Source organism: Bos taurus, chromosome X (genome assembly GCF_002263795.3).
Source record: "Bos taurus isolate L1 Dominette 01449 registration number 42190680 breed Hereford chromosome X, ARS-UCD2.0, whole genome shotgun sequence".
NCBI lineage: Eukaryota > Metazoa > Chordata > Mammalia > Artiodactyla > Bovidae > Bos > Bos taurus.
In genome coordinates this window covers 55,640,484-55,928,841 of record NC_037357.1, presented here as the reverse complement: position 1 = coordinate 55,928,841, position 288,358 = coordinate 55,640,484, and the positions used below count along the sequence as shown (strand labels likewise).

Genomic DNA, 288,358 nt, shown 5'->3' with positions numbered 1-288,358 from the left:
CCGGTCCCATCACTTCATGGCAAGTAGATGGTGAAACAATGAAAACAGTGAGAGACTTTATTTTGGGGGGCTCCAAAATCACTGAAGATGGTGACAGCAGCCATGAAATTAAAAGATGCTTGCTCCTTGGAAGAAAAGTTATGACCAACCTAGACAGCATATTAAAAAATAGAGACATTACTTTGCCAACAAAGGTCTGTCTAGTCACAGCTGTGGTTTTTCCAGTGGTCATGTATGGATGTGAGAGTTGGACTATAAGGAAAGCTGAGTGCCAAAGAATTGATGGTTTTGAACTGCGGTGTTAGAGAAGACTCTTGACAGTCCCATGGACTTCAACGAGATCAAATCTGTCCATCTTAAAGGAAATCAGTCCTGAATATTCATTGGAAGAACTGATGTTGAAGCTGAAACTCCAATACTTTGGCCACCTGATGCAAAGAACTGACTCATTGGAAAAGACCCTGATGCTGGGAAAGATTGAAGGTGGGAGGAGAAGGGGATGACAGAGGATGAGATGGTTGGATGGCATCACCGACTCAATGGACATGAGTTTGAGCAACCTCCGGGAGTTGGTGATGGACAGGGACGCCTGATGTGCTGCAGTCCTTTGGGTTGCAAAAAGTCAGACATGACTGAGTGACTGAACTGACTGACTGAACTGAATCTATAACAATCTAGTTGAAATTAATACTAACTTAATTTCACTAGTTTATAAAATCTTTTCTTTTATAAAGCTCTGTCCTACCCCTTCATATTGTTTTGGTCATGAGTTATGTATTTATACATTTTGAATTTAGCAACATAGATTTATAGTAATTGCTTTATGTAATTATCTTTTAAATTGCATAGGGAAAATAGAGGATATACTAATCAAAATTAAAGTAATATTGAATTTATATTTATTTGTTTATCATTATCAGTGATTTTTATTTCCTCATATGAATTTGAGTTAAGTTTAGTGTGCTTCTATTTCAGCCTGAAAAACTCCCTTTGGTATTTCTTATAAGACAAGCCTACTAGTAATGAACTCTCTAGGATTTTTATCTGGGAATCACAATTTCTTCTTTATTTTTGCCAAATACAGTATAAAATTCTTGGTTGACTGTCATTTATTTTCATTTTATTTCATGTAGCAACATGCTCTAATTTCCAAGATGTCTTCCCACTGCCTTCTGGCCTTCATGGTTTCTGATGAGAAATTAGCTGATTATCTTATTGAATATCCTTTGTATGTGAGTTAATTAATACTTTTCTTTTGCCAGTTTCTGAGTAATTTTTTTGTTTTGACAGTTTGATTATAATGTGATCTCTGGATTTATCCTTTTTTGGAGTTCTTGATCTTACTCTGCATGTAGATACATGTTTTTTATTATAATTGGGACAATTTTGGCAATTATTTCTTCAAATATTCTTTCTACACCACCATCTCCTTCAGTGACCACTCTTATGCATATGATTGTACACTTAACAGTGTTCCATAGGTCTCCAAGTCATCATTCATTTTTCTTCATTCCCTTTTCTTTTTGCTCCTCAGACTAGATAAGTTCAATTGTCCTATCTTCACCTATTCATTTTCTTGAATGAATTGAAATTTCAATTCATAGTTGATTAAATAGTGCTATGAAATCTACTGATTGAAAATCTACTATTTGAAACTGATTGAAATCTACTATTCAACTCCTCTAGTGAATTTCTAATTTCAGTTGTTATAATTTTTAACCTGAGAATTCCCATCTGGTTCCTTTTTATAATTTCAATCTCTTTATTCATATTATCTATTTGGTGAGACAGGGCTTCCCAGGTGGCACTAGTGGTAAAGAATCTGTCTGCCAATGAAGGAGATGTAAGAGACATGGATTCATTCCCTGGGTTGGGAAGATCAGATCCCCTGGAGAAGGAAATGGCAACCCACTCCAGTATTCTTGCCTGTAGAATTCCATGGACAGAGGAGCCTGGTAGGCTACAGTCCATGGGGCCACAAAGAGTTGGAGATGACTGAGGGACTGAGAACATTTGATGAGACATCATTCTCGTGGTTTCCTTTATTTTGTTATACATGGTTTCCTTTATCTCTTCAGTATATTTAAGTTAGTTGATTTAGTCTTATTCTAATAAGCTCAGTGTTTGGGCTTCTGCAGGGACAGATTCTATTAATTCCTTTTTTTTTCTTGTAAGAGATCTACTTTTATGTATGCATGCATTTATTTATTTTGCATACCTTGTAATTTTTTTTGTTGAACACTAAACATTTTGACTATTATGGAAACTCTTGAAATTATGTGTCCCCTCTCCTATGCCACATAGTTTTCTGTTGTTCCTTGTTGTGTTTGCTCTTGTTTGCTTGTTTAGTGACTTTTCTGAACTAATTTTGTAAACTCTATATCCATTGTTCTACATGGCTATTGAAGTTAAAAGTGAAAGTAAAAGTCACTCAGTTGTGTCTGACTGTTTGCGACCCTATGGACTATACAGTCCATGGAATTCTCCCAGCCAGAATACTGCAGTGGGTAGCCTTTCCCTTCTCCAGAGGATCTTCCCAACCCAGGTATCGAACCCAGGTCTCCCACATTGCAGGCGGATTCTTTACCAGCTGAGCCACAAGGGAAGCCCAAGAATACTGGAGTGGGTAGCCTATCCCTTCTCCAGGGGATGTTCCCAACCCAGGAATCGAACCAGGGTCCCCTGCATTGCAGGCTGATTCTTTACCAACTGCACTATGACGGAAGCCCATGGCTATTGAAGTTTCTGTTAATTTAGCTTAGTAGTTGGTTAGTGAATAGAAAGTCACAAAGCTCTGCTACAAAGATTCATTCCCCAGTTTTTCTTGATTAAGCACTTGCTTGGTTGCTATAAACATTTGATTAGGTTCCAGAGCTCCAGTAGAGTAGCTTCTGACACTTTTTGCCCATTTATTTGCTGTTTTGGTGGAAGGATGGGCCCTTGAAATTCCCTACTCTGACATTTTCACTGATAAATTTAACTTGTTCAGTTTACTTCACCTCTCTGGCCTCAGTTTATTTATCTGACAAATAGGAAGAATGTAACATCTCACCAGGTTGTTGTAAAAATTAAACAGTGCAATTTAGCATGGTAAGCTAGCAATGTACGTTTTCCAAAATGCTATTTGGAAAGAGTATCCACACTAAGCCACAGTTGGTAAAGAATCTGCCTGCAATGCAGGACACCTGGGTTTGATCCCTGGGTCAGGAAGATCCCCTGGAGAAGGAAATGGCAATCCACTCTAGTACTCTTTCTTGCTTGGAAAATTCCATGGACAGAGGAGCCTGGAGGGCTACAATCCATGCGATCACAAGGGTTGGACACAACTTAGCCACTAAATCACCACCACCATCACACTAAGACTTAGAGATCATAACCACTTTAGCTTTAATTGGTTTCCAAGGAGAAGGTGGATTTTGAGAAAAATGTGGACATAGGACAGGTGAGTTGGGTTAAATAGAGGGCAACAACTTGGATGCTATCCCTTATCTCCTAGCTATCTTAAGAAGTATTAGACACTGTCTAGGGAAAAGGATAGAATGAAAAGGCAGGGAAGACAAATTTTTACTTTATAATTTTGCACTAGATCAATTACCAGTGGCCATCACTTGTGACTTGGCCTCACAGTAAACCTTTGAGACACACAAAAAACATTCATTCTTTGCTTATTAACACCTCATTTAATTTCTTATCCCCAAAACTTTTCTGATTTGTCCCATCCACAGAGATTTCTCCATTTTTATCCTGACTTGTTTGTATTATTTTTCTGTCACTAAATCATGAATTGCTTTTGTACCATTGTAGTGTTAACACTTCACGTATGCCAATTCAACTCATCCTCTACTGCCCCTCCTGAATTGTACTATAATCTCCTTGAGAATATATTTTGACATCTATTTCTTTGTATTTGTTATAGAATTCAAGAAGTGCTATGCACATAGTGGGTCTCCAATAAACATTTAAAAATATTTCTAGCCTGATAAAAACTGTCTCAAAAAATAGATGAAATTCAACATCTCCATGTTAAGGCAAATCATTTGAGTGATAATTAGTTTTCTGAGCTCAGTTACCAGCTTTGACATGCTTTAGCAGAGAGCAAGCATCCTATATAATACTCAGATTGGAGCAAAATTCATGACTCAAATCAAAGAAATTCTATTTCAAGGAGAACCCTTCAATCTCTAAGTCCTTCTGCTGTCTGTTAATTGAGAGTTACCTCCTGCTAGTTTCAAAAGCTCCAGAAGCTCTTTTAGTCCAAACAACCCTGGTTTCAAAGTCAAAATTCCCAGTATGTTGTGTTGTTTCTCTATCTCAGACCTTTTAGGAAGCAAGAGAAACTTTGCAATTGTCCGTTTCTCCACAGCCTATCAAGTCAGTTAACTCTGGGATGCATCTGTCCATTTCTCTAATATTCAGGCAGTCAGAAAGTGATAATAATGATAGGGGCTCCTCCCCAGCCTGTTGGCTTCATGACCCTTCTTCATTATATAGGGCAACCTGGCCCATTCTACAGAGCTTCTTCCTGCCATCATTTTATTGGCCCTTAGTTATGAAAGCTTTTGCCTGGAAAGCTGTGTCAGAGGTTAATGTGGCTATTTTTTTCTCCTCAGATTCACTTTACTGGAAACAAACTCCCTAGAATGTGGCTTAGATAGTTATTTATCTTTATAACTTGAAAAGGCCATGTTCCTGCTAGGGGCTTTGGGTGAATCTTACTGTTGTTATTTTCCCTCTGTCACCTCCCACTAGTATCATCAGCTAAAAAAGAACCAGAACAGACTGTGAAAGAGAGTAGGTCAATGGGATGCAGGGCTTGGCCTTCTAAAGGGCATGCTTTTTTTCCCAAAATGTTTTGTCACTGAACACTGGAAGACAAGGACATGGATGTCTCTCTAAGGGCTTTTCCATTTTGAATTTGAATGAGTCTGGTCCAGGGTAAATCAATAATGATCTTTGCTTTATGTTTTTCATCCACCCTAATATGCTGCTCAGAGCATCATAACTGTTAAAACACAGGATGGAGGGCAGTTTCTTTCTATTGGAAGGACAGTCACATTTTCTTTCCAATTCAATCTTCACCTCAGGATTTCAGCTTTCTAAGGCTTGAAGTTTGGGGGACTAATAGGTGACCCACTCTACTATTTAAGAAACCACATTGTAGCTTCTCTGGAGATGCCTCTGTCATCTGAAAGGACAAGGATACAAAAAAAATTGAGCTATGTTCTAGACATGGTAGAGCCACAGGGCTGGATGTAGAGCAAAGACTAGGAGAGCCCCAAAGCCTGGTTCAAAAGCTACCTCTTCTGCAAAGATTTAATGTTCTTTCCTTTGTATTTCCAGAGTACTTAAAAAATCTTAAAATAGCATTTCTTTCTTTTTAGTTGCTCAATTAATATATGAATATATTCTTAAAGGATTCAAATAGTTCAGGAAAAGATAAAGGCTCATTTATCTACCTCCTTACCCTGCAAACTAACCCCTTATCCAGAAGTAACCCCTATTATCAGAGATGTATTATATATACCTACAAGTATATATATGTATGTATATTAAAATACATATTGAAAGCATTCAGTTAAGGTTAAGTCAGTGGTTTTAAATGAAATTTGAAAGTGAAATTTAGTCACTCAGTCATGTCTGACTCTTTGCAACCCTGTGGACTGTAACCCACCAGGCTCCTCTGTTCACAAAATTCACCAGGCAAGAATGCTGGAGTGGGTTGCCATTTCCTTCTCCAGGGGATCTTCCAAACCCAGGGATTGAACCCGGATTTCCTGCATTGCAGGCAGATTCTTTACTGTTTGAGCCACAGGGAAGCCCCTACACACACACACACACACACACACACACACACACACACACACACACACATATGTAGAATCACACTATTTCATTCCATAGCCTTGTTCCTTTTAAAGTAGTGATTCTCAAATATTAGTATGCATAAGAAACACTTGGAGTGGTTTGTTAAAACACAAATTTCTGACTCCCACCTCCAGAATTTCTGATTCAGTAAGTCTGTGATGAGACTCAAGAACTTGCATTTCTAAAAAATTCTCTGATGAGCTGAAACTGATGGTTTAGGGACCACACTTTGAGAACCACTGCCTTAAATTTCACTTTATTCTAAAAACTGCTACACCACATTTCATAATAACATGATGGACATAGACCTTCTTTAGTGTTTATCATGCAGCATTATAGTGAATAATCTCTGCCATCATTGCCACCCCCCAACACACAAACACACTCGCAATATATTGAGCTCTGTGAGAAAAGAGATTGCATCTTTGATTTTTATAGCCTTCATAGTGCCTGACATATAATATATACCAAATAAATTAGTGAATGAAAAGAATGAATGACCAACTGATCTGAAGGGTTATTTGAAGCTGAGTATTTGTGTTTGGGTATAGGTCCGGTAAGATTTAGGAGCACTAGACATCTTAGACTTCATTTGAACTCTGATGAATCAATCACTGATGTATTGATGGAAAGAGTGTGTGTGTGTGTGTGTGTGTGTGTGTGTGCATGCATGTGCACGCTTGTGTGTGATAGAGTGGGGATGGAGAATGTACACTAGGAAAATAAACTGTAAGTTGATTTCTTCTCTCCACCACATTTTCCTCACCCTAACACCCCCTCCAACACTGTCCACTGTCTTGTTTTTGTTTTTGTTTTGAAAAGCAGTGGCTTATATGAGGCAAAATAAATGGCCTCTGTCTGTGCTCAGATGCTAATAATTTGCTGATTACACATTTCCAGAGGCAGAAATCACTCATCTTGTACTTTAATATTCTCATCTATAAAATGGAATGGCAGTGGAAAAGGATACTCATTTTACACTTTGAATTTAGCACTTTTCATTTTAGAATCATAAGGCATTCTTATCACTTTGGTCCTTATCTCCTTTGCCTGAGGTCTGATAATTTGCTATCAGAGAAACATTTACAGCAGTCATATGCAGATGGCTGACATATCTCCAGTGGACTTGCGGTATGTTTCTCAGTCACATTTCTTTACTAAAGTGTGAATTACAACCCTATGCACATTCTATGATGCAATCAAAATCACTTATTCATGCTATTACCTTCTATTAGCATTGCTGTTGTTCAGTCGCACTAAGTCATGTCTGACTCTTTGTGACCCCATAAACTGCAGCACACCAGGCTTCCCTGTCCTTCATATGTCCTGGAGTTTCCTCAAACTCATGTCCATTGAATCAGTGATGCCATCCAACCATCTTATTCTCTGTTGCACCCTTCTCCTCCTGCCCTCAATCTTCCCCAGCATCAGGGTCTTTCCCAATGACTCAGTTCTTCATATCCAGTGGCCAAAGTATTGGAGCTTCAGCTTCAGCATCAGTCCTGCCAATGAATGTTCAGGGTTGATTTCTTTCAGGATTGACTGGTTTGATCTCCTTGCTGTCCAAGGGACTCTCAAGCGTCTTCTCCAGCAACACAATTCTAAAGTGTCAATTTTTCAGCACTTAGCCTTCTTTAAGGTCCAACTCTGATATCCGTACAAAATTACTAGAAAAACCACAGCTTTGACTAGATGGACCTTTGTCGGAAAAGTAATGTCTCTGCTTTTTAATACGCTGTCTAGGTTTCTCACAGTTTTTCTTCCAAGAGGCAAGTGTCTTTTAATTTCGTGGCTGTAGTCACCATCTGCAGTGATTTTGGAGTCCAAGAAAATAAAATATGTCACTGTTTCCACTTTTTCCCCTTCTATTTGCCATTAAGATGGTAGGTGTTGCAAGAGGGCATCAGAGGGCAGACACACTGAAACCATACTCACAGAAAACTAGTCAATCTAATCACACTAGGACCACAGCCTTGTCTAACTCAATGAAACTAAGCCATGCTCATGGGGCAACCCAAGATGGGCGGGTCATGGTGGAGAGATCTGACAGAATGTGGTCCACTGGAGAAGGGAATGGCAAACCACTTCAGCATTCTTGCCTTGAGAACCCCATGAACAGTATGAAAAGGCAAAATGATAGGATACTGCAAAAGGAACTCCCCAGGTCAGTAGGTGCCCAATATGCTACTGGAGATCAGTGGAGAAATAACTCCAGAAAGAATGAAGGGATGGAGCCAAAGCAAAAAGAATACCCAGCTGTGGATGTGACTGGTGATAGAAGCCAGGTCCAATGCTGTAAAGAGCAATATTGCATAGGAACCTGGAATGTTAGGTCTATGAATCAAGGCAAATTGGAAGTGGTCAAACAAGAGATGGCAAGAGTGAATGTCGACATTCCAGGAATCAGCGAACTAAAATGGACCGGAATGGGTGAATTTAACTCAGATGACCATTATGTCTACTACTGCGGGCAGGAATCCCTTAGAAGAAATGGAATAGCCATCATGGTCAACAAAAGAGTCCGAAATGCAGTACTTGGATGCAATCTCAAAAACGACAGAATGATCTCTGTTCGTTTCCAAGGCAAACCATTCAATATCACAGTAATCCAAGTCTATGCCCCAACCACTAACGCTGAAGAAGCTGAAGTTGAACAGTTCTATGAAGACCTATAAGACCTTTTAGAACTAACACCCAAAAAAGATGTCCTTTTCATTATAAGTGACTGGAATGCAAAAGTAGGAAGTCAAGAAACACCTAGAGTAACAGACAAATTTGGCCTTGGAATACAGAATGAAGCAGGGCAAAGACTAATAGAGTTTTGCCACGAAAATGCACTGGTCATAACAAACACCCTCTTCCAACAACACAAGAGAAGACTCTACACATGGACATCACCAGATGGTCAACATCGAAATCAGATTGATTATATTCTTTGCAGCCAAAGATGGAGAAGCTCTATACAGTCAGCAAAAACAAGACCAGGAGCTGACTGTGGCTCAGATCATGGACTCCTTATTGCCAAATTCAGATTTAAATTGAAGAAAATACGGAAAACCACTAGACCATTCAGGTATGACCTAAATCAAATCCCTTATGATTATACAGTGGAAGTGAAAAATAGATTTAAGGGCCTAGATCTTACAGATAGAGTGCCTGATGAACTATGGAATGAGGTTCATGATATTGTACAGGAGACAGGGATCAAGACCATCCCCATGGAAAAGAAATGCAAAAAAGCAAAATGGCTGTCTGGGGAGGCCTTACAAATAGCTGTGAAAAGGAAGAGAAGCAAAAAGCAAAGGAGAAAAGGAAAGATATAAGCACCTGAATGCAGAGTTCCAAAGAATAGCAAGAAGAGATAAGAAAGCCTTCTTCAGCGATCAATGCAAAGAAATAGAGGAAAACAACAGAATGGGAAAGACTAGAGATCTCTTCAAGAAAATTAGAGATAGCAAGGGAACATTTCATGCAAAGATGGGCTCAATAAAGGACAGAAATGGTATGGACCTTACAGAAGCAGAAGATATTAAGAAGAGATGGCAAGAATACACAGAAGAACTGTATAAAAAAGATCCTCACGACCCAGATAATCACGATGGTGTGATCACTGACCTAGAGCCAGACATCCTGGAACGTGAAGTCAAGTGGGCCTTAGAAAGCATCACTACGAACAAAGCTAGTGGAGGTGATGGAATTCCAGTTGAACTATTTCAAATCCTGAAAGATGATGCTGTGAAAGTGCTGCACTCAATATGCCAGCAAATTTGGAATACTCAGCAGTGGCCACAGGACTGGAAAAGGTCAGTTTTCATTCCAATCCCAAAGAAAGGCAATGCCAAAGAATGCTCAAACTACTGCACAATTGCACTCATCTCACACACTAGTAAAGTAATGCTCAAAATTCTTCAAGCCAGGCTTCAGCAATACATGAACCGTGAACTTCCAGATGTTCAAGCTGGTTTTAGAAAAGGCAGAGCAACCAGAGATCAAATTGCCAACATCTATTGGATCATCGAAAAAGCAAGAGAGTTCCAGAAAAACACCTATTTCTGCTTTATTGACTATGCCAAAGCCTTTGACTGTGTGGATCACAATAAACTGTGGAAAATTCTGAAAGAGATGGGAATACCAGACCACCTGATCTGCCTCTTGAGCAATTTGTATGCAGGTCAGGAAGCAATAGTTAGAACTGGACATGGAACAACAGACTGGTTCCAAATAGGAAAAGGAGTACGTCAAGGCTGTATATTGTCACCCTGCTTATTTAACTTCTATGCAGAGTACATCATGAGAAACGCTGGACTGGAAGAAGCACAGGCTGGAATCAAGATTGTCGGGAGAAATCTCAATAACCTCAGATATGCAGATGACACCACCCTTATGGCAGAAAGTGAAGAGGAACTAAAAAGCCTCTTGATGAAAGTGAAATTGAACAGTGAAAAAGTTGGCTTAAAGCTCAACATTCAGAAAACGAAGATCATGGCATCTGGTCCCATCACTTCATGGCAAATAGATGGGGAAACAGTGAAAACAGTGTCAGACTTTATTTTTCTGGGCTCCAAAATCACTGCAGATGGTGACTGCAGCCATGAAATTAAAAGACGCTTACTCCTTGGAAGGAAAGTTATGACCAACCTAGAGAGCATATTCAAAAGCAGAGACATTGCTTTGCCAACAAAGGTTTGTCTAGTCAAGCCTATGGTTTTTCCTGTGGTCATGTATGGATGTGAGAGTTGAACTGTGAAGAAGGCTGAGTGCCGAAGAATTGATGCTTTTGAACTGTGGTGTTGGAGAAGACTCTTGAGAGTCTCTTGGACTGCAAGGAGATCCAACCAGACCATTCTGAAGGAGATCAACCCTGGGATTTCTTTGGAAGGAATGATGCTAAAGCTGAAACTCCAGGACTTTATAGCTACCTCATGCAAAGAGTTGACTCATTGGAAAAGACTCTGATGCTGGGAGGGATTGGGGGCAGGAGGAGAAGGGGACGACAGAGGATGAGATGGCTGGATGGCATCACTGACTTGATGGACGTGAGTCTGGGTGAACTCCGGGAGTTGGTGATGGACAAGGAGGCCTGGCGTGCTGTGATTCATGGGGTCGCAAAGAGTCGGACATGACTGAGCGACTGAACTGAACTGAACTGAACGGAATGGGACCGGATGCCATGATCTTAATTTACTGAATGTTGAGTTTTAAGCCAGCTTTTTCTCTCTCCTCTTTCACCCTCATCAAAAGGCTCTTTAGTTCCTCTTCGATTTCTCCCATTACAGTGGTACCATCTGCATATCTGAGATTGTTGATATTTTTCCTGGCAATCTTGAGTCCAGCTTGTGAGTCTTCCAGCCTAGCATTTCACGTTATGTACCCTGCATATAAGTTAAATAAGCATGGGGACAATATACAGCCTTGATGTACTCCTTTCCCAATTTTGAACCAGTTCATTGTTCTCTATCTGGTTCTAACTGTTGCTTCTTGTCCTGCATACAGGTTTCTCAGGAAATAGGTAAGGTGGTCTGGTATTCCCTTCTCTCTTTAAGAATTTTCCACAGTTTGTTGTGATCCACACAGTCAAAGGCTTTACCATAGTCAATAAAGCAGAAGTAGATTTTTTTTTAATTCCCTTGGTTTTTCTATGATCCAATGGATATTGGCAATTTGATCTCTGGTTCCTCTGCCTTTTCTAAATCCAGCTTGTACATCTGGAAGTTCTTGGTTCACATACTGTTGAAGCCTAGCTTGAAGGATTTTGAGCATTACCTTGCTGCTGCTGCTGCTGCTGCTGCTGCTGCTAAGTCGCTTCAGTAGTGTCTGGCTCTGTGCAACCCCAGAGACGGCAGCCCACCAGGCTCCGCCATCCCTGGGATTCTCCAGGCAAGAACACTGGAGTGGGTTGCCGTTTCCTTCTCCAATGCATGAAAGTGAAAAGTGAAAGTGAAGTCGCTCAGTCATGTCCAACTCCTAGTGACCCCATGGTCTGCAGCCTACCAGGCTCCTCTGTCCATGGGATTTGCCAAGCAAGAGTACTGGAGTGGGTTGCCATTGCCTTCTCCATTACCTTGCTAGCATGTGAAATGAGCACAATTGTGTGGTAGTTTGAACATTCTTTGGCACTGCCCTTCTTTGGGATTGGAACGAAAACTGACCTTTCCAGTCCTTTGGCCACTGCTGAGTTTTCCAAATTTGCTGGCACATTGAGTGCAGCACTTTAACAGCATCATCTTTTAGATTTAAAATAGCTCAGCTGGAATTCCATCCCCTCCACCAGCTTTGTTTGTAGTAATGCTTCCTAAGGCACACTTGACTTCACACTCCAGGATGTCTGGTTCTAGGTGAGTGACCACCATCATTGTTATCTGGGTCATTAAGACTGTTTTGTATAGTTCTTCTGTGTATTCTTGCCACCTGTTCTTAATCTCTTCTGCTTCTCTTAGGTTCTTGCTGTTTCTGTCCTTCATTGTGCCCACCTTGCATGAAATAGTCTCTTGGTATATCCAATTTTCTTGATGAGACCTCTAGTCTTTCCCATTCTATTGTTTTTGTCTATTTCTTTGCATTGCTCACTTAAGAAGGGTTTCTTGACTCTCCTAGCTCTTCGCTAAGTCTGCTTTCAGTTGGGTATATCTTTCCTTTTCTCCTTTGCCTTTCACTTCTCTTCTTTTCTCAGCTATTTGTAAGGCCTCCTTGGACAATCATTTTGCCTTCTTGCATTTCTTTTTCTTGGGGATGGTTTTGGCCACTGCCTCCTGTACAATGTTACAAACCTCTGCACATAGTTCTTTAGGCACTCTATCTATCAGATCGAATCCACTGAATCTATTTGTCACTTCCACTGTATAATCATAAGGAATTTGATTTAAGTCATACCTGAATGGCCTAGTGGTTTTCCCTGTTTTATCCTATTTAAGCCTGAATTTTGCAATAAAGAGCTGATGATTTGAATCACAGTCAGCTTCAGGTCTTATTTTTCCTTACTGTATAGAGCTTCTCCGTCTTTGGCTGCAAAGAATATAATCCATCTGATTTCAGTATTGACCGTCTGGTGATATCCACGTGTAGAGTCATCTCTTGTGTTGCTGGAAGAGGGTATTTGCTATGACCAGTGCATTCTTTTGGCAAAACTCTTTGGCCTTTGCCCTGCTTCATTTTTGTACTCCCAGGCCAAACTTTTCTGTTACTCCAGGTATTTCTTGACTTTCCACTTTTTTAGTGTAATACCATGCTAAAATTTATTTTTAAATTTTTGTGAGGTATAGTTGATTTACAATGCTGTGTTAGTTTCAGGTGTACAGTGAAATAAGTCTGTTATACATATACATATATACACCGTTTTAAAGATTCTTTTCCCATATAGGCCATTACAGAATATTGAGTAGAGTTCCCTGTGCTATGCAGTAGGCCCTTAGTAGTTATCTATTTTAAATATAGTAGTATATATGTGTCAATACCAATTTTCCAATATATCCCTCTCCCCCTACCCCCTGGTAATCACAAGTTTATTTTCTACATCTGTAACTCTATTTCTGTTCCGTAGATAAGTTCATTTGTAGCCTTTTTTTTTTTTGATTCCACACATCAGCTATATAATACGATACTTGTCTTTCTGTGTCTGACTCACTTCCCTCAGTATAACAATCTCTAGGTCCATCCATGTTGCTGCAAATGTCATTGATTTGTTCTTTGTACGGCTGAATAATATTCCATTGTATATATGTACCATAGCTTCTTTACTTTTCTTCTGCTGATGGACATTTAGATTACTTCCATATCCTAGCTACTGGAAATAGTGCTGCCATGAACATTAGGGTGCATGTATCTTTTTGAATTATGGTTTTCTCTGGATATATGCCCAGAAACGTGCCATAAAATAGTTTTAAGGTGACATTTCTGTTCTCAAGGAGCTTACATGTTAGGTGGAAAAGTTACACATTTACACATGAAACATTTAAGTAGCAATATATCATGATATATGATTAGGTGCCAATGTATATAGTATAAATTTGTGCGGTTTAATATGTAGCCATGGCTATTCAGCAACAGACATGTGACTAGTTAAAACTGAGTTGTGCCATAAATATAAAATTCACACCAGATTTCAAAGATTCAGGACAAAGAATGTAAACCATCTCACTAAGAATTTTTATATTGGTTATAGTTTAAAATGATAATTTTAAAATATATTGGCTTAAATAAAATATGTTGAATGTATTTCTCCTGTTTCCTTTCATTTTAAAAAATGTAGCTATTAGAAAAATTAAAGTTATATATAAATGTGGTCATTGCCCTTCTATTGAACAGAGCTAGGAGCCTGGTAGGCTGCAGTGCATGGGATCGCTGAGGGTCGGATGTGACTGAGCAACTTCACTTTCACTTTTCACTTTCATGCATTGGAGAAGGAAATGGCAACCCACTCCAGTGTTCTTGCCTGGAGAATCCCAGGGACGGGGCAGCCTGGTGGGCTGCCATCTATGGGGTCGCACAGAGTCGGACACGACTGAAGTGACTTAGCAGCAGCAGTATAGATAGTTGGGTTGTAAGAATTCATAGAAAGCTGAAGCAGTCACAGAAGAGATGGGGCTCTTGGTAACAAATGATGAAAACTCAACTCATCTTAATTAAACACACACACACAGAAGATGGGGATGATACTTTATTGGCTCAATTAACTGGGAAACCTACTGCAGGAAGCCATCTCATGCACCATGTGAATATAACATAGCCAAGACTGCAACAGCTCTGATGATGCTATAGGAGCCCCAGACTCGCAATGTCCTAGGTAAGCTACCCGAGAAGGGAAAAGAGTCTCTTTTCCTCTAGCTTTAACAAGCAAGTCCTAGTTCTATTTTGTATATAAATTCATTTGTATCTTTTTTTTTTTTGTTTCCACATCTAAGCGGTATCATATGTTTGTCTTTCTCTGTCTCACTTACTTCACTTAGTATGATAATCTCTAGTTGGATTCATGCTGCCGCAAATAGCGTGATTTCATTCTTTTTTCATGGCTGATACAAAAAACAGAAATAGACCCACAGACATAGAAAACAAACATATGGTTACCAAAGGGGAAAAGTCGTGGAGGCATAAATTAGGAGCTTGGCATTAACATATATACATAACTATATATAAAATACAAAGCCAACAAAGACCAAGTGTATAGTGCAGAGGACTGTACTTAATATTTTGTAATAACCTATAAGGGAAAAAGATCTGAAAAAGGATATATATGTGTGTGTGTGTGTATAAATGAACCACAGCGCTATATACCAAGAATTAACACAACATTGTAAATCAATTATACTTCAAAAAAAAAAAAAAAACAAGACAGGTCCTGAGAAGGATCCTCACTGGCTCAACTACACCTGTGGTTGGGGGAGGCCAGAGCCCTTGTGAGCTTTACTAGGGTCATATGGAGAGGGAGAAGTGTTCTCCAATGGAACCAGAAGAAGAGAAGTAGGAAAAAGTAGACCAAAACCATAGTTAATATGTCCACTACAGCTGGACTATATGTAAATATAATTTAGATAAGAATATAAATATATTTAGATAAGCTAATGTGCTACACAATGCCAGAGGCAGACTTGTTTTTCCTTTTAGTTAACTTTATTTTTTGAAAATCAATGTTAAGGTTGGGAATTCCCTGGTGGTCCAGTAGTTAGGACTCAGTGCTTCCACTGCAGGGAGCACTGGTTTGATCCCTGGTCAGGGAACTAAAATCCTGCAAACCATGTGGCACAGCCAAAAAAAAAAAGAAAATTAACATCAAGGAAAATTTTTAAGTTTTGCCTCATTACTTCTCTCTGATATATAATGTCTCCTCCTCTCTAGAGAGCCAGTGTATTGAGTTTAGACTATATTGAGCAAGACTGAATTAGGGCTCGGATATTTACTTGACATGTAACATTAATAATATACTTAATGTCTTGGAAATTCCCTGATGGTTCAGTGGTTAGGCTTGGTACTTTCACTGCCATGGGCCCTGGTTCTATCCCTGGTCAAGGAACTAAGTTCTTGTAAGCCATAAGGCATGGCCAAAAACAAGCAAAGAAACAAAACGTAATGTCTTTAATCTCAGTTTCCTAATCTGCAATATGATAAAATAATACCTATCTCATAAAGTTGTCATGAGAATTATATGAGCTAACAAATATAGTAGGTGCTCAATTAATATGTCCTTATCTTCTTCCTTTTAATGATTGAGAACATGCTTTGGAAAGAAATGCACAACATTGTGCTAATTAATGTTTACCAACCAATTCCCTGGATAAAAAAGGTGCTCGGATTTGTTGTGTTTACCAATTTCTGTGGTGTAAATACTCCCACCATGGCAGTTACCAACACAAGGTCACTGAATACACAGTTCAGAATATATGTGCAGAATCAGCTCTCTTCATGTTGCCTTTACAACTCAGTTCTCTCCTGGAGCATATAAACCATCCTGCTGTCCCCCTCAGAGGAGAATATGGAATAAAATGGGGAAGTTATCATTTGTGAATATAGTCCTGGAAAATCTTTCCTGATATCCCTTCTTTGCCTGGCTCTTCTGATTACCTCAGATGAATCTCCTGTAGTTTGCTCAGTTTTTCTTTGGGCCTAGTAGAAGCTACGGAGAAGGCAATGGCACCCCACTCCAGTACTCTTGCTTGGAAAATCCCATGGACGGAGGAGCCTGGTAGGCTGTAGTCCATGGGGTCGCTAAGAGTCAGACACGACTGAGCAACTTCACTTTCACCTTTCACTTTCATGCATTAGAGAAGGAAATGGCAACCCACTCCAGTGTTCTTGCCTGGAGAATCCCAGGGATGGCGGAGCCTGGTGGGCTGCCGTCTATGGGGTTGCACAGAGTCGGACACGACTGACGCGACTTAGCAGCAGTAGCAGCAGTAGAAGCTAAGCAATTAGTTTGTGGTTTTAGGGCTCCTGGCTCCTGAACGAGTGGAGATCTTTAATTGCAAAGTTCAAAATGGCTTCCCAGCCAAAACCAGTCAGGATGCTTAAACTGAAACAATAAGAGGTCTTATCTCAAAGGAATTTCAAAACAGCTTCTCCTTTCAAGTCTGTTTTTAAAAATAAAATATTGACATCACTACACATGTATTCAAATGACTAACAACAACAGCAATGACAACAAAAAGGTAGTGAGACCACCAAATACTGGTGAAGATGTAGAGAAACTGGATCACTCATACATTGCTGGTGGGTATATAAAATGCTACAGCTACTCTGGAAAACATTTGGCATTTTCTTAAGAAATTAAACATGCCACTATAAAACCACCCAGTGAGTGCACTTCTGGGCATTTATCCCAGAGAAATGAAAATTTATATTCACACTCAAACCTGTGCATGAATGTTCATAGCAGCTTTTTTCATAATAGCCAAAAATTGGAAACGCAGATGTCCTTCAACAGATGAATCGTTAAACAAACTGTCATACATCTATACCATGGAATACTACTCATCAATAGAAAGAAGTAAACTATTGATATACACAGTAACTTGAATGAATCTCCAGGGAAATTATACTGAGTAAAAAAAGCCAATCACGAAAACTTGCACACTATACGATTTCATTTATATGACATTCCTGACAAAAGTATGGAGATGGAGAACAGGTTAGTGATTGCCAGGGATCGGGGATGGGACTATGGTGAAAGGTGAAGGTGAGCTTGGCTATCAGTGGCCATAGGAAGGATCTTTATGGTGGTGGAAGTTCAGTGTCTTGAGTGTGATGATGAATACATGGCCTTACACAAATGATGAAATTGTATACAACTATACACACACACTGGAGAAGGCAATGGCACCCCACTCCAGTACTCTTGCCTGGAAAATCCCATGGACAGAGGAGCCTGGTAAGGTACAGTCCATGGGGCCCCTAAGAGTCGGACATGACTGAGCAACTTCACTTTCACTTTTCACTTTCATGCATTGGAGAAAGAAATGGCAACCCACTCCAGTGTTCTTGCCTGGAGAATCCCAGGGACGGGGGAGCCTTGTGGGCTGCCGTCTATGGGGTCACACAGGGTCGGACACGACTGAAGCGACTTAGCTGCAGCATACACACACACACACACACACACAAAATTGGGGAAATCTGAGTAAGATTGGTAGATTATATCAATGTTGACATTTTGATTGTAATATTATAATTTTGCAAGATGTCACCCTTTGGAGAAACCAAAGTATTATTTCTTACAACTGCATGTGAATTTACAATTCTGAATTAAATGTCCAATTAAAATGTCAGAGAAGCTTAAAAAAAAGAAAGAAGAAAAGAAGGTGCTTGACCTCAGAGTTCTCCAATGTAATAAAGTCCCTTCATCTATTTGCTTCTGCCAGATGTCTCATCCTCTAGCGCCGACCTTTTTCTTCATTAATGTCTTCACTTATGTGCCTATACTTTTTCAGTTGCCTTCATTTTGCTGATGTGTGTTGTGTGCATCTTGCCAAGCATTTCTTGGTCATGTTTCCTGTCTCATTTCACACACTTCTTACACATAGTATTCTTATTGATGAACTCTGTCTTTCTATAAATCTAGTGATTTTAAAACAACGACAGTATAGAAGTCACTGGCCCAGGGTCTTGCACTGACAGGCTATCTCAGATAGATCTGGCAGCCTTACTTAGTCTTCCAGGCTAGTCCTTTCTTAAGCCATTCTGCTTTCCTGCATTTTATTTATACAGAGGTCATCTAGAAAATACTGTTTTTTCATCATTTTTAGAGCGTACTGTTTTAGAACAAGAGCTTTGGCATTAGATCTAGGTTTGAATGAAGGGTTTGGCACTTTCTAGCTGTGACCTTCGGAGAAGGCAATGGCACCCCACTCCAGTACTCTTGCCTAGAAAATCCCATGGACGGAGAAGCCTGGTAGGCTGCAGTCCATGGGGTCTCGAAGAGTCGGAAACGACTGAACGACTTCACTTTCACTTTTCACTTTCATGCATTGGAGAAGGAAATGGCAACCCACTCCAGTGTTCTTGCCTGGAGAATCCCAGGGACAGGGGAGCCTGGTGGGCTGCCGTCTATGGGGTCTCACAGAGTCGGACACGACTGAAGAGACTTAGCAGCAGCAGAAGCACCAACTGTAACTTTAGGCTACTGAGTCTGTTTCCTCATCTGTGAATGAGGGTAATATTAATATCTACCTCATAAGTTGCTTTGAGGATGAAATGAGATAACATATGTTAAATGCCTAGCATACAGTAAGTGCTCATTTACTATTTTCTGAAATCTTGAATCATCTTTACTATCATTAAATTCTTTTTTAGGTTGGTTGCCTATCTCCTCTTCATTTATTTGTTCTTGTGGAGTTTTATCTTGTTCCTTTGAAACACATTTGTCTGTCATCTCATTTTGTCTAATTTTCTGTGTTTGTGGTCTCCTTTCTGCTGGCTGGATGCTCATAGTTCCTCCTGCTTCTGATATCTGCCCTCTGGTGGGTGAGGTTGGTTCTGAGGCTTGTACAGGACTCTTGGTGGGAGGGACTGGTGCCTGCCCACTGGTCGGTGGATCTGGGTCTTGTCCCTCTGGTGTACAATGCTGTGTCAAGGGGGGATGTTTATAGGTGGCTGTGAGCTCAGTATCGCTTCAGGCACTCTGTCTGCTGATGGGTGGATTTTCGTTCTTATCCTGCTGGTTGTCTGGCATGGGTCATTCCAGCACTGGAGGCTGTAGGTTGTTGGGTAGGTCTGGGTCTGATGCAACCTCCTGGGGGCTCACACTGATCACTATTCTCTGGGGCCTCTGTCAGCAGTGTCCTTGCCCCCTCTAGTGAGTGTTCATTTATGATTATTCAATTACTCTTGAACTTTCTGCCTTTAAACTTCACAGCATGCCAGTTTTTCCCTCAGGCTTTTGGCATGTGTATCCTAGGCCAGGATCAATTTTTCCAGTCTTCTGCCTCCCACTGCCCTGCATGCTTTTGCTACTTAGTGCCTTTATAAAGCTGAAACAGATGACTATGAGCAGTGTAGAGGAAGGATGTGACAACTGTCAAAGGGATATCTTTAGGTTCAGTCCCCTCCTTGTTTGAGTCCTAAGACAAGACTACCCTGAAGCCTTTACTTGCCTTCTCAGGCTTTGGATTGGTTTAGCAGTGTCCCATCTAGGTTATCGTAGGAGTGGAGTAAACATCAAGGAGCTGGTAGGCACATCATTTTCCCGAGTCCCATCATATCCCTCAGGCCCTAGAGCTCAACTGATCTCTCCTATACTAGTCAGAAATATGGGTGCTTTACTCAGATACTTCTAGACAGGATGGTATGCTAATTCTTCCCCCACAAACTAAGGGAGAAACTTTCAAAGCTAGTTGGAGAAAGCAAGCAACACCAACGTTATCACAATGTATAGAAGATGTGCGAGATAATGTACAGAAGGATGGTCATTCTCAAGGTGTGGTCTTGGACCAGCAGCATCAGTATAACTTGGGAGTCTGTTAGAGAAGCAAGATCTTGGGCCCCATCCAAGACCTTCTGAATCAGAAACTCTGGAGGTGGGGTTCAGCAATCTGTTAACAAGTCATTCACATGACTGATAACACTACAGTTGGAGAACCACAGATGTAGTGGTTTGGAACACAGACTCTGCAGTCAGACTGCTTGGGCTTAACTCCCTCTCCTCTGTTACTAGCTATGTGACATTGGGCAGATTACTAATACCCTCATGCCTCAGTTTCCTTACCTATAAAATGGAAATAATTGTATTCTCTCTCCTTGAAACTCTCACTTTTTTTTTTCCTCCAGGCTTCCTTTTGTTTTCTCCAACTAGCTTTGAAAGTTTCTCCCTTAGTTTGTGGGGGAAGAATTAGCATACCATCCTGTCTAGAAGTATCTGAGTAAAGCACCCATATTTCTGACTATGCTTTTCTGGTTCCTCTTACACCTTACTGCCCCTCAGCCTCTTTTGCTGTTTACTTGACGAGCAAAGTAACTCTTTGCTGTAACCGCTCAAAGTGCTCTGCTTGACCTCTAAATGTTAGAGGCTCCACAGTTCAGTCCAGGAACCTATTCCTTTTCTCTGTTCCATTCTCTTCCTAGACAAGGTCACTTAATCACAGGGCTTTAGCTATTATCTACCTGTTGTTGACTCCAAATTTAATTTGTATCTCCAACTCTCATATCACCCAGAAGTCAGAATGTATATCTGATTATTTGACACCTCAATTTAAATTTTATTAGGCACCTCAACCTTTACATGTCTAAAGCTGAATTTTTGATACCTGACCAACTCTTCTTTGAGTCTTCCCATTTTGGTAAACGATCTCACCACTCACCCAAGTCTTCTATTTTCTTTTAGAGCCAACATCCAGACCATCACCAAACCCTAACTCCAAAACACATACAGAATAATTGTCCTTTGCTCTACTCCCTATCACCTTACTCCAAGCCACCACCACCTCTGACATTGGCTACTGCCAATAGTCCCCTAACTGGTTTCTCTGCTTCTGCTCTCACTCTATGATGATTTATTCTCTGAAAATATCAAAGAGATCTTTAAAAATGTCAATCTGGCCATTTCACTCCTCTGCTTCAGACCTTCCAATATCTTTTCTGAACAAGTATTCAGAAAAAGAATGAAATCCAGGCCTCCAGATTTAGACACTTCCTGCCTCCCCAGACTTCTCTCATATGACTCTTCCTGTTGTTCATGACACTCCTCTCACACCAGCTTTCTTTGTATTTCTCCAACACGTTAAGCGCTTTCCTGCCTTCAGGCTCCTGTACCAGCTATTCCCTCTGTCTGGAACATTTCTCTCCCAGCCTGCAAATGTCTGGCTTTCTATCATTTAGAGCTTGGCTCAAATGTCACCTCCTCAGAGAACCATTCCCTTATCAGCCAATCAAAAGTAGATTCTCCATCTCAATCTTGTTACTCTATTTTATTTTGTTCATAGCATTTATCAAAGCTCCTGTCATAATATATTTCTTTGTGGATTGTTTCCAGGACCCCTGGCAGATACCACAATCTGCTGATGCTCAAGTCCCTTATATAAAATGGTGTAGTATTGGCATATGTCCTATGCACATCCTCCTATATACTTTAAATCATGTCTAGGTTATAATGCCTAATAACAATGTAAATATTATGCAAATAGTTGCCAGTACATGGCAAATTCAAGTTTTGCTTTATGGAACTTTCTGGAATTTTTTCAAATATTTTTCAATATGTGGTTGGTTGAATATGCAGAGGCAGAACCTGTGGATGTGAAAGGCTAACTGTAGTTGTAGTTCTAGGAAAGTTCTCCATCTGTATGCTGGAACATGCCAGACATAAATCCCTACATAGATGCCTATATTCACACCTAAACTTAGGCTCTTTTCTCTGAGGAACTTATGGCTCTCTCTCTCTCTCTCTCACTCCATATATATATATACTAAAATATATATACATATTCATATACATATATACATATATATTATACATTTTTTCCAGTAAATATTCCTAGAATGAATAGATGAAAGAATGAACTTCTACAATCTCTTCTCTGTTTCACCTCACACATAGATACAAGCAACAGTGATGATTCTGATATTTGCTTGGTCATTATATTTCCCTAAAAGCACCATCCTCCAAATGAAGGAGGAGGGCCACCTACATGTCAGTTAAAGCAATTAGCCAAGGCAGTGAGTGCCACAGTGAGCCAGCTGCAGGCTTTGTGTGTGTGTGTAGGCAGTGGTCTTCAGTGGGGAGTGAAGGAGGTGGAGTGCTTTGCTCCTTGCAGTGGTTCTCAAACTTCAGTATTGATAAGAAAGAAGTGATTCTGATTCAGGAGACCTGGGGTAGGGGTGACGACCCATGAAGGTTTGTCTGACACTTTCCCAGTTTTAGTACTGAAAGTCCAACGTTTGGGTAAGCCCCTTCGTCTTGGGAAAACCCAGATGATTGGTCACTCTGGTTCTGAATGAGTTGTTTTAAAACAACAGCCCCAGGTGTTCCTGGCGCAGGTTGTCCCCAGGCCACACTCTGAGGCACTGCAACAGGAATCAAAAGGTTTGGTGGAGGCCCAACTTGCCTCACTAACTCTGATCTCCATTCTGATACCAAATAATAGGGTTGGCTCAGCTGCTGCTGTTCTCTTTCCAACCTTAGCTAAAAGGAACACTTTGTAAGGCTTCAATTGATTCAAGAAGATTGAAAATGCAGGGCTAAGTGATTAAACCTCTTACAAATGGAAGAACATTTAAATGCCTAAATTGCCTGAGTACTTTAAAAATAGGGAGAAATGGCCAAATTGTATCACCAAAAAGGTCTAAAATAATCAGCTAAAAGGAACCACTCAGAATGTGAGTGGCAGAGTGTCGTTTCTTCCCAGTCTGCTGACCTCTTCACTTCAATGGCTATGGGCAGAGTTGTTAAGTGATCTATGAAATGTTAACCTTTCTATCACGGCTGCAGATGCTGTCACCGGAATAAATTTGAATTCCGTTGATGAAAGGGTGTCAAAGGACACCGATCTCTCTTTCCTCAATCATCTCCAATTCTTTCAAAGATTTTCTGCTCAGTTGTCACTATGACCTGAAATCCGTTTCAGTTTTTCCACCTTAGATTTCGTGGTTGAAATGTGTACAATTAAGGATACCATCTTTAGTTTTATGTAAGCCAGTCTGGATAGTAAAGGTGTATTTTCCAATACAGGTGCTATCCACAGTTTGTGGTATGTGTTGGTGAGGATGTGGAGAAATTGGAGCCCTCGTGCATTGTTGGTGGGAATGCAAAATGGTGCAGCTGCTATAGAAAAGCTTTGCAGTTCCTCAAACAGTTCAACACAGAATTACCATATAACCCCAAAATTCTTTTCCTAGGTATATGCCTCAAAGAACTGAAAACAGACTCAAACAAATACTTATATGCAAATGCTCACAATGGCCAAAGGGTAAAAACAATCCAAATGTCCATAGATGGATAAATGGATAAATAAATTATGGTATATTATGGTATATATATACATACAATGGAATATTATTTGGCCATAAAAAGAAATGAAATCCCTTCAAGCAGAGTGGAGATAAGACACATGTTACAACATGTGTGTGTGTGTGTGTGTGTGCATTTACTCATGTCCAACTCTTTGCAACCCCATGGACTGTAGCCCTCCAGGCCCCTCTGTTCATGGAATTTTCCAGGCAAGAAAACTGGACTGGACTGTCGTTTCCTACTCCAAACATACATGAACCTTAAAGACATTATTCTGAATGAAATAGGACAGACACAACAGGACAAATATGGTATGATTCCACTTATATGAAATATCTACAATAGGCAAATTCATAGAGATGGAAAGTAGACTAGAGGCTACCAGGGGCTAGAGTAAGGGAGAAATGGGGTTATTGTTCAGTGGGTGCAGAGTTTCTGTTTGGGGTGATGAAAATATTTTAGAGATAGGTTGTAGTAATCATTGTACAATAATTTGAGTGTAGTTAGTGGCACTGATTGTATACTTAAACACGGTTAACATTTTATGCTATATGTATTTTACTTCAATTAACAACAACAACAACAAAACCCTGATAATGAGTAGGCACTAGGTAGTCGGGGTGGTGGTAAGTTGGAGGAGAGGATGGGAAGCATGATGCCCTGAATGTAGTTGCCTGATAAGCCTGAAGCTTTGAAGATAAGGATTATGTAGGGCCTGGACTTCCCTGGTGGCTCAGATGGTAAAGTGTCTGCCTATAATGCGGGAGACCTGGGTTCGAACCCTGGGTTGGGAAGATCCTCTGGAGAAGGAAATGGCAACCCACTGCAGTACTCTTGCCTGGAAAATCCCATGGACGGAGGAGCTTGGTTAAGCTACAGTGTGTGGGGTCGCAAAGAGTCGGACATGACTGAGCCACCTCACCTTACCTTACCTCACCTCAGGGCCTGGAACACTGCAACAAAAATACAGAAGTTAGTATATGAGATGCCACTTAGGTGAGTGGTGCAGGTAGTCCTTGGAGCACATTTCCATAAGCTACAGAGTACAATGATGGGTAAGTGATCAGCAAAGTCTTGTTAAGTGGAAATCTGGGTGAATGAACAAGCATCTAAGAGCCTAGCACAGCACCCAGTAGATGCTCTAAAAATTGTGTGGCATCATTTTTTAACCTTTTATTTTATATTGGAGTGTTGCCAATTAACAATGTTGTGATAGTTACAAGTGGACAGGAAAGGAGCTCAGCCATACATGTATCCCTCCTCACCTAAACTCCCCTCCATCCAGGCTGCCACAATAACATTAAGCAGAGTTCCCTGCACTATAAAAATTGTGTTGCATTACTGACTGATGGGAGAAAAAGGAATGCTCAATAAATATTTTTGAATAAATAATTTCATATTATTGCTTCTTTTTGAGATGCCTTTTTCTTCCATCTCTGGGGAAATGCCCTCCTCCCTCAAAACTTGATATAAACACAGCCTCCTTTGTGAAGCCTTTCCTGATTCCATGTCCTCTACCTTAAATGGATGTGACCTCTCCTGTGACCATGAGGAGTTATGGCAAGGCATTAGTGCTAGGGTTCAAGGGAGTATTGACACTGGGAGAGCTAGGCTAGAAAGGTCAGGAAGGAGCACAGCTTTGCATATAGTTTGTACACAGAAGTTAGGGTTGCTCTAAGGGAAGGGAGTTGAGGGGCAACCAACAACAAAGTTAGTGAGCACAAGTTCCCACCTCAGTGCTGATCAGAAAAATGAACATAAACTACAATTGGAAGGAAACCAATAACGAAGTAACCCAGGCCTAGCCTCCCGATTTGTTCCAGTGACAAATTCAGTTTCTGCAGCAACCCCTCTCTTTACATTAATGTTTTTGGCCTTAGCTCCTTTCTCCTTCTGAAACATTCTTTCTTTTCCCATCTCTGCATGTGGAAATCCTGTTTGTTTTCCAAGGCCCAGTCCAGGTTGAAGCCCCTGTTATGAAGCTTCTCTGTTTTCATATCTCCCATCCCCAATAGGAAGATGAGCCCACTCAAAATGCAACGAAAAGGAGAAATAGGGGCACCAGACCCGGGGTGCAGGGCATTGTTGGAGGCACTGGGATAAGAGAGATGAGATAGTGCTGGAAGGAAGGACTTAGGTTTTGCATTAAGATTTTGCACCTGGGTTTATTCATTTACATTGTGGCCCCTGTATATAACAAGTAATCAACCCTGGTCTCAGAGGGTAAGAACTAAGCCAGTGAGATAGGAACACAGATGTGAAGGCAGGGAATTAGCAGTGACACCTAAAAAGAGAAGGTAAAACTACTAATTGGCAGAGCTGAGATTTGAACCCAAGTTCTTCTGGCTCTAAAGCCCATGTAGTTGTTCTTTACATCAGTTGTTCTCAGACTTCAGTATGCATTTGAATTACTTAGGGAGCTAGTTAAAATGCAGATTCCTGAGCCTCAAACCTGATTCACTATATTAGGGCCCAGGAATTGGCATTTAATTTTTTTTAACTTTTATTTTATATTGGAGTATAGTCGATGGGTTTCCCTGGTGGCTCAGATGGTAAAGAATCCACCTGCAATGCAGGAGACCTGGGTTTGATCCCTGGGTTGGAAAGATCCCCTGGAGGAGGGCATGGCAACCCACTCCAGTATTCTTGCCTGGAGAATCCCCGTGGACAGAGGAGCCTGGCGGGCTACAGTCCACAGGGTCACGAAGAGTCAAACATGACTGAGCGACTAAGCACATCACAGCAGAGTTGATTAGGGCTTCCCAGGTGGCACTAGTGGTAAGGAACCCACCTGCTAATATGCAGGAGACATAGAAGACTCAGGTTTGATCCCTGGGTCAGGAAGATTCCCCAGAGGAGGGCATGGCAACCCACTCCAGTATTCTTGCCTGGAGAATCCCTCACAGAGAGGAACCTGACAGGCTACAGTCCACAGTGTCTCAAAGAGTCAGACACAACTGAAGTGACTTAGCATACACACATGCGTAACTGATTAACCATGTTGTGTTAGTTTCAAGTGTACACCAAAGTGACTGTTATGCATATACATTTATCTATTCTTTTTCAAATTCTTTTCCCATTTAGGTTATTACAGGATATTGAGCAGAGTTTCCTGAGCCATACAGTGTTTTTTTTTTTTTAACTTTTTATTTTGTATTGGGGTATAGCCGATTAACAATGTAATGATAGTTTCACGTGGCCTGTGAAGGGACTCAGTTATACATATACATGTATCCATTCTCCTCTAAACTCCCCTCCCATCCAGGCTGCCACATAATATTGAGCAGGGTTCCCTGTGCTATACAGTAGGTCCTTATTGGTAATCCATTTTAAATATAGCAGTGTGTACATGTCCTTCCCAAACTCCCAATCTGTCCCCAACTGATTCTGAACTCAGTTGTCCAAGGACCACATTCTGAGAATCTTTCTCTTTCATGGTGCTGTGACCTCAATCCTCAACCCATCTTCATCATTTATCTTTAGCAATGTGATAGACACCTCATTTTTTTCCCCATTGATGGGTCTTCGCACTGTTGTAGGAAATCAATTGACCACATATGTACTGGTCTATTACTGAACTCTCAATTCTTTCTCAATGTATGCATGCATGCTAAGTCTCTTCTGTAATGTCTGACTCTGCAAACCCAGGGACTATAAACCACCAGGCTCTTCTGTCCATGGGACTCTGCAGGCAAGAATGCTGGAGTGGGCTGGAATGTCCTCCTCCATAAGATCTTCCCAATGCAGGGATCAAAACTGCATCTCTTATGTCTTCTGCATTGGCAGACAGGTTTTTACCAATCTCAATTATCTATATGTCTATCTTTATGCCAGTACCACATATTCTTTTTATATTGAGGTAGAGTTCACATCACTTATAAATCACCATTATAGCCACTTTAAGTATACATTTCAAATGCTTTTAGTTTATTTACAATATTGTGAAACTGTTACCAACATCTAATTCCAAAACATTTTTCACCTACCAAAAAGAAACCTGTACCCATTAAGCCATCAGTGTGCATTCCTCTTTGTCTACCCCCAGCTCCTGGAAAGCACGAATCTGCTTTCTGTGTCTATGGACTTGCTTACTCTGGATATTTCATATTAAAACAGAATCATATACTGTATAAACTTTTGTGTTTTCAAGGTTCATCCATGTTGTATCAATAACATGTATCGATACTTTATTCCTTCTTGTTACTGGATAATATGCCACTGCATGTAACATACCCTATCATAGGCAATTGAATTATTTCTGCTTTTTCACTTTTGTGAATAATGCAGCTATTAATGTACAAGTTTTTGAGTGGACATATGTTTTCATTTCTCTAGGAGTGGAATTGCTGGGTCAGATGGTAACTCTATGTTTAACTTATTGCTGCTGCTAAGTCGCTTCAGTCGTGTCCGACTCTGTGCGACCCCATAGATGGCAGCCCACCAGGCTCCCCCGTCCCTGGGATTCTCCAGGCAAGAACACTGGAGTGGGTTGCTATTTCCTTCTCCAATGCATGAAAGTGAAAAGTGAAAGTGAAGTTGCTCAGTCGTGTCCGACTCTTCGAGACCCCATGGACTGCAGCCTACTAGGCTCCTCCACCCATGAGATTTTCCAGGCAAGAGTACTGAAGTGGGGTGCCATCGCCACAATGGCTCCCCTACTTTACATTCCTATCAACTGTGTGTGAGAGATCCAATTTCTCCACATCCTTGCCAGCACTTGTTATTTTCTCTTTTTGGTTTTAATTATAGCCATCCTTCCAGGTGCAAGATGGTATCCGAGTGTAGTTTTGATTTGCATTTCCCTAATGACCTTGATGCTGCGAGGGATTGGGGGCAGGAGGAGAAGGGGATGACAGAGGATGAGATGGCTGGATGGCATCACTGACTCACTCGATGGACATGAGTCTGAATGAACTCCGGGAGTTGGTGATGGACAGGGAGGCCTGGCGTGCTGCAATTCATGGGGTCGCAAAAAGTCGGACACGACTGAGCAACTGAACTGAACTGAACTGAACTGAATGACTAATGGTGTTGAACATCTCTTCATGTGTTTATTGGCCACTGGTATACTTTATTTCAATAAGAAACTATTCAACTCCTTTGCCCATTTAGAAATTGAGTTGTCTTTTTTTGTTGTTAATCAGATCAGATCAGATCAGATCAGTCACTCAGTCGTGTCCGACTCTTTGCGACCCCATGAATCGCAGCACGCCAGGCCTCCCTGTCCATCACCAGCTCCCAGAGTTCACTCAGACTCACGTCCATTGAGTCAGTGATGCCCCCCAGCCATCTCATCCTCTGTCGTCCCCTTTTCCTCCTGCCCCCAATCCCTCCCAGCATCAGAGTCTTCCAATGAGTCAGCTCTTCGCATCAGGTGGCCAAAGTACTGGAGTTTCAGCTTTAGCATCATTCCTTCCAAAGAACACCCAGGGCTGATCTCCTTTAGGATGGACTGGTTGGATCTCCTTGCAGTCCAAGGGACTCTCAAGAGTCTTCTCCAACACCACAGTTCAAAAGCATCAATTCTTCGGTGCTCAGCCTTCTTCACAGTCCAACTCTCACATCCATACATGACCACTGGAAAAACCATAGCCTTGACTAGATGAACCTTTGTTGGCAAAGTAACGTCTCTGCTTCTGAATATGCTGTCTAGGTTGGTCATAACTTTCCTTCCAAGGAGTAAGCGTCTTTTAATTTCATGGCTGCAGTCACCATCTGTAGTGATTTTGGAGCCCAGAAAAATAAAGTCTGACACTGTTTTCACTGTTTCCCCATCTATTTCCCATGAAGTGGTGGGACCGGATGTCAACATATGTATATGTTCTTGTGTATAATATATACATATATGTATAATATTTATATATAAATTTATACATAATATTTATGCTAAACCTTTATCAAATATATGATTTGTAAATATTTTCTCTCATTCTATGTGTTGTGTTTTCACTTCCTTGATAGTGTTCTTTGATGCTCCAAAGTTTTAATCTTGTTTAAGTTGAATTTGTGTATTTTTTCTTTCATTATTATGTTTTTGTCTTATTTAATAATAATTCACTGCCAAATTCAAGGTTATACAGATTTTACCTTTTATGTTTTCTTCTAAGAGACTTATAATTTTAGCTCTTGCATTTAGGCATTTGATCTGCTTTGAGTTAATTTTTGTATGTGATGTGAGATACGGGTCCACCTTCTTTCTTTTGCATGTGGAAGTTCAATTGCCCCAGCACCACTTGTTGAAGAGACTATTCTTTCCCCATTGCACCATCTTGGCACCTCTTCAAAAATCAGTTGAACATAGAGTGTATGGGTTTCTATCTGACTCTCAATTCTATTTCATTGATCTACATGTCTGTCCTTATGCCAGTAACAGACTATTTTGATTACTATAGTTTGTAGTAAGTTTTGAAATTGAGAAGTGTGACTCCTACAATTTTATTTCAAGATCATTTTGATTATTCAGAGTTTCTTGAAATTCCATATAAAGTTTAGGATAATCTTGTTCAGTTTTGCAAAAAAAAGACAGTTGCCTTTTTTAAAAATTAATTTATTTTTTTATTAAAGGATAATTGCTTTACAGAATTTTGCTGTTTTTTGTCGAACCTCAACATGAATCAGTTGCCTTTTGATAGGGACTGCACTGAATCTGTAGATAGCTTTAAGTGATATTATCATCTTAATAATATTTAGAGTTCCAATTTGTGAACATAGGATGTTTTTCCAATGATTTATGTCTTGTTAATTTCCTTCAACAATGTTTTGTAGTTTTCAGTGTATAAGTCTTATACTTCCTTAGTTATATTTATTTCCAAGTATTTAATTCTTTTTGATCCTATTGTATAATAGTTTCCTTGTTTTCAGATTGTTCATTTCTAGTGTGTATGTGCTTAGTGGCTCAGTTGTTTCTGACTCTTTTCGACTCCATGGACTGTAGCCTGCCAGGCTCCTCCGTCCATGGGGATTCTCCAGGCTAGAATACTGGACTGGATTGCCATGCCCTCCTCCAGGGGATCTTCCCAACCGAGGAATAGAACCCAGGTCTCCTGCATTGCAGGCAGACTCCTCACTGTCTGAACCACCAGGGAATTGTTTCCTTAATTTTTTTTCAAATTGCTCATTTCTACTGTATAGAAATACAAAGGATTTTGTATGTTTTAAAAATTATTTATTTATTTGGCTGTACCAAGTGTTAGTTGTAGCATGCAAGATCTTCGATCTTTGTTGTGGTATGTGTGTTCTTTTATATTTAGTTGCAGCATGCGAGATCTTTAGTTGTAGATCTTTAGTGGGATCTAGTTCCCTGACCAGGGATCAAACCTGGGCTCCCTGCATTGGAAGCATGGAGTCGTAGCCACTGGACCACCAGGGAAGTTCCATGATTTTGTATGTTGATCTTTTTTTTTTTTTTTAAACTTTACAAAATTGTATTAGTTTTGCCAAATATCGAAATGAATCCACCACAGGTATACATGTGTTCCCCATCCTGAACCCTCCTCCCTCCTCCCTCCCCATACCATCCCTCTGGGTCGTCCCAGTGCACCAGCCCCAAGCATCCTGTATCCTGCATCGAACCTGGACTGGCAACTCGTTTCATACATGATATTATACATGTTTCAATGCCATTCTCCCAAATCTTCCCACCCTCTCCCTCTCCCACAGAGTCCATAAGACTGTTCTATACATCATTGTCTCTTTTGCTGTCTCGTACACAGGGTTATTGTTACCATCTTTCTAAATTCCATATATATGTGTTAGTATACTGTATTAGTATTTTTCTTTCTGGCTTACTTCACTCTGTATAATAGGCTCCAGTTTCATCCACCTCATTAGAACTGATTCAAATGTATTCTTTTTAATGGCTGAGTAATACTCCACTGTGTATATGTACCATAGCTTTCTTATCCATTCATCTGCTGATGGACATCTAGGTTGCTTCCATGTCCTGGCTATTATAAATAGTGCTGTGATGAACACTGGGGTACATGTGTCTCTTTCCCTTCTGGTTTCCTCAGTGTGTATGCCCAGCAGTGGGATTGCTGGATCATAAGGCAGTTCTATTTCCAGTTTTTTAAGGAATCTCCACACTGTTCTCCATAGTGGCTGTACTAGTTTGCATTCCCACCAACAGTGTAAGAGGGTTCCCTTTTCTCCACACCCTCTCCAGCATTTATTGCTTGTAGACTTTTGGATCACAGCCATTCTGACTGGTGTGAAATGGTACCTCACAGTGGTTTTGATTTGCATTTCTCTGATAATGAGTGATGTTGAGCATCTCTTCATGTGTTTGTGAGCCATCTGTATGTCTTCTTTGGAGAAATGTCTATTTAGTTCTTTGGCCCATTTTTTGATTGGGTCATTTATTTTTCTGGAGTTGAGCTGTAGGAGTTGCTTATATTTTTGAGATTAGTTGTTTGTCAGTTGCTTCATTTGCTATTATTTTCTCCAATTCTGAAGGCTGCCTTTTCACCTTGCTAATAGTTTCCTTTGATGTGCAGAAGCTTTTACGTTTAATTAGGTCCCATTTGTTTATTTTTTCATTTCCAGTATTCTGGGAGGTGGGTCATAGAGGATCCTGCTGTGATGTATGTCAGATGAGATGGTTTTTATTTTTCAATTTGTTAATGTGGTATATTACATTGATTGATTTGCGGATATTGAAGAATCCTTGCATCCTTGGGATAAAGCCCACTTGGTCATGGTGTATGATTTTTTTAATGTGTTGTTGGATTCTGATTGCTAGAATTTTGTTAAGGATTTTTGCATCTATGTTCATCAGTGATATTGGACTGTAGTTTTCTTTTTTTGTGGGATCTTTGTCAGGTTTTGGTACTCATATCACATAAAATAGACTTTAAAACAAAGGCTGTGAAGAGAGACAAAGATGGTCATTACATAATGATCAAAGGATCAATCCAAGAAGAAGATATAACAATTATAAATATATATGCACCCAACACGGGAGCACTGCAGTATGTAAGACAAATGCTAACAAGTATGAAAGGAGAAATTAACAATAACACAATAATAGTGGGAGACTTTAACACCCCACTCACACCTATGGATAGATCAACTAAACAGAAAATTAACAAGGAAACACAAACTTTAAACGATACAATAGACCAGTTAGACCTAATTGATATCTTTAGGACATTTCACCCCAAAACAATGAATTTCACCTTTTTCTCAAGTGCAGATGGAACCTTCTCCAGGATAGATCACATCCTGGGCCATAAATCTAGCCTTGGTAAATTCAAAAAAATAGAAATCATTCCAAGCATCTTTTCTGACCACAATGCAGTAAGATTAGATCTCAATTACAGGAGAAAAACTATTAAAAATTCCAACATATGGAGGCTGAACAACACGCTGCTGAATAACCAACAAATCACAGAAGAAATCAAAAAAGAAATCAAAATTTGCATAGAAACGAATGAAAATGAAAACACAAGAACCCAAAACCTGTGGGACACTGTAAAAGCAGTCCTAAGGGGAAAGTTCATAGCAATACAGGCATACCTCAAGAAACAAGAAAAAAGTCAAATAAATAACCTAAATCTACACCTAAAGCAACTAGAAAAGGAAGAAATAAAGAACCCCAGGGTTAGTAGAAGGAAAGAAATCTTAAAAATTAGAGCAGAAATAATTTGTTTCTTTGCAAAAGAAACAAAAGAGACCATAGCAAAAATCAACAAAGCCAAAAGCTGGTTCTTTGAAAGGATAAAGAAAATTGACAAACCATTAGCCAGACTCATCAAGAAACAAAGGGAGAAAAATCAGATCAATAAAATTAGAAATGAAAATGGAGAGATCACAACAGACAACACAGAAATACAAAAGATCATAAAAGACTACTATCAACAATTATATGCCAATAAAATGGACAATGTGGAAGAAATGGACAAATTCTTAGAAAAGCACAATTTTCCAAAACTGGACCAGGAAGAAATAGAAAATCTTAACAGACCCATCACAAGCACGGAAATTGAAACTGTAATCAAAAATCTTCCAGCAAACAAAAGCCCAGGTCCAGACGGCTTCACAGCTGAATTCTATCAAAAATTTAGAGAAGAGCTAACACCTATCCTGCTCAAACTCTTCCAGAAAATTGCAGAGGAAGGTAAACTTCCAAACTCATTGTATGTTGATCTTGTATCTTGAAACTTTGCTTAATTCATTTACTAGATCTAGAAGATTTTTTGTTATTTAGAATTTTCTGTAAGATTGATTCCATCAGTGAATATAGTTTTCTCTAGTTTGGATAACTTTTATTTCTTTTTCTTGATGGACTGCTCTGGTTAGAACTTTCAGCAAATCCTAACCCTAATCTTAACCCTAACCCTAAGTACAGTGTTGAATAGAAGTGGTGAGAATGGACATATTTGTGTTGTTCCTGTTTCACGGGGAAAGCATTTCAGCCTTTCACCATAATATAAGCTGTATTTCATGCATATTCTTTATCAGGTTGAGGGGTTTCCTTTCTATTTCTTGACTGTTGAGTGTTTAAATCAACCTTACATTCATGGGATAAATCCCACTTGGTCATGGTATATATGCCTTTTTATATGTTGTTGGATTCATATTGCTAACATTTTGTTGAGTATTTTGCTTCTATATTCATAAGGGATATTGGTTTTTAGTTTTATTTTTGTGTGTGATGTCTTTGTGTTCAGTATCAGAGTAATATTTCATAAATCTGTTAGGAAGTTTTCCTTCATTTCAATTTTTTTTAAAAGTTTGAGAAGGATAGGTGTTTATGTTTCTTGAGACATTTGGCAGAATTCACCATTGAGGCCATCTGGTCTTGAATTTTCCTTTGTGGGAAATTTTTTTATTACTAGTTCAATCTCTTTACTTGTTACAGATCTAAACAGATTTACTACTTATTCTTAAATCAGTTTCAGTAGTTTATGTTTCTAGGAATTTGTCTATTTCATCTAGATTATCTACTTTGCTGACATACAGTTATTCATAGTATTCTCTTGTAATAATTACTTCTATGTAGGTTGTTGGTAATACCCCTTCTTTCATTCCAATTTTAGCTCTGTCAGTCTTCTCTCATTCTCTTTTTATTAGTCAGTCTAGCTAAAGGTTTGTCAATTTTGTTTGTATTTTCAAAGAGAAAATTTTGGTTTCGTTGACTTCTATTGTATTTTTATTCTCTATGTTATTTATTTCTCTTTTAATTTTTATTATTTCATTCCTTCTATTTGCTTTTGGTTTAATTTGCACGTGCGTTAGTGTGTGTGTGTGTGTGTGTGTGTGTTTCTCAGGATGGAAGGTAAGATTTTTAGTTTGAGATCTTTTTTAATGTAGATATTTACAACTATAAATTTCCTTCTCAGTACTGAGTTAATTCCATCTCTTAAGTTTTTAAATGTTGTGTATTCACTTTCATTCATCTGAAATTCATCTTAAATTCATTCAACTTGCTTTGCAATCCTTTTTTGGTCCATTGGTTGTTTAATTTCAACATAATTGTGAATTTCCCCAAATTTCCTTTGGTTATTGATTTCTAATTTCATTCCACTGTGTTCAGAAAGCACATTTTCTATGATTTAGATACTCTTGAATTTATTGACACTTGTTTTATGACCTAATACATCTTCTATCCTGAAGTATATTCCATGGACACTTGAGAAGAATGCATATATTTTGTTATTGGATGGAATGTTGTTCCCATGTTTGTCATGTCTGCTTGGTTAATAGTGTTGTACAAATCTTCTTTATCATTGCTGATCTTCTGTTTAGTTATTCTAACCATAATTGATAATGGTGTATTAAAATCTCCAACTATTATTGTTGAATTGTCTATCTTCCCCTCCAATTCTGCCTGTATATGCTTCAAATATTTTTGGATTTCTGTTGTTAGATACATATATATTTGTAACTGTTGTATCTTCTTTTTGGATTAATCATTTTGTTCTTATAAAATATCCTACTTTGTCTTTCTAAATAATATTTGTTTTCATGTCTATTTTGTCTGTTACTAGCCTAGCCACCCTAGCAATCTTTTGGTTACTGTTTGAGTGATATATCTTTCCCATACTTTTACTTTCAACATATTTATCTTTGAATCTAAAATGAGTCTCTAGAAGACAACGTGCAATTGGAGTTTGATTTTTATCCATTCTGCTAATCTCTACCTTTTGATTGGAGAGTTTAGTTCATCTACATTTAATAACTGTTAAGAAAGATGATACTGTGAAAGTGCTGCACTCAATATGCCAGCAAATTTGGAAAACTCAGCAGTGGCCACAGGACTGGAAAAGGTCAGTTTTCATTCCAATCCCAAAGAAAGGCAATGCCAAAGAATGCTCAAACTACCACACAATTGCACTCATCTCACATGCTAGTAAAGTAATGCTCAAAATTCTCCAAGCCAGGCTTCAGCAATACATGAACCGTGAACTTCCTGATGTTCAAGCTGGTTTTAGAAAAGGCAGAGGAACCAGAGATCAAATTGCCAACATCTGCTGGATCATGGAAAAAGCAAGAGAGTTCCAGAAAAACATCTATTTCTGCTTTATTGACTATGCCAAAGCCTTTGACTGTGTGGATCACAATAAACTGTGGAAAATTCTGAAAGAGATGGGAATACCAGACCACCTGACCTGCCTCTTGAGAAATCTGTATGGGGTCAGGAAGCAACAGTTAGAACTGGGCATTGAACAACAGACTGGTTCCAAATAGGAAAAGGATTACATCAAGGCTGTATATTGTCACCCTGCTTATTTAACTTATATGCAAAGTACATCATGAGAAATGCTTGGCTGGAAAAAGCACAAGCTGGAATCAGGATTGCCGGGAGAAATCTCAATAACCTCAGATATGCAGATGACACCACCCTTATGGCAGAAAGTGAAGAGGAACTAAAAAGCCTCTTGATGAAAGTGAAAGTGGAGAGTGAAAAAGTTGGCTTAAAGCTCAACATTCAGAAAACAAAGATCATGGTATCCATTCCCATCACTTCATGGGAAATAGATGGGGAAACAGTGGAAACAGTGTCAGACTTTATTTTTCTGGGCTCCAAAATCACTGCAGATGGTGACTGCAGCCGTGAAATTAAAAGACACTTACTCCTTGGAAGGAAAGTTATGACCAACCTAGAGAGCATATTCAAAAGCAGAGACATTACTTTGCCAACAAAGGTTCGTCTAGTCAAGGCTATGGTTTTTCCTGTGGTCATATATGGATGTGAGAGTTGGACTGTGAAGAAGGCTGAGCACCGAAGAATTGATGCTTTTGAAGTTGGAGAAGACTCTTGAGAGTCCCTTGGACTGCAAGGAGATCCAACCAGTCCATTCTGAAGGAGATCAGCCCTGAGATGTCTTTGGAAGGAATGATGCTAAAGCTGAAACTCCAGTACTTTGGCCACCTGATGCGAAGAGCTGACTCATTGGAAAAGACTCTGATGCTGGGAGGGATTGAGGGCAGGAGGAGCAGGGGATGACAGAGGATGAGATGGCTGGATGGCATCACTGACTCGATGGATGTGAGTCTGAATGAACTCTGGGAGTTGGTGATGGACAGGGAGGCCTGGCGTGCTGTGATTCATGGGGTGGCAAAGAGTCGGACACGACTGAGTGACTGAAGTGAACTGAACTGAAGATAGGATTGTTTCTGTCACTTAGCTATTTTTTCTGTGTCTTGTGCTTTTTTTATTTCATTATTTCTCAATTAACGCATTATTTTGTGTTAAATATTTTCTAGTGTGTTATTTTAATTCCTTGTCTTCTTTTCCCAGTATATATATTTTAGAGTATATTTGTGGTGATTCTAGGGAGTATAATTAATCTCTTAATCTGTAAGAAAATAGTTTAGATTAAAACCAATGGAGGGCTTTCCTGGTGGTTCAGTGGTTAAGAATCCACCTGCCAATGCAGGGGACATGGGTTTGATCCCCAGTTCAGGAAGATTCCACACACTGTGAAACAACTAAACCCATGTGCCACAACTAATGAAGCCCATACATCTTAGAGCCCGTGCTCCACAACAAAAGAAAATACTGCAGTGAAGATTCAGAGCAACAAATTTTTTTAAAAAATATCAAAACCAATGGAATTTCAATAGTATGAAAAACTGCTCCCACATTGCTTCATCCACCCCTCTTTTATTCATATTGTTGTCACAAACTACATCTTTCTATAGTGTGTTCTACATAGATTTATAACTTTTGCTTTATGAAGTTGTCTTTTAAATCAGATATGAAAAAATGGAGTTACATGCAAAAATACATTTGCACTGTCTTTTATAGCTTTTTATATGGTTGTGAGCATCCTTTATTTCTTCATCTTGATTTAAGTTAAAATCTTGTGTCCTTTATTTTCAGCCTGTGAAACGCCATTTCATGTTCTTGGAGAAACAATTCTGCTAGAGATGAATGCTCACGATTTTTGTCTCTCTTTGAATGTCTTCATTTCCCCTTCATTTTGAAGGTAGTTTTGCCAGATATAGAACACTTGGTTGACTTAAAATTTTTCCTTCAGCATTTTGAATGTGTCATCCCACTGCCTTCTTTCTTCCATTGTTTCTGATGAGAAATTAGCTGCTTATCTTATTGAAGAGCTCTTGTATTTGCTTAGTAATTTCTCTCATTCTGATTTCAAAATTCCTTGTCTTTCGACAGTTTGATTATTCTGTGTCTCAGTGTGGATCTCTTAGTTTGTCCTACTTTGATTTCATTGAGCCTCTTTTATGAGCAATACTCTTCATCAAATTCAGAAATTTTTCAGTTATATTTCTTCAAATATTCATTCTGCCTCCTTTTTATCTCTTTCCTTTCCTTCTGGGGCTCACAGTATAAGTATGTTGGTATACTTCATCATATCCCACAGATCTTTGAGGTTCTGTTCAGTTTTCTTCATTCTTTTTTCTTACTATTCCTCAGACTTCACAATTTCAATATATCTATTATCAGGTGCATTTACTCTTCTATTCTAATATGCTATTGAACCCCTCTAGCAAAAATTTTATTTCACTTATTGTACTTTTCAACTTTAGTGTTTCCATTTGGTTCATTTCTATAATTGCTATCTCTTTATACTATCTATTTAATGAGACACTATTTTCCTAATTTTCTTTAGTTTTTTAAGAAATTGTTTCCATTAGTTCCTTGAACATATTTAAAATAACTGATTAAATGTTTGTCTCTAGTATTGCCAATGTCTGGGCTTCTCATGGACAATTTCTATTGCTTGGTGTTTTGCCTGTGTTATGGCTATAGAATTTTTTTCATATCTTATAATTTTTCATTACATACTAGACATTTTAAATAATATAATTTGACAGTCCTGGGAATTATGTTGTTGTTTCCTCTCTCCAGGGTTTTTTTGTTGTTGTTGCTATTGCTGGTTTTTGTAGTTGTTTGCTTGTTAAGTGAGTTTCCTGAATTAATTCAGTAAGCTCTGTACTCTTTGTCATACATGGCCAGTGAAGTCTGTGCTCAGTTAGCTTAGAAGGCAGCTTAATTGCCTAGATCTAAAAATCTCTGAGTTTTTGCAAAGGGGCTCTGCAAGCATGTTGGGCACACCTTCAACTGTTATTTAAACACTTTACAACAACTCTGCATTAGCTTACACTTCCTGTTTGCACAGAACCACAAATCAGCCGGGAGTGGATGAAAGCTTATGGCTTTCTCAGGTCTTTCCTGGGTATGTGCACAGTTCTACATATGTGCCTGGTCTTCTAGATTACAAGAAATATGTACTAGCTTTTCAAAGTCCCTATGGATGATTCATTTTCCAGTTTTTCCTTTTAAGCTCTTTAGGTAATCTACTGTTTGCTCCAACTGTTATCCATTATCTCAGGCATCTATTCCATTAAAACAATTGCTAAAGTCGTCACAAAATTACTTTCTCAATACTTCAAGGCAATATATCATTTTGTTTACATCATTTCCTAGAAAACCAATGAAAGGTAAATTTTAGCTCAATTCAAGTCAAACTACTTTAAAAAAAAAAATTTCTAAGCATTTTAAATGTAACCGAGGATCAGGTTAAGCTTTTCCAGGGTCTTGTTGCTAAATCATTTAGGCTTAAAAAAAGAATATTTAAAACAAGCAGTAAGTGGGAGAATGCTAGCACAGTTAATGAGAGAAAGTGACAATGATGTCTTGCCATATCAAGATTCAAAGGCATTACCTAACTTCAATGCTGTGAAATAGTAAAGATACAGTATTCATGGTGGAAATAGTCTGAACCACAATTTAGTTCTAAGTTTCTCTGACTCTACAGGCTATTCTCTTTAATTACTAAGTTATATGTTGCCTCTTCTCTCCATATCATGTCAATTATGTGATAAAAATCTGGATTTACTGAATCAAAGCTAAAGTCTTCTGCTGACTTTCAAACTCCTCTCTAATTTTTCTTCTACCTACCTAGCCAGATTTATTCTCTGCTAATCCCTAAAGCAATCATCTAATTTAGTCAGATCAGTTTGCATATCATGCTTCAAATCTGTCAAATTCACTTCTCATTCTGGGCCAAGAGTGCTCAAATCTCAGCCATCCTTCAAAAGCCAGATCAAGACTCAACTCCTATACTAAGCTTTTCCTGATCTATTCTTCTAAAAACCTATAGAATTTATCATCAATCACATGTAAGTTTATCTGGTCTATTTTTCAATGATTTAAAAATTGAGTTATAATTTACATACCATAAAATCCACTCTTTTAGAGTGTACAGTCCAGTGATTTTTAGTATAATTCACAAAGATGTACAATCATATTTTTATTGCCTGCTCTTCACTCCATTGGGGAGAGAGGGCATCCCACCCCAGGTTTATGGGGATGGCCAAGCACATGACATCTGACACTGGACAAATGAGATTAATAGCAGTTTATTAATCACGTATACTCAGTCCCCATGGGAAGACACAGCATGTCACACAAGGCCACAGAGTTGTTCTTGGGAACAGAATGAATAAGCAGGGACTGTGGGAGACAAGCTTTGTAATATCGGGAGGATGGGGTGATCCTTGATTCCCACATGAGAATGTGATTGATCTGTTTAAATAATTTCACAGACTGGCAGGGAGCTGAAACCTTTTACTTAAAGATAAGCAGGAATTTTGCCTGGTCCCTGTGATAAGGAGGGTTATTTATTCAGGGAACCTTATCCACAGGAGTAGATTGCAGAGGATGACTTACCATTAGACTATTAGATCCACACCTTCCTCCTCATTTTAGATATCAAGGAAGTACATAATACTGAGCACAAGCCATATCCACTTTTTAGAACATTTTTATCATTCCAAAAAGAATCCCCATTCCCATTAGCCCATTCCTCCACATTCCTCCTTTTGTCAGACATAGGCAACCATAAATCTACTTTCTATCTGTAGATTTGAAAATTATTGATCAAAGTAGCTTTCTAGTAAGATTTGAAATTGGAACATGTGAACATGTTCTCCAACTTTGTTTCTCTTCTTCAAGATTGTCTGGGCTATTTTGAGTCCCTTGAATTTCCACATACAGTTTAGAATCAATCTACCAACTTCTGGGATTGGTAGAATCCTAGGTAAATAAGCTACCTGGGATTCTGATAGGATTTGTGTTGAATTTGTAGATTAATTTGAGGGAATATTATCATCCTAACAATATTGTCTTCTAATCCATGACTGTGGATTGTCTTTCCACTTACGTAGGTCTTCTTTAATTTCTTTCAACAGTATTTTATAGTTTTCCATGTACAAGTCTTACAGTTTTTTTTTAATTATTCATAATTTTTTTTTTTAATTTTTGATGCCAGGTGGTACAGTCATAAAGAATCCACCTGCCAATGCAGGAGATGCAAGAGACATGGGTTTAATCCCTGGGTTGGGAAGGTCACCTGGGGTACGAAAAGGCAACCCACTCACATATTTTTGCCTGGAAAATCCCATGGACAGAAGAGTCTGATGGACTATAGTCCATAGGGTCGCAAAGAGTCCGACATGACTGAGCACAAATGCATGCCAAAGTAAATGCTAATTGTTTACTTGATTCATTTTCACGTTGTTCATTCCTAGTTTATAGAAATACAACAGGTTTTTGTAGGTTGATCTTATTTCATACAGCTCTGGTTAACTCAGCTATTAACTCTACGAGTTTTTTTGAGGGGTCTTGGTTTTCTATATACAAAAATCTGTCGATCTGGCTCTATATACAAGACCATGTTATCTGCAAATAGTTTTACTACTTCTTTTCCAGTATGGATGACTTTTATCTCTTTTTCTGGAGGTTAGAACTTCCAGTCAACTGTTGAATAGAAGTGGTAAGAGTGGACCTCCTTGTTTTGTTCCAGATCTTAAGGGAAAATCTTTCTGCCTTTCACCATTAAGTATGTTGGCTGAGGGTTTTTCATAGATGCCTTTTATTAGGGCGAGGAAATTTCCTTCTATTTCTGATTTGTTGAATGTTTTTGTCATGAAGAGTATTTAATTTTGTCAAATGCTTTTTCTGTATCTATTGAGATGATCATGTGGTTTTTGTCCTCTATTTTATTAATATGTTATACACTGATTTATTTTCATCTGTTGAACTAACCTTCCATTCCTGGGATGAATCCCACTCAGTCGTGGTGTATGACCCTTTTGATATGTTGCTAGATTTAGTTTGCTACTATTTTGTTCAGAACTTCTACATCTATATTCATAAAGAATATTTATCTGTAGTTTTCCTGTGATGTCTTTGCTTGTTTAGGTATCAGAGTAATACTAGGTGTGGAACTTGAAGCAGTCCTGCATTAATTAGAGCCTTTCTCAGCCTCTATAATTGTCTAAGCCAATTCCTTATAATAATCTACATCGATACACACAATTGTCTAAGGAATTGGCTTAGACAATTGCAGAGGCTGAGAAATCCCATGATCTGTCATCTGCAATGTGGAGACCCAGGAAAGCCAGTAGTATATTTCAATCCGAGTCCTAAGGCTTGAGAACCAGAAGAACTAGTGACGTAAATTCCAATCTGAATCTGAAGGCCTGAGAACCACAGGAACACAGGGGACAAGATAAGATTCATGTTCCAGCTCAAGCAATCAGACAAGAAGGGCTGAATTCTTCCTTCACTTTTTTGTTCCATTTAAGCCCTTAATGTATTGGATGATGCGTACCCACACTGGGGAGGGCAAACCACTTTACTGAATCCATAGATTCAAAATGCTAATTTTAACCAGAAATACCCTCACAGACACACCGAGAAATAATGATTAGCCAAATATCTGGACACTCTATGATCCAGTCATGTTGACACATACAATTAATCAACACAAGCTCCAATCTAATTTTGCTCCCTCCACTGACTTCTAGGCTGCTGGTTTTCACCGTGATTTTGGCCACTGATTTTCAAAGTTACTGTGAAATCAGGGAAAAGGTGGAGGTAGGAATACGGTAAGTTATAGTGTCACAAATCTTTCTATTTTTATTCAGATACAGCCATGTTCCTTAAATTCCCTGGATTATTGCAAGGTTTTGTTAAATTTCTAGAGTTCTTAGTTAATCCTTAAGAATTTTTGCTAGTTTTCTCACTGCTTTTATGGAGAAGAGGATTTTCAGCAGTCCTTATACTACCACTTTTGCTGCTGCTGCTGCTGCTAAGTCGCTTCAGTCGTATCTGACTCTGTGCGACCCCATAGACGGCAGCCCACCAGGCTCCCCGTCCCTGGGATTCTCCAGGCAAGAACACTGGAGTGGGTTGCCATTTCCTTCTCCAATGCATGAAAGTGAAAAGTGAAAGTGAAGTCGCTCAGTCGTGTCCGACTCCTAGCAACCCCATGGACTGTAGCCTACCAGGCCCCTCCGTCCATGGGATTTTCCAGGCAAGAGTACTGGAGTGGGTTGCCAGACCACTTTTGCTAACATCCTGAAATTTAACTCACACACACACACACACGTGTGTGTGTGTGTGTGTGTGTGTGTATAAAATTTGTTTGCTTTTGTATCATGTGCTGCTCCTATTTTCCAAACTATACTGTAGGTTTTTTGACTGTATACTTCTATACAGCACCTCTAAAGTGTCTAGCAAGAATTGAGATTGAGCTCATTGTGTTTTTTTTATGTCTTTGTATTGAACAGATTGTATTTGCAAAATAAAATCAGCTGTCATCTACAAACATATTGGCCGAGTATATTCAGCAAAACTTGAAACACTCCACAGGTAAAAAGAGAAAAAAATAAAGAGAGCCCCAAGCTACAAAAGGCAGACAGAGCAGTGTTGCTATAATTATAATTCTATAGCTGTTTTTCTCCTCCGAAGGTGTTACTCGCTCAGTCATGTCTGACTCTTTGCGATCCCATGGACTGTAGCTTGCCAGGTTGTTCTGTCCTTGGCATTCTCCAGGCAAGAATACTAGAGCGGGTAGCCATTCCCTTCTCCAGTAGATTTTATCCCCTACTGACTTTTTTTAAAAATTGTTTTTATTCATTTATTTGGTTGCACTGGGTCTTAGTTGCAGCATGTGGGATCTTTAGCTGTGGCACATGAATTCTTAATTGCAGCATTTGGGATCTAGTTCCCTGATCAGGGATCGAACCCTGGCCTCCTGCACTGAAAGCACGGAGTCTTAGCCACTGGACCACCAGGGAAGTCCCTCCTCTACTGATTTTTAGAACAAACTTTTTATTTTGAAAGAGTTTTAGACTCACAAGAAGTGTCATAAAAAGTGTAGAGGGTTTTCATAGTTTACCTAGGTTCTCCTAATGTAAAGATCTTGGATTACCATAGTACAATTATCAAAACTGAAATATTAACCTTGGTAAAATAATATTAGGGCTTCTCAGGTGGCACTAGTGGTTAAGAACTTGCCTGCCACTACAGAAGACATAAGAAAAGCAGATTGGATCCTTAGGTCAGGAAGATCCCCTGGAGGAGGACACGGCAATCCACTCCAGTATTCTTGCCAGGAGAATCCCATGGACAGAGGAACCTGGCAGGCTACAGTCCACAGGATTGCACAGAGTTGGACATGACTGAAGTGACCAGTATGTATGCATGCACACTAATATTAACTGAACTATAGACTTCATTCAGATTCCTCAACTGCCTTTTAGTACAACAAGGATTGTAAAGAAAAAAACGGAGGATGTAGAGGAAGAAGGACTGCATGAAGTTGTCTAGGGCCAAAGGCATTGAGTAAAATGGAGCAAATTGAGCCCCAAATTCATGATAGGCCCTGTATAGTGCCTCTTCCTAATTGGCTTCTGGGGAGTGTGACTTTTTGTTACTGGTCTTTTGGGGAGGATGCTTTGGGGGGGCTTTTTTGTCAATGCATGAGGCAGGGTAGCTTTTTCTTATTTGCATAAAGATTCCATGTTAACCTTGATCTTGCCTTTCTCTGTGTCCTCTCAGTTATTCATAAGGTTTTAAACAAAAAAATTACCTTTGCTCTTACTACCTATCTGTTCAACTCCCTCCACCACATACCACTACTAAATGTGGAAATATTCAGACAGTATATTTAGATTAAAACCCTGCTTAGGTTGAAAGGTGATACGGTCCTTTTCAACATGCAGGATGAAACAAACAAAATAATACATAGTCAGGATGAGGAGAAAAGGTTGCTTTTCAGCACCTCTCTAGTTGAGTGTTTATAATGAAGCTTCTTAAATTTGTACTAGTGTAAATTCAGTGTAATACCTATTCATACATATGTGAATGCATTTTAAAGTCAAATAGAAACATTGAAAAATTATCTTGTCAGAAGAGTTGACTAAAAGTGCATTGCAACTCAAATTCTGTTACTGTAATATATTACAAATCATCAACTGTTCTTCTAACAGCATAATTTATGGGTGATTTCATGGTAAAATTAAATGGGAGAAGCCAGAGTGTGACAGTGAATGTTTTAAATGTATCTTATAATGCTCAAATCTAGTATTAGAAGGCTGAAATTTAATTGTTCTAAAATAAACTTCTAACGGCTATAGTTTAAAAGCAGAAGATGAAACCTTAAAAATCACCAAAATAAAATGGATAATCTGTCTACAAAAATGACACATAACAATAAAAACTTTCTACTAAAATACTAAAAATTAAAAGATAAATAATATTCTGGGGGAAATAGGTGATACAGTGGTAAAGAATCCACCTGCCAATGCAGGAGATGCAAGAGATGCAAGTTCAATCCCTGGGTTGGGAAGATCCCCTGGAGTAGGAAATGGCAACCCACTCCAGTATTCTTGCCTGGAAAATCCCATGGACAGAGGACCTGGCAAGCTACAGTCCATGGAGTCTCGAAGAGTCAGACATAACTGAGTGACTGAGCATGCACGCATTTTATAAAATAACCAAATTTGGCTGTGCTGGGTCTTAGTTGCAGCATTCGGGATCTTAGTCCTCCAATCAGGGGGACTGTGCCCACTGCATTAGGAGTGTGGAGTCTTAGCCATTGAACCACCAGGGAGTGTGAGAAAGTCGTTCAGTCATGTCCAACTCTTTGCAACCCCATGCACTATACAGTCCATGGAGTTCTCCAGGCCAGAATACTGGAGTGGGTAGCTTTTGCCTTCCACAGGGGATCTTCCCAACCCAGGGATGGAACCCAGGTCTCCCACATTGCAGGCAGATTCTTTACCAGCTGAGCCACCACCAGGGAAATCTCTTGATATTTTTAAAATATAAGAAATTTTACAAATCAGTAAGAAAAAGTTAAATAGTCTAATAGTAAAATGATTGAAAGAAAAACAGTCCTCAAAAGCGAGAACATAAACAGCCAATAAATGTTATGAAACACTGTTCAACCTCACGAGTATGTCTGTAGTGTAAATGCCCAACAATTAGCTTTTTTGATTGTAATATGTGCTTGATGTTAAGCTTTCAATTGCTGTGGCATCCATTTCAAAGATATCCATCTTCAATAAACATAGTGCCAGCTCCACAAGTAGATAAAGAGCCAGGCCACCCCACCTATGAAGTTCTCAATTTAGAAAGCCCTGAGTGACCTAGATAACTGATTGCTTACATTTCCTTTACTGTGCTTTAATTCTTGCTCTCATGTTTACCAATGAAGGATGAATCAAGGGGAACCTTGGGCACTTCATCCTTTAACCCAGCAAAGGCAGAATCCCAGTTCCACACACTCTTTTTACCCATGACTTCTCTCTGTGGCCCTTGGACATGCTGTGTACTGTCCAGAAACTTGTAACCTTGTCTAGAACCTAAGTAACATACCTTGTTTTTTCAAAGTTCCCTGATGGTTGTGGCAGAAGTGTGCCTTGCAATTATAATTATAACCACAAGGGTCAGTCTTGCCACAACTTTGGCTCCGGTTGGGGAATTCTCTGGGGCTTTCCTGGTGGCTCAGGGGTAAAGAATCGGCCTGCAATACAGGAGATGCAGGAGACACAGGTTCTATCTCTGGGTCAGGAAGATCCCCTGGAAGAGGGCATGGCAACCCACTCCAGTATTCTTGCCTGGAGAATCCCATGGACAGAGGAGCCTGGCGGGCTACAGTCCATGGGGTCGCAAACAATCAGAAATGACTGAAATGACAACACATGCATGGGGAACTGTCTATGGGGCCTCCTCACAGGTAGTACAGGCCCAAGTGAGTGCCACAGGCATCACTAGCAATAGGTGGAAAAAAACACAAAACAATGTCAAAGAAGGTCATTTGTGAAAATGACATGATGCTATTTTTTCTTATTAAACTGGAAATGATGAAAAGGCATGATGATTTTTCAGGATTTCTTAGAATGTAGGGAAATGGGTACTCATACATTTTTTTTGGGAAATACACACTAGTATAAGCATTTTGATAGGCAAATTGGCTAAAGAATAAAAATATTTTTAAATGTATGTATCTAATGATTTCACTTCTATGAATTTAACTTAAGGAAACAAGTGGACAAAGAGAAAGTACAATAATGTTCTTATCAGTATTATTGATATAGAAAAATTAGCAATAGCTAGTCCATTATTGACTTCCCTGGTGGCTCAGACAGTAAAGCATCTGTCTACAATGCGGGAAACCCAGGTTCGATCCCTGGATTGGGAAGATCTCCTAAAGAAGGAAATGTCAATCCACTCCAGTACTATTGCTTGGATAATCCCAGGGACAGAGGAGCCTGGTAGGCTATAGTCCATGGGGTCACAAAGAATCAAACACGACTGAGTCCATTATTATTGGTTATGTAGAATCAGTAAATTGTGTTAAATACATGTGATGGGATGCTCTGAAACCATTTAAAATCATTGTCATGGACACTATTATGTGCACACAGATCCTGCTGTAAGACAGAAGGCCTTATTCCTCCAGCAGCTAGCAGAGCTGCTGGCATACTGTCCTCAGCTGTTAGCTTTTTCTGGGAACTCAGCCGAATAGAGTGACCTACCTCAAGGTTACACTCTCTTCCAAGGAGCAGCTTGCATTCAATGACCAGTCAATGATGGAATATAAAGGTTCAGTCTTCTTTCTCCAACTGGGGACAATTCTAGGAGATTATTCCAGATTCAGAGCTCCCTAAGTGGTGTGCTAAGGCCTTGTGACTGCATTGCAGCCCAACTTCTCTCTTTGTCCAATCTGTTTTCCTTTCCTTCCTCCCACAGGTTTGATCCCAAGAGCGCTCGCTAATATACTGTTGCTGAATTGGAGTTTGATTTCTGGGAAATTCAATCTACAACAATTGTGTTGAAGAATATTAACATGGGAAGATATTAAAAATATTTTGCTAAATTAAGAAAGCTGATTGGCCATTTCTGGCAACATGACTGATTAAATTAACTGAAAATCCTTTTGATACAAACCTGTGTGTTCAGTTCAGTTCAGTTGCTCAGTCACGTCCGGCTCTTTGGGACCCCATGGACTGCAGCACGCCAGACGTCCCTGTCCATCACCAACTCCCAAAGCTTGCTCAAACTGACGTCCATCGAGTCGGTGATGCCATCCAACCATCTTATCCTCTGTTGTCCCCTTCTCCTCCCACCTTCAATATTTCCCAGCATCAGGGTCTTTTCCAATGAGTCAGTTCTTCGCATCAGTTGGACAAAGTATTGGAGTTTCAGCTTCAGCATCAGTCCTTCCAATGAACATTCAAGACTGATTTCCTTTAGGACGGACGGGTTGGATCTCCTTGCAGTCCAAGGGACTCTCAAGAGTCTTCTCCAATACCACAGTTCAAAAGCATCAATTCTTCGGCACTCAGCTTTATTATAGTCCAACTCTCACATCCATACATGACTACTGGAGAAACCATAGCTTTGACTGGACAGACCTTTGTTGACAAAGTGATGTCTCTTCATTTTAATATGCTGTCTATGTCTGTTATAGCTTTTCTTCCAAGGAGCAAGTTTTCATGGCTGCAGTCACCATCTGTAGCAATTTTGGAGCCCCCAAAAATAACTTTTGTGAGTGCAAGATAAAATACAAAAACATTTTTTTAATTGAATAACTAACTTCACAAGAAATAAAGGAAAACTCCTAGGTGCCAGAAATGAAGAGGAAACGGAAAATCAGAGTTATAATCTTGTGAGTGAGAGCTGAGGTTACCCTGGGAAGGAAGCTTCAGCTTTTAAGAACCACAAGGGACTTCCCTGGTGGTCCAGTGGTTAAGAGTCCACTTGCCAGTGCAGGGGGTGTGGCTTCAATGCATGGTCTGAGAAGATCCAACATACCACGGGGCAACTCAGCCCATGAGCCACAACTACTAAAGCCCACGTGTCTAGAGCCCATGCTCAGCAACAAGAGAAGCCACCACGATAAGAAGACCTTGCACTGCAACTAAGAGAACTAAGAGTAGCTCCTGATCACTGCAATTAGAGAAAGCCCATGCACAGACCCAGCACAGCCCAAAAAAAAGAAAAAAGAAAAGAACCACAGGGATAGGAGATGAGGTCTTGGACCCAAGATCTTGGACCCATCCTAAAGATCCCCTGGAAGGGCTATGCTTTCTATAAAAGGTTGGAGTAGAAACAAAATCTGCATCTTTGGCATAGGCAAACCAGTAAGTTTATCAGCTGGTAAGTCAAAGATGGAAGAAAAAATTTCTTCTGAGAATTTAAAGCACAGGCCTGAAACTCATGTGAGCTTTGGGTTTTAATTTATACTACCTGCATGACCAGGAAAACTGTACCAAGGCTCTTGGAAAAAGCAAAGGTAAAACCACCTTGAAGGGCTGCTCCCTCAACACAGACTAAGAAATATTTTAAAGCCCAATTAAGGAAGATATTGCAAAACCCACAAGAATAAATGATCTACCATGAGTGGGGGGTCAGTGGACACAATCACCAGCAAGATTAGAATCCTGAGAATCACTGAGCTGGGGGATAATAGATTTGAGAACATTACCCAATATTAAGGAAAAATAGAGATGGAAAATATGACTGAGTATAGAATGAAAGGTCCAGCCTAAGAAGAGTTCCAGAAGGAAAACAGAATGGAAGAAAGGAAATATTTGAGTACATAATGGCTGGGGATTTTGCAGGACTGATGAAAGATTTAAAAACAAGTGTTGAACAAAATAAATACAATTAAATATATATTCAGACATATTATAATCAAACTGCAAAACACCCAAAAGAAAGAGAAAAATCTTAAAACTACCAGACAGGAAAGATAGATTACCTTCAAAGGAACAATGAGATTGACAGCAGACTTTTAAATTACAAAATTTAAGCCAGAACACAGGTAAACAGTATCTTCAAAATTCTGAAGGAAAATAACTGTCAACCTAGATTTCTAAGCCCAGCTAAATTATTGTCCAAGAGTGAGGGCAATAAAAACATTTCTAGAAATTAACTGAGAGAATCAAGAACTCATAAGCTGTTGCTGAAAGAAATACTTAAAGTATGCAATTCAGAAAGGAAGCACTGATGTGGAAAAAGGAATGGTGAGCAAAGCATTGATAGACATGTGGGTAGATCTAAATAAGCATTGGCTGTAAAAAAAAAAAAAAAAAACCAATAATGAGGATGATGGATAATTCGGGGTATGAAAACAAAATTGGAGAGGTACACTTTAGTTAAAACTTTCTATGTCCTTAAATTTTGTTAAAGGTGGGTAGAACTATCAAGAAACTGTAGACATTTGAAGTTTTAAAAAATGTATATGTAACTTTCAAATCAGTAGAAGGAAAAAAAGATTCTGAAAACTAATAGAAAAAAGGCAAGAAAGGAGAAAAAAGGCATAGAAAAAAGCAGAATAAGACAGAAATCCCATGATAAGGTGACAGAAATAAATCGTTAATAAGTCAAGTGTATCATTAATCAAAATAAATGTAACTGGACTAAAACATTGACTTTAAAGACAGAATCTTTGTTGCATTTAAAAATCCAAGGGCTTCCCTGGTGGCTCAGTGGTAAAGAAACTGCCTGCCAATGCAGGAGACACAGGTTCAATCTCTGATCTGGGAAGATCCCACATGCCATGGAACAACTAAGCCCATACGACACAGCTATTGAGCCTGTGCTCTAGAGCCCAGGAGCCACAACTACTGAAGCCTGTGTGCCCTAAAAAGCCTGTGCTCCTCAACAAGAGAAACCACTGCAGTGAGAAGCCCGCATACCACAACTAGAGAGTAGCACCCCCGCTCCCATCACCACTAGAGAAAAGCCTGCACCGCAAAGAAGATCCAGCACAGCCAAAAATAAATACATGAAATTATTAAAAAAGAAGAAAATCGTATAAAATATAAGAGAAATGCTAAAATGTGGAGGATTAAATAATATTAAAAATTGTAAAAATCCAAAATTTGGGACTTCCCTTGTTGTCCAGTGGTTAAGATTCTGTGCTGCCAATGCAAAGGGCCCAGGTTTGATCCCTGGCTGGGGAATAAGATCCTGCATGCTACACAGCACAGCCTCAACCCCCATCCCCAAATCCAGAATGTATCTAAATTCTGTTCATAAACGTCATGCCTAAAACATACAGGCATGGAAAGTGATGGGAAAAGATACGCCAGGCAGGTACTAAAAAGTTGATGTAGCTATGTTATTGTTAATCACAAAATATTTAAAGCAAAAAATATTATTAGAGATAGAGTGTGTCACAGAATATTGATGAAAGGAATAATCCACCAGGAAGATAGAACAATTTTAAGTCTGTCTGCACCTAAATATATTGTCTTAAGATATATAAAGCAAACAAGGAGATTTGACCAAATCTATCATCATTGGTAAATTTTAATACACCTCTTCATGTTGCTACAGAAAGCAGGCCAAAAATTAACAAGAATGTATAAGATTGGAACAACACTGTTTTAAAATATTTAAGTTGAAACACAACATTATAAATAAACTATACTTCAATAAAATTAAAATATTAAAAAAACCTTAAATTTATATATATGTATAGAATTCTGTACCCAATAATTATTGAATATTCATTATTTAATATTCATTCTTTAAAAATACACACGGATCATTTATCACACTCTTTTACCACAATGCAACACAACTGGAATTTCCAGAAACAGATGATAAAAAAGAATGCAGTTGGAAATTAAAAGAATGTAGGTTATAAAACCAGTTTGTGTGTTATCTTCCTATTTGCAGAAAAATAATATCTATATTATGCATTAGAAAAAAGGGTTAGAAAGAAGCATTAAAAATGGTTAAGAGTGGTTATTTATGGTTTGTTTGCTTACAGGTGATTTTAATTTTTGCTTTATTTTTCCTTTATTTCTTTTTCTAAAAGAAAAATAAAACTTTCTGGCCGCTCCCCCTGTCCCAGGACGAAGGGCTCTTTGCACTGGACCCTGGTCCCGACCCATGGTAGGAAATTTTTGCTTTATTTTTGAAGAGCTTTTCTGTATTGTTAAAGTTTCCTGCTTGGACTGTGTAAGCATGCAGTTTTTTTTCTAATTAGAAAAAAATTAACAATGAATTTTACTTAGGATGAAGTGTAGAATAACTTGCCTGGGCTATAGTCTCCTAAGTGGTCTCCCCATTTCCATTCTTGCCTCCCAATACATCCTCTTCTCCAAAACACTTAGAATAAATTCAAATTCCTAACCTTAGCCTGTAAAGTTTACATGACATTGCTGCAGCCTGCATTTCCAACGTTACCACCAGTCATTGCCAGGTTCATTCTACTCCAGCTACACTGACTTTCATTTCCTTGAACTCTGTGCTCCAGGTTGTTTCCATTCTGGGTCTTCACATTTGCTACTCCTAGCATCTAGAAGCCCTATTACCTTCCTTCCCTCAACACTCTCTTTGCATGGTTAAATCCTAGGTGTTCTCCATGTTTCAGTTGAGTATCAAATCTTTTGGGAAGCCTTTTCTTCTCTCCTTTCCCAGACTAGGTTTGGTTTTTCTGATATTCTCAAAAGCACCCTTTCTTTTCCTTCATACTAATAATAAATTTGAAAATATGTGTTTATGTGTTTACTTGGTTATTGTTGGGTCTCCTTTGCTAAACTACTTGCTTCATGAGGACAATGACCACATCTAGTTTGCTCATTGCTATATGCCTAGCATCTAACATAGTGCCCAGCATGTGATAAATGCTAAGTAAATATCTGTTGAAAGAATTAATTAATGAGTGCATGAATGAATGAATCTGTACAAACTCAACCAGAGATTATAAAACCAACAAGGGAGGTAAAGTTCATGAAGGAGAAGGTTAATAATATGCCACAATCCTGGTTTTAACTTCCAGTTCTCTGGGTCATGGCTGAGAGGCCATGAAAAATTCTGAGAAGATAAATTTCCTTTTATATTCTCTTTATCTACACTTGCTTTAGTGGAGGATTTCTATTTAAAGGAGAAAAGTCCTGTGAATTAGTTTAAAAACAAACAACAGTGATAATGAAGTTGTTACTTCTGAAGCCAAAGACAGTGAAGTAGGATGATTTCTGGATGGGTATAAATTACTGGATCACGTTTCATTGTCTTGAAGCTCTGTTTCATTATAAAACTGATACAGTATCACATAACCAAATCCTGATTCAAGTTGACCTGGATATGCTCTATCTTCTCTTCCAGGGACAACTTGTACACATTGTCAGTTTGAATAATAATGGTCTTTGTAATTAGGGCCAGTACACAGGGGAAAAAAAGATACAATTTCCACTGACTCAGTGTTGCTCTCTAGAGAAGAAAAATATTGGTTACTGTTTAGCCTTATTCCAGAGTTTAAAGTTTAGGGTGCAATCTTAAATTCTTAAAATGCAGCTTTTTAAAAAGATCTTATGAAAGCAAAGTAGGACACTCTTCATTCTGTAACATCATGGACTTAAATTCACAGACACTAATTTCCTTTCAGTTAATACCACCCTCAACTCCTGCCTCCAGAGAAGTCATGGTGGTAATTTCAAAGTCAAATTCTCTGCAAGAATTTAGTGTTTTAACACAACCACTTTCCCCAAAATCTCAGTCTTTTCCTTTTACTTGATCTAGTCACAAACTAGATGCTTAATAGTTGTCTGTATAATTAAGCTTAGAAAATATCTGGATGAAACTGGAACCTATTATACAGAGTGAAGTAAGCCAGAAAGAAAAACACCAATACAGTATACTAATGCATATATATGGAATTTAGAAAGATGGTAACAATAAGCCTGTGTACGAGACAGCAAAAGAGACACTGATGTATAGATCAGTCTTATGGACTCTGTGGGAGAGGGAGAGGGTGGGGAGATTTGGGAGAATGGTACTGAAACCTGTATAATATCATGTATGAAACGAGTCGCCAGTCCAGGTTCGATGCACGGTACTGGATGCTTGGGGCTGGTGCACTGGGATGACCCAGAGGGAGGGTAGGGGAGGGAGGAGGGAGGAGGGTTCAGGATGGGGAACGCGGGTATACCTGTGGCGGATTCATTTCGATATTTGGCAAAACTAATACAATATTGTAAAGTTTAAAAATAAAATAAAATTTAAAAAAAATCAAAAAAAATTAAAAAAAAAAAGGAAAATATCTGCTTGAGTATTTAGCTCACATCACATCATAATAGCTCACATCTTTCCATGATCTCTTTTCAAAACTTACCCCCAGGTAACTCCAGATTTCTGCAATGATGTGTAAGACTAAGCCACGCAAGTTTTAAAATATGATTTATTAATAAATAATTATAAAATAAACTTATGCTATATAGTACAGAAGAGGTAGGGCACATTGACATAATTCACAAAATAAGTATGTCCAATTATGAATAAATATAGGAAATGAGAGAATAGCATTTGTAAATGCACACATTTTTCTTTGTATTCAAGTGTCAAGGAATTCAACGACTAAATATAAACACAGTACCCAAAGAGGCATTGTTAATAATTATTAGTGCACAAAAGGAAAATATTTTAACTTAAATAGATCCAAACACTGAGAACAAGACTGAGGAAGCCGAATAACACTGTGTATTCAAGAGTATTTCTTATTCAAGTAAAACAGGTTGTTAGTATGGTGCATCAAACTATTTATGTGTTAGTTGTGTGTGTTAGTTGCTCAGTCGTGCCTGACTCTTTGTGACCCCATGGACTGCAGCTCAACAGGCTCCTCTGTCCATGAGATTTTCCAGGCGAGGATACTGGAGTGGGTTGCCATTTCCTTCTCCAGGGGATCTTCCAACCCAGTGATCCAACCCTGGTCTCCTGCACTGCAGGCAGATTCTTTACTGACTGAGCTACAAGGGAAGCCTTGTATATTTATAATCTTCTGTTATTTGTATGTTCCTGAACAATAGTGAGAGCCTAAACAGAGAACACTAGAAATCCTTTGATTAAATGAAAAAGGAAATCAATTAAACTTTTCTGGTGATCATAATGACCAATTCCTATGTTACTGATTGTATCATGGTATAATCAAATGGCTTAAGGCCTTTAGACTATTGAAGTAAGTGAACCAACCATTTCTTGGTCATATTTCAGTTATTTAATTGGCATGTAGCAATCTAACTGGTTAACCTGTAAATTCCATCCAGCTATCACTATAAAAATGGGATAGCTTATTAGTATGAGAAAACACTATTTCCTACTAGATTAATAGAAATGACTGTAAATGATCAGAATAGCACTAGAATTGAACAGAAGCCCATTTTTCAATATGTCAGAATAATAAAGAGAAGACAGAAAACATTAACTAATTTTGTCAAAGGTTTTTATTTTTTAATCGGTGTTATTTGCCACTTTTCATCCTTCTCCACACCGTTTCATAAGAAATTAATGAAATCCAACTCTCGTTTCATAGTCATGGTGACTTCGAGAGTCTCAACATCAAGTATATAGAAGGCGTTGGCACTGCTGCAGTCCACAGGATGGGGAAGGGTTAGCAGCAGCTTCCTGAAAAACAAAATAAAAACCTAGAACCAGTGACATCAAGAAGATACCACTTTTAATAAAGGCAATGGGAAGCAATATATATCATCGCAATGTTAGGAACCAAAAAACTAGACAGTATGAATACTGGATCAAAAATATGCCTAATTAACACAAATAGTATACCTTTTTTTTTCTTGGCCCTAAAACTCCAAGCAGCGGTTTGGACCACCCCTCAATGCAGGAGACTTAAAAGACTCGGATTTGATCCCTGGGTTGGGAAGATCCCCTGGAGGAGGGCATGGCAACCTACTCCAGTATTCTTGCCTGGAGAATCCCATGGATAGAGGAGCCTGGCGGGCTACAGTCCATAGGGTCACAAAGAGACAGACAAGACTGAAGTGCCTTAGCAAGCAAGCAAGCTTATTTTTTCTAAATTGACCTCATTTTGCATTATATAAACATAGTCTCAGGCTATGTTTATTGGCATAGAAATAGAACCACTGCAACTTTAAGTTGTTTGGACAGATCTCTTGCCAGTCATCCTTATGTGTAGAAGAAATGTGACTGCCTGACAGAAATCTGAAATTCGAATAGTTCTACAATAATTCTGCTAACATTACTTTAAACTGAGTCTCTACTCCAGGTGTAGTTATTGAAATTCAGGCCTGCAGTGATTTCAATACCCAATCAATGAAAGTGCTTTCTTTTGCTTGCCTCTGGTTCTTTCTACTTTACATTGACAGAAATTTCCTGTGAGAGACTGCTGAGTGTAGTTTGTAGTTTATGGCTCAGTTGCTGGATAGCTGTATGCTTCAGACGCATGGCTGGGATGAGACATCCATAAATATGTCATAGTGGTATGAATCGGAATTATGCATGGGGTCAGCACATGCTGGTATCTGAAGAAAATTAAATACATGAAGCACTTGTTACCTCACATTCTCAACAGAGAAGGCTTGAGGATCTCTATAAAAAGTGGACAGAAAAGCTCTTTTAGGAGGTATAAGACCCAAACTGGTAAAGGAATATGGTAATTTGGGTAATTTTTAGGGGGTACTTATTGAATACTTGTACAAAAAACTAGTATTTGAAAACAAAATCCTCGAAAATCAGTCTCCTCATTATTCATTTGCAAAGACCTAAATTCAGGAAACTGGGCTCATTAAAATTATTTATCACACAGCTCTGGAACCTAAAGGAGAAGTTTTCTGTTACTTTTGTTCCATTCCAGATATTTAGGGTAGGAGAAACAATTCTCTCCACTTGAAGTAATGAAATCGCAATGTATTTTAATATACCCTGTAATATTTGGAATCTTAAAAAAAAAAAAGTGGGTGCAAAAACCATGTAGAGTCCATCTTTTTTTTTTTTTTTTTGACTGTGCCATGAAGCTTGCAGGATCTTAGTTCCCCGACCAGGGATTAAACCATGCCCTTGGCAGTAAAAGTGCCAAGTTCTAACCACTGGACCTCCAGGGAGTTCCTGAGAGTCCATCTTTTTAAAGTTGTTTACAATATAGGTTGTACTAGAGTTAGATTTGCTTCATCCCTTATTCTACAAATGATAATATATTCACTTTTAAAAGAAAGCAAAGCTCAGTGGTGACAGTTTCATTGCACCAAAAGACAACTATAAATCAGCTGAAGAAGTTCCAATGATAATGTGCACTTCTCTGTCCAGACAGAAATAAATTAAAAAAAAAAAGACAGTTAGTGGCCATTGGAATGATCCATCCATCCCTGCATTTTTGTCTAGTCCTTAGTAGTATAGCTTCACATACAAAAATTTTGAGTAGAAACTGTGTAACTTATTTAGGCTTTTAAAAGAAGGAAAGTATTATTTGTTGAGTGAATGAATAAATGAATTAAAAGCAAATAGGTCACTACAAAATGATATTTGAATAACTAGTATAGATCAGTACTATAATATAATATGAATGAACATTTAAACCCAATCTCTCTGCCTTTACATTGAAAAATATTTGCTTTTTAAAAAGCTAAAGTTTAGTCACTGATCAAATGTTTATCCAGTGTTAAATGGATAACCAACAAGGTCCTACTATGTAGCACAGGGAACTCTGCTCAATGTTATGTGGTAGCCTGGATGGGAGAGAAGTTTGGAGGAGGATGGATACATGCATATTGGCTGAGTCCTTTTGCTGTCCACCTAAAACTATCACAACATTGTTAATTGGCTATACTCCAATATAAAATAAAAAGTAAAAAAACAGTCTCTCCAGTGTTGCTTTTCTTTAGAAATTATTTAAATGCAAACAATAATATATGAAAGTAAAAACAAAAAAATACCTATACAGTGAATTCTAGTTTAGAGACTTATATGCTTACATTTATATTAGAGAATTCAAGTTGATGTTTCTTGCCAAGAGATTTAAATATACAACAACCTTGTTCTGTGCATATTCACATAATGTACTTTTTATTTTATGTAGTTTATGAATTATTTGATTTACATATCTGGGCTTAAAAAAGATATGGCCTTTTTAAGGTTTCCTGTTGGAGATATAACTATTTTCAAAGAAAGCAGAAACAGCTACTGAGCTGCAATTCACTATTGCATTTAGAAAACTTTTTTTTAGGTGTTTATGTCTTTGAATATCAGTCAATTCAATCTAAATCAAAGGAGCACAGCAAAAGTGAGATAATCTAAAGTAACAAACAACCAGAAATTAACTCATGTTTATCTTTAGAATGTGTTTTTATTATCACATTCAAGGAATTCATTGAAGATATTCTTAGAATCCATCTTAAAAAATAATGAAACCCCATATGAAGATAAAGTCCGGAGATTTTGAGACATTACACAATTTCACCTATCTTTCTTCCTTTCTACCTACCCTGTTGGGAATCTATATGCCAAAACAGCCAGTTTTTTTAAAATGAAGGATTCAGCAAACATTTCTTTTCATTCTATAATGCTAAAAATCTGGGTTTTATTCATAATTTTAATGCAATTGACTATCAATAGATTGATATCTAGTCAATTTAGTTAAAATAATTCCACTCATTTTCCCTTATAGGTACATGAACAGAATGTCCACTGTTATGCTTCTTGAAACCAGTAAGCATAGTGTTACAGGGTGTCAAAGTTAGAAACTAAAGAAAGTAGATGTGAATATCAGCAAACTCAAAGCAAGACACATTTCCAATAATACTAGTTCAGATAATATCAGGGCTCCAAAGAATGTTTGAGTTTTTAGGAAAAGTAATAAAAATTTTAATTCTTTCTTCTCCCTTAATTAATGACCTTTTTCTTAACAGACAGTACTTTTATGTGCTGAGCATTTAATATATTAGTACTGTATGATCCAAATGACCTACTGCAGCCCACATTCTATTTGGAAAAATATCTCTGTGTGAGTCTTTCATTTAGTGGGCTTTGAAAGATATCTGGAATGACAGCATAGCCAGAGCAGCTGCCTAAAGATTGATGGAGACAGTGAGAACCGCTATGGGAATGGAAATTAACTCCATGGTGTGTAGATGTCTGTGCTTTTAACAAGTGCACAAATATCATGGAAGATTGACTGCTCATTTAACCAACTTCCCTTGCAAAGGTTGTGTGGAAAGAGTAAATGTGTGTATAGCATGTAATGAAAAAATTACTATACTCCTTGATGTCAATGGTGAAAATAAGGAATGTGATTTTCATAACATGAGACAATTTTTGAGTGAATACATTTTTAAAATTATATTAAGGAGAAAATATTTGATATGTATTCCTCTGTAGGTCATTTGTGGTTAAATTCCTCTATTGTAGAAATCAAAGTTAAGCTACTCATGTACATTGGTGTGTTTACACATAGAAGTCTTTTGTAGCAGAGATCGAATTTTGTTATTTTCTCAAAGCCCTATGATCAACAGAGAAGAACTATAGGTACTGATAATGGAAGGAAGATAATATGCTAGCATCTGACTGCTCCCCACACCCATTTTGAAATGTCTATGAGTTAACAAAGGTCCACTGCAGTCAACCAAGTGCTAACTGCTATACATCCAGCTGAAAAGTGAACAAAGCAATGAGATATTCAGATATTTTATCTAGCACATGCCAGGTTCTATTGATTCCTTCCTTATATAGTTAGTTTTGAGAGACAGGGTTGATTTATCCAGGTTTCAGGATAAACATTTTATCAGAATTTTACCTTATATATTGTGTTTGGGGAACAGCATATGAACTTGTATAATAACAAGACTATTTTTGAACATATCAAATGTTTAATTGAATTATTCCATTATCATCTGCATTAATTTAAAATGTATTCATGCAACTTGAGGATCCAGTGATAAATTAGCTGTTAGATTTTTGTTTTAGGTAATTGATAAGTCTTTTCATTGATTTTTAGATGAATATAATCAAACAACCTTATGCTATGCTATGCTAAGTCACTTCAGTCGTGTCCGACTCTGTGTGACCCCATAGACAGCAGCCACCAGGCTCCCTCGTCCCTGGGATTCTCCAGGCAAGAACACTGGAGTGGGTTGCCATTTCCTTCTCCAATGCATGAAAGTGAAAAGGGAAAGCGAAGTCGCTCAGTCGTGTCCGACTCTTAGCGACCCCATGCACTGCAGCCTACCAGGCTCCTCCATCCCTGGGATTTTCCAGGCAAGAGTGCTGGAGTGGGGGCCATTGCCTTCTCCACAAACAACCTTAGAGCCCCACAATATCCAAAACGCTTAAAGATTGCTTCTTTCATGCCATCACTGTACAAAAAAATATCACACGCAAGACTTACAACTTAAAAGATTTTCACCTCCAGCTGTTTTTCGTCATAGATAAGCAAACTGTATCTGAATGTCAGGGACTATGTTTTGGTGGTATCAACCTACTCCAAATCTATGCATGTAAAGTGGTAAAAAATCTAGGTATTTACAAATATATTTATGTTTATATTAACCAGATCAAACATCTGAATGATTAACTGACTTTTTCACTTTTCTTCTGACTTTGGGGGTGATACAAAATAACTACATACACTTTTATAAAGGATATTGACAAAAGATTCATTAATATTATAACATTCATTATTCTAGCTCCAAATTTTACTCACTTATTAGGAGTACGGAGGTCAAGGATCGTCTCCTGAATGTCAACTTTAATATCAGAAGGGTTGGTGTTTGGTAGTTTAATTTTCACCTGAAAGAAAAAGTGAGAAGAAAAATACTGTTGTCTTGAAGAACAATTTGAAGAGTCCAATAAAATAAGAGGGAATGAGAACTAAAATTTATTTAAATGCCAACTATGTGCCAGACTCTGCTCTTATAACAATCTTGAGAAGCAGTGTTTATTATCTTCATTGTACAGATGGAGAAACCAAGATACAGAGAAGTTTAGTGAGTGAACCAAGGCAACCATCTGTAATTTGACTAAGATTCTTCTTCTTCTAAGTCGCTTCAGTCGTGTTCGACTCTGTGCGACCCCATAGATGGCAGCCCACCAGGCTCCCCCATCCCTGGGATTCTCCAGGCAAGAACACTGGAGTGGGTTGCCATTTCCTTCTCCAATGCATGAAGGTGAAAAGTGAAAGTGAAGTCGTTCAGTCCTGTCCGACTCTGAGCAACCCCATGGACTGCAGCCTACCAGGCTCCTCCATCCATGGGATTTTCCAGGCAAGAGTACTAGAGTGGGGTGCCATCACCTTATCTGCCTTCAAAGTTATTATTGAAACACTTTGGTTACATGCCAGTACCTTCATTGCTTGAAGGTGCATGCTAGTACACCTGCTAGAGCTGGGAACCTTCCACTGCCTTTATATCACTGGGTACTTTGTATAAAAAATGGTTAGTTCTCATGTTGGGTGTGGGTTGGTGATGCTATGTTGTAGTCTCCTGGCATTAATTCCCATGCCACACTTCCTAGAGAACTGTAGGAGTCCAGAAAACTTGCTAATATAACAAAAGAGAAATAACAATATGACCACTACTCAAAAAATGGGACTATTTATTGATTTAATAAGATTTCACTCAAAACTTGTCTCATCTCAATTACCACACGGCCCAGCAATTCAACTCCTGAGTATATATATGTGTGTGTGTGTGTATTCAAGAGCATTAAAAACAACCAAACAAAATTATGTACATAATGTTTTTTGTTCAGGGCAGCATTATTCACAATAGCCAAAAGGCATCAAAAACCCAAATGCACATCAACTGATGAATGGATAAACAAAGTGTAGTCTATCCCTACCGTGGAGTATTATTCAGCTATAAAATGGAATGAAATACTATAACATGAATGATCCTTGAAAACATTAAGCTAAAAAGTCACATATTGTAGGATTCTAGTTATCTGGAATATCCAGAATAGGCAAATCTATAGAGAATGAAAACAGATTAGTGGTTACTGGAGGGACTAGGGAAGGAGAAAAGAGGTGTGACAAAAGGATTTCCTTTTGGGTTGATGCAAATGTTCTGGAATTAGATAGTGGTGATGGTTGTGCAACATTGTGAGCACACTACATGTCACTATGGTAAATTGTATATTATGTGTATTTTATCACAATACAAAGTCTAATCTCTAACTCTAATCCATTCTCTTTTCAATAGAAGTTGATCTCTCTCTCAGCATGTAGTTTCCATAAACAACTTTAAGTTAAATTATGAAGTCTTCACTAATATGAGCTAGAAGACTTGAAATTCTGAACATCTGTTGAGTTCAGAGCTGGAATAACAAGGATAAAAGCAATACATTACAAAGGAAATACCTATCAAATAAATAGTGGGAAAAAAATCAGAATTTCTTACAAGAAGCTTAAAATAGGCGATAGTGTTTTCACAATATAAAGTATGTGAATAAATACATGTCTGTGAGTTATATTTTACTTTATTAAATCTGTATATAAACAAACATTTGTAAATAGAACTCTAGAGGTCCTACCATCTAAATGTATCCTTTGGTTCATATTTTCATTAAACAATTACCTCCTAATTTATATTTTGAAAATTCAAATCTACTAAAAAAGAGATGCTTTTAATGAGAGAAACAGAACATTTCTCAAAGAGGAAGTTATAGGGGCTCTACCTCAAATTAAATGAGCAGTCTATTGGATAAGAAAGACCAATTTTTACCACAAAAACATTCAGATAGGATAGTCCGGTTGAGATGTTCTTTAGTTGCCAGATGATTCATTTCACTTGGACTCAGAAATACAAAATTTTTTCTTTAGTTTGAAATGTTTATATCTTTCAAGGTAAAAGATTATTTCCCCAGTGTTGAAATGACATTTGAGTTTAAAAAAATGACTTACATGAAATTTTGATACAACTTTTGGGTAGAAACTTCAAAGTGGTTCTTAAAATTGTTTGCAAGTCTAATTAAGGGTAATTCAGAAACAACTCAGTAATTCTTCCTTTTGAGGAAATTAAAATTGTGTACTAAAATGGTTTCACAGGAGAGACAGGAGAAAGAACAAATTAAGTGGAATGGTACACGTTAATATCTCATAAAGTAGAAGATTTGATGAAGAGTCAACAGAAAGACTCCTCCTGAAACATGAATCAGACTTCCTCAAAAATACTTTTAATGAATACCTGGAAAACAGACATGGCTACTATTGACTTAGAACTGACTGTACCCAAGACCTAACGTGTCCAGTATTAGTAAACACAGTATTTCACTGACCAAAGGAATTGATGTTCCTCTCTTTACATAGGATACAAATGGAATTCATTTAAAAATTTATTTTAATAGGTAACTAAGGAAAACTGATAAAAATTTCATTGGCAAATTTTTGACCTTTTGGGAGATCAACCTTTGGAATCAAATTTGGGCTTGAATTCTGGTTCTGTTACCTATTGTTAGGGTGGTGCAAAAGTAACTGCGGTTTCAGACTGAATTTTAAATAATTATAAATAGGCTCAAACACATCTTTATTAATCAAAATAAGAACCATTACAATCAACACATTTTTGCCAACAAGAAATAAGTTGATTTAATCATGTAGCATAAAAATCCATGCTTCGAGATTTGACGAACTCTTGGAAAACATTTTCTACATCCTACTGGTTGTGGAAGCATATTCCCTGCAAAAAACTGTCAAGATGCTTGAAGACAGTTGGCAAGAAGTCAGGGGAATATGGCAGATGAGGCAAAACTTCATAGCCCAATTCGTTCAACTTTTGAAGTGCTGGTTGTGTGACATGTAGTCAGGCATTGTTGTGAAGAATTGGGTCTTTTCTGTTGACCAATGCCTGCTGCAGATGTTGCAATTTTCAGTGCATCTCATTGATTTGCTCTGAGCATACTTCTCAGATGTAATGGTTTTGCCGGATTCAGAAAGATGGATCAGGCTGGCAGCAGACCACCAGTGACCATGACTTATTTTGGTGGAAGTTTGGCTTTGGAAAGTGCACTGAGCTGGTCGTTGCCAGTTTGTCATATAAAATTCACTTTTCGTCACACGCCACAATCCGATCGAGAAATGGTTTGTTGTTTCGAAGAATAAGAGAAGACAACACAACAAAATGATTTTTTTATTTGCAATCAGCTCATGAGACACCCACTTATCAAGCTTTTCCACTTTTCCAATTTGCTTCAAATGCTCAACGACCATAGAATGGTCGATGTTGATTTCTTCGACATCTTGTGTAGCTGTAAGAGGATCAGCTTCAATGATCCTTTCAATTGGTTGCTGTCAACTTCTGAAGGGTGGCCACTATGCTTCTCATCTTCAAGGCTCTCATCGCCTTTGCAAAACTCCTGAACCACCAGTGCACTGTACATTCATTAGCAGTTCCTGGGCCAAATGTATCGTTCACGTTGTGAGTTGTCTCTGCTGCTTTACGACTCATTTTGAACTCAAATATGAAAATCACTTGAATTTGCTTTTTGTATAACATTATTCCCATAGTCCAAAATTAATATAAAATAAACAGCAAGTAATAAGTCATTTCCCTGGGTTGAGAAGATTCCCTGGAGAAGGGCATGGCAAGCCACTCCTGTATTCTTGCTTGGAGAATCCCCATGGACAGAGGACCCTGGTAAGCTGCAGTCCATGTGGTCACAAAGAGTCAGACACGACTGAAGTGACTTAGCATGCATGCAAAGTCATTAGCAAAAAAAGCATAAAGTGAGAAATGTACATTGAAATGATGTACAACATAACCACATTTATTAAGAATGTATTTTAACATCAAAAGGCAAATTTCAACAATGCAAAAACTGCAATTATGTTTGTACCAACCTAATAGTTACTGTTTATTAGTTATCTATTGTGGTATAACCAAAACCAATTATACTTCCTCCCTCCTTAATTTATGACTCAAAAACAACAATTAACATTTATTATCTTATATATATTCCATAGGTTAGGAATTCAGAAGAGGCTTAGTTAGGTAGTTCTGTCTTAGGTAGGGTTTATCATGAGTTTGTGTTCAAGATATTGGCTGAGCTGCAGATATCTGAAGGCTTTATTGGGGCTAGAGAATCTGCCTCCAAGATGACTCACTCACATATCTGATGGCAAGAGAACTCAGTGTTAAGGGAATCACTGACCAAAACCACCTACACTGGCTAGGCACCACAGTAACCATGTGTATGAGTTATCTTACAACAGGAGGTCCTGGTAAAGAATGTGGAACTAACAAGCTACCACGAACAGGAAGAATTCAGGAAAGGTCAAAAGGAGAGAGGGGATGCTAGTTCATATGTCCTACCAACCTCCCAGAATCCTTCTCACTGGAATCCATCTTGGCTGAGTGATACACCATTAGGAAGGACCCTGAGTCAGAATGATTGGCCAGAGACAATCCAGAAACTAACTCCATTACTATAAACTGAAGACTGTGAGCCACGTGGCAGAGAAGTTCTTCTATGTTCCCTTACCCTGCTACTCTCCACCCAGGCACCCCTTTCCAATAGTCTCTTGCTTTGTCAGCATGTGTGTCTCTTCAGATAATTCATTTTCAAGTGTTAGACAAGAGCCCATTCTTGGGCCCTTGAAGGAGTCCCCCTTCCTGCAACATCAGTTCTTCAACACATGGACTTCTCAATAGGACTTAGAGCCTTGACTGTCCTTATGACACAACAGCTGTCTTCTCCCCTGAGTGAATGATCCAAAAGTGTGAGACAGAAGGCATGCCTTTTTCAGAAATGTAGCCTCAGAAGATGTATACTTTCATTTCTATAATATCCTAGTGGTTATACAGGTCAGCCCCATTCGATGTGAGAGTGGAATACACAAAGGGAAGAATATCAGAAGGTGAGAATCATTGTGGGCCATCTCAAAGCCTGACTACCGCTGTACCCAAGACTAACTTTAGTTTACACTTCTGCCTTCCAGCCATGTGGATAAAACAGGAAAAGAGTCCACTAATTTAAAGTTTGTGAGATTCCTTCTTTCCACCTTCAGCTTTTCTTCAGGAGAGTAGTCAAAACTACTTCTTCAGGCTCTTTAGGAATTCACTTTGAGGCTTTCCTGGAAATGGGTAAATGTAGGTCAAATTGCTTATCAATTGTTTTCACTGTCTTTCATTTATTCTCCCCTATGTGTTGTAACAGAGCTAGTTTAACATCCCTAAGCTTTTGGGAGTGGGGTCATTAATGTGAGATTTTCATTTTGAGGTTTAGATTTCCTCTTTATTGTCTTATTCCTATGTTAGATTTACATGACAAGATGGTTCTTAAAGACAGTATATTCCTATAATCTGTAGGTGATTAATATAGACTTTCCAGTTCCTCTGATAAGTGTCTTTGATCATATTCTAAGTTGTTTGAAAATCAAAATGAGAAAGTCAAATAGCAAGTGTTTGTTAGAAATCAACGATTTTAGGCTTTCTCCTGAACTATCCCTTCCTGAATGCCAGAACATAAGAATAAGTGATGCATACCTTATATGTGTGACTTGACCAATCTATGAGATCTACTGAAATTTTAGTGAAGCTTAATATATACAGAAAAATTTGAAAAACAGCAGCCATCTCCAGTATATTTGATTCTTGACAAAGAAGTTAAGACTATATGAGTTTCCATTTGAAACACAAAAATATTAGGAGATTTTGATTAACAGAAAAGTTTGGTTAAGTCTCATTTTGAATTGCTTCAGTGATTTAACTTCCCATTGTTTACCTATGGAAACACATGTGAGATATTTTTTTCAGTGCAACCATAGTATTTTATAAAAACTCTCAGGAGCAATGATAATCTATAGGAAAATGAAAAAAAAAATTAAAGGGATAGATCCCCGTACTTTGAAATTGTATAAATATTTACCTCTGGATATAAAAATATGGAGGTATATGTTCTCAAAAACTAAGATATGAAACCAACAGATATCTTTTAAAAGTAGTGGATACATTTTCTATAACATTCCAGTACCATATGGCCATGTCTGTTTCATAAGATCATGAGCATGATTCCTCTCCTTTCACAGGAGTCCAGAGTAAGCCCAGCTCATTCTGGAGTAAGAACACTCATCTAGAGGACCTTCATACTTCTGTTGGTACCCACATTTATCCCCAAACACAGCCTCACTGCCATTATCTGTTTTGAGGCTGGTGGAACTAAATTCATTATACTTTTTATCTCTGCTGCTGCTAAGTCGCTTCAGTCGTGTCCAACTCTGTGCGACCCCATACACGGCAGCCCACCAGGCTCCCCCGTCTCTGGGATTCTCCAGGCAAGAACACCGGAGTGGGTTGCCATTTCCTTCTCCAATGCATGAAAGTGAAAAATGAAAGTGAAGTCGCTCAGTCGTGTCCAACGCTTAGCGACCCCATGGACTGCAGCCTACCAGGCTCCTCCGACCATGGGATTTTCCAGGCAAGAGCACTGGAGTGGGTTGCCATTGCCTTCTCCCTTTTTATCTCTATTTGTCAATAAACACAGGAAGCCTCAGATTTCTAAGTCTTTCCTTATCACTTAATAATTACCATCTGGTCTTCCTAGCTTCTATTTTGTTTCCATTTCCTACCCCTTACTAACTCATGAAACCCTTCCATTAGATCTTCTGGAACACTAGTACAACATCCCTTATCTCATTAGCCTCTCAATATTCTCTGCAATTTTTCTTAAACTGATGGTTTACCTTAGTTTACCTTGATGACACTGATTCCCTTATAGTCTTCTCAATTTGTGCCTGTCTTTTTTTTTCCCCCTCCCAATTTTCGTATATCATTAGGCCTGCCTCCGCTTCCTTGCATCTTTTTAAAAATAAATCTCATGTCTTCATACTATACCACCAATTACCCTACTTGTTGGCACCATCTACCAATTCCTGAGTCAGATTTCCTATACCTATTTCTCTAAGAATAGTTCTTTGTTCTCTATTGATATTTCTAACATTAACTGGTATCTTAAACATTGGTGATTTAAATATCCACTTAGATAACTTTCCAGCATCCTAGCCTCACTTCCTGATGGGGAGAGATGCCTTCAAGTCTTTGCACAAATTGCCTTCTCAGTAAGGTCTTCCCTGATCACAGAATTTAAAACTGCAGCCACTAGCTTCCCTAGTACATGCTATCACTTCGCCTTGCTTTTTCCCCTTCATAGCATTAATCACCTTCCAATGTAAAATACAATTTTGCATTTATTTTGTTCATTCAACTCTCCCACTGAAAGTATGTTTTGTGAATACAGTGATATTTATGTTTTGTTTATTACTATGGGATGTCATAGGTAATCAATAAATATGTGTTGAGTAAATGAATTTATATAAAGATGTTTCAATATTAAGAAACTGAATATACCAGTAGATCAAAAAGTAAAAATATCATGCTGTTGCTGCTAAGTCACTTCAGTCATGTCCAACTCTGTGCAACCCCATAGATGGCAGCCCATCAGGCTTCCCCATCCTTGGGATTCTCCAGGCAAGAACACTGGAGTGGGTTGCATTTCCTTCTCCAATGCATGAAAGTGAAAAATGAAAGTCAAGTCGTTCAGTCATGTCTGACTCTAGCGACCCCATGGACTGCAGCCTACCAGGCTCCTCCATCCATGGGATTTTCTAGGCAAAAGTACTGGAGTGGGGTGCCATTGCCTTCATTAAAAAGGCATTTGATCAATCAGAATAGATGAACAGGTTCTTAACACACAACACAAAAGTTAGTATCAGGGTGAATGAGGAAACATCAGAAATATTCTAAAGGGGAGAAATAAATAAAACCATTATTTACTACTATTATGTAACATAGTTCTGGAGGTACTAACTCATGCAATTCAACAGGAAAGAATTAGGAGGTAATTATCACTATCTGAAGGAAGAGCGGCAGCAGCTGTACCGTGCTGGAGCTGCTGCAGCTGCGTGGCGCTGGAGCGACTGTGGGGAGATACCCCACACCAAGGGCAGAGAAGCCCCAGCAAGACGGTAGGCACTGGAGCAACTTTGAGGAGATACTCCATGTCCAAGGGCAAAGGAGAAGCCCCAGCAAGACGGTAGGAGGGATGAAATAGCGTTTAGAATTAAACCCCATACCCGCCAGAGACACTCAGAGGAATCAAACAAACCTTATGCGCACCAGGACCCAGAGACACCACAGAGACCAAGACAGAACTGGGTTTGAGTGTCTCCTGTGAAGGTACGGGTCAGCAGGGGCAAGGGCTCTGGGTGCAGCAGACATGGGCTGAGTGCAGCTGACTTGGGTATGGCATAAGCCCTCTTGGAGGAGGTCACCATTAACCCCACCACAGAGTTGCCAGAACTTACACAGGACTGGGGAAACCAACTCTTGGAGGGCACAAACAGAACCTCGTGTACACCAGGACCCAGGAGAAAGGAGCAGTGACCCTAGAAGAGACTGACCCAGACTTGCCTGTGATTGTCCAGGAGTCTCTGGTGGAGGCGTGGGTTGGCAGTGGCCTGCTGTAGGGTTGGGGGCACTGAGTGTAGCAGTGAGTGCATGGAACCTTTTGAAGGAGGTCGCCATTATCTTCATTATCTCCACCACAGTTTGGTCCCAGGTAAATAACATGGAGGGAACACAGCTTCACCCATCAACAGAAAATTGGATTAAAGATTTATTGAGCATGGCCCTGCCCATCAGAACAAGACCCAGTTTCCCCCTCAGTCAGTCTCTCCCATCAGGAAGCTTGCATAAGTCTCTTATCCTTCTCCATCAGAGGACAGACAGATTAAGAACCACAATCAGAGAAAACTAACCAAACTGATCACATGGACCACAGTCTTGTCTAATTCAATGAAACTATGAGCCATGCCTTGTAGGGCCACCCAAGATGGACAGGTCATGGTAGAGAGTTCTGACAAAACATGGTCCACTGGAGAAGGGAATGGGCAAACCACATCAGTATTCTTGCCTTGAGAACCCCATGAATGGTATGAAAAGGCAAAAAGGTAGGACACTGAAAGATGAACTTCCCAGGTCGATAGGTGCCCATTATGCTGCTGGCGAAGAGTGGAGAAATAACTCCAGAAAGAATGAAGAGACAGAGCCAAAGCAAAAACAACACCCAGTTGTGGATGGGACTGGTGATAGAAGTAAAATCCGATACTGTAAAGAGCAATATTGCATAGGAACCTGGAATGTTAGGTCCATGAATCAAGGCAAATTGGAAGGGGTCAAACAGGAGATGGCAAGAGTGAATGCTGACATTTTAGGAATCAGCGAACTAAAATGGACTAGAATGGGTGAATTTAACATAGATGACCATTACATCTACTACTGTGGGCAAGAATCCCTTAGAAGAAATGGACTAGCCATCACAGTCAACAAAAGAGTCTGAAATGCAGTATTTGGATGCAATCTCAAAAACGACAGAATGTTCCTTTCCAAGGGAAACCATTCCATATCACAGTAATCCAAGTCAATGACCTGACCAGCAATGCTGAAGAAGCTGAAGTTGGATAGTTCTATGAAGACCTACAAGACATTCTAGAACTAACACCCAAAAAAGATGTCCTTTTCATAATAGGGGACTGGAATGCAAAAGTAGGAAGTCAAGAAATACCTGGAGCAACAGGCAAATTTGGCCTTGGAGTACAGAATGAAGCAGGGCAAAGGCTGATAGAATTTTGCCAAGAGAACTCACTGGTCATAGCAAACACCCTCTTCCAACAACAGAAGAGACGACTCTATACATGGACATCACCAGATGGTCAACATCGAAATCAGACTGAGTATGTTCTTTATAGCCAAAGATAGAGAAGCTCTATACAGTTAGCAAAAATAAGACTGGGAGTGGACTATGGCTCAGATCATGAACTCCTTATTGCCAAATTCAGACTGAAATTGAATAAAGTAGGGAAAACCACTAGACCATTCAGGTATGACCTTACGATTATACAGTGGAACTGAGAAATAGATTCAAGGGATTGAATCTGATAGGCAAAGTGCCTGAAGAACTATGGATGGAGGTTCACGACATTGTACAGGAGGCAGTAATCAAGACCATCCCCAAAAAAAGAAATGCAAAAAGGCAAAAAGGTTGTTTGAGGAGGCCTTAAAAATAGCTTAGAAAAGAAGAGAAGCTAAAGGTAAAGAAGAAAAGGAAAGATGTACCCATTTGAATGCAGAGTTCCAAAGAATAGCAAGGAGAGATAAGACCACCTTCCTCAGTGATCAGTGTGAAGAAATAGAGGAAACCAATAGAATGGGAAAGCCTATCTCTTCAAGAAAATTAGAGATAGCAAGGGAACATTTCATGCAAAGATGGGCACAATAAAGGACAGAAATGGTATGGACCTAACAGAAGCAGAAGATATTAAGAAGAGGTGGCAAGAATACACAGAAAAACTATACAAAAAAGATCTTCATGACCCAGATAATCATGATGGTATGATCACTCACCTAGAGCCAGACATTCTGGAGTGCGAAGTTGAGTGGGCCTTAGGAAGCATCACTATGAACAAAGCTAGTGGAGGTGATGGAATTCCAGTTGAGCTACTTCAAATCCTAAAAGATGATGCTATGAAAGTGCTGCACTCAATATGCCAGCAAATTGGGAAAACTCAGCAGTGCCCATAGGACTGGAAAAGGTCAGTTTTCATTCCAATCCCAAAGAAAGGCAATGCCAAAGAATGCTCAAACTACCACACGATTGCACTCATCTCACATGCTAGTAAAGTAATGCTCAAAATTCTCCAAGACAGGCTTCAACAGTATGTGATCCATGAACTTCCTGATGTTCAAGTTGGTTTTAGAAAAGGCAGAGGAACCAGAGATCAAATTGCCAACATCTACTGGATCATCGAAAAAGCAAGAGAGTTCCAGAAAATTATCTATTTCTGCTTTATTGACTATGCCAAAGCCTTTGACTGTGTGGATCACAATCAACTGTGGAAAATTCTTCAAGAGATGGGAATACCATACCACCTGACCTGCCTCCTGAGAAATCTATATGCAGGTCAAGAAATAACAGTTAGAACTGGACATGGACCAACAGACTGGTTCCAAATTGGGAAAGGAGTACGTCAAGGCTGTATATTGTCACCCTGCTTATTTAACTTATATGCAGCGTATATCATGAGAAATGCTGGGCTGGATGAAGCACAAGCTGGAATTAAGATTGCCAGGAGAAATATCAATAACCTCAGATATGCAGATGACACCACCCTTATGGCAGAAAGAGAAGCAAAGATCATGGCATCTGGTCCCATCACTTCATGGCAAATAGATGGGAAACAGTGGAAACAGTGTCAGACTTTGTTTTTTGGGGCTCCAAAATCACTGCAGATGGTGACTGCAGCCATGAAATTAAAAGACAATTTCTCCTTGGAAGAAAAGTTATGACCAACCTAGATAGCATATTAAAAAGCAGATACATCACTTTGCCAACAAAGGTCCATCTAGTCAAAGCTATGGTTTTTCCAGTCGTCATGTATGGATGTAAGAGTTGGACTATAAAGATAGCTGAGCACCGAAGAATCGATGCTTTTGAATTGTGGTGTTGGAGAAGACTCTTGAGAGTCCCTTGGACTGCAAGGAGATCCATCAGTCCATCCTAAAGGAAATCAGTCCTGAATATTCATTGGAAGGACTGATGCTGAAGCTGAAACTCCAATACTTTGGCCATCTGATGAGAAGAGCTAACTCATTTGAAAAGACCCTGATGCTTGGAAAGATTGAAGGCAGGTGGAGTAGGGACGACAGAGGATGAGATGGCTGAGTGGCATCACGGACTCAATGGCATGCTGCTGCTGCTGCTAAGTTGCTTCAGTCGTGTCCGACTCTGTGTGACCCCATAGACGGCAGCCCACCAAGCTCTGCTGTCCCTGGGATTCTCCAGGCAAGAACACTGGAGTGGGTTGCCATTTCCTTCTCCAATGCATGAAAGTGAAAAGTGAAAGCGAAGTTGCTCAGTCCTGTCCGACTCCTAGCGATCCCATGGACTGCAGCCCACCAGGCCCCACCGTCCATGGGATTTTCCAGGCAAGATTGGTACTGGAGTCGGGTGCCATCGCCTTCTCCGACTCAATGGCATAAGTTTGAGTAAACTCTGGGAGTTTGTGATGGACAGGCAGGGCTGGTATGCTGCAGTCCATGGGGTCATAAAGATCGGACATGACTGAGCAACTGAACTTAACTGAAGGAAGAGCCTTCCAACTGGAATGAACAGAAAGAACCAGGTAATAACTTGACATACTGAAGGAACAGAAAGAAGGCCAGGGTGGCTAGAACATAATGAACAAGGAAGAAAATGTGGCATTAGATGAAACTGAAGAGGATGCAGGGGCAGATCATCTAAGACCTCAAGGATTAAGATAAAAAATTTGGATTTTGTCCTAAGTGCAATAAGAATCCACCGGGGGTTCTGAGTGAAGAATTCATGTGATACACTTTTTATTTTTATTTTTTTGTTTTTATTTCAGATCTGTATTCCATCTAGAAAGTATTTTTATTTATGGCATGACATAGATATATAACTTAATTTTTCCCCATATGTTAAACCTATTGTCTTAAAACCATATGTTGAACAGTATACCTTTCCCCATAATTTGTAATAAATGCTGCATTCATTACAAACTGGATTCTACATTTATGTAGGTCTGTTATTTGACTATGCATTGCTCCATTGATCTGGTTTTCTATCCCTGTAGTCTTTCACTTGCCCCTCTGGCAGGCATATCTGGGGCTCTGATTCTCTTTGATTTCATCTCCGTTTATCTAATTCTATACAACAATGAAATTAAAAGACACTTGCTCCTTAGAAGAAAAGTTATGACCTACCTAGACAGCATATTAAAAAGCATAGATGTTACTTTGCCAACAAATTCCATCTAGTCAAAAATATGGTTTTTCCAGTAGTCATGTATGGATGTGAGAGTTGGACTATAAAGAAAGCTGAGTACCAAAGAACTGATGCTTTTGAACTGTGATGCTGGAGAAGTCTCTTGAGAGTCCCTTGGACAGCAAGGAGATCCAACTAATCCATCCTAAAGGAAATCAGTCCTGAATATTCATTGGAAGGACTAACGCTGATGCTGAAATTTCTCTGGACACTGTGGGAAGTTTCCAAAGGAGCAAGAGTGGGAGATGAATCAAAAGAGAATCATAATGCTCCAGTTGAGAGGTGATGGTGGTTTGAAAGATGATGGTAGTTGTTGTGGTAATAACAATTAGATGGATTTAGAATATATTTTGAAAGCAGAGCCAATGAGACTTGCTGATGAATTGCACATGAGGTATAAAGAAGAGAGAAATAAGAAATGATTTAAATTTTTAGCTTGTGTAATTGGGTGAATGTTGTCTTCTCTTGAGATGAGTAAGATCAATAGGAAATAAGGTTGGGGAAGACAAGAGTTCTGTTTTGGACATGTTAGGTTTGCACTGCCTATTAAACAAGTGGGAGATGTCAAGTGAGAGGTTTGTTATAGGAATCTGAAGCTCACTGAAGGGATTAAGACTATACAGATGAGCAGCATTTAAAACCATGGGACTAGATAGAAATATATTAGAGAAATAATACATAGGTCTTTTTCAGAGACCTAGAGAACTTCAGGCAGGAGAAGAGCCAGTGATCTGGAAGCAAAGGAGATGAGGAATGTCCAGAGATTTTGGAGGAAAACCAGGAGAGTGAGGTCATTAAAGAGAAAAAAAGTGTTTAGGGTAAAATAGAAAGTGTCTTGCTACAGGGAACTAATGAAAAAGTGGTCAACCACAGAGTCTTTAAAAAATAAGAAATTCTCTACCATCTGAAAGTAGTTCTTGTTGGTGCCTTCATTTTAAAAAAGCACTCTTTAAGATTAAAATGAAATGTTTTCTGACAAAATAGACTTCATTTAGTTACAGAGTCTTAATATAAAACAATTAGAAATTGAGTGCTGTTTGTAAAAGAGTAACATCAAATCAGCTAGAGAGATAAATGTATCATGTTTTGAATTAGGTTTTGTGAGTAGACAGATTAAAATTCTATTTTAAATATAAAGTTTATTAAAATAAATACTTTTGTATTCAAAAAAAGAAGGAAGGAGTAATCAACAGGGTAGAATATTGCTGAGTGGTCAGTCTCATGTCTTCAACCTCTCTTTTTCTAATTTTATCTAGGACAACTCTTCATTTTTTAGGATTGTTCCTCTTATTGCAGGATTTAGAGAATTCCTGGCCCCTGAGTACTAAAGGTCAATAACATCCTGTAGCCAAAAATGCCTTTACCCATTTCTGTGTGCATGCTGGTCATGTCCAACTCCTTCCAACCCCATGGACTGCAGCCTTGCCAGATTCCTCTGTCCATGGAATTTTCCAGGCAAGAACACTGGAGTGGGTTGCCACTTCCTACTCCAGGGGATCTTCCCCACCCAGGGACCAAACCTGAGTCTCTTGCATCTGTTGCCTTGGCAGGCAGATTCTTTACCACTGAGCCACCTGAGTAGCCTCTACCCAATTCTAGAAGTCCTCTAAGGGCCTGTACCATGACTACTTCTTTATGGTTTGTTCATTAAGTCTAATGACATATAGTAGTCACTCAATAAATATTATATGAGTAAGTGAATGGATTCCTGTCATTAACTGAAAAGTACTTTCAAAAATCCCTAAATCAGGCCTCCTCTTCACCACCCATCTCCTCTCTCTCCTCCCTTTCACTGGTAAACTGTCTCAAAGAATAATCTATATTTACTGCCTTCTCTTCCTCATTTCTTCTCCACTTCTCAGCTTTCTGCAACCCAGTGTTAACCCCTATCATGCCTCTGAAGCTGCTCTCTTTCAAAAATCACCAGACTTCTTAATCCTGCTTTACTTCTCTGCAGCTGTAGATACTATTATGGTTTTCCCCATCTCTGTATATCCTTTTCTGTTCCTTTCCTTTATCCATCCCTCAAATATTTATATTTTCTATGGTCTATCTGTGAATCCACTTGCATGGATTCAGAAGGTTCTTCCAGTTCTGGTTCAAGAATTCTGGACCATATAATTAAAATATTTGATGAAACCTCCTCCAAATGACATAATCAAAATGTAAAATTACTGATTTTGCTACCAAGTAATATATATAGGACATCTTTCACCCTTATTCAATCCATGACCTTAAGCCCATTTCAAACTCCCTCCCTCCCTCTCTCTCTCTCAATCTATCTATCTATACCTTTCTCATTACAGGGAACTTTTTTTTTATTACATACTATAGCTAATGGGATCTTCCCTAACCAAGGATCAAACTTGCATTCCCTGCAGTGGGAGTGAGGAGTCTTAACTACTGGACCAGTAGAGAAGTCTTATAGGGGACTTTTATTTTCAACTCTACTAATTTTGGTATTATTTAAAACTTTAAATATATATAATTTCCATCATCAGATATATATTAAGTCTACACAGTTAGATTAGCTATTAAGGAGGTATTCATCCCCCTACCATCATTGTGGAAAAATATTATGATATTAACCATAATGTATGTATATTACTGAAAGAACTATTAGAAATTTAATTGAAGGTTTACTGTGCTGCCTGGAGCTGATAATGAGGAATTGTATTACAGCTCAAATATCTTTCTCCCTGCCACACAGTCTGATATATAACCAATCAAGTAAAGTTAGCATAATCAGAAAGCCTAGAAAAAAAGGTGTCCATTCTCCAGAATTTTAAATGGAAAAGAGAATCCATTCCATTATCAAGCAGCCAAATCTATTTATTTATAAGAAGTAAATGAAAATGACTGTTTTAACCTTGAGAGAAATTGGGATTTGAGAAGCATACCATTCAAAAAACAAGTGAATTCTCAGAGGATGTGCAGACACTTTGCTCAGAATGATTGCTAGCTCCTTCTGAGATGAATACATGTGATAAACATGTGACTCCTGATTGTGTCTGCCAGATGGTGACTGACTCCCATCCTATCCCTGACTCTCACTCCATTCCCAGTTAGATTTAGAGATGGAGTAAGGCTCATATCCCAGTGAGGAGGTGACAATGAAAAATAAAAACAGGCTTAATGTCTTGTTTTCAAAGTCACATCAGCATGTTCCCTTATCAATAGAAATCCATTATAGTAGGAGCACCAAAATATTATATATCCATTGCAGCTCAAAAAGAGTATGAAGCCATCTGCTGGCTTGTTCCTGCTCCTAGAACAAATGATGGGCCATTTGGCAGAAAATCAAGAAACCTAGTCATTCATTTTTGGATTTTAGAGATAGTGAGCTGTTAAACACCCATGGGTAAAGATGGAAATCCACTGACCTACCTCTCCACTGCACCCATCCTCATTCCTGCCATCAACAGTCCTATGGGGAGGCCTCCTTACACATCTTTAACACCTAAAATTCCTTTTTCACACTCCCCAGCTTACACCCAAGAGGTCAGGTACCACAGACATCCCTGTTTGTCAGGGATAGGCAGGCTCCCATTCTTCTCACCTTGCTTCTATGACAGTTTCCTGGCTTCTCCATCATCGTCTGTATCTCTAAAGCCATGCCACAATTCCAACCTCATTTTGTTGACCTAACGTCTCTCAGTTTTCAATACCTAGCCTGGAAATTGACTGATAATTTACAATGTCTATTTGAACTTTGATTATTGAGCCTTCCCAGGGATCATCTATTCTGTCTTCAATTAGTCCCATTTCTGCAAGTTTCCTAGTATCCCTCTCCATACTTCCCCCTCTCCAAACACACACACTTACTACTTAAAAACAGTTCTACTTCATTCCAAGCCAGACGCAAAGCCAGCAAGCAGTCTGTGGTAGTATATTCTAACCCCTACAGAGAATAAACAGCAATCTGAAAATCAACATCTCTAGTCTCTATCTTTGAATTCCATACATATTTGTATTTCAAACTCAGTATAGCCCAAACTTAATATTTTTGTTCTAGAACTTGTCTTCTTTCTTTTGCACTCCATACCCGATCCCTAAAAAACAAATAAAGCCACCTTTTGTTTACTCTCATTCTAGAAGTAATACAGAGTAGTTATACAAAATATAGAAGATTCAGATGAGCAAATATGAATTAAAAAACATAAGCCTGCTATCCAGATATAAACCACTTTACCTTCGCATATCTTGATTAATGCCATCACCATTCACCCAGCCACCCAAGCTAGAAATCTGACTCCTGTTTCTCCCTTGCACACCACATTCAACCACTTTCTAAATACTATCAATACTACAATTGAGAGCTTCCCTGGTGGTTCAGTGGTAAAGAATCCGCCTGCCCATGCAGGAGACACAGTCCAATCCCTATCTGGTAAGACCCCACATGCTGCAGAGCAACGAAGCCCACACACCACAACCACTGAAGCCTGCCCACTTAGAGCCCATGCTCTGCTTCAAGAGCATGGGCTGCATGCAAGCCACCTCAGTGAGAAGCCTGCACACTGCAACAAAGAATAGCCCCTACTCACCACAACTATTAAAAAAAAAAAAGCCCACGTGGCAACAAAGACCCTGCATAGCCATAAATTAATTAATTAATTCAAAAAATACTACAATTGATCCTTGAACAACATTGAGTTTGAACTGTGTGGGTCCACTTATCTGTGTATTTTTTTTTAAAATACATACATACTACAGGACTACACATCTGCAGTTGGTTGAATCCATGGGTGCAGATTCACAGATGTAGAGGGCCAACTATAAAGTTAGAATTAGATTTCTGACTGTATGGAGTGTAGGCACCCCAAACCCCCACATTATTCAAGAGTCAACTGTATCTCCAAAATGTCTACTGAAACCACTTTTTCCTCTCTGTCCCCACAGCCATAGTCCAGGCTCTTATTTATCTTACCTGAACTAGTGCAACTATCAGCTGGTTTTCCTATCACCAGTCTCCCAAACTCACACTCATCTTTTACCATGATGCTGCTGCTACTACTGCTAAGTCGCTTCAGTCGTGTCCGACTCTGTGCGACCCCACAGACAGCAGCCACCAGGCTCCCCCGTCCCTGGGATTCTCCAGGCAAGAACACTGGAGTGAGTTGCCATTTCCTTCTCCAATGCATGAAAGTGAAAAGTGAAAAGTGAAAGTGAAGTCGCTCAGTCGTGTCCGACTCTTCGCGACCCCATGGACTGTAGCCTACCAGGCTCCTCCATCCATAATCTCTACCAAATTCTACACCATAATCTGCCAAAATAGAGTTGTTCTGAAATATACATCTACTCATTTAACTCACCCACTTTAAAATGTCTAAGAACTCTAAACCCCACAGTAAGTCCAAATTTCATGGCATCTGAGTCTGCTCAGGCTACCAAAACAAAGTACTATAGACTGGAAGTCTGAGTATGCCAGACATGCCAGCATGATTGGCTTCTGGTGAGAGCTCTCTTTCTGGCTTATAGATGGCTACCTTTTCATTATGCTCACATGGCAGGGATAGAAAGCAAGCAGAGAAAGCACTCTGGTGTCTCTTTTATAATGGCACTAATATCATCATGATGGCCCTACCCATGTGACCTCATCTAAACCTAGTTACCTGCCAAAGGCTCTATCTCTGAATACCATCACGTTGGGAGTTAGGGTTTCAAGATACAAACTGAGGGCGACACAATTCAGTCTGTAACATATGGTATGATATCCAAAGACTTTTACAACTAGCTCTAAGCTGGGTATTCTGTTTTATTACTCCATGCCAAAGAATCTTGGGGCTCGAAGACCATTACAAATAGTTCTCAAAACACATTGTATATTATACTTCCACAGCACTACACCTTTGTTCACCCTATTTACGCTTCTTAGACAGCTCCAACCTGGCAAACCATTATGTCCCTCAGATGTCATCAGATGCCACCTGTATTGTGAAGTTTACCCCAATTTCCTCTTTTTTGTACCCAGATCACTTTGCATACACTTCTATCAAATTCAAACTGGGCCTAGGTTCAAACTGTAGTTCTGCCAGAGTCTAAATGCATGACCTTAAGCAAGTTACTTAACTTCCTTGTGCTTCAGGAACTGTATTTATAAAACAGGAATAATAGCACTTATTTCGTCGAGTTTTGATGTGAAGATTAATGAGTTACTATGTGCAAAGTTCTTAGGGAAATGCCTGGCACATAGTAAGCATTGTATCAATTGTTTGTTGTTATTATATCATGTTAAGTGAAAATATAATCAGGATAAAAACTTTTATTTATGGACTGCAAATGTAGGGAAATGGCTTCACCATGGCACTCTGGCAATCTTGCACTATTCACATAGGCCATGTAGGCAAGGCTCAGCTGCAGTCTGCCCGAGGTCTTGGCAGAACATCCTGTAATTATCTTGGAGCTTGAGAAGACAGGTGGTCTTGTGAGGAGCTGTCTCAAGGCTGTTTCTTATCTGTCTTTCCACTTTGTGGGAAGCTCCCTATTTTGCAGGAGGCTGTCATGAGGTTCCAACAAAGCAAAGGACTTTCCACCTCCCTTGCCCTGGGTATAGATGCAAGCTATAAAACCGCTTAGCTGCAGTCTAGAGTTGGTTCTTCAGCAAGAGTGTCTCACTACTCATGTTACCTGTCATCTGGCTCCTGTAGTTCACTGTTGTCCTGTGGGGCAAAGGGACATGGGGATCTGACACCATGGTGATTCTGCTTATGCCATTTGTGTAAATCCTAAACTACATCCTTTGGGGCTTATTTCCTTATTGGATGGATCTATGAAAATCTGTGCTGCTTATGGACTGTTTGATCTCTTAACAGTAATCACCTGGAGAGAAGGAGAACCTTATATTTATTTTGTTTAACACTGCATGTCAAGTATCTGGCCTACAGTAAATGCTCAATAAGTATGTGTTGAATTTTAAAAATTACAGAAAACAATGATAAATATGTATTCAAAGATAGGTATCAAATCCATTATAGTAGAAGTCTTGTGGGGAGGAATGGAGAGTATAGAAGATAAAAGATAAAATATGATTTAAGATAAAATAAAATAGAAGGATTCTACTCACGAGGATTAAAGAAAAACATGCATGCCATCTAGGAGAAAAGGCCCTCTAGACTCTCTCATGTTAGTATAAGAGACCTTGTAAGCTTGACCTTATTTTCTCAACTGTAATATAAGGAGGAAATCCTAAATCAACATCTTTCAAACTGTGTTCCAAAGAGCCCCAATTTTTCTCCTAGGAGCTGTGTCATGGATGATAGTACCCGTTTAACTAAGGCAGCAGTATTTGTTTTATATGTTTGGCTTTCTCATAGAATTTTGCTTGAAGAAAAGGGCTGGCAACCCAAAACAAAACAAACATGCAAACCACTGGCCTAGTTCTAGCTCTAAAATTAATGTACAGCATGATAATAGTTGATAATGCTGTACTGAATACTGGGAAATTGCTAAGAGAGTAGACTTAAGGTGCTCTGCCCACACACACACACACACATAAATGGTAGGCAAGGAGATGGTATGTTAATTAGCTTGACTGTAGGAATCATTTCACTATGTCTATATATATCAAATTAACATATTATATGCTTTAAATATACACAATTTTATTTAAAAATAAGATGCCTAAATATAGATTAAGGCAAGGGAAGCTTGGTAGCTACAAACTCAGAATTGGAGCAGCAGGCATAATTTGGATAATGGAACTCTCTGGTTGGGGTTAGAAGGAAAGGGTGGAAGGTTTGCTGAAAACATGCATATTCCTAACTCTGATTTTTGTTTAGGACTCACTCTTTGATTTAGGACTCATAAATCTTGCTTTCTTATAAGGAGTCTGGAGAGGGTAAAGGAAAGGTGGCTCTTATACATTTTTAAACCCCAAATCAGTCCTTGTATTTAAATAGATTGTTTATGGTCCTATTATTGGGTTGGCCAAAAAGTTCATTCAGGTTTGCCTGCAAGATGTGATGGAAAACACGAACGAACTTTTTGGACAACCCAGTACCTTCCTCAGCTTTAGCAGATGGCTTCTTCTTAAAGTCTCTGTGTCAGATTGTTACATAGAAATCAGATCCAGGCCCCAAACATCATATTTAGCTAATTCTAAGGTGCTATTTTCCTCACATTTTTATGTTTCTCTTATTGGGATGAATCACACAATCAATGTTCATATTTAATGTGGTAGTATACGTATTTTTCCTTTGTTGCTAAACAAATGGCATATCTACAATTTGATGATGTCGTAGAGTTGAGGAAATGCCATATTATTAACAGAAATACTAAGCTTAAAATTTGTGCAAGAAATGTTTGAGATGAGGTCATCAACCTCTGCAGTCAGAGCCTTCCCAGTGGGGTTAAGTAATGACAGTGGATGTCATCATAAAATTCAAGCAAAAGATTGTTTTTTTTTTTCTTTTTTGAGAGACAGCTTACCAGTACACCATTGTCCACAATTATTCTTTATTCTTGCTTACACTCAATGCTTACCCAAATAGGCCATGCTATTTCATGCCTGGATACCTTACCATGTGCTCTTTCTTCTGCTTGGAATGCTCTTCTTGGAATGTTGTCCATTGGAGAAATCCTATCCACCCAACGTTGATCCCTTTCTACTTTGTCACCAAATACCTGGTATTGCCTCTAAATATGTACTTACCACACTGAACTACAATGATTTATTAGGTTTCCATTCCCTTAACTGTAAATTCCTTGATGGTAATTGACTGTTTATTATTTGTCTTTGCATTCCTAATACTTAAGGACAGTGCCTAATAAGCAGTAGTATTCAATAACTATTTAAAGATTGAATGTATGAATAAAAAGAATGCTATACATGTGGTGTAGTGCCATAGCATGAACAAATATTTCATTTGTTGCTGGCATTCAAAGGTATTCATGTCTTGTCCAAACCTTCTGAACTCCTGGTAAAATTACAATTGTCAACACAGAGCATAATTGTTAGTAATAAAATGAGTTAATTTATGCTAGTTTTATTTCTCCAATCAATTATAAGATCATTAGAGGGGGAGATCAAGTCTTTTTCTGTACATACCTGTTTCAGATAAACTATACACTCCTATTCTGAGGTGTGATTTAGTTTCCAAGATTCTTCACTCAGAATACCTTTATTATTGATGCTAGTCAGGACTGGAAAAGGTCAGTTTTCATTTCAATCCCAAAGAAAGGCAATGCCAAAGAATGCTCAAACTATCGCACAATTGCACTCATCTCACACGCTAGTAAAGTAATGCTCAAAATTCTCCAAGCCAGGCTTCAGCAATACGTGAACCATGAACTTCCAGATGCTCAAGCTGGTTTTAGAAAAGGCAGAGGAACCAGAGATCAAATTACCAACATCTGTTAGATCATCGAAAAAGCAAGAGAGTTCCAGAAAAACATCTACTTCTGCTTTATTGACTATGCCAAAGCCTTTGACTGTGTGGATGACAATAAACTGTGGAAAATTCTGAAAGAGATGGGAATACCAGACCACCTGACCTGCCTCTTGAGAAACCTGTATGCAGGTCCGGAAGCAATAGTTAGAACTGGACATGGAACAACAGACTGGTTCCAAATAGGAAAAGGAGTACGTCAAGGCTGTATATTGTCACCCTGCTTATTCAACTTATATGCAGAGTACATCATGAGAAATGCTGGGCTGGAAGAAGCACAAGCTGGAATCAAGATTGCTGGGAGAAATATCAATAACCTCAGATATGCAGATGACACCACCCTTATAGCAGAAAGTGAAGAGGAACTAAAAAGCCTCTTGATGAAAGTGAAAGAGGAGGGTGAAAAAGTTGCCTTAAAGCTCAACATTCAGAAAACAAAAATCATGGCATCCAGTCCCATCACTTCATGGGAAATAGATAGGGAAACAGTGGAAACAGTGTCAGACTTTATTTTTGGGGACTCCAAAATCACTGCAGATAGTTTGCAGATAATTCTCCAATCAATTATAAGATCATTAGAGGGGGAGATCAAGTCTTTTTCTGTACATACCTGTTTCAGATAAACTATACACTCCTATTCTGAGGTGTGATTATTCTGAGGTGTGAATTTTTCCAAGATTCTTCACTCAGAATACCTTTATTATTGATGCTAGTCAGGACTGGAAAAGGTCAGTTTTCATTTCAATCCCAAAGAAAGGCAATGCCAAAGAATGCTCAAACTATCGCACAATTGCACTCATCTCACACGCTAGTAAAGTAATGCTCAAAATTACTGGACACCAGATTTACTAGTGTATATTGCCAAAGTGAGTTGCATTTCACACTCTTGGTTAGATCCAGTAAGGTAGTCTCACTGATATCACTGGTATCGCCATTGTTACACAGAAAGAAACATCCTTTGCTTGGCAAATGATTTGATTTAATTTCATTGCTGAGCCATGAAATTAAAAGACGCTTACTCCTTGGAAGAAAAGTTATGACCAACCTAGATAGCATATTCAAAAGCAGAGACATTACTTTGCCAACAAAGGTCCGTCTAGTCAAGGCTATGGTTTTTCCAGTGGTCATGTATGGATGTGAGAGTTGGACTGTGAAGAAAGCTGAGCACCGAAGAATTGATGCTTTTGAACTGTGGTGTTGGAGAAGACTCTTGAGAGTCCCTTGGACTGCAAGGAGATCCAACCAGTCCATTCTAAAGAAGATCAGTCCTGGGTGTTCTTTGGAAGGAATGATGCTAAAGCTGAAACTCCAGTACTTTGGCCACCTGATGTGAAGAGCTGACTCATTGGAAAAGACTCTGATGCTGGGAGGGATTGGGGGCAGGAGGAGTAGGGGACAACAGAGGATGAGATGGCCGAATGGCATCACTGACTAGACGGATGTGAATTTGAGTGAACTCTGGGAGTTGGTGATGGAAAGGGAGGCCTGGCGTGCTGCAATTCATGGGGTCGCAAAGAGTCGGACATGACTGAGCAACTGAACTGAACTGAACTGAGCAATTTTCATGGGAGAAATAGAAAGGCTCATAATAGTTTTATTTATTTAGGGCCTAAAATTTCTTTAGAGTTTAGAGTAATTCGCAATATCAAACATCAAAAACATAATCTTACAGTCATTTAAGAGAGAGAAATTTGAATATTACTGGTAAAACCCTGGGAGCTAATTACTTCAAGATCACTTGAAACCTAACTCATTAGAGCTTGAAAAATCTCCTGAGGTCCTTAAAGATGCTATTCTCATTATTTTATTTGATCCATTGAATGTCTTAGATTTTGTTAATAAGAGAAAACCTGAAATTTATGCAAAAGAGAATCCATTTACCATTTGCTTAAGGAAAAATCTTAAGCATCTCCTATGGGCACCTCAGTATTCTATGTCATAGAGTATTCTAAGAGAGGGATGGGAAAATACAGATGCACAGCCTCTACTCTCAAAAAATAAACTCCCAGCACCAAACACCATAATTACTAGTGTATATTGCCAAAGTGAGTTGCATTTCACAGTCTTGGTTAGATCCAGTAAGGTAGTCTCACTGATATCACTGGTATCGCCATTGTTACACAGAAAGAAACATCCTTTGCTTGGCAAAGGATGCTCTCCAACATGCTGTACGTCATTCAGATAAGGGAGCCAAAAAACAATTTGGATGTCTTTTTAGAGTGTTAAGTCGGTAGTTCAGATCCAAAATTTAAGGGAAAAAAATCCCCTTTTACATTCCCTAATGTAAGCTGAGTCATTAAAAGATATAGTATATTAATGCATATATATGGAATTTAGAAAGATGGTAACAATAACCGTGTATGTGAGACAGCAAAAGAGACACAGATGTATAGAACAGTCTTTTGGACTCTGTGGGAGAGGGCGAGGGTGGGATGATTTGGGAGAATGGCATTGAAACACGTGTAATATCATATATGAAACGAATCGCCAGTCCAGGTTTGATGCGGGATACAGGATGCTTGGGGCTGGTGCACTGGGATGACCCAGAGGGATGGTATGGGGAGGGAGGTGGGAGAGGGGTTCAGGATGGGGAACACGTGTACATCTGTGGAGGATTCATGTTGATGTATGGCAAAACCAATATAATATTGTAAAGTAATTAGCCCCCAATTAAAATAAATAAATTTAAATTTTAAAAAAGATACAGATATAAGAGATAAGACAGATTCAGGGAAGGAAATATTTCATTCTGATTGACTGTCAACTCATCAGAAATTAATAACCAATCAGATGGTATGGATAGGACAGAACTAGGATGAAAGAAAATTCAGTCCAGATTGGGTGGTGCTATTAGGCTAGAAACAGTGTGTTACATCATACGATTCTATTTATTTGTAAATCTTATCCACATGTGTAAACTTTTTATTTTGTACATGTTTACCAATTTTAAACAAATAGTCTATTCTATTATTTCCTTAGTGCCTCAAACATAGCAACCACTATTTTTAAAGGGCTTACAGCCTTGCATAACAGTCAATTTAACTATAATGGTCATATGGAAAATGGGGAAGAGGGGAGAGGCTTACCACCAGATCTTTGCAACATGCAGTTGACGCATCCTTTCTGGTCAATCCTAGGAACATATCTTCTGTTCCCACTTGCTGTTTGTACACAATTTCATATCTGAAAAAAAGCCAGTGATATAGAGACTCAAATGAAAGAGCAATTTCCTGTCACAGAGCAGAAAACTAGAAACTTATGAGGACATAGTACTACAAAAAATAAAAGGACAAAATAAATAAAGTGCTTGCAGTTTTTCAGGCATAAAGAAAATAGAAGTCAGAAATTTAGTCAAAAACACCTAAAACTGTAAAGCAGGATTTATGTTGTATATACTTAGTTGTCTAAAAATAAAAGTTAACTGTTTCAGAGCTATACAAACAGTAAAAGTAGAAGGAAAAAGGAAGGTCCTTTCCTGGAAAACAATGGCTCAGAAGAATAGTGGGCCCATAATCTAGGGTTTCATGGATAGAAAGAAACCTTATGCCAAATTTAAGCCACAGAGTGAGAAAAAATCCAGGCTTAGTACTCTTTCTGTCATTAACTGTATGATCTTGGTCAAGTCCCAAACTCATGTGGTCTCAGCTTCTGGATTTGTACAATTTATGGAAAGGGGTGAGTTTGAACTAAATGATCTCTATTGTCTTTTCCACCTCAAAAATTCTACAGTAGAAATACTGATCATGTAGACAACACAGCTACAACTACAGTGTTTAGAATCTACAGAATCCTTAGTTCAAGGAATGATTTTCCTGGTATTTTACCTCACACAAGACAATCCACAAACTTTCCTAGGCCCCAAATTTGGGACCCTAGGGATACAGTGGTTTACAGAAACCCCCAGCCATAAGTGAACCCTATCTTTTTAGATGGAATGAAATAAGCAAACATTTACAAATAATCTTGTCTGTTTAATCCTACTCTAATGAAGAAATGGCAAATCTCTGGATAGAAAGACTAAAGGACAACATTGAACTTCTGACCACTTGCGAACTGGAATACCCAAGGATGAAAGAGGGATTTCTCTGAGTTGGAACAGGACTAAGAGTAAACAGCATTTTGAGATGGAACACTTTTTTCTTAATAGACTATAACAGCTCCCAGGTATTTACACAGGTGAAACCGGGTTAAAACAAAACAGAAAGATATTGATCTACATGCCCTGAACTCCCACATGGATTTGCTCTAGCTGTTGCCCTTCCCCTCATCTCCAGATGCAATTTTCCAACTGCCTTCTATGTATATTTGCCTGAAGGTCCCACGGCACCTCACAATCCACACACCCAAAATCAAACTCCCACCACTTCTACTTCACTACATTCCCAATCGCAGTTAATGGCTTCACTCTTCATCCAGTCACCCAAGCGACTAATCTCAGCATCATCTTTGATGTTTTCCTCTTATTCATCATATCTAATCAAATACCAAATCTTCCTTCAAATATCTCTCAGATAAAGACCCTCATATTTCTCCCTAAGGTCAGTGACTTAGCTCAGCTCCTTATTATTTTTATTTGGTAACTTGTTATTCTTCTTTTGTGACCTGCCTGTTCCCATTCTCTATCCATTTTGTTCTTTATCAACTAGGACATTTTGAAATGTATTTGCATAAGATAGAAAATAAAGATTAAAAAATCTTATAAAGCAATTTTCTTCATATCCTTACTGGAGTTCTTGTTCATTTAAAATTTTGAGGGATATTCTTTCGCAGAACATCAAACATCAGGATGAAAAGTAAAAATTTACTCAGATTTGGAGCTTGCCACATATGGCTGTTTGACATTCACTAAACTATATGACAAATGAATGATTTAATTCTTACTTTCACAGGAATGTGTGGGCACTGTATAAACATAACCTGGGATTCACTCCCTTGATATTTAAGATGCAGACAGAAACGTTTTAAAATCCCCTTTGATTTCTCTTTTTATGAGATTTATTTTTTTTAAACATTGTTTATTTGAAAGTTGACTACTTTTTTTCCAGTTAATTATCTGCAGCCTCCCACTGCTTCTATTTTCAGAACTGAGGTAGAAGATAGAGGCATAGTTTTTTTTTTTTTTTTTTTTTTAATATTGGACACAGTTTTACAGTTGGAATTAGAAAATTTCTCAGATCACTTACCATAGAAGTTTTCAATAAATTTTAATGTACATTGTAATTCAATAAGTATTGCCTTTGTTTTTCAAGCTATTCTAAATATTCAACCAAGATTTTATTTTAAAATACATATATTTAAAGCTTAGTGTATTTAATCGTTAATTTCAATTATGTATGTAAACATACTTTAATCTTAAAAGAATGAGTGATTTCATTTATTAGTATGCAAGGCTTTTATGATAATTCTAAAATTCATATTTATGATTCCTATTGAAAAGGCTAGAAAGCAAGCCTTTAATCCTGCCTGCAAAATATACTAAACACAATACTAAAATAAGTAGTAAATAGGTCCAGGTAACAGCTGATAATTGGTGGGAGAACATAGCATTTTACTCAGATTATGGAACACTGAGTAATTAAAAGCAAGTCTTTGACACAAAAACATGGCATAATAATTTAGTTTGTATGAATGCCTGTAATTTAATGGGCTGGTTTTATCCACTGTTACACACTATACAACTAAATGATACTAAATTTATAATGGAAGTGACTGTATTTTTCATCTTTTGCTAGATAATAACTGAAAGAAAGGTATTATGTTTTATTGTTTCTGCTCTAGAAGGAAAAAAATAATCAATTACACATGCCTTCTGTGTGTCACCATAGTTTTATCTTTTATGTGGTAGAAATTACTTTGTGAATCTTGTCAAAAATAGAACAGTATTAGATGACACATCTAAAACTCCCAAACATGTTCCTGACTTCATTTGACTTACTCTGGTGTGTCTCTAACATCGCACACATCATGATGCTCTGCTCCTTCTGAAACTTCCTCCGGATTCCAGATTTCTTCACAATTTTCACTACTAGTTTGAGGGATGACTGTGAAGAAAGGGGAGATAACACTGAACCTCCTGCCCCTTTTACTCCTTGAAATTCCCCCTGTCCTTCTTCACATTAAGTTTGGGATCACTGAAGTGAAACATTTTCTATTTGTAATCACTAGCTTGTTTTTTGGTCAAAGGAAGCTAAATTAGTAACAATTGACTTAAAGTTTTTAATTAACACACAACCAATACGTTGAAGAGTTGTAATAATATATGTAGAAAATTTGGAAAAGATATATAAGCAAAAAAGAAGAAAATAAAATAATCTATAATCTATAATCCAACCACTCATGTTAGTCAATGATAGCATTCTGGTGTATATCTTCCTAGTCTCTCTCTGTATATGTGTATATACACATATCTCTCTATATCTACAAATATATATGTACACATACATATATGTGTATATACACATATAAAACATATAATATATAAATATTTAGTACATAAAATAACATTGAATATTAAATATATATTATAGATAATATATTGCACGACATATGTGCAAAGAAATATTACACTGTTTTACAGAAACAAGTAGGATCATATGTAAAATATTTTTACATCAAAGAACAAATCAAACATGCAATCAAGATGATTTGGGTAGAAATATTTTATCTTGTACTAAGCTATATTATTGAAGGCAGGAGAAGGGGACAACAGAGGATGAGATGGTTGGATGGCATCACCAACTCAATGGACATGAGTTTGAGCAAGCTTCAGGAGTTGGTGATGGACAGGGAAGCTTGGCATGCTGCAGTCCTTGGGGTCGCAAAGAGTCAGACATGACTGAGCAACTGAACTGCATGCAAGCCTGATATAATTCTTTAAAAATTCTATCAGTGAAAGAAATTGAAAACAGTTGAGACAATGATCGTTTTTAATCCAGTATTTTACTCATGTAGACGTGAGCTCTAAAGAAAATGTCTTTTACTTGTCTTTTATGTCAAACTGAGCATATTCCTGGGTTTCTACATGTCATATTCGAATGTTTAAAAGTAAATAAGCATGCAAAATCCTAGCTTGAATTTGTTCCAACTATTGGGGCAGCAAATGGCAACTCACATTAGGTGCAGAACAGTATTTTGAGTCTTTCAAGCATTCTCAGAAATGTACCTGGTTGTCAGGTTTTCAATACTGCCAGTTCTTTTGAAATGATCTGTGTCTATTTAACATGGGCTTTGTAAAGCATAATTACAGTTTTATATATAAAGTTTTATGTATGACTCATTGTTCTCAGAATTTCGAGATTATTAGACATAACATTATAAGAAATACAGGCAGCACAGAAATACATCCAAATTTGAACTAGTCTTCTATGAAGTGAATATCTCTTGAATAACGCAAATATACTCTTGAGTATGTAGAATAATAACTAGTGAAATTTTAAAATTGTCCACTCAGACATCATTTTAGTCATTATTTTAAACATTTTTCCAGACAAATTTTTTTACAATTACCTAAGTACTTCATTTCCTTTCCCAGTCCATCCTCTGGTAACTGTGATCACGAGCAATAGAATTAGAACTTTCTAGATTTTTAAAGTTGTGTAAAATGTTCAACTCTGTGAAAATGTACAAGCCAAAACACAAGTAAAACATCCAAAAAATATTTATTCTAGTTTATTGGACCCATGACTTTATAAGTCACCCAATGGGCTTTAATTTATGTTTTTCAACATTAGATGAAATCTTGTGGTTATTTGTTTTATTGTGTTTTCCAGAAGACTATTAGTTCAAAGGGGGCAATGACTCTATTTTGATCTCCATAATAGTCTCAGAGATGACCATACTACTTGGTACATAGTAGGCCCTCAACAAATATTTATTTAATGAATTCATGAATGAATTCTGTGAAACTGCCTGAATACAGCAGCACAGAAGGTGAAGAAGCTAAGCATCTTGGTAACTAGACCCTAAATAATTAAAAAAAAGTTCTCTAACCACATGGACTTTCTTGTTTTTCCATCTCAGGAAACATCCCCCAAAATGTGAATAACTCAAGGCAAATTAACTTCAATTACTAGAAAAACAACTTACCTGCAACATAGAGTAAAAACTGCATCTTTATATGTAAATAGCTGTTCATCATCCCCACAATTATTTGAGTTCATCTTTGATAAGTGCTAGTGTTAGCATTACTCTCCCTATAATTTTGCTCCCAAAGAAGAGAGTATACTGATTATATTGATCTATATGCTATACTTCTTATAGTATAACTTACCTGTATTCTCTTCTATTTTTGGTGGTCCAATATTTCCGGGTCCCATGGCTCCCATTGCTGATGACTGGAGGAGAAGAAAAAAGTCCAATGTTCTATAATTACTACTTGTATAACTTATATGACCAGTAATACTTTAAATTTTATAAGATTTCCAGGTACAATTTAATTGAGCTACCCAGTTTAATTATCCATTGTTGTTATACAACCAAGAGACAGATGTCAAGTATTATTTTGAATAGGCAATGGCACCCCACTCCAGTACTCCTGCCTGGAAAATCCCATGGATGGAGGAGCCTGGAAGGTTGAAGTCCATGGGGTTGCTGAGGGTCAGACATGACTGAGTGACTTCACTTTCACTTTGCACTTTCATGCATTGGAGAAGGAAATGGCAACCCACTCTAGTGTTCTTGCCTGGAGAATCCCAGGGACGGGGGAGCCTAGTGGGCTGCCATCTATGGGGTCACACAGAGTCAGACACGACTGAAGTGACTTAGCAGTAGTAGTAGCAGTAATAAGGCAGAATTAATCTTTGATCAGACTAAATCCCCAGTTCCAGACCAGTGAATCATGTATTTCTGGGGATAGGAGAGTGAGCGACATTCATCTCTTTGAAGATTATAACCAAGCATTAGTATAACATGGATTTTGGATTTTGGCAGTTGTCTGGTCATAGTTAGATGGGGAACAGAAGGATGGGAAAGTTTTATAGAAATGGAAACAAACAACTAAATAGAGTCCAACTATTTAGACATCAAACAACTCATTTAAAAGTCTTAATAGCTTTTACTTCTTTCCACCGTGGGTATGAAATACTTCGTCTCACCACCTCATGACATTAAATGAGTGAATTTAAACAGCAATCCCAAAGTAATAGTGTCAAACACATGATGAACCACTTCAGTCTTCATGCAAATTCAGATTTACTTCACCATCTTCTGTACAAGCATACATACCCCCCAACACACAGCTTACAGGACTGCCTCTGGCTCACCAGCAGAACAGTTTTCTTTTTTCAACTAGGTATACCACGCATTCAGTTCAGTTCAGTTGCTAAGTTGTTTCTGAATCTTTTTAACCCCACAGACTGCAGCACGCCAGGCTTCCCTGTCCATCACCAACTCCCGGAGTTTATTCAAACTCATGTCCATCCAGTCGGTGATGCCATACAACCATCTCATCCTCTGTCATCCCCTTCTCCTCCCGCCTTCAATCCTTCTCAGCATCAGGGTCTTTTCCAATGAGTCAGTTCTTCACATCAAGTGGCCAAAGTATTGGAGTTTCAGCTTCAGCATCAGTCCTTCCAATGAATATTCAGGACTGATTTCCTTTAGGATGGACTGGTTGGATCCCCTTGCAGTCCAAGAGACTCTCAAAAGTCTTCTCCAACACCATAGTTCAAAAGCATCAATTCTTCGGCACTCAGCTTTCCTTATAGTCTATCTCTCACATCCAAACATGACTACTGGAAAAACCACAGCTTTGACTAGATGGATCTTTGTTGGCAAAGTGATGTCTCTGCTTTTTAATATGCTGTCTAGGTTGGTCATAGCTTTTCTTCCAAGGAGCAATTGTCTTTTAATTTCATGGCTTCAGTCACCATCTGCAGTGATTTGGAGCCCCCCAAAATAAAGTCTCTCACTGTTTCCATTATTTCCCCATCTATTTGCCATAACACACATTACACCTTCAATATACTGGCAACCACTTCATTGGTCCCTCTCAGGAGTTCTTCGATATTTCAAGAAAATCCCAATTTTTTTTACTTATTGTTCTTGCTGATGTCAGATTCTATGGCTCCAATTCACTCCGTTGCTGGCAGTCAAAACTTCTTATCACTTGGCCCTGGCCAACCAGCACCTCTAACTCTCCCTTTCCAGGATCCTGCCCTTATCTCCCAAGATTTCAGACAAGTACAAAAGTTAAAATGTCCTGTTTGGGCGAGAGAAATAGGGTCTGTCCTTGAAAGGTGGTGGAAAATCTCACCTGTCTTTATTATGCTAAATTATTCCAACAGCTGTAGGTTATTAGTTATAAATTAATCATAACATTCCAACAGTTTCTCAGGCAGTAACTATTCCTTTCCAGAAAGTTGCTTCAAAAGTGCTATGTCTGTGGTTAAGGTGTTGTTGTTTAGTTGCTAAATTGTGTGATTCTTTTGTGACCCCATGGACTGTAGCCCGCCAGGCTCCTCTGTCCATGAGATTCTCCAGGCAAGAATACTGGAGTAGGTTGCCATTTCCTCCTCCAGGGGATCTTCCTGACCCAGGGATTGAGCCCACATCTCTTGTGTCTCCTGCATTGCAGGCAGAATCTTTACTACTAAGCCACCAGGGAAGCCCTTAAGGTGTTACAGGCATTTTAATGTGCAACTCTGTACTTTTTTTTCTTTTAAATCACTAAAGTCATATAAAATTGCAGTGCTTTTCTTAAGTTATTAATCACCAGAATACTAATAATACTAATAGTCAATCAGGGTAAAGAATTTTTTGGAACATGAGGGCCTCTTGTTTTGTTGAGTGCTTCCTTCCATAGCAAATAAAAATCCATAGAAATAAAAACTTGAACATTCCCGACAAATATTGGTATGCCCCCTATGAACACTGATGATTGGATCAGTATATCAGAACAGAGGGGGAGTTTAAGTTGATTAACATAATGAAAATAAATAATTAAAAATAAAATTTTCACGTGAAAAGATGGATCAGGATAATAAAAAACAGTAAAACCATCTGGCAATTGTTTCTATAAGATTATCATTTCAGCCTCTACCATGAATCTACACCCAATTATCAGAGCAATTTATCATTGCAATTCATGCCACCCTGCAATATGTAAGAGAGTTAGAACATCCTTGGTATGTTATCTGTGCAAAGTGGTGAACCTTATTTCCCAAGGTCTTAAAATCCCCTTGTGAGTTTAAAAGATAACAGACACATTCTTTCCCAATCTCCTATATTCTTAACAATTCATGGTGAGGATAGTGTAAATAAACCAATGTGTATGCAACAGTTCTAAATGCTGTTTACAGTAAGTGTATTTTCAAAAAAACATCACTCTTGTAATCATTCTGCAGTTCCCAAGATTAATGCATGTTAAAAAATGAAAAGCTATTTCTCTCCTGGAAAATTTAATAGTTCATTAGAAACATTAATTATTCTCCCACTGTTCTGATACTCCAATTCTATATCCTCTAATGATATCTGTACTGTGGTGTCTGAATGACCAATTATCTCAAAATTGCTTATAACCCAGATATACAGAATTGTACATTATTATAGTAATTTTCCTCTATAAATTGTACAATTTGGTAAAATGATTCTAGTGTCTTTATTCTCATAAGCACTCATCTTTCCCCTGAAAACGCCTCTAGTTGCAAATAAACATCACCATGCATAAATGCCAAAGGAAACAGGCTTTGTAACCAGGATAAATTCTTATCTATGAATCTGTTCCAGTTACAAGTTCCATTTCACTTTATTCAAGATCACTATTTCTCAAGCACTGACTATAATTTTTCTATATGGCATAACCTTACCTTTCCCAGGATGTACCACTCTATCTCAGCTAAGGTAGCAAAAATGAGTTTGCCTTCCCAACTTATTGGTATATTGCTCTTAACTTTTTCTTCTGTGTCTTATTTGTTGTATATCTTCAATGCTGTTACTAATGACCTGATTTTTCTTTCTTTGGCCTCTACTAAGAATTTTCCCTGATTAAAACTTCTTGGTTACTAATTCTGGCTTGGCTCCAAGCCAACTCAGTTCCCCTCTTCTACAAATTTTATTTCCATCTGCAAGTCTTACTTGCCCGGTTCCACCTAACTTCTTCCTGGAGGGTAGAAGCTCAATCCAGTGTCAACCTGAACCACTGAACTGGCTGCCTATTTAGATTATACTATTTGTTTTTCCACACTATGGGAAAAAAGAATTTGGGGAGGAGAAAGTTGATATGTATGTTCATGGGAGATGGTTTATTCATGGTAAACTGGCCATGATAACAAAGAACATTAAAATAATTTAAAGCAAATTGATATATTCTGCTATACTAGGAGATTTATGCCTTCAAAGAAATTTTGTGTGCCTTCACATTGGCAGTCTGATAGTCAAAGTTTGCTAATGTCCACGGAGATGGAGAATGGAGACCAAGGGGTTACATGGAAGTATTTTGAGTATTCTGAGCATACTGGCAGTGAGTGTGAAATAGTCAAAGGTCAATTCATGCAACTCTCCTACCCAAAATGAAGCCCATCTTGCTGCTGCAAGACTCCCCAAGGTTCCCTTTCCTGACCCCAAATGCTATTTGGCTAACTAGATTCTGCAGCTCTATCTGAGCATACAGCTGGAAACCAATTTTAATAGGCTGAAGCTAGTTTGTCCCATTATTTGGCTCAAAATATTTTCTGTTCTGCTTTCATGTGTAGACAAATCAAAAAAATTAAGGGTTTTGGGGGTTTAATTAATACTGCCTAATTAAAATTATTTGTTTTATAGAAATATTGTCTAGGCTTAAAAATCCTAGCTACCACTCTTTGCATTGGTTGTCAAGCATTCTCTGGCCATAAATATAAATGACAAACATTTTGAAATGTGGCTATTGCTACCATAGTTACAGAACTATTTTCCTATTCAGTGTTCAGGTAGTTTAGAAAAAATATAATTATGTTTGCTAGAAAGGTACTAGAGGTTATACTCTCATGCATAATGAGCCCTGCAACCTCCTGTGAATATATTAGATGACACAGCCCTGCTCTCACAGCAAGGTTGGAACAAGTTGTTCAAATACAGTTTCATGACTTAGTGTGATCAGAACTAATTCATCTGTAAGTATACAACCACCTGTCCGGACTCAAAGTCATCCTCTTCAGGATAGAGTAGCTTAGAGAGAGCCTGTAATGCGGAAACGGAAGAAATTGTTTCAAAGTCCATATTTTCTGTTTCCATATTTTCATTTTCTGCATTTTCAGATTCCATATTCTGAGGAAGAAGATAATCAGAAAGAGGTTTTTAGTTTTCTATTTTATTTAAGACATGAAGATTTTTCTAAATTGTCCTATCTCCCTTCTTTCCCTGGGTCACTCCATGATCTCTTATTCCTCCTTGAAAATCCTTGTAAACTCCTTCAAATATATATATTGTGCTGATTCACAGAGACTCACAGACTCACAGGGCATCAAGTAGACAGAAGTATTCAGCTTGCTTTATTAAAACTTCATGCTTAATCTAACAAGCATTTCTTGAGCACCTACCTAGTGGTTCTCAGGTTTTAGAGTGCTTAAGAATCACTGGGGAGTTAACTAAAACTGCACATTCTTAAACTCTATCTCTAGAGAAAAGGTATGTCAGTGTCATGTAGAAAGTACATCATTATTTAGAAAGGAACTTATGTAGACTACCTTTTTACCTTGTCTCTTTTACGCTAAGTTGTATATTCTATTTAGTGAACTGAAAAGGATGTTTGCTGGGGTGAATGTCTCAAGGAAAGTTACTCATTTCACACTTTTGCCTCAGGCAGCCCTGTACTTTCTGTTATTTAAAATTTTAATCAACCCTTGATGATGCCTCGCATTATATGGCTGTTTGAGGCCTCTAGTGAGTTGGTTCATTAATTTTAGTGAAAGTTCATGGAAACATATTTGTTTTCTCTTGATTATAATAGTGATACTATGTATGTCTATTGTGGAAATTTTAGGAAATAATACATTAAAAGTAGAAATAAGAAAATCACAAATACCTGTACTCCTACCAACCAGACATCAGTCTTTCAAAATACTCTCTACCATTGTATTTAGAGTAGGAGTTCAGGATTTTTAAAAATCTCGAAAGTGTCAGACTCTAATGAAAAAACCTGAATAAAGACTGTAGAATTAGGCTTATTATTAGTGATTTGGGCATAAATATAATAGGAATCTTTTCTACACTTCTGCTGATATTTTTCAAACATTATTCCATAAAATTAATTGATAGGAAAAATTTCTTTAGCACTTATATTAAATGATCCATTAAAATGTTTCCATTGTGCACAGAAAAGTAATATAAAAGGATTCTCAAAAGAGTGCTGGTACAATCTCCTGTCAAAATCAACTGCATGTAATGGCAGTTTACAAATCTATTGTTTTACTCTTGTGTTTTACCATTATTATGACTTTTCTTTTTAAAAGAAAAACTGATCTGAATACTTATTGGAGATGTCAAGGGTATGAAACAAATGTTAAATAACTCTGTACATCTAGCATAGAGGCAAGTATATCACAGTGGTTAAGGGTAAGGGCTCTGGAGTCATGCTGCCTAGGTATGTATCTATCATTTACTTCCTACTCTGTGACTCTGGACACATCATTTAATCTCTCTATACCTCATTTTCCTTATCTATAAAATGGGAATGATAATAGTGCTACTTCATAGGGTTGTTACAAGCATTAAGTAGCTTAATACACATAAAAGAGCCAGGAAAAGTGCCTGGCACATAGCAAGTACTCAACACATGTTAGCTATTATTGGTTCTTTAAAATTTTAATTTTGCTGGGCATGAATATCATTTCTAATAATGATGTCAAATAACTTAATGATAAAACTCATTACACTGAAAACTCATTAAATTGGAAAAGGTGAAATAAGAGGCAATAAAACAATCTTCTCTCACAGTATGGTCTGGTAGTCTGCTATGGAAATGAATAATTGACACATTAAATTAAATGAAGAGGCTCCTGTTCATATTTTTAAAGTCCTAGCTGATTATGTGTTCATTAAATATTTACTTAACATTAAAAGCAAAAAGTTTACTGAAACATTTTCTACCTTAGACAATGAAAGAGAAAAATGGATCCAGATATCAGATGCAATGATATAAGTGGCATTTTGAGTTGAGATTGTACAATGAGACTTTTAAAAAACAAATATAGCAGAAAGTGCTTTATTATTCCAGCATTATCTACCTCACAGTATTGTTGTGATGGCTATATTATGCAATGTGGGTGAAAGAGTTTGCTAAAATATGAAAAGCTTTCTAAAAATATCATTATTATTTGGTACATAGTGCCAGAACCACAGGTACACAATGATGAAGACTGCTAGAGATCAATGGTGGGCTGGTGAGAGAGGAAGAAACTGGAACCAGTAGAGCTAACCCAGAAGAAGGGCATTCAGAAGTCCCAAATACAGCATCTGAGATAGCAATCAGAACTTCTATTCATGCATATTCATCAGCTTGACAGTGACATGGCAGCGAGAGTTTCAGGACATGAACACTGTTTCAGCAGAAAGGTTGAATAGCCATGGTTACAGCGAGGTCTATTTAGGTAAAGCAGGACCCTGGTCCACAGGTAGGGGTACAGGAGGCAGGGTGGGGTTCTTGAGGTGGGAGTTGGCAGCCAGAGAAAGGTTCAGAATATGGTAAGGTTCAACATCACAGCTAGAAAAGAGAAGAGGAACCAGAGACTCCATCAGAGGCTTTCTAATGTCCCAGGAGAGGTTATGAAAGAAGGCTGCGGTTCATTAGGTACATTGGATACTGTATTTAGGAAAAGCAGATTAATTCTAAATGCACATCAGTGGGGAAGTACCTCTGGCCTTGTTCTCATTTGGTGAGAGACAGAGCAGTGTGGGCAATGGGAAGCTACACCTGGAAGCTGAGTGTCTTCAGTAACTAGAGCCGGCATGTAGTCAGCAGTTGGTGAATACTGAACAAAACATGATTAAATTCATACAAAAGTTGATTTCCTAGTCATCTTGGAAGGTTATACATTGACGGAAATTATGCTATCAATACTCAAAATATTTTGGAATTGTGCTTCATATGTATCACCAAAAAAACAGGTGTTGCTATGGTATCACTCAGTTTGATTACACATCAGATTTGTCTCCAAGTGATTTCTAGCTATATCTAGATATCACATCTACTTTCAAACTATGAAGATCTGATATTTGAGGATATTCAAAAGAATGAGCTACAAGCCTTAAGGCGATTCTAAAAGAGTAGTTTCAAAAGTAATTTGAGCAATAACAACAGCATTATAATAAGTGGATAGTCTCCCAAAGTGACTGCTTTGAAGGGAATACCACTCCTTGGGATGTAATACAAATCACAATAATTTATAATAATGCTCTTTATATCTGAAGTATATTAGGAATCAGACTTCTTAAATTTCAAATCATGCTGGCATAGAATGGCATAGATTCATACTTAGATAGATTGAAGTAGAAATATCAAAATAAAGTTGGTATGCCAGCAAAAATAATTTTTACCATAGCAACTATAACAATCACCTATAAGCACAAAATAATAAACCATGACAAGCTTCTTGATATTGTATTCCAACAAACAAAAGAATCAGCAATATTAATCAAAGAACAAAGTCTCTAAAGAGAAAAACAAGAATTTGAATTGTTAGAAAACTATATTCTAAGTTCAATGGAAATGAAGATTCTACTAGCTTTTTTAGAAGTCTAACAAATCAAGAATAATTCATTAAACTATTAAAAACTTATTGTAATTCATTTGATATAAATAGATCACATTGGAAAAATCAGAGCAAGATGCCTTTTTATGAGTTATGCACTGTTATTTATTTGTAGGACTATCTTTTATTTGTAAATTTCATATAAAATTCATTTTGAGCCTGGCAATCAAGGACCTTCAGGATATAACCCCAGCCTAATTTTCTGCCTTTGCCTCCTATTATTCTCCTACATGTAATCTGCATTCTGCTAAAAACTGAACTTCTAATTAAACATACCCTATAATCTCCTGCCTTTGTACTTTGGAATGTATTCTTCCTTTTGCTTACAGTAGTTGAGAGCATAGTGATTTTTCTGGCATGCCACTTAAACAGTCCAGGAATAAATTTAAGGCCAGTTTAAGCACGAATTTCATTTTAAAAATATATTGCTAAATGTTTTCTTTGAAGTTTGGTTATATAGAAAATAAATTTTCTAGACCTCCCCCCCTTTTGTTTTCTCTCACTCGCTTTTCAGAGAAGGCAATGGCACCCTACTCCAGTACTCTTGCCTGGAAAATCCCATGGACCGAGGAGCCTAGTGGGCTGCAGTCCATGCGGTCGTGAAGAGTCGGACACAACTGAGCGACTTCACTTTCACTTTTCACTTTCATGCATTGGAGAAGGAAACGGCAACTCACTCCAGTATTCTTGCCTGGAGAATCCCAGGGACGCAGAGCCTGGTGGGCTGCCGTCTATGGGGTCGCACAGAGTCGGACACGACTGAAGCGACTTAAGCAGCTGAAGCAGCAATAGCAGCACTCTCTTTTGTTGGCCAGTTCCAGTGGCAGAGTTTTCTAGACAATACCTTTCATTTTTCCCATATCAACTTGAAACCTTAGGGCCTTCACAGGTAATGGGGGGGATCTCTCTTGGTACTAGCCACAGTGAGCTAAAGGGGCAAATGCTTCAGGATAAGCTCTTTAACCAAAATATTGGAGCCATTTAGGGACTGCTGCTGCTGCTGCTAAGTCGCTTCAGTCGTGTCTGACTCTGTGCGACCCCAGAGACAGCAGCCCATCAGGCTCCCCCATCCCTGGGATTCTCCAGGCAAGAACACTGGAGTGGGTTGCCATTTCCTTCTCCAATGCATGAAAGTGAAAAGTGAAAGTGAAGTCACTCAGGTTGTCTACTTGAAAGTTACACAGTCGTGTCCGACTCCTAGCGACCCCATGGACTGCAGTTTACCAGGCGCCTCCGTCCATGGGATTTTCCAGGCAAGAGTACTGGAGTGGGGTGCCATTGCCTTCTCCGATTTAGGGACTAAACAAGATAAAATAGGATTACTCCAGACTCATAGTACTGAAACAATAATATCAATAACTTGAGATTAAGTCAGACTGTAGTTAAGAGGGCTGGGGTCATGCTTCCTTTTTATTTTTACCTTTTATTTCTTTTTATTTTTACAGTGTCAATAGGAATGGCTCTCTGACTTGAACTAATTGGAGGAAAGTCTAGGTTAAATTGGTGAAAACTCTGAACTACACACTATTCAAAAAGAAATGATATCTTATTGATTCAAGTTTATATAGCAAATAAAATTAGAGTAATAAACACTTATCAAATATTATCATTTGGGAACTTGTTTAATAGGTAAACACATATCCCCATGTAGAGTGCTGTTTACAGCTGAATGATTTGAAAGCATTAAAAATTCATTTACCCTCAAAATTAGCATATCTTCTGCAACTTTATTTACACAGTGCCTTATTTAACAATTCCTGTATTAAAATTCTTCCAAAAACACAAAAGTAAACATCATCGCTGCCTATGTCTGAGTTAAACTATAATGTACTGGTTAACTGGGTTTTTTTTTTTTTCCTTTCATTTTTGACAACTATACACTTCAATGCTTCCCTATTTTTGTTTTCCTTCTTTTTTGGCTGCACCATGCTTGTGCATGCTTTAGGAACTTCCCAACCAGTGATGGAACTGGTGACCCCTTCAGTGAGAGCATGGAATCTTAACCACTGAACGACCAGGGAAGTCCCTCCCTGACTATTAAAACTAATTCATTTTGACTTTGTTTTTAAAATACCAAGAATAATTTTCTTATTTTAGGTCTCTAACTTTCACTGCCATCAAGTGTACTAAGTCGTAAGTAACTAAGGGGACTTAACAGAGTTTTAATTACAATTTTAAAATATTTAATGGAAGATGATTTTTGAAAGTACCTGGGATATTTCATAAACATAAAGGTCAAGAAATGAGCTGCTTGATTTAGCATTTCCTATATCCATTATTTTTTATTTTAGCCAAACTTAATACACTTGCCAATAATTTTTGTTCTTTCTGTCCCATTCCCATACTTCATCTTTATCTGAAAAGTTGAGATGGCTCATTGTCCTTTAGTACTTTTAAATTTTCTCCCCAAGTCAACAGGTCTGTTTTATTCATTTCTTCAGGAAATAGACTCTATTCTGAATCAAAGCTCTTAGAAGAAATGACCCCTAACTCTAGGCTCAAATTCTATTCTTTACCCTCACTCAGATTTTATTTTTTGTCACAGTCTGTTTTTACCTTTTGATGCGACCAGTTCAACAACAATATAATGCTATCTCAATCAGCCCTTGGTGAGTAGCAGGTTTGGTAGGTACAAGTAGTCTTTTACACACCACGCTCCAGACCTCCAAGTGCCGTCTGACTGCTTCTCACTCAACTGATCTGACCAACATTCGTCAGAGCTCTCAGGCCACAGCGTTCACATTCCCTCACAAAGGGCATTGTCCACGTAGCAAGGGACAGTCTGAACAGCAAAATATCCCCTAAAAATATATCACAACCAAGCATGCTGGTCCAAGATAAATCATGCCTATACGTATAAAACAAAAAGTACACTGGCTGCTCCAACTTGGAGCACCCAGATCTACATACAAGGAAAAAGTTTTCACTCTCAAATTAGCGATACAATCATTAAGTGCGTGTGAGTGTCTAAAGACATGGGTAAGGCGTCACAGGCTCATTTTGGCCTTCTGACATTCAAGAAGCATCCATCCCTTGTCTAGTAAAACTGGCTCATATCACTCACATTCTAATACACTGAGTTTTGTTAAAGCTGAATCCTGCTTCTAGCAAGGCTGGGGGCATTTAGAACAAGACTGTTCTATCTGCAACTTGTGGCGTTTGCAGGGTATCTCTCAGAGCCATTAGTATTTAGAGGCCTCCCTAGTTTCTCGGATAGCTAAAGTATCTGAGGACCCCTTCTTTTCCCCTCCTAAGGGTCAGGTTTCCTCACCTGTGTCACTTTTGGGGTGACTCTCTTGGCTCCGAAAATAAACTGCGGAGAGCTCTGCGTCGCTCTGTTGCCTGGGTAACAACTTTGTTTCCCAACTCCCCCAACCCCCACCTCCGGGTTCCCGCTTGACTTTGCTGGCCAATCATGGAGGAGTCTTCTTTGACCCCCCCCTCATGGGAATCAACCAATCGGAGCCCGTGCCTGTTGGGGTCTGTAGCCGCCCTTTCTAATTAACTAGGTCTACCCCTTTAAGCGTCGGTCTCAGTGAGCGTCGCTCCAGAGGGAACGCGCCCACTGCGGAGACCGGTTTTTTCCGGCCCCAGAAGGCCCCGACCCCGCCTCTCTCGCTGTCTCGGCCGCTTCACGATTTACTTCGAAGTGCCACCAGGGTAAGTTTGCGGGGTTTCGTTTGTTACGGGCATCAGCCAGTTCCCTCTTTACTTTTTTCCTGAGCGTGAATTCTAGGTCGGACTGTTTGTTCTCCCGCCGATCTGGAGCAGGGGGATGGAATGGTGGGCTCGGTGGCCCGGGGGTTGAGATTTTCCTGCGGCTTCGCTCGCGCTCTCCACGCCCCCTTTCTGCCCGGTGTTAGAGACGCGTGTTGTGATAACATCCTGATTTAAACCGTTTGTGTGTATGTGATGGCACCCCACTCCAGTACTCTTGCCTGGAAAATCCCATGGATGGAGGAGCCTGGTAGGCTGCAGTCCATGGGGTCGCTAGAGTCAGACACAACTGAGCGACTTCCCTTTCACTTTTCACTTTCATGCATTGGAGAAGGAAATGGAACCCACTCCAGTGTTCTTGCCTGGAGAATCCCAGGGACGGGGGACCCTGGCCCGCGGCCGTCTATGGGGTCGCACAGAGTCGGACACGACTGCAGCGACTTAGCAGCAGCAGCAGTGTGTATGTGTGTGTAGGGTGGGATCGCGTTCCCCCCACCTCCGCTCTCGTGGTGTGCAAGCCTTCGGGATCCGGAGCCCCAATGGGGAGCGCCTCTTCTGCTGCTGTGAGGCTACTAGAGGGCAGGAGCTACGTGTTGGTCCCACTCCCAGGAACGTCGCCGGACTCTGTGCCCCGCGTTTCCCGCCTTGGAATGGAGAAACGCAGGCATTCCGTGGGTTTGTCATTGCTTGACTATCCGAGTGTTTGCCCTTCGTCTAGAAGTTCCGTTGTGACCCTCGTTTCTCCAGAATCCTGTGGTTTGTTTGGCTTAATAAATATTTGGAGTGTTCGGAACTGACCGGCTATGTTCGCTAGTGGGTCGCTTCATACAGTATTTGTGTGTTGTAAGTGAGGAGAAATAGGGCGGCTTTAATGGATGGTTACTGTTGGTTTTCCAGGGCTTGGAATTCAGTTATAAATTAACTAAATTGTTTTTCTTCTTTCTGCTCTCTGGTAAATAGTAAAGCTTGAGTAATTTGTCTATTCTACTTGTTATTAGCACAGAAAACAAAAAGCGAACGTAGAACATTTAAGTTTTGCCTAACTTTTGGCTTTTTGGCCAAGTTACCTATGCCGTAATTCCCTTTATTACTGTAGGTGATCAGAGTTGAAGTGTATTAAATATTATGTCTCTCAGGTACTTGTGGAGCTTAAGTTATGTAAGCTATGCTGTCTCTTCTTTCTTGATTGCTTTTATCTTTCTTGTTCTCCCGCCGACCTGGAGCAGGGGGACTGAAGGGTATAGGCTCGGTGGCCTGGGGGCTGAGGAGATTTTGCTGTGGTTTCTTTTTTTTTCATTATTATTATTTTTTAATTTAAATTTATTACTTTACAATATTGTATTGGTTTTGCCATACATCAACATGAATCAGCCACGAGTGTACAGGTGTTCCCAATCCTGAACCCCTCTTCCACCTCCCTCCGTGTACCATCCCTCTGGGTCATCCCAGTGCACCAGCCCAGAGCATCCTGTATCCTGCATCGAACCTTGACTGGAGATTCGTTTCTTATAAGATATTATACATGTTTCAATGCCATTCTCCCAAATAATACCACCCTCACCCTCTCCCACAGAGTCCAAAAGACTGTTCTATACATCTGTGTCTCTTTTGCTGTCTCGCATACAGGGTTATCGTTACCATCTTTCTAAATTCCATATATATGCATTAGTATACTGTATTGGTGTTTTTATTTCTGGCTTACTTCACTCTGTATAATAGGCTCCAGTTTCATCCACCTCATTAGAACTGATTCAAATGTATTCTTTTTAATGGCTGAGTAATACTCCATTGTGTATATGTACTACAGCTTCCTTATCCATTCATCTGCTGACGGACATCTAGGTTGCTTCCATGTCCTGGCTATTATAAACAGTGCTGCGATTAACATTGAGGTACACGAGTCTCTTTCAGTTCTGGTTTCCTTGGTATGTATGCCCAGAAGTGGGATTTCTGGGTCATAAGGCAGTTCTATTTCCAGTTTTTTAAGGAGTCTCCACACTGTTCTCCATAGTGGCTGTACTAGTTTGCATTCCCACCAACAGTGTAAGAGGGTTCCCTTTTCTCCACACCCTCTCCAGCATTTATTGCTTGTAGACTTTTGGATCACAGCGATTCTGACTGGCATGAAATGGTGCCTCATTGTGGTTTTGATTTGCATTTCTCTGATAATGAGTGATGTTGAGCATCTTTTCATGTGTTTGTTAGCCATCTGTATGTCTTCTCTGGAGAAATGTCTATTTAGTTCTTTGGCCCATTTTTTGATTGGGTTGTTTATTTTTCAGGAATTGAGCTGCAGGAGTTGCTTGTATATTTTTGAGATTAGTTGTTTGTCAGTTGCTTCATTTGCTATTATTTTCTCCCATTCTGAAGGCTGTCTTTTCACCTTGCTTATAGTTTCCTTTGTTGTGGAGAAGCTTTGAAGTTTAATTAGGTCCCATTTGTTGATTTTTGCTTTTATTTCCAGTATTCTGGGAGGTGGGTCATAGAGGATCCTGCTGTGATGTATGTCAGAGAGTGTTTTGCCTATGTTCTCCTCTAGGAGTTTTATAGTTTCTGGTCTTACATTTAGATCTTTAATCCATTTTGAGTTTATTTTTGTGTATGGTGTTAGAAAGTGTTCTAGTTTCATTCTTTTACAAGTGGTTGACCAGTTTTCCCAGCGCCACTTGTTAAAGAGATTGTCTTTAATCCATTGTATATTCTTGCCTCCATTGTCAAAGATAAGGTGTCCATAGATGTGTGGGTTTATCTCTGGGCTTTCTATTTTGTTCCATTGATCTATATTTCTGTCTTTGTGCCAGTACCATACTGTCTTGATGACTGTGGGTTTGTAGTAGAGCCTGAAGTCAGGCAGGTTGATTCCTCTAGTTCCATTCTTCTTTCTCAAGATTGCTTTGGCTATTCAAGGTTTTTTGTATTTCCATACAAATTGTGAAATCATTTGTTCTAGCTGAGTGAAAAATACTGTTGGTAGCTTGATAGGGATTGCATTGAATCTATAAATTGCTTTGGGTAGTATACTCATTTTCACTATATTGATTCTTCCGATCCATGAACAGGGTATATCTCTCCATCTATTAGTGTCCTCTTTGATTTCTTTCACCAGTGTTTTATAGTTTTCTATATATAGGTCTTTAGTTTCTTTAGGTAGATATATTCGTAAGTATTTTATTCTTTTCGTTGCAATGGTGAATGGAATTGTTTCCTTAATTTCTTTTTCTATTTTCTCATTATTAGTGTATAGGAATTCAAGGGATTTCTGTGTGTTGATTTTATATCCTGCCACTTTACTATATTCATTGATAAGCTCTAGTAATTTTCTGGTGGAGTCTTTAGGGTTTTCTATGTAGAGGATCATGTCATCTGCAAACAGTGAGTTTTACTTCTTCTTTTCCAAACTGGATTCCTTTTATTTCTTTTTCTTCTCTGATTGCTGTGGCCAAAACTTCCAAAACTATGTTGGATAGTAGTGGTGAGAGTGGGCACCCTTGTCTTGTTCCTGACTTTAGGGGAAATGCTTTCAATTTTTCACCATTGAGGATAATATTTGCTGTGGGTTTGTCATATATAACTTTTATTATGTTGAGGTGTGTTCCTTCTATTCCTGCTTTCTGGAGAGATTTTATCATACATGGATGTTGAATTTTGTCAAAGGCTTTGTCTGCATCTATTGAGATACTCATATGGCTTTTATTTTTCGATTTGTTAATGTGGTGTATTACATTGATTGATTTGCAGATATTGAAGAATCCTTGTATCCCTGGGATAAAGCCCACTTGGTCATGGTGTATTACCTTTTTAATATGTTGTTGAATTCTGATTGCTAGAATTTTGTTAAGAATTTTTGCATCTATGTTCATCAGTGATATTGGCCTGTAGTTTTCTTTTTTTGTGGCATCTTTGTCAGGTTTTGGTATTAGGGTGATGATGGCCTCATAGAATGAGTTTGGAAGTTTACCTTCGTCTGCAATTTTCTGGTAGAGTTTGAGTAGAATAGGTGTTAGCTCTTCTCTAAATTTTTGGTAGAATTCAGCTGTGAAGCTGTCTGGACCTGGGCTTTTGTTTGCTGGAAGATTTCTGATTACAGTTTCAATTTCCATGCTTGTGATGGGTCTGTTAATATTTTCTATTTCTTGCTGATTCAGTTTTGGAAAGTTGTACTTTTCTAAGAATTTGTCCATTTCTTCCACGTTGTCCATTTTATTGGCATAAAATTGCTTATAGTAGTCTCTTATGATCCTTTGTATTTCTGTGTTGTCTGTTGTGATCTCTCCATTTTCATTTCTAATTTTATTGATATAATTTTTCTCCCTTTTTTTCTTGATAAGTCTGGCTAATGGTTTGTCAATTTTATTTATCCTTTCAAAGAACCAGCTTTTGACTTTGTTGATTTTTGCTATGGTTTCTTTTGTTTCTTTTGCATTTATTTCTGCCCTAATTTTTAGGATTTCTTTCCTTCTACTAACCCTGGGGTTCTTCATTTCTTCCTTTTCTAGTTGCTTTAGGTGTAGAGTTAGGTTATTTAGTTGACTTTTTTCTTGTTTCTTGAGGTATGCCTGTATTGCTATGAACTTTCCCCTTATCACTGCTTTTACAGTTGCTGCGGTTTCACTCACTCTCCCCATGCCCCCTTTCTGCCTGGTGTTAACAGACGTGTGTTGTGGAATTCTGGAAAATTCTCTGAAACTTCCAATTTTATATGTGTGTGTGTATATATATATGTGTGTGTGTGTGTGTATATATATATATATATATATATATATAAATATAATATGTATACTTAAATGTGGACCACTACCCACTAATGAATTGTCATTCACACTTTGAAAACTCTGGTCTTAGATCATTGGTTTTCAAACTTATGTGTGTTTAGGAATTATTTAAGATGTTTGTTACAAATGCAGGTTTCCCTAGCTTACTATAGGAACTGGTTCTGTCCCTCTGTGGTGGGCTCCCCCCAAAGGTTCATATAACAAATATAAAGTGCTGGGCAAGGTACTAGATGCACAAATATTTAACAAATAATAGTTTTCTTCTTGGGAAACAAATGCTATTTATGTTTAGGGCTATAACTGTCTCTTCATTTTGCCCCTGCAAGGTTGAATCCATCAGTTCAGTTCAGTCACTCAGTTGTGTCCAAGTCTTTGCTACCCCATGGACTACAGCTGCCAGGCTTCCCTGTCCATCACCAACTCCCAGAACTTGGAAATAATTCAAATTCATGTCCATCCAGTCGGTGATGCCATGCATCTATCTCATCCTCTGCCGTCCCCTTTTCCTCCCACCCTCAATCTTTCCCAGCATCAGGGTCTTTTCAAATGAGTCAGTTCTTCCCATCAAGTGGCATAAGTATTGGAGTTTCAGCTTCAGCATCAGTCCTTCCAATGAATATTCAGGACTGCTTTCCTTTAGGATTGACTGGTTTGATCTCCTTGCAGCCCAAGGGACTCTCAAGAGTCTCTCCAACACCACAGTTCAAAAGCATCAATTCTTTGGCGCTCAACTTTCTTTGTAGTCCAACTCTCACATCCATACGTGACTATTGGAAAAACCGTAGCTTTGACTAGACAGACCTTTCTTGGCAAAGTAATGTGTCTGCTTTTAAATATGCTGTCTAGGTTGGTCATAACTTTCCTTCCAAGGAGTAAGCATCTTTTAATTTCATGGCTGCAATCACCACCTGCAATGATTTTGGAACCTCAAAAAACAAAGTCTCTCACTGTTTCCATTGTTTCCCCATCTACTTGCCATGAAGTCATGGGACCGGATGCCATGATCTGAGTTTTCTGAACGTTGAGTTTTAAGCCAACTTTTTCACTCTCCCTTTTCACTTTCATCAAGAGGCTCTTTCGTTCTTTTTCACTTTCTGCCATAAGGGTGGTGTCATCTGCATATCTGAGGTTATTGATATTTCTCCCGGCAATCTTGATTCCAGTTTGTGCTTCTTCCAGCCCAGCATTTCTCATGATGTACTCTGAGTATAAGTTAAATAAGCAGGGTGACAATATACAGCCTTGATGTACTTCTTTCCCAATTTGGAACTGGTCTGTTGTTCCATGTCCAGTTCTAACTGTTACTTCTTGACCTGCATACAGATTTCTCAGGAGGCAGGTCAGGTGGTCTGGTATTCCCATTTCTTTAAGAATTTTCCACAGTTTATTGTGATCCACACAGTCAAAGGCTTTGGCGTAGTCAATAAAGCAGAAGTAGATGTTTTTCTGGAACTCTCTTGCTTTTTCAATGATCCAACGGGTGTTGGCAGTTTGATCTCTGGTTCCTCTGCCTTTTCTAAGTCTAGCTTGAACATTTGAAGTTCACAGTTCATGTAATGTTGAAGCCTGGCTTGGAGAATTTTGAGCATTACTTTGCTAGCGTGTGAGATGAGTGCAATTGTGCTGTAGTTTGAGCATTCTTTGGCATTGCCTTTCTTTCTGGCTTTGACTGCTAGTTTGATCTTAAAGTAGGGAAACTTGAGAGATCCGAAAGATAAAAAAGACAACTAAACGTTTCTGTGAGTTATAGGTGTGACAAAGGGATATAGTTTAGCTAATTGTAATTCTTTTATAATATATAAACTGTTCTGAAACACTAATTAAATAATTTATTAAACCAGAATTAAAAGAAATTAAAGACGAAAGATTTCCTTCAATTCTGTTACCAAGATAGAACTGATATTTCTGTTTCTCTCCTATTTTATCCAAATGTATTGATTTTTTTTGCATGACCTTAATCCCTGTTTATACAATGCTTTGTTCCTTTTATTTAATACAGTTCTGGGAATTTTTTCTGTGTTGTTTATAGTCCTCATGTTTTTCATTATTGATGGCACCTTGATATTCCATAAAGTGAGATGTCCATAATTTACTCAGCCTAACTAAACCAACAACAGAAGATTTAGTTCTGATTATTCCATGTTATTGATAACACTGTAAAGTCTTGACTATTTAAAATCATTTGTATAGCTTTTACCTTCCATACACTCAAGAGGAATCCTAACAGGAAGGCCAGTGATCTGGACCTGAGCTGTGAGTTTTTGCCCCGTTGGATGTATGGATTTGCCCATCTATGTTTCTATGTGCTGGAGCAGCGGTTATCAACCAGGATATTCATTTTACGTATGAGTTAGGTTGAATATATTTTTAAACTAATAAATATGGACATTTTTAAAAGGATACACTTTAAGAAAATATATGAATCAAAGCAGATTCAAGTGCCATAATAACAGTCATGGTGATTAGCTTTCTTTTTGAATATCTTTTCCAAAGATTATATGAGTGTGTATTCATTTGTAATTTAAATTTTTATAAAGGAAGCAATTAAGTTGACTGGGAGAATAAAATCTGTAATTGGTCTGTATTAACACATTCCCCGTTTTCAAAGCATACGAACTGTCTTGTTTTCTGTCATTCTAAAACATTAACTAGCCACTCTTTCTAAAGTTGTAAAATATTTCAAACAAAAAAGTACAGGCTGTTATACATTATCATCCATGTACTACCAAAGATTTAGCAAGTGTTAACCTTTTGCTATATTTTCATTAGGTACTGTTTTTTTTTAAAGAACCAAGCATTACACTAAAATTAAACATAAAGCTAAAACACTACTTCTTTGTACCCCTTCCCAGCCACATTTCCTTCCCATCCCAGAGATATTTGTCCTTCTGAAGTTATTAAATATTTTTCCTTGTTTTTAAGTGCTCTCAAATATAGATGACCCATAATTGATTTGTAATATATTGTTTTGTATGTCCTTTAACATTTACAAAAACAGTCTACTGTATTTACTCTTCTGCAACTTTTTTAAGGTCAACATTGTTTTTGAGATTTATCTGATATTTATCAGTTTATATTGATAAATGTAGATAAAGTTAGTAATCTGGGGGTAAGATAGATTGGTAGATTGGGATTGACTTATACACACACTACTATATATAAAAGATAACAAGAACCTATTCTCTATATAGCACAGGGAACTCTATTTGGTGCTCTGTAATGACCTGTATCAGAGAAGGCAATGGCACCCCACTCCAGTACTCTTGCCTGGAAAATCCCATGGATGGAGGAGCCTGGTAGGCTCCAGTCCATGGGGTCTCTAAGAGTCAGACACAACTGAGCGACTTCACTTTCACTTTTCACTTTCCTGCATTGGAGAAGGAAATGGCAACCCACTCCAGTGTTCTTGCCTGGAGAATCCCAGGGACGGGGGGCCTGGTGGGCTGCTGTCTATGGGGTCGCACAGAGTCGGACACGACTGAGCAACTTCACTTTCACTTTCACTAATGACCTGTGTAGGGTTCCCAGGTGGTGCTAGTGGTAAATAACTCGCAGGTTTGATCCCTGGGTTGGGAAGATTACCTGGAGGAGGGCATGGCAATACACTCCAGTATTCTTGCCTGGGAAATCCCATGGACAGAGGAGCCTGGCAGGATACAGTCCGTAGCATCGCAAAGAGTTGGATACCACTGAAGTGACTTAGCTCGCAATGACCTATATGGGAAAGAAATCTGAAAGAGTGTGGATATATATACACTATAATCATGTATAATTGATTCACTTTGCTATACAACAGAAACTAACACAACATTGTTAATCAACTATATGCCAATAAAAATTAATTAAATAAAAAATTTAAATTATATAACATATATATAACTCACATAAATACTAAAATGTGAAGTGGTTTTTTATTTTTCAAACAGTTATTTCCATAACACAAAATATTCAAAAATGCTATCTTGCCATTTAATATGTACAATCTTCATAGGCTTCTCCCAGTGAAGTTATTGCACAATCCAGGAATAAAGCTTAAAACAGAAAATCACTTAGGAGTAATAAAATCTAAATTAACTAAAAAAACACTTAGTTATTTTTATTACTGTAAGGTAGTCTTTATATAACTATGCCACTTAAAAATTCCACTGTTGTTGTTAGACATTTAGGTTGTTTCAGGTATACAAATGTTCATGTAAATCATACAAATATTGTATGATTCCACTAAAAGAGGTCCCTAAAATAGGCAAATTCATAGAGACAGAAAGTAAAATAGAGGTTACCAGGGGCTGGAGGAGTGGGCAATAGGGAGTTATTGTTCAATTGGTGCAAAGTTTCTGTTTGCAGTGATAAAAAAGTTCTTAAATAGGTAGTGGTGATGGTTGAGCAATGTTGTGAATGTATTAATACTTAATGCCACTGAATTGTATACTTAAAAATGGTTAAAAGGGTAAATTTTACATTATGTATATTTTGCCACAATAAAAAGTTACAAACATAAGAATTACACTTATTTTTTGGAGACATATACTCTATGACTTGTTTTTTGTGGAGTAAAGCCCTGAGAAAAGTGAAATGTATTTTAAAAATAAACAAATTAAGTTGTATTAGCCAGATCTGTTTTTCCTGGTAAAATCAAATTTTTTGAAATCTTTAGATAATGCTTGTGAAATCTTTACACAATGCTTGTGTAAGATTTTTATGAATACTGTACTTCAGAAGTCTCCAGGTTTTTTTTGGTTCTTTTTGCTTTTTTCCCTCTAAGGTTTTGTGGGAGGATACTTCTGAAAGTGAGTAGGCCTTTGAGGCTGTATTTTGCATTAGAATACCATTCCTCTTTCATTTCTTGGGCTAGTTTTCTCCAGTGATTTACTTTCCTTTCTCCTCCCCTCTCCCCCAACCCTGTTCTTTCATTGCTGCCCCCGCCCCATACTCTGCCAGTGCCTCCCCCAAGCTCTGCCCTTTTGGATCCCTCTGCCTTCTTTCCACTTAGCCCAGCCTTCTCTTTGGGTTTCTCCACTCTCCACTCTCGTCCTCTCTTGAGTACCACCCCCATCCCCCCACCCTTCCCCACTCCTGCATCCTTCTCAGCTCCTCCCAGATTTCCCCTCTCTTGAGTCCTTCTGCTCACCCTCCCCTTTGATCCCATCTCTGGTCTTTTCCAATTTTGTAACTGCTGAAGGCATTTGCTGAAAATAAGACCTGTTTTATGGAAAGTTACAGTCTTCTGAGGTGTCAGACTTGTAATATTTGGAAAGTTTGGTCTTAATTTGGGGATTTGAAAAACTCTTTCTAGTCCTTCCGTTCAAGGGGGCTTCCCTTGTGCCTCAGCTGGTAAAGAAACCGCCTGCAATGCGGGAGACCTGGGTTTGATCCCTGGGTTGGGAAGATCTCCTGGAGAAGGGAAAGGCTACCACTCCAGTATTCTGACCTGGAGAATTCCATGGACTGTGTAGTCCATGGGGTTGCAGAGAGTTGGACATGATTGAGCAGCTTTCACTCACTTCTAGCCCTTAAAATAAGATTCAGACATTATGGCCTTGACAAGTTAAAGTAAAAAGGAAGAGAAAAGCACTTAATGTGAATGATAATTAATGTGTTACATTGCTTAAGATGTTTAATATGAACTGAAATCATTTTCAGTAGCTCTATATTTTAGTTTGGCATAAAGTACAAATGATCACCATTAGAAGTTTGACCCCTTCCTATTTCCTTTACAGTGGCTGTACCGATCTCACCTCTCCCTATCCATTTCTCTTTGGGGACTCAAACATTTAGGATAAAATATTGGTAACTCAGTTTATACTTCCAGAGTTGGCATCAATGACTGTCAGTGCAAATAAGGACCCTGCTGTACTTTGAGGCTTCAATTTTCCTAGTTTCTTCTTTAGTTCCATTTCTGTAAGGCTTTTCTTGGTGGAACAAGAGGTTTCTTCAGTGATTTTGTACTTTTCCTTTGCTTCTCTGCGTTTCTCCTTAGTTTGATAATTAATGATATGTTAAGGAACTGTATGTATCATCAGAAGTGACTATTTATAGGAATGGTTTTATAACATGACTAATCACATTGCATGAATTTTCAGACCAGATCGTTTAGTCATGATGTTCTTGAGAAGGTGAAGTGAATTCATGACACTTAATGGTTATCAAGTAACTAGGCATTTTAGGGAGAATACTGTCTCCAAAGATTTGCTTCCAAGAAGGTGGGGAAGTTTTTAAATCAGTTACAGGGCTGAACTTTTATACTAGTCATGTCTTGACAGTCATTTCTCAAAGTAATGTAGGGAAATAATGGCATGAGTGATCCCCCCAAATCATTTGTACTTTGTGAGACAGACGCCTGTAAACATTTATGCTGAAATGGCTTATAATAGGTACCCAGACTTGAACTTACTTTGAATCTGCCCTTTGAGAATCAAATTTATCTTCCTAATCTGTGTTACTTAAACTAATATCACAGTGAAAGTATTATGTCCAGTTCCTTCACTTGCTACTTGTTTGACCTTCGGAAAGTGATTTAGTATCTTAGAGCCTCAGTTTCTTCAGCTATAATATGGAGATCAAAATAGTTTGTTGTAGGTAATTCAAAGATGAGGAATTTTAGATTCAATAAGTGATTTTGTCATTTTCCTTTTATATAAGAGATTCAAGAACTTAAGAGAAAAATGGTGTATCCTGAAATGACCTACCATTATTTACTGATCCTCAGTCAGATTTCTTACTACCCAAAAGACTCCCGGGATCTATAAATGACGATTGATAGTATACAGAGAAGATAATTTGCATGCTGATAAATGAGATAGTCATGTAGTAATATTTTTAAATTGTAATTTGAAATGCAATTTATGTTCACTCTCTGGGCCAGCTCAGAGAGTGTTCAGTAAATATCCCTGATTGACTAATGCTTCACTGATAGTGAGGAGAACCCCAGCATTATATTTTGGAAAACTTTCGTATAGCACTTTACATTAGACAAGACAATATATGTGGAGGGCCCTTTGTAAACTTATTTTTAAGAAAACATTTTGGTTTCTTACTTAGTGGAATTGCCAGAATTTTAGAGGTGATTAAACTGAGATTCTAATGCATTTAAATGACTAGCATGGTCAGATAAGCAGTGTTACTCAGTTGTGTCTGACTCTTTGTAATCCCATGGACTGTAGCCTGCCAGGCTTCTCCTCTCCATGGAATTCTCCAGGCAAGAATACTGGAGTGGGTTGCCGTTCCCTTCTCCAGGGGATCTTCCCAACCCAGGGATCAAACCCGGGTCTCCTGCATTGCAGGCAGATTCTTTACTGTCTGAGCCACCAGAGAAGCCCTACGATAGGCAGTAACACTCATTGAATTGTTTTCTTCCTATCCAGGTATTTAATTAATTAATTGGACTACCAGACAAGGATCATCTGCCCATTTCCAGGAGCCTTTCCAGGGAGCTCTGGTGATTTCTGTATGCCTAGTGATTTTTCTGCATAAGTCCTTTGCATGTATGAGAGTGTGTGTGTGTGTGTGGCGGGGGGTGGGGGTGTGTGTAAAGGACTCAGTTGAGTCGTTTACCACTTATCATTTCTTTATTTGAACATGTGTGCTTGCATTAAGGCATCCAGGGTGGAACTGTAAGCTGAGTTCAACATAAAAAGCTGTAGTTTTATGAACTTTAGGCTCCTACTCAGACAGTGTGGATAAGGAGAGAGCTTTGAAGAGGAATAGAAGTTGGCTAGAGGAACTCAACACTGAAAAAGACTCATAGCCCACTCATAGCCACATAAAGGGAGTACAGACTTGTTTTCCATTTTTTTTTATTAAAGCATTGATATGCAGAGAGAAGCTGAAGTGTGCTAAGATCTTTTTTGTTAAAAATGATATAGAATACTCATTGATTTCAGGTTTTGTTAGAAGAACATAAATTTAAACATGTTAAAATAAAGAATTCAAGAGAAACTCATACAAATAAATATACTTAGAATATGTAACTTTTCCAAAGTATGGGGAAAATGAAGGAATACAGAAAATTTCATCAATCCAATTATGCAGAAAAAGATAAAAGATAATCAGTTCAGTTCAGTCGCTCAGTCATACCCAACTCTTTGTGACCCCATGAATCCCAGCACGCCAGGCCTCCCTGTCTATCACCAACTCCCGGAGTTAACTGAGACTCACGTCCATCGAGTCAGTGATGCCATCCAGCCATCTCATCCTCTGTCGTCCCCTTCTCCTCTTGCCCCCAATCCCTCCCAGCATCAGTCTTTTCCAATGAGTCAACTCTTCACATGAGGTGGCCAAAGTACTGGAGGTTCAGCTTTAGCATCATTCCTTCCAAGAAATCCTAGGGCTGATCTCCTTCAGAATGGACTGGTTGGATCTCCTTGCAGTCCAAGGGACTCTCAAGAGTCTTCTCCAACACCACTGTTCAAAAGCATCAATTCTTCAGCACTCAGCTTTCTTCACAGTCCAACTCTCACATCCATACATGACCACTGGAAAAACCATAGCCTTGACTAGACGGACCTTTGTTGGCAAAGTAATGTCTTTGCTTTTTAATATGCTATCTAGGTTGGTCATAACTTTTCTTCCAAGGAGTAAGTGTCTTTTAATTTCACGGCTGCAGTCATCATCTGCAGTGATTTTGGAGCCCCAAAAAATAAAGTCTGACACTGTTTCCACTGTTTCCCCATCTATTTCCCATGAAGTGATGGGACCAGATGCCGTGATCTTCGTTTTCTGAATGTTGAGCTTTAAGCCAACTTTTTCACTCTCCTCTTTCACTCTCATCAAGAGGCTTTTTAATTCCTCTTCACTTTCTGCCATAAGGGTGGTGTCATCTGCATATCTGAGGTTATTGATATTTCTCCTGGCAATCTTGATTCCAGCTTGTGGTTCTTCCAGCCCAGTGTTTCTCATGATGTACTCTGCATATAAGTTGAATAAGCAAGGTGACAATATACAGCCTTGACATACTCCTTTTCCTATTTGGAACCAGTCTGTTGTTCCATGTCCAGTTCTAACTGTTGCTTCCTGACCTGCATATAGGTTTCTCAAGAGGCAGGTCAAGTGGTCTGGTATTCCCATCTCTTTCAGAATTTTCCACAGTTTATTGTGATCCACACAGTCAAAGGCTTTGGCATAGTCAATAAAGCAGAAATAGATATTTTTCTGAAACTCTCTTGCTTTTTCGATGATCCAGCGGATGTTAGCAATTTGATCTCTGGTTCCTCTGCCTTTTCTAAAACCAGCTTGAACATCTGGAAGTTCACGGTTCTATAATTCAAGCCACGTTGTAATGTGGCAAATAAATAAGACAAAATAGGGTGGACTAAATAAGTGTCAAGTTGTATCAGTAGTCATATAAATGTGAATAAATTAAACTCAGCTCATTAAATTTCAGTGTCTCTGTCTATTCTATTTGCTATGTTGTATTATCTTTTATCTTTTTCTGCATAATTGGATTGATGAAATTTTCTGTATTCCTTTATTTTTCCTATACTTGGGAAGTTACATATTCTAATATTTGTATGAGTTTCTCTTGAATTCTTTAACATGTTTAAGTTTATGTTCTTCTAACACAGCCTGAAGTTAATGAGTATTCTATATCCTTTTAAACAAAAAAGACTTTATCACACTTCAGCTTTTCTCTGCATATCAATGTTTTAATTTAAAAAATGGAAAACAACTCTGTACTCCCTCTGGGTGGCTAAGAGTAGGAATATCTGTCTCTGTCAATGTTGAGTTCCTCTAGCCAACTTCTGTTTCTCCTCAAAGCTCTCTCCTTATCCACACTGCCTGACTAGAAGCATAAAGCTGGCAAAACTACAGCTTTTTATGTGAAACTCAGCTTACATTTCCACCTTGGATGAGATTCTTAGACTATATTTTAGGGTCTCCAAGGTGCCTCAGTGGTAAAGAATCCATCTGCCAAGTAGGAGATGCAGGTTCAGTCTCTGGGTTGGAAAGATTCCCTGGAGAAGGAAATGGCAACCCACTCCAGTATTCTTGCCTGGAAAATCCCCTGGACAGAGGAGGCTGGTGGACTATAGTCCATGGGATTGCAAAAGAGTTGGACATGACTTAGCGATTAAATGACAGCAAAAACAAAACTATATTTAAAAATTTTGAGCTTTGATATTTATAAAAAAACACACTGAAAATGACTCAGAGAGATTGAAAACAAAATGATGGGAAAAGATACACTAGGCATATGCTGAACCAAAAGAAAAATGGTGAAGCAACATTAATGTCAGATGAAATACTGTTTAAGGCAATTTAGTATTAAACAGATACTTCACACTGATGAAAGAAGGGAATCTACCAAGAGACTATCGACCATGAATCTGTGGCCCTTACAACATAGTCTTGAAATATATAAAGCAAAAGCAATGGGATTATAAGGAGAAATTGACAATCTCTAATAATAATGAGAGACTTAAAACACTTTTGTCAGAAACTGGTTAAGCAAAATAGATTAAAAAAATTTTTTAAGTACAAAGATGTGACAGATATATGATCTAAATGAGATGGAAAGTAAATAATCTTTAACTCCAAATTCTTAATGACAAAGAGCCATTTTTAATCCAAAGGTGATTTTCATTTATTTTATTTTTCAAATTCCTAAGGAAGAAAAAATTTGAATGTACATGCTACATTAAATAGAGAAATTCTAATAAGATAACTCTTAAATTACTTCCAAATGAAAAGAAAGTCCAGAAATGCAAGAGCACAGAAAAATTCCACCTTTTGGTGGCTACCAGAAGTTTTAATTTGACCTACAGTATCACATTGATGACAGTACCCAGTCTGAAAGGATCAGTTTCTATGACAGTATCAGAACAATGGTTTGACAATAGTAGTTTTTCTATCAGCATTTGTAATATTACCATATACTTGCATATCATAAATATGTATATATAATTATATAACATGATAATGTAATATTATAATTTATAACATAATGCCTATAATCTCAGGAGATTAGTACCTTTGGGAATAGAAGACTAAATCCATGAGGACTTGCCTGTCAGTCTAGTGGTTAAGACTACACTTTCAGTGCAACGTTTGATCTCTGGTCAGGGAACTAAGATCCCACATGCTGGCCAACAAAAGAGAAAAGAGAAAATACAGCAAGGGCCCTTATTCTGTACAGAATACCTTTCTTTCTATGCCTTTCAGGACTGAGTTATTACATCATTGAAATCACCCTTTGGAGCTCACATTTTTAAAGTTTTAAGATGTGTATGACATAAAAATAAGCATGTCATATTAACATATTTAGATAAATTTTGTCCCTCAGAGTTCCCCTTGGGTAGGTGTTCACTTGTAACACTAACACTACTCAAGATACTGTGTTTAATCAATTTTAAGAGGTACAGTTTTCCATATTTTAACATCTCTGAAATAGAAATGAGTCTTAATAATTGATAGTGTCTTACAATCCCTTTTGGCTCGGTGGCAGTTGTGAATGTCATAGTTGTTTCCATATGCACATGTAATATCAGCACATTTAGGATCAAAATCTGCATAATGGGTGGCTTGAGTGAAAATCCCAGAGAAAATAGGCAATCGCCTGAAACTCCTAGAAACCAGTGGTTGTGGGGAGTCAATGGAGAAGATGGTTAATCAAGTTTAGTTATTGATTATGCTGAAGTGGGAGACAAAAGGAAGCTAGTCTACATACTGGCAAAGCTTACTTGAAAGCACAGCAAAAAATGGCTTTTAGTTCTCTTGTGAGTTCTTTTAAGAATTGCTGCAGCAACAATGCTCCTGGTGGCACAGAAGACCTCAAGAAATTTGAGTTGAAAATTGGATTCTGAATATTTTTCTTAATATATGCACATTTGATTAAAATCTGTGTCTAAACTGAAAGAAGCTCTTTCAAAAAGTGTGGGAAAATGTAAATGATAAGAAATTGTGACAGGTTGGTATATTTCTTTCCTTTTTACTGGTGCATAAAGTAATGGGGCTCTTAAATTTGATGAAATATTTTTGATACTAATTTCTTAGAATAGCCTTTCAGAGCTATTGTGTAAAAATTGATTGTTAGTCACAACCCATTTTATAAATCTTGACTGAGATAAAGTTATAAGTACACAGTGATTTTATCCTTACATTTTAAAGGATATTTAGAGATATTATTTCATCTTCTTCTAACATTTATGTTTGCTAATGAAGAGCCTGCTGGCAACCTGGTTGTTACTCCTTATTAGGTAAGTGTTTTTTTCTCTTTAGTAACTTTTGGATTTTTTTTCTATACTTAATATTCTAGGGTTTCATTGTAAAGGCTGTGTGTGCGTGTGTGTGTATGGTGATGGGAGGGGTTACCTCCTTGCACTTGGTGGGTCTAAACGTGAGCACTCATTTTTCTTCAGTTTTAGCAAACTCATTTATTAACTCTGAATATTGTCTCTGCTATTCTGTTATTTTCCTTCTGATATTTCTTTCTGGATATATATTTGAACTTCTCTGTTATATTCTCATTATCTCTTTCTCTCTCTCTTCTTTCCCATCACTTTATCTGCCCTATGTTCTGGCAGGTTTCTTCTCTTCTCTCTTCCTCTTTAATGATATATTTTTCCTCTTCAGTTATGTCTAGTCTACTATTTAAACCTGTTCTTTGAGCCATTTTATTGCTAATACTGTAACTATTTCTTGGATATCTCCATGGTCCTTTTTCACATTCACTTGTTTGTTTTTATGGATATTATTTCTTTCTTGAGCTCCTTGAACACATAAAACATCTTAATATGCCATTCATATTGGTCTATTATCTCTAATTCCTTAGATGAGAATTTCCTCAATTTTCAGGTCTATAGACTACTTACTTAGATGTTTTATAGTCCTTTTTTAATATAAATTTATTTATTTTAATTGGAGGCTAATTATTTTACAATATTGTATTGGTTTTGCCATACATTGACATGAATCCGCCACGAGTGTACATGTGTTCCCCATCCTGACCCCCTCTCCCACCTCCCTCCCCATACCATCCCTCTGGGTCATCCCAGTGCACCAGCCCAGAGCATCCTGTATCCTGCATCGAACCTGGACTGGCAATTTGTTTCACATATGATAATATACATGTTTCAATGCCATTCTCTGAAATCATCCCACCCTCGCCCTCTCCCACAGAGTCCAAAAGACTGTTCTATACATCTGTGTCTCTTTTGCTGTCTCACATACAGGGTTATCGTTACCATCTTTCTAAATTCCATATATATGTGTTAGTATACTGTATTGGTGTTTTTCTTTCTGGCTTACTTCACTCTGTATAATTGGCTCCAGTTTCATCCACCTCATTAGAATTGATTCAGATGTATTCTTTTTAATGGCTGAGTAATACTCCATTGTGTATATGTACTACAGCTTCCTTATCCATTCATCTGCTGATGGGCATCTAGGTTGCTTCCATGTCCTGGCTATTATAAACAGTGCTGCGATTAACATTGGGGTACACGTGTCTCTTTCAGTTCTGGTTTCCTTGGTATGTATGCCCAGAAGTGGGATTTCTGGGTCATAAGGCAGTTCTATTTCCAGTTTTTTAAGGAGTCTCCACACTGTTCTCCATAGTGGCTGTACTAGTTTGCATTCCCACCAACAGTGTAAGAGGGTTCCCTTTTCTCCACACCCTCTCCAGCATTTATTGCTTGTAGACTTTTGGATCACAGCGATTCTGACTGGCGTGAAATGGTGCCTCATTGTGGTTTTGATTTGCATTTCTCTGATAATGAGTGATGTTGAGCATCTTTTCATGTGTTTGTTAGCCATCTGTATGTCTTCTCTGGAGAAATGTCTATTTAGTTCTTTGGCCCATTTTTTGATTGGGTTGTTTATTTTTCAGGAATTGAGCTGCAGGAGTTGCTTGTATATTTTTGAGATTAGTTGTTTGTCAGTTGCTTCATTTGCTATTATTTTCTCCCATTCTGAAGGCTGTCTTTTCACCTTGCTTATAGTTTCCTTTGCTGTGGAGAAGCTTTGAAGTTTAATTAGGTCCCATTTGTTGATTTTTGCTTTTATTTCCAGTATTCTGGGAGGTGGGTCATAGAGGATCCTGCTGTGATGTATGTCAGAGAATGTTTTGCTTATGTTCTCCTCTAAGAGTTTTATAGTTTCTGGTCTTACATTTAGATCTTTAATCCATTTTGAGTTTATTTTTGTGTATGGTGTTAGAAAGTGTTCTAATTTCATTCTTTTACAAGTGGTTGACCAGTTTTCCCAGCATCACTTGTTAAAGAGATTGTTTTCTCTCCATTGTATATTCTTGCCTCCTTTGTCAAAGATAAGGTGGCCATAGGTGCATGGATTTATCTCTGGGCTTTCTATTTTGTTCCATTGATCTATATTTCTGTCTTTGTGCCAGTACCATACTGTCTTGATGACTGTGGCTTTGTAGTATAGTCTGAAGTCAGGCAGGTTGATTCCTCTAGTTCCATTCTTCTTTCTCAAGATTGCTTTGGCTATTTGAGGCTTTTTGTATTTCCATACAAATTGTGAAATCATTTGTTCTAGCTCTGTGAAAAATACCGTTGGTAGCTTGATAGGGATTGCATTGAATCTATAGATTGCTTTGGGTACTATACTCATTTTCACTATGTTGATTTTTCTGATCCATGAACAGGGTATATTTCTCCATCTATTAGTGTCCTCTTTGATTTCTTTCACCAGTGTTTTATAGTTTTCTATATATAGGTCTTTAGTTTCTTTAGGTAGATATATTCGTAAGTATTTTATTCTTTTCGTTGCAATGGTGAATGGAATTGTTTCCTTAATTTCTCTTTCTATTTTCTCATTATTAGTGTATAGGAATGCAAGGGATTGCTGTGTGTTAACTTTATATCCTGCAACTTTACTATATTCATTGATTAGCTCTAGTAATTTTCTGGTGGAGTCTTTAGGGTTTTCTATGTAGAGGATCACGTCATCTGTAAACAGAGTTTTTTCTTTTCCAATCTGGATTCCTTTTATTTCTTTTTCTTCTCTGATTGCTGTGGCCAAAGCTTCCAAATCTATGTTGAATAGAAGTGGTGAGAGTGGGCACCCTTGTCTTGTTCCTGACTTTAGGGGAAATGCTTTCAATTTTTCACCATTGAGGATAATGTTTGTTGTGGGTTTGTCATATATAGCTTTTATTATGTTGAGGCATGTTCCTTCTATTCCTGTTTTCTGGAGTGTTTTTATCATAAGTGGATGTTAAACTTTGTCAAAGGCTTTGTCTGCATCTATTGAGATACTCATATGGCTTTTATTTTTCAATTTGTTAATGTGGTGTATTACATTGATTGATTTGCAGATATTGAAGAATCCTTGCATCCCTGGGATAAAGCCCACTTGGTCATGATGTATGATCTTTTTAATGTGCTGTTGGATTCTGATTGCTAGAATTTTGTTAAGGATAGTCTTTGTCTTTGAGTTAATTTTCTCAGGGCTTTTTGGATTATGGAATTAGAAACATAGAGATACCTCTGATAAGTGATGTCGTGCACAACCTGCTTGGGCCCTGAAAGTTTCATCAGCTCCTAACTAGTGTTTATGCTAACATCTTAGTTTGAAGTTTCCACACCACAAAGGTAAATTGAATTCAGGCCGTCTGTGTATATCTTCTGTATCAGCTTGGGGTTCCTATGTGTCTCCATTGTCTTTTCCATCCTCCTATACGGATTTCTCAGATTTAAGCTTCACTAGGGCTCTATTGATTGAGGAGCCTGTGACCTTACACTGTGGCCTCAGATTTACCCTCAGTCTAGCATAATTCCAGCTTTTAGGGCATATATTCATTCAGGTCACCCCCTTGGATTAAGCAGCTTCAGCTTCTGCTCATAGATATGAATTCCCTGTCTGGCACCTGGAAATTTGTCTTTCTTTCTTTAAAAACTCTGGTTAGTATTTTTAAAATGTCTTTTAGCAAGTGCATTTAAACTGATACTTCATGGAGTTTGGAGTAGAAGAGAGTTGATTCCAGTGTGGATCCCAAAGTCTCCTTGAGATCTCTAGAATTTCTCTTTTTCCACTCCTCTCTTACTCTCATTTAGGGTTTGGAGTCAGGTGCTGGCTTATTTTTGGAGGAACTGGTACCCCTACAGGTTGGTTCACTTCTGGCTCTGCAAAGACAACCACTTCAGCTACAGGGTTTGCTTTCTCTACTCCTGGTATAGTAAGATTTAACTTGCGGACTCCATTCCAAACAGTTTCATCTTCTGCCAACCTGTTTTCATTCAGTAACACAACTCCAGATAGGCAGAATACAGGATTCGGCTTTGGAGTACCAGTTGCCTCAACTTCTATCCCAGTAGGAACTTGATTTTCCATGGGGTAAGAAGAGGAATATGATTCTTTTAGTGGCTACAAAGGTAATCATCTTTGAAAGACAAACTTTCAGTTCAGAGTGTGGAGAGAGGGTAAAGGGATGGTATGGCATTTCTAAGTAAATTATTAGGAATTATGTCACTCATTCCCAAGATAGCCCTATAAATTGAAGTCATTTCTGATTTGAGACACAAGGCACATTGAATTCTGATCTGTAGTATCCTTTCATTTAATGTGAGCCATAGGAAGAGTATTCACTGGTTTTGAACATATATCATCTTGAAATTAGACCGCTTGCTTGTTAAATGTTTCTCTCTAGAGAGATCTTTGTCTATTGATCATTGTAATGACCTTGGATATACATTCTTTCCTCCTGCATCTCAGAATTTTTAAAGGGAGCATTTTTTAAAATGACTTTCTATGTAAATTCAGTTGGATCCAGCCCTTCCTTTCAGTAATACCTGATAGCCTGACAAAAACTGGAGTATTCCCACTGGAATTCTCCTCTATACTGTTAGTTATCTAATAACTTGTAATTGAGTGTTAAATAACCTTCCTTAGGATGGGTAATTTAAATACTGAAGCACATTTTTTCATGGGTCATGAAATACATTTAAAGTTTTCTAGAAACTCTATTAGAGGTATGCCTCTTGTATGACTTTATGATTCAGTGTCTAAAACAAAAAATTACATTTTTAATAAAATCTGTCAGATTCATAGAAGGAGTGTAGGTTCTTTTGTTGCTACTGAAAATAAACATTTCTGAACTACTCCTTCCCCATTAAAACCTTTAAATCTTTTAGTTCACCTTAAAGTAGACCAAATGAGGTACTTTAAGGTAAACTAAAAGATTTAAAGGTTTTATCTGTGGATGAACCTTTATCTGTGGATGAACAGATAGGGAGCTCTGTACATGTATTCCTGGATTAATATCTGGTTGTCTTTCCTTCTGTATTGAGATGAAATAACCAATAGAGTAAAATCTTATAAAATGTTCATATTTAAAACTTAATTTGGAAGGGAGAACAACATGGTGGAGGTGTAGGTGGAAGTGGAGTACATCTCTCTCCACAGATACAACAGGAATACACCTTCAGACACAGAAGTGCATGCAGAACACCAGCTGAGAGAGGACAGGAGTACCTGACCAGCAGAAAAGAACATATAGACCCATGCAAAACTCGGTAGGATGAAGGAACTAGGGGGAAAAACAGGAGTGTTAGTAGGACTAAATGTGCCCTTGGCAGGTGGGGGAACTGGAGCAGGGGTCCGATCCCCACATTGGGGCAACTGTCTGAATCAGAGGAGAAACATTTAAGGTTGAGGGTGAAACAGCTGATCTGTGGCAGCCTAAATGGAAGGAGAATCAGTCCTTGCTGCAGCCATACATACCCCAGATGGCACAGTGGCTGGGAGCTGGAGTTTAGGGATTGTGGAGCAATCCTAGGGAGAGGGCTGCTGTTGACTGTGGAGAGATGGATTGAGGGGATATGAGGGAGGAGATCGTGTTGGGAAATGCCTTTGGAGGAAAGCCAGGCAGCCATGGAAGCAAGGCGATACTGCTGAGTCACACATGGGGGTGGAGCCATCACCATAGTGGGAGCTTCACCTCTCTCCCACAACAGGCCAGCACTGGCAGTTGAACAATAGAGAGGCTGGCCCATCAAATGCCTGATGCAACCTGTAGGGTTGCTTCAGTAGTGTTTGACTCTTTGCGACCCTGTAGATTGTGGCCTCGGAGAAGGCAATGGCAACCCACTCCAGTACTCTTGCCTGGAAAATCCCATGGACAGAGGAGCCTGGTGGGCTCCAGTCCATGGGGTTGCTAGGAGTCGGACATGACTGAGCGACTTCACTTTCACTTTTCACTTTCATGCATTGGAGAAGGAAATGGCAACTCACTCCAGTGTTCTTGCCTGGAGAATCCCAGGGACTGTGGAGCCTTGTGGGCTGCTGTCTATGGGGTCACACAGAGTTGGACACGACTGAAGCGACATAGAAGAAGCAGCAGCAGCAGACTGTGGCCTGCCAGGCTTCTCTGTCAGGGAGGGGAGTTCTCCAGGTAAGAATACTGTAGTGTATTGGCCAATACTGGTTGCCATACCCTTCTAGAGCACTATATTCCCTGTTGCCCTAGCCGCCAACTCCCCTGAGGACCTGATCCTGCCAGAACCCCTGCAACCCAAGCAACTGCACCACCTCCACACCTGGCCTGCACAAAGACAAACTGAAGTCCTCCAGGGAAGCCTCAGGAGCAAATACCAGTGGACAACCCACATACAGAGGTGGAAATAAAACCACAATTGAAACGCAGTGTCAGTGTGACTAAGGAAGAAGACCCAACACCCTCGCACCAGCTGTATCAGTTCAGTTCAGTCACTCAGTCGTGTCCAACTCTTTGCAACCCCACGAACTGCAGCACGCCAGGCCTCCCTGTCCATCACCAACTCCCGGAGTCCACCCAAACCCATGTCCATTGAGTTGGTGATGGCATCCAGACATCTTATCCTCTGTTGTCCCCTTCTTCTCCTGCCCTCAATCTTTCCCAGCATCAGGGTCTTTTCAAATGAGTCAGCTCTTTGCATCAGGTGGCCAAAGTATTGGAGTTTCAGCTTCAACATCAGTCCTTCCAATGAACACCCAGGACTGATATCCTTTAGGATGGACTGGTTGGATCTCCTTGCAGTCCAAGGGACTCTTAAGAGTCTTCTTCAACACCACAGTTCAAAAGCATCACTTCTTCGGCACTCAGTTTTCTTTATAGTCCAACTCTCACATCCATTCATGACCACTGGAAAAACCATAGCCTTGACTGGACGGACCTTTGTCGACAAAGTATTGTCTCTGCTTTTTAATATGCTGTCTAGGTTGGTCATAACTTTACTTCCAAGGAGTAAGCGTCGTTTAATTTCATGGCTGCAGTCACCATCTGCAGTGATTTTGGAGCCCAGAAAAATAAAGTCAGCCACTGTTTACACTGTTTCCCCATCTATTTCCCATGAAGTGATGGGACCCGATGCCATGATCTTAGTTTTCTGAATGTTGAGCTTTAAGCCAACTTTTTCACTCTCCTCTTTCACTTTCATCAGGAGGCTCTAGTTCCTCTTCACTTTCTGCCATAAGGGTGGTGTCATCCGCATATCTGAGGATATTGATATTTCTCCTGGCAGTCTTGATTCCAGCTTGTGCTTCCTCCAGCCCAGCGTTTCTCATGATGTACTCTGCATAGAAGTTAAATAAGCAGGGTGACAATATACAGCCTTGATGTACTCCTTTTCCTATTTGGAACCAGTCTGTTGTTCCATGTCCAGTTCTAACTGTTGCTTCCTGGCCTGCATACAGATTTCTCAGGAGGCAGGTCAGGTGGTCTGGTATTCCCATCTCTTGAGGAATTTTCTGCAGTTTATTGTGATCTACACAGTCAAAGGCTTTAGCATACTCAATGAAGCAGAAGTAGACATTTTTCTGAAATTCTCTTGCATTTTCTGTAATCCAGCAGATTTTGACAATTTGATGTCTCTGCCTTTTCTAAAACCAGCTTCAACATCCGGAAGTTCATGGTTCACGTATTGCTGAAGCCTGGCTTGGAGAATTTTAAGTATCACTTTACTAGCATGTGAGATGAGTGCAATTGTGCTGTAGTTTGAGCATTCTTTGGCATTGCCTTTCTTTGGGATTGCAATGAAAACTGACCTTTTGCAGGCTTGTGGCCACTGCTGAGTTTTCCAAATTTGCTGGCATATTGAGTGTAGCACTTTCACAGCATCATCTTTTAGGATTTGAAATAGCTCAATTGGAATTCCATCACCTCTACTAGCTTTGTTCATAGTGATGCTTCCTAAGGCCCATTTGGCTTCACATTCCAGGATGTCTGGCTCTAGGTGAGTGATCACACCATCGTGATTATCTGGGTCATGAAGATCTTTTTTGTACAGTTGTTCTGTGTATTCTTGCTGTATAAGCTACAGATTAAATCCACATGATCAACTAGGCAGACTCTGTGTCTATGGAATACATAAAATGTCATTGAGAGCTCCCACAAAAGAAAACACACTAGTTCTGATAGCTGTGGACATTGGAGGCAAGAACACAGAGGAGTAGGGCAAGAACAGAATCTGAGCTCCCCCCAACAGCAGGTCCAGAGATCAGCACAGTGTTAGAGGGCATCCTAGGGAGGTGAAGTGGACTATGACTCCCAGCAAGGGAAAGGAATCTGACAGCAGTGGCTCAAGAAAAATATTTATTATTCTTATGTTTTGACTTGTTTTATTGATTCCTTTGGATTTTTTTCCTCCCCCCCCCCATTGTAGTTGTCAATTTTATTGGCTGTATGAAATCTAATTAAGCTTTTGAGCTTTCTTTTTTTTCTGTTTTTTTTTTTTTTCTCAGTCACATTTTTTACTGTTGTTATAAACCTCTGCCTCTATCTTTTGCAGTTCTGGGGACTTTTTTCCCCCCCCCCTCTCTTTTTTAATTTTAATTTTTTATTTTTTAAACCTATTATTATTTCTTCTGCATTTATTCCCTTGTTTGCTTTTCCTACTGTTCTTTCCCCCTTACAGTTACTCTTTAATATATATAAATCTTCTTTATCTACCACTATTTAACTTTACATATCTATTCTTTCTTTCTTTTCTTTCTTTCCTGTAGTCTCAACATATTTGTTAGTTTTATTTTCATTGCTTTATTCCCCAGTTGACACCTTGCTTTAGTTTTGTTTTCCAGTTTGTGCTTTAGTCTTGTTCTTAACTGGTAAATATAATTTTTTATTTCTTTTGTTCACCATGTCAATCTCTTGTACTTTATTTTTGTTGGTCTCTTTTGACTTTGCTTATGGGTGTGTATGTATATGTGTATGTTCCATTATTTTAATTGTTATTTGCCTTATTTTGTAAATGTAACTTGTCTGGGGTTCATCTTTGGTTTCTCAGTTTTGGATATTTGTTTTAATCTTACTTGATGCCATAACAAACCACACGTGGAATCTTCATACCTGACAAGATCTAGCCCTGAGCCTTTGGAGTGGGAGCACTGACTCCAAGACCCTAGATTACAGAAAACTAACCCTAGGAGGTTATCAAATAGTGAGAACTAACACAGAGGAAACCGCTGGAATACAAGACCTGACATCACCCAGCCACCAGTAGCACTCTGTGCAGGACGCCTCATCTAAACAACAACAAAACAAAAATACAAACCAAATCATCAGCAGACGGGATAACCACCTGACTCAGCATTGCCCATCAGAGGAAAAACAAATGAACAAACAAAAACTCAACTTACACAAACCACTGGACCAAACTTAGGAGGGCAGAAACCAAAAGGAAGAAAGAATTCAACCTTGAAGTCTGGGAAAAGGAGACCTCAAACACAATAAGTTAAAAAAAATAATGAAAAACAAACAAGGGAATACAAACAAGAGAAATAATACATAAATGAAGGAACAAACTAGAAACACAGAAGTCCAAATAAATGAAGAGGAAATAGGCAAACTACCTGAAAAAGAATTCAGAATAAGGATAATAAAGATGATAAAAAAAACCTTGAATGCAAAATGGAGAAAATGCGAGAATCAAATAACAAAAACCTAGGAGAATTAAGGTATAAACCTGCAGAGAAAAACAACACAATTACTGAAATTAAAAATACTATAGAAGAAATCAGTAGCAGAATATCTGAAGCAGAAGAATGAATCAGTGAGCTGTAAGATAAAATGGTGGAAATAACTTTTGAAGAGCAGAATAAAATAACAAGAATGAAAAGAACAGAGAATAGTCTCAGAGACCTCTGGGACAATATCAAACACACCAACATTCGAATTATAGGGGTCCCAGAAGAAGAAGAGAAAAAGAAAGGGTATGAGAAATTTCTTGAAGAGATTATAGTTGAAAATTTCCCCAACATGGAAAAGGAAATAGTCAATCAAGTCCAAGAGGCACAAAGAGTCCCATACAGGATAAACCCAAGGAGAAACACGCCAAGACACATATTAATCAAACTAACAAAGACTAAACACAAAGAAAGAATATTAAAAGCAGCAAGGGAGAAGGAACAAGTAACATACAAGGGAAACCCCATACACGTAACAGCTGATCTTTCAGCAGAAACTCTGCAGGCCAGAAGGGAATGGCAGGATATATTTAAAGTACTGAGAGGGAAAAATCTACAACCAAGATTACTGTATCCTGTAAGGATCTCATTCAAAATTGATGGAGAAATAAAAAGCTTTTCAGACAAGGAAAAGTTAAGAGAATTCAGTACCACCAAATAAGCTTTACAACAAATGTTAAAGGAACTTAGTCAAGAAATACAAGAGAAGAAAAAAGATCTTCAAAATCAACCCCAACAATTAAGAAAATGGCAATAGGAACATATATATCAATAATTACTTTAAATGTAAACAGATTAAATGCTCCAACCAAAAGACACAGACTGGCTGAATGGATACAAAAACAAGACCCATATATATGCTGTCTACAAGAAACCCACTTCAGACCTAAAGACACATATAGACTGAAAGTGAGAAAATGGAAAAGTATATTCCGTGCCAACTGGAAGCAAAAGAAAGCTGGAGTAGCAATCCTCATATCAGACAAAATAGACCTTAAAATAAAGATTACAAGAGATAAGAAAGGACACTACATAATGATCAAGGGATCAATCCAAGAGGAAGACATAACAATTGTAAATATCTATGCACCCAACATAGGAGCACCACAATACATAAGACAAACACTAACAGACATAAAAGGAGAAATTGAGAGTAACACAATAATAGTAGGAGACTTTAACACCCCACTCACACCAATGGACAGAGCATCAAAACAGAAAATTAATAAGGAAATACAAGTCTTAAATGATACATTAGATGAAGTGGATCTCATTGATATCTTTAGGACATTCCATCCAAATGCAGAAGAATACACCTTCTCAAGTGCACATGGATCATTCTCTAGGATAGACCACATCTTGGATCACAAATCAAACCTCAGTAAATTTAACAAAACTGAAATCATATTAAGCATTTTCTCCGACCACAACACTATGAGACTAGATATCAATTACAAGGAAAAAAGTGTAAGAAACACAAACACATGGAGATTAAACAACACGTTTCTAAATAACCAACAGGTTACTGAAGAAATCAAAAGGGAAATAAAAAAATTTCTAGAAACAAATGACAATGAAAACATGACAACTCAAAACCTATGGGATACAGTGCAAGCAGTTTTAAGAGGGAAGTTTATAGCAATACAATCCTACCTCAAGAAACAAGGAAAACATCAAATAGACAAGCTAACTTTACACCTAAAACAACTGGAAAAATAACAACAACAACAACAACAAAATAGTAGAAGGAAAGAAATAAAGATCCAAGCATAAATAAGTGAAAAAGAAATAAAAGAAACAATATTAAAGATTAATCAAACTAAAATCTGGTTCTATGAGAAGATAAATGAAATTGACAAGCCTTTAGGCAGACTCATCAGGAAAAAAGAGAAGAATCAAATCAACAAACTTAGAAATGAAAAAGGAGAGGTTACACCAGACAATGCAGAAATACAAAGGATTATAGGAGACTGTTATGAACAACTATATGGCAATAAAATGGATAACCTGGAAGAAATGGACAGATTCTTCGAAAAGTTCAATTTTCCAAGACTGAACCAGGAAGAAATAGAAATTATGAACAACCCAATTACAAGCACTGAAATTGAAGCTGTGATTAAAAATCTCACCAAAAACAAAAGCCCAGGACCAGATGGCTTCACAGGAGAATTCTGTCAAACGTTTAGAGAAGAGCTAATGCCTATCCTTCTAAGCCTCTTTCAAACAATTGCAGAGGAAGGAACATTTCCAAACTCGTTCTATGAGGCCACCATCACCCTGATACCAAAACCAGACAAAGACAACACAAAAAAAGAAAACTACAGGCCAGTATCACTGATGACCATAGATGCAAAAATCGTCAACAAAATTTTAGCAAACAGAATTCAGTTACATGTCAAAAAGCTCATACACCATGATCAAGTTGGGTTTATTCCAGGTCTGCAAGGAGTCTTCAATATATGCAAACCAATCAACATGATATACCATATTAACAAATTGAAAGATAAAAATCATATGATCATCTCAATAGATGCAGAAAAAGCCTTTGACAAAATTCAGCACCCATTTATGATTAAAACTCTTCAAAAAATGGGCATAGAAGGAACCTACTTAAACATAGTAAAGGGTACATATGATAAGCCTACAGCAAACATTATTCTCAATGGTGAAAAACTGAAAGCATTCCCCCTGAGATCAGGAACAAGACAAGGATATCCACTTTTGCCACTATTATTCAGCATAGTTCTGGAAGTCCTAGCTATAGCAGTTAGAAAAGAAAAAGAAATAAAAGGAATCCAGATTGGAAAAGAAGAAGTAAAACTCTCACTGTTTGCACATGACATGGTATTGTACCTAGAAAACCCTAAAGACAGTATCAGAAAATGACTAGAGCTAATCAGTGAATTTAGCAAAGTTGCAGGATACAAAATCAGTACCCAGAAATCACTTGCATTTCTATATACAAACAATGAAAAATCAGAAAGAGAAATTAAGGCATCAATCCCATTCACCATTGCAACAAAAAGAATTAAATATCCAGGAATAAACTTACCTAAGGAGACAAAAGATCTATACACAGAAAATTATAAGACACTAGTGGAAGAAATCAAAGACAACATAAACAGATGGAGAGATATTACATGTTCCTACGTAGGAAGAATCAATATTGTGAAAATGACTATACTACCAAAAGCAATCTACAAATTCAGTATGATCCCTATCAAATTACCAATGGCATTTTTCACAGAACTAGAACAAAAAATTTCACAATTCATATGGAAACACAAAAGACCCCGAATAGCCAAAGCAGTCTTGAGAAAGAAGAATAGAGCTGGCGGAATCAACCTTCCTGACTTCAGATTATACTACAAAGCTACAGTCATCAAGACAGTATGGTGATGGCACAAAAACAGAAACACAGACCAGTGGAACAAGATAGAAAGCCCAGAAATAAACCCATGCACCTATGTGTACCTTATTTTTGACAAAGGAGGAAAGAATATACAACAGGGCAAAGAGCCTCTTCAATAAATGGTGCTGGGAAAAGTGGACAGCTACACGTAAAAGAATGAAATTAGAACACTTCCTAACACCATACACAAAGATAAATTCAAAATGGATTAAAAACCTAAATGTAAGACCAGAAACTGTAACAACCCTTAGAGGAAAACATAGGCAGAGCACTCGATGACATAAATCAAAGCAAGATCCTCTCTGACCCACCTCCTAGAGTAATGGAAATAAAAACAAAAGTAAACAAGTGGGACCTGATTAAACTTAAAAGCTTTTGCACAGCAAAGGAAACTATAAGCAAGGTGAAAAGACAACCCTCAGAATGGGAGAAAATAATAGCAAATGAAACAACTGACAAAGGATTCATTTCCAAAATATACAAGCAGCTCATACAACTCAATGCCAGAAAAACAAACAACCCAACCAAACAGTGGGGAAAAGACCTAAACAGACATTTCTCCAAAGCAGACATACAGATGGTTAACAAACACATGAAAAGATGCTCAACATCACTCATGATTAAAGAAATGCAAATCAAAACCACAATGAGGTATCACCTCACACAGGTCAGAATGGCCACCATCAAAAAGTCTACAAACAATAAATGCTGGAGAGGGTGTGGAGAAAAGGGAACGCTCTCGCGCTGTTGGTGGGAATTGGTGGGAATGTAAATTGATACAGCCACTATGATTCCTTTATTTTTTTTATTTTTTTGAGATTCCTTTATTTTTTTATTTTTTATTTTTTTGAAATTCCTTTAAAAACAAGGAATAAAACCACCGTATGACCAGCATTCCCACTCATAGGTATATATCCTGAGGAAACCAGGGTTAAAAAAGACACATGTATTCTACTGTTCATTGCAGCACTATTTACAGTAGCTAGAACGTGGAAGCAACCTAGACGTCCATCGACATATGAATGGATAAAGAAGCTGTGGTACGTATACATGATGGAATATTAATAAGTATAAAAAGGAACACATTTGAGGCAGCTCTGATAAGGTGGATGAACCTAGAGCCTATTATACAGAGTAAAGTGAGTCAGAAAGAGATAAATATCATATTCTAACACATATATACAGAATCTAGAAAATGGTACAGAAGAATTTATTTACAGGGCAGCAGTGGAGAAACAGACATAGAGAATAGACTTATGGACATGGGGAGAGGGGAGAAGAGGGTGAGATGTATGGAAAGACTAACATGGAAACTTACATTACCATATGTAAAATAGATAGCCAACAGGAATTTGCTGTATGGCTCAGGAAACTCAAGCAGGGGCTCTGTATCACCTATAGGGGTGGGATGGGGAGGGAGATGGGAGGGAGGTTCAAAAGAGAGGGGATATATATATATTCCCATGTCTGAGTCATGTTTAGGTTTGATAGAAAACAACAAAATTCTATAAAGCAATTATCCTTCAATTAAAAAAAATTGACAGGAGCTATGCTATAGTACAGGAGACAGAGATTAAGACCATCCCCATGGAAAAGAAATGCAAAAAAGCAAAATGGCTCTCTGGGGAGGCCTTACAAATAGCTGTGAAAAGAAGAGAAGCAAAAAGCAAAGGAGAAAAAGAAAGATATAAGCACCTGAATGCAGAGGTCCAAAGAATAGCAAGAGATAAGAAAGCCTTCCTCAGCGATCAATGCAAAGAAATAGAGGAAAACAACAGAATGGGAAAGACTAGAGATCTCTTCAAGGAAATTAGAGATCCCAAGGGAACATTTCATGCAAAGATGGGCTCAATAAAGGAAAGAGATGGTATGGACCAAACATAAGCAGAAGATACTAAGAAGAGGTGGCAGGAATACACAGAAGAACTGTACAAAAAATATCTTCATGACCAAGATAATCATGAAGGTATGATCACTCACCTAGAGCCAGGCATCCTGGAATGTGAAGTCAAGTGGGCCTTAGAAAGCATCACTACGAACAAAGCTAGTGGAGGTGATGGAATTCCAGTTGAGCTATTTCAAATCTGAAAGATGATGCTGTGAAAGTGCTGCACTCAATATGCCAGCAAATTTGGAAAACTCAGCAGGGGCCACAGGACTGGAAAAGGTCAGTTTTCATTTCAATCCTAAAGAAAGGCAATGCCAAAGAATGCTCAAACTACAGCACAATTGCACTCATCTCACATGCTAGTAAAGTAATGCTCAAAATTCTCCAAGCCAGGCTTCAGCAATATGTGAACTGTGAACTTCCTGATGTTCAAGCTGGTTTTAGAAAAGGCAGAGGAACCAGAGATCAAATTGCCAACATCTGCTAGATAATCGAAAAAGCAAGAGAGTTCCAGAAAAACATCTATTTCTGCTTTATTGACTATGCCAAAGCCTTTGACTGTGTGGATCACAATAAACTGTGGAAAATTCTTCAAGAGATGGGAATACCAGACCACCTGACCTGCCTCTTGAGAAACCTATATGCAGGTCAGGAAGCAACAGTTAGAACTGGACATAGAACAACAGAATGGTTCCAAATAGGAAAAGGAGTACATTAAGGCTGTATATTGTCACCTTGCTTATTTAACTCATATGCAGAGTACATCATGAGAAATGCTGGGCTGGAAGAAACACAAGCTGGAATCAAGATTGCCAGGAGAAATATAAATAACTTCAGATATGCAGATGACACCACCCTTATGGCAGAAAGTGAAGAGGAACTAAAAAGCCTCTTGATGAGAGTGAAAGAGGAGAGTGAAAAAGTTGGCTTAAAGCTCAACATTCAGAAAACGAAGATCATGGCATCTGGTCCCATCACTTCATGGGAAATAGATGGGGAAACAGTGGAAACAGTGTCAGACTTTATTTTTCTGGGCTCCAAAATCACTGCAGATGGTGACTGCAGCCATGAAATTAAAAGACGCTTACTCCTTGGAAGAAAAGTTGTGACCAACCTAGATAGCATATTGAAAAGCAGAGACATTACTTTGCCAAGAAAGGTCTGTCTAGTCAAGGCTATGGCTTTTCCAGTGGTCATGTATGGATGTGCGAGTTGGACTGTGAAGAAAGCTGAGTGCTGAAGAATTGATGCTTTTGAACTGTGGTGTTGGAGAAGACTCGTGAGAGTCCCTTGTACTGCAAGGAGATCCAACCAGTCGATTCTAAAGGAGATCAGCCCTGGGTGTTCTTTGGAAGGAATGATGCTAAAGCTGAAACTCCAGTACTTTGGCCACCTCATGTGAAGAGTTGACTCACTGGAAAAGACTCTGATGCTGGGAGGGATTGGGGTAGGAGGAAAAGGGGATGACAGAGGATGAGATGGCTAGATGGCATCACCGACTTGTTGGACGTGAGTTTGAGTGAACTCCAGGTGATGGATGGTCAGGGAGGCCTGACGTGCTGCGATTCATGGGGTCGCAAAGAGTCAGACACAACTGAGCGACTGAACTGAATTGAATGAACTGATGCTATCTAGCTGCCATTTAATGTATCAGAGAACTGCTTTATTTTTTTAATTATTTATTTATGGGTGTGCTGAGTCTTTGTTGCTATGCCTGGGCTTTCTGGGCTTTCTCTTGTTGCACGGATGGGGCTGCTCTTCATTGCACTGTGCCAACTTCTCATTGCAGTGGTTTCCCTTGTTTTTGGAGCAGGGCTCTTAGAGCACGTGGGATTTAATAGTTGTGTCATGTGGGCCCAGTAGTTGCAGTTCCCCAACTCTAGAGTGGGGGCTCGGTAGTTGTGGCCTACAGGCTTAGTTTGTCCTTAGCATGTGGGATCTTCCCGGACCAGGGATCAAACCCATGTCTCCTGCATTGGCAGGCAGATTCTTAACCACTAGACCACCAAGGAAGTCCGGAGAACTATTATGCTAATTTTTGTTCTTTTTCTATTTAGAATAAATGCACAAAAATAAACAGGCAACACAGTTTTTACACAACCTACAGTAATTATAGGGGCTTTTAGGCTGGGTGAAGTGAATTGAAGTGAAAGTTGCTCCATCGTGGCCGACTCTTTGAACCCCCATGGATTATGCAGTCCATGGAATTCTCTAGGCCAGAATACTGGAGTAGGTAGCCTTTCCTTTCTCCAGGGGAAAATCTTCCCTACCCAGGGACCAAACCCAGGTCTTCTGCCTTGCAGGCAGATTCTTTACCAGCAAAGCCACAAGGGAAGCCCAAGAATACTGGAGTGGGTAGCCTATCTCTTCTCCAGCAGATCGTCCCAACCCAGGAATCGAACCTGGGTTTTGTGGCTCAGCGGATATAGAATCTGTCTGCAATGTGAGAGACCTGGATTCAATCCCTGGATTCGGAAGATCCCCTGGAGAAGGGAAAGGCTACCCACTCCGGTATTCTGGCCTAGAGAATTCCATGGACTATATAGTCCATGGGGTCACAAAGAGTCGGACACGACTGAGCAACTTTCACTTAGTCTGGGTGCCAGCATCCATACTAATGCTATAATAAGCAGAGCCCTATCACCCCAGGTAACAGCATCTACTCCTTTTGTTTTTGGCCCTGCTATCTCTGTTACTCAGTTACTCAGTGTGCAACTGCAACAGGCTTCTTATTCACATTGGTGGAAGTGCACTGCAGACTGGTTGCACCAGTTACAATATAGTCTTGATGAGGAATGCAGCATTTGCAGGATTACTCTTCACTCCTGCTACATGGGCATCTAGTGGAACAATTGTTACATAATCAATTGCTCTTTTCAACCATAGTGGACAGTCCACTGGTAGGGTTTGAACTGTGCTTTCTAATGGAGAAGCACAATATTGGATAATGGAGAAGAAGATTGATTTTGAGATTCTAATTTGATTGACTCATCCAAATATGACTTCCTTCTCTTTTTGGAGATTAGTAGTATTGAAGAATGTGATAGAAATTAAATCTAAACTGCTACTTCTGATTTTGCAGTTTTAGGTTTAGAACCGAGGAATGTTTGAGGGGGAAAGTTACAACCTTCTGAGAATGAGTAGTCTAGAGTCTAGACAAATTTGCCTCTTAGTAATAATAGAGTTACCCTGAAGTGTTTTGTTCAACTTGCTTAATGCTTGTATTTACCAAGTATATATTTTTTCACAATCTGTTGCTATGTTCTGTTTTCCTTTTCAAAAATAAAACTTCCTAAATGAAATTGATCAGGAGGTACAATAGAACAGAAAAGAACTTTTTTTTTGCAGTAGTATAAAATTTTAGAGAATATTAAAATAATGATGCAATAATAAAGTGAGTTATATGGCATAGTTGGGAGATGGTAAAATATTTAGGCTAGTAGAGACATCTTACATGCATGGGTTATAGTTTCTAAATAAGTAGGATTCAGTAAAATACATTTAACCTAACTGGAAATTATTAGAAGAGATTTAGGATCTTACTAAAGCAAAATGCAACTAATAAAGAGTACTGGTTTATAAGCCATGTAAGCATGGTTTTACTGTAGATGCCTCAGATATTTTTTTTTCTCACCAACATTATTTGACAATTTATTCTTTTTTTTCCCCCAGTGGACTGTGAAATTTTCCAGTTTTTATTTTTATTTTTGTACTTTACAATATTGTATTGGTTTTGCCATACATTGACATGAATCCACCACGGGTGTACACATGTTCCCCATCTTGAACCCCCCTCCCAACTCCCTCCCCATACCATCCCTCTGGGTCATCCCAGTGCACCAGCCTCGAGCATCCTGTATCATGCATCGAACCTGGACTGGCGATTCGTTTCACATATGATAATATACATGTTTCAATGCCATTCTCCCAAATCATCCCACCCTCACCCTCTCCCACAGAGTCCAAAAGACTGTTCTATACATCTGTGGCTCTTTTGCTGTCTCGCATACAGGGTTATCGTTACCATCTTTCTAAATTCCATATATATGCATTAGTATACTGTATTGGTGTTTTTCTTTCTGGCTTACTTCACTCTGTATAATAGGCTCCAGTTTCATCCACCTCATTAGAACTGATTCAAATGTATTCTTTTTAATGGCTGAGTAATACTCCACTGTGTATATGTACCATAGCTTTCTTATCCATTCTTCTGCTGATGGACATCTAGGTTGCTTCCACGTCCTGCTGAGTGAGATATTTAAGCATTTTACTTTATGGTATATTTTTTTAAATTACATATTCATAGTCATGATTTCAGAGCTTTTAGAATCAACCAAAAAGGTAAAGTATTTTTATAATTACAGATAATAGAGAAATAACTTACTTATCATTTGTAATAGTGGTTATTGAACCAATTTTAATTGATTGGTTTGGCATTGTAGGACACAAAGATATGAAGTAGAGCATTAAAATCATTATGATGCTGGAATAGTTGGTCACTGTCTTGGGGCATTATTTTAATTATGCAGAAATGAATTTTTGATACTACAAATAATACATATCTGTTATCAAAAAAATAGCTACAAAATAAATGTTTGAGTCTTGGCTCTGATATTTACTAGTTCTCTGACCTTGGAAAAGTTACTCTAATCTCTTAATATTCGGTTTGCTCATCAATAAGTGCTCAACATTTTACCTTGTAGGGTTATTGTGAGGATTGGGCATGTTAAGTGAATATAAATAAAGTAAATGCTTAGAACCCTGTCTGACATGCATGTAATAGGTACTCAATAAATAGTAGCTATGTTTGTTATTTTTATGAAAGTATACATTTCCCTGCAGTATTAAATATGTTGGATATTATCCCTTTTGTTTGTTTGTATTTTAAGCTTTGGTAGTTTAACACTGAAAATAGTATCATAGCATCGTGTTCATCTACATTTTCTTTAATTATTAGTAAGACTGACTTCTCTTCAAATTATTGATTAATTGTACTTGTGTTCTTTTTTTTTATAATTCTTTTTTTTTCTAATTTTATTTTATTTTTAAACTTTACATAATTGTATTAGTTTTGCCAAATATCAAAATGAATCCGCCACAGGTATACATGTGTTCCCCATCCTGAACCCTCCTCCCTCCTCCCTCCCTATACCATCCCTCTGGGTCGTCCCAGTGCACTAGCCCCAAACATCCAGTATCGTGCATCGAACCTGGACTGGCAACTCGTTTCTTACATGATATTTTACATGTTTCAATGCCATTCTCCCAAATCATCCCACCCTCTCCCTCTCCCACAGAGTCCATAAGACTGTTCTATACATCAGTGTCTCTTTTGCTGTCTCGTACACCGGGTTATTGTTACCATCTTTCTAAATTCCATATATATGCGTTAGTATACTGTATTTATGTTTTTCCTTCTGGCTTACTTCACTATGTATAATAGGCTCCAGTTTCATCCACCTCATTAGAACTGATTCAAATGTATTCTTTTGAATGGCTGAGTAATACTCCATTGTGTATATGTACCACAGCTTTCTTATCCATTCATCTGCTGATGGACATCTAGGTTGCTTCCATGTCCTGGCTATTATAAACAGTGCTGCGATGAACATTGGGGTACACGTGTCTCTTTCCCTTCTGGTTTCCTCAGTGTGTATGCCCAGCAGTGGGATTGCTGGATCATAAGGCAGTTCTATTTCCAGTTTTTTAAGGAATCTCCACACTGTTCTCCATAGTGGCTGTACTAGTTTGCATTCCCACCAACAGTGTAAGAGGGTTCCCTTTTCTCCACACCCTCTCCAGCATTTATTATTTGTAGACTTTTGGATCGCAGCCATTCTGACTGGTGTGAAATGGTACCTCATAGTGGTTTTGATTTGCATTTCTCTGATAATGAGTGATGTTGAGCATCTTTTCATGTGTTTGTTAGCCATCTGTATGTCTTCTTTGGAGAAATGTCTATTTAGTTCTTTGGCCCATTTTTTGATTGGGTCGTTTATTTTTCTGGAGTTGAGCTGTAGGAGTTGCTTGTATATTTTTGAGATTAGTTGTTTGTCAGTTGCTTCATTTGCTATTATTTTCTCCCATTCTGAAGGCTGTCTTTTCACCTTGCTAATTGTTTCCTTTGATGTGCAGAAGCTTTTAAGGTTAATTAGGTCCCATTTGTTTATTTTTGCTTTTATTTCCAATATTCTGTAGAGGAGAACATAGGCAAAACACTCTCCGACATACATCACAGCAGGATCCTCTATGACTTGTGTTCTTTTGGTATATGTTTGTGTGGGGAGGAGAGTGGGAATTGAATGAATTCCCTTTTCCCTTTTTGTATCTTTTGTTGCTCAGTTTTCTTTCTTTTTTCTTTTTTGGCCATACTGCGTGGCATATGGGATTTTAATTCCCTGACCCAGGATTGAACCTGAGCCCTCAGCAGTGACAGCATGGAGTCCTAAGCATTCAACCACCAGGGATTTCCCTGCTCAGTTTTCTAATATAGTGCTTATCTTTTTTCTTGTTTATATGCAGTTTCAATATCTTAAGTCTGATATTTGTATAAGAAGTATTTTCATACCTGTGATTTCTGTTGGTGACAAAAATCACAGGTAATGCTAACCTTTGTAATTTGTTGCCTACCTTTATAATTAAGGGAAATGTTCAATTTCTGCTAGACATTAGTGAAGAGAGATGTAATTCCCCCCCCAAAAAAATAATTATTTTCCCCCATTTGTTTGTTTTATTTTTCTTAGAACTTTATGGATATTAAAATATTTAAAAATTTTAAATTAAGCTTTTTATTTTGATATAGATTCTCATGCAGTTGTATGAAAAAATACAGAGACCCCACCCACATCCCCTTTGTCCATTTTCTTCTGGTGGTAACACATTGCAAAACTACAGTACAGTATCACAACCAGGATGTTGATATTGGTAGTCAAGATATAGAATAGTTCTCACTACTACGATTCCCCATTTTACCCTTTGATAGCAACACCTACTTTTCTACTGCTCCCATACTCTTTAATCCTGGCAGCCATTAATCTGTTCTTCATTACTATGATTTTGTCATTACAAAAATGTTGTATGGGGCTTCTGTGGTGGTGCAGTGGATAAGAATCTCGGGACACAGGTTCGATCCCTGGTCCAGAAGATTCTACATGTCGCAGAGCAACTAAGCCTGTGTGCACCACAACTACTGAGCCCATGCTCTAGAGCCTGAGCCACAACTACTGGGCCCACATGCCCTAAATACTGAAGCCCATGTGCCTAGAGCCTGTGCTCTGCAACAAGAGAAGCCACCTCAGTAAGAAGCCTGCACACCACAACAGAGAGTAGCCCCCACTCGCCACAACTAGAGAAAGCCCACACACAGCAAAGAAGACCCAGTGCAACCAAAAATAATAAATAAATTTTAAAATGTTGTATGAATGGAATCATATGCATATAATCTTTTGGGAATGGCTTTTTTCACTCAGTATACTTTTCTTTAGATCATCCAGATTGTTACATGTGTATTTTTTGTTTTATTGCTTCATGGTGTTCCATGATACGGATGGACCTCAGTTTCTGTAACTATTTGTCATTTGAATGATTTTTCCTCTATAGGTCAGATGCCGGCTTTCTCTTGCTATTTTCAATATTTATTCTTTGTCTTTAATTTTCAGAAATTTAATTGTTATTAAGTGTCTTGGTGTGGATTCCTATCATTCTGTCATCAAGTTCACTAATCTAGGATATCCCCTCTAGTTGACTGCTGAGTCCTTTTGCTTAGCTTTAACTTTGCATTTTGGTTATTGGTTATCTGGTTATCTCAGATTTCCACTTGGCTCTTTTTTCTGTCTTCTGTTTCTCTGTAGAGATTTTTATTTCTTCTTCTTTTTTTTTTTTTTTTGCTAAGGCTATTTTTTCTTGTGTTTTAAGTGTGTTCATAATTTCTTTTTGATGCATTTTTATCATGGATGCTTTAACATTTGTCATCTTGGTATTGTCTTTTAAAATTCCATCTAAGATCTTTCTGGTTCTTGGTAGGATGAGTGATTTTTAACTGAAACTTGGACATATTATGAGACTCTAAATCAGATCAAAGATTTTTGCTTTAGCTGGGTTTATTTGTCATGATAAAGAAGAGTTTCACTGTGTTACTGTAAGGTGGGAGTAGAACTTTGTTTTCCCCAGTTCGTCTCCATTGCTACCGGAGCCAAGTTCTGCTAGTTCTTGCTGGGCAGGAGTGGGAGTTCCTGCTTCTGATGTGGTTTCCACTGACACTGTGAGGACATGGTTCATTAACTGCTGGCAGAGATGACATCCTGGCTCCCTACTTGACCTCCTCTGATACTATCCTGGCTGGGATGTTGAGACACCTCACTGTAGCTTCACAGTGGCAGAAGTTTAGGCTCCTCGCTTACTGTTCTCTGGGATAGGTAGGTTGTGGGGCCACACATCTTTTCTGTGATGTTTGGTTACTGGAGAGTGGTTATTGTCTAAAAGTTTTCTTATTGCTCTGTCTCTTTCTTTGTCTTTTGTCTAAAGAGCAGGCTTTTGTTGGGTTTTGTTTTTCTATACCCATTGTTGTTTCTTGCTGGCCAGCCTGTCTGACTCCATGCCTGGGAAGTATGAGACAGAAAGAAAACCTATGGAATTCGTTACTACAGTGTTTCTTGGGTCTCAAGATCCCTAGCTGATTTGCCTTCTTCTCTCCACCTTTCGGTGTTTTCTTGTTTGTTTTATATATAATGTCCATGGGTTTTAGCTGTATGTAGGAGGAGGAATAGGGAAAAGTACATTTTCCTGGAAATGGAAATCCTTAAGATTTAAATTTTCATGTTTTCAAATCTCTCATTCTTCTGAATTTCTCTCTCTGGACTTCTTTGTATAGACATTTTTCATCTTAAGATTTAATTCTTTTTGTTCTTTTGTGGTTTATATTTTTAGGAATTTCTTGCCTTCCTATTGATTACTTGAACATCTTTAGGAATCTGATTTTTTCTAAATGATCAGTGAATTAAACCATCGTATTTAATTAAATAACCATTCTTTCCCTACTGATTTGAGATGCTGCCTTCCTCATACACCAAATTATTATATATGGTTAGTTCTGCTTCTGGGTGACCTATTTTGTTCTATTGATTTGTCCTTTCTTGTTCTAGTATCACCATTTTGTTATTGTAGCAAGTGCCACTATCTTGTAAGGTATGGCCACCTTCCCCTATTCTGTTAAAAAAAAATCATGCTTACTTTCTATGGTAAACAATTTATTAAGATAGTTGATATTTTCCTGTGTTCATAAACATGAAGACATTAAGGCTGATTTTCTTACCCTTATAACACTAGATGGATAAAATTGTGATATTGAACTTTTCCTCTTGTCCAGTAGAGGCGATTTTCACCCCCTCTCCCAGAGGATGTTTGGCATTATCTGGAGACAATCTTTTAAAATAATATTATTTATTTATTTATTTTTGGCCACGTCGAGTCTTATTTGGGGCCCTGGGGCTTCTCTCTAATTATGCACATGAGCTTAGCTGCCACGCTGCATATGGTATCTCAGGTCCATGACCAGGGATCAAACTCTCGTCCCCTGCATTGGAAGGTGGATTCTTAACCAGTGGACCACCAGGGCGGTCCCTCTGGAAACATTTTTGGTTTTCCAAACTGTGTAAGTGTTCCTGCATCTAGTGAAGCCCAGGGATGCTGCTAAATACTTTGCAGTGCACATAAAGGAAATTTTTACTGTCCTTGACACACAACACTTTTGACATCAAATATGTGGGGGTTCTTCCCATACCAACTAATTCTCTCAACTCTCCAGACTCCATCTGGGTATTCTACAGTTCAGTTATGATGCTCACCACCTCAAAGAACTCTGGAAAACACTTGACTTACAATTTCTGGTTCATTATATATGCTGCAGTTTAGGAACAGCCAAATATAGAGATGCTGTAAGGCTGAGTATGGGGGAGCAGCACAGATCTTTCGTGTCCTCTCCAGGCACCAACACCGTCCTAGCACCTACACCAACCCAGAAGCTCTCCAAACCCCTTCCTTTAGGGTTTTGATGGAGGTTCCATTATGTTGGCATGAATGATTAAATCTTTTGCCTCTGATGATTAGACTCAGTCTCCAGTTCCTCTCCTCTCCAGGGAGGTCAGAGGGTTAGGCTAAAAGTTCCAACCCTCTAATCACTTTGTTGGTTCCTCTGGTAACCAGCCTCTCAGCCTGAGGGGCTTTCTAAAGTTCACCTTTTTAACATAAATCAGATGTGGTTGAAACCTTTATTGCTCTTGGAGCTGTTTCTGGAACTGTGAAGAAAACTCAAATAAGCTTCTGTCTCTCTCATTACTTAGGAAGTTACAAGGGGTTTAGGATCTTTGTCCCAGAAAGGGGACAAGACCAAATATACATGCCTTATATCTTACCATGGGACAGCCCTCTGCCATAAAGAATTATTGGGTCCAATGTCACCAGTGCCATGTTGAAAAACTCTGCTGTAGTCCTATGATTAGGAAAATGAGACTTTGTTTTTTAAAAGAAGAGCTATTGGTTTTGCATTATTTATTTAGTAACTGGCCCGTATTACTGAAACCTCTTCAATAAAGAGTAAGGCTTTAGCTTGAAAGCAAGTCTTATTAAACGGTATTTGTTTCCTTAGTTACCTCTGGGTATGTGATTTAAGGTCAGGCTCCTGAAATTATGCCAGTATCCAAGACACATGATCAAGATTTTAAAATATGGGCATAAATCAAGTGTAAATTTAATTAGTGCTAGTGAAGAGGTTTAAGTAATGCAGCCAGTTACAAAATAAATAATGCAAAAAACAATAGCTTTCCCATGTTTAAGCAGTAGTAATTGGGAAATATAATGGAGGAAGTTCCCATTAACAATTTCAACCAAAAGTATGAAGTACCTAAGAGTGAACTTTAAAAATGTGCATAACCTATATGAAGATGACCATAAAAGTTTACTGAGGCATATAAGAAAAGACATGAATAAATGAAGACTACACGGACTCAATAGTATAAGAATGTCATCTAGCTCCAAATTAATCGATGCATTTAATATCATTCTTATAAAACCACAGTGGGAATCTTTGGGGGAAGGAAAAGAAGGAGGGTCTCGACAAGATTCTGAAGTTTAAATGGAGGGGATAAATGCATGAGATTAGTGATCTCTTGTTTTTTAAGGAAAGTAATGATAGCTTGCTTGTAGAAAAACATGAAAATATAAGTTTATTATCTGACTGTAAATTTAAAATATTTGCTATAAAACTAAATGAGTTCTAGTGCTTCAATAATTGGAAATCTCTTGTAGAACAAGGATAGAAAGAAAAATCAGTGAAAAATTTTAAAGTACAGAATCAAACCTGGGTTTATGAAGATGACATTTCCATTCTGGAGAGAAAGGATGGAATAGTGAATAAATCAATTGCAGTAGCAGGCTAGCCAGGTGATCTGGGGGAAGCGGGTTATGTTTTGCCTAAAGAGGTTAACTGAAATAAATACTAGGTGAATTAAAGCTAGAAAATGAAACCATAAATATTTAAATTGTATAAATATGAATATGAAAATGTATAAATAATAATTGTTGGGTTGGAGAGAGGACCACTTATTGAAGTATAATTTAAAAATATATAATATAGTCAGTCAAATGGTTCAAGAATAAGACTATAAACATAGTATAAATAGGTATACTGTCCCCCATCTACCTTGTATTACTCCCTCCCCCCTCCCCCCATCTATTCGGCTAACCACTGTAATTGTATATATCCTTCAAAAGTTTCTTTATGGCTTTGCTAGCAAATAAAAATATGTATTCTTAGCCCTCTGCTTGTTTTAAAAATATAAATAATAGTATATTCTACACACTGTACCTTGCTTTTTATTTTTTTTATTTTTTTCTACTTTAAGTTTATTTATTTTAATTGGAGGCTAATTACTTTACAATATTGTATTGGTTTTGCCATACATCAATATGTACCTTGCTTTTTAAACTTAAAGCTTTATACACTTATTTTAAACATTTTGTAGCTCTTTTCACATCAGTCAGTATATGAAGAGCTTCATCAGAATTTTTATAGCATCACACATTGTCTGCATGTGCTATAGTTTATCTAGACCCTTGCCGGTGGGTGTTTGGGTTGTTTCCTCTTCTGCTAATATAAACAGTGGTGCAATGGATATCATTTTACATGTCATTTTACAGATGTATATCTTTGTAGATAAATTTCCAAAAGAAGTATTACTGGTTCAAAAGATAGATGCATTTGTACTTCTTAAAACATTGGCCACTTATTTTCCATAGGGATTATACCAGTTTACACAACCATTAGAAGTCACAGAAGTTGCCCCTTTCTTCACAGTGTCCTCAAACAGTATATTACTAGATTTTTAAAAAAATATTTCTTCCCATATATTAGGTAAAATTGTTCTTAAGGTAGACATAATTTGTGGTTTTCTCCTAAAAATGAGGTTGAACATTTCATGTTTGAAGGAATTTTGAAACATGATATGGAGACATAAACCATAAAGGAGAAAACAGTGGAAAGATTTGACTACATAAAAAATAAAAACAAAATAAGAAAAGCAAATGACAAACTGGGGTTGGGAAATACTTGCAACATTTGACTAAATAGTTAAAAATCAGTAATAAGAAGATATTAATCCAGTGAGAAAATGGGCAGATGATATGAATAGGCAATTTTGAATGAAGAAATTAAAGTAACCATTAAACCTATGATAAAAATTTAGTCTCACTGATAGGTATTGAATTAGAAATATTAAAACACCTCTGTGATAATTGGTTATTTCTTTAAAAGTATATATGTTATACATGTGGTGCTTCTCTTAAGTGAAACATAGGGATATTCTATGATATACATTTTATTTTATTATATTTTTAAATAATGCAATGCTACCATTAAAATTTTTTTCTTGTTATTATTTTATTGAAGGATAATTGGTTTAGAGAATTTTATTGTTTTCTGTCAAGCCCCAACATGAATCAGCCATAGGTATACATATATCCTCTCCCTTTTGAACCTCCCTCCCACCTCCCTCCCAATCCCACCCCTCTAGGTTGATACAGAGCCCCTGTTTGAGTTTCCTGAGCCATACAGCAAATTCCCGTTGGCTATCTATTTTACAGATGGTAATATAAGTTTCCATGTTACTCTTTCCATACCTCTCACCCTCTCCTCCCCTCTCCCCATGTCCATAAGTCTATTTTCTATGTCTGTTTCTCCATTGCTGCCCTGTAAATAAATTCTTCTGTACCATTTTTCTAGATTCTGTATATGTGCATTAGAATATGCTATTTATCTTTCTCTTTCTGACTCACTTTACTCTGTATAATAGGCTCTAGGTTGATCCACCTTATCAGAGCTGACTCAAATGTGTTCCTTTTTATACTTATTAATATTCCATTGTGTATATGTACCACAGCTTCTTTATCCATTCATATGTCGATGGACATGTAGGTTGCTTCCATATTCTAGCTATTGTAAATAGTACTGCAATGAACAGTGGGATATGTGTATCTTTTTTAACCCTGGTTTCCTCAGGATATATGCCTACGAGTGGAAATGCTGGTCATATGGTGGTTTTGTTCCTTGTTTTTAAAGGAATCTCCATACCATCTTCCATAGTGGCTGTATCCATTTACATTCCCACCAATTCCCACCAACAGCGCGAGAGCGTTCCCTTTTCTCCACACCCTCTCCAGCATTTATTGTTTGTAGACTTTTGGATGATGGCCATTCTGACCTGTGTGAGGTGATACCTCATTGTGGTTTTGATTTGCATTTCTTTAATCATGAGTGATGTTGAGCATCTTTTCATGTGTTTGTTAACCATCTGTATGTCTGCTTTGGAGAAATGTCTGTTTAGGTCTTTTCCCCACTGTTTGGTTGGGTTGTTTGTTTTTCTGGCATTGAGTTGTATGAGCTGCTTGTATATTTTGGAAATGAATCCTTTGTCAGTTGTTTCATTTGCTATTATTTTCTCCCATTCTGAGGGTTGTCTTTTCACCTTGCTTATAGTTTCCTTTGCTGTGCAAAAGCTTTTAAGTTTAATCAGGTCCCACTTGTTTACTTTTGTTTTTATTTCCATTACTCTAGGAGGTGGGTCAGAGAGGATCTTGCTTTGATTTATGTCATCGAGTGCTCTGCCTATGTTTTCCTCTAAGGGTTGTTTACAGTTTCTGGTCTTACATTTAGGTTTTTAATCCATTTTGAGTTTATCTTTGTGTATGGTGTTAGGAAGTGTTCTAATTTCATTCTTTTACGTGTAGCTGTCCACTTTTCCCAGCACCATTTATTGAAGAGGCTCTTTGCCCTGTTGTATATTCTTTCCTCCTTTGTCAAAAATAAGGTACTAATAGGTGCATGGGTTTATTTCTGGGCTTTCTATCTTGTTCCATTTTGTGTTTTTGTTTTTGTGCCAGTACCATACTGTCTTGAAGACTGTAGCTTTGTAGTATAATCTGAAGTCAGGAAGGTTGATTCCGCCAGCTCTATTCTTCTTTCTCAAGACTGCTTTGGCTATTCGGGGTCTTTTGTGTTTCCATATGAATTGTGAAATTTTTTGTTCTAGTTCTGTGAAAAATGCCATTGGTAATTTGATAGGGATCATATTGAATTTGTAGATTGCTTTTGGTAGTATAGTCATTTTCACAATATTGATTCTTCTTACACAGGAACATGGAATATCTCTCCATTTTTTAAAATTAATCTATTTAAATTGGAGGCTAATTACTTTACAATATTGTAGTGGTTTTTTGCCATACATTGACATGAATCAGCCATGGGTGTACGTGCGTCCCCCATCTTGAATCCCCCTCCCACCTCCTTCCACATCCCATCCCTCAGGGTTGTCCCAGTGCACCAGCTTTGAGTGCCCTGTTTCGTGTATTGAACTTGGACTGGTGATCCCTTTCCCATGTGGTAATATACATGTTTCAATGCTATTCTCTCAAATCATCCCACTCTCGCCTTCTCCCACAGAGTCCAAAAGTCTGTTCTTTATATCTGTGTCTCTTTTGCTGTCTTGTATATAGGGTCATCATTACCATCTTTCTAAATTCCATATATATGTGTTAATAGACTGTATTGGTGTTTTTCTTTCTGACTTATTTCACTCTGTATAATAGGCTTCAGTTTTTTTAATTAATCTATTTATTTGGCTGCACTGGGTCTTAGTTGTGGCACCCAGGATCTTAGTTGCTGCATGTGGGATCTAGTTTCCTGACCAGGGTTCGAACCCAGGCCCCTCACATTGGGGACTCAGAGTCTTAGTCACTGGGCCACCAGGGAAATTCCCCATGATAGTTTGAGGTTGGTGGTAATGTTCCCAGTTCCTTCCCAGCATCTCCTCCCTGTCCCCAAACCCCCAGTGGCCTTACATGTTTTGGATAGCAGGGTCTTATTTATTGTCATAAATTGTTTAACAGTTGGATGTAGGCAGCAACAGATTCAAATGCAGTTACTTATTAAGAACTTTTTTTCCCTTTGAAAAGGAAGAAGAATATCTGTAATTATGTATTGGAGTCTGGAAACGGTTGGTTAAGGTCAGCACAAATATTTATTGAGCACTTAGTATCATGTGCCCTGTGCAGTGATCTATAGTGAAGATGAAAAGATAAACTGTTTTCTGTTAACCAGTTAATCTTATTTGTGTCTTCATGTACTTGATTTCTCAAACTTTATTTCTTTTATAGTTTTTATTTTAAATTTTCAAGCAAGCGGCCAAGTAATGTTTTCTGAAACTTTATTCCAGACTTCTATTTATTATTTTTTCTCACAGACTTATTGTATAATTCACATACCACATAATCTACCCATTTAGAGTGCACAGTTGATTGGTTTTTAGGATAGTCACAGAGTTATGCAGTCATTGCTGAAGTCCGTTTTACAACATTTTCATCATCCACTGAAGAAACACCATGCACATTATCAGTCACTGCCCATTCTTTCTTCACCCCAGTTCTGGCAATCACAAATCTGCTTTCTGTGTCTCTAGACTGCTCTGTTCTGGACATTTCATATAAATAGAATCATACAATATATGGTATTTTGTGATTAGCCTCAGCATGTTTTCAAGGCTTATCCATGTTTTAGCATATATCAATACTTCTTTTCCTTTTTATGGCCAAATAAAATTCCATTGTATTAATATACTACATTTTATTCATCATCTCCTCAGTTGATATTTATTTGGATTGATTTCTTTCATCTTTTGTTATGAATAATGCTTCTGTGAACATTCATGTACATATTTCAGTGTGGATCTCTATTATCATATCTTTTGTTTGTGTTCCTAGAAGTGGAATTACTGGGTCATATGGTAACTTTATGTTGAACACTTTGAGAAAATGCCATACAATTTTATTGAAGAGACTACACTGTTCTACATTCCTATCAACATTGCATGAGGTTTCCAATTTCTCCATCTCCTTGCCAACACTTGATATTATCTGTCTTTTTTACTTTAGCCACTCTTTTTTATTTTTTGATGTGAAAGTTGCTCGGTTGTGTCTGACTCTTTGCAACCCTGTGGACTATACAGTTCATGGAATTCTGTAGGCCAAAATACTGGAGTGGGTAGCCTTTCCCTTCTCCAGGGGATCTTCCCAACCCAGGTATTGAACTCAGGTCTCCTGCATTGCAGGCAGATTCTTTACCAGCTGAGCCACAAGGGAAGTCCTTAGCCATTCTAGTTGCCATGACATAGTATCTCATTGTGGTTTTGATTTGCAAGTTCCTAATGACTGATGACATTAAGTATGATTTCAAGTGTTAGGTGGCCCTTTGTACCAACAACTTTGCATCTTTCTGACCATTCTTGTTTAGTCACCATCTTCTTCTGACCACAGCCTGGAAAGGATCTCTACATTTAAGGATTCATGTCCTTAGTTTTGCTTACCTGGATAATCCAGGATAAACTCCCTATATCACGTTACTTAACCAATTTGACCATTACCTCATCTGTAAAATCTCTTTTGTCAAATAAGGTAATGTGCTCACAGTCTCTGGGTATTAGGATGTGACCATCTTTGGGGGACCATTTTTCTGTCTACCACACCATCTTAACAATATAAAAATTTCTGATTCATGCACATGAGATCTTTCCATTTATTTAGGATGTCTTTCTTTTAGTACTATTTTATGTTTTTCTGGATACAAGGCTTGCACTTCTTTTGTTAGGGTTGTACATAACTATTTTATTCATTTTGAATAATCATAAATGAAATATTCTTAATTTCATTTTTGGATTGTTCATTGATAATATATAGAATTGAAATTTATTTTTATATTGATCTTGTATCCTGCAACTTTGCAGAACTTGTTTATTGTTCTAATAGATTTTTTATGGATTCCTTAGGTTGTTATGTATTCATGATCATATCATCTGTTAATAGAGATAATTTTATTTCTTCTTTGCAATCTGGTTGCCTTTGTTTTCTTGCTTAATTGTCGTGGCAAAAACTTTCTATGTATTATTGAAGTGGTAAGAGCAGACATCCTTGTTTTGTTTTTGGTGGCAGTGGAAAAGTATTCAGTCTTTCACTATTAAGATTGATGTTAGCTGTAAGTTTTTCATAAATACCCTTAATCATGTGTAAGAAGTTCCCTTCTTTTTCTAGTTTGTTGAGTGTTTTCATCATGAAAAAGTGTTGGATTTTCTCAAATGCTTTTTCTGCTTCTATTGAGATGATCATGTATTTTTAAAATGATGAGATAATTAAGGTATAATTCATATATTTTAAAATTCACCCTTTTGAAATGTACAATTCAGTGTTTTTTTTAATGTATTCACAGAGTGTGTAACTATCACTACTGTGTAATTCAAGAACATTCTCATCACCCCAAGAAGAAACCCTGTAACCGTCAGCAGTCACTCCTCATTACTCTCTCCTCCCAGCTCCTGATAACTAACCATTATTATACTTTCTGTCTATGGATTTGCCTTTTCTGGACATTTCATATAAATAGAATCATACAGTATGTAACCTTTTGTGTTTGAAAGTGAAAGTGTTAGTTGCTCAGTTGTGTCTGACTCTTTGTGACCCCATGGACTGTAGCCACCAGGCTTCTCTGTCCATGGGGTTTTCTAAACAAGAATACTGAGTGGGTTGCCATTTCCTTCTCCAGGGCAATCTTCCCAACCCAAGGATCCAACCCAGGTCTCATGCATTGCAGGCAGATTCTTTACCATATGAGCCACCAAGCCCAAGTATTCTTGCCTGGGAAATCCCATGGACAGAGGAGCCTGGTGGGCTACAATCCATGGGGTTGCAAAGAGTTGAACACAACAGAGTGACTGAGCACACACGTGGACTGTAACCCACCAGGCTTCTCTCAGTGGGATTCTCTAGGCAAGAATACTGGAGTGGGTTGCAATTTCCTTCTTCTGGGGATCTTCCTGACCCAGGGACTGAAGTCACATCTTCTGCACTGGCAGACAGATTCTTTACCACTGAGTCACCTGGGAAGCCAATACTAAGCAGTACTGATGAACTATTTTTTAAATCAGAATTTTACTATGTCATGACAGGACTTTCCCGGTGGCTCAGACGGTAAAGCGTCTGTCTACAATGTGGGAGACCTGGGTTCGATCCCTGGGTCAGGAAGATCCCCTGGAGAAGGAAATGGCAATCCACTCCAGTACTATTGCCTGGAAAACCCTATGGACAGAGGAGCCTGGTAGGCTACAGTCCATGGGGTCGCAAAGAGTCGGACACAACTGAGTGACTTCACTTTTACTATGTCATATTTATTAATTTTCCTTGCTTTGTTGTTATTTCTCTATATAAGTAAAGTTTGTTATAATTGTGTTACTTGTTAAAAAATGATTTTGACTTTTTCCTTTTGCTTGTTACTTTAATTTAGGGTTACTCCAGCATCTACTTTTGCTGCCACTGCTAGTTCAAACACCATGCTATTTACCCCATTTTCAGATTCTTCTATCTGCACTGCTGCTACTGGGCCCTCATGTAAGTTACTAGTTGCAAAGAAAATACTATTATTTCGTATTAGGCCATTTAACTCAATTTGCCAGTATAAGCTATGGATCTCTGACACCTCATAAGTTATCATTATGCTCGATCCCATCTGTAATTGCTGATATCAGTACTAGCTTTGCTTAAGAACCTAATTGTCATGGCTTCCGTTGTGAATTTTATATTAACATGATTATTACAGCTTAACGTAATGATTTTAAGCATATAATTCATTAACATTGTAATGTTTTGAAACAACTTCTTGAAGCTAATGGGAATAGGAAGAGTGGGAGTTTTGCCAAGTATGTTTGAAGGTTAGAACTCTTATTATCCTTGTGAATCAGATAAAATGGGAAACAAATGTTGGAGCCTTGCTGTATTTTATTCTTCTATATAGACCAGGTTTGTGATCCTTACATTTTACCTATAAGAAGTGTTACATGACAAAAGGACTAGCTGTAGTATTGTACTTTTATGACACTGTGAGATGCCTCCTGTTCTCTCCTCTTAAAGATGAACACCTGGATGTTTTGAGCTGAGAAGTGGGACATTAATTATCTCATAACCCAACTTCTTTGCTACACATCTTCTATTAGTAGAGTAATAACAAATGTTGAGAATATTGAATTCTGTATATATCTTAGGTAATTATTTTTTACAGGTCCACATAAACTGCTGGTGCTTTGGAGGCATCTGCACAGTGCCATGATATTAACCATTAGACTTTGTTATTATAATCCTAGCAGTAATATGGTCCTCCCAAAGCTCTGTTATAGCAAAATTGTCACCATTTCTGGTAATAAAACTTGCCAGGAATTGCTAATACGTAGTTCAGCATGAAAAATGGTGGCTTGCCATTCCCATCATCTTGTGCAGTTGGCATAGGTGAACATTGGTTGAAATTGCAGGTTGCCACTTGAGTTGTATTTTCTTCCAAGTAGGGATGATTTTAATCTTGAGACATGACTGAGATTCTGGAAACCTCTTGATATATAATATCTTTCTCAAGTATAATAGATGTTGTGAATATGACCCTATCTGAGGTTGGGAGTTAGAATTATTGAATGAATTCCATTTTCAAAGTCTTGACTTCTGACCTTTGATAGGTTTTTTTTTTTCTTTCCTGTCCTTGATGTCCTTGCCTAGAAAATGAAAAGAAATCTTGACCACATTGTTTTTTAAAATTAACTTTAATGAGGAGGTATAATCTACATGTCATAAAATTATTTTAAGTGTATATTTCAGTGATTTTTAATAAATTTACTGAATTGTATAACAATCACAATAATCCAGTTTTAGAACATTTGTATCATCCCAATGAGATCTCTCAGCCCCAGACAACTACTGATCTACTTTTTGTCTCTATCTATGCCTTTTCTGCACTTTTCATTTAAATGGGTTGACTATAGTTTTTTTAAGTTTAGCCAAAGTTACTAAAGGACTCCTCAGATGAAAAATACTCTATATAAATTCTTCATTCACTATTTTTGATTAAAAGGGTAATAGGTAGTATTATGTTATTCTCTGCAGTTGATGCCCCAGTAACTTCCACTGGAATGTTTGGTGATACATCTTTGGGATTTGGATTAAGTTTCTCTGGAGCATATGGAGCAGCTGCTGTTGCATCTAGTAAGATTTTACGATTATTGGGATGTATTTGGATGCTCACTGGAAATGTAACAACAGTAAGTAGGTTGTATTCCGTAGTTTCTAGGATTCAGTTGGTTTTGATCATCTCATCGGAGTATCCAAAAGGTACATCAATGTTGAGAATTGTCGAAGCGTGGAAGGACATAGTTGATACCAATGATATTACTTCTTTTAGATGACTATAATCAGAGCTGCTATCAAACTCTTGTCAACTTTGAAGCTTAAACATTTTTATTATTGATCATACTGTTTAAAGTGACCCAATATATTGGGATTCCTAGTTTTAGTCTCTAAAAATTAATCTAAGATTTGACCTGTGTTGATCCTCTCCTAAAGTTAATTACAAGAGTTTCTGTAGATGTATCCTAAATTTATTTCTGCCAGTTAGGTCCTAGGTAGGTTGTAAATTAAAGAAAACTTAGTTATCCATTAGTGAAAGTGTTAGTTGTTCAGTCGTGTCCTACTCTTTGCAACCCCATGGACTGGAGCCCACCAGGCTCCTCTGTCCATGGAATTCTCCAGGCAGGAATACTTAAATGGGTAGCCATTCCCTTCTCCAGGGGATCTTCCCAACCCAGGAATCAAACACAGGTCTCCTGCATTGCAGGCAGGTTCTTTACCATCTGAGTCACCAAGGAAGCCCCTAGTTATCCATTGCCTATTACCTATAGTTATCCATTGACTGTTACCTATTGTGAGCTGGGTGGTTAGAGGTCAGTTACTACTTAAACCTATCATTTAAGTTAGACTCCACTTTAGGGAAGTGTTGTTTGTTTTCACTTTAAAAAGTTTACTTAGGGCTGAAATGAATCTTTCTTCAAACCTGTCATAAGCTAAAAGTCAGCCCCTCTTAAGTTTAAAGTAATTATTCATAAACGGAGATGTACACCATCTTTTGCATGACCAACACTTAACTGAGTTTCTTCTGTGTATTTGGCTAACTGGCCATCCTATGAGCATTATGAAGGGTATGGCTTGAGAACTTTTTAAGTTATTGTATTTACAAAAAAAATGTAACACATAGTTTCCCTTATAAAATGCTGAACAAAAAATTGATTCTTTCAGTCCTGGGTTGAGTCAGTGAAGTATGAATTTGCAAGCTCTTTGATGACTCTGCCGTACCTCACCCCCACCCAAGTCTTCAAATTCCTTCCTGCATACTGGCACCACTGCTACAAGCCCATGTATCTACCATTGCCTTGTGTTGTTAACCCACCTCCCATCAGATATGTTTCAACTCAGTACACCCAGCCCAGAGTTGTTTTTTTCCCTACTCACCTTTCTTTCTCCCCAAGTATATTTACTTGCTCAGATTCATCTCACAAATTAGCCCTGTAGGGCAGCTCTCAGATATCTGGGTCTGTAAATCTATCACTGTTTGGGATTGTTTTCTGTCCTAGATATAATCAGCAAGTTTTAAGAGAAGCTTGTTTGTTGTCAGTCTCATCTTTTGCATGAGTCTTAAGAAAGTGAATCTAAAGTGAGTCTTAAGAAGTGAGTAATGCTGTCCATTCCTAGCATGGAATAAGGTACATAGTTGTTGATCAGACAGGATAGGAAAATTGAATTGTGGGGTCTTTTAAAGGATGGTCTCACTATTTTAGGCTTCCCAGGTGGTGCAGTGGTAAAGAATCCACCTGCCAGTGCAGGAGGTGCAGGAGATGTGGTTCGATCCCTGGGTCAGGAAGATCCCCTGGAGGAGGAAATGGCAACCCACTTCAGTATTCTTGCCTGGAGGATACCATGGACAGGGGAGCCTGGTGGATTACATACAGTCCATGGGATGTCAAAGAGTTGGACACTACTGAGCACACTGAGCATAGCACATTGAGCACTCACTTTGTTATGTATTGATTTTTAAGATGATCAGAATGAGATTTATTTAAATGTAAATCCAAATTTGTTATGTAATTATTTTCTATTATTTATAGAACAGTGCTTTCCTTTTAGTACACAGATAACATGGAGTTGACTCGTATTTAGTTTTGACCAGAGCTGTAACTTGTAAAATCAGACTGTGATAGAACCTTTATTCTCAAAACTATTGCTTCTTTTGGAATTAGTTGAAATATTATTGTCATTTTAATATTGTATACTATGACAGAGCTAATTTATACCTTTTAAAAATACCATAAAAATAAGGAATAAAAAAATACTATATAAAAAAGTTTAAAATAATCATACTATTTTTTATGACTTGATTCCTTTGTGTTTAGACTGACAGGTATTAATTTTCCTGAAGGTATCACACAGCATCTTTGGAGAGGCATTGATTTATGTTAATTTCTTTGTTTAGTGGTAGTGATGGTAGTTGCTTTTCTAAATATTACAGAAACCATATACACATGCATACATACATATATCACACACTCTAGAGGGAACAGTATGGTTCTTTCCTTAACAGCCTTTTTTCCAAACACATACAAACATACATTAAATGTGTTTGTTGTTGTTGTTGTTGTTGTTGTTGTTTTCAAAAAATGGGATACACACACTTAATCTTAGAATTTGCCATTTTCTTAAGTATATATTATCTTTGGACATCTGTCCATGTCAGGAAGTGCTGACTTAAAAAAATAAAAAAACTTCTTTGGGTGAAGATAAGCTCCTTTACAAGAAAGACTTGTGTTTTTCTTGATGGTTTATCTGTTTTTCTGTCTTGAATGTAGTAATTATACAATGTTAGAATGATTAATCAGTAAAGGGGGGGTCTTGATAATGGCATTAATTTTCAGCATTTCTGAAGAAGGAATTCTTTTCAGATCAGGTTTTTTATTCTTAGATGAAGAAGGTGATGACATGTGTCAGTAAAGAATGCTATGTGGGATCTAGTCTGTAATCTCTGCAGTGTTTTAAGTGATGATGACCCCAGAGATCTTTGGTATTTGGACATGATCTTCTCTTGCCCATTCCACTTTCTAACACAAAGAATGGGAGAATTATTGTAAGGATCCTTGTGGCCAAAAGGGAAATGAAATCTTGTGGAAAGCTAATACAGGTATTATCATGGCAATGAACTTTAAGGAAATTAGAATTTAGAAGTTGTTTTAAAGTCAGCTTTAGGGACCTCCTGAATTTAATGTTGCATAAACATAATTTAGCCATTCTCCTTTTGTCTTTTTTAAAATCTTTTTTAACTTCTTTTTGGTTTCTCTACCCCTTTTTCTGCCATACTATTTTAGCTTATTTTTAATTTTGACTTGCTCATGACTCTTTAATTTTACTTCACGTTTTCCCTCTGTCAGTCCTTTCAGCTCCCCTCTGTCTATTGTCTGATTCTTTCTACATGTTTGGAAATATTTCCAAATTTCTGCTTAGAGTCTGATGCTTTCCATATTTCTGGAAATACTTCCATATTTTTACCTGCCATCTGATTCTTTCCACAGTTCTAAATTTTTGAAACTGAGATTTTGACCCATCTTTTATCCCTGTTTGGCTAGAGCTTTTTGTGCCAGACCCTCTCATAGGCTGCCAGTAGTGTAGATGCCCACCCTTGTGATCTAGGATCAAAGGATAGAGTTTTAGTAACTCTGTCCTTCCCCATGTTTATTGCCCACTTCTCTTCTACCTGTAGTTCTCTCTTAGTTTTCTGAACTTTTATGTCAGTTTTGGTTCCTTCTTACACAATGAGCACTTAACAAACAATGCACAAAACAGTGGGGCTTTTAACTATAATACTGGCTAAGATGTATGCCAATTATGAGCTATGGTGTAGAGAAGCAGCAGTCTTCCCTACTGATAGGAGTACAAATTGGCAATATTTTTTTGACAGGGGAATTTGGAAAGAAATAATTACAATTTAGAGCATGCTGACCCTTTGGTCTAGCAATTTCATTTCTAGGATTAATTACACAGATATATTCAAGTAAGTATGCAAGGTTAGAGATGTACAGAGATTTTGTGTAAGATTGCAATTATTCTTTTCTTCAAAGTTTAGCAGAACTTACCAGTGAGGTTGGATGTGAGAGTTGGACTGTGAAGAAAGCTGAGCACCAAAGAATTGATGCTTTTGAACTGTGGTGTTGGAGAAGACTCTTTGGAGTCACTTGGACTGCAAGGAGATCCAACCAGTCCATTCTAAAGGAGATCAGTCCTGGGTGTTCATTGGAAGGACTGATGCTGAAGCTCAAACTCCAGTACTTTGGCCACCTCATGCAAAGAGTTGACTCGTTGGAAAAGACCCTGATGCTGGGAGGGATTGAGGGAAGGAGGAGAAGGGGACTGACTACAGAGGATGAGATGGCTGGATGGCATCACTGACTCGATGGACATGAGTTTGAGTGAACTCCGGGAGTTGGTGATGGACAGGGAGGCCTGGCGTGCTGCGATTCATGGGGTTGCAAAGAGTCGGACACGACTGAGTGACTGAACTGAACTGAATGAACCAGTGAGGTTATCTGGGTCCGGAGTTTTCTTTATGGGAAGAGTTTAGAGGATTGATTCAATTTCTTTAATGGTTATAGGTCTGGTTAGGTTATAAATTTTATTTTTCTACACATTTATCCAAGATTTTCAGTTTTTAGCAGGAAGCTTAATCCAGGTAACTGGCCTGCCATATATTATAACAATGTTGAGTTAAAACCCATTACAACTTTGAATTCAAATTCACATTAAAAAGCACTTCTATGGTTTTTTTATCCTGAATGATCAAGTGCTGAGTTTTAAAATTTCTTACTTATTATTAACATTATACACTTCATTTTCCAGCTATAGCATCAACCACCACTACCACCACTGTTACCACCACCACCACTACTACTGCCACTAGTAGCTTTACCTTGAACCTAAAACCACTGACATCAATTGGGATTAATAACACTGTTCCAGTCAGCATTACATCTATACCTTTTACTCCGACTGTTAAGTAAGTATTCATTTGAAAATTTGTATCATTTTCATTTTATTTGTCATACACAAGACATAGTTTGCTTGTATATCTTTAGAATAGTGTTTGAAAGTTAGGTAAATGACTCAGAGTCAAGGAGCAGTTAGAGAAAGGCTTTCTGTTTCTTAGAAGTTGAACAACTAAAAGGATACTTTTGTCTTCTGAATATCATTATAATACAATTATTACTGTTGCGAATAATAGATAATATTTATTATGTGATTACTATATGTTGAGCAATATGACAGTGCTTTACACAAACATCATATCATTTAATCCTCACAATAACTTTATGAGTTAGGTACTATTTTGTTCTCACTTTATAGATGAGGAAACTAGACCACATTAAGATTTTATAATCTGCCTCTGGTCATATACTTGGTAATGGTTGAGCCAGGATTAAAATTCAGGCAGTCAAGCTCTAGAGCCTGAATTCTTATAATTTATGCCAGTTTGGGGCTATTATGAGTAAAGCTGCTATGAACATTTGTGTACAGGATTTTGGTGAACCTGGTCTTCTCTGGTAGCTCAGATGGTAAAGAATCTTCCTGCAATGCAGGAGACCCAGGTTCAATCCCTGGGTCGGGAAGATCCCCTGAAGAAAGGAATGACTACCCATTCCAGTATTCTTGCCTGGAGAATTCCATGGACAGAGGATCCTTTGGGGCTATGGTCCATGGGGTTGCAAAGAGTCGGACTTGACTGAACAACTAACACTTTTGGTGAACCTAACTCTCATTTCTCTGTACAGCCCATCTGTACAGTTACTGGGTGGTATGGCAGTTGCAAGTTTCGTTTTTAAGGAAATTGCTATAAATTTTTTCCAGAGTGGCTGTGCCATTTTACCTCTCCAACAACAATGTATGAGAGATCCAGCTTGTCCATATTCTCACCAGGATTTGGTATTGTCACTATTTTTTCATTTTTGTTGTTCAGTTGCTCAGTTGTGTCCGACTCTTTGCCACCCCATGGACTGCAGCCTGCCAGGTTTCCCTGTCCTTCAGTCTCTCCCAGAGTTTGCTCAAACTCATGTCCATTGAGTCGGTGATGCCATCCAGCCATCTTATCCTCTGTTGCCCCCTTCTTCTCCTACCCTCAATCTTTACCAGCATCAGGGTCTTTTCCAGTATTCAACTCTGCATCAGATGGCCAAAGCATTGGAACTTCAGCTTCCAGTATCAGCCCTTCCAATGAATATTCAAGGTTGATTTTCTTTAGGATTGACTTGTTTGATCTCTGCAGTCCAAGGGACTCTCAAGAGTCTTCTCCAGCTCATAGTAGTTTTAATATGCATTCCCCTGATGACTAATGATGTTGGACATCTTTTCATATGTTTATTTCCCATCTGCATATCCTCTTTGATGAAGTGTCTGTTCATACCTTTTGTCCATTTCTACTTGAATTTTGTTTTTACTAAGTTTTGAGAGTTTTATGTATTCTAGATACCTGCCCTTTGTCAGATATGTGGTTTATGAACAGTTTTTTCTAACTCTGTAATTAAAGAGTGTTTCACCAAACAAAACTTAATTGACAAGGTCTGATTTATCACTTTTTCCTTTAATGAATGTGCTTTTAGTGTCAAGTTTAAGAACTCTTTGCCTAGATTCCAAAGATTTTCTCCTAATTTTTTTCTGAAAGATTTATCGTTTTACATTTGCTGTATTTCCTTAGGATAACTTCCAGAGACTTTGAATGGTTGTTTTTGAAATAATCTTTACCAGTTTTGGTGGTTTTGTTAGGGAGCAGGTTGGAGAAATGTCTGTAAAATGTGATATTTTTTCCTCTAAGTTCTTCTGTGTTATACTTTTAAAAATCTGATCATACTTTGGAAAGTATGATCATCCGATCATACTGTATCCTTTTTAGTGCAATCATAACTCCTGTGATGACATATGGTCAGCTGGACGGTCTGGTAAACAAATGGAACCTTGAGTTAGAGGATCAAGAGAAATACTTTCTTCACCAGGCCACCCTGGTCAATGCTTGGGACTATACATTGATGGAGAATGGTGAGAAGGTAAGAAGATGTTCTCATTAATTTACCTGCATTGTGTAAGTATTTTCTGATGAACACAGGAAAATAGACCCATGTTTCATGGTTAATTTTTCTTTTCAATATTAGTGATAAACTTAAAAATATTTTCCTTAGATAATAAGTGCCCTGAATTAGGAACTCTTTCATACTTGAAGTGTATATTACAAAATAAATATTGCCTTACAGTTACAATATAAATTCAAATATTTATACTATTATATTCTTATTTTCCTTTATAGATAACTGCTTTACATGGAGAAGTAGAAAAAGTGAAACTGCATCAGAAAAGGTAGAACCTTAGCTTCCCTAGGTTGGAAGATTAAAGATCTATGTCTTTGTATGGTTGTTTTTCCTTGTTATGGTTTACTGACATTTATTGTGTCACTCAAAATTCGTTTCATTAGCCTTTCTATTGACTTTTTTTTCCAGGCTGGAACAAGAATTGGATTTTATCCTATCACAGCAGAGGGAACTGGAAGATCTCTTTATCCCTTTGGAGGAGTCTCTAAAGGACCATAGTGGGTCTGTTTATCCACAGTATATAGATGAGCATGAGAAGACGTAAGTAACTAAATAAAGATTGAGGAATAGGGCAGGTCTTAGCTACTAAACAAAGATAAAAATGACTTTGAAGGCAGGGAATAAAAATTGGGAGAAAAGTGCAAGTTCTGGTAGTTGCCATTTATCAACTTATTTGATTGCTGTTTATATTTTCAGGATGCTTGAAAGTGAAGTAGTCATTCTGGCAGTTTTGTTTTGTAGCATTTTGTAAACTGTTATTAATCTCAGGATTAGACATGACCACTGTTAAGTTTTTATATTTGTCAAGTTTGTTCTTAAATTAGAAATACAAATTTTATGTGTGTGGTATCATGATATTACAGAATATTTATGACCTCCTATTTATACTGACTCTTTTAAACCTAATGTTGATGCAATTGCTTCAGTGATAAGTCCATTTCTTATTCTGAAGGAAATTTGTTAATCTAGGCTCAGACTGTGTGGCTTTTAAACATTGAATGGTTTTGTCGATGTCTTAGATTGAATATATTTTATTTGTGTGTGATTTGGTCTTTACCTGAATATATTTTATTTGTGTGTGATTTGGTCTTTACCTGAATATATTTTATTTGTGTGTGATTTGGTCTTTACCTGAATATATTTTATTTGTGTGTGATTTGGTCTTTACCTTTGGTCAATATATTGCCAATATTCCCACAGTAACTTTATTTCTTTAGAACTGAGATTTGGTAATAAGGCCAAATTATAAAATGTTATTAGAAGAACATGTATGAATGTGCTACGTAAACTAAATCTGATTGATTTTATGAATGGCTTATTAGTGAATTAAGACTGAGCTTATTTTTTAAAACCTTGCAAGTTAACTTTTTGTAGATGTATTAAATGTGGTAAGTACAGCTAATCTGTATGAACTCTAGCTCTCTGTTTCTTCTATTGTATTTCAGCCTTTGTGAATCTTTTCATTTCACTGATTATCCTATGCATTCTATCATTTTCTTGGAAACAGAGTTACATTTTCAGCCATGTGATCCTACCTGTAGGTTGAAGAAACACTCACTTCAATTCAGTTCAGTCGCTCAGTCGTGTCCGACTCTTTGTGACCCCATGAATCATAGCACGCCAGGCCTCCCTGTCCATCACCAACTCCCGGAGTTCACTCAAACTCATGTCCATCGAGTCAGTGATGCCCTCCAGCCATCTCATCCTCTGTCGTCCCCTTCTCCTCCTGCCCCCAATCCCTCCCAGAATCAGGGTCTTTTCCAATGAGTCGGTTCTTCACATCATATGACCAAAGTATTGGAGTTTGAGCTTCAGCATCAGTCCTTCCAATGAATACCCAGGACTGATCTCCTTTAGAATGGACTGGTTGGATCTCCTTGCAGTCCAAGGGACTCTCAAGAGTCTTCTCCAACACCACAGTTCAAAAGCATCAATTATTTGGTGCTCAGCTTTCTTCACAATCCAACTCTCACATCCATGCATGCCTACTTGAAAAACCATAGCCTGGACTAGATGGACCTTTGTTGGCAAAGTAATGTCTCTGCTTTTTAATATGCTATCTAGGTTGGTTATAACTTTGTTCCAATAAGTAAGTGTCTTTTAATTTCATGGCTGCAGTCACCATTTGCAGTGACTTTGGAGCCCAAAAAAATAAAGTCCGGCACTGTTTCCCCATCTATTTGCTATGAAGTGATGGGACCAGATGCCATGATCTTCGTTTTCTGAATGTTGAACTTTAAGCCAACTTTTTCACTCTCCTCTTTCACTTTCATCAAGAGGCTTTTTAGTTCCTCTTCACTTTCTGCCATCAGGGTGGTGTCATCTGCATATCTGAGGTTATTGATATTTCTCCTGGCAATCTTGATTCCAGCTTGTGCTTCATCCAGCCCACCGTTTCTCATGATGTACTCTGCATAGAAGTTAAATAAGCAGGGTGACAATATACAGCCTTGACATACTCCTTTTCCTATTTGGAACCAGTCTGTTGTTCCATGTCCAGTTCTAACTGTTGCTTCCTGATCTGCATATTCTTTCTGATTGCTTTTAGGTAGTCAGATTTATATTGCATTGGAATCTTTACTAGAATCTTCAACAATCTAGGCAGCCAATTATCTATAAGTAGTTTGGGACAGAAAGGCAGTAGTTACAAATAAATTTAATTGAATTATTTAGTCTTTATAGACAAAGGTCCGTCTAGTCAAGACTATGGTTTTTCCAGTAGTCATGTATGGATGTGAGAGAGAGACTATAAGGAAAGCTGAGTGCTGAAGAATTGATGCTTTTGAACCATGGTGTTGGAGAAGACTCTTGGGAGTCCCTTGGACTGCAAGGAGATCCAACCATTCCATCCTAAAGGAAATCAGTCCTGAATATTCATTGGAAGGACTGATGCTGAAGCTGAAACTCCAGTACTTTGGCCACTCGATGGGAAGTACTGACTCATTTGAAAAGACCCTGATGCTGGGAAAGATTGAAGGTGGGAAGAGAAGGGGACGACAGAGGACGAGATGATTGTATGGCATCACCAACTCGATGGACATGAGTTTGGGTAAACTCCAGGAATTGGTGATGGACAGGGAGGCCTGGTGTGCTGCAGTCTATGGGGTTGCAAAGAGTCGGATATGACTGAGCAACTGAACTGAACCAAACTGAACTGATAGACATTGAAAAGTCCTTTGCTCACTTTAATTCTCATAAACATATTCATTGACTAGGTTAACTGTGTGTGTGTACACACACAAATACTTGGGATGGAAATCTTGAGAATTTAGCCAAATAATCGACTTGTTGTGAACTCAACAGATTTTTTTGACTTTGATTGTTATGAGTCTCATTTCTTAAAATATCTTTTCTTGGATGATGGTATGTATTTGTATGAGATTTTACTTTGAAAATTTATGTATTCAAAATTGTTGCAGACATTTCAGCATTTCTTAAAATCACTAAACACCAAAATAACTTCTCATATAACTAAGTAACCTATGGATTTATTCTGATATCTAATAGGTGAGGTAATGGGTGACTGTAAAAATGGCAAAGTGCATAAAAGCCTTCATCTATGTAGTCTTTTTAGAATATAGTCGTGAATGTTACATCCATAAAAATGTGCTGTTAGTTGTAACGGAGACACAGTGAGAAGATAGGGGAACGAGGGCAAATTCAATTGGCAGTATCATTCTTTGTATGTCAGTAACAGTGCATAGTGGAGAAAACATTTTTTTGTTAATCCCTTTATTTTACCTTCCTTTTCAGTTACAAGTTTGCAGAAAATGTAGATGCTCAGATGAAACAAATGACCCAAGATCTCAAGGACATCATTGAGTACCTGAATATATTTGAAAGTCCTGCTGACTCTACTGACCTGGTGTGTTAACTGCTTTATCTATTTAGACAACCAAAATTTAGTATGAAATTAGCATTCTGTTGTTCCTTTACCTAGTCACCTTCTCCTGTCCTCTATAGTGTTCCTTACATGCCTCCAGAGGTGCGAAGTTTTGGGTGTAGTTAGTGGAGCAGGAAATATTCAGGAGCACAAAAAGGTTGTGAGTTTTTTGTGATTATTTCCAGGAGGGTAAAAAAATTAATGGTCTCCCAAAATTTTCAGGGTTTTCTTTCTGTTCTTCCAATAAGTATGTCTCTATTCTAATTTTTCTATTCACTTACTCATTAGCTAGTTTATTTGCCCTTTTACATATTCATCTACATGTTGATATAATTGTGAGTATATGTGTGTATATATACATACACATGTTCTGAGTCTTGTAGGTATATCCAGGCAATCCTTAATTTATAATTAGCTTATATTTCAAAAGTTCAAAAAGTCAACTACTCAAGACTTACAGTATATTTTTCCATAGAAATTTTAAGTATAGTTATTAGGTTTCCACCTGCCTTGTGGAATCCTAGTTAACTCATAATGTAAATTTATTATAACATGAGAAAATACAGCCGAGGCTCCAGTTAGAGAGTTGAGATGTTTTAAATTAATTTGGTGGTAAGAAAAGATTGATTTATTTTCCTTTATCTATACTCTAATTAAAGAACTTATTTCCTCTGCCTTTCCCTATTGTCTTAGTAGCTACATGGAGCCCTTTTCCCCACTCCCACCCCATGACAGTAATGGTAAGAGAAGTCTCCTGTTGTGGGAGCTCAGGCTGTACTTTCTTTTTTTGAATACAAATTTATTTATTTTAATTGGAGGCTAATTACTTTACAATATTGTATTTGTTTTGCCATACATCAACATGAATCCACCACGGGTGTACACATGTTCCCCATTCTGAACCTCCCTCCCACCTCCCTCCCCAAACCATCCCTCTGGGTCATCCCAGTGCACCAGCCTCGAGCATCCTGTATCATGCATCAAACCTGGACTGGCGATTCATTTCACATATGATATTATACATGTTTCAATGCCATTCTCCGAAATCATCCCACCCTCGCCCTCTCCCACAGAGTCCATAAGACTGTTCTATATATCTGTGTCTCTTTTGCTGTCGCATACAGGGTTATCATTACCATCTTTCTAAATTCCATATATATGTGTTAGTATACTGTATTGGTGTTTTTCTTTCTGGCTTACTTCACTCTGTATAATAGGCTCCAGTTTCATCCACCTCATTAGAACTGATTCAAATGTATTCTTTTTAATGGCTGAGTAATACTCCATTGTGTCTATGTACTACAGCTTTCTTATCCATTCATCTGCTGATGGACATCTAGGTTGCTTCCATGTCCTGGCTATTATAAACAGCACTGTGATGAACATTGGGGTACACATGTCTCCTTCAATTCTGTTTTCCTTGGTGTGTATGCCCAGAAGTGGGATTTCTGGGTCATAAGGCAGTTCTATTTCCAGTTTTTTAAGGAGTCTCCACACTGTTCTCCATAGTGGCTGTACTAGTTTGCATTCCCACCAACAGTGTAAGAGGGTTCCCTTTTCTCCACACCCTCTCCAGCATTTATTGCTTGTAGACTTTTGGATCACAGCCATTCTGACTGGCATGAAATGGTTTTGTGGTTTTGATTTGCATTTGCATTTTATTTGCATTTCTCTGATAATGAGTGGTATTGAGCACCTTTTCATATGTTTGTTAGCCATCTGTATGTCTTCTTTGGAGAAATGTCTGTTTAGTTCTGTGGCCCATTTTTTGATTGGGTCGTTTATTTTTCTGGAATTGAGCTGTAGGAGTTGCTTGTATATTTTTGAGATTAGCTGTTTGTCAGTTGCTTCATTTGCTATTATTTTCTCCCATTCTGAAGGCTCTCTTTTCACCTTGCTTATAGTTTCCTTTGTTGTGGAGAAGCTTTGAAGTTTAATTAGGTCCCATTTGTTTATTTTTGCTTTTATTTCCAATATTCTGGGAGATGGGTCATAGAGGATCCTGCTGTGATGTATGTCAGAGAATGTTTTGCCTATGTTCTCCTCTAGGAGTTTTATAGTTGTTGGTCTTACATTTAGATCTTTAATCCATTTTGAGTTTATTTTTGTGTATGGTGTTAGAAAGTGTTCTAGTTTCATTCTTTTACAAGTGGTTGACCAGTTTTCCCAGCACCACTTGTTAAAGAGATTGTCTTTTCTCCATTGTTTATTCTTGACTCCTTTGTCAAAGATAAAGTGTCCATAGGTGCGTGGATTTATCTCTGGGCTTTCTATTTTGTTCCATTGATCTATATTTCTGTCTTTGTGCCAGTACCATACTGTCTTGATGACCGTGGCCTTGTAGTAGAGCCTGAAGTCAGGCAGGTTGATTCCTCCAGTTCCATTCTTCTTTCTCAAGATTGCTTTGGCTATTCAAGGTTTTTTGTATTTCCATACAAATTGTGAAATTGTTTGTTCTAGCTCTATGAAAAATACCGTTGGTAGCTTGATAGGGATTGCACTGAATCTAGGAAATGGCAACCCACTCCAGTGTTCTTGCCTGGAGAATCCCAGGGTCGGGGGAGCCTGGTGGGCTGCCGTCTATGGGGTAGCACAGCGTCAGACATGACTGAAGTGACTTCGCAGCAGCAGCAGCATTGAATCTATAGATTGCTTAGGGTAGTATACTCATTTTCACTATATTGATTCTTCCAATACATGAACATGGTATATTTCTCCATCTATTAGTGTCCTCTTTGATTTCTTTCACCAGTGTTTTATAGTTTTCTATATATAGGTCTTTAGTTTCTTTAGGTAGATATATTCGTAAGTATTTTATTCTTTTCGTTGCAATGGTGAATGGAACTGTTTCCTTAATTTCTTTATTTTCTCACTTTTAATGTATAGGAATGCAAGGGACTTCTGTGTGTTGATTTTATATCCTGCAACTTTACTAAATTCATTGATTACCTCTAGTAATTTTCTGGTGGAGTCTTTAGGGTTTTCTATATAGAAGATCATGTCATCTCCGAACAGTGAGAGTTTTTACTTCTTCTTTTCCAATATGGATTCCTTTTATTTCTTTTTCAGCTCTGATTGCTGTGGCCAAAACTTCCAAAACTATGTTGAATAGAAGTGGTGAGAGTGGGCACCCTTGTCTTGTTCCTGACTTTAGGGGAAATCTTTCAATTTTTCACCATTGAGGATAATGTTTGTTGTGGGTTTGTCATATATGGCTTTTAATATGTTGAAGTATGTTCCTTCTATTCCTGCTTTCTGGAGAGATTTTATCATAAATGGATGTTGAATTTTGTCAAAGGCTTTCTCTGCATCTATTGAGATACTCATATGGCTTTTATTTTTCAATTTGTTAATGTGGTGTATTACATTGATTGATTTGCGGATATTGAAGAATCCTTGCATCCCTGGGATAAAGCCCACTTCGTCATGATGTATGATATTTTTCATATGTTGTTGGACTCTGTTTGCAATAATTTTATTAAGTATTTTTGCATCTATGTTCATCAGTGTTATTGGCCTGTAGTTATCTCTCTTTCTGGCATCTTTGTCTGGTTTTGGTATTAGGGTGATGGTGGCCTCATAGAATGAGTTTGAAAGTTTACCTTCCTCTGCAATTTTCTGGAAGAGTTTGAGTAGGATAGGTGTTAGCTCCTCTCTAAATTTTTGGTGTAATTCAGCCGCAAAGCCATCTGGACCTGGGCTTTTGTTTGCTGGAAGATTTCCGATTACAGTTTCAATTTCCGTGCTTGTGATGGGTTTGTTAATATTTTCTATTTCTTCCTGGTTCAGTTTTGGAAAGCTGTACTTTTCTAAGAATTTGTCCATTTCTTCCAAGTTGTCCGTTTTATTGGCATATAATTGCTGATAGTAGTCTCTTATGATCCTTTGTATTTCCGTGTTGTCTGTTGTGATCTCTCCATTTTCATTTCTAATGTTATTGATTTGATTTTTCTCCCTTTGTTTCTTGATGAGTCTGGCTAATGGTTTGTCAATTTTATTTATCCTCTCAAAGAACCAGCTTTTGGCTCTGTTGATTTTTGCTATGCTCGCTTTTGTTTCTTTTGCATTTATTTCTGCCCTAATTTTTAAGATTTCTTTCCTTCTACTAACCCTGGGGTTCTTCATTTCTTCTTTTTCTAGTTGCTTTAGGTGTAGAGTTAGGTTATTTATTTGACTTTTTTCTTGGTTCTTGAGGTATGCTTGTATTGCTATGAACCTTCCCCTTAGCACTGCTTTTACAGTGTCCCACAGGTTTTGGGTTGTGTGTTTTCATTTTCATTCGTTTCTATGCATAATTTGATTTCTTTTTTGATTTCTTCTGTGATTTGTTGGTTATTCAGCAGTGCGTTGTTCAGCCTCCATATGTTGGCATTTTTTAACAGTTTTTCTCCTGTAATTGAGATCTAATCTTACTGCATTGTGGTCAGAAAAGATGCTTGGAATGATTTCAATTTTTTTGAATTTACCAAGGCTAGATTTATGGCCCAGAATCTGATCTGTCCTGGAGAAGGTTCCGGGTGCGCTTGAGAAAAAGGTGAAATTCATTGTTTTGGGATGAAATGTCCTATAGCTATCAATTAGGTCTAACTGGTCTATTGTATCATTTAGTTTGTGTTTCCTTGTTAATTTTCTGTTTAGTTGATTTATCCATAGGTGTGAGTGAAGTATTAAAGTCTCCCACTAATATTGTGTTGTTGTTAATTTCCCCTTTCATACTTGTTAGCATTTGCCTTACATATTGCGGTGCTTCTATGTTGGGTGCATATATATTTATAATTGTTCTATCTTCTTCTTGGATTGATCCTTCGATCATTTTGTAGTGTCCTTCTTTGTCTCTTTTCACAGCCTTTGTTTTAAAGTCTATTTTATCTGATATGAGTATTGAAACTCCTGCTCTCTTTTGGTCTCTATTTGCATGGAATATCTTTTTCCAGACCTTCACTTTCAGTCTGTATGTGTCCCTTGTTTTGAGGTGGGTGTCTTGTAGACAACATATATAGGGGTCTTGGGTTTTTTTTTTTAATTTAAATTTATTTATTTTAATTAGAGGCTAATTACTTTACAATATTGTATTCGTTTTGCCATACATCAACATGAATCCACCATGGGTGTACACGTGTTCCCAGTCCTGAACCCCCTCCCATCTCTCTCCCCATACCATCCCTCTGGGTCATCCCAGTGCACCAGCCTCAAGCATCCTGTATCCTGCATCAAACCTGGACTGGCGATTCATTTCTTATATGATATTATACATGTTTCAATGCCATTCTCCCAAATCATCCCACCCTCTCCCTCTCCCACAGAGTCCAAAAGACTGTTCTATACATCTGTGTCTCTTTTGCTGTCTTGGTTTTGTATCTATTCAGCCAGTCTTTGTCTTTTGGTTGGGGCATTCAACCCATTTATGTTTAAGGTAATTATTGATAAGTATGATCCCATTGCCATTTACTTAATGGGTTCGAGTTTATACACCCTTTCTGTGTTTCCTGTCTAGAGGAGATCCTTTAGCATTTGTTGGAGAGCTGGTTTGGTGGTGCTGAATTCTCTCAGCTTTTGCTTGTCTGTAAAGCTTTTGATTTCTCCTTCATATTTGAATGAGATCCTTACTGGGTACAGTAATCTGGGCTATAGGTTATTTTCTTTCATCACTTTAAGTATATCTTGCCATTCCCTTCTGGCTTGAAGAGTTTCTATTGAAAGATTAGCTGTTGTCCTTTTGGGAATCCCCTTGTGTTATTTGTTGTTTTTCCCTTGCTGCTTTTAATATTTGTTCTTTGTGTTTGATCTTTGTTAATTTGATTAATATGTGTCTTGGCGTGTTTTGCCTTGGATTTATCCTGTTTGGGACTCTCTGGGTTTCTTGGACTTGGGTAATAATTTACTTCCCCATTTTAAGGAAGTTTTCTACTATTATCTCCTCAAGTATTTTCTCATGGTCTTTCTTTTTGTCTTCTTCTTCTGGGACTCCTATGATTCGAATGTTGGGGCATTTAACATTGTCCCAGAGGTCTCTGAGATTGTCCTCATTTCTTTTCATTTGTTTTTCTTTTTTCTTCTCTGATTCATTTATTTCTAACATTCTATCTTCTACTTCACTAATCCTCTCTTCTGCCTCCATTATTCTACTATTTGTTGCCTCCAGAGTGTTTTTTATCTCATTTATTGCATTATTCATTATATATTGACTCTTTTTTATTTCTTCTATGTCCTTGTTAAACTTTTCTTGCATCTTCTCAATCCTTGTCTCTAGGCTATTTATCTGTGATTCCATTTTGGTTTCAAGATTTTGGATCATTTTCACTATTGTTATTTGGAATTCTTTATTAGGTAGATTCCCTATTTCTTCCTCTTTTGTTTGGTTTGGTGGGCATTTATCCTTTTCCTTTACCTGCTGGGTATTCCTCTGTCTCTTCATCTTACTTATATTGCTGAGTTTGGGGTGGCCTTTCTGTATTCTGGAAGTTTGTGGAGTTCTTTATTGTGGAATTTCCTTGCTGTGGGTGGGTTTGTATGGGTGGCTTGTCAAGGTTTCCTGGTTAGGGAAGCTTGTGTCAGTGTTCTGGTGGATGGAGCTGGATTTCTTCTCTCTGGAGTGAAATGACGTGTCCAGTCATGAGTTATGAGATGTCAGTGGGTTTGGAGTGACTTTGGGCAGCCTGTATATTGAAGCTCAAGGCTGTGTTCCTGTGTTGCTGGAGAATTTGTGTGGTAAGTCTTGTTCTGGAACTTGTTGGCCCTTGGGTGGTGCTTGGTTTCAGTGTAGGTATGGAGGCGTTTGATGAGCTCCTGTCGATTAATGTTGCCTGGAATCAGGAGTTCTCTGGTGTTCTCAGGATTTGGATTTAAGCCTCCTGCTTCTGGTTTTCAGTCTTATTTTTACAGTAGCCTCAAGACTTCTCCATCTATACAGCACCATTGATAAAACGTCTAGGTTAAAGATGAAAAGTTTCTCCACAGTGAGGGACACACAGAGAGGTTCACAGGGTTACATGGAGAAGAGAAGAGGGAGGAGGGAGATAGAGATGACCAGGATGAGATGAGGTGAAATCAAAAGAGGAGAGAGCAAGGTAGCCAGTAATCACTTCCTTATGTGCACTCCACAGTCTGGACCACTCAGAGATGTTCACAGAGTTACACAGAGAAGAGAAGAGGGAGGAAGGAGACAGAGGTGGCCAGGAGGATAAAGGGGGGAATCAAAAGGAGAGAGACAGATCCAGCCAGTAATAAGTTCCCTAAGTGTTCTCTACCATCTGTAACACACAAAGAGATTCACAGAGTTGGGTAGAGAAGAGAAGAGGGAGGGAGGAGATAGAGGCGACCTGGTGGAGAAAAAGGAGAGTCCAAAGGGGGAGAGAGCATTCAAGCCAGTAATCTCACTCCCAAGTAAAAATGGGTACTGAAGATTGGGTTCTTAAAGGTACAAAATTGATCCGAAATACCAAAAAGCCAAGATTAAAAGTCTAGAGTAGAAGTTGGATTTTCAAAAATACAATATTAACAACAAAAAAAAATAATAAAGTCACAAGAACTATAATATATATATATATGAAGATTGCTTTAAAAAATAGGGTCTCTTTTTTTTGCAAAGTAACAGTAGGTTATAAAAATGAAAATTAAAGGAGTAATAGAGGACTTAAAATTAAAAATTTTTAAAAAATAAAAATTAAAGAATGATAGGAAAAATAGTAAAAATATATGTAGGACTTTTTCTGGTGTTGTGGACAGTGTGGGGTCAGTTCATTTTCAGATAGTTCCTTGATCTGGCTTATATTTCTCAAGATCTATAGGCCCCTTCCTATGTAGTTGGTACTATCTACAGGGTTTTAATCTATTGCACCTGTCACTTCCAAGGAGGGTCCCTCTGTTTTAGCTTCTTCTGTTTGCTGGTCTCTTCAGTGTCTAATTTCTACCCTGACACAAGGGGGCAGTGGTGGACACTTTTTTAGGCTCACTTGTTCAGTCGTGCTGTGGGGAGGGAGGGACGCTGCAAACAAATAACACTGGTGCATGCTTGCAGTGTCTTGGCCACACTGGGTTTTCCCCCACTCAAGGCGTGTGTGCTTTCCCTGTCTACACTGCTTAGGCTCTAGGTTGCTCTGCTGGGAACTGTCCGAGGCCGGCCCTGGGTTGTATGCACTTCCCAGGTCTAAGCTGCTCAGGTTCAGGTACTCGGGTGGTCCTCAGAGGGGCAAACTCAGTAGGGCCTGCGTTTTGTGCCCTTCCCAGATCCAAGCAGCTCAGGTGACCAGGTGTTTGCTGAGCACGGTCACTGTGACTTATCACCTCCCCTGTCCCTGCCGCTCAGTTTTCTGGGTGTACAACTGGCACACCTTCTCAGGCGGATGTTGACCGTCCAGAATTCCAAGAAGTCTTAGTTAGCAATGAAGCCTGCTTGCAGTTTGGTAGATAATGCCTCTCTGGGGCCTCAGTTGCCCCCTTCCGGCTCTGCTGCCCTCGCCTGCCTGTCACCAGAGGGGGATAGGCCGGTCTGCAGGCGGCTAGCTCTGCTCAGTCCTTTGTTCTGTGAGCGGGCCTGACGGTGTCTTAGGTTATGGCTTTTCTCGTAGCTCTAGTCAGTCCTTTGTTCTGTGACCGGGTCTGGTGGTGTCTTAGGTTAGGTCTTTTCATGTGGTAGCTATCCCACAGTCTGGTTTGCTAGCCCAAGTTAGTTCCCTCAGATTGCCCTCGGGGCATTCAGGCCCGGTCCTTACGCTAAGCAATGCAGCCCTCGCCTCCCTGCCCAGCCCCCACTTGCTAGTGGCGGGTGCAGGCATCTGCGCTGCTTCTCCACTGGGGGAGTTACCGTTGGGCATGTAATCTGTGGGGTTTAATTATTTATTTATTTTTCCTCTCAGTTGTGTTGCCCTCTGTGGTTCCAAGGCTCACCACAGACTCGGCAGTGAGAGTGTTTCCTGGTGTTTGGAAACTTCTCTCTTTTTTAAGACTCCCTTCCCGGGATGGAGTTCCATCCCTACCTCTTTTGTCTCCCTTTTTATCTTTTATATTTTTTCCTACTTCCTTTCGAAGACAATGGGCTGCTTTTCTGGGTGCCTGATGTCCTCTGCCAGCATTCAGAAGTTGTTTTGTGGAATTTTCTCAGTGTTCAAATGTTCTTTTGATGAATTTGTGGGTGAGAAAGTGGTCTCCCCATCCTGTTCCTCCACCATCTTAGGACCGCCCCCCCCGCCCCAGACAGTTGTTTATATAACATTTTACTAGCTTTTTTAATTAGAAGGAGACAGCATGGTATAGTTGAGAAAATACTAGAATTTTATTTAAGTCACTTAATCTAAGTCTTGGAGCCTTTTGTAGAATGTCAAGGGTGGACTAAATGATCTTGAATTTTCCTCCAACTATAAAAATTTGCTATTCTCTACTTCAAGTGAATCTAAAATTGAACAAAAACAAATATAAATTAGTCTGAGTTTACACATGCTACCATCTTCCTGCAAGAGTTAACATTATAGACCTTCTTTTTAGTGAAAGATTAGATCACCATTGTGATTCCAAAATTCAAGATTGTTTTGTCATAGAACTTTGATGCATAAATAAATACATATAGATTTAGACATAAGGCAGAGCTGATGTCTTGTCTCTATCTTGAATTAATGTAAGATAAGTGTTCTAAACAGAGTACGTGAAAGGAAACTGTAATCCTATCCTTATTCTTTATCTCTACTAAGCCTTGGATTGTTTTATTTTGTTTTAGTAGTAGGGAGTAAATGATTTGAGTCTTGCATTTCTGTTTTTCCTGGCAAGAGTGATTGAGATGTTTAAGATGAGTGAATGCAAGGATAATTGCTTCTTGATAGCAGGACAAAAGTAGCAAGAAATCAGCAACAATTCATCTCTTTTCTCAGATAGCATAAATCATTGGACAGGAAGCAGGGAAAACATTTGCTGAACAATGAAATTCTTGTAGATAATTAATTATAACCAGATCAACAAAGCCTTATTACTGTAGGCCAATACACTAGGGTAGAAAAATAGCAAGTATGTTCAACAATATTCACAGTGATGGGATTTACTTGTTTATTTTTACCATTTTCAGGGGGACATAGGAAAGACCACTTACTTTCTGGAATTTTTATCAAACAAGTTTATATTATGGTATATGATATTCAGCCATAGATTTTTATAAAATTTCATTGTTCCTACTACAAATCTTATTTCTGTTTGTTATATTAATATACACTAAATCTGTTATTTTTATTACATACCACTTAAGTGTGGTAACATTTTCGTTTCTCCTTGTTTTTCCATATTATCCTGGACTTTGCCAGTATATTTGTCTATTTGTCAAAATTATTCTAACATTTTTAAAAGGATTAGTATTTTTGTTACAAAATAAATACATATGCTTATTCAATGTGTTAAGCTTAGAAAATATGAGAATCTGTAAAGAAAATTAAATCCCCTGTGTTACCAGTATTCTGCTAATACATTAGTATATTTCTTTCAAGTATTTTTGCTATACAGGTAAAAATACTTATTTTCTTTTAAATGGTATTGGAAACACATCTATATAAAGTTTTGGATTCTGTCTTCATTTAATATTCTTTCATGGTATTTTCCCCAAATTTTAACCATTCTTTGAAAATATGGTTATAATAACTGTATAATATTTCATTAGAGATGACTTTACCATAATATATTCAATTATTTTTTATTGATGGAGATATTGTTGCAAAATTTTACCATTATGAAATTAACCTGGTGTATGTTTAGATCTCATTATTTCTTCTGGACAGATTTCTAGAAGTAGAGTATACTGAGTTAAAAGGTAAGACTTTGATGTGAAAGTCACTCAATCGTGTCCAACTCTTTGTGACCCCATGGACTGAATTCTCTAGGCCAGAATATGGGAGTGGATAGCCTAACCCTTGTCCAGGGGATCTTCCCAACCCAGGAATTGAATCTAGGTCTCCTGCATTGCAGACGGATTCTTTACCAGCTGAGCCACAAGGGAAGCCCAAGAATACTGGAGTAGATAGCCTGTCCCTTCTCCAGAGGATCTTCTCAACCCAGGAATCGAACCAGGGTCTCTTTCATTGCAGGCAGATTCTTTACCAGCTGAGCTACCAGGGAAACCCTGATAGCTCAGGGTTTGATATATATTTATAAATATAAATATTTGATATATATACACACATATATATATCAGAATTCTGATATATATATAATATATATTATTTGATATATATCATAGTTTGATATATATATATATATATAAGACTTTGATATCTATTGCAAAAATTTACATTTTGAAGGGCTGGGTCAATTTATATTATCATAGGCTGTGTATGAATGTACCTATTTTCCACACACACTTGACAACTGAATATTACCACTTATTAAAAATTGATGATTTGGAAATCTTGCTATTTGAGATAACATGGATGGACCTTGAGAGCATTATGCAAAGTAAAATAAGTCAGTTAGAGAAAGACAAATACCATATTATCTCACTTATATATGGAATTTTTGAAAATAAAAAACTAAAACTAAACCAAGCTTGGACTGCAAGGAGATCCAACCAGTCCATTCTGAAGGAGATCAACCCTGGGTGTTCTTTGGAAGGAATGATACTAAAGCTGAAACTCCAGTACTTTGGCCACCTCATGTGAAGAGTTGACTCATTGGAAAAGACTCTGATGCTGGGAGGGATTGGGGGCAGGAGGAGAAAGGGACGACAGAGGATGAGATGGCTGGATGGCATCACTGACTCGATGGACATGAGTCTGAGTGAACTCCGGGAGTTGGTGATGGACAGGGAGGCCTGGCGTGCTGCGATTCATGGGGTCGCAAAGAGTCGGACACAACTGAGCGACTGAACTGAACTGAAACCAAGCTCATAAATACCCAGAACAGATTGGTGATTGCCAGAGGATGGAGGTGAGTGGTGGGCAAAATGGCTGAAGGGAGTCAAAAGGTACAAACTTCTAGTTACAAAATGAAAAAACCATGGTAGCTACAGTTAATAATACTATATTACATATTTGAAAATTGCTAAAAGAATAGATTGGGAAAGTCCTTATCACAAGAAAAAAATTTTTTGTAACTGTATGGTGAATGTTAACTAGACTTAATGTGGTAGTCATTCCATAATATATATGAATATCAGATCATTATTGTATACACCTGAAACTAATATAATGTTATATGTATCAATTATACCTCAATTTAAAAAGTTAGTTTGGTTGATAAAAGGTCATATTTTAAAAGTTTTATATGAATTTCTTGTTCTGTCAAATGTCTCTTAATGTTCTTTACTTATTTTTGTACTATAGAAGTTAGGTGTTTATTTTTTTACTGAATTGTAGGAATTGAATTCTTGACAGTTGAAATAGGTTGAACTAATATATGAACATTACAAATATAAAATAGCAAAAAAACCCATGCAATTAATACTTAGCATATTCTCAGTAAATTTCTTATCAGAAGAAATGTAAATAACTTCCCTAATTTCATTTTTTATGTTTATTTTTTGTTTACCATATCAGAATAATCATAATCTAAGAATCCTTTGTGGCTTTTTTGTGTGTTTGTTTGTTTTTCCAGTTTTTTAAATTTAATTTTTTAGTTGAAAGATAATTGCTTTACAGAACAGTTTTTTAATTTTATTTTATTTTTTGGTTATTCAAAAATTTTATTTTATTTTAATATAAATTTATTTATTTCAATTGGAGGCTAATTACTTTACAATATTGTAGTGGTTTTTGCCATACATCAACATGAATCAGCCATGGGTGCACATGTGTTCCCCATCCAGAACCCCCCCTCCCACCTCCCTCCCCATCTCATCCCCCAGGGTCATCCCAGCACACCAGCCCTGAGCACCCTGTCTCATGCATTGCACCTGGACTGGCGATCCGCTTCACATATGATAATGTACACGTTTCAACACTACCCTCTTAAATAATCCCACCCTCGCCTTTTCCCACAGAGTCCAAAAGACTGTTCTTTACATCTGTGTCTCTTTTGCTGTCTTGCATACAGGGTTATCATTACCATCTTTCTAAATTCCATATATAAGCATTAGTATACTGTATTGGTGTTTTTCTTTCTGACTTACTTCACTCTGTATAATAGGCTCCAGTTTCATCCACCTCATTAGAACTTATTCAAATGCATTCCTGTGTGTTTTTAGCTCCAGTGGATCTGCAGAATTCTGAATGTTCATTTGGACTTTCTACAGTGGATTAATCATACTTCAGGTGGGAGTTTATTTGTACCCCAAGTTATCTGTAAGTAGAAAATGTGATACAAGTCAGATTTTGTGCACCATGACCACACTCAAATAAGAGCTCAGTTGTAAGAGTACTATTTAACACGTGTTATGTCTGTATTAATTCTGAGGAACTGTAATTGCTTATTTTTATAAAATGAAATATAGGAAGGATAAACTAGAAACTAATGAAAGTAGGGGGTGTTTAGGAATGGAGTGGAGAAGGTAGGAATGGAAACAGGACTTTTCTGGGTATGCCTTTTTATACAGTTTTGGCTTCTGGACCATGTAAAAGTTTAAATATTCAAAAATTAAAATTAAACCAAAAATAATGGGAAGAAAGACAAATGCTAAAACTGAATACAAAATGAAACCAAACAAACCTGTGTAACTAATTTATAACATAAATATGCAGTTCAGATAACTTTTGTACATTGTGTTTTTGATGGTGCATCCTTACTAGGATGTAATCTTAATGATAAAAAGAACTACAAAGAAATCTTAAGCTTTCTTAATAAGTTTATCATTAGTTTCAGGATGATGCTATATATTACATATGTGTATGCTTGCTAAGTCACTTCAGTCGTGTCCCAATCTTTGAAACCCTATGGACTGTAGCCCACCTGGCTCCTTTATCCATGGGATTCTCCAGGCAAGAATACTGGAGTGGATTGCCATACCCTCCTCCAGGGGATCTTCCCGAACCAGGGATCAAACCTACATCTCTTACATCTCTAGCATTGGCAGGCTGGTAGCACCTCCTGGGAAGCCCATCATTATAAATATAGTAGAAAGCAAATGCACACATTTATTAATAATAGAAACCAAGATTTTCATTAAAAGATAAAGCAGAAATAAGATATTTTTCTTCCATATTTTGTTATAAATTTGAATTGCAAACATCAGTATGAATTACTGTTCCCTTTTTCTATACATGGAAAGGGCTAAGAAACAATGATATACCCTGATAGCAGTGAGCACATCTAGCACCTTGATCTTGGTTTCTAGATACCATTACCATTAAAATGAACCAAGGCTTCTTAAAGAAATATCTGATGTCAGGTCTTACACAGGGAAACTACAGGATGAGTTTGGCACTTTTTATGCCAGAAAACAAAGATTATTCAAAAACTAATGAGATAGTCAGGACACGAGATGGTGCTTTAATGGGCTTCTACTGGCCAAATCAGTTTTCAACATTAAAAAGGAATAATGGCAGTGATGTATTATAATACACTGAAGGAGAAAAACCTCATGAGACTACAGTGAAATTCCCAAAAAGACAGAGACAGAGAGAGAAATGGGAGATGCAGTGAAGAATCTTTATAGAAGCATGGAAGCTAATAATTATAGAAGGAATGATTGTACAGCTAATAATTGTAGAAGAAATAGAGAACCACCATTTAAAACATTTTCAAAAGAATACTTTCATTAAGGTTTCCATGATGTTGAATACCCTACCTCATTTATATTTAAACTGTTAGTCATTTCTTGGCCAAAAATATATATATATATACAGATAGGAAATGGATCAAATATGGATTACAAGTTACTGAGTGATTTTTAACTTTATTTAGGTATAGTTTATATACTCAATTTATATGCAGTCATTTTAATTGTACAATTTAATGAGAAAGTTACCATTTTGTAGCCCTGGCTTATCGATTGATTCTGGCAAGGGTCATCGAGGAATGCTAAAACCACTTAGTAATGCTAAAACTCTACCCATTATTTAAAAATTACAAAGGAGAAAATGTACCTTTGCAACAGTGCTATCTGACAAGTACCACTTTCATCAAGTGATCAAATTTAATATCACTAGTATTGCAATGAATTGACATTGTGTGCGTCTTGATCTGATGTGAGAAGTGCATAATATCCCATATGTAATATTCTTATTAAAAATGTTTAACCTGAATCTAATGATAAGAAGATAATCAGACATTCTATGGATAATATATTCTGAAAGATAATTGACTTCAACTCTTAAAAAATCAGTCATGGGTATCTAGAAAATTCAAAACAAAAAAAATTAAGGGGATTGTTATAGATTAAAAGAGATATAACAATCAAGTCTACCATGTTAACTTTGATTAGATACTGGATCAAAGCCAAGAAGACATTATTTAGAACATTTAGGGAAACTGAGTATGAACTGCACATTAAATATTAAGGGATTTTTTATTTTCCTATGTATGTTATTATGGTTATGCAAGAAAATATTTTTACTCTTAGAAGCTGCATGCTACATTTAGAGAATAAAATTAGCTGCATGCTAATTTTATTTCAAGTGGTTCAACCAAAATCATTTGTGAAGAGAAAAAGATGGAGAAATTTGTGGCAAAATGGTAACAGTGGGTTAACCTAGGGAAAAGGTATTTAAATTTGTGACTTTTACTACTCTCTCAGCTTTTCAATAGATTTAAAATAAAAACTGGTTGGAAATGATTGTCATAGACCTTTGCCTAAATATGGAATATATTGAGATGTCAGTAATTGAGACAAATGGGAGCTAGTTAACCAATTTACTATTGGTAAAATAAATAGCTAGTTAACTATTTTTAAAGATGTGGTATGAAAATAATACAGATCTTCTTTGGCTTTATATATTCCTCATTCTCTGCATTACTAGAGGTCATCAACCATGAACTTCTGTTTCTTTCCCTTCCAAATATACCTATATCATCATCATCCATGTTTACTTCCTTCTTTCCTGTGTTAAAAGAAAAAATGTCCTATTTTATTCTAAACTATGGTTTGAATCATCAGAGGGAGGTTAAATTCTATATTGCTTTAGTTTGTGGTTCAGCTGGTAAAGAATCCACCTGCAATGTGGAGACCTGGGTTCAATCCCTGGGTTGGGAAGATCCACCAGAGAAGGGAAAGGCTACCCACTCCAGTATTCTGGCCTGGAGAATTCCATGGAGTGTACAGTCCATGGGGTCGCAAAGAGTAGGATACGACTGAGCGATTTTCGCTTTAGTATTAATTACCTGATGGGGAGAGCTTTCTGAATCAGATAGATATGGATTCAAGTCAAGGGATGTGTGTGTGTGCATTCTCAGTCGTGTCCAGCTCTTTGTGACCCTATGGACTGTAACCTGCCGGGCTCCTCTGTCCGTGAGATTTTCCAGGCAAGAATACTGGAATGGGTTGCTATTTCCTACTCCAGGGGAATCTTCCCAACCCAGGGATTGAACCCCCATCTCTTGCATCTCCTGCATTGGTAGGCAGATTCTTTACCACTATGCCACCTGGAAGCCCTCAAGTCAAGGTATTACCACTTATAAGTTGTGTGACCTTAATTGTAACTCAGTTTCTCTGAGTCCGTTTCCTCATTTTAAAAATGAGTAATATTTACCTTTTAGGGCTTTTGTAAGGATTAAAAGAAGCAACATTGACGTTTCCTTAAGCAGTGCCTCTTCTATGATTGGTGGTCGGTAAATGATAGCGGCAGAACTGGTTGTCAGAGTTTGCTATGGGTGGAGATGGGTTGGGGGAGAAAGACAAAAAGGGTCATATGGTTCAAAAGGTAGCTATTAAATTGAGTCTAGAGAAGTCAGTTCCACACATTATCATTGAAAACCACTTACCTAGAGAAGTGGTTAAGAACAGCTGTGATGTGGAAGCCTGTTGGTGGCTAGAGAACACTGAGGAATGAGATCACACAAAGTTTGACTCAGTTGTATTCCTGTCTGTTGCATATTTTCCTACAGTGAACAATGCTTGGATAGAGTTGGGGGGATGTCAAAATGTAATTAGGTAAAGAAAGATTATAATGATTTTTTTTTCTCTTGGCTGGGATCCTCTTTGTCATAAATGAAATCTCAAGGCTCTCAGCCACTGTTTTCCTACTAATAAAATTAAGGTTGTTAGTGCTACCAAGAACTTACTGTATTATGTAAATGAAGGAAATGTGGTTCAGAGAGGTTAAACGACTTCCCTAAGAACACACAGTTAATTAGTGGCAGAGCTCAGACCAGAATAATAATCAGAATAGTATTCTTTCTACTGGTATGCTCTTAAAACAATTCTAATGTGGGCATCACTGGATATAAAAACAAATCCCAATCATTTACTTAACAGTAGAGGACATGGGTTTTCAAAATATAATGGTAGTACTTGGGTAGGATGTAAATTCTAGTGGTCTGGGTAAAGCTTCAGTCAACACAGTAAAAAGGTAAGACAATAGAGAGTAACGATTACTTGGAGTTACTTTTCTGCTAAAATTGAGTTGAGCTGAAGAGGCAACGAGAGCTCATACAGGTTCTCAAATGAGATGGAGAGGCCATGATAATGGGAAAAAGCCTAGAGATTCTTGATACTGTGGGCTCCTTTTTTCTGTTCCCACAAGAAACCTTTCTTTTTCATATCAGGAAAAGACTTGATCAGGGAATGGAGAGTGGCAGGATTTAATTATGCTAAGAGGGTTTTTTTTTTTTTTTTTTGGTGGTGGTGGTTTATTTTCCTTCTTAATAATTAATGGCATCATGTCTGCTGAAATGGTCTGTGGACTGAGAAATTTTAAGGTTAAACTTTTCAATGAATCTCTTTATTCACATCCAAATAACAGTTTTTTTAAAACCCAAAACATATGTTATTTTAACAATAGAAATTTTAATGGAATTTAGAAAGATGGTGACAATAACCCTGTATATGAGACAGCAAAAGAGACACTGATGTATAGAACAGTCTTTTGGACTCTGTGGGAGAGGGAGAGGGTGGGATGATTTTGGAGAATGGCATTGAAACATGTATAATATCATATATGAAACGAGTCGCCAGTCCAGGTTTGATGCACAATACTGGATGCTTGGGGCTGGTGCACTGGGACAACCCAGAGGGATGGTATGGGGAGGGAGGTGGGAGGAGGATTCAGGATGGGGAACACATGTATACCTGTGGCGGATTCATTTTGATATATGGCAAAACCAATACAATATTGTAAAGTAAAAAAATAAAATTAAATTAGAAATTTTAAAAATTGTAAAGAGAAATCTCTAACTGGCAGTTTTTTCTAAAAAAATATTTTAAAGCTGAAATCTATATTGAAACATTTCTGGGAAATATTTTTATGATTTGGTATCTTTAATGACAGTACAGAATTCTTTCCTGCTATGAAACATAACTGTTGTGCTATATATTTAACTTAAAAATCAGCTTATCTTTAAAAGTGATTTGAAAATCACACATTACACTTTATATATGTTAAAATATTATACTGTCCAGTCAACTTTTCAATATCCATGAGTAAGTAGAGAACTAGGCCCCTTTCTTCCTCTAAATTACATAGAACTTCACTGATGGAACCAAACCAGGAAGAGGTAAGTATAAGAGTTTTGAGTGAGAGAGTGGCTTCCCAGGTGGCTCAGTGGTAAAGAACCCACCTGCTCAGTGCAGAAGACACAGGTGACGCAAGTTTGATTCCTGGGTCAGGAAGATCCTTTGGATGAGGAAATGGCACCCACTCCAGTATTCTTGCCTGGAAAATCCCATGGACACAGGAGCCTGGCAGGCTACAGTCTATGAGACGCAAATAGTCGGACACAACTGAGTGACTGAGCACACTGAACATATATGCTGCTATTGTTGTTCAGTTGCAAAGTAGTGTCTGACTCTTTGCAACCACATGAACTGCAGCATGCCAGGCTTCCCTGTCCTTCACTATCTCCTGGAATTTGCTCTAACTCATGTCCATTGAGTCAGTGATGCCATCCAACCATTTTGTCCTCTGTCGTCCCCTTCTCCTCTTGCCCTCAATCTTTCCCAGCATCAGGGTCTTTTCCAATGAGTTGGCTCTTCTCATCAGGTGGCCAGAGTATTGGAGGTTCAGCTTTAGCATCAGTCCTTCCACTGAATATTCAGGGTTGATTTCCTTTAGGTTTGACTAGTTTGATTTCCTTGCCATCCAGGAGACTCTAAAGAGTCTTCTCCAGCACCATAGTTTGAAAGCTTCAATTCTTCAGCACTCAGCCTTCTTTATGGTTCAACTCTCAGATCGTATAGGACTACTGGAAAAACCATAGATTTGACTAGATGGACCTTTGTCAGCAAAGGGATGTCTCTGCATTTTAATACACTGTCTGGTTTTGTCATAACTTTTCTTCCAATTTTTTCAAATTTGATATTTATCTATTTTAGAAACATTTTCTATGTCTCTTTTCCCCATGATTAATATAGCTAACTGAAAATTAATAGTAACTATAGTCAAATACTGGTTCCCTCTCTTGTCTTTCTCTTTGTGCAAACTTATGTCATTATTTCAAGATTGGCTTGATGGCAGTGCTGCAGTCACACATCTGTCTTCTCAATTGGCAGTCACTGAAACTGCAGCAGCTCCAGCTCTGCTGGGACCACTTATGACAGGGTTGGCAATCAATCTGAGCCAACTTGTTATTCATTTTAAATGTATGAAGCTACTTCTTTTAGAGCAGGGAGGTAGGGCTGAAGGTTAGGTGTTTTGTATTTCTTCATTTAACCAACCTTGTCTTGTCTGTTAATATTTATCAAACACCATAATAAAGAGACAGGCAGTGGAAAATCTTATGCTTGTCATTATTTGAAAGTTCCTTGAGTATTTTGATGGCATTTGCTTCTTTCATGAAGTGTCCCAGAGCTTTATGATGATAATAAGTGACTAAAACATATTTTACCCATAATCATTGTAGTCTCTCATGGATTACCCCATAATTATTTAATAGTTGCTCACAACATCTAGACTACTATTTATGACAGAAAGAGAAGAATCCTTAGAGTAACTAAAATGCCATGAGTTTTGTGATATTTCTCCAATATAGTTCTATTAGCACTGATCTGTGAACACCTTAATTATTTATTTTTGACATAAAATATATTTGGTCATCTAGCATGATTCTACTAACTTGCATAAAATACCCTCAGGATCATTTTAGAGAAGCAGCTTTTTGTGATATGTCATAATCATACTTCACTTTTACCCAGTGTTAGCAGTTATTGTTTGAGAGATTATTTTAAATTGGATTTTTCAGGTCGGGGCATGTTTTTATCTTTTTTAAAAAACTGAGGTATGTTTGACATGGAGCATTATATTAGTTTCAGATGTACCACATGATTCAATATTTGTACACATTACCAAATGATCACCACAACGTCTAGTTAACATCCGTCTCCTTACATAATTACCAAAACATTTTTTTCTTGAGATGAGAACTTTTAAGATCTACTCTCTTAGCGACTTTCAAATATGCAATACAGTATTAGTAACTATCCTGGAGAAGGAAATGGCAACGCATTCCAGTATTCTTGCCTGGAAAATCCCATGAACAGAGAAGCCTGGTGGGCTACAGACCATGGGCTCGCAGAGTTGGATGTGACTGAGCACTCATGCATACACACATTAACTATAGTTACCGTGCTGTATTTTTAAAGAAGCTTTGGCCCAGATAAGAAATGGTTAAAAAAAATTTTATTAATTACTTTTAGCCCTCTCATATCTGAAGCATATCTAATGCTGAGATACCAAAAGACACCTTTGAATTTCAATCAAAGTGTCTTTTTCCTATTTCATCTTCTAGAGCAGAATCTGATTTACAGATTGAGCTGGTTTCTTTTACCTCTTTTTCTGAAATTCCTTGGGAAATCTTTGTGACACATTGGTTGATCGATGAGATCATCTCTTGCATTCTGGAGTATAATGTTCCACTTCAGATACTTCAGAGGTGAAAGCTCTTGATCTGTCAGAGATGTGGCAACAACACAAAGACTCATTTTAAAGGTCTCTTTAAGCTCAACAGACAGCTACTTACTTGCCTGTTCCCATTGCCTATTAATTGAAAGGTATTTTATATCTTTCCATTGTTTAATGAGCTACCCACTCATCTCTGTTCCCCATTACAGACAAAATAGATTTATTGTCACACGATTTCTCCTTGATCCTGAAGAATTTCTTGTAGGTTAGATTAGAGTACTAAGATTAAAAATGATCAAGTCTTTAGCTCCTGTTAGCAAAGAATGCATGATGGTTAACATTCTCAGAGCTCCTCTTCCCAAACTTCTTTTCTATATGTAAATCCAGATTTGAAATGCACTCAATACATCTGCAAAATTAGATTTCCACTAATCCTCCTTGTGTACATTTTGTGCCCAAGTGAATTTCCTCAAGCTGGAGCGTTTCCCCAGATGAATTATATGTAACATCATTTAAATCACTCCCAAATAGCAGAATTTATATTGTTTGTGAGATATACAGATTTTTGTCCAAAGCAATTTTCTTCCCGTTAGTGACTAAAAACTATAAATATACTGGAGCCTTGCTATAATGCAGTTTAGGGGCCCACACTCTATGGCTACCTCATCTATGAGGTACTTTATCTATATAGTACTTTATCTATAAAGTGGACTGATAGTATTTCACCAATGAAATTTCCCCAGTTGGAGTTTAGATAGGACTGCCCTATTTTGAGCACTTCACTATGTGAAGGAATAACAAATAATGTTATGTTGTGGTGCCAGTTAGTACATTTTATTTAAAATTTTCATAGCATTTGACATACAGATGCATTGTAATAGATAAAGCATTATTAGATGGGAGTCTGAAGATATGAGTCCTGTTACCAATTTTCATTACTTTTGGCTTTTGGGAAGCCACTGAGTATTCTGGAGTTTTTAGTTATTCTCTTCATCCTAAGCTATTGTGGGAACCAAATAAGGTAATATGCTTAGGCATTTTGCTCAAGTGCTGTATAATGGAAAGTGTTCTTTTAGATGCAAGTCAAAACCACAGAGTAGTGATTCTCAATACAAAGCACCTACTATGTGTCAAGGTGTTCTCTTAAATCGGTGTAGGAGATATAAATATCAATGGCATGCATCTCTGCCTTGAAAAGTTTCAAAGTGCAAGTGTGGGGTCAGTAAAGAAAGAGAAACCTATCTTCTGTTGGTTTCCTAGAAGAGCTAGAATTTGAAGTGAGACTTGAAGATTAAATAACATTTCAACAGGTCTGAGGACCACTTCAAATGTAATAATTCTACTATCTTTCTCCCACCCTGGCCTCCAAGAATTGACAATACCTTTACCATCTTTTGTTTTTATTCCTTTCCTTGAAACATATTTTTTATTAATTTTGAGTAAGCAGTAGTGCTATATACAAGCAGACTGTGTTATCATCATCACCTTAATGTATCAATGATAAGATCAAGATGATAATTCTCATGGCAGAGTTGAGAGCTTTGTATGTCCCTATAAACACTCTTCTTTCCATCAGGCCATAGTTAGCACTAAGAATTCAAGTGTGTTTATTCTGAGTGTTACTTTAGTTTCAATAACCTGGGAATCTTCTTAAAAGTACCAATGACAAGTAGGAGGATAGTGTTCTCTCTCTCTCTTTTTCTCCCTCCTTCCCTCTTTCTTCCTCTCTCCCTCCACCTCTCTTCCTCTTCCTACCTCCTTCTTTTTGAATGAGAAATAAACCTTAATTAGGTTAAGCTCCTGAGATTTCAAGTTTGCTTTTAAACAGCAGCCTAACCTAGTATATACTACAGTAACTAAAAACCTTTAAATGTGCCTTTGGCTTAGCAATCGTACAGCAGTGAAGAAACCCATATTGGAAGCTGAAAAGATGGCCAACCATACTAAGCAGTGAGAATAAATTTGTTAAAGCAGTTTGTTGCCTCACAAAAATTTGGGGTCATATTATGTGCCTAATCAGCAGGCACTTCTAGAAGAAGTTGGGACTCAAAATCTTATTTGTGTGGCTTAGTCTTTTACACTAATGAAATTTTTACTGAGGTAATTGTGGATTCACATATAACATAAGAAATAATATAGGTAATAAAGGAATAATGTAGAGTTCCTATTTCTTGTTACCTAGTTTTCGCCAGTGGTAACATCTTACAAAACTGTAGTACTATATCACAACTGGGATATTAATATCAGTAAAATCTGTCTTGTTCAAATTTCCAGTTTTACTTGTGCGTGTGTGTGTTTAGTCATAAACAAGTTTATATCCACAACCATAGTCAAAAATGCAGAATAATTCTATCACCACAAGAATTCCTCATATTCCCCTTTTATTGCCACACCCACCTCTAATCCCCCTAATCGCTGCTCCCCAGTTCTTGGCAACCACTAATCTAGTCTCCCTTTCTAAAATTTTGCCATTTTATAATACTATATAAAATGAAATCATATAGCATGTAAAATTTCGGGGCTGGATTTTTATCATTCAGCTTAGTTCCCCAGAGATTCATCTAAATTGCTATGAATATTAATATCAATGATTTGATCCTTTTAGTTGCTCAGTACTTTTCCATGGTTTGGATGTACTACAATTTGCTTACACATTCACCTGTTATAGTACATCTTAGATGTTCTCAGTTTGGGGCTACTTATGAGTAAAGCTTCTATGAATGTTTATGTACAGAGTCTTATGTGAACATAAGTTTTTATTTCTCTGGGATAGATGCTCAAGAGTGCAGTTGCTAGGTCATGTGGTAGTTGAGTGTTTAATTTTATAACAAACTGTTACACTGTTTTCCAGAGAGACTGTACCATTTTTTACATGCCCACCAGTGATGTACAAGTGATCTAATTTGTCTGTGTCCTAAACATTTGGTACTTTCACTATTTTTTTTTCCATTTTAGCCATTCTGATAGATTTGTAGTGATATCATTGAAATTTTAATTTGCATTTTCCTGATGACTAATGATGTTGAACATCTTTTTCATGGGCTTATTTGTCATGAGCATATCCTTTTTGATGAAATGTCAGTTTTCATCTTTTGTCCATTTTCTAATTGGATTTTTAAAAATTCATTGCAGTTGTTATTTGTAATGACATAGAACATATAGCAACCCAAATATCCATCAATAGGAGCATGCATAAATAAGTTGATGTTATATTTGTTCAGTGGGATATTGTACAAGTATTTAAAAATTCACATGAACAAACTTGACTTACATCAACATAGGTTAATTTTAAAAACATAATGTGTGAAATGTGCGAGTTGAAGAATTATGTGTAGAATATATCTATTGTATCAAATATAAAAGTCTTCTGAATCACATTGTGTAATTTTTATGAAGATATATATATTCAGCAAAATATAGTACCATTGCTGGCAATATTTAACCACAAATTCAAGTCTGTGATTATGGCAGGAAAGGTAAGAAGTATATGGTATGATTGTGGGAAGTTACACAAAGGGCATCGTTGCTAGCTGGAATCTCATTTTATTAAAAACAGGAAAAGAAATAAAGTTATCAGGGTAAGATAAAATAAACCTTTATGTGGCATATAGCCATATTTATTATATCATTATTTTTCTACTATGTGTCATTAAAATATTTTAAAATAAGAAAGCACTTTTTAAAAATAATAAATTAATACCAATATGTAACAATATATTTCAACTTTATATGTTTATTTATTTAGAACATTATGAAGCTTGATTAGATGATTAATTTGGTTACTGAGAATTATATATTGTTGGTTACTATTTTTTTAAACTTTTTATCTTGTATTGGGATATAGCTGATTAACAATGTTGTGATAGTTTCAGGTAAACAGCAAAGGGACTCAGCCATACATATACATGTATCCTGCTGCTGCTGCTGCTAATTCACTTCAGTCGTGTCTGACTCTGTGTGACCCCATAGACGGAAGCCCACCAGGCTCCCCCGTCCCTGGGATTCTCCAGGCAAGAACACTGGAGTGGGTTGCCATTTCCTTCTCCAATGCATGAAAGTGAAAAGTGAAAGGGAAGTCGCTCAGTTGTGTCTGACTCTTAGCAACCCCATGGACTGCAGCCTACCAGGCTCCTCCCTCCATGGGATTTTCCAGGCAAGAGTACTGGAGTGGGGTGCCATTGCCTTCTCCGATATATGTATCCATTCTCCCCCAAATCCCCTTCCCATCCAGGCTGCCATATAACATTGAACAAAGTTCCATGTGCTATACAGTAGGTCCTTGTTGGTTATCCCTAACTGGATTTTTTAACTGTTGTTTTGAGAGGTTATTGTGTATTCCAGCTACTACTAGTCGTTTGCTAGCTATGTGGTTTGCAGATATTTTCTCCTACTCTGTAGCTTGTCTATTCTTAACAGAGTTGTTCATAGGACAAAAATTTTACAATTAAGTCCAGTTTATCAGTTTTTCCTTTTATGAATCATGCTTTTGGTGTCAAGTCTAAGAGCTTTTTGTGTAGTCCTATATCCCACCCCCCCCCCATTTTCTACTGTTTTTTTCCTACAAGTTTTATTGTTTTATATTTTACCTTTAAGGCTATGATCCTTTTTGAGTTAATTTTTGTATAAGATGAGAGGTTTAGATCAACTTTTTTTCCCTTTATGGAAAATTTTCCCTTATCAAATTGTTTCCTAAAATCACTGTTCCATAGATCTATGTCTTTCCCTCCACCAATGCCACACTCTCTTCATTAATGTAGCTATATACTAAGCCTTAATATCTTGGAGACTGATATCTCCCACTTTGTTTTTCTCCATCAAGGTTGTTTTTGCTATTTTAATTTCTTTGCATTTCTATAAAAGTTTGCTGGGCTGTGATTTGATAGGGATTACATTAAATTTATATCATTATGAGCTACCAGGGGCTTCCTTGGTGGCTCAGATGGTAAAGAACCACCTGCAATGCAGGAGACCCGAGTTCTTTCCCTGGGTTGGGAAGATCCCCTGGAGGAGGGCATGAAAACCCACTCCAGTATTCTTGCCTGGAGAATCTCCATGGACAGAGGAGCCTGGTGGGCTACAGTCCATAGGGTCACAAAGAGTCAGGGACAACTGAGCAACTAAGCACCCACACATTAAATTTATAGATCAGTTTGAGGGGAAATGGACATCTTTCCCATGTAGAGTCTTCTCATGCATGAACATAGTATGTCTAAATATTTATTTAGGTCTTCTGTGATTTCTTTTATCAGCATTTTATAATTTTCAACACTCACATCATATATATGTTTTGGTTTTGTTAGACTTACACTTAAGTGTTTCATTTTATTTGTAGTGATTATAAATGATATTGTGTTTTAAATTCTGGTTTCCACAGGTTCATTTTTACTACATAAAATCACAATTTTTAATGTTGATCTTGTATGCTTGCTGAATTCACTTCTTAGATCTAAGAGTTTGATTTGGGGAGTTTTGTTTTTTGTTTTTGATTCTTTGGGATTTCTACAGAGGTAGTTACATCATCTGCAAAAAGGGACGGTTTTCTTTCTTTCTTCCAATTGGTATGCTATTTCTTTCTTTTTGTTACATTGCACTGGCTAGAGCTTCAGTACCATGTTGAATAAGAGTGATGAGAGCAAACATCTTTGCCTTGCCTCTGAGTTTAGTCTTTCACTAGAAGTATATGATTTTAGCTATAGGTTTTTTAATAGATGCTTTTTATTTTTTTTTCATGTTTTAACTCTGATTTAATACCCTTTTAATACAGAGTTTGATCTGAAGGTAAAGATCACAAATCAGTTTCCACAAAATTAAATTCTAAAATACTGGTTCAATTCTTCTAAATCAATCTTTTGTTCTTGTGTTCTAATAGATGCTTTTTAAATCAAATTGAGTTAATTCCACTCTTTTCCTGACTTCTTTTTAATCATTAATTTTTATCATTCATGAATATTGGATTTTGTCAATGCTTTTTCTACACCAATTGATATAATCATATGATTTTTCTTCTTTAACTTATTGATATGGTGGATTACATTGACACATTCTTTAAAAATATTTATGTATTTATTTGGCTGTATCAGATCTCAGTTGCAGTACACAGGATCTCTGTTGGGGTCCAGAACATGCAGGTTAAGCAGTTGCCGTGTGTGGGCTTGGCTGCCTCTGCAACATGTAGGGTCTTAGTTCCCTGACCAGAGATCAAACTTGCATCCTTACATAGCAAGGCAGATTCTTAACCACTGAACGACTGGGGAAGTCCCTACATTGACATGGTTTTAAACATCAAATGAATCAGCCTTACATTTACGGAATAAATTCTACTTGGTCCTAGTTTTTAGTTCCTTTTTTATATTATTGGATTTGGTTTGCTAGAATTTCTTGAGGATCTTTAAGTGTTTGAGAGATTTAAAAAATTTTATTTTACATTGGAATATATTTGATTTACAATGTTGTATTAGGTTCGGGTGTACAGCAAAGTGATTCAGTTATATATATCCATATATCCATTCTTCTTCAGATTATTTTCCCATATAGGTTACTACAGAGTATTGAGTAGAGTTCCCTGTGTTATACATAGGTCTTTGTTGATGATCTGTCTTTTATATAGTAGTGTGTATATCTTAATCCCAACCTCTTAATTTATCCCCCTCCATCTCTCTGCTTCGGAGAAGGCAATGGCACCCCACTCCAGTACTCTTGCTTGGAAAATCCCGTGGACGGAGGAGCCTGGTAGGCAGCAGTCCATGGGGTCGCTAAGAGTCAGACGCGACTGAGCGACTTCACTTTCACCTTTCACTTTCATGCATTGGAGAAGGAAATGGCAACCCACTCCAGTGTTCTTGCCTGGAGAATCCCAGGGATGGCAGAGCCTGGCCCGCGGCCGTCTATGGGGTCGCACAGAGTCGGACACGACTGAAGTGACTTAGCAGTAGCAGTAGCATCTCTCTGGTGAGAGATTTTTAAATGTTCATGAGAGGTGTTGAGGAGAAGGCAATGGCAACCCACTCCAGTACTCTTGCCTGGAAAATCCCATGGACCGAGGGGCCTGGTAGGCTGCAGTCCATGGGGTTGATAGGAGTCAAGACACGACTGAGCGACTTCACTTTCACTTTTCACTTTCATGCATTGGAGAAGGAAATGGCAACCCACTCCAGTATTCTTTCCTGGAGAATCCCAGGGATGGGGGAGCCTGGTGGGCTGCCGTCTATGGGGTCGCACAGAGTCAGATACGACTGAAGTGGCTTAGCAGCAGCAGCAGCAGAGAGATGTTGATCTGTAGTTTTCTCCTTTTTCATACTGTCATTTCTAGTTTTGTTATTAGGGTAATACTGGCTTCTATTTTTAGAAGCATTTATGAGCTGTTCTTGATTCTTCTTTAGGTATTTAGTATAATTCTCCAGTGAAACCATCTGGGCCTGGATATTTCTTTTGGGAAAGCTTTTTACATACAAAGTCAATTTATTTAATGCTTCTAGGTCTATTCAGATTAGCTTGGTTGAATTTTCATAATCTGTGGTTATTATAATTTGTGGTACACTTCTGCTAGGTCATTTAATTTATAAGCATAAAGTTGTTCATAGGATTTTTATCCTTTTATTGGCTTCAGGGTCTGTAGTGATATACCCTGTTTTATTTCTATATTGGTGATTTGTGTTCTCTAATTTATTTTTCTCTATTTTGGTAAAGGTTTATCAATTTTACTGATATTTTTTTGTGAAGAATTAAGCTGCTTGTTTCATTGCTTTTACTCAGTAGTGTTCCTGGTTTCAATTTCATTGATAACTGGTCTTATCTTCATTATTTCCTTCCTTTTGCTTGCTCTGGGTTCATTTTGCTCTTTTTCAGTTTTCTGGAATTAGGAAGTTAGATTTTTATTTGCAACCTCTCCTTGTTTCTAAAAGTTTTCTCTTCTAAGGCTTTCCTGATAATCAGCATTTTTGAAACCTCAGTTGTCATCTCTAACCATCAGTTTCACTAATGTTTCTCTGACTATCTGTTCTGAAGCTTCATGTTAACAAATATCTGCACATAAGATATCCCATGGCACCTCAAATTAAACTTATGTAAAACTAAATTCATTATCTTCACTCTCTCCTGGGCCTCCCAGGTCTGTAACTCCTTCTACTTTTCTTTTTTTCCAGTTGATTGCTGCTATTTATTCAGGACTTAAGGTAGGCTGAATAAATTTCATTCAGTTGAATCAGTTCAGTTGCTCAGTCATGTCCTACTCTTTACGACCCCACGGACTGCAGTGTGCCACTCTTCCCTGTCCATTGCCAACTCTCTGAGCTTGCTCAAACTCATGTCCATTGAGTCAATGATGCCATCCAGCCATCTCATTCTCTGTCATCCCCTTCTCCTCCCACCTTCAATCTTTCCCAGCATCAGGGTCTTTTCCAGTGAGTCAGTTCTTTACATCATGTGGCCAAAGTATTGAAGTTTCAGCTTCAGCATCAGTCCTTCCAATGAACACCCAGGACTGATATCCTTTAGGATGGACTGGTTAGATCTCCTTGTAGTCCAAGGGACTCTCAAGAGTCTTCTCCAATACCACACTTAAAAGCATCTATTCTTTGGTGCTCAGCTGTCTTTATAGTCCAACTCTCACATCCATCCATGACTACTGGAAAAACCATAGCTTCAACTAGATGGACCTTTGTTGGCAAAGTCATGTCTCTGCTTTTTAATATGCTGTCTAGGTTGGTCATAGCTTTTCTTCCAAGGGGCAAGTGTCTTTTAATTTCATGGCTGCAGTCACCATCTGCAGTGATTTTGGAGCCCCCCAAAATAAAGTCTCTGACTGTTTCCATTGTTTCCCCACCTATTTACCATGAAGTGATGGGACTCTACGCCATGATCTTAGTTTTCTGAATGTTGAGCTTTAAGCCAACTTTTTCACTCTCCTCTTTCACTTTCATCAAGAGGCCATTTAGTTCTTCTTCACTTTCTGCCATCAGGGTGGTGTCATCTGCATATCTGAGGTTATTGATATTTCTCCCGGCAGTCTTGATTCCAGCTTGTGCTTCATCCAGCCCAGTATTTCTCATGATGTACTCTGTATATAAGTTAAATGAGCACGGTGTCAATATACAGCCTTGACGTACTCCTTTCCCAATTTGGAACCAGTCTGTTGTTCCATGTCCAATTCTAACTGTTAGTTCTTCACCTGCATACAGATTTCTCAGGAGGCAGGTTAGGTGGTCTAGTATTCCCATCTCTTTAAGAATTTTCCACAGTTTATTGTGATCCACACAGTCAAAGGCTTTGGCATAATCAGTAAAGCAAAAGTAGATGTTTTTCTGGAACTATCTTGTTTTTTTGGTGATCCAACAGATGTTGGCAATTTGATCTCTGGCTCTTCTGCCTTTTCTAAATCCAGCTTGAACATCTCGAAGTTCATGGTTCACATACTGTTAAAGCCTGGCTTGGAGAATTTTGAGCATTACTTTGCTAGCGTGTAAGATGAGTGCAATTGTGCAGTAGTTTGAACACTCTTTGGCATTGCCTTTCTTTGGGATTGGAATGAAAACTGACCTTTTCCAGTCCTATGGGCACTGCTGAGTTTTCCAAATTTGCTGGCATATTGAGTGCAGCACTTTCACAGCATCATTGTTTAGAATTTGAAATAGGTCAACTGGTTTCCATCACCTCCACTAGCTTTGTTCATAGTGATGCTTCCTAAGACTCACTTGACTTCACATTCCAGGATGTGTGGCTCTTGGTGAGTGATCACGCTGTCATAGTTATCTGGGTCATGGAGATCTTTTTTGTATAGTTTTTCTGTGTATTCTTGCCACCTCTTCTTAATATTTTCTGCTTCTGTTAGGTCCATACCATTTCTCTCCTTTATTGTGCCCATCTTTGCATAAAATGTTCCCTTGGTATCTCTAATTCTCTTGAAGAGATCTCTAGTCTTTCCCATTCTATTTTTCCTCTATATCTTTGCATTGATAACTGAGGAAGGCTTTCTCATCTCTCCTTGCTATTCTTTGGAACTCTGCATTCAAATGGGTATATCTTTCATTTTCTCCTTTGCCTTTAGTGTCTCTTCTTTTCTCAGCTATTTGTAAGGCCTTCTCAGACAACCATTTTGCCATTTTGCATTTCTTTTTCTTGGGGATGGTCTTGATCACTGCCTCCTGTATAATGTCATGAACGTCCATCCATAGTTCTTCAGGTACTCCGTTTATCAGATCTAACTCCTTGAATCTATCTATCACTTCCACTGTATAATCATGAGGGATATGATTTAGGTCGTACCTGGATGGTCCAGTGGTCTTACCCACTTTCTTCAATTTAAGTCTGAATTTGACAATAAGGAGTTCATGATCTGAGCCACACTCAGCTCCCAGTCTTGTTTTTCCTGACTGTATAGAGCTTCTTCATGTTTGGCTGAAGAGAATATAATCAATCTGATTTCCTTATTGACCATCTGGTGATGTCCATGTGTGGATTCATCTCTTTTGTTGTTGGAAGACAGTGTTTTTTATGACCAATGAATTCTCTTGGCAAAACTGTGTTTGCCTTTGCCCTGCTTCATTTTGTACTCCAAGCCCAAATTTTCTTGTTACTCCAGTTATCTCTTGACTTCCTACTTTTGCATTCCAGTCCCCTATAATGAAAAGGACATCCTTTTTTGGTTTAGTTCTAGAGGGTCTTGTAGGTCTTCATAGAACCATTCAGCTTCAGCTTCTTCAATATTACTGGTTAGGGCATAGACTTGGATTTAGTATTGATATTCAGCAATGAGTAAACCTATGTTTCTTGTGTCTCCTGCACTGGCAGGCGGATTCTTTACTGCTCAGCCACCAGGGAAGCCCATTGATGATTATACTTTTTAAATAGCTCTTGAATCTTTTCTTTTAAGTAGATTTCTGTTACTGCCTTATTTAGGGTCTTCTTCATGTCCTACCTTAAAAATAGAGCAGTTTTATTAGGTTTATGAAAAATATCAGCCCTTTGTCCACATCACATTTCCCATTCCCCGGAAACATATTCATTGTTTTAGCTGTTTTTAAAAAAAAAAACATTTCTACATCTGTAAAAACTGTATATACTATTACTTTGTAGTTTTTCCATTTTAGGCCTTCTTTTTACCACACCCATTTCTTTCTCTCTATCCATGTGTAATATATTATTAATAAAATATGAATGCAATATACAATTTTATATATATATATATAATTATGCAATACATATAATATATGTGGGGCTTCCCTGGTGGCTCTAATGGTAAAGAATCTGTCTGCAATGCAGGATACCCCAGTTCAATTCCTGGGTTGGGAAGATGGCAACCCACTAGAGTATTCTTGCCTGGAGAATTCCATGGACAGAGGATCCTGGTGGGCTGCAATCCATGTGGTCACAAAGAGTCAGACACGACTGAGCGACTAACACCACCTTTCATAATATGTATACCACCATGGGTATATGGCGTTTATATTTTATACACACACACACACACACACACACACACACACACACATATATATATATATATATATATATCCCCTCCCGCCCCCCCATCCCACCTTTCTGCTACTGCTACTACTGCTAAGTCACTTCAGTCATGTCCCACCTTTCTAGATGATCACAAAGTACCAGGCTGGGCTCCCTGTGTTATACAGCAGCTTCCCACTAGTTACCTGTTTTACACATGATAGTATACACATGTAAATGCTAGTTTCTCAGTTGATCTTACCTTCTCCTCCTTCCCCCACTGTGTCCACATGTCTGTTCTCTATGTCTCCATCTCTATTCCTGGCCTGCAAATAGGTTCATCAGTAGTATTTTTCTAGATTCCATATGTATACATTAATATATGGTATTTGTTTTTCTAACTTACTTCGCTCTGTATAACAGGGTCTAAGTTCATTCACCTCACTACGACTGATTCACATTCATTCCTTTTTATGACTGAGTAATATTCCATTGTATATATGTACCACATCTTCTTTATCCATTCATCTGTCAGTGAACTTCTGGGTTGCTTCCGTGTCCTAACTGTTGTAAATAGTTCAGCACCGCTTTAAATTACCTTTTCCTGCTAATTCCAAATCCTTTCTAGGGTTCAGATGTTACGGTTCTCAAAATTTTGTTCTTGTCTACTTTATTACATCTTTGTCCTTGTGGTTTTGTGCTTTTATGTTTTTCTTCTTTTTTTTTTTAATCTCCTTACTGCCATTTCACAAGTGTTTTGGAATGCAGCAGCAATAAATGCATGTTTACGTCTTTAATTAGTCTTTTATTGGTCTCATTTTCCCAGTGTTACCCCAATCCGATTCACTTTTACACAACTGCCAGATTGATTTTGATATAATGATACTGTCTGCTAATCATGTCTTCAGTACTTCCCATTGCTCTATATTTTTATTTGCATAATATACAGAGTGCCATGTATAATCTAGCCCCTACCTATTTTTCAGCCTCATCTTTTGTTTGCAGCATTACTTTTTCAAATTGAAGTATAGTTTATTTACAATATTGTGTTAGTTTCAGGAATACAGCATATGATTCAGCTATCTTGCAGGTTATGTTCCATTATAGGTTATTACAAAATATTGAGTATGGTTTCCTGTGCTATGCAATAAATCCTCACTGCTTAACTGTCTTATGTATAGTGGATTGTATCTGTTAATCTCATACCCATAATTTGTCCCTCCTTTCCTTTCCACTTTGGTAACCATAAGTTTGTTTTCTATGTTTGTGAGTAATATTTATGGTTTTGCAAACACTCAGTTTTTGTTTATCCATATTTTTAGATATTTAGTTGATTCTCCCAGCATACCCCACCCCATCATTGTCTGCCTGGTAATTGCTCCCATGTCAGATCATCTCTTCTATGAAGCCTTCCTTGACTCCTGTTTTTAATAGCTTGTTCTATATACAATAATGTCAGCATTTATCATACACTGTTATAGTTATTTATTCACATATTTACCTTCATTACTGGGATTTGAGCTTCTTGATGATAGAGGTTATATTTAGTTATTTCTCTATCTTCAGAACTTAGCATTGTCTGAGATGAACTTGAGCTTCCCTGGTAGCTCAGACAGTAAAGCGTCTGCCTGCAGTGCAGGAGACCTGGGTTCAATCCTTGGGTCAGGAAGATCCCCCTGAAGAAGGAAATGGCAAGCCATCCCAGTACTCTTGCCTGGAAAATTCCATGGATGGAGGAGCCTGGTAGGCTACAGTCCATGGGATCGCAAAGAGTCAGACATGACTGAGCAACTTCACTGGTTTACTGGAGATGAACTTGCGGGCCAGTATATATGTTTTTAATTTATTTGTCCCCTGGTATTTACACTGCACACTGTACTCAGTCTTTGATCGTAAAACAGATACAGAGGTAACAGACATGTGTACATGAATATTATTCCATGTTATTAAATAGTCTACATTTTAATGGTTGTTAAATTTTACATTATAAGGATACACTATTATTTAACTAGTACCTGTTGTTACATATTAGTTAATGTTTCTAGCTTTTTGCTTTTTTAAATTGTGCTTCAGTGAGCCCCAATGCAGGTAAATTTTAGGATATATCCATGGTTATTGGACGTAGATAAAGTTCTTAGAAGTTAAAATGCTGAATTAGGAGTAATATTTGTTTTAAAGGCTTTTGACTTAGGGTTCTTTCCAAGTAAGGTGCCCTAATTATATTTTCAACACCAATTCATTGTTGTTGTTCAGTCACTAAGTCGAGTCCTACTCTTTGTGACCCCATGAACTGCAGCATGCCAGGCTTCCCTGTCCTTCACTATCTCCCAGAATTTGCTCAAACTCATATCCACTGAATCAATGATACTATTCAACTGTCTCATCCTCTGTTGTCCACTTCTCCTCCTGCCTTCAAACTCTCCCAGCATCAGGGTCTTTTCCAGTGAGTCAGTTCTTCACATCAGGTGGCCAAAGTAATGGAGCTTCAGCTTCATCATTAGTCCTTCCAATAAATATTCAGGGTTGAATTCCTTTAGGATTGACTGGTTTTATTGCCTTGCTGTCCAAGGGACTCTCTCAATAGTCTTCTCCAGCATCATAATTCAAAAGCATCAATTCTTTGGTGCTCAGCCTTCTTTATGGTCCAACTCTCACATCCATACAATTCATTAGGTACCCATTTTTCTGCACCTGAAAGCATCATCACTACCACCATCATCATTGTTATCATTCTTTGCTCAAAGTTATAGATGAAAATAATATTTCCCTTGTTTAATTTACATTCCTGTCATTAATGAGGTTGAGTCTTTTAAAAATGTTTATAAACAATTTCCTAGGAAACTTCATTTCCTAAGTTGCCTATTTGTGTCTTTTGATCATTTTTTGTCAGATTATTTTTTCCTTTAATACCTCAATTGTTTTTATAAAAGGAGAATAAGAGGTATACTATAGTAATGTTTATGAGAATACTTTGCTTCTGTTGATAGTGAATTTAATAGCATCTATGACACACCCTTATGGCAGAAAGTGAAGAGGAACTAAAAAGCCTCTTGATGAAAGTGAAAGAGGAGAGTGAAAAAGTTGGCTTAAAGCTCAACATTCAGAAAACGAAGATCATGGCATCTGGTCCCATCACTTCATGGCAAATAGATGGGGAAACAGTGAAAACAGTGTCAGACTTTATTTTGGGGGGCTCCAAAATCATTTCAGATGGTGATTGCAGCCATGAAATTAAACGACGCTTACTCCTTGGAAGAAAAGTTATGACCAACCTAGATAGCATATTCAAAAGCAGAGACATTATTTTGCCAACAAAGGTCCGTCTAGTCAAGGCTATGGTTTTTCCAGTGGTCATATATGGATGTGAGAGTTGGACTGTGAAGAAAGCTGAGTGCCGAAGAATTGATGCTTTTGAACTGTGGTGTTGGAGAAGACTTGAGAGTCCCTTGTACTGCAAGGAAATCCAACCAGTCCATTCTAAAGGAGATCAGCCCTGGGTGTTCTTTGGAATGAATGATGCTAAATCTGAAACTCCAGTACTTTGGCCACCTCATGTGAAGAGTTGACTCATTGGAAAAGGCTCTGATGCTGGGAGGGATTAGGGGCAGGAGGAGCAGGGGACGACAGAGGATGAGATGGCTGGATGGCATCACCAACTTGATGGACGTGAGTTTGAGTGAACTCTGGGAGTTGGTGATGGACAGGGAGGCCTGGCATGCTGCGATTCATGGAGTCACAAAGAGTCAGACACAACTGAGTGACTGAACTGAACTGAACTAATATTTATAGGTATAACTTAAAAGTAATTACAGTAGAAGGCTATGCTTGTGTTTAATGACCAAATTGCTAATTTTCATAAATTTCTGTGAAAATCTTGCAATCTTTATCTGACATATTTGCAAGTAGACTAAGTAAGGTAAAGAAAACGTCTGTCCCTAAACAGAATGGAGCTAGCTGGAAGCAGTTTTACCAGAACCTTTTTGGGGGAAGTCATTTTTAAGAAATGTTTTAAACACACAAATATACTGTCTTAAACAATAGCTGTTTGAAGATATAGGCCTGTGCAAACATCACACCATCCACTTTTAGAACATTTCCATTACCTCTAAAAGTTCTCTCTAGCTTGTTTGTTGTTAATCCCCATTCCTACTCTGAACCCTAGGCAGCTACTTATTTACTTTGTCTTTATTGATTTGCCTTTTCTGGAGAGTTTAATTAAATGGAATCATATTATATATGGCCTTTTCTGTCTGACCTAATGTTTTCCAGGTTCATCTGTGTTGTAACATATCTCTGCATTGTATTCCTCTTCATTGCTGTGTAGTAGTCCAGTGTATGGACATATTATATCTTGTTTATCCATTCATCAGTTGTTTGACGTTTGTGTTTTGTCTTCCAAATATAATTTTAGCTCTTTAGGTTTAACCAGTAGTCCACCTTGTTCACAGTTAGAGGTAGGAATTCAACTTCATTTCCATGTAGACATGCAGTTGTACTTGTATTATCTGTTGAAGACTATGCTTCCCCCATTGAATTATCTTGGCACCTTTGTTAAAAATGAATTGACAATAAATATAAGATTTTTTCTGGACATTTTTTCTGTTCCATTGATCTCTGTGGCTATCCTATGATAATACCATACTGTCTTGATTACCGTTGCTTTGTAATAAGTTTTAAAAGTGGGTGATATAATTCCTGTAATTTATTATTCTATTTCAGATTATTTTAGCTGTTTTGGGTCCTTTGTCTTTCCATGTAAATTTTAAAGCTTGTTTATTTCTACAAAAAATAGCCCGCTGGAATTTTCATAGGCATTGCATTGAATTTGTGGATCAATTAGTGGAGAATTGACATCTTAAAACTATTGAGTCTTTCAGTCCATGAATATGGACTATCTTTTCATTTTTTTAGATCTTCTTAGTTTCTCTTAGCAGTGATTTATAGTTTTTATTGTACAAGTCTTATAGTTCATTTGCTGTTTATTCCTAAATTTATCTTTAGTTTATTTATTCCTGAGTATTTTAATTCTTTTTTATGCTCTTGTGAATGGAGTTGTTTTATTAATTTCAATTTCATATTGTTCAGTACAGTTCCTTTGTAAATAATGGCAAATGTGTATGGTGTATTTCCCATCAAATTTCAACTATTACTAGCATTTTACTTCTAGTATATCATATAATTTAATAGGCCTGCAGCAGTAAAAGAATCTGCCTGCAATGCAGGAGACACAGGAGACTCAGGTTTGATCCCCGGGTTGAAAAGATCCCCTGGAGGAGGAAGCAGCTACCCACTCCAGTGTTCTTGCCTGGGAAATCCCATGGGCAGAAGCGCCTGGTGGGCTACAGTCTATAGAATCACAAAGAGTTGGACACCACTGTAGTGGCTTAGCATGCACATGTGCAGGGACTAATCACTGATGCATATCATGGGACCATTACTCTGGGCGGTTAAGTGCCTAAGTGCAGTTTTTGCCCTTAAAGAATGACACTTCTGAAAAATATGAAGTATGTTAATACAGAAATAGTCTTGAGAATTCAATTTGAAAACATGACAAAATATTTATGGTAAAGCTTTCTTAATAATGCTGACTTGTGTTTCTCAACATTTCATTGATTTTTAAAAATGTTTATAAATTTACTCCTTTGCATTTAATATATATCAATCAGCAAATTAAGTAGATTGTGCTTATGTTGACACTTCTGGCCTCAAGTTAATGATTTGTTGTAGTGCTCATTTGTGCTTTTATCACATTGAAAAATGTTATTTAGGGGGAAAAATTGCACCCTGCAGTTTGTTATTTCAACAGAAAGGAGATGTTTTTTGCCAGACTGTTTTCCTACCCTTTCAGTAGACAACCATCATTTAAATCACTTGTTCTTAAAAGATGTGATCTTATAGTGCCTGTATGTCATAAGATAAAATGAGATATTATACTTCAAAAACTCTGTAACATCTGTTCTTTTCCAGTTGGCTGAAGAAAAAGTATAGTGCTCTACATTTTTTAGTTTTTCTCTTGTAAAATTTTTCTTAAATTTTTGGGCCCAGTTATTGCTTATCAGCCAGTGAGCATTAATGAACACTAAAACAAATGACCACATTTATTTATGCACATTAATAAAAAAACTCAGATTATCACACTTACTTCAACAGCTTATTTTTACTACAGAAAATTACTGTTTTATATTGTAAAACTAATGGTATTTTGTGTTGCTCTGCTCTGAGCAAATTTAAGGACCACCAAGTTAAATTAATCATTAAAATGAAATAGAAATATGAAGCTACTCAGTGTACTAATTTGCTTATAGGCAACAAAGATCTGCACATTCAATTTCATGGCAATCCTGTATGGCACTTTTAGGCTGTAATGAGTAAAAAGCAGTTAACACTTCTCTTCAGCAAAACATAAATATCAGGATAGACCATAATTTCCATGAAAGCTAGGGAGAGAAAATCAAGAACACTCTTGTCCAGTAGTTTCCTACCAGATAGACACATGTTTTTCTCATCTTTTAATACTTAACACTATTAAAATTGACATGTAAAGTTTTATCAATCATATGTTGAAGGGAGAATTAAGTTATTATGTTCCTGGGATATTTCTACCTGTGAGTAATGTTGTGTGCCTTTTCCCCTTATAGACATGCTGCAGAGGAAGGTAGAAGAGGTAACACAAATTCTAGAGGATCATCGTTGGGAAGAATACAACGTCAAGATGGCTTTTGATTAAATGACCCTATTTTGAGCATGTTGTTTTTGGATTATACATTACCTTCAAATTTTGATGGTGTTCATTAGAATAGTATTTACAGCTACTATTCCCTCTTTGGTACAATAAAGTATGCGTGCATTTTTTCCACTTAAATATTGTGCTGTTTGAAAATGATACTGTAGTTTGGCTTTTAGTATTAGCAAATCAAAACTTTATCAGCTCTTCTGTCTAGGCAGCAACCTCTTTGATGTTGACCCTGTGTGTCTAATTCATGGCTTACTCTCCCAGATTCCATATCTTACTGCCAGTACACATTGTCCTTTTCACTCCAGCCAGATCATAGAGAAATGTTTGCCAAAAAATAGATGCCAGCCAGTCTTTACTGGGTGCTTGTTAACATTCAGCATATAGTGTTAGCTACTGTGAAGTCTCTCTCCTCAAAGGCACTTACTGTCTCCTTTGAGATACAATTAATACAATTAATTTTCTATATGAAAATAGTATACACAATACAAGAAAGTGTGTTATGAATTACAGAAAGTATGCTATAGAAATTCAGAGAAGTGGGACTTTCCTAGTGATCCAATGGCTCAGTCTCTGTACTCCCAATGCAAGGGGCCCTGGTTTGATCCCTGGTCAGGGAACTAGATCCCACATGCTACAGCTAAGTTCACATGCCACAACTAAAGAGTTCATGTGCCACAATTGGAAGTCCTTGCATGCCACAACTAAAGACTCTGCCTGCCTTAACTAAGACCCAGCTCAGCCAAATAAATAAATAAATAAAAATATTAAAAGAATTTCAGAGAAGGGAGGAAAAGTTAGAGTGGATTTAGGGCTTGAATTAGGCTATTTTTAAAGGGTATGGTTCAGGCAGTTTATTTTTAATGTGCAAATTATCTGGCATTTTACTTGATTTTAGCATGTGATTAATACTTGTGGGGTTTATGTATTTATTTGTTTTTCAAGAAAAAGCCTTGTTCTTAGCTTCTGATTTCTTGTGTTTTGTGTTTTACCTAAGTCATAAATAAAGGCAATGCTCTGAAAAATAAACTACTTAAAAAGTTTTTGAGTGACTAGTGCTAGTTGCTTGTCATTACTGTGCTGAATTTCTGTTGTACTGACTGAACATGACCATCCTGAGGGAGACATATTATGGAAAGAAAATATTTTTGAAATGAGTATTAGCGATTTACATCACCTTATGAGTAAGCCAAATATCAATACTTACATGGCCTCTTTTTTTTCCTACCCACACTTCTCAAAGTAGCAGCTTCTAATCAGATAAGTTTTTATTACCTCTCAAAGTTATAGAATATGAAAATTCAGAGGCCATTTAATTTTATGGATGATTTCTGTAGGTATACAGCTTTTGAGTATAATCTTGAGTAATCTTTAATGTTTGAGTACAATATTATTACTACTGTACCCTAGATAAAGAGATTTTCTGTATTTTTTTGGCAGTTCAACTCTTGTAGTCTGTGAATACATTGTTTCACATTCAGGAAAGAGAACATAATATATAGAAGAAAACACTGGGTTTATTCTTGTCCCTGCTTGATTAACTGGACAGATACTTTCATTTGGAGAATTATCTTTTGTCTACAACATAATAGAGTTGGACCATATGAAAGTTTTCTCAACTGGAATAAACTAGTTTCCACTTCTCTCAAGTTTTGTGGTTCCTTTATATCTTTTCACTACCAGTACATGCTTACTATAAAACTTCCTCAGTAAAATAAGGAGGGGGCTATAGTTTTCCTGTTGACTTTGCATTGAGAGGTCTAATATTTTTTTTCTAGGACATAAAAGAGGCAAGTGAATGGCAAGTGACTTCTAAATCAGTGCAGTTACACTGTAAGTTTACTGGTGGATCTCTGTACTGTTTGGAGCCTTGGACTAATTTGTCTTTAAGGCTTCTGACTGTGGTTCTAACATGTATCTAAAAGACGTGGCTTCCCTGATAGCTCCGTTGGTAAAGAATCTGCCTGCAGTGCATGAGACCCCGGTTCGATTCCTGGGTTGGGAAGATCCCTTGGAGAAGGGATAGGCTACCCACTCCAGTATTCTCGGGCTTCCCTGTGGCTCAGCTGGTAAAGAATCCAATCCTGCAATGCAGGAGACCTGGATTCGATCCCTGGGTTGGAAAGCTTCCCTGGAGAAGGGAAAGGCTACCCTACCCACTCCAGTATTCTGGCCTAGAGAATTCTGTGGACTGTATAATCCATGGGGTCGCAAAGAGTCGGACATGACTGAGTGACTTATACTTTCACTTTTTCACTGACTGTGGTTCTAACGTGTCTAAAAGATGTGACATTGTTGAGCAGACATGAATTACAAGATCAGAAATAACCTATTCATGCCAGTAATTTTAAGTCTACATTTTTGCTAGGTACTGGATTCTTGAGACCCCTCCACCCCCCAACCATTGTTAAAGACCAGCTGTATTAGCTGAAGGAGAATTCTTAAATTTGTCATGCTGACACTTTCCCAGTGCTTATCTACTTTTTTTTTTTTTTTTTGTCCTTTGAAAAAGATGCTATATTTGTTCTCTCTGTAATGGCATTTATGCTATCTAATTTGGAGAATTTGAAAGACATGCACAATTGTTTACTCTTAATATTAGATGAGTGATGTTCTCCCTCTTCAAGAGAAGATTTTTGGTTTTAGCATCTTTCATATCTGGAAATTATAATTGCTTCATAATATATTCATCAAAAGTGTGTTGTGAACAAAGCACCTAAAAAGGACAAAGCCTGAAAATATGTCTATGTTAAGGAGGAACTTCTGGCTTAATTAAACTAACCTTGTTAAATTGTCAGAAAGACAAATGAGGCATATTTTTCAGCTTGTCATAAATTATTCTGGGGTGAATTTGTGAAATTACCTCATGATAAGATCTCTGTGCCCATGAATAACATCTGGAAATCTCAAAGCTTTTTATATACTGTCCAATATCCTTATGAACTAGGGAGAGGATGCTGTGGGAAATGGAATAGCTATTATTCCACAGTTAATAAATTTGGCAGAGCTAGAAATAGCCCAGTTTTCCTTTTAGTGCAATTTTCTAAGTGTTTGTCCCTTGGTACCTACCACTAAACTGGCTACAATTATACACAGGTACATAGAGCACTTCCTTATGACCTTGCTTTCTAGTAATTCCACTTCGTATATGTCTTTTTACCCATTCATTCTCCACTCATCCCACCTAGTGGATTTGTAATGTAGTGTGTATCACTTCAGTACAATTAGGATATATGTTTTATTAGAAGTTGCATACAAGTCTGGTGTGGTGGTCAGTGTAGTATTTGTTCCACCCTTTGCCACCTTCCCAGGGGACAGACACACTAGCAACCTTGGTGTATTTTTCCATTTCATCGTTTATCACTCTGTCAACTGGACAGTTTGGTTGAGCAGCAGAATTCAGCCCCACCACCACAGAATTTACCTGATGTGGACTATGATATGACCCACACTGTTTTTGCTTAGATTCTGACCCTGTTCTGTGCAAAAGCCACAAAAGGGCATGTTAAAGCTGTATCCATTCACCTGTGTGCTTCAGAAGCACAGTTGTTTGCATATGCCAGGTTTTGCTTGGTGGATCAGACAGCAGTAAAAATCTGTCTGTAATGCAGGAGACTGGAATTTGATCTCCAGGGGACAAGAAGATCCCCTGGAGAAGGGAATGGCTACCCACTCCGGTATTCTTACCTGGAGAATCCCATGGATATAGGAGCCTGGCAGGCTACAGTCCATGGGGTCACAAAGAGTTGGACACGACTGAGTGACTAATACACAAGGCCAGGTTTTGGATAACTAGTATTTGCCATGACAGTCTCATCTTTTAGAAATTCTCAGGATAGGAAGTATGTCTTTCTTTCCCACAAGGTATTCTGCACATACAAGCAAGCACACACAAGATAGGTTGCCTAGTACAGAATTCTGTATTCTTCCACTTAGTTTTAGTGTTTACATCATATATAACTTCGTATATTTGTCACAGCTAATGAACCTTACTATTAACTAAAGTGCATAGTTTGCTCATATTTCCTTATTTTTTATTCAGGGCTCTTTTTCTGTTTCAGAATCCCGTCCAGGATACCACATTACATTTAGTTATCATGTCCCTTTGATTCCTTTAGCTATGACAAGGACTTTTAATGCTTTGGTCACCTCGACAATTTGGAGGACTTTGACTTTTCACTTTCATGCATTGGAGAAGGAAATGGCAACCCACTCCAGTGTTCTTGCCTGGAGAATCCCAGGGATGGAAGAGCCTGGTGGGCTGCCGTCTATGGGGTTGCACAGAGTCGGACACGACTGAAGCGACTTAGCCGCAGCAGCAGCAGCAGCAGAGGTCAGATATTTCATAGTCCATGTACTTTGAAATTTACATGTCACTTATGAGTGAGATTAAACGTTTTTCTTTTCACATACTTAAGGACATAGTGGAGAAGGAAATGGCAACCCACTCCAGTATTCTTGCCTGGGAAATCCCACGGAGAGGAGCCTGGCAGGGTACAGTCCATAGTGCAAGAATTTGACACAACTTAGCAACTAAACCACCACCACCAAGGATATATGTATTTCCATTTCTAGAAACTAGGAGCCCATTATCTTAACTAGTATGCTCTACCAGTCTCTTGAGTTATCTTAATTATCAATAAAAACATTCATGGGCTTGAGTATATGTGGTTGTCTGATTCTCAGGAAGTACAATGTCTTGTAAGCTTCTGTTAGAGATAGAGGTGAACCATTGATGCTAGTGATGTGGTCACTCTCTGATCTCTCTGGCTACACTGCAGAGGGTGGACCAGAGACTCGACTGGAAATAGCAAGTAGGCAGAATGTGGGATAAGAAGTCCTTGAAAGCAGAAGCAGGGTTGATATGGACACGTTCGAGGAAAATTAGAAGGGCCGGGATCTGGTGATACTGGATGAGAGAGTTAAGAAGTCAAAGGCGACTCCTAGGTTTATGAGCTGGATATTTTGGGTGTTATATTTAACCTATTCGAGAAATCCAAGAGAAATATTCGGGCAATTTACAATATACCGGTTGCTCAGTACGGGCTTTCGATTTCTAGCTCCGCAAGACTACAATTCCCAGAGCACCACGCTCCACCACAAACCCCTTCGAGTCGGCCGCGCAGAGTTCTGGGACTTGAAGTCCGCGGCCTGTTTTACCCAAGTTAGATCTAGGGGCCTTTGGAAACATGAAGAGGTAAGGGATTGTCTGAGAACAGACGGCGAAGGGCGCTCTGTTCTACCTTTTGACTTTTCAAATGGCTTTTGTTACTTTGGGTTTGGGGTATGTCACGTTCTGAGCATAGGTTTTCGTGTGAGCGGGAAGACAGAGGAGGAGGGAAAAGGGGAGACGGGCTGGACAGGCCTGTAAGGCGAAGTTCAGGAAGGGCCGCCGCCGCTGCCGGTCCCCGTAGGGATGCCCTCCTGGCACAGGCACCTAGGCAGCGGCGCTGGCCCCGGGACAGATGCTATGGCTCCTTTATGTTTCAGACCCACTCAGGTAAAAGGGTCTTGATCGATTGATGAAACCAGTCTGTGCCGTAGAAACCCGGGCCAGATCCTTCCTGTCCCGCCCGACCTCCTCTCCCTCCTCAGAAATGGGCTCAAGGTGGGCGCGTTTATGTGCAGTGTTTGTGTTTATAGCGGATTTTTTCGGGCTCAGAGACTGTTTAGTACTTTCAGACCTGAAAGTAAGCAAGTGATACTTTGTTTCTACAAATTTGGAAGCAAAGTAACAAACCCGTATCCATCTATTGTAAGAAAAGAAAGGCACCGCTGCGAGCAGTTCCCCCTACCGGTTCTGCAGGAAATGGCAGCTTTAACGTGGCTGATCTTTGTTGGAAGCCTGCGCTGGCAATCGAGTACTGACGGTACACGAAACCTTTTTTAAGACTCCTTATCAAATTAGTTTTGTATTCATTCTGCAAGTAGAATAATCACTGGAATAAGGCGGTGCATTTAAATTCTTACAGGTATGATGCTGTCCTGCACCGTTAGTTTCTGCATCTTAAAAAAGTAGTTTCTGATTTTCCCTGCTTCAAAATGCCTTTAAAATTTTGTTTATAATATCTCTCATACATGCAAAATTATGAATATATACAGGTTAAAAAATAATAATAGAGTCGTCCTCACTACAATAGAACATTACCAGTATCAGAAGTCTGCTTGTGTGCTCCTGAGTGTTTCTCTTCCCTCCCTGAGAGGATCACTATCCAGTATTTTGCCTTAATCAGTTCTTTGCTTTTTTTCTTTTTAAATAGTTTTGCCACATATGAATTTATATCTAAACAAAATGTCGCTAGTGTTATTCCATTTTCAGCTCTATATAGACACATATTGTATGAATTTTTCTGGCACTATTTTCACTGTACATTTCTTTTTGAAATTTATGTGTGCTGATGTATTTAGCTATGATTTATTCATTTCAAAGCAACTTCAAATTTAGCAAGAACTTTCAGAATTCTAAATAATAAGGAAATATTAAGATACTTGAAAGGAATTTTTTAAAACCCTGGGCCTATGGATCTTAAAGTTGTTGTAAGTCTTTCTAGAGTGTGGGAATTTTCTTTATAACTATGAGAGATATATCTTCTGTTGCTGCTAAGTCACTTCAGTCGTGTCCAACTCTGTGCGACCCCATAGATGGCAGCTCACCAGGCTCCCCCCTCCCTGAGATTCTCCAGGCAAGAACACTGGAGTGGGTTGCCATTTCCTTCTCCAATGCATGAAAGGGAAAAGTGAAAGTGAAGTCGCTCAGTCCTGTCTGACTCTTAGCGACCCCATGGACTGCAGCCTACCAGGCTCCTCCATCCATGGGATCTTCCAGGCAAGAGTACTGGAGTGGGGTGCCATTGCCTTCTCTGATACATCTTCTAGGTCTCATCATAAACCCAATAGTAAAGGGCTAAGAAATGTATTTAGTATTTATTTTCCTCATCGAGTTAACTCACTTTGCTTTTTTCTTTTAAAATCTGTTCTTGCACACTTAAATGGTCCTGCTATTTCTTTATGCTCAGAGTTTTTCGTTATTTAGCATTACCTAGATATCCACACAGTAGTGCTTAAGCTATAAAATGTTATGATCCCCTTCACCTTTGCTTCTATACTCTATCTTTTGGAGATCTCCTCTCTCACAGCTCCAGATCCTGACAATACAGATGACTCAAGATTTCCATGCGCAGCCTCAGACTCTCATCTATACAACACTTCTTCTCTCTCTCACTTTCCTTCTAGCCAATATCACCTTCTGTCACCTCAGGCTCAGTATGTCTTTGAAGCATTCCTGATACTTCATGCTGGTATTTCAATTGTAATAGTTAGTTGACTCAACATGGCTAAAAGAAGAATGACTTCCCTTTCCCAAACCATTTACTCCATTTGGAACTTCCTCTTTAGTTCATTGGTCCCATCGCTCAGTTACACAGCTTGAAATTTGGGGTTATTTTTCATTTCTTCCTTACCCCTATGTTCAAAAGGCCTTTCTCATTTAAGCCTTCCTTTCTATTGTCACTATTAGCACTCCACTTTGAACTTTCATCACCTCATGTTTGATAAATTATATAGTTTCCTAACTAGTTCTTCTGGTTTTGTTCTTACTAATTCATAAGGCTTATTATAACCACATTCGTTTTCCTAAACCATCGCTTGTACCATGTCACTTAACTGCCTAATAAATTGCCTTCTAATACCTGTCCATTAAGTTTGAGACCTCTTAGTTGGTGTATTTAAGGCCATTCACAGTCTAACTATCCCTCCAACATGATCTCCCAAGGTTGCCATACATGAATGCCAGATAAATTAAATTTCTTATTATCCCCCAGAACATACTTCTGTCTCTTCATGCTCTCTCTCCCTGTTCTTTCCTTCATCACACAGAGTCCTTCAAATGCCAGTGTAAGAATTACCTTTCCAAAGTCTTCATTTACTACCTTGCCTCCCAGTTATTTCTTCTGTGAACTCCTACTGATTTGGCATATGCTTCTTTATATCGTTCTTCTCTTCTTTCTTTCTCTTTATATCGTTCTTCTCTTCTTTCTTTCTCTCTCCTCTCTCTGTCAGTCTCTCCCTGTGCTTTTCATTCTCCCTCCCTCCCTCCTTCCTGCTCTGCCCTCACCCCAGGCACCTGTATACAACACATCCATATCTATTACTTTTCCCTAAATAAATTGCAGGCTTCTTAATGAGAGGGACTGTGTCTTGTGTATCTTTGACTCCATCAGTACCCAGCAGAGTGCATTCATTGTGTATAAACAGGTACTTAGTTAATGTTTGTGGAATGAGTGATAAAGGGCAACAAATAGAGAAGTATCTTTGAACAAATGGGATCACTAATGGTAGATAATATAGCTAAAGAATATATTTTGAGATTCAGTGTCACTTCTACTTTCTGTATATATCCTTGTATCTATTCCAGGGTAAATAGCTGTGTCAAGAGTGATGAGCATGTCCTGGAGGAGCTGGAAACAGAAGGGGAGAGGCAGCTGAAAAGCCTCCTTCAACATCAACTGGATACCTCTGTCTCCATTGAGGAGTAGGTATTGATTTTGCAAAAAGAGTATCATAGACCCTCAGCTCCAGGTGACAGATAGCTCTTCAAGTCTGGGTGGAAGACTGCTCTCTCACCCCCCCTTTCCTTGACAGATTTCTACTGATTAGTCAGGGTTTTACTTCTGTGTCTCTTCTAGGAAGCCTTCCATATCCTACTCTGTCTGGGCTGAGTACCATTCCTGTGTCTTCCTTTAACATTCATAGTACTTATAATCCAGTAGTGTTATTGCCTGCTTACTTGCCTCTCTTCTACAGTTCCTTGCACAAAGCAGAAACTGTTGTCTTTTTTACTGTTAAATCCTCAGTACCTGGCACAGTGTCTGATGCATAGTAAGTGCTCAGTAAATAAATATTTGATTCAGTCATTTGTTAGTCGTGGACTACTGGTGGAATTCCATATCATTGTAGTAGTGCTTTAACCTAGAAATAGGATGTAGGAGAGAAATTGCCCCTGAGTTTCATTGTGCCTTCTAATGGCAAGCCCCATTTCTGTGCATTGTGGTAACTTGAAGATGTTCTTACTCTCTTCCTGCTTGTTTTGCAGATGTGTATCTAAGAAAGAGAGCTTTGCTCCTGGTACTATGTATAAGCCCTTTGGGAAGGAAGCAGCTGGGACTATGACTTTGTCCCAGTTCCAGACACTGCATGAGAAGGACCAGGAGACTGCTTCTCTCAGGGAACTGGGGCTTAATGAAACAGAAATCTTGATTTGGAAGAGCCATGTTTCAGGTGAAAAGGTGAGTGGGGCAATTTTTTTTTCTGGAGAATAAAAAGGACAATTTCTTCATTTGATACTGAGAACATTCTCATTTTGAGTTCTCAAAACACTGAGCTTGTATCTAAATCTTCTTTGGTTTTTAAGGTAAGGACCTTGGTAAAAGAGATGCTGCTCCTTGACTTTTTTTTTTTTAACAAATAGGATTTTATTTTTTTAATTTTATTTATTTTTGGCTGTACCATGTGGCTTATGGGATCTTAGTTCCACAACCAGGGATTGAACCTGTACCCTCAGTAGTAAAAGCACAGAATCCTAACCACTGGACCACCAGGGAATTCCTGCTCCTTGACTTCCTAGCTGACATATCTATAAATGACCATTTTGGCACCCTGATCATTTTCATTCTTGTTTAAGGCATCAGATTGTCACTTTCAGGGTGTGTCCTCTGTGATATACACCATCTCAGGCCGTCTCATTTCTCCAATTTCAGAGAGCGAGACTTAGGGCAACCCCTGAAGCAATACAGAACCGTCTTCAAGATATTGAGGAAAGGATCTCAGAGCGTCAGCGCATCCTTTGCCTGCCACAGAGATTTGCAAAGAGCAAACAGCTGACCCGGCGAGAAATGGAAATAGAAAATTCTTTATTTCAGGGAGCTGATCGTCACTCTTTCCTCAAGGCTCTTTATTACCAAGGTATGTGATCACCACTGACTTGATATACGCTTTCACTGGCAGAAAGATTTAACATCAGGGCCTTAACTATGAAGAGTTAGTGGAGGGAGTGGGGGAAAAATGAACTATTGCTACTCTTGAGGAATGTATATATAGTCCCACGAGAAAGACAAATATGTACCTAGTTAGTTGCAGTACACCCTGGAAATTGCTATTGTAGAGATGTAAATGATGCTGAGGGGACCTAAGACATAGAGCATCTAAGTCTAGTTGGGGGAGTCAGGAGTTTATATTTGTACTTGTACCAAGTCTTGATGGATCAACAGGCATTTGTCAGTAAATAGTGGGAAGAGGGTGTTTATGGATAGTAGGTGAGTAGGAACAAGATTGTGAAAGAACCTGGTGTGTCTAGGGAACAGTGAAAAGTTCATTGTGGCAGGACGTGTAGGATATGGTGAGGACTGGCAGAAGATGACACTGGAAAAGGTAGGTGAGGCTAGATTGTGAAGGGTCCTGAGGTGGAACTATAAATTAGCACAAAATATACAGATAAATGTGTGTCTTAGCCAGAAAGAGTGGATTTAACAGAGAAGTTTTGCTAGGCGCTATGGAAGGTATGCAGAAGTTTAAGAAATGACTTCTTGACTTTGTGCCAGTTGGAATCTAGTTGGAGAGAGAAGTGCACAGCATTTAGTAACAAGGCTAGATACAGTTGTTAAGTGCTGTAGGAGTTCAGAGAAGGGAAAGGTCACTGTGCATTGATGTGACTAAAGATGGCCTCTCAGAGGAGATAAGATTTAAATGTTCTTTTAATACTACCAAGTCTTCAGGAAGGAGAGGGAGGGGCATTTCACTTGTAGCAGATGTCATGAACTAAGTCATGTTTGGAGGTATTGTGAGAGACAAAGTTAAAAAGATAGCTAAAATTTTTGAACTTTATTTGGCAAGTAGTATAGATCTACATGGAGTTAGTTATTCAGTTAGTCATCTTGGGTATAGTTAAGGTCTTTGAACCAGGAGTAACATAATAAAAGCAGTGTCTGAACTTGATGAATCTGGTGGCCAGTAAATCAAATACATGAGCGGGAGAACTGGAAGCAGGGAAAACAATTTAGGAGTAATCACGGTCATTTCTTCAGGAAGAGCTGCACTAGGATGATGACAAAGAAATTGGAAAGAGAAGTAGGTATGGTTATAAGAGACATTACAAAAGAACAATTGGTAAAACTTGTTGACTGAGAATGAAGGTTAGTGGAGATCCTGTGTCAAAGATATCCCAGGTGTTTCAAGGCTGTGTGACTTAACAGTTGGCAAAATTAAGAAAGCCTTTATGGGAAAATTTTGAGGAAAGATGATGAGTTTGATTTTAAACATGTTAAATTTTTGAGACTGCAGGATCATCCAGTGCAGATATTGAGGAGGCTGATGGAAATGTAGCAGTGAAACTCCAGGGAGAGGGCAGAACTAGATCCATAGAATCAGGACTCCTCTATGCTTAGACAATAAAGTCAATAGAATGAGTGGTTTGTTAGAGAGAGAGACCATAGACATGGAAGAGCAGTGGTGAAGGAAGGAATGAAGAAACAGCTTTTGTGGAGAGACACTATAGCTTGCTGATCAAGAACATGGGCTGTGGAGACAGACTGCTGGGAACATCCTGGCTCCCCCACTTACTATCTAAAGATGTGGGGCAAGTTACCATACTGTGCTTGATTTCCTTCAAGAGAATATTAATAGTAGCTGTATTGTAGGGTTGTTAGGATTAAGAGAGGTAATACATGTAAATCACTTAAAGCAGTACATGGTATTTGGGGTGGGTGGGTAGTGTATGAATCTGTTCTGTTTCCTATCTTTGAAACTCCTTGCTTTACACCTTCACAGCATACCACAAAAAGACAAGTGCAGACAAGTACATGACCTCAATGAAGAGGAAGATAAAATTAGGCACAAAAGGCAAGTCGAGAGTTTTCTTACAGTGTTAGATTTAGGAATGTAACCTAGGGTCCCAGACTTCTAAGTTGAGTTCTTATTTAATTTCATATTCAGTATATGACAATGTTTGTAGGACATGATCCACAGGGAGCATATAATCCTGATACAGAATATTAAAGAGGAGTTAGAAGTTTAAAGCTTTAACATTTAGTGTTGTTGATTTTTTTCTCTATACCTTTTAAGTTATTGTACCAGACATAAAATGACCTTAATGTCTTTTTGATCCTATTTCATAATCCTGAATATTTTTAATCAGTAAAGTATAACTATTGATGATGATATAGTAGCTAATATTTTACTTTATTTTTGAAATGAACTTACAATAAAATTGCCTGTTTATTTGGGGGGGAGGTGTGTGTACAATTCTGTGAATTGTAAATCATGTTAATCACATAGATTCATGTAATCACCACCACAATCAGGATAGAGAACAGCTCCATCACCCTCAAACTCCTTCATACTATCCATTGAAGTCACTCCCAATTCCACTCGTAATCTCTGGCAATCAATCACTGATCTATTCTCCATCACTGTGATTTTGTGTTTTAGAGAATGTCATACAAATAGAATCATACAAAATGTAATCTTTTGAGAGTGACTTCTTTCATGCAGTGTAGTGCTTTTGAGATTCATCCAAGTTGTGTGTATCAGTAGTTCATTTTTGCTGAGTAGCATTCCATTGTATGAATGTTCCAAAGTTTGTCTATCCACTCACCCATCAAGTGCATTTGGGCTGTTTCCAGGTTATGGTGATTATGAATAATACTGATATGAATATTCTTGTACAGGCTTTTGTGTGAACATGAAATTTTTATTTCTCTAAGGTAAATATCTAGGAGTGGGATTACTGGGTCATATGGTAAGTGTTTGTTTAACTTTATAAGAAACTGCCAAACCATTTTCAAGAGTGGCTGAATCATTTTACATTTTCACCAGCAATGTATGAGAGTTCCAATTGCTCTACATCTTTGTCAGCATTTGGTATTGTTGGTATTTATTTTAGTTATTCTAATAGCTGTGAAGTGGTATCTCATTGTAGTTTTAATTTGCATTTCCTTAATGGCTAATGATATAAAACATCTTTTCATATGCTTATGTGCCATCTTTATATCCTATTTGCTGAAGTGTCTGTTCAAATCTTTTGCTGTTTTTCATTTAGTTGTTTATTTTTTCCTGTTGACTTTTGAGAGTTCTTTATATAGTCAAACACAATTCTCTGTTGGATATATGATTTACAATATTTTATCCCAGTGTGCAGCTTGTCTTTTCATTCTCTTAACAGTGTCTTCTGCAGAGCAAACTTTCTTTTATTGTGGTAAAATATACCTAACATAAAATTGACCATTCTAACTATTTTTTAAGTGTACAGTTCTGTGGCATTAAGTATATTCACATTGTTCTGCAGCCATCATCGCCATCCATCTCCAGAACTTGTTCATCTTCCCAAACTGAAACTCTGTACCCATTAAACACTAACTCCCCATTCTCCCCTTGCCTTACCTTCTACCAACCACCATTCTGCTCTCTCTCTCTATGAATTTGAATATTCTAGGTACCTCATGTAAACAGAATCATAGTTTTTGTCTTTTTGTGTCTGGCTTATTTCACTTAGCATCCATATTGTAGCATGTATCAGGATTTCCTCCCTTTTTAAGGCTAAATAATATTTTATTGTATGTATCTAGTACATTTTGTTAATCTCTTCATCTGTCAATGGACACTTATGTAATGTCTGTCTTTTCGCTATTGTGAATAATGCTGCTATGAATCTGGATGTACAACAGTCTGTTCCGGTCCCTGCTTTCATTCTTTTGAATATGTTAAGTGGAATTTCTGGATTATATGGTAATTCTATGTTTAATCTTTTGAGAAACCACCATACTGTTTGCCATAGAGACTATACTGTTTTAAATTCATACCAGCAATGTACAAGGATGTCTTTTGCCCGTTTTTAAATGGGTTGTTTGTTGTTAAGTTGCAGGAGTTCTTTATGTATTCTGGATATTACTCCCTTTTCAGATATGTGATTTGCAAATATTTTCTCCTATTCTATGGTTGCCTTCTTATTCTGTCAATAGTATCCTTTGATGCACAAAAGTTTTTATTTTTGATAAAGTCCAGTTTGTTTATTTTTTTGTTCCCTGTGCTTTTGTTGTTATATCCAGTAAATCTTGCCAAGTCTGATGTCATAAACTGTTTTTCCTATGTTATCTTCAAAAAGTTTTATAGTTTTGGCTCTTATGTTTAGGTCTTTGATCCATTTTGAGTTAACTTCATATATAAGGGGTCCAACTTCATTTTTTGCATGTTTGATATCCAGCTTTTCCAGTACTACTTGTTGAAATGACTGTCTTTCCTCATTGAATGGTCTTGGCACACTCTCTGAAAATCATTTGAGTGTAAATGAAAGAGTATATTTCCAGACTCTCCATTCTATTCCATTGATATACATGTCTGTCTTTATGTTAGTACCACACTTTTTAAACTACTATAGATTTGTTGTAAACTTTGAAATCAGAAAGTATGAGACCTCCAACTTTGCTCTTCTTTTTCAAAATTGTTTTCATTGTTTGAGTCCCTTGAGATTCCATATGAATTTTAGGATAGATTTTTTTATTTCCTTTTTTTCTGCCATGCCACATGGTTTGTGGGATCTTAGTTCCCTTACCTGGAGAAGGCAATGGCACCCCACTCCAGTACTCTTGCCTGGAAGATCCCATGGACGGAGGAGCCTGGTGGGCTGCAGTCCCTGGGGTCGCAAAGAGTCGGACACGATTGAGCGACTTCACTTTCACTTTTCCCTTTCATGCATTGGAGAAGGAAATGGCAACCCACTCCAGTGTTCCTGCCTGGAGAATCCCAGGGACGGGGGAGCCTGGTGGGCTGCCATCTATGGGGTCGCACAGAGTCGGACACTATTGAAGCGACTTAGCAGCAGCAGTTCCCTTACCAGGGATCAAACCCAGGCCCACAGCAGGGAAAGCACCGAGTCTTTAACCACTGCACTGCCAGAGAATTCCCAGATTTTTCTATTTCTGCAAAAAACATCATTGAGATTTTGATAGTATTGCTTTGAATTTGTATATCACTTTGGGTGGTACTGACAACAATGCTAAATCTTCAATCCATGAACACAGAATGTCTTTGTATTTGTTTATGTCTTTTAGCAAAATTTTGTAGTTTTCTGTATGCAAATTTTTTGCTTCAGAGCAAATATTTTAAATTTTGATACAGTCCAGTTTATCCATTTTTTCTTTAATGTATTGTGCTTTATTATGTCTAAAAACACTAGATTTTATGAAAAAGGTTTATTCCTTTATTTTCTTCTAACAGTTTTATAATTGTATATCTTACATTTAAGTCTATGATCCACTTTGACTTAATGTTTATATAAGGTGTGAGGTTTATGTTAAGGTTCACTTTTTTGCTTATGAATATCTGATTATCCAGTACTAATTGTTGAAAAGAGTGTTCTTTCTCCATTTACTTGTCTTTGCATTTTTGTCAGAAATCTATTGGCCATTATTTGTCTTAATAATTAACATCATAGTTAATGGTGAAAAGATTGAAATTGTCCTTCCAATACCAAGAATAAGACAAGGATGTCCACTCTCACCACTTCTGTTTACAGTGAAATGAAATTAGAAATCAATAATAGATGGACAGAGGAAATTTACAAATATGTGGAAATTATTTAACACTCTACCAAATAACCAAGGATCAAAAAGAAGTTGCAAGGGACATTAGAAAGTACTTTGAGATGAATGAAAACAAAATATACAAAAACTTCAGGAATGCAGTAGAAGAGGTACTCAAGGGGCTTTTTAAAGCTGTAAATGCCAATATTAATAAAGAGGAAAAACCTCAAATTTATAACCAAAACTTCCACCTCAAGAAACTACAAAAAATTGTCCAAACCCTTTGGATATATGATACCAAGAGTAAATGGTAAACTATAGACTTGGAGTAATTATGATGTGTCAGTGTAGGCTCATCAGTTGTAACAAATGTCCCACTCTGGTGGGAGGTAATGAGGGAGACTAAGCATGTGTGGGGTCTGGGGAATAGGTGGGAAATCTCTGTAACTTCCCCTCAATTTTGCTGTGAAGCTCTAAAAAAATTGAAGTTTAATGAAAAAAGCTACAAAAAGAAGGCAAATAAACCCATATCTAACTTAAGGAAAGAAAGAAAGAGCAAAAATAAATGAAAAATGAATAAAAAATAGAGAAAATCAAGAAAACCAAAAGTTGGCTCAATGGAAAAGGCAATAGAATTCACAGTCCTTTAGCTAGAATTACCAAGGAAAAAAGACTCAAATTTCTTGTACTCTGCTTTACTTTCTTTTTTGCATAGAGTATCTTTTTCTGTCCTTTTACTTTCAACTTTTTAAAAAACCAAAGTGTCTCTTATAGACAGCAAATAGTTATTTAGAGCATGTTTTTCTTAAATCCCTGCTTCCAATTATGTAGAGTGTTAATTTATATTTAATGCATTTAAGTGGAGTCTGTTGATAAGGTAGGTTCTACATCTGCCATTTTGCTATTTATTTTTGATATGTCTGTATCTTTTTGTTACTCTATTACTCCATTTATTCCTTAATGTTAAATCAGCTTTTACAGTGTGTCATCTTAATTAACGTGTTGCTTCTTTTACTATTTTTGTTACTCTTTTAGTAATTTGCCCTGGGGATTATAATTAACACCTGAGCTTGAATAATTTTGTTTGTATTAGTGCCAACTTAATTTCAATAATGTTCAAAACCTGCATTCTTATTTACCTGTGTTCTGTCCTTCCTCCTTTGTACTATTATTGTCATACAAATGACATCTTTCTAAATTTTAAGCCTACCAACAGAGTTTTCTAATTATTGCTTTATGCGGTTATCTTTTATCTTTTAAGTCAGATGGACAACAACAAAAAAAAGAGCACAGGGATAAAAACGTTTATACTGTCTTTAATGTTTACCTATGTAGTCAACTTTGCTAGTGTCCTTTCTTTGGGTAAATCTGAGTTACTATTTAGTGCCCATTTATTTCAGTCTAAAAGACTCTGTGTAGTTTTTCTTACAGGGCAGATCATCTTGTAGTAAACTCTGTTTATCTTGGGATGTTTTAATTTCTCCTTTAGTTTTACATTATAGTTTTTTCCTGGACATTGAATTTTTGGTTGGCAGTCTTCTTCTTTTAGCAGATCAAATGTATCATCTCAACTGCCTTTTGGCCCCTTCTAATTTCTATTGAGACGTCAACTATTAATCTCAGGACCCCTTGTCCATGGTGAGCCTCTTCTTACTGCTTTCAAGATCTGTTCTTCATCTTCTACTTTTGACAGTTTGACTACTTGTTTAAGTGTCTCTTTGGACAGACTTCACATAGGTATCTTCGAATTCATCCTTCTTGTAGTCTGTTGAAGTTCCATGATGTATGGATTAGTGTTTTTCATCAATTTGGGGAAGCTTTTGACCATTAACTCTTCAAATATTCTTTTTGTTTCTTCTTCTTCTGAGAGTCCATTATGCATGTGTTGGTATGCTTGCTTGTCTCCCATAGGTTCCCAAGACTGCATTGTCTTTTTCTTTACTCTTTTTTCTTTCTGCTCCTAAACTTTAGTGAGCTTCCTCAGATTATGTAGTTGACATATCTTCAGGTTTGATGATTCTGCTGTCAATTCACATCTCCTGTTGAGCCCCTCTAGTGTATTTTTCATCTCAGTTATTATACTGCTTGAAAATTTCTATTTGATTCTTTATTATAATTTCTATCTTTTATTTTTATTCTCTATTTGGTAAGATATTCTGAAACATTCTTTAGTTCTTTATACGTGGTTTCCTTTGTTTGAATAACTTATAATAACGATTTAAAGTTGTTTTTTTTTGTTTTTTTTTTTCCTGAGAAGCCCAATGTGACTCCTCAGGAGAGTTTCTATCAACTGTTTCTTTTTTCTGTGTATGGATCATACTTTCTCGGTTTTAAGGTGGGGGGTTGTTTTTTTTTTTTTTTTTCCAATGCCTTTGTCATCTGAGGCTGTTATAACAAAGTACCAAACTGGGTGACTTATAATCAACAGAGATGTATTTCTCACAGTTCTAGAGGCTGGAAATCTAGGATCAGGGTTCCAGCATGGTCTAGTTCCAATAAGAACCCTCTTATGGGTTTCAGACTGCTGAATTCTTACTGGATCCTCACCTGGTAGATAGCAGAGAGAAGAAGCAGGCTCTCTGATGACTATAAGGGCATTGATCCCATACATGAGGGCTCCACTCTTAGGACCTTATCCAATCCTAATTACTACTCAAGCATCCCCACTTCCTATTACTATCATATTGAAGGGTGGGGATTCAACATATGAATTCGGGGGTGGGGGCACAAATATTCAGTCCCTTACAGTCTTATAATTTTATTGTTGAAGATTAGACATTTAAAATAATATTATGTAACAACTCTGAAAAGTCAATCAACCCCTCCCCACCCAGGGTTTGTTGGTTGCTATTTGTTTGTTTAGTGATGTTCCTGGACCAATTCTGTCAAATTTAATTCTTTGTCATGTAAAGTCACTGAAGTCTCTATCCACTTAGCATGCTGCTGCTAAGTCACTTCAGTCGTGTCCAACTTTGTGCAACCCCATAAACGGCAGCCCACCAGGCTCCCCCTTCCCTGGGATTCTCCAGGCAAGAACACTGGAGTGGATTGCCATTTACTTCTCCAATGCATGAAAGTGAAAAGTGAAAGTGAAGTCGCTCAGTCGTGTCCGACCCTCAGTGACCCCATGGATGGCAGCCTTCCAGGCTCCTCCGTCCATGGGATTTTCTAGGCAAGAGTACTGGAGTGGGGTGCCATTGCCTTCTCCAGTTAGCATAGTAAGCCACTAATGATTGGAGAGTTTTTCTTAAATGTCTTAAATCAAAAAGTATATGAGCCTTTATCAAGGGGCTCTGTGTGAGTGTGTTAGGTTACTCTTTCAGTGTTCAGGGAAGCAGTTTGCAACTCTGTCTTAGACTTCACTTCCCGCTTATGCTGAGCCTCAAGATCAGTTAGAAGTGAGAGATTAGGGACTTCTGAGGGCCTCACTTTCCTTGGCATACACTTACACATGCACATGTATCTCATTGTGACTTTGATTTGCATTTCCCTGATGATTAGTGATGGTGAGCACCTTTTCATGTTACCTGTACAAATGTTGGCCATTTGTATATCTGCTGTGGAGAAATGTCTATTCAAATACTTTGTCCTTTTTTTAATCAGGTTTTATTTTTATGCCATTGAGTTGTAGGTATTTCCTATACGTTTTGGATATTAACCCCTTAACAGATATGTTGGAGAAGGCAATGGCACCCCACTCCAGTACTCTTGCCTGGAAAATCCCATGGATGGAGGAGCCTGGTAGGCTGCAGTCCATGGGGTTGCTAGGATTTGGACATGACTGAGCGACTTCACTTTCACTTTTCACTTTCATGCATTGGAGAAGGAAATGGCAACCCACTCCAGTGTTCTTGCCTGGAGAATCCCAGGACAGCAGAGCTTGGTGGGCTGCCATCTATGGGGTCACACAGAGTCGGACACGACTGAAGCAACTTAGCAGTAACAGCAACAGATATGTAGTTTGCAAATACAGTTGACTCTCGAACAACATAGGGGTTGGGGGCACTGACATTCCAAGTAATCAAAAATCCATGTATGACTTTATAATCAGCATTCTATATCCATGGTTTCACATCTATAGGTTAAATCAACCACAAATCTTATAGTACTATAGTGTATATTTACTGCAAAAAAAAAATCTGCATTAAGTGGACCTGTACAGTTCAAACTGGTGTTGTTCAAGAGTCTACTATATATTCTCCCATTCTATAAGTTTCCTTTTTACTCTATTCTTTCTTTTGCTATGATAAAGCTTTTTAGTTTGATGTATTCCCACTTCTCTATTTTTGCTTTCATTACCTATGTTTTGGAGGTTATAGCCAATAACATTGCCAACACTAATGTCAAGAGGGTTTCTCCCTATGTTTTCAATAGGAGTTTTAGAATTCAGGTCTTATGTTTAAGTTTTTAATCCATTTTGAATTGAGTTTTGTGAAAGGCATAAGATAAGGGTACAGTTTCACTTTTTTGCATGTGGATATAGACTTCCCTTGTGGCTCAGACGGTTAAGCGTCTGTCTACAATGTGGGAGACCTGGGTTCGATCCCTGGGTCGGGAAGATCCCCTGGAGAAGGAAATGGCAATCCACTCCAGTACTATTGCCTGGAAAATCCCATGGACAGAGGAGCCTGGTAGGCTACAGTCCATGGGGTCACAAAGAGTTAGACACAACTGAGCGACTTCACTTTCACTTTCGTATACTTTTCCCAGCACCATTTGTTGAAGAGACTATCCTTTCCTGATTATGTATTCCTGGCACCCTTGTCAAACATCAGTTGACTATACATGTGTAGTTTAATTCTGGGCTCTCTATTCTTTTCCACTGGTTCACATATCTGTCTTTAAGCCACTACCATATTGTTTCAGTTGCTATAGCTTTGTAATCTATTTTGAAGTCAGTGTGATCCTTATTCCCTATGTTTCCTTTTAAGTTTTGTTTGTTTGTCAGCCTTCTCTTAGCTCTAGCTGGTAATGCCACTCAAGTAGCTGCAGGGTTAAAAAAGCTCCATTGATCGCTCTTGACATGATCTAGGTATGAACCAAGTCAAAGACAAACCCTCAGAATGTAGCTTTTCAGTTCAATTCAGTCGCTCAGTCATGTTCAGCTCTTTATGACCCCATGGACTGCAGCACACCAGGCTTCCCTGTCCATCACCAACTCCCGGAGCTTGCTCAAATTCATGTCCATCAAGTTGGTGATGCTATCCAACCATCTCATCCTCTGTCATCCCCTTCTCTTCCTGCCTTCAAACTCTCCCAGCATCAGGGTGTTTTTCAGTGAGTCAGTTCTTCGCATCAGGTGGCCAAAGTACTAGTGCTTCAGCTTCAGCAGCAGTCCTTCCAATGAATATTCAGGACTGATTTCCTTTAGGATTGACTGGTTTGATCTCCTTGCAATCCAAGGGACTCTCAAGAGTCTTCTCCAACACCACAGTTCAAAAGCATCAATTCTTTGGTGCTCAGCTTTCCTTATAGTCTAACTCTCACATCCATACATGACTACTAGAAAAACCATAGCTTTGACTAGATGCACCTTTGTTGGCAAAGTAATGTCTCTGCTTTTCACTATGCTGTCTAGGTTTGTCATAGCTTTTCTTCCAAGGAGTAAGCGTCTTAATTTCATGGCTGCAGTCACCATCTGCACTGATTTTGGAGCCCAAAAAAGTGAAGTCTCTCATTGTTTCCATGGTTTCCCCATCTATTTGTCATGAAGTGATGGGACCGGATGCCATGATCTTAGTTTTTGGAATGTTGAGTTTCAAGCCAGCTTTTTCACTCTCCTCTTTCACTTTCATCAAGAGGCTCTTTAGTTCCTCTTCACTTTCTGCCATAAGGGTAGTGTCATCTGCATATCTGAAGTTATTGATATTTCTCCTGGCAGTCCTGATTCCAGCTTGTGATTCATCCAGCCTGGCATTTCTCATGATGTACTCTGCATAAGAAGTTAAATAAGCAGGGTGATAATATACAGCCTTGATGTACTCCTTTGCCAATTTGGAACCAGTCTATTGTTCCATGTCTGGTTCTAACTGTTGCTTCTTGACTTGCATACAGATTTCTTAGGAGGCAGGTAAGGTGGTCTGGTATTCCTCTCTTTAAGAATTTTATTGTAAAGTTAAAAAATAAAATAAATATAAAAAATAAAAAGAAACAGGTGAAATTAAAAAAAAAACAATTTTCCACAGTTTGTTGTGATCCACACAGTCAAAGGCCTTGATGTAGTCAATAAAGCAGAAGTAGAAGAAAATCAAATAGTGATGTTCTCTGAGAATGGAAGCTCTGGAACTGCTCTGCTTCCTTCAATGTAAGTTAGGCTAATGCTTTTCACAACTATCATAGTAGCTGCTGAAAAACTGGAGAGAGGGAAATGGGATTATGAAAAGTTAAAATGCAACAAATCTTACTATTCTTACTGCAACTCAGCTATTTTTCTTGAATACTATTCCTCGTATTGTTATAAGGCTTAATTTAATTTCCAGACTTACCAAAAGTTTTATTTTGACTTTTCCCAGTGTTCTTTTTGCTTTTATGGAGCAGCAGATTTTCAGAGGTCTTTACTCCAACATTCCAGAATTACTTTTCATTTTACTTTTATCCTATTTATATTATATTTGAAAGTGAGTTTCATATTTTGAAAAAAAAAAACAAGTTTCTTATAGAATGTAATTGGATCCTTTTTTTCACTTCTTTATTGAGTTATCTTTTACATACCATAAAACTCATTTTAAATGTACAATTGAGTGGTTCATAGTAAATTTACAGAATTGTTCAACCGTCACTACAATTGAATTTTAGAACATTTTCATCACCCCAGAGATTGTTCTCAGTTACTGTTTTTACTCCCAGCCCAGAGAGCCACTAATCTACTGCCTATCCATATGGATTTGCCTATTCCAGACATTTCCTATAAATGGAATCACATAATATAATCATCTTATATAATATATGGCCTTCTTTAGTTTAAATTATTAACAGTGTTTTAATTATTTCTAGAACTAGTATTTTTCCCAGTACTGAGGGATTTCCCAGTTCTGAAGGACTTTGTGTGCAAGCCAAGGACATCATCAACAGTCAACCAGGCAATTAACTCCATTGTAGCCTTCACTCCCTGCTTGCACAGAAACTCAGTATTAGTCAGCGGTGAGAGCTCAGGGATTTTTCAGGTCTTTCCTGAGTACACACAAAGCTTTGGCCATGTGGACAGCTCTGTGCATGTGCATGGCCTTTTAGATTCTTCAAAATATGTCAGGGCCCCTAATGACATTTTATTCTCTAGGATTTCCTTCTAAGCATATTGGTAACCTATTGTTTGTCTCAACTCCACCACCTCAGCTAGCCACAAAATTCAACAAGTGTCTCTGATTGTTTTTGACAGAAGTTCTCAGGAAAAAGGCTGTTAGCACTGGATGAACTTTGAGCCAGGTCAGATTAAGAGAATAATGCTTGTGAGATTTACTAGATAGATCAAGTAATGACAGTTCTCTGGGAATGGGGCTTTGAAGGAACTCCAACTCTGTTTTCCTTCTTTACTGGTTTTCTCTGACATGGGATTGTTGGTTTCAAGGTTACTACAGACCTGGGGAAAAAGGATGAGGAAAAGGCAAGTTAAAATGCTATAAAACTTATTATTCTTACTGATATTCAGCTATTTTTCTTCAATAAATGTTTCCCAGATTACTACAAGCCTTTGATTAATTTTCAGAGTTCTGAAAACAAGTTGATTTTGACAGTTTCTGTCAGTGTTCTCCTTTAAGAGATTCTTAACTCTGCCATTTTCACTGATACCACCTTTCCTAACAGCATTTTCTGAAGCTTGAGAGTTTGTGATTTTGATGAAGTGTAATTTTTTTATGACTTCTGCTTTGATCTTGTAACTAAGATTTCTTTCTTTCTTTTTTTTTTTTTTTTTGATCTTGTAACTAAGATTTCTTTCTAACCCAGGATCATAAAGATTTTCTTCATATGTGTTCTTCTAGAAGATATATAGTTTTAGCTCATACATTTAGGTCTATGAACCATTTTGAATTAATTTCTGAATTACACATAGGGTGTAAGGTTGTGTGTGTGTGTGTGTGTATGCTCAGTTGTGTCCTACTCTTTGCAACCCCTTGGACTGTAGCCCGCCAGGCTCCTCTGTGCATGGGAATTCTCAGACAAGAATACTAGAGTGGGTTGCCATTTCTTTCTCCAGGGGATATTCCCAAACCAGGGATCGAACCTACATCTCCTGCATTGCAGGTAGATTCTTTACCACTGAGTCACCTGGGAAGCCTGGTGTAAGGTTGCAGCTACTGCTAAGTCGCTTCAGTCGTGTCCGACTCTGTGCGACCCCATAGACGGCAGCCCATCAGGCTCCCCCATCCCTGGAATTCTCCAGGCAAGAACATTGGAGTGGGTTGCCATTTCCTTCTCCAGTGCATGAAAGTGAAAAGTGAAAGTGAAGTTGCTCAGTCATGCCCGACTCTTAGTGACCTCATGGACTGCAGCCTACCAGGCTCCTCCATCCATGGGATTTGCCAGGCAAGAGTACTGGAGTGGGGTTAGGGTTACATTAATCTCTTTGCATATGTATGTCCAATAGTCCTGCCACTTTTCACTGAAAAGATGATCCTTTCCAAATTAAACTGTCGTGGTACTTTTTAAAGAAAATCAATTAACCATAAATTTATGGGTTTTTAAACTTTTTGTCCTTATTCCTCTACTTTCTTTACTTTTCAGCAGTTTGATTATGATTATGCTGTGTCTGGGCATGAGTTCTTTGTTATTTCAAGTTCTAAATTTCTTATCTATTCCAACTTTTGCTTTGTAGTTTTCACCATTGTCATGTACTCTGTGTAGTCTCTTTAGTTTTATAGCTATATTCAGTGGGAGAGGCAAGGTGAAGAATCTTACCTGGAGAGAGAATTCCTAATAGCTAATAATTTTGAGGGTTTATTTGTGCTTAGTCCTTGTGCTTAGCATTTTTCACATTAACTCATTTAAACCTTACAGTAGCCCTATAATATAGTATCTATATTACAGATAATGAAATAGAACTTCTGAAAGAATGAATTTCTCAAGGTCAGTTATTAAATAACCAGGCTAGAACTTAAATCTAGATCTGTTCTTAACATGAAAGTCTGTGCTCTTGATCATGGTATTTGTATACATGATTTTTAAAGATTTTTTGTTTTTTTTTAAGTGTGATTTTACTGTATCTTGAGATAACACTGTATTTATGTTTAAGTATTACATATCCCATTTTCTAACCTTAAACCAGTGGGAAAACAACATATAGTCTCCCTAGAAATATACTTCTTCTGAAATCTTAAACTCCAGTATACTACTCTTAACCATAACCTTTCTCTTATCCTTCTGGCTCTCACAACTCTCTTAACAATCATTTTACCATTCCTTCAACCCTGTTAAAATCTCGAGGTCCTTGACCTTTGTTTTTTTTCTCCCAATCTGTCATCCCCTTCCTGTTTCCTCTTCCTTTCACATCTCGCTTAGACTCCATCATGCATTATTTACCCAAGTTCTTGCCACTGAGTCATTTTCCTTGCTTCTTTTTTTGTGCATCATACCCACCCAGCAAATCCTCAACCCTGAATCAATCCAACTGATTACCTTCTTTATTGTTGCATGATGGATTTTGAGCACTACTAGAGAAAAGTAGTATAATTGTGTTGATTAGTGCCTCTACAAATTCCTCATCTCTGGTATCATCTAGAGTCTTCTTTCTTGTTTGGCAACGTCTCCTAGTCTCTGGTCAGCTCTCTGTTTCATTCCTTAAAAATACTATTTTATATCTTCATTACTATTTCCTATCCAACTGCTATTTTATTATTTTTAGCAGGTAGTCTTCTTTCCTATTTCAAAGGAAACAATGCCATCATTAAGAACCTTCATCTACTTTCTGCCTGACTCTGCTAACTTCTGTATCCTAGCCATCATTTTCTTCCATTTCAACTCAGTGCTGAGGACATCCTTCCTGTCAAAGGTTACTATTTATTCCTTTGTTCTAGGTCCTCTCCCTCTTATCTCCCCAGGGACCTCAGTCAGCTATCCCCAATATTACTTCTTTCCTTTCAAGAATTTCACATGATTTGTACCATTTGCCAGTGTCCATCGTGTACATACTCCTACTGTGAACTATCTTTTAAAAAGTGATAAAAACAAAAAATGCCCTTCAGTTGTTTTGCTACTTGAGCAAATAATACGTTTAGATTCCCTCCCTTCACTGTATACTGTAACAAGTAGCAATTGGTTTAAACAATGAAATATAAAAATTGAAGCCCAAAAAAGATAGGGTTAAAGTACATGTGTTAATATTTTTAATATCCAAATGGGAAAATATTTTTCCAGTATTTAATGAAAAATTTTAAACCCACAGAAAGGTTGAAAGAATTTTATCACAAACACCCAGTGATGGCTGGCTAGATTATATCATTAATATTTTACTGATTTATCACATCTGTCTATCCATCTAGTAAACCATCTTACTTTATTGATTTATTTAAATGGATCACCAATGTAAACACATGTACCCCTAAATATGTCAGTATATATATTGTTAGCTAAAAATGTATATGAACATTTTTTCTTTTGATGTAAAATTTCCATGCAATGAAATGCACAAACCTTAAGTATTCATTTGCTAACTTTTGACTTGGGTATACATCTTTGTAGTGATGTGTTGGCAAATATTTAGCAGCCAGCTCTCCAGGAAAAAAGATTCTTATCTGTATTATTTGCCAGTCCATGATATACATATTCCTACAATGGCCAATTTCAAGATACCAATGTGTTATCACACAGTCATTGGACCAACCATGTTCAACATACCTGCATCTGTGTGACCTAACACGTAAAAGGTTACCATCACCCCCAGAAAGTTTCATCATACTTCTTCTCAGTAACTCCCACTCCACTCTCCCAGAGGCAACTAGTATTTTTATTTTTTTCCATTATAGGTTAGTTTTGCCTGTTATAGAACTTCAGATAGCTGTAACCATACAGTTATATTCTTTGCATAAGATTCCTTTAACTTACACAATGTTATAATGTATAATGTTTTTGAGATTCATTGATACCATGTGTATCAATAATTTTGCCTTCTCTCTATGAAGCAAAATTTCTTGGAAGAGTTTTCTAAAATCACTGTTAGTTTTCTAATGCTGCCATAACAAATCTAGTGGCTTAGAACAACAGAGATTTATCCTCCATGGTGGCTAGAAGTCTGAAATCAAGGTGTTGACAAGGCTATGCTCTTTCCTAAGGTTCTAGAAGAGGATCCTTCTTCATCTCTTCTAGCTTCTGGTGATTGCCAGCATTCCTTGGTGTTCCAAAAGCATCACTGTAGTCTCTGCCTCTGTTATAACATGACAGTCTCCTTGTGTGTCTGTGTTTCTGTGTCTGCACATGCTTAGTGCTCAGTCACATCTGACTTTTTGTGACCGTGTGGACTGTAGCCCGTCAGGCTCCTCTGTCCATGGTATTTCCCAAGCAAGAATACTGGAGTGGGTTGCAATTTCCTCCTCCAGGAGATCTTCCCGACCCAGGGATCGAACCCGAGTCTCCTGCTTGGCAGATGAATTCTTTACCTCTGTGAGCCACCTGGTAAAACATGTCTTTACATAGCATTCTTATTAAGGACACTAGTCTTTGGATTTAGGATCCATCATAATCCAGTATGGCCTTATATTAACTAATTACATCTGTCAACCCCCTATTTCTGAATAAAGTCACATATTGAGAAACTGAATGGACATGAATTTTGAGGGTTCACTATTCAACCCAGTATAATCAGCCCTCTGGCCTCCTCCATGAATTCATATCTGTCTTACATGCAAATACATTCACCTCATCACAATATCCCCTAAAGTCTTAACCTATTTCAGCATCAAGTCTAAGTCCCAAATCTCATCTAAATATTAACTCAAAAAGTCTGAAATCCCATTATCTAATTCATCTAAATCAGGTGTTGGTAGACTCTGAGTATATTACATTGGGAAAATGCCCTTCTGTCCAGAAACCTACGAAACTAGGCAACAGTGAGACAGGCGTAAGGTGGGCATTCCCATTCTAAAAGAGTAGAAAGGAAAGAATAAGGGGGTTACTGTTCTAAAGCAAGTTAGCAGCCCAGCAGGGCAAATTCCATTAGATTTCAAGGCCTAAGAGTAATGTTTTGGCTTCAGGGCTCTGTCCTGTGGTCGCCAGGGGTAGCCTTGCTCTCTAGGTACTCTGGGACAGCTCCATCATCTTAGCCTACCAGGGCAGCTGCAGCCCCACCCTCTCTGGCTTTTGTGGCTTCATTTTACCTTCCTTCATTTTAGCTTGTCTCTGTCACTTTTACATCAGGCTGCACTGTTTCTGCTCGTATAAAATCCTTATAAACCTTCTTGGTTTCTTGTGTATGTCAAGAGAGCCACACCATTACATATGAGGATTGTTGACAGATCCTTTCTGGATAACGCCTTGTCTGTTCCTGGCTTCTGCTGAAAAGGTTGACTGGATCCATGAGTCACATACATAATCTCTTCAGTGAAAGATTGTCTAAAGTTTGTCTAGCCACATACCATTGGCCCTTTTTCTAGGGCTATCTAGATTGGCTCAGAATTCTCCAGATCATCAAGTTCTGAATTTCTTTTTAAACAGGTACTTACTCAATTTAACTCACTCCTCTCTCATTTTACAACTGTCAGTGAGAAACCAGGCTACATCTTTCACACTTTGCTTGGAAATCTCTTCAGCTAAATATAGAAGAGATACCCACGTCCAAGGTAAGAGAACTCAAGTAAGATGGTCGGCGCTGAGAGAGGGCATCAGAGGGCAGACAGACTGAAACCACGATCACAGACAACTAGCCAATCTGATCACATGGACCACAGCCTTGTCTAACTCAATGAAGCTAAGCCATGCCGTGTGGGGCCACCCAAGACAGAGGGGTCATGGTGGGGACGTCTGACAGAATGTGGTCCACTGGAGAAGGGAATGATAAACCACTTCAGTATTCTTGCCTTGAGAACCCCAAGAACAGTATGAAAAGCCAAAAAGATAGGACACTGAAAGATGAACTCCCCAGGTCAGTAGGTGCCCAATATGCTACTGGAGATCAATGGAGAAATAACTCCAGAAAGAATGAAGGGATGGAGCCAAAGCAAAACAACACCCAGATGTGGATGTGACTGGTAATAGAAGCAGGTTCAATCCTGTAAAGAGCAATATTGCATAGCAATGTGGAATGTTAGGTCCATGAAACAAGGCAAATTGGAAGTGGTCAAAAGGAGACGGCAAGAGTGAACATCAACATTCTAGGAATCAGTGAACTAAGATGGACTGGAATGGGTGAATTTAACTCAGATGACCATTATATCCACTACTGTCAGCAGGAATCCCTTAGAAGAAATGGAGTGGCCATCATAGTCAACAAAAGAGTCTAAAATGTAGTACTTGGGTGCAATCTCAAAAACGACAGAGTGGTCTCTGTTCATTTCCAAGGCAAACCATTCAATATCACAGTAATCCAAGTCCATGCACTGACCAGTAAATCTGCAGAAGCTGAAGTTGAACGATTCTATGAAGACCTACAAGACCTTCTAGAACTAACACCCCAAAAAGATGTCCTTTTCATTATAGGGGACTGGAATGCAAAAGTAGGAAGTCAAGAAACACCTGGACTAACAGGCAAATTTGGCCTTGGAGTATAGAATGAAGCAGGGCAAAGGCTAATAGAGTTCTGCCAAGAGAACACAATGGTCATAGCAAACACCCTCTTCCAACAACACAAGAGAAGACTCAACACATGGACATCACCAGATGGTCAACACAGAAATCAGATTGATTATATTATTTGCAGCCAAAAGTGGAGAAGTACTATACAGTCAGCAAAAACAAGACCAGGAGCTGACTGTGGCTCAGATCATGAACTCCTTATTGCCAAATTCAGACTCAAATTGAAGAAAGTGGGGAAAACCACTAGGCCATTCAGGTATGACCTAAATCAAATCCCTTATGACTATACAGTGGAAGTGAGAAATAGATTTAAGGGACTAGATCTGATAGAGTGCCTGATGAACTATGGACTGAGGTTCATGACATTGTACAGGAGACAGGGATCAAGACCATCCCCAAGAAAAAAAAAATGCAAAAAAGGAAAATGACTGTTGCACAAGGCCTTACAAATAGCTGTGAAAAGAAGAGAAGCAAAAGCAAAGGAGAAAAGGAAAGATATACCCATTTGAATGCAGAGTTCCAAAGAATAGCAAGGAGAGATAAGAAAGCCTTCCTCAGTGATCAATGCAAAGAAATAGAGGAAAACAATAGAATGGGAAAGATGAAAGATCTCTTCAAGAAAATTAGAGATATCAAGGGAACATTTCATGCAAAGATAGGCTTAATAAAGGACAGAAATGATATGGACCTAAGAGATGCAGAAGATATTAAGAACAGGTGGCAAGAATACACAGAATAACTGTACAAAAAAGATCTTCATGACCAAGATAATCACAATGGTATGATCACTCACACTCACTAAGAGCCAGACATCCTGGAATGTGAAGTCAAGTGGGCCTTAGGAAGCACCACTACAAACAAAACTAGTGGAGGTGTTGGAATTCCAGTTGAGCTATTTCAAATCCTGAAAGATGATGCTGTGAACGTGTTGCACGCAATGTCTGTAAATTTGAAAAACTCAGTAGTGGCCACAGGACTGGAAAAGGTCAGTTTTCATTCCAATCCCAAAGAAAAGCAATGCCAAAGAATGCTGAAACTACCGCACGATTCCACTCGTCTCACATGCTAGCAAAGTAATGCTCAAAATTCTCCAAGCCATGCTTTAACTGTACGTGAACCGTGAACTTCCAGATGTTCAAGCTGGATTTAGAAAAGGCAGAGGAACCAGAGATCAAACTGCCAACATCTGCTGGATCATCAAAAAAGCAAGGGAGTTCCAGAAAAACATCTATTTCTGCTTTATTGACTATGCCAAAGCCTTTGTCTGTGTGGATCACAATAAACTGTGGAAAATTCTGAAAAGATGGAAATACCAGACCGCCTGACCTGCCTCTTGAGAAACCTGTATTCAGGTCAGGAAGCAACAGTTAGAATTGGACATGGAACAACAGACTGGTTCCAATTTGGGAAAGGAGTACGTCAAGGCTGTATACTGTCACCCTGCTTATTTAACTTATATGCAGAGTACATCATGAGAAATACTGGGCTGGAGGAAGCACAAGGTGGAATCAAGATTGCTAGGAGAAGTATCAATATCCTCAGATACGCAGATGACACCACCCTTATGGCAGAAAGTGAAGAGGAACTAGAGCCTCCTGATGAAAGTGAAAGAGGAGAGTGAAAAAGTTGGCTTAAAGCTCAACATTCAGAAAACTAAGATCATGGCATCGGGTCCCATCACTTCATGGGAAATAGATGGGGAAACAGTGTAAACAGTGGCTGACTTTGTTTTTCTGGGCTCCAAAATCCCTGCAGATGGTGATAGCAGCCATGAAAATAAAAGACGCTTACTCCTTGGAAGGAAAGTTATGACCAACCTCAGATCAGATCAGATCAGTCACTCAGTCACGTCCGACTCTTTGCAACCCCATGAATTGCAGCACGCCACGCCTCCCTGTCCATCACCAACTCCCGGAGTTCACTCAGACTCATGTCCATCGAGTCAGTGATGCCATCCAGCCATCTCATCGTCTGTCGTCCCCTTCTCCTCTTGTCCCCAATCCCTCCCAGCATCAGAGTCTTTTCCAATGAGTCAACTCCTCGCATGAGGTGGCCAAAGTACTGGAGTTTCAGCTTTAGCATCATTCCTTCCAAAGAACACCCAGGACTGATCTTCTTTAGAATGGACTGGTTGGATCTCCTTGCAGTCCAAGGGACTCTCAAGAGTCTTCTCCAACACCACAGTTCAAAAGCATCAATTCTTCAGCGCTCAGCCTTCTTCACAGTCCAACTCTCACATCCATACATGGCCACAGGAAAATCCATAGCCTTGACTAGACGAACCTTTGTTGGCAAAGTAATGTCTCTGCTTTTGAATATGCTATCTAGGTTGCTCACTACAGCATATTAAAAAGCAGAGACATTACTTTGCCAACAAAGGTCCATCTAGTCAAGGCTATGGTTTTCCCAGTAGTCGTGTATGGATGTGAGAGTTGGACTACAAAGAAACCTGAGTGCCGAAGAGTTGATGCTTTTGAACTGTGGTGTGGGAGAAGACTCTTGAGAGTCCCTTGGACTGCAAGGAGATCCAACCAGTCCATTCTAAAGGAGATTAGTCCTGAGTGTTCATTAGTAGGACAGGTCTTGAAGCTGAAACTCCAATAGTTTGGCCACCTGATATGAAGAGGTGACTCATGTGAAAAGACTCTGATGCTGGGAAAAATTGAGGGCAAGAGGAGAAGGGTACGACAGAGGATGAGATGGTTGGATGGCATCACTGACACGATGGATATGGGTCTGGATGGACTCCGGGAGTTGGTAATGGACAGGGAGGCCTGGCGTGCTGCAGTTCATGGGGTCGCAAAGAGTCGGACAGGACTGAGTGACTGAACTGATCTGAACTGAAATATGCAAGTTCATCATTTATACTTTCTACCCAGCACCAGAACTCAATTCAGCCAAGTTTCTGCCACTTGATAACAAAGATCACCTTTCTTTCAGTGTTCAATAGCATGTTCATCATTTCCTTCTAAGGCTTCACCAGCAGTACTTTTAATGTTCATATCTGTAGCAAAATATTGTTCATGACGATATTGGTGTTCTCTAAGATGATAGAAGTTGATAGAAGTTTTCTTTACTGTCCTCTTTACTTCCTTCTGAGCACTCACCAGAACTGGAATTAGCATTCTTTTTTCTACCAATGGTCCCTTCAAAGTAACTGATCTTTTACTATCAAGCACCTCAAAAATTCTTCCAACCTCTACCCATTACCCAATTTCAAAATCACTTCTACAGTTTTAGGTGTTAGTTTCCCAGGACTGCTTTAACAAAATACCACAAACTGGATGGCTTTAAGCAACAGAAATTTATTCTTTCATTGTTCTGGAGGCTAGTTCAAATCAAAGGTGGCAAGGTTGGCTTCTTCTGGAGGCTGTGAGGATGAATCTGCTCGACACCTCTCTCCTAGCTTCTAGTGGATGCTGACAGTTCTTGGCTTCTAGATGTTTCACCTGTCTCTGCTCCTATCATCATATAATATTCTCCCTGTGTGTCTGTGTCTTCACATGGTCTTCTTAAAAGGATATAAGTCATTGAATTTAGGACCCACTCTAATCCACCATGACCTCATCTTACCTAATTATATATGCAAATACCCTATTTCCAAATAAGATTACATTCTGAGGTTCTGGACATGTGGATGTTTCCATTTGTGGTGGTGTAAGTATCCATGCTGCTACTGTGATCATTCTTGTATATCTATCTTGGGACACATGTGCAGGAGTTTCTGGGGCTCTAAGAGTGGAGTTAAGGCGTGAAGAGTTTACACATCTTCAGCTTTAATAGATATAAACTCTTTTATGAAGGAATTGTCCCAAGTTAAAATTCCACCAACCATGTGTGAAGGTTCAGGTTGCTCCATATCTTTGTCCTTACTAGGTATTGTGAGACTCTAATAGGTATTTGCTTGTATTTTATTGTATTCTTTTTCCCCTTTCTGAACACTTAGCATTCATTTATATTACTTTTTATTTTCTTAATCTTTAGTAAAGTGTTATTTTCCATGCTTTCTATTTTTAAAATTTTAAATGTGGAGAAAAATAGAAAGAATAATACATCAATACCCCTCACCTACATTTAACAACTGTTGGCATTTTGCCACGTTTGCTTTATGTCTCTGTTCATCTGCATGAAAATGGTGTATAAGTGTATGTGTGGTTTGTTTATTGCTTAAATATTTGAAAATAAGAGGCATTAAGTTTTACTCCTAAATACTTCATTATATATTTCCTAAGAATACATCCTCCTATGTTATCACAGTATTATGATCACTCTTAAAATATTTAACACTGTTAAAATAATATTATCTAAAAGTTTATAATTAGATTTCTCAATTTTAAATCCAGGATGCAATCAGGGATCACATATTGCATTTAGTTTGCTTAAGGACAGTTTCCCTGACTGTGTGTGTATGTGTATGTGCATGCAAGTGACTTTCTGTCTGTGTGTCTGGTTTTCAGGACATGGATATTTTTCAGGAGTCTAGGTCTATGTTGTTTGTTTCAACTGATTTTAATTTTATTTTCTTGATAGCTAATGAGGTCAGAAACCTTCTCAGACATTTATTGACCATTCAGATGGCCTCCTTTGTGAAATGGCTCTTTAGTTATTTTGCCCATTTAGGAAAAGTAGAAATGTCTTTTTCCTGCATGAATATCTTTCCATCTGTTTGTATCTGTGTCCAGATACAGTCTCTTTTCTCTTTTAAAAACTTTTTAAAATTTTATATTGGAGTATAGCTGATTAACTATGTTATAGTTTCAGGTGGACAGCAGAGACTCAGCCATACATATACATGTATCCATTCTCCCCCAAATTCCCATCCTATCCAGGCTGCCACATAACATTGAGCAGAGTTCCCTGTGCTATACCTTGTTGGTTATTCATTTTAAATATAGCAATGTGTATAACTAGTGAGGACCTACTGTGCAGCACAGGGAACTCTGCTCAATGTTAGATGGCTGACTGGATAGGAAAGGAGTTTAGGGGAGAATGGTACATGTATATGTATGGCTGAGTCTCTTTGCTGTCCACCTGAAACTTTCACAACATAGTTAATTGGCTATACTCCAATACAAAATAAAAAGTTCAAAAATAAGTAAGTAAAGTGATGTGTACATGTTCATCCCAAACTAACTAAATATTCAGATGCAGTCTTGTTTCAGAGGTCACTAAGCATATATCAAAACAATAGTTCAACCCCAAAGCCCTAGGATATGTATAGCAGATCTCAGTGATTACTACTTATTTCAGTACTGCTATAGAGAAGAGGATGTTAGAAATATGTTGTGATTATATGTCATGAATAGTCCATCTCCAAATTTCATCTCTAATCTTATATGCATTTCTTATAAATTTGTACAAGTTCTTTATCATTTTGTATACTTACACTTTGTCAACTTATATGTGTTGAAATTATCTATTCCCATTCTTCGGCTTTTCATTTCACTACCTTTATGGTATCTTTTGATGAATCAAAAGTTCTTCATTTTTATGTAATAAAACTTATTAATTTCTCATTTCTCCTTAGTGCTTTTGTGTTTTGATTAATCAATCCTTACCTACATAAACTCAGGAAGATACTGTCCTTTATTCTAAAAGCTTTATGATTTTTTCTTTCACATTTAAGTCATTAAATTGATTGATTTATATGTATAATATGAAATAAGGATTCCAGTTTCTTTTTTTTTTATATAGATAACCCTCTATCCCAACACCATATATTGAAAATATTGTTCCTGCACTGTTATAGTATTTCTAGCTCTGTCATATATCAGGTATTCATATATGCGTGGGTATTCTTCTGGGTTCCTTTGATCTTTTTAACTATTACAGAATCAGTATCATAAGTTCAGCTTTTTTATGTCTTGATACCTTGTACAGTGGAAGGGCAATTTCTTCCACCTTGTTCTTCTTCAAAAGAGTTTTATCTACTTTTGGCACTTTGCTTTTCCATGGAAATGTTAGAATCAGCTCATCAAGTTACACACACACACACACACACACATGCATGCACACGTTTACACAAAAACATATACTCTCTCTGATGTGGTTTTGATTGAGTTTCCATCAAAGAAATCAGTTAAGGACAATTGACATTTATAATATGTATCTTCAAATCTTGGAATGTAAATATGATATATCTTTTCATTCAATCAATTGTTCTTTAATATTTCAGTATATTTTCTTTATTCTGTTTCTTATAACATTTTATGAAAATGATTAGTTTTTCTTAATTTTTAAAGCAGCTTTTGTTGTTTAGTCACTGAATTGTGTTCTCAACTCTTTGGGACCCCATGGGCTGCAGCACGCCAGGCTTCTCTGTCCTTCACTATTTCCTGGAGTTTGCTCAAACTCATGCCCATTGATTTGATGATGTCATCCAATCATCTCATCCTCTGCCTCCCTCTTCTTTTGCCTTCAGTCTTTCCCAGCATCAGAGTCTTTTCCAAACAGTCTCCTCTGTTATCAAGTGGCCAAAGTATTGGAGGTTCAGCTTTAGCATCAGTCCTTCCAATGAATATTCAGGGTTGATTTCCTTTAGGATTGACTGGTTTGACCTCTCTGCAGTCCAAGGGACTCTCAAGAGTCTTCTCCAGCACCACAATTCGAAAGCATTAGTTCTTCAGTGCTCAGTCTTCTTTATGGTCCAGCTATCACATCTCTACATGACTACTGGGAAAACCATAGCTTTGACTAGACAGAACTTTGTCAGCAAAATGATGTCTCCGCTTTTTAATATGATGTCTAGGTTTGTCATAACTTTCCTTCCAAGGAAGTTTTTTTTCATTTCATGACTTCAGTCACCATCCTCAGTGATTTTGGAGCCCAGGAAAATAAAATCTGTCACTGTTTCCACTTTTTCCCTTTCTATTTGCCATGAAGTGATAAGAGCAGATGCCATCATCTTAGTTTTTTCAATGTTGAGTTTTAAGTCAACTTTTTCACTCTTCTCTTTCATTCTCATCAAGAGGCCCTTACTCCCCCTATAAAGAAGTATAAGGCAGGTAAGGTAGTCTGGTATTCCCATCTCTTTAAGAGTTTTCCACAGTTTGTTATGATGCACACAGTCAAAGGCTTTAGTGTAGTCAACAAAACAGAGGTTGATGTTTTTCTGGAATTTCCTTGCTTTCTCTATGATCTAGTGAATGTTGGCAGTTTGATCTCTGGTTCCTCTGCCTTTTTGAAACCCAGCTTATACATCTGGAAGTTCTCAGTTCATGTACTACTGAAGCCTAGCTTGAAGGATTTTTTTTTTTTTTTTTTTTTACTTTACAATATTGTATTGGTTTTGCCATACATCAGTATGAATCCACCATGGGTGTACACATTTTCCCAATCCTGCCCCCCTCCCACATCCCTCCCCATACCATCCCTCTGGGTCATCCCAGTGCACCAGCCCCAAGCATCCTGTATCCTGCATCGAACCTGGACTGGTGATTCATTTCTTATATATTATACATGTTTCAATGCCATTCTCCAAAATCATCCCACCCTCTCCCTCTCCCACAGAGTCCAAAAGACTGTTCTATACATCTGTGTCTCTTTTGCTGTCTCTCATACAGGGTTATTGTTACCATCTTTCTAAATTCCATATATATGTGTTAGTATACTGTATTGGTGTTTTTCTTTCTGGCTTACTTCACTCTGTATAATAGGCTCAATGGAGTATTACTCAGCCATTAAAAAGAATACATTTGAATCAGTTCTAATGAGGTGGATGAAACAGGAGCCGATTATACAGAGTGAAATAAGCTTGAAGGATTTTGAGAATAACCTTATAGCATGCAAAATGAGCACAATTGTGTGGTAGTTTGAACATTCTTTGGCACTGCCCTTCTGTGGGATTGGAATGAAAACACCTTTTCTAGTCCTATGGCCATTGCTGAATTTTCCAAATTTGCTGACATATTGAGTGCAGCACTTCAACAGCATCATCTTTTAGGATTTGAAATAGCTCAACTGGAATTCCATCACCTCCACTAGCTTTGTTTGTAGTAATGCTTCCTAAGTCCCACTTGACTTCACATTCCAGGATGTCTGCCTCTAGGTGAGTGACCACACCATTGTGATTATCCTGGTCATTAAGACCTTTTTCATATAGTTTCTTCTGTGTATTCAATTTACATATGATGAAATTCACCTATTGTGTTCAATTAGGTACTTTTTATTAAGTTTATTGAATTGTACAGTCATTAATTACTACATCCAGTTTTAGGACTTTTCCTTGACTTTGCAAAATTCCCTTGAACTGATTTATAGTAAATAAATTCCCATGTCTACCCTATATCTTTGTCTCTATGAATATATCATTTCTAAATATTTCATATAAATAGAATCTTACAATATTCGATGTTTGAAATTTTGCTTCTTTCAGGTGGCATGATGTTTTTTAAGTTTGCTCATGTTGTAGCATGTATCAGTAATTCATTCCTTTTTATTGCTAAATAGTTTTCCATTGTATAGATATACCACTTTTTGTTTATCCCTTCACCACTTGATGACACCAAGTTGTTTCCACTTTGGGGCTATTATGAACAATGCTATAAACATTCATTTACAAGTTTTTGTGTGGATATGTTTTCATTTCTCTTGAGTGAATATTTTCTGGATCAAACTCTATGTACAAATGTTTGAGGAACTGCCAAATGGTTTTCCAATATGAAAGTATCATTTTACCTTCTCATCAGTGATGTATGAGCATTCCTACGTCTCTACATCCTTGGCAACAATTGTTATTGCATATTTGTTATTTGGCTCTTCTTATGGGTGTGTACTGGTATCTAATTTTAGTTTTATTTTTAATTTCTATAATAAATAATCTTGATGCTATTTCATGTTTTTATGAGCCATTCGTATGTCTTTTTTGATGAAATGTCTATTCAAATTTTTTACCCAGGTTTTTTTTTTTTTTGCTTTTTTATTATAAATTTATTTTTTTAATTGAAGGATAATTGCTTTATAGAATTTTGTTTTCTTTGAAACTTCAACATGAATCAGCCATAGGTATACATATATCCCCTCCCTTTTGAACCTCCCTCCCATCTCCCTCCCCATCCCATCCCTCCAGGGTGATACAGAGCCCTGTTTGAGTTTCCTGAGCCATACAGCAAATTCCTGTTGGCTATCTATTTTACATATGGTAATGTAAGTTTCCATGTTACTCTTTCCATACATCTCACCCTCTCCTCCCCTCTCCCCATGTCCATAAGTCTATTCTCTATGTCTGTTTCTCCATTGCTGCCCTGTAAATAAATTCTTCTGTACCATTTTTCTAGATTCCATATATATGTGTTAGAATACAATATTTATCTTTCTCTTTCTGACTTACTTCACTTTGTATAATGGGCTCAAGGTTCATCCACCTCATTAGAACTGACTCAAATGTGTTCCTTTTTATGGCTGAGTAATATTCCATTGTGTATATGTACCACAGCTTCTTTTATCCATTCATCTGTCGATAGACATCTAGGTTGCTTCCATGTTCTAGCTATTGTAGATAGTGCTGCAGTGAACAATGGAATACATGTGTCTTTTTCAATTTTGATTTCTTCAGGGTATATGCCTAGGAGTGGAATTGCTGGGTCATATGGTTGTTTTATTCCTAGTTTTTTAAGGAAACTCCATACCGTGTTCCATAATGGCTGTATCAATTTATATTCCCACCAACAGTGCAAGAGGGTTCCCTTTTCTCCACACCCTTTCCAGCATTTATTGTTTGATGATAGCCATTCTGACTGGTATGAGGTGATATCTCATTGTAGTTTCAATTCGCATTTCTCTAATAATGAGCAATGTTGAGCATCTTTTCATGTGTTAGCCATCTGTATGTCTTCTTTGGAAAAATGTCTGATTAGGTCTTTTTCCTCCTTTTTGAGTGGGTTGTTTGTTTTTCTGACATTGAGTTGTGTGAGCTGCTTGTATATTTTAGAAATGAATCCTTTGTCAGTTGTTTCATTTGCTATTATTTTATCCCATTCTGAGGGTTGTCTTTTCATCTTGCTTATAGTTTTCTTCGCTGTGCCAAAGCTTTTAAGTTTAATCAGGTCCCACTTGTTTGTTTTTGTTTTTACTTCCATTACTCTAGGAGGTGGGTCAGAGAGGATCTTGCTTTGATTTGTGTCATCGAGTCTTCTGCCTAAGTTTTCCTCTAAGAGTTTTATAGTTTCTGTAAATCTTTTACCCAGTTTTTGATTGGGTTGTTTGCTTTCTTAGTATTAAGTGGTAAAGGTTCTTTGTATATTCTGAATGCAAGTCTTTTACAAGATATATGCTTTGCAAATATTTTCTTCCAGTCTATTTCTTTTTATTTTCTTAATAATGTATTTTGAAGAACAAATTTTTTAAATTTTAAAGAAGTTCAATTTATTAATTTGTTCTTTTTTGACTTATGCTTTTGGTATCGTATCTAAGAAATCTTTGCTGAATTCAAGGTCAGAAAGATTCTCCTATGTTTTCTTCTAGAATATTTAAGTTTTAGCCTTTATAGTTACATTTATTATCTATTTTAAGTTCATTTTTCTGTGTTAAGTAAAGGATTGAAGTTCATATTTTGTGTTTGAATATCCAGTTGTCCCAGCATTGTTTATTGTAAAGATTATTATTTCCCCATTGAATTGTCCCTGCACTTTTGCAGAAAAATGGTGATGGTTGTGTAGTCACTAAGTCATGTCCAACTCTTGCAACCCCGTGGACTATAGCCACCAGGCTCCTCTGTCCATGGGATTTCCCAGACAAGAACACTGGAGTGAGTTGCTATTTCCTTCTCCAGGGTATCTTCCTGATCCAGGGATTGAACCTGGGTCTCCTGCAGTGCAAGCAGATTATTTACTGACTGAGCCACCAGGGAAGATTTTTTTGTAGAAAAATCAGTTGATCAAAAATATAAGTTTATTTCTGGACACTCAGTTTGGTTTCCTTGATCTATATGCCAATATATATGCCTATCCTTACACTCTGAACCTCCTTACCTTTATAGTAAGTTTCAAAATCAGATGGTATAATTCCTCCAATTTTGTTTCTCTTTCTCAAAATTGTTTTGGTTATTCTAGGTCCTTTATATTTCCATGTAAATTTAGAAGCAGCTTGTCAATTTTTCTACAAAAAAAAAAAAAAAGGCCTGATGGAATTTTTATAAGGATGTACTGAATCTGTAATTCAATTTTGGGGAAATTTCCATTTTAATAATATTGAATATTCTAATCCATGAATATGGAAGGTATCTTCCTTTATTTTGATTTTCTATAATTTATTTCAGCAATAGTGAGAGCAGACATCCTTGCCTTGTTCCCAGTCTTAGGGGGAAAACATTCAGTTTTTAACCATTAACTATGATCTTACCTCTAAATTTTTTGCGCATGCCTTTAGAAATGTATTACTTTCTTATGGATGCTGTAACTAATTACCATAAATTTAACAGCTTAAAGCAACACAGAATTTTTCTCTTACAGTTGTAGAGGTCAAAAGTCCTAAAATCAAGATGTTCACAGGGCTGTATTCCTTCTGGGGTTCTCTAGGGGAGCCTTTTTCAGCTTCTGGAATCCACCTGCATTTCTTGGTTCATGGCCCCTTCCTCACATTACTCTTACCTCTACTTCCATCCTACATTTCTGCTGTTTCTGACCCTTCTTCCTCCTTCTTGTAAGGACCCTTATAATTACATTGGGCCCACCTCCATAATCAGTGACAATCACATCTGCAGAGTCCCTTTTACCATGCAACATTTTCAAAGATCACAGGGTGCAGACATCTTTGGTGCCTACCCCATGCAGGTTGAAGAGGTTCCCTTCTATTCCTAGTTATTTGAGAGTTTTTTGAAAATCTTGAATGGGTGTTAGATTTCGTTTGCTGCTTTTTCTGCATCTACTGTAGTGAGTATGTGGTTTAAAGTTTTAGTCTATTAATATGACATTTTATTACTGCTCTTTATATGTTAAAACAATCTTTCATTCCTGGGATAAACCCACTTACAAGTATATCATAATAATCATTTTTATATGTTGCTGGATTAGGCTTGCTAATATTTTATTGAGGATATTTTTTGTCTATTTTCATGAGAGATATTGGCCTGTGATTTTTCTTTGCTTGTGGTATCTTTTTAAACTTTGGTTTCAGTGTAATAATGACATAATAGATAAGTCGGAAAATATTACCTCCTCCTTTATTTTCTGAAAGTGTACAGGATTGATATTATTTCTTAAATATTTGGTAGAGTTCACCAGTGAAACCATCTGAATCTGGACTTTTCTTTGTGAGCAGTTTGTTGACCACTAATTCAAGCTCTCTTATTATAAGGTTTTCAACTATACTTTTTCTTCTTAAGACTGCTTTGGTAATTCATATCTTCCTAGGAATTTGTTCACTCATCTAAGCTTTCTCATTTGTTGGCCTAAAGTTATATATAATTTTCCCTTTTAATTGTTTATATTGGTATAGGATCAGTAATGATGCCTCCCTTTTAATTCTTGACTTTAGTCATTTTTGTCTTCCTTATTTTCTTGGTTTGTCTAGCTAAGAATTTGCCATTTTGTTAATCTTTACAAAGAACCAGCTTTTGGTTTCATTGATTTTTCTCCATATTTCCCCTGTTTTCTGTTGCACTGATTGTGTAATCTGCAATCTGTAAAACTGCCACTGACATGTGGTATTGGTATTCTTTTTTATTTTTTGCCAATATGGTATTTCCTTCTTAATTAGTATTTCCCTGAATTCTGATACTGAGCACTTTCCTTGTATTTATTAGCAAATGTATTTCCTCTTTTGCAAGGCACCTTTTTCTGTCTTTTGCCCATTTTCCTAGTGATTCTCTTCTTTATCAATTATTTGAACAACAAATATCTTTTCCCATTCTGTGAGTTTTTTCTTTAGGATATTTTTGATGAACAGAAGCTTTTAATTTTAATGTAGTTGAATTTGTCAATATATTCCTTAATAGTTACTGCTTTTTAGGTCTTAAGAAATCCTTTCATAACTATTCTTATACCTTGCTGGTGGAAATACAGAATAATACAGTTCTTACAGAGTGAAATTTAGAAATACATAGAGAAAAATTTGTTATACATTTACCCTTTATCTCAGCAGTGCCGGTTCTTAGAGTCAATTTTAAAGATATACTGAGAAAATACAAAATCCTGTATGCACAGGCTGTTTGTCAGGGCATTATTCACAGTAGCAGTAAAGACTGGAAACAACACCAGGGTGCATCATTAGGGGAGTAGTTGAATAAACTCTTGTACATCCACACAGTGAAGTACTTTGCAAATATAAGAAGGAAAGGGAAGAGCTCTATACATTAACATGGAATTATTGCCAGGTTATATTGTTAAGTGCAAAGAAGTAAGTTGTAGAACAGTGTTTATAGTAAGTTACCTTTTATATAGGAGAAAGGGATATACTGAATTTTGTGTATATATATATATATATATATATATATATATATATATATATGAAGGAAATAGCAACCTACTCCAGTATTCTTACTTGGGAAATCCCATGGACAGAGGAGCCTGGTGGGCTACAGTCTGTGGGGTCGCAAAAGAGTTGGTTGGACATAACTGACCAACTAAAAAAAAACATAAACACACATACGTGTGTGTGTGCATGTGTTATGTGTTTGTGCCTATTTATTATATTTCAAAAAAGAAACAATGGAACCATAAAACCAAAACTAGTAAAATTATTATTTATGGAGAAGGAAAGGAGTGGGATGAAGTTTACAGAGATGGAAAGCGAGACTTCTTTGAAGGTACTGTATAATACAGTTTTCACTTTAGTGAAGTGAAAGTTGCTCAGTCATGTCTGACTCTTTGTGACCCCGTGGACTATTCAGTCCATGGAATTCTCCAGGCCAGAATATTGGAGTGGGTAGTCTTTCCCTTCTCCAGGGGATCTGCCCAACTTAGGGACTGAACCCCGGGCTCCCGCATTGCAGGTGAATTCTTTACCACCTAAGCCACAAGGCAAGCCCAAGAATACTAGAGTGGGTAGCCTATCCCTTCTCCAGCAATTCTTCCCAACCCAGGAATCAAACCGGGGTCCCCTGCATTGCAGGCAGATTCTTTACCAACTGAGCTATGAGGGAAGCCCTCGTTTTCATTTTAGACCCATGTAAATGTTTTGCATAATTTTAAAAATTAATCAAAAGGGAAAAATAAATCCCTAAAATTTATAAACAGCCTGAAGCAAATTAGCCTAACTATGAATAAAGTTGGTATCATAACCATACAGAGAAAATGATTTAAAATAATATTTGCATATTCCTAATGGGATATAATTTAAAGGACAAAAGTAACTACAAAGAATTTTAAAACTGTATTCAGTAGTTTTATTGTTGATAATCATGTTAGTATTGTTTATTGACATTTAAAAATTCTATATATTGTAGGAAAAAGCTAATAAATAATTTTGTTAATATCATTAGGAGCCAGTATCCTAAGCACATGTGAGAGAGATACAAGTCAAAAATCATGGACTTGAGTAATAATCTTGTAATCTTAATTTGAAGTGGAAATACCAGTATAAATTTATGGTTTATTTTTCATAAAAATTTTCCTACTTTTGTTCACTGAAAAAGGCCTAGAAGCAACAACAACTCAACATTTATGAACAGATTTAGCAACATATTGTTGTTTCTAAATACTATTTCACATTAACAGGAGCCAGTGATCCTTAGAGAAATATTTCAGTTTTGAGTCAGGAAATATGTAAGATGAACTTAAGATATCTTGCTATGCCAGAAAGCTAGAAAGCAGTACAGGAGCCAATTTTAAGGGACTTTCACTGATCCTAGGGCTTCCCCGGTAGCTCAGTGATAAAGAATCTGCCTGCAGTGCAAGATCCTCAGGAGACATGGGTTCAATCCCTGGGTGGGGAAGATTCCCTGAAGGAGGGCATGGCAACCCACTCCAGTATTCTTGCCTGGAGAATCCCCGTGGACAGAGGAGCCTAGCAGGCTACATTCTATAGAGTTGTAAAGAGTTGGACACATCTGAAGCAACCTTGCACACATGCACTGATCCTAAGTGGAATGACTTGATCACTAAAAAGAATGACTACATTTAATTGAAACACATGAAATATATGAAAATACATGTCTCACAATTATACTAAAAATAATCATTGGTCACCATTGGACACTTTTAAAGTACCAACTCATTAAACTCTTATAGTTGAAAAATAATGGGAAACAAATCAAGCATTTGTCCTACTTTTCCTATATGAACTTATGTAGCGAAACCAAATAGTTGATGATGGTAAGTCCATTATAGGATTCCAAATAATTAATACAGAAGAAATAATAGAAATAATAAGTACAAAATAAATAATAGAATTAGGGGAGCCCCTCTTTACAACTCTGAATAAATTAATGGATTTAAGCAATGGTCATCAATGGATGCAAACCCCTTAGTTAAAAAGCAAATGGGAAAACTTAATAATGGAAGGATCAGACCAAAAGCACCTGAATCTACTGATCAATTTTAACATCACTAGAAATGGGACCACTGAACATTATGTGCCTAACGATATGATGTAATAGGAAATACACATGTATATAATATATGGAGGATTCTTGCCTAAAAATATTGAACTCAAATCTAGACCAGCAATATCCAATACAACTTTTCACAATAATGTAAATGGTCTTTATTCTGCCCAGAATGATATCTAGTAGCCACATGTGCTTTTTGAACATTTGATATTCGTAGTTTAACAGAGGAACTAACATTTACAAAATCAATTTAAATAGACTCATGTGGCTAGTGGCCACATGGTAGCATAGCTCTAGATTTGACTACCAGTTTGTAAGAAATAGAGGGGATTGAGGAACAAGTTAAATAATATCATGAGGAACAACCAATTAAATTCATTTGTTCTGAACAAATGATGTGGCTTCTCTAATGAATAAGTGGGATTGGGGGAAAAAAGGTTTGAGGGCTGAGAAAGAAGGGAAGCTCTGTGTGTGTGTGTGTGTGTGTGTTTTAATGAGGCTTTAAAGACAACAGCCAATGGCTGGTTTAGATCTTGAACCAAGTGTAAAAAGACATCTTTGAGATAATCAGGGCCATTTGAATATGAATTCAGTAGTAGATAATGGTAAGGAATTATTATTAATTTTGTGAAGTGTGATAATGCCATACTAGTTACATTTTTTCAAATGCCTTTATCAATTAGATGCATGTACTTGCATGACCCTGAGAGTGAGCACCTCAAATTTTGGACCCCAGGTGCCTCACTTGCCTCACCATAGTCCCGGGCTTGCCCAAGATGCACTGTAATAACACAGCTATATATCATTGTCATTTTTCACAGGTTGTAAATACCTGTCCCAGCAGAGTTTCATTATCTGAGATTCAAGATTTAATTTTTATTAATTTGTCAAAGGTTGTTTTGGTAGGCTTTGTAGAACTTCCGTATCTCTTTGTCTTGATCCAGATGAACCCCAAAAGAAGAACAAAGGTGATCCCATGAACAAGCTGGAAAGTTTTTACCAAGAGATGATAATGAAAAAACGTCTTGAAGAGTTCCAACTAATGAGAGGTGAACCCTTTGCTTCCCACTCACTGGTCTCAGCTACATCAGTGGGAGATAGTGGCACAGCTGAGAACCCGTCATTACTCCAGGACAAGGGAAAACAGGCAGCACAGGGTAAAGGTCCCAGTCTCCATGTGGCAAAAGTTATTGATAATTCACCTGAGCAGTGTTGGACTGGGCCTAAGAAGCTGACGCAGCCAATAGAATTTGTCCCAGAAGATGAGATCCAGAGAAATCGTTTGTCAGAGGAGGAGATCCGAAAAATTCCTATGTTTTCTTCATATAATCCAGGGGAGCCAAACAAGGTATAGGCCAAACCAAGAAAAAAAATGGGTTGTTTTCATTTTTATTAACCTCTACTTAAAGTAATACTTTTGTATTAGCTTTGATTATACCAAAGAATCATGACATAGGCACAGTGACTGTGTTTTTCTTTGACCTTTACTATTAATTCTCTGCTATATAAGTAGCTCTGACTCTAAAAGTAGCCTATTTCCTATGATGTTCATTGTGGTTTTCTAACGTCATAAGCTATCCTTAGAATTTTATTTAAAAAACAAGAATTTTAAAGAAATCTTGATCAGACTCTAATCCATGCCCACTAGAAACCCTAAACTAAAGAAAAACTCATAGGCCCACCATATCTAGTAGCCATGTGCCTGGTTGTGAGTAGGGTTTGCTATACCACATGAGTTTTCTCTTCAGAATGCTTCACCTGGCTTTCATATGACATATGACTTAAATTGCTGGTAGCTTAGCAGCAAAGTGAAAGCACAGGGCCTGTAAGCCTTGAGGAATTGGCGAATATCTAAGAAAAGTTGTAAATAATCCTCATTTGGTTGGTCAGATCATTATGTCATATTCATGGTATGTGTTACATCCAGAAGTGAAAATTTCATTATCATGTCACTAAAAACAACACAAGCCCCTGGAGCATATACTTGTGTTCAATTTAAAAAACAAAACCAGAAAAATAATGTTAGCTTCTGGCTGTCCCTAAATTTTTAAAAAGGTGTTGTCAAGGATTATTAAGCAGTTTCCTTTGAGTGATTACATTTCTAATATATTCTTGATGTTCAAGGGTAGCTAGATTTTTATTTTTTATAATGAAAATTATTAATTATGAAAAGTTATAGAGAATAATATAGCAAGAATCTTTGTACCTAACCAACTCTCTTTACCAATTCTTGCCTTTTTTTTTCCCTTGGCTGCGCCACACAACTTGTGGGATCTTAGTTCTCTGACAAGGATTGAACCCAGGCCCTTGGCAGTGAGAGTGCGGAACCCTAACCACTGGATTGCCGGGGAATTCCCTATCAATTCTTAACAATTTCCATATTTGATTGATTTTTAAAAATAAGGCCTTACAGAGACACCTGGAAACTTTCATGTATCCCTCACTACTCCCATTCCCCTTTCTCTTTTCCAATGGTAACCACCATCCTGTGTTTGCCATTTATCATTCCCACGCATGTTTTATACTTTTACTATAAATCTGTATATTCATAAACAACATGTAATTTTATTTATTTTTAAACTATCCTTCTACAACTTGCTTTTTGACTCAATATACATGTTTTTTAAATTTATTTCTAAAAAAAAATTTATTTCTAAAGATGTGAGAACTATGTAGTATTCCATTGTAGAAAGATACTATAATTCATTTATCCATTCTCCTGAAGATTTTTTCTTTTCTTTTTTTTCCATTATAGACAGTTCTGCAACAAATACTATTGTACACATCTCCTGTTGCACATGTACAGGAGTTTCTCTAGGGCAGTTTTTCAAACTTTAGATTACTATTAGTAGGTCACAAGCAGCAATTTTTTAAAGAAATAGAAAATATCAAAGTGCAGTCCATAGATTACTAAGGATAATTATTGTTTTTTTGAAGCTTTTGTTTATTGTGCTTTTGTGTGTGATATGTGTGTGGGCCAGAATATAAAATGCATTTCTTCCTATATATCTCAGTCAAAAGGGCCAGAAAAACATTGCTCTGTTGCAGTGATTCTCAAACGTTAGCATGTACCAGAATCCTCTGGAAGGCTTGTTAAAACACAGATTGCTGGGTTCTGCCCCTAGAATTTTTTGTTCTGTACATCTGGAGTAGGACCTGAAAATTTGCATTTCCATGTTCCCAGAGATACTGATGATGATGCTGGTCTGAGTGACGTTTTAAGAATCACTGTTCTAGGTTATATATCTAAGAGTGGAATCATGGTAATATAAGATACATATATTTTCACCTCCATGAGCAGAGTTTAAGAAATCTCTTTCACATCTTTGCTAAGACTTTAAAATATTTGACTTTTTATTTTGGCCAGTCTAATATATTCGAAAGGTATCTCATGGTTTTAATTTCAATGTTCCTGATTTCCAATGAAGTTATGCATGTATTCATACATTCATTAGCCTTTCAGGAACCGTCTGTGAATTGCCTGTTCTGTTTCTTTCCCATTATTTATTTAGTTTTTAATAGTATTTATAGATTTTGATTGTTTAGGTTTTAGTATTATCTATAGATTTTATTTTAGAATTCTAGATACAAACCTTTGCTGCACCAGGTGAGTAGCTTGTATTTTTAACATTGTTTCTGATGTCTTTTGTTAAGCAGAAGTCTTTCATTTTGACATAATTAAATCATCAGTATTTTTTTGATGGTTTGTGCTTTTTGAGATATTTGAAGGAAATCTTTCTCTATAAATCAATAAGAAAGAGACAAGCAATCCAATAAAAATGGCCAGAAGATATGAACAGGCAGTTCATAGGGGAGAAAACACAAATGACCAGTTAACGTATAAAGTCTCATTAGTAATCAAAGAAATGCAAAATAAAACTACAATGAGATACTATTTAATATCATTTGATACCTTTTTTACATTTGGCATACATTTAAAGGCCTGACAATGCCAAGTACTGGTGAATGTATGGAATAGTAAGAATTCTTTAATATACTGCTGGGTGAATATAAATGAGTATAACCACTTTCAAGAACATTGTGGCAATACTCAGTAAAATGAAAGATGCTCAACACTGTAGGTCAGTAATCCCACTTCTTGGTATCTATCCTAGGGAAACTTTTACACATGCACATTAGGAGATGTTATAAGGATGCTCATGTTCATAAGCAAGAGAATGAATAAAGCATGGTGAATTCATAAAATAGAATATGATATGGAAGAAAAAAATGAATGAAACACAACTACAGGTATCAACATGGATGAAACAATGTTGAATGAAAAATGTTTTGTTTGAGACTTTGGGTTTCAGTGCCAACATGTAAACTGCTTAGAAATCATCACTACTGTCTTACAACAGGAAGAACAGCTGAACAGACTAAAAAATCAATGACTTTTCTTGGATTCATCAAAGATTTGAAGTCAGAGAGCAAACTGCAACCATGAAATCTGGAGAGACAGGCAATTACAAAGAATCACTTCCCAGATCTGCTTATCAGAAGCAGAAAGCACTGAGCCATAAATTGGTAGGAACACTTAAGTGGTAACTTTGACAAATTGCAGGAAACAGAGTATAGATTAGTGTTTGAGTAATAAACTTCTGGAGGCCACAGTCTAAGGGGGCCCCCACATTTTCACGACTTTTACCTCCGGGAACCCCACTGGGTTCTCAATGTAAAGAGCCAAGAATAAGTCTTCTGTTTCTGGCATGTTGATAGGAAAAGGAATCAACTTGAAATACATCCAGAGCGTCTACCTAACAAAGAGCTATCTAGAAAGTAAAACAACTTAACCAAAGCCTTCTCTAGTGTGGGAGAAGAGAAATAACTGAACTCCAGGCCCCTCTAGTCTTACTGTGTCATCTACGAGAAAGAGAATAAAAGCTGTGAAATACTTGTGAAGGTTACAGGCTGGATACATGGGCACAGTAAATGCCTGAGACTTAATTATAAGATGCAGAATGTTTTCCCATACCCTGCACCTTACTACCACATCAACAGGTCTTCAGTATGATAACTATGAATTATAGCTGAAGAACCTGCAAGGCTCAAACTCTAAAATGTTTTTAGGGAAACTCAAAGAAAACAAGGGAGACAAAAACAAGGATATTAGAGGAAACTGAAAAACTTCTGACACCTACAGCTAAAGCAAACATTAAACATAGCCCAACTTCTAGCCAGATTAACATCAAACCTCACATGAAGGGCCTGTTTATCTCAGTTTCTACCGTGTTACATATAATGTAACAAAAAATAAATGATTTTTTCCTTTCAACAAAAAAGAAATGATATGGCTTACCAAAAGATAAACCACAGACTCAAGAGACAAAACCAACATCAGAACCAAGCTCAGATATGACACAGGTTTTTTTAAAAATAGCTATAGCTAATGTGCTAATGAGTCTGCTAGAAATAGTTTACAACATGCAAGAACAAATGGCTAATATAAGCAGACAGATAGAAACTCTAGAAAGAGATGTAAGAAATCAAAAACAGTGTAACAGAAATGATGCCTTTGGGAGTTCCCTGTGGCCTAGTGGTTAGGATTCTGTGCTTTCATTGTCAGGTTCATTCCCTGGTCAGGGAACTGAGATTCTGTAAACCATGTGGCATAGCCAAAAAAAAAAAACACAACAAAAACAATGCCTTTGATAGGCTTATCAGCAGACTGGATACAGACAAGGAAAGATTGAATTAGTAGCTTGCTGCTGCTGCTAAGTCACTTCAGTCATGTCCGACTCTGTGCGACCCCATAGACGGCAGCCCACCAGGCTCCCCCATCCCTGGGATTCTCCAGGCAAGAACAATTGGAGTGGGTTGCCATTTCCTTCTCCAATGCGTGAAAGTGAAGTCGCTCAGTCGTGTCTGACCCTCAGCGACCCCATGGACCACAGCTTTCCAGGCTCCTCCATCCATGGGATTTTTCCAGGCAAGAGTACTGGAGCGGGGTGCCATTGCCTTCTCCGGTTAGTAGCTTGAAGACATGTCAATAGGAACCTTCCAAACTGAAATGCAAAGATTGAAAAAAAAGAGACTTTAAAAATGTAACAGAATATCCAAGGACAATTTCAAAAGGTGTATCATGCATATTATTGGAATAGTGGAAGAAGAAATGAGCAGAAGGGGAAAAAAAGAAATATTTGAAGTAAGAATGACTGAGAATTTTCTAAAATTAATGACAGACACTGTATTACAGATCCAGGATCCAAGCAAAGAACACAAAGTAGGATAAATAGCCCCCCCCAAAAAAACACCTAAGCATATTATGTTCAAACACAGAAAACTGAAGACCAAGAGAAAATCTTGGAAACCACCAGAGAAAAACTCTTTTACCAATAGAGAAATAAAGATAATAATTACATTGGATTTCTCCTCAGAAATCATGCAAGCAAGAAGAGATTGGAGTAAAATATTTAAAGTGATGAAAGGGAAAAATACCTACCTATAATTCAGTATCCAGGAAAAACAGTCATTCAAAAGTGGAGGAAAAATAAAGACTATCAAAGAAAAACTGAGGGAACTTGTCACCAGGAGACCTGCCTTAGAAGAAATATTTCTGTTTAAAAGTTCTCCAGAGAGAAGGAAAAATTATATATGTCAGAAAATAAGATCTCTATAAAGAAAGGAAGAGTGTAGGTGAAAGGATACATGAAGGTGAAATAGAATTTTTAATTTCCTATTTTTAAATGATCTGAAAGATAACTGTTCCAAGTAGTAATAGCAACATGATAGGTAATTAGAGGATATGAATAAGTGTAATGGATGGCAGGAAAGATAGAATGAAGTATGGAAAGAAGGAATTTTATTTGGTGTGTATAACTGTTACAGGATATCTCTACTATCTGTCAAGTGGTATCATATTATGTGATAGTGGACTTAGTTTTAAAGCTATATTACAAACTCTAAGGTATTTTACTAACAGTTATAAAAAGATATAATTGATACACTAAAAGAGAGCAGAAAATATCCATTCGCTACAGTCTTTTCCAGAAAATAGAAGCAAAAGAAATACTTTCTTACTGACTTTGAAACCAGCCTTAGGTTAATACCAAAATCAGATAAAGATATTACAGTAACGAAGGACCATGAACCAATATCTCTCTTGAGCATAGATGCAAAAGTCCTAAATAGAGTAGTCCCCTATTATCTTCGGGAGATACATTCCAAGACCCCCAGTGGATGCTTGAAACCACAGATTGTACTGAAACTTAGTTTTGTTTTTGTTTTTTTCTTATATATGGATGTGAGAGTTGGACCATAAAGATGGCTGAGTACCGAAGAATTGATGCTTTCAAAATGTGGTGCTAGAGAATACTCTTGAGAGTCCCTTGGACTGCAAGGAGATCAAACCAGTCAATCCTAAAGGAAATCAACCCTAAATATTCATTGGAAGGACTGATGCTGAAGCTCTAATACTTTGGCCATTTAATGTGAAGAACTGACACACTGGAAAAGACTCAGAAGCTGGGAAAGATTGAGGGCATGAGGAGAAGGGGGCAACAGAAAATGAGATAGATGGTTGGATGGCATCATTGACTCAATGGACATGAGTTTGAGCAAACTCCCGGAGATGGTGAAGGACAGGGAAGCCTGGCATGCTGCAGTCCATGAGGTCATGACAAGTCAGACTTGACTGAGCGACTGAGCAACAATACCTACCTATGAAAAATTTTAATTTATGGAATATCCAAATTGGCAGCATCACTAATCTTGAGCTTCGTGGCCATTATTAACTTATGTTTAACTTATTAAACATAAGCACTGCAATACTGTGATGGTTGATCTGATAACCAAGATGACTATTTAATGGGGCATACAGAGTGGATATGCTGAACAAAGGCATGATTCATGTCCTGGGTGGGACAGAGCAGGATAGAGTGGGATGGTACAAGATTTCATCGTACTACTCAGAATAGTGTACAGTTTAAAACTTATGTATTGTTTATTTCTGGAATTTTCCATTTAATATTTTCAGACCACAGTTGACCTTTGTAACTGAAACCACAAAAATTGAAACTGGATAAAGAGGGACTGTTCTATTAGGAAAATCAAAATATTTTGATTAAAAAGTGAAATATTAGGAAATCGAATCCTACAATGTATCAGAAGAATTATATATCACTATTAAATGGGATTTCTTCCAGATATCCAAGACTGATTCAACTTTTGGAAACCAATTAATGTAATCCACCACACCAACAGACTAAAGAAGAAAAATATTATTTCAGTTGATGTAGAAAAGGCATTTGACAAAATACAAACACCCATTAATGATACAAACTCTCAGCAAACTAGGAATAGAGGGGAACATTTTCAACTTGGTAAAGTATATCAACAAAACCCCGCAGCTAACATCATACTTAATGGTGAAAGCCTAGGTATTTTCCCCTTTGATCAGAAACAATACAAGTATGTCCCCTCTTTCAATTTCTTTTCATCTCTGTATTGGAAATTCTAGCTAGTGCAAAAAGAGAAGGAAAGGAAATTAAAAAGCACACAGATTGGGAAGGAAAAAATAAAACTATCTTTGTTAACAGGTGACATGTATGTCTTTGTAGAAAATTCCAATCTATCAACAAGAACATGAAACAATTACTGGAACTAAGGAGTATGTGAAAGTTGGAGGATATAAGATTTGTATTTGAAAAATCAATTGCTTTCCTGTATACCAAGAAATGAACCATTAAAATTGAAATAAAAAGCACAACACCCTTTATAATACCACCACAAAATAGTGAAATACTAAGGTACAAATCTAACAAAATATGTGTGGGATCTATATGCAGAAAAATATAAAACCCTGGTGAAAAATTAAAGACATAAATAAATGCAGACATATCCTCTGTTCATAGATTGGAAGACACAGTCCCAAAAAATATCCCCAGCAAGCTATTATGTGGATATAGACACACTAATTCTAAGTTTATATGGGAAGAGAAAATATCCAGAATGCTCAACACAATACTGAAGAAGACAAAGTTGAAAGACTGATGTTACCTAACTTTAAGACTAACTACAATCAAGTAATTTGATGCTGGTTGAAAACAAAAGAAATTGAGTAAAATAAAGACTCCAGAAATAAACTTTCACAAATATAGTGAACTGATCTTTGATAAGGGAGCAAAGGCAACTAAATGGAGAAAGGATAATCGTTTCAACAAATTTTGTTAGAACAACTGGATATCCACATGCAAAAAAAGAATCTAGACACAGATTTTACATTCTTCAAAAAATTAACTCAGACTAGATTATAGCTTTAAATGTAAAACATAATATTATGAATCTTCTAGAAGAAAACAGAAAATTTAAGTGACATTGTGTTTGGTGATGTATTTATAGGTATAACACCAAAAGGATGATTTATGAAACAAAAAAATTGATAAATCCTACTTTATTAAAATTATAAACTTTGCTATATGAAAGATGGTTTTAAGAGAATCAAAAGACAAGCCACAGACTGGAAGAAAATATTTCAAAACACATGTCTCATAAAGTATTTATATCCAAAATACAACAAAGAACTCCTAACACTCACCAGTAGTAAAACAAACTACCCAATTTATAAATGAGCAAAGGAACAGACACCTCGCCAGAGAAGTTATATACGTGTCAAATAGGCATATGAAAAGAAGCTCATCATCATTTGTCACCTGGAAATTACAAAATAGAATAATAATGAGATGCAGAATGGCTAAAATTGACAATACCAAATACTATTGAGGATGCTAAACAACAGGAACTTTTATCCATTGCTCTTATGCAAAATGGCACAACCTCTTTGGAAGATAGTTTGGCAGTATCTTACCAAGTTAAACATGCTTTGCCATACAATCCAGTAATGAAGTTCCTAGTTATTTACTCAATTGATTTAAAAACTTTCATACAAAAACCAGCATGTGACTGTTAACAGCAGTTTTATTCATAATTACCAGAAACTGGAAGCAATCAAGGTGTCCTTAAGTAGATGAGTGGATACATTCATCTGTGCTACATCTATACAATGGGATATAATTCAGCAATAAAAAGAAATAATCTGCCAAGTCACAAAAAGACAGAGGGACTATAAATGCTTATTAATAAGTGAAGGAAGCCAGTTTGAAAAGACTACATATTGTATGATTTCAATTATATGACATTCTGAAAAACACAAGACTGTAGGAACAGTAAACAATGGTTGTCAGGACTTCAGGAGGAGTGGAGAAGAGAGGAATGGGTGAACACAGAGGATTTTTAGGGCAGTATAAGTTTTCTGTATGATAGTATAATAGTGGATGTGAGGAATGCATTTGTCAAAGTCCATGAAAGTGTACAGCATAAAGAAGGACCCTTAATATAAATATTTTTTAAAAAATCATTTAGGAGATTGAGTAACCCCTGGAAAGAATGCAGACTGTGATGAGAATTTAACTATTACAAATATATAACACAACCTCAATGAAGGAATGGGAGAAAAGATGCTGAACATCTTGTAGTGCAAGAAAGTAAGCAGGTGCTCAAAATAATGTAAAAATATTGTTGGGGATATGTCAAAGGCACACAGGAGCCAACTGAGAGTTTCCAATAACTAAAGATAGAACAATTTGTACAACAAACTGAGTAAATTAATATTGGATTATAACCCAAAGTATAGAATATCTGTGAGTCAATACTGATAATAAAATCATTGAGTGAATCAATAAATGAGGGAGAGGAGACAAATATCACATGAAGAAGAATTGGAAGCAACCTAGATGTCCATTGGCAGATGAATGAATAAGAAAGTTGTGGTATATATACGCAATGGAATATTACTGAGCTATTAAAAAGAATGCATTTTACTCAGTTCTAATAATGTAGATGAAACTGGAGCCTATTATACAAAGTGAAAGAAAAGCACCAATACAGTATATTAACATATATAGAATTTAGAAAGATGGTAACAATAACCCTATGTGCAAGAGAGCAAAAGAGACAGAGATATAAAGAACAGACTTTTGGACTCTATGGGAAAAGGCGAGGGTGAGATGATTTGAGAGACTAGCATTGAAACATGTATATTACCATATGTGAATCAGATCCAAGTTTGATCACCAAGTTGGATCACCAGTCCAAGTTTGATGCATGAAGCAGGGCATTCAAAGCCGATGCACTGGGACAACCCAGAGGGATGGGATGGGGAGGGAGGTAGGAGAGAGGAGGAGGGCTCGGGATGGATGGACACATGTACACCAGTGGCTGATTCATGTCAATGTATGTCAAAAACCACCACAAAATTGTAATTACCCTCCAATTAAAACTAATTAATTAAAAAATAGTTTATGTACTAGCAGATTCTCTGCCTCAAGGAAAGGAAGCATAACTCCCAACCACTTAATTTTGAGCTACTCTTAGTGACTTCTTTCCAAAGAGTGCAGTATGGAAATACAGGAAAAAACAAATCATGTTACAGTGTAGAAACCTAACAAACATTGCCTCAGTCAGGCAATCAAAGCAAAAGTCAGTCATAAATCATGTTGATAGTATGTATGCTTGATATAATGTGATCAGAGTTGCTTCTTTTTCTCTATAATCTTCCTTCTAGTAATCCATAACCACAATATAACCATGAGAAAACAGCAGAAAAATTCTAGTAGTAGAACATCCTATAAAATATCTGACCAGTACTCCTCAAAAATGCCAAGATCATTAAAAACAAGAAAAGTTTGAGAAACTGCCATAGCAAAGAGGAGGCTAAAGACATAGGAAAACTAAATGTACTATGATATCCTGGATGGAGTCCTGGAACACAAAAAGGATGTTAGAGGAAAACTAAGGAAATCTAAATCTAAATGGACTTTATTGTTTTGTGTTTTTTGGGTTTTGTTTTTGTTTTTTTTGGAGTATAATTGCTTTACAATGTTGTGTTGGTTTCTGCTATACAACATGAATCATCTGTAAGTACGTATATATCCTATTCCTGTTGAGCTTCCCTCCTACCCCAAACCCCATCCCACCCTTCTAGGTCATCACAGAACACTGGCTGAGCTTCCTGTGTTATACAGCAGCTTCCCACTAGCTATCTGGTAGTGTATATAATGGCAACCCACTCCAGTACTCTTGCCTGGAAAATCCCATGGCTGGAGGAGCCTGGAGGGCTACAGTCCATGAGGTCACTAAGAGTCGGACACGACTGAGCTACTTCACTTTCACTTTTCACTTTGATACATTGGAGAAGGAAAGGGCAACCAACTCCAGTGTTCTTGCCTGGAGAATCCCAGGGATGGGGGAGCCTGGTGGACTGCCGTCTATGGGGTCGCACAGAGTCGGGCACGACTGAGGCGACTTAACAGCAGCAGCAGCAGCAGCAGTGTATATATGTCAATCCAACTCTCCCAATTCATCTTACCTTCCCCTTCCTCTGCTGTGTCCACATGTCCATTCTCTACATCTGTATCTCTATTCCTGCCCTGCAAATAAGCTCATCTGTACCATCTTTCTAGATTCCATACATATACATTAATATACAGTATTTGTTTTTCTCTTTCTGACTTACTCTATATCACAGCCTCTAGGTCCATCCACATCACTACAAATGACCCAGTTTCATTCCTTTTTATCGCTAAGTACCACATTTGTATCCATTTATCTGTCAATGGGCATTTAGGTTGCCTTCATGTCCTGGCTATTGTAAATAGTGCTGCAGTGAACATTGAGGGTACATGTGTCTTTTTGCATTATAGTTTTCTCAGGGTATATGCCCAGTAGTGGGATTGCTGGATCATATGGTAGTTCTGTTTTCTGTTGTTTAGGGAACCTCCATACTGTTCTCCGTAGTGTTTGTATCAATTTACATTCCTACCAACAGTGCAAGAGGGTTCCCTTTTCTCCACACCCTCTCCAGCATTTATTGTTTGTAGATTTTTTTGATGATCATTCTGATCAGTGTGAGGTGATATATCACTGTAGTTTTGATTTGCATGTCTCTAATAATGAGTGATGTTCAGCATCAAACAACTAGCAGGATAGGAACCCATTATCAGACAGGCTGCCTAAAGTCATACTAAGCTCATAGACACCCTAAAGCACACCACCTGACATGGCCCTGCCCACCAGAGGGACAAGATCCAACCTTCACCCACCAGAACAAAGGCACCAGTTCCCTACCACCACCAGAAAGCCTACCCAAACCACTGGACCAACCTCACCCACTTGGGGCAGACACCAGAAGCAAGAGGAAATATGACCCTGCAGCCTGTGGAAAGGAGACCCCAAACACAGTAAGTTAAACAAAATGAGGAGACAGAGAAATATGTTGCAGACAAAGGAGCAAGGTAAAAACCCACAAGACCAAATAAATGAAGAGTAAATAGGCAATCTACCTGAAAAAGAATTTAGAATAATGATAGTAAAGGTGATCCAAAATATTGGAAATAGAATGGAGAAAGTACAAGAAATATTTAACAAGGACCTAGAAGAATTAAAGAACAAACAATGATAAACAATACAATAACTGAAATTAAAAATACACTAGAAGGAATCAATAGCAGATAGAGGAAGATCAAATAAGTGAGCTGGAAGATAGAATGGTAGAAATAATTACCAAGGAACAGAATAAAGAAAAAAGAATGAAAAGAATTGAAGACAGTCTCAGAGAAGTCTGGGACAACATTAAATGCAGCAACATTTGAATTATAGAGGTCCCAGAAGAAGAAAGAGAAAGAGTCTGATAAAATATTTGGAGAGATTATAGTCAAAAACTCCCTAATATGAGAAAGGAAATAGTCAGTCAAATCCAGGAAGCACAGAGAGTCCCAAACAGGACTTTAGTTAATAATAATACACTAATATTGATTTATTTATTTTAAGAAATGTACTGTAATAATGTAAGATGTTAATTATAAGAGAAACTGGGTGTGGGGTGTATGGGAATTCTTTGTACTATCCCCTCAATTTTTCTATAAGTCTAAAACTTTTAAAAATAAAGTCTATTTTTTAAAAATTTAAACAGGTAGATGCAGAAGAATGCATGCAGTATAACACCATTTATATAAAGTTAAAAAAATATAAAACAATAATTGCAGAGGAATACCAGGAAGAGTTTCATCCTCTATTATCACTTGAAGTTTCTGTTTTTCCCTTTCACAGAAATATTTATCTTGTTTTTGAGCCTAGTTTTGTCTTTGTGCGTATCTTTGTATATATGAATATGTATGTATGTTGTAGATACATACATACATACATAACCATGTATATTGTATGTATATATGCATGCTTATATGTATATTTTTGGAGCAGAGAAGATGCATCTATGCAAGAAGTGACCAAGCCATCTTGACCAGATGTCCTCTTGATTTTTTAAAAATGTTCATGTCAAAGGCAATAATTTTAGTATGGATCTTTCCTACTTGGTGAGAAACTTGCAATGTTTCACATACCTCTTCCTTTCTATGGTTATTTAATTTAATGATGCTTTTATAATGAGTATTTCAGAGCCAAAACTAGATCACCTGAAATTACTTAAGTGAACCACAAGTCAGTTATTCTATGCCCTTGCCTTTAAGAGTATAGTTAAATGCTAAATATGTGAATATCCAGCTTGTAAAGGGTTTGAGACATAGTCTACTGCTTATTGCAGTGTTCAACATATTTACTCATACGTTTCAGTGGATAAGTCATTTAAGTTGGTTCTGTTTTCTAGCTCTTTGCTTTTGCTGCTCCTATCTGAATTTTTTCTCAAGTTTTTTTAAGTTATAAAATAAGTAACTTATGCGTCTCTTTCTCCTCCAGTGTAGTAAAATACATGTAACCTGAGATCTACCTTTAACAGTATTTCAAGTGTATATTATAGTATGTAAACTATAGGCATAATGTTTTTTACAGCATATCTCTAGAACTTTTTCATCTTGCATGACTAAACTTTATACCCACTGAACAGCAACTCGCCATTTCCTCATCCTCTCAAGTTCTGGCAACTACTATTCTATTTTCTGTTTCAGTGAGTTTAACTACAATAGATACCATATAAAGTAAAATTATGCAGTACTTTTTCTTCTGTGACTGGCTTATTTCAGCATAGTGCCCTCAAAGCTCATCTACGTCATAGCATATTACAAGATTTCCTTCCTTTTTTCTAGCCAAATCATATTCCATTGTATGTATATGCCACATTTGATGTTGTTGTTTTAATTCATTCATCTGTGATGGACATTTAGGTTGCTTCCACCTCTTGGCTATTGTGAACAGTGCTGCAATAAACACGTGAGTTCAGATTTTCAAAATTCTGATTGTAATTATTGTGGATAAATAACTGGAAGTGGGATTCTTAAATCATATGGTAGTTCTATTTTTAATTCTTTGAGGAACCTCCATACTGTTCTGTATAGCAGCTGCACCATTTTCCATTCCTACCAAAAGTGCACAAAGATTCAATTTCTCTACATCCTCATCAACACTTATTTTATGTGTGTGTTCTTTGAAGAAATGCCTATTTATGTCATGTCCCCATTTTTTCAGTTTATTTGTCTTTTTGCTATGGAGTTTTTGTAGTTAATTATATATTTTCGATACTAACCTCTAATCAGATATATGGTTTCCAAATATTTTCTCCCATTCTGTAGGTTGCCTTTTCACTTTAGATTGTTTTCCTTTGCTGTGCAGAAGTGTTTTAGTGATATAATCCCACTTTACCTTTGCTTTTGTTACCTGTGCTTCTGCTGTAATATCTAAGAAATCATTGCCAAGGCCAGTATCATGAGGTTTTCCCCCTATGCGATCTTCTAGAAGTTTTAGAGTTTCAGGCCTTATGTTTAAATCTTTAATCTAATTTGAGCTGATTTTTGTGATGATATAAATGAGGCCAGTTTTATACTTTTGCATGTGGATATCAACTTTTCCCAACACTATTGGTCAAAGGGACTATCCTTTCCCCATTGTGTATTCTTGCCCCACCCCCCTGCCATTAATCAGTTGACTGTATACGTGTGAATTTATTTCTGGGCTTTATATTCTCTTCTATTAGTCTACATGTCTATCTTTATGCCAGTATCATACTGTTTTGATCACTGTAGATTTGTAACATATTTTGAAATTAAGAAATGTGAGGCCTCCCCAGTTTTGTTCTTTTTTCTCAAGATTGCTTGGCTATTTAGGGTTCCCATCTCATTCCTTATGAATCTTAGGGTTGTTTTTGTATTTCTACAAAAAATGTCATTGGGATTTTTATAGGAATTACATTAAATCTGTAAACTAATTTGTATAGTATGTATATTCAACAATTTATTCTTCCAGTCCATGAACATGAGACATTTTTTCATTTATTTGTGTTGTCTTTAATCTCTTTGAGCAGTGTGTTGTGGTTTTCAGTATATAAGTCCTTCACTTCCTTGGTTAAGTTTTTTCTTTTTAATTGAAGTATGTTTGACATTATAAAAAAGCTGTGCATATTTAATGTATGCATTTTCTTGGGTTTGAAGGTACATATACACAATCACCAATACAATGCCCTAAACTTGACCGTCACCTCCAGAAATTTCCTCCCTCCAGTTTTTCTTTTGATAAGAACATTTAACATAAGATCTATCCTTTTAACAAAATTTTAATTATCAAATACAGTATTGTTAACTATCTATGCTATGCTATATGATAGATCTATAGGATTTATTCATGTTGCATATGTAAAACTATATACCCTTTGATGAACACTTCCTCAGTTACCCCTCTTCCTAGCCCCTGATAAGCATGATTCTCCTCTCTGCTTCTATGAGTTTGACTACTTTCGATTCCTGATATAAGTAGGATCATGTAGTATTTTTTCTTCTGTTTCTGGTTGATTTCACTTAGCAGGTCTTCCAAGTTCACCTACGTTGCAGCAAATGACAAGATTTTTTCATTTTTAAGGCTAGATAATATCCTTTTGTATTTATACACCGTATTTCCTTTATCCCTTCATCTCTCAATGGGCATTTAGATTGTTCCCATGTCTTTGCTTTTGTGAACAATGCTACGGTGAATATGGGAATGCAGATTTTTCTTCCAGATTTTTCTTCCAGTCCTTTTAGATATATAGCCAAAAGTGGGATTGCTGGATTATATGAGTTCTAGTTTACATTTTTTAATGATCTTCCAACTGTTTTCCATTGTGGTTGTAACAGCTTGAACATTCCCACCAACAGTGCATAAGGGATAAAATTTCTCCACATCCTCACCAGCACATCTTCTTTTTTTTGCTTTTGAGTTTTAGGAGTCCCTTATATATTTTGGGCTTCCCACGTGGTGCTATTGGTAAAGAACCTGCCTGCAAATGCAGAAGAGACACAGATTAGATGTTAACCCTTTATTAGATATATGATTTGAAAATACTTTCTCCATTTTGTAGGTCACCTTTTAACTTTACTGATTGTTTTCTTTGCTACGAATATGGGTTTGAGTTAATGACACTTGTCTGTGTTTGCTTTTGTTCACTGTGCTTTTGATATCATATCTAAATTATTGCCAAGGCCAATGGTCAAGAAGATTTTTCTGTTTGCTTCTAGGAGTTTTAGAGTATCACATCTTATTTTTAAGTATTTAATATTTTGAGTTGGGTTTTGTGTATGGTATAAGAGAAGCATCTAATTTCATTTTTTGTCCTGGATATCCAGTTTTCCAAACACCATTTATTAAAGAGATTGTTTTTTCCCCATGTGTATTTTTGCCCTCCTTGTCTAAGACCAGCTTACCATAAATGTGTGGTTAATTTCTAGGCCCTCTATTCCAGTTCATTGGTCAATATGTACTTTTTAATGCCAGTACCTTACTGTTTTGATTACTGTAGTTTGAAATCAGGATATATAACACATACTACTTTGTTCTTCTTCCTCAAGATTGCTTTGTCTATTCATGGTCTCTTGTGGTTCATATGAATTTTAGGATATTTTTTATTTACATAAAAACCATCATTGGTATTTTGATAAGAATTGCATTGAATCTGTAGATTGCTTTGATTAGTATCACATTTTGACAGTATTAATATTTCCAGTCCTTGAGTATGGGATGTCTTTCCATTTATTTCTCTTTATTAATTTCTTTTTATATTTTTTTTTACTAAAATATAGTTAATTTACAATGTTGTGTTAGTTTCTGGTGTACAGCAAAGTGATTCAGTTTTATATATATATAAAACAACTTTTATATTTATATTATATATATATATAATTTTTAGATTATTTTCCATTATAGTTTGTTGCAAGATATCAAATATAGTTTCCTGTGCTGTATAGTAGGGTCTTGTTGTTTATCTTTTTTATATATAGTAGTTTCTACCTGCTAATCCCAAACTCCTAGTTTATCCTTCCTCCCTGCCTTTCCTCTTTGATAACCATAAGTTTGTTTTCTATGTCTGTGAGTCTATTTTTGTTTTGTGATTTGTATCATATTTTAGATTCCACATGTAAGTGATATCATATGATATTTTTCTTTCTCTATCTGACCTACTTCACCTGCTATGACAATCTCTTGTTCCATCCATGTTGCCACAAATGGTATTATCTCATTTTTTATGGCTGAGTAGTATTCCATTCAGAGGAGCCTGTTAGGCTGCAATCCATGGGGTCACTAAGAGTCGGACACGACTGAGCGACTTTACTTCACTTTTCACTTTCATGCATTGGAGAAGGAAATGGCAGCCCACTCCAGTGTTCTTGCCTGGAGAATCCCAGGGATGGGGGAGCCTGATGGGCTGCCGTCTATGGGGTCGCACAGAGTCGGACATGACTGAAGTGACTTAGCATAGCATAGTATTCCATTGTATATATTAATATATACCACATCTTCTTCCCATTCATCTGTTGATGGATATTTAGTTTGCTTCCATATCTTGGCTATTATATATAGTACTACTATGAGCATTGAGGTGCATGTATCTTTTTGAATTAGTTTTTTCCAGATATATGCCCAAGAGTGGGATTGCTGGATCATATGGCAACTCTACTTTTAGTTTTTTAAGGAACCTCTGTAGTGTTCTTCATATACACCAATTTACATTCCCACCAACAGTGTAAGAGGATTTTCTTTTCTCTACATACTCCAGCATTTATTATTTGTAGACTTTTTGTTGAAGGTCATCCTGACCAGTGACATAATACCATATTGTAGTTTTGATTTGCATTTCTTTAATTAGCAGTGTTGAACATCTTTTCATGTGCTCATTGGCTATCCATATGTCTTCTTTGGTGAAGATCTTCTTTACTTAGATCTTCTGCCCACTTTTTGATTAGGTTGTTTGTTTTTTTGTTATTGAGTTTTATGAGCTGTATGTATATTTTTAAAATTAACCCTTTGTCGGTCACATCTTTTGCAAATATTTTCTCCCAGTATGTAGGTTGTCTTTTAGTTTTGTTTATGGTTTCCCTTGCTGTACAAAAGCTTATAAGTTTGATTAGGTTCCATTTGTTTATTTTTGCTTGTATTTCTATTGCCTTCAGAGACTGACCTAAGAAAACATTGGCACATTTTATGCCAGAGAATGTTTGCCTATATTCTCTTCTAGGAGTTTTATGGTGTCCTGTCTTATATGTAAATCTTAAAGCCATTTTGAGTTTTTTGTGTGTATGGTGTGAGGGGGTGTTCTAACTTTATTGATTTATATGTGGCTGTCCAACTTTCCCAACACCACTTGCTGAAGAGACTGTCTTTTCTCCATTGTATAGCTTGCCTCCTTTATTGAAGATTAATTGACTATAGGTGTGTGGGTTTATTTCTGGACTCTCTATTCTATTCTGTTGATCTATATGTATGTTTTTGTGCCAGTACCACTCTTTTGATTACTGTAGCTTTGTAATTGTCTGAAGTCTTGGAGAGTTATGCCTTCTGCTTTGTTCTTTATCTTCAGGATTATTTTGCCAATTCTGGGTCTTTTTTGGTTCATCATAAGTATTAGACTTATTTGTTCTAGTCTGTGAAAAACGTCATGGGTAATTTGATAGGGATGCATTAAACCTGTAGATTGCTTTGGGTAGTATGGCCATTTTAACCATATTAATTTTTCCAATCCAAGAATATTGTGTATCTTCCCATTTCTTAAAATCATCTTCTTTTATCAGTGCTTACAGTTTTCAGCATATAAGTCTTTCATTTCCTTGGTCAAATTTTATTCCAAAGTATTTGATTTTTATGCAGTCTTAAAAGGATTTTTTTTTTCTATTTTCCCTTTCTGATATGTTTATTGTAAAGAAAGGAACAGGTTTCTGTAAGTTAATCTTATATCCTGCTACTTTGCTGAATTTGCTTATCGGTTCTTATATCCTGCTAATTTGCTGAATTTGCTTAGGAGATTTTGTGTGGAGTCTTTCAGTTCAGTTCAGTTCAGTCACTCAGTTGTTTCCGACTCTTTGCAACCCCATGAACCACAGTACGCCAGGCCTCCCTGTCCATCACCAGCTCCCAGAGTTCACCCAAACCCATGTCCATTGAGTCAATGATGCCATCCAACCATCTCATCCTCTGTCGTTTTCAAATGAGTCAGCTCTTCTCATCAGGTGGCCTAAGTATTGGAGTTTCAGCTTCAACATCAGTCCTACCAATGAACACCCATGACTGATCTCCTTTAGGATGGACTGGTTGGATCTCATTGCAGTCCAAGGGACTCTCAAGGGTCTTCTCCAACACCACAGTTCAAAAGCATCAATTCTTCAGCGCTCAGTTTTCTTTGTAGTCCAACTCTCAAATCCATACATGACCACTGGAAAAACCATAGCCTTGACTAGACGGACCTTTGTTGGCAAAGTAATATCTCTGCTTTTTAATATGCTGTCTAGGTTGGTCATAACTTTCCTTCCAAGGAGTAAGTTTCTTTCAATTTCATGGCTGCAATCACCATCTGCAGTGATTTTTGAGCCCAGAAAAATAAAGTCAGCCACTGTTTCCACTGTTTCCCCATCTATTTGCCATGAAGTGATGGGACCGGATGCCATGATCTTAGTTTTCTGAATGTTGAGCTTTAAGGCAACTTTTTCACTCTCCTCTTTCACTTTCATCAAGAGGCTCTTTAGTTCTGCTTTACTGTCTGCTATAAGGGTGAAGTCTTTAGGGTTTTCTATATATAGTATAATGTCATCTGTATATAATGGCAAATTTACCTCTTCTGTTCCATTTTTGGATACCTTTTATTTTTCTTGTTTTATTGCTATGGCTAGAATACTATGTTGAATAGAAATGGTAATAGTGGGCATCATTGTCTTGCTCCAGATTTTAATAGGAAGGCTTTCAGCTTTTCACTATTGAGCAATGGCTGGGGGTTTGTCATAAATAGCTTTTACAGTAAGTCCCCTACATGCAAACCTTCAAGTTGCAAACTCTCAAAGATGTGAAAGTGTGTATCATCAATGTCAGGTGGGAGTGAAATTGTAACCTGCCCTCCATCTCCTATTTCTGATGATCCTTCAGCTCTGCCATCTCCTAGCTCCTCTCCCTCCTCTAGTCAGTAACTCTTCTTGCCTGTTCACTCAATGCCAGCCCCTATATGCCAGCTGTTGTACTGTACTACTGTACTTTTCAAGGTACTGTATTATAATATTAAAGATATCTTCTTTATTTTTTCTGCTTGTTTTTTATGTATTTTTTGTGTGAAAAGTATTGTAAACCTATTACAATACAGTACTATATAGCCAGTTGTGTTAAGCTGGGTACCTGGGATAACTTTGTTGGACTTATGAACAAATTGAATTTATAATTGTGCTCTTGGAACAGATTATGTAGGTAACTTACTGTATTATGTTGAGATATGTTCTCTCTAGACCCACTTTGATAAAGAGTTTTTTATCATGAATGGATGCTGAATTTTATCAAATGCTTTTCTGTATATATTGAGATGATTTTGTGAGTTTTATCTTTTCTTATGTTGATGTGATGTATCACACTGAATGATTTACATATGTTGAACCATCCTTATGACCCTGGGATAAATCCTACTTGATCATGGTGTATGATCTTTTTTTATGTGTTGTTGGATTTGTTTTGCTAATATTTGGTTGAGGATTTTTTGCATCTGTATTCATGAAAGTGAAAGAAAGAAAGTGAAGTCATTCAGTCATGTCCAGCTCTTTGTGACCCCATGGGTTGTAGCCTACCAGGCTCCTCTGTCCATGGGATTTTCCAGGCAATAGTCCTGGAGTGGATTGCCATTTCCTTCTCCAGGGGATCTTCCCAACCCAGGGATCGAACCTGGGTCTCCTGCACTGTAGACAGACGGTTTACCGTCTGAGCCACCAGGGAAGCCACCAGGAAGTATTCATCAAAGATGAATGTAATTTTCTTTTTTGGTAGTGTTTTTGTCTAGATTTGGTATCAGAGTAATAGTGGCTTCATAGAATGACTTTGGTAGTATTCCTTCCTCTTCAATCTTTTGGAAGAGTTTGAGAAGAATCAATATAAGTTCTTCTTTGTATGTTTGGTAGAATTCCCCAGTGAAGACATCCAGTCCTGAACTTCTGTTTGCAGGGAGGTTTTTTGTTGTTGTTGTTTTTTAATTACAGATTCTATTTCACTTGTAGTGATTGATGTGTTCAAACTATCTATTTTTGATTCAGTTTTGGTGGGCTGTATGTTTCTAGAAACTTATCCATTTCTTCTAGGTTGTCCAGTTTGTTAGCAAATAATTGTTCATAGTATTCTTGTGTTTTTTTTTTTTTTTCATTTCTGCAATATCAGTTGTTATTTCTCCTTATTTAATTGGGGCCTTCTCTCTTACTGAGCATGGCCAGAGGTTTGTCAATTTTGTTTACCTTTTCAGTTCTTGTTTTCATTCATTTTTTTCTATTTTTATCTTTATTTTATTAATTTCCTCCCTGATTTTTATTATTTACTTCCTTCTGTTGACTTTAGATTGTTCTTTTTCTAATTCTTTTAGGTGGTAGTTTAGGTTGTTTATTTGATATTTTTCTTGTTTTGTTTTGTTTTTTTGAGGAAAACGTTTATCACTATGAAGTTCCCTCTTTGGACTACCTTTTCTGCAACTGGTTGAGTTTTCATTGTCATTTGTCTCAAGATATTTTTTAATTTTCTCTTTGATTACACTGTTAACCTATTAGTTTCTTTAGTAGCATGTTGTTATGTTTCTATGTTATCTTTTTTCCTAATTTCTCTTTCTGTGGCTGATTTCTAGTTTCATGCTATTGTAGTCAAAAAGATGCTTGAAATAATCCCTGGCCTCTTAAATTTCTTGAGGCCTATTTTGTGTCCTAGTTTGTGGTCTATCATAGAGAATGTTTTATGTGCACTTGAAAAGGATGTGTATTCTGGGTTTATTTTTAATTTAATGTCCTGAAAATAACAATTAAGTCTAGCTGTTCTATTGTGTCATTTAGTATCTCTGTTGCCTTACTGATTTTCTGTCTGGAAGATCTGTCCATTGATGTCTATTGAAATGATTTGTGATTTTTATCCTTCATTCTATTAATGTGCTATATGATATTGATTGATTTTCATATGTTGAACCATCCTTTCACCCAGGGATAAATCACATTTGGCCATGATCCTTTTAATATGCTTTTAAATTCAGTTTACTACTTTTCTGTTAAGAATTTTTACATGTGTATTCATCACGGATATTAGCCTTTAGTTTTCATTTCTTATAATATCTTTTTCTGTTTTGGGTGATGTTAATGCTGGCCTGATAAAATTAGTTTGGAAGTGTTCCTGCCTCTTCAAGTTTTTGGAAGAATTTTAGGAGGATTGGTATTAATTCTTTAAATATTTGGTAGAATTCACCTGTGAAGCCATCTGGTCTTGGGCTTTTCTTTGTTGGGAGATTTTTAATTACTGAATAATTTTATTGCTAGTTATAAGTCTATTCAGATTTTCTGTTTCTTCATGATTTCATCTTGGTAGGTTTATGTTCCTAGGAATTTATCATTTTCTCTAGATTATCCAATTTGTTGGCATATAATTGTCAGAGTAGTCTCTCATAATCCTTTTTTATTTCTGTGGCATCAGTTGTAAAGTCTCCTCTTTCACTCTGAATTTTATTTGAGTCTTCTCTTTTTTCTTAGCCTAGCTAAAAGTAGTCAATTTTGTTGATCTTTTTAAAAAACAGCTCTTAGTTTGGTTGATTTTTTCTATTATTTTCCTAATCTCTATGTCAATTATTTCTGTGTAAACTTTATTATTTCTGTCCAATAACTTTGAGCTTAGTTTGTTTTTTTTTTCTAGCTCCTTGAAATGCAAAGTAGTATGAGAGCTTTCCCCTTGTTTAATGTAGGCATTTAATGCTATAAACTTCCTTTTTAGTATTGACCTAGTTGCATTCCATAAATTTTGGTATGTTGTGGTTTCATATTCCTTTGTATCGAGGTATTTTCTAATTTACCTTTTGATTTCTTCTTTGACCCATTGGTTTTTCTAGATTATGTTGTTTAGTTTCCACATATTTGTGAATTTTCTAGTTTTTCTTTTGCTACTGAAAGTGAGGTATTGAAATCTCCTAGTAGTATTGTGTTGCTGCTTATACCCCCCTTCAGTTTTCTCAATGTTTGCTCATATATTTAAGTGCTCTGATGTTGTGTGCATATATATTTATAGTCATTATGTCTACCCTTTTATCATTATATAATGTCCTTTTTCATCTCTTTTGAAAGTTTTTGACTTTAAGTCTATTTTATCTTGATTAAACATGGCCAACCTTATTCTTTTTTGGTTGCAATTTGCGTGGAATTTCTCTTTTTATCCTTTCTTTTCCAGCCTGTGTATGGCCTTAAATCTAAAGTGAGTTTCTTGTAGACAGCACTTAGTCACATTTTGTTTTGTGTTTGTTTAACCACTCTATGTCTTTGACTAGGGAGTTTAATCCATTTATATGTAAAGTAATTATTGATAGAGAGGATTTACTATTGCCATTTATTAGTGGTTTTCTGTTTTATAGCGCTTGTTGCTAATTTTTTGGTAGTGAATTGCCTTTTTCCTTTCTCATTTTGTGTGCCTTCTATAGGTATTTTAACTATGATTACAAAGGTACTTACTTAAAACACCTTGTAATAATCTATTTTAAGCCAATGAGAACTAAAGTTCCATCACATTTAAGAGCTCTTTTTGTTTATTTTCTTGAATGTTTCTTTTTAAAAAAGCATTTCATTCCTAATAGACGAAATATTTTCTCTTCTTTCTCTGAGGATATTAGTGATGGCTCTTTGAAGTTATTTTTTTTTTCTCCTTGCATAGTTTCTGTTTTCTCCCACTTGCTTTTATTTATTTTTTGTTCTGTCTTTTTCACATTAGTTGCTTTTTTCAGATGCCTGATAATTTCTGCTCATATTTATGAGTAGGAGCCAAAAACGGATTGGAAGCTCTGATCAAATGAGTGATCCTTATTGAATTTAAGTTTCACTTAAAGTCATCTGGCTCATTCATTTGTTGGAGAAATTCCCCATTCTAAATCAGCATTTTTAGACCTTTCCTCTTGGGGCTGATTAGATTTCCCAGAAAAGACTTCAGAACTCTCACTTGGGGAGGGTACCACCAGCATTGTAGGAGCCAAATGAAGGAAAATGTTTTGGATATCCTCATCATTCAGAATGCATCATTTCTCTTAAAGCCTAGTTTTCAGGAACAGTATTCACATCCTCAATGGTGTCTAACATTCCCCATGTTCAGAGAATGAACCTTCAGTATACAGCAGGATTGGGAGTGGTCTTTACCCAGTAGCATTTTGTAGGGGAGGGTGTTTAAAGATATAATCTAATCTTTTAAAGAACTTTTAACATAACCACTTTATCTTAACTCCAGCTCTTTATATACATTTCCAGAGACACTAGAATATATCAGTTCCTAAAATGTTTCAGGATTCTTAGATGTAGATTGGGTTAGTTCTTGGTTTCCCCCACTGCTGATTTAAGATTCAGCTTTCTCGAGTATGCTTGTTCAGTTATTTTACAGCTTCCAGAATATTGTTGCTATTGCCTCATTTCCTTGTTCTTCCTTACTTTTTTAAAAAGTCCCTATAGTTTTAAAGGTTTTTGGAGGGATTGAAATTAGATGCATGTATTCAATCCGCCACCTTTATCTGAAACTAAGTCCTTCCACAATGAAATAGTTTCCTTGTCTCCCTAATGTGATATTTCTGTTGATCCTTGGTTTGTATTAGGTGTTATACCTGAAGAACCTTAGCCCTCGGGTGACTGAAAGAGATCTTGTCTCATTATTCGCTCGGTTCCAGGAAAAGAAAGGACCTCCAATTCAATTCCGAATGATGACTGGACGAATGAGGGGGCAGGCTTTTATCACTTTTCCCAGTAAGTAGCTTCATCTGGATAATTACTCAGTTATGGCTGAGTCACTAATAAGTTCATTAGCAACTACATATGCCCTCTCTAATTTAAATATAGCCCACAAAAGAAGCATATCAGAGGAAGGAAAGAGAACTTAGGAAAACATGTTCTTTTTTTTTTTTTTTTCTATTCTCCCTTCTGTGTTTCCTCTCCTTCTTTGACAGTGCACCACCACCTTACACCATTGTTCTCTCTTTTCCCCAACTTGGCACTTCCTACTCACTGTATCAAAATTTACTTTCCCTCTGCTGAAAGTAATATTTCTAGTCCAAGTTATAATTACATCGATTATTAATATATTGGTATTCTTATCAGAACACTTATAGTTGCATTATGCCTTATTCCTTTAGGAGTAAGACTGCAAGCTATTGTGATATTATGCTATATTATGCTAATTAATTAGTAATTCATAATTAACTAGTGGGTGATATATTGTTTAACTGTTGTTTGCATCCTAATACATGACTTCAGTATCCTAAACCATAAGGAAGAATAATACAGGCATGTCTCAGGGATACGGCAGATTCAATTCCAGACCACTGCAATAAGGTGAATTATCTCAATAAAGTGAGTTGCATGAATTTTTTGTTTTCCTAGTACATATAATGGAGAAGGCAATGGCACCCCACTCCAGTACTCTTGCCTGGAAAATCCCATGGACGGAGGAGCCTGGTAGGCTGAAGTCCATGGGGTCTCGAAGAGTCGGATACGACTGAGTGACTTCACTTTTACTTTTCACTTTCATGCATTGGAGAAGGAAATGGCAACCCACTCCAGTATTCTTGCCTGGAGAATCCCAGGGATGGGGGAGCCTGGTGGGCTGCCATCTATGGGGTCGCACAGAGTTGGACACAACTGAAGTGACTTAGCAGTAGCGGTACATATAAAAGTTATATTTACACTATCGGAGGCAGATTATCACCATAGACTGGAAGAAAGGGTGCATGCATGCATGCACTGTCACTCAGTTGTGTCTGACTCTTTGTGACCCCATGGACTGTAGCCCACCAGGCTCCTCTCTCCATGGAATTTTCCAGGCAAGAATACTGGAATGGGTTGCCACTTCCTCCTCCATGGGATCTTCCCAATGCAGGGATCAAACCCACGTCTCCTGGATCTCCTGCAGGCAGATTCTTTACCTCTGAGCCACCTGAGAAGCCTTGTGTTTATACTATACTGTAGTATATTAAGTGAGCAGTAGTATTTAGTCCAAAAAAACAATGTACATATCTTGATTTAAAAATACTTTCTTAGTAAAAAATACTATCATCTAACAGTTCAGGGTTGCTAAAACCCTTCAATTTGGAAAGAACACATTATCTGCAAAGCATAATAAAACAAAGTGTAATTAAACAAGTTGTATCTCTATAGGAATTCCAGTTTCTATGACAGACCAGACTATCTTTCTTTTTTGGTGGAGGCTAGGTAGGAACTGTGCCTTTTATTATCCCTAAACTATCATAATTTATATACTGCATAGTAATATATTTAAAGGCAAGTGCTTTTTTGCACATGAGCAATGCCAAATTCCCCTACAGTCTTCTTATACAGCATTGTACCATCTTTCCTATCTCATTGAACGTTTTTGTATCCTCAGCTCTAGTGATTTTCAGTCTTTTCAAGTGTAAGAACCCTTTTAAACTTAAAATATTATTTCATGTACCCCCCCACCTAATATGATCCATTAGTTGAAAAAATATATAATAAAAAGGCTTTATACACTAAGTACTTTTAAATAAATAGCTGTTTTACTAGTTATGAATACATTTGAAAGTTTGTAGAGCATACATATAAGACATAAATTGGTTCAATCTAAAACCATTGCTTGTCTACTTAGGATCTGACAGACTCTGGGCGATAAGTCCATTCCTTCCTAATTTCCCACATCTAGACTCTGAGACCCATAAATTAAATCCTCCTGCTATACCATATATACTCTTACACCTCAAGCTTCCATATGCCTACAGGGATTCTTAAACTTATCCAAGTGAGGGCTCTGACAACCACTCTCTAATCAAAAGGAAAAGTATTAATAGGAAAATGTCCCCAGTACCATAATAACTTCTTTTTGTGTTTTCTATTTTGAAAATTATTTCATTCTCTTAGCACCTATAATGTGTTATCTAAGATACAGGTTTGTGTATTATTAGATGTAGCTTAGCCCTCTTTAGCACACTGTCTGTGTCCTTGTTTTGTTTTGTTTTGTTTTACCTATATCCTTGAATTAGGAGATACTCAAGCATCCTTTTAAAGATTCTATTGTAATTATTCTTAGCTATTTAATCTTGCTGAGTTATACAAATTTGGGATTGTGGAAAACACAATAAACTCAAATAACTACATGACCTTATGGCCTACATTGTACTCCAAGGCAAAACAACATAAACTAGACTTGGAATAAAATTGAATTATTAAGCCATACATAAACTGGTGTTTTTTCTTTCTCTTTTAGATACAGAAATAGCATGGCAAGCATTGCGTCTAGTAAATGGATATAAGCTACGTGGGAAAATATTGGTGATAGAATTTGGAAAGAACAAAAAGCAACGGCCAGATCTCCAGGCTGCTTCTCTAATATCATCTACTACAGATAATACTACTGAAATCAGTGGCAGTTAGAAGATACAAAAAGTGTGAGTCCCAGGAGGTCTTTTTACATCAGAATTTAGGATCTAGGTTTTGTGTATAGAGAGCAGTTTGTTTGGAATTGAAGAAGAGAAACTGAGGGAAAGAAAGCAAAATTAAGACAATCCCTTTCAGCTTTTGGAAAGAATTGGCAGAATACACTTTCTATAATCAAAGATTATCTAGGATAGACAATATAATGAGTATAGAGGGTTGGTTATAAAGAGTATCATTTTCTCAGGATAAATTACAGTAGATTTCTTCCAAGAATTTTTTAAATCATTGTAATTTATATGAGGTCTTATATATTTGTCCCTAGAGATGACATTCTTTCTAAGACTGCCTCCTATATATATATATATATAAAACTAAAAAAACTAAGTAAATATTGAAATATTTATATCTGGAGCCCACTTGTCCCTAATTTTATTCACCTAGTAAATAAGTGACCAGGGGCCTAAACATCAGCAAATGCTGTTGAATTAGACCTTCAGCAGTAACAGTAGGTAGTTTTCATAGGTTAGTCAGAAAATATTTAATGCACACTCCCTATTAAGTTATCAGTATCTTCAAAAAGCTGTTCATTTTTTCTAATGAAAGAATTTAGATCAAAACATTAATGTTCTCACAATTATTTACACTAGCTACCATTGAATAATGATTGAATTCAAAGCAATAAGCATTGAATCATTGTCAGTACATGTTAGGAATTAAATATATGAATTTTAGAATAGGAACATACTAGCAAAGAATACCAAAGGAGGGTAGAAAGAAAGAGCTTTCTAGAAGAGAGGCAGCCAGCCCCAAGTCCCCCAGTTGTTTGTTTATAGTTGCTGGAGAATAGAAAAATGACATGATATGGAGGAAGTAGTATAAACTTTGGAATCAGACCTGTTTGAACTCCACAGCCATATTTAACCACTCTATGACTTTGGCAAGTCATTAAATCTGAGCCTCAATTTTTTTCATCTGTAAAAATGAGGATAGTAATATTACTTCATTGGATTGTGATAATTAAATTTGATCGTATCCAGGATGAAGATCAGAAAGAAAAAAGAATGAAAACATAAGAGGGTATACAACCATTAAGCACTCTAATGTACTTATAATGGGAATGTCAGAGAAAGAAAGGAGCAGAAAAAGATATTCCAATACATAATGGCTGTAAACACCCCAAATTTGATAAGAAACTATCTACACATCCAAGAGATCTCAATGAATCCCAAGTAAAATAAACAAGAAATCCACAAACACACCACAATAAGAATGCTAAAACCCAAAGATGAAACTTTTGAAAGCAAAATGAGATAGATGAAGCATCATTTACAAGGAAACTTCAATAACAGATAAGTTCTCATCAGAAACAAAGGAGGTGGTAGTGGGAAATTTTACTCAGTGTTGAAAAAGAACTGTCAACATAGATTCCCTATTCAATAAAACTGTTTATCAAGAATGAAGATGAAATGAAGACACTCCCACACAGTCAAAAACTGGGAGAAAATGTTGCTGTCAGACCTGACTAGCAGGAAATATCAAAAGAAGTTCTTCAGGTAGAAAGCAGGTGACCTCAGACAGTAATTTGAATCTACACATACAAAAAATTAGCACTGGTAAAGGTAATTGTGTAATTAGATAGTCAAAATACATTTTTCTTTCTTAATTGATTTTAAAAGCTATTTTATCAAGCAATATATATGTAATTGCATTATTGGATCTATTACATATAAAACTAATATATTTACCAATAGCAAGACAAAGGTAGAAACAAAGCTGTATTGAATTAATGACTCCAGGTGATAACTCAAATCCATAGGAACAAATGAAAGTAACAAGAAATAGGAAATAAGAAGGTTAATATAAAAAAGCTATAAATAATATACTTGCTCTTTCTTCTGTCAGCTTCTTTAAAAGACATAAAATTATACTAAGTAATAATTATAATGACATATTACTGGGTTTATAACATGTAGAGATAACACTACTAACAATAATATCACAAAAATAAGAAAAGGAATAGGTTTACATAGGAATAAGGTTTTTATATCTCATTGGAATTTAGTTAGTATATAGCTGAAGCCAGTTAAGACGTGTATGGTAAACCCTAGAGCAACCACTAACAAAATAGCTAAAAATATTTAGTAAAAATATTAAACACACTTAAATGTCTTATTAGAAAATGTCTAATGCAAAAGAAAGTAAAAAGAGGAATGGAGAAATAAAAACTTGAGACATAAGTATGAATGGATTAAACAATCTAGTCAAAAGGCAGAGATCATCAAATGGGAAAACAAACAAGACTTACCTCTATGTTATTTATTGTAGTCACACTTTAGATTCAAAGATACAGATTGAAGGTTAAAGGATATAAATATCAGGCAAATGGCAAGTATTAGAAAGCTGGAGTGGCTATACTATTCAGATCAGATCAGTCGCTCAGTCGTGTCCAACTCTTTGCGACCCCATGAATCACAGCACGCCAGGCCTCCCTGTCCATCACCAACACCTGGAGTTCACTGAGATTCATATCCATCGAGTCAGTGATGCCATCCAGCCATCTCATCTTCTGTCGTCCCCTTCTCCTCTTGCCCCCAATCCCTCCCAGCATCAGAGTCTTTTCCAATGGGTCAACTCTTTGCATGAGGTGGCCAAAGTACTGGAGTTTCAGCTTTAGCATCATTCCTTCCAAAGAAATCCCAGGGCTGATCTCCTTCAGAATGGACTGGTTGGATCTCCCTGCAGTCCAAGGGACTCTCAAGAGTCTTCTCCAACACCACAGTTCAAAAGCATCAATTCTTCGGTGCTCAGCCTTCTTCACAGTCCAACTCTCACATCCATACGTGAACACAGGAAAAACCATAGCCTTGACTAGACGAAGCTTTGTTGACAAAGTAATGTCTCTGCTTTTGAATATGCTATCTAGGTTGGTCATAACTTTCCTTCCAAGGAGTAAGCGTCTTTTAATTTCATGGCTGCAGTCACCATCTGTAGTGATTTTGGAGCCCAGAGAAATAAAGTCTGACACTGTTTCCACTGTTTCCCCATCTATTTCCCATGAAGTGATGGGACTGGATGCCATGATCTTCGTTTTCTGAATGTTGAGCTTTAAGCCAACTTTTTCACTCTCCACTTTCACTTTCCTCAAGAGGCTTTTTAGTTCCTCTTCACTTTCTGCCATAAGGGTGGTGTCATCTGCATATCTGAGGTTATTGATATTTCTTCCGGCAATCTTGATTCCAGCTTGTGTTTCTTCCAGCCCAGCGTTTCTCATAATGTACTCCGCATATAAGTTAAATAAACAGGGTGACAATATGCAGCCTTGACGAATTCCTTTTCCTATTTGGAACCAGTCTGTTGTTCCATGTCCAGTTCTAACTGTTGCTTCCTGACCTGCATACAAATTTCTCAAGAGGCAGATCAGGTGGTCTGGTATTCCCATCTCTTTCAGAATTTTCCACAGTTTATTGTGATCCACACAGTCAAAGGCTTCGGCATAGTCAATAAAGCAGAAATAGATGCTTTTCTGGAACTCTCTTGCTTTTTCCATGATCCAGCGGATGTTGGCAATTTGATCTCTGGTTCCTCTGCCTTTTCTAAAACCAGCTTGAACATCAGGAAGTTCACGGTTCACATATTGCTGAAGCCTGGCTTGGAGAATTTTGAGCATTACTTTACTAGCGTGTGAGATGAGTGCAATTGTGTGGTAGTTTGAGCATTCTTTGGCATTGCGTTTCTTTGGGATTGCAATGAAAACTGACCTTTTCCAGTCCTGTGGCCACTGCTGAGTTTTCCAAATTTGCTGGCATATTGAGTGCAGCACTTTCACAGCATCATCTTTCAGGATTTGGAATAGCTCAACTGGAATTCCATCACCTCCACTAGCTTTGCTTGTAGTGATGCTTTCTAAGGCCCACTCGACTTCACATTCCAGGATGTCTGGCTCTAGGTCAGTGATCATACCATCGTGATCTAAAGTCTATTTAAAATGAGCTTTAAAGCAAAAAAAAATTGCTGTAGATAGTGACATCTATTATAAACACATATGCATCTAACAACAGAGTACCAAAATACATGGATCAAAAACTGAAATGAATGGAGAAATATAAAAGTATACAACAAAAAGTGGGGGATTAAGTATCCCATTTTCATTAAGAACTAGACAGAATTATGAACAAAGGAATAGAAGACTTGAATAATGCTATAAATCAACGAAACCTTAAAGATACTTATAGAACACTTCACCTAACAAGAGCAAAACACACATTCTTCTCAAATACACATGAAACATCTCCAGGATGGACCATATCACATTTTGTTGTTGTTGAGTCACTCATTCTTGCCCAACTCTTTGCAACCCCATGGACTGTAGCACACCAGGCATCCCTGTCTTTGACTGTCTCCCAGATTTTGCTCAAATACATGTCCATTGAGTCAGTGACACCATCCAACCATCTCATCCTCTGTCACCCACTTCTCTTCCTGCCCTCAATCTTTCCCAACATCAGGGTCTTTTCAAATGAGTTGCCTTTTCACATCAGGTGGCCAAAGTATTGGAGCTTCAGCTTCAGCTTCAGCATCAGTTCGTCCAATGAATATTCAGGGTTGAATTCCTTTAGGACTGACTGATTTGATCTCCTTGTAGTCCAAGGGGCTCGCAAGAGTCTTCTCCAGCACCACAGTTTGAGAGCATCTGTTCTTCAGCACTCAGCCTTCTTTATGGTCCAGCTCTCACATCCATACATGACTACTGGAAAAATCATAGCTGTATCACATACCATTAAACAAATCATGGTCAATTAAAGTGTATCAAACTATGCAAAGTTTGTTCTCTGACCACATAGAATGAAACTTCTGTTAGAAATCAATAACAGAAAGTCAGGAGACACAAATAGAAATTAGATAGACTTTTAAATGACCAATATGTCAAAGGAGGAGTTACAAGGTTAATTTGAGATGAGTGAAAATGAACATACAACATCCCAAAACTTATGGGATGCACCTAAAGCAATGCTTACAGAAAATTTTATAAGTGTAAATGCTTGTAATTAAAAAGAAGAAATATCACATATCAATAACCTCACTTTGTACATTAAGACACTGGACAAAGAGAAGAAAACTAACTAGAAAAAGCAGAAGGAAGGAAATATGAAAGATTAGATAAGTAAATGGCATAGAGAATAAAAAGTTAATGAAACCCAAAGTTGGCTCTATGTAAAGACCAACAAAATTGAAAAAAAAAAAAAAAGAAGACTCAAATTGCTAGGATCAGAAATGAAGGAGGGAAACATTACTACAAATCTTATAGAAATTTAAAGAAAATTATGAAGGAACATCATGAACAATTTTATGCCAATAGATTAGATAACTTATTTGTAATGAACACATTCCTAGAAAGACACAAATTACTGAAACCAATTGTTGAGAAAGGGAGAACAAAGAAACTCTGAAAATACCTATAATAAGAGGTTAATTAAAACTTTTTAAATACCCAAAAAGAAAAGCATAAACATAAATGGATTATCAGATTAATTATCACAAACATTAAAGAAGAATTAATACAAATTCTTCAAAAATTCTTCCAAAAAGTATAAGAGGAGGGAACATATCTGGTAAATATGCTATAATATGAAAGGATGCTGAAAACATGCTAAATGAAAGCAACTATTCCAAAAGACTGTATATTATATGATTCCAAATATATAGTGACAGAAAGTAGATTAGTGGTTGCTTAGGGCTGGGGCAATAGCTGAAGTGTATAGGGTTTCTTTAGAACTTGATGAAAATGTTCTAAAATTGATTGTGATGATGATTGTACAACTTGTTTATTATAGTACAAACCATGAATTATATACTTTAAATGGGTGAATTTTATGATATCCAAATTATATTTTAATAAAGTCACACACACTGAAATAGTGGGTACAACCTAAATGTCTGTCAGTGTGAAAATGGATAAATTATGATGCATCCATTTGGTGGAATACTGTACAGCCGTTAAAATAATGGAGGTATATCTATTAATGCATTCTGATCTGTATAGTGTCTAGGATTTTGTAATAAGTTAAAAAGTAATATATATGTATATGTGAATACTTTTTTTTATAAACAAAAGCATTTGTATATATATGATGTATGTATATATAGATATTTCTGAATAAACTTAGGAAAAACCTGGAAAATATACGTACCAAATTGTAAAACTTTTAGAGATGTGATTGGATAGACTGAAAAGGGACTTTTGCTTTATAAAATTTTTAAAGTGTGATTTGGGCTGATTTTTACTTTTTTCAGTTTTTTAATAAAGAAAAATTTAATACTCTGCCAATGATTTGCATTTCAGAATATTTGTCAGGCCTGCTCTGAGGATATCATCTAACTATACTCAGGAAAAACATCTATTCCTTTGATAAACTGCTCACTTTGGATTAACTCTAATTTTAAATATAGTTTAAAGGACAAGAAGTAAGTTATCCTGGTATAACCTTTTGCACATGTTACCTAGGAGCATACTTCTAAGGTGGACTTTGCAGAAGAAACTTCTTCCTGTTGTATAAAATCTCACCGCTGCCCTTTACTAGACCTACAGACCATTAACAATAAGGGAAAATAAAAACAGAGACTGTCCCTCAACTGGTGTGTAGATAAACTGTGGTATACCCATACAAGGGAATCCTACTCAGCAATAAAAACTATGATGAGCTATATGATACATGCAACAGCTTGGATAGAGTTCACATGCATTTTGCTAAGTAAAAGAGCCAAACTCAAAAGGCTACTTACTGTTAGATTCCATTTATATAACATTCTGAAAAGGACAAAACTATGGAACAGAACAAGTTAGTGGATGACGGGTTAAAAATAAGAGAGTAGCACAAGGAATTTATTTAATAATGGAAATTTTCTGTATCTTGATTATAATTACATGAGTGTATGCATTTGTGATAACTCCTAGAATTGTACACCAGAATGGTAACTCCTAGAATTGTACACCAGAATGGATGAATTTTACTGTATGTAAATGTTTAAATAAATGTAACTTTTAATGGAGGAAAGAAAGTTTCTTAAAGTCATTTCCATAAAATATTCCTATTCTGTTGTCTTTGGATTACTATTGATAACTTAAAGCCACTTGACTACTATTTCTTATTTTCTGCCTACAGGTCAGCAGAAATCATTTAAAAAATCTATATACACATAAACACAGTAACCCACCATAAAAAAAAATCAAAGGTCAAACTGGAAAATAATTTGCTACATACAGGAGCTAATTTCTTCAATATAGAATTCATATAGTTTTCTTAGTATACTAAAGTCAGTAATCCAATTAAAAAGTGGGTAAACAAAAAGAAAATTTATAGAGAAACAAATATAAATGATAAACTTAGAAAATTTAGAATGTTCAGAGTATTAATACAAATTAGGACAATTAGCTCTCTTTTTTGTTTTTTGTTGTTGTTTTGGCCATGCCATGTGACTTGTGGGATCTTAGTTCCCCAACTAGGGATTGAACCTGGGCCCTCCACTGTGAAAGCATGGAATCCTAACTACTAGACTGCCAGGAAATTTACAATTAGCTCTTTTTTAAAAAGCCTTTTTCGGTTTATAGAAAAGTCAAATAGTAAAAGAGTTCCCATATATCCTTCACTTAGCTCCCCCGATGTTAACATCTTACATAACCATAGAAAAGTTAACTAAGAAAATAATATTGATGCAGTAATATTAGCTGATGTGCAGACCTTATTTGATTTTCTCCATCTGTCCAACTAATGTCTTTTTATGATCTAGGATCTCACATTGCACTTTGTTATGTATCCTTAATCTGTTCCTAACTGTGACAGTTCTCATTGGTCAGTTATTTTGTACAATGTCCCTAATTGGGGTTTCTCTGATATTTTGTCATGATTATATTGATGTTATGCATATTTGGTAAGGATACTGCAGAAATTATGTTATGTCCTTTTTAGTACCTCATATCAGGAGATATCTGATGCTGACATGTCTTAATACTGGTGACATGTAACCTTGATCACCTGGTTAAGGTAGTGTCTGCTATGCTTCACTGTAAAGTTAATATTTTCCTCATTAGAATTCATAAATACCTTATAGGAAGATATATTCAGTTCAGTTCAGTCACTCAGTCATGTCCGACTCTTTGCAACCCCATGAATCGTAGCACGCCAGGCCTCCCTGTCCATCACCAACTCCCAGAGTTCACTCAGACTCACATCCATTGAGTCAGTGATGCCAT

The 288,358-nt window shown here is 37.5% G+C and overlaps 3 protein-coding genes across 9 annotated transcripts; 2 read left to right on the top strand and 1 right to left on the bottom strand.

Moving 5' to 3' along the window:
* Window positions 1–55,774: 55,774 nt before the first annotated feature.
* Window positions 55,775–103,682, bottom strand: DNAAF6 (dynein axonemal assembly factor 6). 4 transcript variants are annotated; one of them, XM_024987851.2, is made up of 7 exons: window positions 103,532–103,682; window positions 96,638–96,778; window positions 91,806–91,869; window positions 89,472–89,577; window positions 86,623–86,719; window positions 61,021–61,106; window positions 55,775–55,973 (listed from the first exon to the last, which is right to left on the bottom strand). In XM_024987851.2, the coding sequence occupies exons 2-7, from the start codon at window positions 96,773–96,775 to the stop codon at window positions 55,844–55,846; spliced, it is 621 nt and encodes a 206-aa protein (XP_024843619.1). In that variant the 5' UTR covers window positions 96,776–96,778; window positions 103,532–103,682; the 3' UTR covers window positions 55,775–55,843. The 4 variants fall into 4 exon arrangements, with proteins under 4 accessions (XP_024843619.1, XP_005227922.1, XP_059739312.1 ...); XM_005227865.5 differs by having other exon boundaries at window positions 96,641–96,778; window positions 103,532–103,668; XM_059883329.1 differs by lacking the exon at window positions 103,532–103,682 and adding an exon at window positions 102,817–103,523.
* Window positions 103,236–207,510, top strand: NUP62CL (nucleoporin 62 C-terminal like). The gene is made up of 11 exons (XM_024988512.2): window positions 103,236–103,239; window positions 103,785–103,920; window positions 154,818–154,921; window positions 156,458–156,556; window positions 161,285–161,441; window positions 163,296–163,479; window positions 163,737–163,786; window positions 163,927–164,058; window positions 167,272–167,383; window positions 180,552–180,618; window positions 206,373–207,510. Exons 1-11 carry the CDS (start codon window positions 103,236–103,238, stop codon window positions 206,459–206,461), a joined length of 1,134 nt encoding a protein of 377 aa, XP_024844280.2. The 3' UTR covers window positions 206,462–207,510.
* Window positions 207,511–211,629: 4,119 nt separating this feature from the next.
* Window positions 211,630–287,166, top strand: RBM41 (RNA binding motif protein 41). Of its 4 annotated transcripts, XM_005227892.5 has the most exons (9): window positions 211,630–211,664; window positions 214,881–214,997; window positions 215,559–215,751; window positions 216,223–216,427; window positions 218,288–218,359; window positions 252,181–252,584; window positions 277,305–277,452; window positions 279,941–280,121; window positions 286,451–287,166. In XM_005227892.5, the coding sequence occupies exons 1-8, from the start codon at window positions 211,657–211,659 to the stop codon at window positions 280,105–280,107; spliced, it is 1,314 nt and encodes a 437-aa protein (XP_005227949.1). In that variant the 5' UTR covers window positions 211,630–211,656; the 3' UTR covers window positions 280,108–280,121; window positions 286,451–287,166. The 4 variants fall into 4 exon arrangements, with proteins under 4 accessions (XP_005227949.1, XP_015317078.1, XP_059739633.1 ...); XM_015461592.3 differs by lacking the exon at window positions 286,451–287,166 and having other exon boundaries at window positions 279,941–285,358; XM_059883650.1 differs by lacking the exon at window positions 286,451–287,166 and having other exon boundaries at window positions 211,630–212,337; window positions 279,941–285,358.
* The last annotated feature ends 1,192 nt before the right edge of the window (window positions 287,167–288,358 follow it).

Bases quoted from the DNA above. Each gene is read 5' to 3' on its own strand.
- NUP62CL (XM_024988512.2), top strand. The intron at 103,921-154,817 runs GTAAGTTTGCGG...ACTTTAATTTAG, and splicing joins TACTTCGAAGTGCCACCAGG to GGTTACTCCAGCATCTACTT. The intron at 154,922-156,457 runs GTAAGTTACTAG...TATTCTCTGCAG, and splicing joins TGCTGCTACTGGGCCCTCAT to TTGATGCCCCAGTAACTTCC.
- DNAAF6 (XM_024987851.2), bottom strand. From the start codon at position 96,775: ATGGAATCTGAAAATGCAGAAAATGAAAATATGGAAACAGAAAATATG. The intron at 89,578-91,805 runs GTAAGTTATACT...CTTTCTTCACAG, and splicing joins AAAAATAGAAGAGAATACAG to TCATCCCTCAAACTAGTAGT. The intron at 55,974-61,020 runs GTGAGTAAAATT...TTTGTTTTTCAG, and splicing joins GACCTCCGTACTCCTAATAA to GAAGCTGCTGCTAACCCTTC.
- RBM41 (XM_005227892.5), top strand. The intron at 252,585-277,304 runs GTATAGGCCAAA...GGTTTGTATTAG, and splicing joins ATCCAGGGGAGCCAAACAAG to GTGTTATACCTGAAGAACCT. The intron at 277,453-279,940 runs GTAAGTAGCTTC...TTTCTCTTTTAG, and splicing joins GGCTTTTATCACTTTTCCCA to ATACAGAAATAGCATGGCAA.